Source organism: Brienomyrus brachyistius, chromosome 5 (assembly GCF_023856365.1).
Source record: "Brienomyrus brachyistius isolate T26 chromosome 5, BBRACH_0.4, whole genome shotgun sequence".
NCBI classification, from domain to species: domain Eukaryota; kingdom Metazoa; phylum Chordata; class Actinopteri; order Osteoglossiformes; family Mormyridae; genus Brienomyrus; species Brienomyrus brachyistius.
In genome coordinates, this window is record NC_064537.1 from 33,090,823 (window position 1) to 33,379,180 (window position 288,358).

Consider the following 288,358-nt stretch of genomic DNA (forward strand, 5'->3'; position numbering starts at 1 on the left):
AGCTCAGGAAACAAAAAACTCAGGTCAAAGACGCCAGTCATTGTAAACAAGGAAAACAAAATATACGCTCCATCTAAATGCAAAAACAAGCTCATTAAATGGGGCTGGATTGTTTTGGCTTCATAAATTAAATTACAGTGGAACTAATTAAACGGATTTGCCGGACCGCATTATGTGAGCTGATAAGGATGCTTGTGTCTTCACAGCCTATATCATGAAGCGAATGGAGAGCTTTCTGACAGTGCTCCACTGCAGCCCCGTCCTCTCCAGCGTGTGGAGAATGTTAGCAGCAATTACAGAGTAAAAACAGGCTGAGCGCACACGCGATACTCGGAAATAGCTGCTCTCTTTCCACTAAGCAGCTGTGAATATAAAACGGACTGACACGCTTCCCAGAAGTCTGTGCTTCGAGTGCCACACATAGAACTACAAATGAAACAGCAAAAATGTAAAGAGCAGCAATTTTATAAACAAACCCCTTTTTGTGCATATTCAAATAATCTACTTTGGTCACATTATCAGAAATGCAAAAGGAAAATGTACAGTTGAGGTAAAAAAAATAAAGAATCTTTTTACAGACATTTCTGCAAAAGCTGGATATATTGGTAGCTTCAAAATCACTTATTTTTCTCCCAATGTGGGCCAAAAAGCTCACAAATGATGTGATGTAACATTCATCCTGTGAAGCCCAGAAGCCCCGTATCATTTGAATATGTACAGAGAAAATGTAACTGGCACTGACGGCCCTCCTAGCTTAAGTGCCATCTTAATCCATCCATCTTTCATAACCTCGTGCTTTTGGCCACAATATCAGAGGGAGAATGTGCTAGCATCACATGTGCAGAGCTGGGGGTAAGACGTCGGAGGTGGGAGGGTACTGGGCTGCCCCTGAGCCCCCACACCAGCCATTACTTTCTGATCACATGTATAGCTAGAAGAAGGAAAAAGGACTTTACCTGCTTCTTACCTTGCTTGGTCATTTTCACGAGATTCGTGTCAGTCTGATGATGGTGGAATAAGCATTTCACCTGTCACCTTTGTGCGTTGATATCACTGGAAATGCCTGTACTGCCTGTGTACAGCTACAGTCTCTGGTTCAGTACTAAGACAAACATCATGGGACCCTGATGCTGCCATCAGTCCCTGCCATCGATTCCATGTCACATGACCCTATGGAAGGTAACACTAATGCCATCAAAGGTCGTTGCTATGAACAAAAGTACTGCATGAAATTGTTCACTTAGCTTTCCTTGTATAATCAAAGTCTTGGGAATAGTGATGTCATCTCTCAAAAATTTTATTTGATTTTATCTGACTCAACTACAAGTATTTCTTCAGATAGGGAGACAAGCAAAACCTTTACGGCATTTTTCAGAAAACTCTCAAGGTTTTCTGTTTTTAAGTGAAAAATCTCATTAACAGATGACTTTGTGTTTATGTCTGTATTTTCAGGCATTTGACTTGAAGGTGTCTGTGAAGATGGTTTATGGCACAGCAGTGCCTGTCTTCTTTGGCTAATTACTCATGCTGCAACAGAGCCACTGCAGAGCAGCACCTCCCCGACGACTGCTAACCAGTACTGATCATATGATCACCTCCTCCAATCCCTCAAGCCCTTCACCTCCAGCAGAGGCCAACCAAATTACTCCCTAACCCACACTATGCAGGGACTCACTGTTCGGCAGCGACAGGATTGGATAACGCGGCCCCTAAAACCAAATCAAAAGAGAGCATTCACTATTTTCCCACAGACAAAGCCAGAAATATTGCAAGAAATTCAATAAAGTTCTTGAAGACATCTAACACACACCAGGAAGAAAAATACACATTTTAAGACTGGCATCATTTCATTTCTTATTAGTAAAAATGCCCCCAAAACAATGGAATTTGAAATCAAATTTAGTGAGGATTTATGTCAAGGCAAATCCCACACAATCAGGTGCAACTTTCCTCAGGCTGAAGAACTGAAAACAGCAATACGATTCAGGACATCCAGTCTTTATGCTATAAAATGCAATTAGGTTAGGGTTATCCTGAGGAAGGGTTTCAGAGTAAGATTAATTAGGGTTAGAGTAAGGAGATAGGGTTAACCTGGGGAAGGGGTCAGAGTAAGAGATTAATTAGGGTTAGAGTAAGGAGTTATGGTTACCCTGGGGAAGGGTTTCAGAGTAAGATTAATTAGGGTTAGAGTAAGGAGATGGGGTTAACCTGGGGAAGGGGTCAGAGTAAGAGATTAATGAGGGTTAGAGTAAGGAGTTATGGTTACCCTGGGGAAGGGTTTCAGAGTAAGACTAATTAGGGTTAGAGTAAGGATTTAGGGTTAACCTGGGGAAGGGGTCAGAGCAAGAGATTCATTAGGGTTAGAGTAAGGAGTTATGGTTACCCTGGGGAAGGGTTTCAGAGTAAGATTAATTAGGGTTAGAGTAAGGATTTAGGGTTAACCTGGGGAAGGGTTTCAGAGTAAGATTAATTAGGGTTAGAGTAAGGATTTAGGGTTAACCTGAGGAAGGGGTCAGAGTAAGAGATTAATTAGGGTTAGAGTAAGGAATTAGGGTGGGGGGGCTTTTGAGTTCGAGTTAGCCTAGGGTAATTTGCCCTGGGTTTAAGCATTAGAATGCATTTTCAGTATAGTGTATTCATGAAAAAATTTCAAACTGAGACATTCGGTCAAAGTCACACGCACAAGAGAATGACTCATGTTGCTTTGTGTATCAACATAATTAGCAAAAAGGTCATTCGATTAACAGCAAGGGAGCACATTTGCACGCCTACTTATAATTTCTGTTAATACTACATAAACTTTGTTTTCCAGTTAGTGCGGTTCCAGACCATCACAGGCTAAATGTCATCGAATCTCCACTCTCTCTCCTCATCACCTGCAGCTGACCTTTTCTTACAGTATCAGTGTTAAAATCTAAGTGAATACATGCAAATGTATGTAAACACAAGAACATTGTTATACTGCAAAACTCATTATGTCAACAAGCTTGTCATGGTGGTCAGAATCGATTAATATCCTGGATGATATGGGTACCGTGTCATTTGTGCAGTTCTGCAATGAATGAAAAGAAAACAAATGATTATGAACCTGAAGGGCAATACTACATAAATAAGCCAGGGTCTTGTTAGAACTACAACACAAGCCCGAGGCTTTTGGTTCAAGCTGTAAGCCTAAAAATCCATTCGCTAGTCTTTCCCATGTAAGAAAAAAAAATTAGTAAAGCCTGCAGAAAACATAAAATCTTATGAGCGTTGCTGAAATGTAAACTTGTGGGGTCAATGGATTTTATCCGTGTTTTCATTCCCAGTTAAAACTGCAAAACACATTTCATTTAAAGAATCGAAATGAGAAAGAACAGTTTGTAGCCACCAAAAGGCTCATTTGACCCCATTGTTTAACACAGACAGGTGACACCAGCATATGACGCAAACACAGCTAGGAAAAGCCCAGGAGTCACAACATGAGAATTTGTTTGGCCTCTTGTTTATTTATCTTCTAACACTGTATGAAAGCGGATGGACTGACGACTAAGACGACAATGATTACAGGCGAAAGCGACAGAAAACAGCAGTTTGTTTAGAACAAATCGCAAGCTACTGTTTCTTATCCAGGAGCCCGTTTACTTATAAATGATACACAGAGCGTAATGCTGAGCGATTCGTGAATCGACACTAGGATGCTTGCAAGGATAGACATATATAGAGTTCTTGTTTCTGTAAATAAAAATGCAGATCTTGACCGATAGATTTGCAATAGGATGCTTTGATTAAACATACTTTATGATACCACTGCTATTCTTTCAGAGTAACAACATGCTAACCTCCTGCCATTATTTGGCATGCTGTTCCCCTAAGACTTTTTTTCCATTGTGCTTAAAAATAATGAAAGAGCACAAACATCCCTGGTGTCAGGAATGGTCATTTCATGCCAGGTTTTCCCACTGCAGGACACGGGCAGCGATGCAATGAGCATCCCTACAGCGGCTATTCATTAACAGAGACCCTTTTCTTAGTTATAAATACATATACAAGGCTTCTGTGACATACAGAAAGGTATGTACTGTCAAAAAAATGTACACAGGACAGAAAGAGAAGCGCGTCCCTTCATACGCCTACTGTCAGTCTTCAGCAAGTATTTTTGCGTCCTTACCAGAAAGAAATCTCGTTAAAGAGGGTTAAACCAAGAGATTTCAGCCTCATTCGAGAAAGGATCTGCAGGATCTGGAGGACGACTTGCCAATTCAAGCTGTTCCTCTACATAAGTGGGTTATTTGATCATTGTACATTATTTGTAGCACACAGATCACGACCATCTTGCATTAATAACACAAGTGCTTGCAGTTCTACACATTGGTCCCGTGTGGGACTGAATAATGACTAGGTCTGTTGCAGTTGGCATCGCAATATTCTGTTCAACAGAAATGACAAATGTGTACATCACTGGCTTGTTCTTCTTTCCCCCCTAACCAAGTCCATTAAAAAAGGCTTTAGGCACCATGTTTAGTTATATTTATGCACATAACGGAGCAAACAATGTTAAACTCCCATCTCAACTTTGTTGTACCTCTAGACCCAGCTGCTCTTCAGCTGCTGATCCATCTGGTCCTCATCTCCACAGCAAAGGTCCTATAGGTATGACTCATGATACAGGTCAGTCTCCAGGGCTCTCTGAGCCCAGCGCTCCACAGATATCTAAACACATCTTCTGAACACGTCCCGGGTCTCCACTGTCAGTTTTAATGGGGTGTAGGTTAAAGGTCACCGCTCTGTGGCTCAGGATTGCGGGCTTCTCGGTGCTGACTGCGGCCCAGCTTGGGGAATCTGGACCCTCTGGAGCGGGATGGCTTGCTGCCACCCTCATTGGTCTGTGGGGTGTCCCTAAATGAGAAAGAAATCCATATAATAAGTAAAAGTCCTACTCTGAACCAGAATGTCAGCAGTGCGCATTGCAGTGTCACCCAATAACTTTCCCCTGAAAGTCCCTACTATGCATTCATCTAATTCAGTGGTTCCCAATCCGGTCCTCGGGGACCTGCAGCCAGTCCATGTTTTTGCTCCCTCCAATCTCCCTGCCAGACAGTCCACATTTTTGCTCTCTCCGGTAGGGAACTGGGAAGGATCAAAATCATGGGAAAAATTGGGAAACACTGATCTAATTGATTATGTAACACAAACCATATAACATATTAAATATATAATAATAATAATAATAATAATACCTTACAACAGTGAGGGTAACTTATTTGTCAAAAAAGAAGCACAAGACCTACTTTCTAGGAAATTCTCCCAAGACCCCTAACTCCTAATGAAGGAGGAGTCCTGAGCCATGTATGGGTCGAAACCCCCCCCCCCCCCCCCCCCAAGTGCCAGGCTAAAACACTGCCACGCATAAATCCACTCGTTAGCAGCCGAGCGAGGCAAAGACCCTCCCCTAAGGGGACATCTACAGAGGCTTAGTCTCTATGTCTGAACAGCTGTGCCCTGCAGCTATCATTGGTTACCAGTATGAGCGCCAGTAGCTGTAGCCCGGTGGCCCCCCCCCCCCTAATTATTTATACCCCGCCACTGGCAGTATGTACGAAAGCAAAGGCCTGAACACATGATTCATTTCAGATAGCTACCACAGAGAAAGCACCGAGCGACTCAGTGAGCGTAGACCGCCTTCATATACTCAAGCTGGTGCTTGTCAATGTGCAGACTAACTTGGGAACCTGTACACATACTGTAGACCACAGATCCCCACAGCAATCCTACAGCCCGGCCTTTGCCTGTGAGATACCCGGGATGGATGGTGCCCTGAGCCTTGCCGTTCGCAGATAAGACACAATCAAAATATGGCTTTAACCCCAGTAATGAAATGTCCTTCCCAAGGGATCCGACACAGGCCTACAAAGGGCCATCGATCTGCTTTAAAAGGCTGCTTTATGATGTGTGGAGACAGCTGCTGGACCGCATCCGCAGGTCTGTGCTGTATCTCTTACATTTCAGCCCACTCACCAGGCCCCTCCATGACTGAGATCCAGAACACAGAGAGACACAGTAGTCAGGACTGAGAGAGGCCAGGTGCAGGTGGCTGATCAAACAGCCCCCCCTCCCCCCCACTAGAGGTGTGGCCCAGTGTCCAGCCAGCAGGTAACATTATCTAAGCAGCAGATTATTTCTTGCTGACATTTACAGAAACCCAGGCATCATAAGCGTCCGGAGTTCTGCGGTGAATACCACACTGCCAGCGATTTCGGCCCTTCATCTCGTTTACTCGGAGAATATCCATCATCGCCGCATGCTTGCTTTCTGCAGTTTTTACCTGTTTTTTTTTTTTCTTGGCCAATTCGAAGCTGAAGCAGGAGAACTGCTTACCCAAAGGAGTTTTGGGATTTTCGAAGTTTCGTCGGGATTTACGGCAGGTCACTCGCTGGGCTCTGCTGGGATATTTACTTTTCCATGCTCTAGCTGCGATACTCTTTAAAACGCACCTCAATAAATGCCAAGCTTACACAAGGTGGACTAACATAAAGGGGAACAATGAAAACCCAAACCCAGAAATGAAGGCAGGAAGCAGACGGCTCAGCTGAGCAGCAGTCAGCGAGTGGGTCGATGTGGAGTGAAGGGCAGGGCAGGCAGAGCCCATGTGATGGACTCAGAGCCGTCCTCCCTCACAGCACACAGCCGAGGCCCTGGAGCAGCTATAAGTGCCCGCACAGAGAGTCCACCTGGATGGCAGGGGGCTGATTAATACGGAGCAGGAAAGTTGGCCTGGCCGAAGTACGGGATTATGGTCTTATACTGTAGGTGTAGATGCCACAAGGGGTTAATTCACTTTTTTTAATTACTCTGACAATTTGATGGAATTTAATGTTCAATAAAGTTTCTTTCCTGAAACATTTGGGAACCATCTGTACATGTAAAGAATAGATCCATGCATTCATCATTTATCCTTCCATCCATCCTCTAAATGTCTAATATCCTTGCAGTATGCTACACTCTGGATGGGGTGCAGTCGATGACAGGACACGTACACCCACTCATACACAGTACAAACACTACGGGTACGTCTGAGGCAACAAGCAGCCTGACTGCATGTTTTTGGACTATGGGAGGAAAGTGGAGTATCCAGAGGAAACCTGCACAACAAAGGGGAGACCACAGAGAGTGACACAGAGAAACCCCAGGGAAACAAAGGGAGACCACAGAGACTGACACAGAGAAACCCCAGGGAAACAAAGGGAAACCACACAGACTGACACAGAGAAACCCCAGGGAAACAAAGGGAGACCACACAGACTGACACAGAGAAACCCCAGGGAAACAAAGGGAGACCACACAGACTGACACAGAGAAACCCCAAGTAAACAAAGGGAGACCACACAGACTGACACAGAGAAACCCCAGGGAAACAAAGGGAGACCACACAGACTGACACAGAGAAACCCCAGAGACAAAGTCCTCCTCATCTCTGATGATGCGGAACTATTCTGCGGTCACTTTATATACATTTTGTTTCTTTTTCCCTTCACTATAAGCGAGAAATGCAGCCCATAGCATGAGAAATGAAAGCAGGAATACAGTACCGAACGGCAGGGCACACCGCACCAGCAGAGCCGGGCTTTGGCAGGAACACAGCGCCCCCTGGGTTCAATTTAATACTTAGCATCATTCATTATTCATAATAAAAGTGCATTGCATATTTTTTTCTCCAATATTTATGTTCTCCTGTACCACTTTATGAAAAGAATGGGCTAAAATTGCTCACGTTTTAGAAAATAAAATATTGCTATGGTGTAAGATACAGGCACAACAGCAACATTTTCTTAGCCTACAAAAAGCATTAAGAACATAAATACACACTTTATATAATAGATAAATTTTATCAGTGCGGGAAATACCTCACGGGCTGAAAACAATTAAACCATAATAGAGAAACTAGAGAATTTCTTTATTAACGTATTTCCATTTCAACATGAATATCAGATGAGGGTATAGATGTAAAACAAGACAAACCAGCCTGCAGGATACTCAATTATTTTTAATGCCCAAAATTTAGCTGTTGACATAAAACTATTATGGGAGCTATGGTGGCTCAGTGGGTAGCAGTGAGGCCTCACACCCACAGGGTCAGGGTTCGAACCCTGCGTCTGGGCACTTTGAAGGCAGCTTACTTACCATGTAGCTTTGCTCCTGCAGCCCAGGGACATGCAGTTATTCTGCCTTGTGTAGAAGACGGGTGGATGATAGTTATGTATCAGTACAGGAAGGATTAATGAGTCTTTCCAAAGAATTGCCTCCATAAAGACCATTCAGTACCTAACACATCCCTTAACTACATTTATACCACAGCGCTGGTGAATTCTCGAATCTGATTGGTCAGAAGGACGTTGATTAATTGCCTGTTACCATACACAGTGTCAGCCGGGTGAATCACAGTAGTAAATCAATGCACTATTATAATCTGTAATTTTAAATAACATTGCTTAAAATTCCAGACGAAGAACACAACAGATTCTACAAAAACAAAGAAATTGCTACAAATCACGTAGACTGGTGTTCCGCACCAGTCCTTGAGGACCCCCAGATATTTTAATTCTCTCCCAACTCCCAGGGAACTGGGAGAGAGCAATAATGTGGACTGTCTCTGTGGAACAACCCCCATAACCTGTGGTCAGTGAGTAAATACCAAAACGATTTACCAATACGATGCACTTGTAGTCCAGTCATGCTTTACACTTTGGTTTAACTTACCTGAACGAGATGGCACACAAGTCTGACTTTAATAATCAGTTAACAGCAAATAACTGTTTTCACCCATCACACAGTTAAATACCAAAAGGTACATCAAGCTAAATGAATAAAATAATACCTGCATGAACAGGTCCTGATCGTCGGCCTGTTTTCGTCCAAGTGACAATTCGTTTTCACAGTATCTTAATTTATGTTATGGTCCACGTCTGGAATTATTATCAACGTTAGCTAAAATCAAAGATTATAACAGCGTATTGATGTACTACTATGGTTTGTGCAGTTATAGCAAACTAACCAACACCCTTCTGACCAGTCAGAATCACAAATCCAACAGTGCTGTGCTATAAAGTATGTCAATACATGCTTCGATGCAAAATAAGTGTTGCCGAGCTTTTTGGGTTATTTGATGCTTATCTTTGCATTGCGATGGAGTCATTACAAGAATCCGAAAAAACAAATGGTAAGTTAAAGGTGCAGGGAAAAGTACTTTGGCAACACTTACAGTATGCTGTGACAATTGTAGGCAAATAATGCAGAGGAAGGCAGGAGTTATTACTCAGCAGAATGGCAATTTCTTCTCACACACGGAAAAGGCAGGAGAGACGGATGGCAGAGGTGCAGGCTCAGTATTCAGAGGTCACAGGCTCTGGCCCCTTACAACACGGGACTCATGACTCTTTATCCAAATCTACTTATTCACTCTACAGTCTGCTTCCATGACAAAATTCTACAGCAAATTTGTACAATCTTTCCCCACCAGTCAGGTGGTTAACTGTATCTCCTTTGTCTCCACCATAAAGCATCATATCGACATTAAGTTTAGGGCAGCGTGGTGATGCATTGGTTTGCCCTATTGCCTCACACCTTTGGAACCAGGGTTCGAGTCCGCGTCAGGGTTCCCTGTGTGCATGTTGCTATGGGGTTTTCCGGTTTCCCCCACCCCCGCCAAAGACATGCCGAGGGTAACTGGAATTACCAAATTGCCCATAAGTGTGAGGATGCCCTGGAATGAACTGGTGACCCAACCAGTGTTGTTCACTGCCTTGTGCCCATAGGCTCCAGACCCCTGCGATCCTGAATGGGATGAGCGGTTACAGAATGGGGATGGATGTTATGTTTATACTGTATGCCTCAGTATTTCTGATCTATTTATTACTTCTCATTTGCACTATGAGCGATGAGAACAATATTTCATCTCAGTGCATGACTCCACGCATCATATATCTGAAGTTCACAATAAAAGATTTTTGGATTAATCAAACTGAGGCCACAAGGCACAAAATATAAAGAACTCCATCTCGCACATAATCAAACAGCAGATCAGAAGCGGCTCACGGAGGACATTTCATGCAAAGTGTTAGGATCAAAGCATGCAGCACATCTGCATTTGTCCTTTCATCATTTTAGCCCCAATTCTCACAACTTGTCACAAATGGACTTCGAAAGAAAAATTACATGCACAAAATTCACCTGTACCTGTTATCATAACATACCACATCATTCACTGATCAAGGCTGATCAATCAATGTCTGATTATGAATTCATTTGTACCAGTCCTCATAACAGTATACAACATTACTGACTAATCAAGGCTAATCAATCAATATCAGATAATGAAATCACCCATACCAGTCCTCATAACAACATATCACATTACTGATCGATGAAGACTAATCAATCAATCTATTAAGGTGAGCTGTCATGGGAAGTTTTAAAGGATCATTTCATAGGACTGTGGTGGAAACTGAGGTGGGACCAGAAGTGGGTGATCACAATATTTTTTGTTAAAATCACAATCCACAACATAGATCGTGATTTTTTGGAATGTATGTAGCAATGTTAATTGACTATTTAAACGTAACCACCACTTAACCACTCAGCAAGTCTATTCTTTCAAGAAATGGTTTGCTTTTAGCATTATAGTAATAAACTTAATTATTAAGGTATGTAAAACACAGTACATATAAAAGAAACTGACGCATTATAGAAAAAGTTAAAACAAAAAAAGTAACGTTTTCTTAATGATTTGTGTTCACTAGTTTATCAATTTGGTCAATAACTGCACAATTCTGAACTCTACAACAAATACAAACAAATAATGAATAAATACATAATAATTGTGACATTTTGAATGTTTGCATCACTAAGAAGTTCCTTCTGTTTGGTTACTTCAGAATGTGTAGGAGACTGTACTGCTGAGGACGATGTCCCTGCAAATGCACACACAGCCAGACATCATGGGTTTGCTCATGGCTGCGAATGCTTTAGCTTTTAAAGATGGCTTGTGTTGCCACCTGTTGTACAAATGTAATCTTTGCAAAGTTTGCAAATTACAGTAGGCTTGAATTTCACAAATGCAAACCACTTCCATGCAATCAGAATAGAACCTTTCTTGGAACCTATTTTAGCAGTCTGGTGGTATGTGGTATTGGTTTGCTAAGGTAGCTAACTGGTTAAAAAAGACCAATTAAGTTTTTAGTTCAAGTTCTAACCACTAAACTGAGATCGACTGTGACAGATAATTGACAAAAAGGTGAGATGTACAGACAGCTCCGAGATGTTATGCAGGCTGCAATTGCTCTGTTGCACATTGATCTGTTGATCTGAGGCATCGTGTGGTCGGCGTTTGCCAGTCACTTCTGTTGTTATAACTATAGTGTTAAGTAGTGCCTAGCTGACTCGACAGAAGGTACGTTTGCAATGTGCTATTTGCTTCAATTGTACGTCGCTTTGGAAGAAGCATCTGCGGAATAAAAGTAAATGTAAATGTGCATCATGGATACAGTTGCAACCAGGTACAATAAAATATTGGCAAGGCTCCAATCACTAGTATGGGCAAAGAGTAGCGTTAGTTGGTAAACTCACTGACCAGCTCATAAAACTGGCCACATTTAAAATGACAGAAAAACTTTCAGTCCCTGATGATCAGGATGAAAATTTCCAATCAGTAGCCGATAGACTGGTGCATCCTTATTTAAAAGTAAATTATCCCAATTCGTCTGGCCTGACAAGACTGAGCTGGCTAGCTGCAACACAAAGGGCTCTTCACAGGCTCCAACAGCAGCAGGAACACCTCCCTCAGCAACAAAGCTCTAGGTCAGCCCTGTTGTCCCAAACATGAGTCTCTACCTTCAATACAGAGGGAAACAGAGGCAATAAACCTTTACACATTCTTCAGTTTCAGGGCAGAAAGAATTCACACCAGACACAGCAACTTCTGCCCAGGAGAACATCTGCAGGGACATACACTTTCCACCACGAGAAGGTACATGCAAGCAGCTTCTCAGCCACCCTGACAACTACGGACAGGAGATGTCATTAAAGCACTTCTGTCTTAGATTTTCACCATCAAGTCAAACTGCCAAGGCAAAACTGGTCCAAGACCCCTATATGACTAAAAACCGTGTTTTGGGAGAATCATTTAGTGTCTGAACATTGATTAAGTGGTGAAAACAGAGGTCTTCTGTTTCTGCATCATAAATCAAATCTTTAAAAAGAATACATTTCTAGGTTATATCACCCACAGAACCCTCAAAGCAGCGACACTAATTCGCTTTGTCATGGTTGACGACCTTAACATCTACTTGGTGCTTTTCTTCTTCGGTTCCAAACAGCACAATTAGCACAGTCTTTCGATGACAAGCTGTTAGCTTTGTTTATATTTTTTTGTTTATATAGTTATTGACCCTTTCAACTGTTTAGGTTGAAAACTTGAAGTTTACTCACTACATCCCACCTAAACTCCAACTTAAAGGCTCCTACTGAATGAGCCGTCTTCGTCAAATTGTTTTCTCAATGTTTTCTCCAAAAATCTTTTCAGAAAGTCAATCAATTCAGGCTCTAATAACGGTAATAGAAATACAACAATGAGAAGTGGGTGATTGTTTCATATTGAACTCCACCAGCGTGGTGATTCAGACGAATCTATAAAAACCGCAGTACAAAGGAGTGTAATTACCAATTCAATTTACAGGGGCATTTCATTTCTGTATGGGGAATCTGACAGACCTGTATGAAACATTAATTTGATTCGTGCTAAGGGGGTGCGTACGGCCTCAGGAAAATGGAAGCATGGCGATCAGTCTTCACCCTGCTTGGTTACGCACTCCCTTGTCAGCAGGTGCGATAACATCTCCAATTCCGACATTCTCTCGTCCATCTTCTTGCCATCTCCATGGGCCCAGAGCAGCAAGAAGCTCCAGTCGGGCCATTTCCATTGCAGATATGCAATGAGCAATTCTAATTATGCAATGGGAAGCATCGTGCAGCAGAGACCGATCAAACGGCATGAGCTCCATACAAAATCACCTGAGAAGGACACGGCGAATGATTGGAAAGCTGGCTGCTCTCATTTGGCATGCATTTCAGGCCCCGTTGGCAGGTTCGTGGGGGGGGGGGGGGGGGGATGGCGTACGTTATGAAAACCGTCACACACATCTCACAAAGAGTAGGAGACAGCAGGAGACAAATCAAACTAAACATAAAAGCATCTATCGCTATGAGTAATAATAATATAACCACAATCATAACTCTAAGAAGAGTTGCACAGCAATGTTAAAATCTCTCTTTAATTGTGAGCTTAAGAAATAATGCAATTAAGAGGTGTACTGGGTATAATTCATTTTAAAAATCTCAAGGCACACCAGCCTTCCATTGCCGCATCCTTAATTAAATCACATGACTGCTTGGAGGAAGGTCTGTCTGAGCTACAGGAGAAGCAATTAATGCTTTTCAAAAAAGATGTTTATCTATGGGCACATTGGAATATGCTACACTGGTAAACTGCAGCACACCACTAGTTACCAATACAAGAGCAGAGAAACACAGAGGCTGGGGGAGGCACACTGATTGGTTCAAAGAGATAACCAATCAGACTGTAGAGGAGGTGGTTCCAAACAACTAGAGAAGGCCATACCAACCAATTAGACATCTTAGTCCCGCCTCCTCACGTTGACTGGACCCACCTCCTCTACAATCTGATTGGTTATCTCTCTGAACCAATCGGTGTTCCTTCTGCCCTCAGAACATTTTTGTGTAAGTAAAACTCCCATGAGCCTGGGGGAGGCAAGCTAATTTTTGCATGCGCAATCAAAATGTGTAAAGTGGCTCCCATAAATCCCAGATACTGTCCAAAGCTATTTAGTGGCGTGAAGCCTCACTTTAAATGCCATGAGATGTGTGAATATGCAACAATGGGCTAAAGAGCAAAGAGCTTTCCCCTGATGAGAAAGCAGCTGAATAATTAACGCTGCAGTGATTAATATTTGAAGCGGTTTTCCTCCATTTCAGAATACACTTTAAAACCCCGCAGCCGTCCCGCCAGTGTACCCAGACCCTCAGCTAAATCGAACTGTGTTTTAGGGTCAGGGGGCCAAAACCGCCTCCCTGATACGCACCGGCAGAAGGGCAGCAGCTGCATCAGCATGTCCTTGGTGGGCCGGGCAGAGAATTCAGGCAGTGTCTGGACCAGCTTGTTCATCACCATGCGCAGGTATCCCTGCAGCAGCTTCCGCCGTTCCTCCACGAACTTGGCATCCTGAGAGCAAAGACAGAAGAAGCAGCAGTCAGGTTGAGGCCGTTATTTTCAGTGAAGGGCCAAATCCAAGCTTCAGCCTTATAAAGCAAAAATAATAGACTTTTTACTACAGGGATGCTCCCTGGGTTACGATGGCCCGTGTTACAAATTTCATGTTTATGATGGATATAATTACACAATAAATTACATGAGATATTCAACTGCGTATTATAAAATAGGTTTTGTGTTAATGGTTTTGCCCAGCTATAGGCTAATGTAAGTGTTCTGAGAATGTTTACGTTAGGCTAGGCTATGATGTTTGTTCAGTTCGGTGTTCTTTATGAAAATGAATTTTCGCCTTACGATAAGTTTGTCGGAACGTAACCCCATTGTAACCCAGGGAGCATCTAAATATTTATTTACTATAGATTTTACTATATATTTATTATTAATTCAATGGACCAGGAAGTCACCAAAGCTGCCTCACTATACAGGCCGCAGCCAGTAGCTCTGTCTTTACCACCACAGGGCACAAACCGAGCTTTAAAGAAGGACGGCGCCTCCTAGAGGCTCCCAGCCATGTGACGTGTTGTGGCCGGCTCAGCAGTGGCCCGCCCACCCGTCCGGTGCCCCGACTACCGCTGAGGCATGAACCGCATCCGCTGACAGCAGAACCTGTCATGAAATTGCAAATCGCTATACTGGGCCGCAGGGGGGAGGAATAATAATAAAAAAACACTCTGCTCGACTTTGATCTGCTTTGATCCTGCCCATACGCAATGAACAAGTGAGTCATGGAAAGATCACTTTCTGACATTAGCGAATATCAAAAGATAACAAACACACACACACACACACGCACGCACCACCACCTGCGCAACACGGCACTACTGCATTATATCTTTCACATACTCATTACCAAGCTGGAAAAAAACAGGAAAAGTAAATCTGAAACAAGGATTCGAGGAGGTTTATTGTCATTCCGAAAACATGGAGCAGCATGAAAGGGAAAAAAATTAAGAACTGAGGTCGGGTGGCTCTGTAATCTAAAAGTAGACATTTACTCCAATAAAATAATCCCATTAAAGCCTAAACATTGTCTAAAACGATGTCTGTAGGAGAGCACACTGGATCGCATAGCATCTGTATGAGTCAGGAGACCAAACGGTTCTACGGTACACATTTAGGGTGGAGGGAGCCATGCAGTGCAGTGCCTTCCTTAGACAGCTGAAAAAGTGCACGAACAGCCTGAGACAAGCATAAAGCAGCCCGTCCTTGCAGATGCAGACAAACAGCACGGGCAAGACACAGATTAGATTAATCTGGGGAAAACCGCAAGATGCGATACGGCTGGATCACAGGGTGGAGGCGTCTCGCCTATAATCGCCCACCACACCGGCCTGCAAGACTTGAAGAGACAAGAGAAGAAGAATAAACCCTAATAAGCCAGCCGACGTCTTCCTCGGGCCGGAGCGAGACGGAGAGAGAAAGAGCGCAAGTCCTCGGCGATGGAAGCCAGCAGATCTCACTGCCCTGGGCCGAGATAAACATGGCACCTGAAAGGTGAGGATTGAGGCGTGGATGCTTATTAAAACAGCACAGGAAGAGTATGGCAACCATCCTGAATGTGGGCGGTTCCTCACAGACGCATGGCTTAATGGCCACATCAGTGAGGAGAGCAGTCAGTTAGGTGCAGCGGTGAGCCGTCCATATAACTGCGCACCAAAGGTTCGGTACAGCCACGTACACTAACATAAATGCACACCTTCCCAGAAACTACACTTGACGGCGATGCAGACTGCAAGAACAGAGATCGGTCCTCTTGGAAGCATTGCACCTTCCTCATACCCAAATGTTTTGTTGTAGTTTGTTTTTGCCGTCCACGCTAGGGCTGCGCGATATTGAAAAATTTCAGATACCGTGAAGTGATGATTTGTTTTTCCGATGAATATTGTGATAAGAGGTGAAATCATGATTGGTTTAGTGGTAAACCACGGTAGAATTTCAGACGATTAGGAGCATTTCAAATTTTAATCATCATTTAAACCATGGCTGATTACCACCCTTTGCAAAACTAACATTAAATACTGTCCAGCATCAATCAAAGTTAGTGACAGTCTGCCAGACAGAGGTGCGCATGCAATGTGGGTTTGCTTTGTGTCAGAGAAAATATGGCGGATGACAGTGACAGCACTCCGTAGGTCTTTAATGTTAATGCGTGTTTGATATGGTTGCCATGCATGTACATACGTATTGTGTTATTTTTGCGTGTTATTTTTTTTAAGTTTCATCCAACCAAAATGAGCATCGTGCTGGTAATTTTATAAAACTTGGGATACTTAATTCAGTTTTTGTTGCAGAACTTATTGAACATTTTCAGAAAATTTTAACCGTGACAGTACTGATAACTGTGATAATTTTAACCACTATCATCGTGATATAATATCCATACCGCTAATATACATACCGTTTCATCTCTAACTGAGGTATTTATAAAGCAAAAAAGGAGTACAAAATAAATGAACTTCTCATAAACCTGTTTATGACTGATTTAAACAACAAGGATAAAAATGATATGATTGGCCGGGAAAGCGCATGCAGAGCTTAGCGTTTGCAAAACATAAAGCCGGCTAACGGCTTACGGGTTAAGCTCTGCGCAGGCTACGGGGTAAGCTCTGCGCAGGCTACGGGTTAAGCTCTGCGCAGGCTACGGGTTAAGCTCTGCGCAGGCTACGGGGTAAGCTCTGCGCAGGCTACGAGTTAAGCTCTGCGCAGGCTACGGGGTAAGCTCTGCGCAGGCTACGGGGTAAACTCTGCGCAGGCTACGGGGTAAACTCTGCGCAGGCTACGGGTTAAGCTCTGCGCAGGCTACGGGGTAAGCTCTGCGCAGGCTACAGTTTAAGCTCTGCACAGGCTACGGGGTAAGCTCTGCGCAGGCTACGAGTTAAGCTCTGCGCAGGCTACAGTTTAAGCTCTGCACAGGCTACGGGGTAAGCTCTGCACAGGCTACGGGGTAAGCTCTGCACAGGCTATGGGTTAAGCTCTGCACAGGCTATGGGTTAAGCTCTGCACAGGCTACGGGGTAAGCTCTGCACAGGCTACAGGGTAAGCTCTGCACAGGCTACAGGGTAAGCTCTGTGCAGGCTTGACACAGAAGTACAGTTCAGCTTTCACGGCTCTGCCAAGTGCAACAGCACCAGAGCGGACTTCTATACTTCCATACTTTCTCCTCTATATTTTAGCAGTGGCTTGGTGTTTCTTAGATTTCAGTTATACAAGCACTATGAGGGGTCGGGGGGGGGGGGTGTCATCTATTTTGCAGTGAAATGCTTTGCTTCCCTGATAAGTGCAGCTCATCCAAGCTGCTGAAGGCCAGGAGGACGAAGAACTTTCTCAGTAGGAATCAGGACCTGAAAAATGGTCCCCACAACATCAATAACAGGTTTTTATTACAATGTGGGGGATATTTGGTCCTCACAATGTAATATAAACCTAATACACACACACACACATTTGCATTCAGATCTCTGTGGGGACCTTTCATTCATTTCCATGGGTATACCCTTAATCCGAGCTATAACAACCTTAACCCCTACCCAGCGAAATTCTTAACCAGGAGTAACCAAACATTTTTTTTTGTTTTTTGATTGCAGCGTGATCCCCCAAAATGTCAAAATAAAAGGATTATAATCACACTGAGCCTCATGGTCATGCAGCCACTCTGACCAGACATCATGTTACAGACTGGATACTCGCTGTGAAGTGTCCGGCTGTTCAAGGAGGAAGCATTTCACCCCAGAGTTCATGGCTGGTATTGACGCAAAGACCTTACAACAATCCACAAAATGAATTATGCGAATGTGGTAAAGAAAACTGACTGTGTAAACAACCTGGAGTGCCGTCCTGTTGAAAAAGCCGAGGGGAAACTCCACACACAGCAGCAAGGAAGGGATTTGAACCCCCGATCCGGGAGGCTGCCCCGCTGCCTGCTGAGGCACTGTCACAGCCCATAATAATAATATGAGATATCAGAAGCCAGCAGACGGCGAGATGGAGACAGAGATGGCGACCGCAGCGACCCAAATCCTGTGCTACTCCGATTCTCATCCTTCCATAAGCCCTGACCTGGATGGGATTCTGCTCTAGCATTCGTTCTTCTTCAATAACTTGGATATCAGCCAAAATGTTTCCCCCCTCAGTACAAAACTGTTTCCATGGCAACCCACGGATAAGATTTATGAAATTTACAGGCATTTCAGGAGCTGAGAGAGACAACAATAGAGTCTTGCCTCCGTCAGGCACATGTGGCCTGAGCCCGTTGTCCTGCTAAAAGATGAGGAGTGGAAAACACCCCCCCCCCCCCCCCCGGAAGGAGCGAACAAATTAGTCACCATGGCAACGGCAGGTCACACTCCCACTAATCAGGTGTAAGTAAATTATTGCGCTTAACCTTTCAATCACAATGAGGGACACCATCCCGCCACTGCTTGTGACTGAGACCTGACTGCTGATCCTTCGGCACTCCACAGGAAATTATACTTTAATGACTGTTAAATACAGGAGGCAGGGGGGCCTTCATCAGCCCGCTGGGCGAGAGCTCCAGGTAGCACCACCCTGAGGCATGCAGACATGACACACTTCAGGGGGCTCACTGGATCTCCTGGGGTCTCCCCCAACCCCACTTCCTGTCAGACAGAATGCGCTCAGCTACATGAGCGGGGTCGCGGTGATCCCATCTGCCCGTGAACGATGCCTCCTGGCCACCGTCTGCACTCACCAGTGCAACACACTCCCGTAAACCTGTACTGTGCCTAACAGAGCGGCTCCTACCAGTACGACACACTCCTGTAAGCCTGTACTGTGCCTAACAGGGTGGCTCTTACCAGTGCGACACACTCCTGTAAGCCTGTACTGTGCCTAACAGGGTGGCTCTTACCAGTGCTACACACTCCTGTAAGCCTGTACTGTGCTTAACAGGGCGGCTCCTACCAGTGCTACACACTCCTGTAAGCCTGTACTGTGCCTAACAGGGCGGCTCCTACCAGTGCGACACACTCCCATAAACCTGTACTGTGCCTAACAGAGCGGCTCCTACCAGTACGACACACTCCCATAAGCCTGTACTGTGCCTATCAGGGCGGCTCCTACCAGTGCAACACACTCCTGTAAGCCTGTACTGTGCCTAATAACGCAGCTCCTACCAGTGCGACACACTCCTGTAAGCCTGTACTGTGCCTAACAGGGCGGCTCCTACCAGTGCAACACACTCCTGTAAGCCTGTACTGTGCCTAACAACGCAGCTCCTACCAGTGCGACACACTCCTGTAAGCCTGTACTGTGCCTAACAGGGCGGCTCCTACCAGTGCGACACACTCCTGTAAGCCTGTACTGTGCCTAACAGGGTGGCTCTTACCAGTGCTACACACTCCTGTAAGCCTGTACTGTGCTTAACAGGGCGGCTCCTACCAGTGCTACACACTCCTGTAAGCCTGTACTGTGCTTAACAGGGCGGCTCCTACCAGTGCTACACACTCCTGTAAGCCTGTACTGTGCCTAACAGAGCGGCTCCTACCAGTGCGACACACTCCCATAAACCTGTACTGTGCCTAACAGAGCGGCTCCTACCAGTACGACACACTCCCATAAGCCTGTACTGTGCCTATCAGGGCGGCTCCTACCAGTGCAACACACTCCTGTAAGCCTGTACTGTGCCTAATAACGCAGCTCCTACCAGTGCGACACACTCCTGTAAGCCTGTACTGTGCCTAACAGGGCGGCTCCTACCAGTGCAACACACTCCTGTAAGCCTGTACTGTGCCTAACAACGCAGCTCCTACCAGTGCGACACACTCCTGTAAGCCTGTACTGTGCCTAACAGGGCGGCTCCTACCAGTGCGACACACTCCTGTAAGCCTGTACTGTGCCTAACAGGGCGGCTCCTACCAGTGCGACACACTCCTGTAAGCCTGTACTGTGCCTAACATAGCAGCTCCTACCAGTGCGACACACCCCTGTTGCTGCAGCTTATCCACTAGCCTGCTGTCCCACAGCAGCTCTGCACAGGTATATGAGGGTTTTTCCGGTGGACCTCCCACATTCCCGTCCAGTTTCCACGTACATTGCAGCCAGCCACATTATTACCAATAAACAGAAACAAGAAGAGTCATAACACAGAGCCTTGGCCATTTATTTACAAAAGTGCCTATTTTACTGGTACATAATGCAGCATTATTATTACAATTTGTTCATTATCATTTATTATCATAAAATCCCAAATATTTTCATACATCACATACTATTTTCCACATGCTTATCCACATAAACATGCTGCATAACTCTGAGACCAACCTCTTCTCATTAAAATGATGAAATTATGCTTTATTTGCCATTTGCAAGTATGAGCGCAGGAATGTCTCTTTGCATATGCAGTCTTGGTCTCCTCAGATATATACACAGACAGCTGAAAGCAGGAGGCAACCTTGGAAAATTCTGATGCACATTTTGATCATAATGTGATTTTATCACAGACATGGTATGTATGTATGTGTAACCTACAGTTTTTTTTTCTTTCACTCAAAACATGTTGTCATGGACACCAACGAGTGACTCCATAGACACGTTTGTCCATGTACAGACAGGTTAACAATCCCTGGCATTCGAGAGTCAGGTCACTGTACTCTTCTTTGGGGTTCGGGGCCTTGCTTAAGGGCCTAAGAGACATTTCCGTGAAGGATGGGATTCGACCCAGCAACCTTCTGATCACAGGCACCCACCCAGCATTACATTACAATGTTGCCTGATGGAAAATGACACCTAGCCAAACGTGTGGAGTGGATTCCGGCCCTTACACAACGGCATGGCGATCACAGGTAGGGGCCCAGACAGCTCCCTGACATTCCTCGTCCCTTCTGTGTTCGTGCCCTTTCTGCGGCGTTAAGCACACGGCCAATGCCGAGTCATTTCCACAGCGCCGGCAGCAAAACGGCCTGTGATGAAATTTCGTTAAAACTCTGTGTGAGACTGCATTACCCTCCCCTGCCCTCTTCGCTATTAACAAGTCTGTTTGGCAGGACGAAGGCTGCTTTCTGCTACAGGCAGACATATTAACCTCTCTGGCATTTTTTGGGGGGGGGGGGGGGGGGTCTTGTGCGCCATGTAACACAAACATCCTCCCCGATGCTCACACATTCAAAAGCAACAGACTCACAACAAAGGTAAATGGAGACAAAAACAAAAAAGTAGTGATACAGGCCGGAATGGAGCGGAAATAACCAGGTTTTACGAAACTTCTAAGGGGGAAGGAAAACAGCATTTCCATATGAAGTGCTTGGCCATTTCTAAGAAGCTACGTCGGCTACGAGAATAGCCTGATAATCACAGGGGAGGTGGGGCCTGGATAGGAATCAGGTGACCTCTGCGGTCAGCGGGGACTCACCCGTGCAGCCCTCAGTGCAGGAAATCCACGGGGCTCTCTGCCGTGAGACTGAAAGCCTGCGACACAGGGAACGTGGCCATCGATCACAGATCCGTGTGCGTACAGCGAAGGGCGGGAACGATTATGAATAACAGAGCGAGGGGAAAAAAAAATCCATGGAGGGCTGAAGCTGACTGAATTTATAACAGCAGGGACGGTCGGGAGCAGGAGCAGCAGAACCACGCAGAGGCCCAGAGAGCAGGATAAAGATGCATGTCGCTCCGGGCAACGGAGCAGAGTTTCCTGTCTTGTTCGTTGAAGCGCTGCCCTCCCCAGGCCAGCTACCCACCTGCACACTTCATTTTGCTCCTTAACTCCGTGTTTAGGCCCTGGGGCACTGGTTCACATCAAGGAGGTACTTAGCAATGCCCCACCCCGCCATCACTGCATATTCACAGCCAAAACGAACTCTGTGAAACAAGAGCAACAGCTTCTATCTGCAGGTGACGGATCTCCCCCGCGTCCCAGACGTTTGCCTGCCATTAATCACTGACAGTGTCAGTTATTACAAATAATCTCTAAGTGGTAAGAGGGGGAAAAAAGGCAATATATACATATGAATGTGCGGCTCCGCAACAGCAGCGGCAGGCGGCGGTGATGCGGCTCCTGCAACCGCAAATCGCATTTGTGCAAAGGCTTTAATCTGCCGAGTTAAAGAAGAAAAATGCAGGGAGCGTCTCACGCATTGCCTGCGACGGTGAGTGATGAATTGCCCCAAACCCCTGTATTATAATGAAGGGGACGGGGGTGGGTATTTCCGCTGTCTGCTGGGTGATGTTTAGGTAGGAAAGCAACTTTTAGTGGGACTGAAAATTCACCAACCAAGATTTTCTCTGTGTTTTTTATTATGGAGTTTTATGTAACGAGGCTGGCCAAGCAGAATTGAAATAACTGAAAAATGCGAGGGGCATGGCACCCCCTCCCCCAATCTCCATCTGCACCATTAATGTGGGAGCCAGACAGCACAATACTAATAAAATATCCCATGTGATGGCCCCACAATCTCTCACTGTCAGTATGCCTCAGGACGTCTCTATTAGCCCCCCCCCCCCCCCCCGTCAGGTCCTATCAAACATCTTCCCAGACAGTTGATAGCTTCTGCTGCCAGAGGACGACAAACACAACCTGAGAACAGCAATGCGACTGCATTACACGGCGGAGGAGGACCCCTATAACCTCGGCAGCTCTGATCCTGTTTCATCCGGTCGTGCCACGCAAGAAAGACAGCGGGAGTGGCAGAAATGGCATCCACGGGGCCTACGAGCAAGAGTTCACCCACGACTCACAAAAACACACACTATACAAGTGCTAAAAGGCTATTTTGATGGTCCCTGAGTCACAGGACAAAAAAAACGACAGCATTTCTGCTATTTTCAACCATTTGGAAGACAGCCTACGTGACTAATGGTGGTTCATGTTTAGCATACAATCTGAATAATTCACTTGTAGTAGGTATAAAACCAACACCTCCTGCCAGCCAGATTAAAAGCTACCGTAAACTCTGACCGTACAGAGGGAGAGTTGACATGCTGCTAAACTTCAAACCAGGGTTGCCAGTTAGTCTAACTGCGTAATCATTAACAAAGACACAAATAAATGACTACCTCTATGAGTTACTGGCCTTTGCTTAATGGAGGAAACAGCTTTTCAAATGGAATAATTTGTGCATTAAATGCATAAATAAATTTGCACACCTGAATCCACTGAATGCTGGCAAACCATATATTCTTTTGAAGGACAAAGGCTACATTCCACATCGCTTTACAATCAAACCCACATCCATCAGCAGCTGAAGGCTGCGATTTTGGTGTAGCGGGGAGATTGATTTGATCGCTCTAAGGTAATGTGTGTGTATGTATGTAAAAGCCACAGTGGGGATTATAACGCTGGGTTTCATCGCAGGAGGTCCAGGAAGCACAGGGCCTTTAAGTAGCACCTTCCCCTAGTTTAAGCATTTCTGACTGCGAGTCACATGACCACAAGAGAGGGGAATACTGTTGCTTCTATGAAGGTGCATTTTTCTCCGCTCCTGAAAAGATCTTCTTCTAGTAAACATTCTCTTTTTGCTTCAGTGCCTCACATCAACCCCAGGTTACGCCACCCTGCAGTTACGTACTTCTCCTGTGGCTATTTTTTGCTGCATATGCTCCTCACCTGCTATTTCAGATACAAGACGATAAAAGCGTGGCAGTCATTGTTACAATACTGTAAGCGTTATGCACGTACATGGACAGAAAGGCTTGGTTTTGCTCCAGTTTTAGCAATACCGCTAATACTGACTATAAATGAATAATCTATTGGTTGTTTTTTTTTTTTTAGCAGTATCTGTAATAAAAATAGCTGAAGAGAGACTGAAAGGACAACCGGCTCCTCGAAGCCGTCAACAGTGAGAAGCAGCCTGTGCGATTTGATAGGCGCGCAGTGAGTGCTTAGCGCTTTCTGGGTGAGTCCTTGACTAATCATCTGTTTACGAGCTGTCAGAGGAAGTGAGCAGGAAGGGGTCTGACATGAACCCAGTCGACATTACACCCGCATGCCCAGCAGGGGGTGGGAAATCAGAAATGTAAATGGCAGATTTTTTAAATAGAACTGTATCTGTACTGGTGCGAGTCTCATCAAAGCGGAGGGACACCGATCCTTCGAAAATAGCGATTCCCCTGTTGTAAATACGCTCGACAGAGTGGTACGCTCCTGGATTCTACGCACCACGGACATTTCATTCAAGATCAGGAGCTGCAAGACGGAGCATTTCATGACCCTCCATGTGAGTGAAGAGGTTAAGCATGGGAGCGAGTTGGCTCTCACACGCCTGTCCCACATGGCCGGGCTCTCCACAGTGCCACCTGCTGTCAGTAGTGCTGATTTCCATCATCTTTTCCAAAAATCAAGCAGAATGTGAATGCTGCTTTAGTGCACAGCTGTTGTCCCTTATTGCCAAGTTGTCTAGATTAGTAATTAATGCGCACATTATTAAATTCTGATGTAGAAAATAGCATTGGGAAAACATCGCGCTTACAACACTTCAAAACCTTTAAACACAGGCATAAAAAAGGTGCACGGAATCCCATAACAAGCCAGTAATTCTACAAGGAAGGCACACACACAGCCAATACATAGAAGATCTAGGGGGCGTACATGTACTATGTAAAACTCAGCACATCTTAAAACCGAAAATGGAAGCAGAAGTTTATGCAGGAAGTGAATGCAACATGGGAAAAAAACATAAACAACACACACCGGGTGGCTATCTAGCATTTGAGCCCCCAATGTCACAGGAATGTTGCTGACCCACGGTACCACCCACCATATAGCATGTTACTCCTACATATGGACAATTCCATGATAAAACAAAGAGGGCCTTACATTCAGTCAGTCAAGTCATAAGCACAAGCACACATAGACACAGCACAACATCACCCCTCTGTAGTGTCTGTCCAGCTTATAAAATCTAACTAGCCTGTAAACTACAAGGAAATCACTCATGCTCATGACCCGTAAAGCAATTAACGATTTTTAGAGAGTTATAAAGTATAATTTCGTGGCTGTGGTCTCAGGACTGATGGCTCACACTCTAGCATTCATTAGCCGAGGTCTACCGCTCTGGGGGTGGTCTCAGCCAGACGAGCGGGACCGACACACAAACACGCCGCTTCCCTGCATCACGACAACGAGATTTTCTCCTGACCGTTTGAAGATTGACTAATGACATCAGAAAGGCTGATAGCTGCCTCTTGTTGCCATTTATAAAAATATCACACTGCCTACCTGTAGAATACAGAAAAAGGTTAACTAATCACCAAGCCACCGGATCACTTAATAAGACGCAAATATATTCGTAAAATAAACAAACATAGCTGTGGATTGCTTTCTGGCTGCTTAACGGGAAACTCCTTCCATTCGTCTTAGGGAGTCAGTGAAACAGACTGGAACATGTGACCTTTTTCTACAGATACGGTTTGTAAGGAGGGCTTTGAGAGCGGAATACCCAGAGTCATTCATCATGATCAGCTGGGGAGTCAGCCTGGTGTCTCAAAGAGCTCAGCCAGCACCAATGCTACAGCCAGGCAGCTAAGGTACCAGCACAGAACATCCAGGCGGGTTGGAAGGTACATGAACACTTACAGCCATGTCAGCATGTCGTGGCCAGTACTAGGTTCAGTAAAAAAAATATTCATATAGAGATAGGAATCAGATACTATTGTATACTGTATATATACATTTTCACCAGGGACTTAGTATGTATATGAAGAGAATAATTTATTTCTACTTCGACTGAGAAACTACTGAAAATCAGTGCTACATGCAATCTCCCCTTTACTGCTCGAGCAGAGCACAGAGGCAGCAAATGTCGAGTTAGCAAACACAGATGATGAACAATTTCTCAGGGCAGTTATAGAGTCTCCATGAGGAGCTGCTTACTGCATAATTCAGAGATACTGTTGTCTAAGACGCTACAGACATAACTTCCTATGCGCTTATGAACTGGTCCTGGTACACCTGCACTCAGCAAAGCAGAGATGAAAAGAGACACACCATACATCAGGACCATGTCTGCAAAGGCGAGGGAATACAAGGCTGAAGACACCGCTAAGACAGGCAAATTATAGCACTGCTCTTAGGGAAAGTAGGTATACTATCCGAGAATTACACTCAGAAGAGTTAATGCACTCCAGCAGTGTTAATGAACATTATTTGGCCTTTCCAAGTTTTTTTTTATATATATATATATATATATATATATATATATATATATATATATATATATATATATATATATATATATATACATACAGACACACACATACATATATACATATACATACACACACACACTCTGTTAAATTATTAACAGTCTAGTACAGAGCCAAATACATAGTTATAGTGATCAATGAGTTATTAAATAAACACAGGAGTCAGGAATCACACCCACAGGCCTGGAAGCATGAGGGCAAAGTGCTACTGCCCTGCCCCGTGGGCTGGGTGAGCAGGAATAAACCTTTGCCTTTTCGACATAAATGGTACCCAGAATGCTTGTTACAGTGAAAATAAACCCCGGAGTATGCAAATTTAAATAAATAATAAAAAAAAAAGAAAAAAAATCACCTGTTTGAATATCTGAGCGATCCAACAGAGCTTTCAGGCATTGCTCTAATGAGGTGCGGAAAAGCACACAGAGAAGGTAATTCTCTAAAGCCGGCACGCTTCCCCCATGGAAAACATCGCCTCCGGAAAAAAAAAGCCATAGAAAGCTGCTTATAGGAAGTGAAATGGCAAGTAAGAGGGAAATAAGGAGGGTATTAGAAGCAACATGACAGCCGGTGATTACAGAGGAACTCCGCCCGCCGCCGGCGCATCCCCTCCACGTTCGCTCCCATTTTAAAAGGCCATTTTCTTTCTCGCCTTAATACCACCCTGCGGGCATTTTACTTAGGATGTGCTTCATGTCGAAGTAACTCTTAAACTTCTGGAGATTCATTATTTCTGCAATCAGGTGCTGGGCATAAAACAGGGGGTGCCCGGGGAGGGGCCCTGGCTCTCCATGAAGGCAGTGGCACGGCGACCGGGCGGGATAGACGCTAAAACTAACCCAGGTCTGAACCCAGGTACAACCGTCAGTCAGGAGGCAGCCAGCGAGCGCAGCAGGGGTCTGATGCTATTAACTGAGAAATATAGAAAAAGTTACAAATTGAAAATCTACAGTTGAGCCCTTTCCTTGATGTTGAGTCCACTGTATACATCCATTAGCTCAGTGTTTCCCAACCCAGTCCTCAGGGAACACTGGACAGTCCTTGTTTTGCTCCCTCCCAGCTCCCAGCCAATCAGGAACACCGAATACCTGGTACAGGTGCGCTGGGAGCTGAAAGGAAGCAAAAACGTGGACTGTCCGGGGTTCCCCGAGGACTGGGTTGGGAAACACTGCATTAGCTACTGTAATACTCCAGTGGCCTAATGATGTCTCTTATACGGGTTCTGTTAGTGAAAAATAACACAGTTAATGTTTAAATGATGCATAACCCTTAAATACACATGGGTCCACACCAAGATTGTTGTGATGTGTGTGACAACCGTAACACTGCTTAAAAAGGCGACCAGCCTCACTGTTAAGAGAGAAAAATTTCAGCATCCATTCATCCATCCTCATAAGAGCCTGCCTTGGACAGGGCTGCGCAGCAAATTTCATCTGCAGCACGAAGAGGCCTGTTAGCTGGGAGCCCTCCGTCTGCTGCGGAGGACCCATCTTGGACATTTTCATTTTGTACAGCTGCTCTCTTTTCATTAGGCTTGACTGACCCGTTTGATTGGTTCCTCAATCCGTGTTGAGCCAGTATTAACAAACAGAACATTTTAAAGGCTTGGTGGCTCAGCACATACGACTGCTAGCCCACACCTCCAGGGGTGTGGGTTTGAATCCCACTTCTTTGGTGTCATGTGGGTCCCCTCCCACAGTCCAAAGACGTAGCTTGGTGTCTCTGATTTGCCCATAATGTATGACTGTAGATGTTTTCTGTATGACTGGCATCTCATCCAAGGTGCAGCCCAGCCTTGTGCCCCAGGGTACCCAGCGTAGAACCCAGGCAACTCTAACCAGGATGAGTGGTTTGAAGATGGATATTTAAAAAATTTTCATCCATCAAAATGTATGTAAACTACTCCCCGGACTATTCCTCCATGCCCCCTCCTGCAACATGTTTGTCCATGGTGGTGTTATTTTACAGTATTTGCTATTGATTATTATTCCTCAATTTGTACTGTATTGTATTGTGTTGTGTTGTGTTGTGTGGCTCGAAAGCATGCAAGTGAGATTCACTGTAATATGCACATATGGCAGTATAATAGCTATAACGCGGACAGAATAACCGGACAAGTCAAGATTAGCCTGGTCACGACATCAAACTGGTGCAGTGAAGCTGGAGCAGGGAATGCTGGTCTGTTCAGGGCCATGGGCCATACTGCTTCCCATTTAACCCGTCACAAAGCCCGCAACAGCCGGTGTTCCAGCTACACATAGGTGACCGGAGCAGGACAGCTCGACACGCGGGGGCCCTTTCCGAAAATGGCTCCGTCACCCCCGATCCACGTGTGAGCTGAAGCAAGCAGGTATTTATTCAGGATGTGAGGACAGACAGACACCAAGGGAACGAACCCAGCGTCACTCAAAATAGCCGAGTCTGGCCCCAGTGAGGAACAATACACAACAATCTAGCTTACATAAAGACTACCTGGCAGAGGAACCGGGCGAGCAAACAAGGCTGTGTGACCCTTTGCAGAGAAAGTCCCTAATTACCATTTGGAAAATGCTCTAAAAAGCTCATTTCCAAAGCCAATTCGTATTGTCGCTAAGAAGTACACTTCTATAATGTAAAATAACACGGCCCATCACCTACAGGAAAGTACAATGATATTTTTAAAAGCGGCACACCCTTTCAAATGCAAAAAAGGTACTTTTTTGTGGTGTCGCAGAATTAACTCGCAGTGCTGATAAACGGCGCCGGCTGTTTTGGTTTCAACTGTCTGTAATTAGCATTTTCTCCATCGATGTCTTCATGCCAGATCCAGTAAATTCCCTCTTTATGAAGACATAAAATGGGTGGCTGCTTTTCCTTAAAGCTTAGGGAAACACATTAGCGAGCAACCTTTTGTGTTCATTTAGTGCTGAGAGAAATGTAAAAAGATGCTATGTTATCTGATTTATACCAAACTAAAGGCCAAAGCAGTTACGCCAGCAGCAGAACAGAAAGAGTGTAGCTATGATATTTGAATACTGATTAAAAACACAAAGTGATCCATATCACGCCACACATATCGCGCCACACATGTACAGAGATATCAGAAACACATTTACCTTCAGCTTATCACAGCCGGCCTACTGATGCTTTATCATCCATCAATCCCTCCTTTTCATGCCTTTTCCACCCTCTAGAAGATATCCTCCTCTTTTCATTGTTACTATAATGATTCCAACTGCCTATTTGCAGTTGTAGGTCATGTGACACTGTAAACCGCAATCTCATGTACCACACCTGAGCACAGCAAGCGGGACGCTAAGGGAATGCAGAGTTCTGCAGGTCAATATGTGCTAAAAGATGCTCCTTTGAAATCTTCCTGCATGCTTCTAACAAAGGGGTAAAATAAGGCCAATTTAAGCAGGTAGCACAAAGGACGGTCCTTAAAGGCAGGTGCTACACAACCAGTCTATCCTGACAGTGCCGGCGGGTGAAACACATGGCTCTCAGTGCCCACTGCGCCATTTTCCCCAGGACAATAACCCGCTGAAAGAAAGTATATATTGAGGACAACCAGAAAATGGTATACACTCTATATACTAGCTTGATTCACTGAAAAATACTGTCAAACTCTTCATATGTCTTAAAAGCTGGCAATTATCTGCGTTCCATTAAAGAGACAGATGAGCGTCAGCAGTCGGATTTTCCAAGCAAATGTCAGACATATCAAACAGCTAAAACTAATCGTATTAGATACACGACCTGACGTCTGATCATGCCAGAGGCTTTTAGAACAGAATTAGCACAGCTGGAGTTTTGAAATCAAACATCTTTCCTAGGCGTTCAACTATTAATCGAACGAGACACAAAAGCATTAAGCGAGGAAGGTAACACGAGGGATTCCGTAAGACGGGAGGAGTAGGCGCTGGCAATCTGCCATGGAGGAGTATGTGTGATGTTGGCTGGGTGATGCCCTAACGCAAGTAATGCAGGTTGGGTGTAGATTCCGTCACTGCAAAGCGTTTATACTCCGTTATCAGTAATAGATTAGCGTCTAAAAATGTATCTCGCGAATCTAGGTGGCAGAACATGCTCTTCCAAACCCCTGAAAAAGCAAAGCAAGTATAAGCGTTCACTCCCGTGCTCCGTCACAGTGAGAGTAACAGTTTAATGGCTCACTTTGAATTTCCACGGACCAAATTAACTAACTATTTTGCAAGATACGTTGCAAGATATCGAATGAGCAGACAGGTGCTGACACAGACGATCATATAACTATCATATCACAGACATATTGCCTTGTGATTACAGGTATAAATAAAATAATTTATGCAGCTGAATTGTAAATTGTCGGCTGCACCTGCACTTACTTGGAACTGGTATTTAAATTTAAACTTTTTCCCCCCGGGTTGTTGAAGAGGTCTTCAGTGGCCTATCAGTTTTTGTGCTCATGAATTCAAGAATGGAGAGGAATAACCATAAAATATGGGTGCAAGGATTGATTTCAGAACCTTAGAAGAGGAGAAACTCTCAGCTACGGTCCACACAACCAGTCTGGATGAAGAGCAGCTCCCCACTTCTCAGAGCAAATGGGCATTTATATCATATCTGTGAAACGAGTCATGTTCTAAATAAATGTTTATGGATTTCAATAGCAGTTTCCTTTACCACAACTCAGCATAGAAGACCTATTTTTAAAGTGTTTTTATGTGTTTAAAAAATGTTGTCTTAAAATGCTAAATACAGAAATGAAAAATTAATTTCCATCAGGTTTTTTTTTGTTAAGTAACAATGTTGTTAGAATGATTAAATGCTGGTGTAAAAAATAAGAATATATAAAAAAAAATCAGAAGTTATATTTGCATTTCAGGCTTGTGATTGTAAAGTGTGAGTACTACAGTATAGTCATACGTACACCAAGTAAATTAACAATGGCAATAACTACAACAATTAATGCCTGAAATGACCCCAACGCTGAAAGTGCTCTGAGCGCCTGAGTGATCTGCCTTTTATTAAGAGCTGGGATAGAGATGTGCACTTGGTTTCAAATGTTCTAAATTTAAGGCAACACCTTAAAAATTATACAGAACGTCTGTGAAGATTCCCCAGTTTCACTGGTTTGTGTGCAAGGCAGGAAAAATCTTCTCGCAATTGAAATATAACCACCACCTTCACATAAGGATTTGGCCTCTGAAAGTTCCTGGGACATTCTGAAGATCATTTCTAGATGAATCACTGGGTAGCCAGTAGCAAAAGCTAGATCATGCTCTTAAAGACACACTAGAAGATGGAAACCATGGACATCAAATGTAAAAACGAAAAACCTTCCAGAGAACATTATGCAATCACAAGCTAATCACATGCTAAACACATGCTATATGAGGGCATAACAAGGTGAAGAGTTTCAATGAAATGTTATCATATGCTCAACTGACCAAAGATGGTTAAAAGATGTGATATTGTGCATCAGTAGGACCTTCACTACCATTCAACAGTTTGAGGTCACTTAGAAATTTCCTTGCAGTACACAGCATTGTACAAGATCTTCAGTTTCCTGGCAATTTTCCTCACAGGGAATAGCCTTCATTTCTCAGAACAAGAATAGACTGATGAGTTTCTGAAGAAAGTTCTTTGTTTTTGACCATTTAGAGCTTCAAACCCACAATTGCTGATGCTTCAGATGCTCAGCTAGTCCAAAGAAGGTGAGTTTTATTGCTTCTTTAATCAGCACAACAATTTCCATCTGTGCTAACATAATTGCAAAAGGGTTTCTCTAATTAACAACTAACCTTTTAAAATGATAAACTAGCATTCGCAAACAACACTGGAACACAACACTAATTGTTACTGATAATGGGCCTCTGTACTCGTGTAGATATTCCAATAAAAAACAGCTAGAAGTTTTTTACAACATTAATAATGTCTACACAGTATTACTGATCAATCTGATGTTATTTTAATGGACAAAAAAGCAAGTACATTTCTAAGTGACCTGGTGAATTGTAGGGTACATCCCCATTTTGTAAATCTGCTGTTACTTAAAAATTGAAATCAGCATGAATACAACGAGTTTTCAAATTGAGTTGGAGTGATTTAATCATCTCTTATGTAACAAGCAAGAGGACCAACATTCCAAGTCGGTCTCACTTAGGAATCATGGAAGATTATCATACTCATTTTTGAAATACTCATATCTGGGATTCTATTGTGTCTGTGTTAGCATTATGAGGCAGTATAAGAAGAAATAGTTTGAGGAGCACTTGCAGCAGGTCAGCCATACAGCCCGGGGCGTTCCCCTGCGGTACCTTATTTCCTATGGCCTTCTTGGGGGGGAAGCTGAAGGTGTCAACTTGGGGGTATTTGGCTCGGAGGCGGCTGTGCAGGTCCCGGAACTCGGCGTATCTCCGGTACACGTTCCACTCATTATCTAGGATCCTGATGTAGACCTGAGAACAGCAAAGCAAACAAACAATCAAATTAAATAAAACCGCTGAAACGAAAATGCGTGACTCATCCGGCCAACTGAGATGCAAACCTCGCAGCACACAGATTCGGGACAAACATTTCCAGATGGCAAACAGATGGAGATCTATCAAATTAATTGTTTCTTTAAGTAATGCAATGCCTATGCCCAATTATGTATTCCAAACATCTACCATTCAGCGCGATTTCAAGATGCTATAAGTCAATCATTTTCTGCTTTGTCATGTCCAGATGACAGGGAGACGAGGGCACAACGTGCCTTCAGTGGGGGAGAAATGTCACAGAGCATGGAGTGGCACTGCTGCCTAACAGCCAATCAGGGGCATCAACAATCTCTTAGGGTGCTGAAAAACCATTAATAAAAAATGTAAAAAGTGCAGGTACCCCATCGTTAAAAAATAACCGTCAACTGATCTGACATTAATGATAAGCAACCTTTCACAGGTTTAAAGGCCTTGCTGAAGGACCCACAGCAATTACATCACTCTGCAGGCCAGTGGACGGAAAGACAGCTTCGATTCAGGGTTGTACTGCCTTTTGAAAACCATTTTTATAGGGCCTATAATTACCCAGAGGACAACGAGCCATAAACCCTTGGAGGAGCGTTATGTGTGAATGTACTTTTAAAAGAAATAGAGAGGGGTGCCTATGAAAGCATGTTACATTGCCTAAAGTGAAAAAATGGGTCATGCTTTTCTTCAAAGTACAAAATGATTATCTACCCATTACCCGAGGGCTCAGAACCAAAGATGGCTGACCCACCTGACCCTGGATCAAGGAGGAGCCCTTCAAGGAAGGTAAGCCAGCTGAGCAGCAGATTTAAAAAGATCCACTGATAAGTGACTCGGGTGGGGAAAGCAATCAGGCTGGCCTGGTGACTGATGTCGTTACTCCTGCTGGTAGGAGAAGAATGATGGGCAGTTTGAGCTTCAGGCCACGCAGGCGTCATCTGCTTGGTCTCTGAGGTCACTAAAGGACTTCTGACTTGCATTAGCGCTGTGTAGCGATGTGCAATCTCTCCAAAATCTGCTATTCTGGCAAAACGTTTTACCGGCACAACCATGCTGGCAAATTTCACAGCCAGCCTCTAGCCCTGGTCAGGAAATTTACCAACAGCCCCCAGCCGAGTTGACAAACCTTACCATCAGGATCCCACCAACCCAGCTGGTACTAGACTTGGCTCGATATGTACTGCTTAATTCCGTCATACCGGCCAGCCATACTGTGACATTCTGACGGAATTCTAGAAGAAAATACCGCAATATACAGTATACTCCCCATACAAACCACCCCCCCCCACTCCATCTCGCTGCCTAAGGTGCAATGTCGCTTTTTGTGGGATGAACCTCCTGAGATGACCAGGGTTTCGATCACTCTTTTCATTCATACATCTATTAGACAGGAGAGCATGCAAACGCTGCTCATTAATATTAATAATAACCACAGCGACAAGCCTAATGCCCTTTTATGGGAGAGGGTGGCGCAGACATACAGGTTTACTGATGGGCACAGCAAAGATCCCTTTTGATTTAGCTCATTAGCATGACAGGCCTCTATCAAGGTGACCTGGTGAGAGACCTACGGCGGTAAAGGAACACCAGCATGAGGCTACCACTGCAGTGGCACGTCAGGAAGAGATGGGAGAGAGCATGCGCAGCCAAAAAGCTAAACAATAAATAAATAAACAAACAGCAAACCATTTGATTCAAGCTATTATGTGCTACTGTTTTCCCCGCCTAAGTGGGTATTTTAGGTGTGTCCTCCATTGCTTTGGAATGCTTTTCCATGGAACCGGTTAACAAAAAAACATCCCAGGGTTATGCCATTTTCTCTATGTTCTGTTCTCTTTGTTGCTACGGCATCCAATTAACGCTGGTCCAAAGAGAATGATTTTGCCCGTCTGCGGAAGAGAACTTCACATTTACGTTACATTTACATTGCGCTTCATCAGGAGGGCTACGATTCTACCCAAACTACCAAATTAACCTTGAAGACCAATTACGGCCCCATTGTTTATATACATAAATCACACAACCCAAACTCCAGCAGGTTGTGATGTGATACAGAGGACTGTCTAAGGACATCTGAGGGGGGAAAAAGCCAGTAACCTTACAGCATGTGATCTGCAGCCTGGGTCTCGGAACAGAAGGGAGGGGGTTATTTACAGCTTAAAGTATAATCCACGCCTCCCCCCCACATTTATGGGAAAATCTTTCAAACAACAACACACAACAAAAGGAGAAACTTTACATTTAGAATTTAGACTCCATCTATCCATCCATCCATCCATCACAGGTCCTTGAAGCGCATCTCAAGGTAGGGCTACGTTTCTGAACCGAGGAATAAAAACTGTACAACACGAGAAAAAGATGCAAACTCCACACACACGGAGTGAGGGCAGGATTGGAACCACCAGGCATAAAGGCGTGAGGTAGCTGTGTTACCCCCACCAAGCTGCCCCCTTTATGATAATAATATTAATTTAAGACAATACACTTATTTATGGAGACATGCCAGAATGTATTCTGAAAATAGTTTTGGAAACCTATTTCTTAATATTATCTATTACCTGCAAGATGCCATTATTTGAGCTTATTTACGCTACTCATTTATATTTCAGATTAACGGCGCCATTTAAATTCTGCAGCAGCTCTCCTGCAAACTTTCAATGGAATCTTACCTTCCTGCGCTGCAGCTTCGCAAAACCTTTCAAAAAAAAAAAAATCTGTTAGATTTCCCTGGAAGACGCATCTTACGTCATATCAGCTAAGGAAAGGCTACGGCAGAAAGAGCTGGAAAAACACTGCACATTTTACAGGATGTTGGAAGTTACATCAGGCATGTAGGTGTCAATGGCAGGCAGATACTAGCTGCTAAAGCGGGAGTCTCAAACTCCAGTCCTGGGGGGCCGAAGCCCTGCACAGTTTTTGGTTCACCCTCATTTAACACACCTGATTCAGCTCCTTGTGCTAATTACCACACAGCTCTTGAGCTGAATCATTTCTGGTGGAACAGGGAGAGAACTAAGCTACACAGGGCTCTGGCCCCCCAGGACTGGAGTTTGACACTCCTATGCTAGACGCGCCAAAGTAACACACAGTGATGCCTGTACCTATAAGAGTCAGCATTTTTGTTATGCCTTTCATAAGGAAAGGCATTTAGAAATATAATTTCTGCTCATTTAAGACATGAGAGCTAGACCTCATTTGACTGATGTCACCCGTAGGAACAGAACATGGTTCATTTCCAGTGAATGAGTAGGACATTCTTTTTTTCTTTCTTTGATTAGCTTATGCCTGCCAACAGCAGATGTGGAAAATTCAGGTCCAGAAAGTACAAATCCAAGGTTTTGTTTCAACCAGTTGAATTATGAAGTATAAAGAGTCACAGAGTACTCAACCGGTTGGTTGAAAAAAAACCTTGGTCTGGATTTGTACTTTCTGGAGTCGAACTTCCTACCTCTGGCCAATAGTTCCATGTAACCTAGAGTAGTGGTTTCAAGCCTCCAACTCCCCTGTGAGGGAACCAGCCTTAGTGGATATTATGAGGACTATTCAGCATCAGAATGACCAATACCATGGGTCTAGAACAGTGGGGAAGAAATATGCGAATCACTGAAACTCCAGGCTAAAGCTAAGACTATAATTTCATTTTGGACTTCATTCCCCACAGCTCATAGAGGCCCATTCGTTTTTTGGCAGCAACGCTAAGTGTAATAAAGCTTCTCTTTCATATTCCCTCAGGGACTTTCACAGCCCGGAGGACAAGATGCTACATCTCTGTTATTGATCCAAATGGTCGCAGCACTTTAATAATCCAGTCAACACGAGGCTTTGCCAATTTACATTCCAAAGTAACCCATTTAGTGTCAGAAGCCAGCGTGCAATTGCACAAGCGGTCTGAAGATGGATGGATGGATGGAACAGTATAATGGATAATAAATGTGGTTAGGTTTAAAAGAAAAATAGTGGAAAGTCGAAAATTAGATATAAAACACTGAGAAGATTAATAATAATAATCATCATCATCATCATCATCATCATCAGTTTATCCATCCATCCATCCATCCATCCATCCTGAATACCCGCTTGTCCCAAGCAGGGTCGCAAGGGTCCTAGGATGAGGCACCAGTCCATTGAAGTGCAAAGAAAGAAAGAATGAATGAAGAAAGAATATAAATAAATAATAATAGTAATAACAACTAAACTGGGCACAAGCGCTCTCCCCCAGACGGAACGGTAATAAAGAGGCTCGTCGCCCCCAGCTGTCCCAGCTCCCCACCCACTCTTCTCTAATTTCACGCTCCGATCTTAAGGCTCGCTCTGTAATGCACTGCGCGCCTTTGAAGATCAGGTTAACTTCACTTTACTTCACTTCATTTCTGAACCACTGCCATGTCAATTACAAGCTTGTTAATGAATACTGTCTCATTCCGTCCTTTAATATGCATGCGACACAGCTGCTGTCTCCTCAGTCTGTACGGGAAGCAGGTAATGACGACGCGCTGCCATCATCGGACGGACAATAACAAGTCCGGACCGGCATCTTCAACGCAGACACACCCCGGACTGGAAAGATGAGAAGGGGCGTTATTTGAGGAACGCCCATTACCCAAATTAGCTGGGTAGACTTAAGAAAGGGTACATTCCTTCAGAATGCGAAATACGAAAAAATGTTAAAAGCTCACATGCGCTTCTACCTCCCACCGAGTCTTCGGCAAGCTCCCGTCCCTCTGTCCCGGAGCAGATGGCCCGGTCAGGGGGATATGGGGGGAGGGGGTGTGCGTGTGACACCAGGCATGCAACACACCAAGGCGGAAACACCACACGGTGCCCTGAGGAGCAGCAATGGTCTGTCACATGCTCTCGGCACAGGGAGGGCGTCATGCTGCCCTCCTGCCAAACAGCGGCCTCTCGGGGTCAGAACATTTTTCTTTAATCATATACATGCAAATTAACCACTTTGTGTAAATAAAAACCAGCCTGCATTCCCGATTTTCACGATACTCCATGGGCGTATATGTATGTTTGTATACACCGACACATACAGACACACATATGTGGGAATGAGAAAGCGAAGCCGGATCTGAAGGATCTAATTGCACGTGTCAGTAAAAGCTGCCATCCCCGGACCTCCCAAGGGCTGAAGCAAACCTTCACCTTCTCATTAACAAACCCAGCTGTCCTGGAGCTCAGGCCTGCATCTTTCCACAGTCATTTCAATCTATCTGCCGGGATTCTACGACTCTGCAATGATGCTCAGTATTAGAAATGCTCATTAAACACTTAGAAAAAGACACCCTGTCGGCCTGGAAGAACGAGACGGGATAAAAATACATCATCATAAAGCCCCCTTTCTGTGCCGGGAGGGGGCATAGTGACTCCTTTCAGTCACCGGAATTTGACAGAGGGTCCTGCACGTGTCAATTAACAGCTCTAGTTGATTGCAGACCCCTGGCTGCGATAAAAGCTTCAGTCTAACCCCTTCTGTCTGAGGGAGGAAGCCAGCAGAGAGACATCTTCTGCACCTCCCAACAGGAAGCATCTAATCAGCTTCCCTCTTTAAGGTCCTTCAGGGTCGGCTGCCAGGCTGCAATCGAAGATGACAGGGGCTGTGCCATGTCAGCAGCTCTGGGCTACAAAACGTCTGCGCTTACCTACATCATTTAAATAATAATAAAAAATAAAATTAAATTAAAGGTTCATATGTTCAGACAGGCATTTGGCTAGGTTGTGTATAATTGTGACTTTATTATGGCAACTTGAATGTTTGCTATGTGGGTTGTGCTTTATTGTATCATATCGTTTTACTCAAGTCATGTTTATTTATAGAGCACTTTTAAAACAACAGGAGTTGAACTCTAAGTGCTGTACAACCCACATGGCAAATAACACAATAAGGCAGAACTACATAAAAGTAAGAATTCAAATGAATAATTGAAACAAATCAATAAACAATAGAGGGCAATGTTTTTTAAATAAACAGATAAAAAGAGACCAAACAACTAACAACTCTCAAACCGAATTAAAGGCTAAGGAGTAAAAGTATCTTAAGACTGGATTTAAAAACAGGCTGTGAAGGGGCCACCCTAACGTTTAAGGCCCAGTGTCCTCTTACAATTTAGTTTTATCGTCTTGCATCGTATTGTCTTTTCATATAGATTTATACTATACATTTATCAAATTGTGTTGCCATGTTGTTTTGCTGTCATACTGGTTTTAAAATTGTACAGCACTTAGTGACTCTAAGAAAGGTACTATATAAAAAAAATTTTCCTGCATCCACATATCTCACTATTCCTAACTATTAAATGCAATTCTCCCACTCCTTGTTTAGCGATTACTTCAGTTACCAACTATTTGCTAATTTGACTTCATAAAAAACACATTTTCTGTCCAATATACGTGTTTAAGATCTCATTTTGTACACCTGACAAAAAGGCAAACTGGACTGAGGGAGATCATTGAAGTAGAACATACAAAAAAATATTTTAAAAATGTAGACAGGAAGAATAAAAGAAATTTGGTATGTAAAGTCGTAAGCACAGTTGCAGTCGTGCCTAAGCTACTGTGATTTTCACTTGGGGACCATTTTGCGTAATAACCTTATCGCTGGAACAGAACTCAGTCGCTAAATGAGGAGTGGCTGTATCGGCAGTTTTAACCTTTTATTACATCAATTGAATTTTATATAGGCAAAATTAGTCTACAGATGTGATTTTACACACGTCATCTACGGACATCCAGTGACAATGCAGAATGAATTGAACATGAAGTTCTGGATTGTAGCATTTAAGCAGAAATTATACCAGTGTGTTTACATTCTGCTGTTGGAAAATTCAGTGCGAGACCATCTCCATTTCAGCTACATCTTGTCTTTTTTCAAGGCTGTGGATGTTGAGATGTCCAACAACCAATAATACAGAGAAATATCATTTCATCTTCAACGATGAACAAATGTTGCTCTTCTACCCTAAGACACAGGACAGCACGAGGCGGGGGGATTTATCGTGATCGATACTTACTGCCGAGAACATCGGCGACGTTCCAGAAGAAACCCTCTTGCAATCGAATACGCAGGACAACTGTCAAAGCCAGCTGTTTGTGGGCGAATTCTCAGCCCGCAAACCCTATGCCATCCTGTCTTTGACAGGGCCTGCTGGTGTCACACGGAGAGAGGGGAACAGTGCCTACACCAGCATCCTTCTCGTGGCAAGAACTCAAAGACACGTGTGTCCAAACTGAACGGAAATGCCCACACACATATCCAATAATGACATAGTGACATCACCCACACTGACACCAACCTCACTAAGATCCTTTGGTAGTCTCACTCAGAAGTTATGTTTCACCGTATCCCTTGGGGAGGCATGTGGGTTCGAGAGTTAGAACTCTGCACCTGCGATCAGGTCACCGGTTCAAGTCCTGTGGTCGTGAGAGTGATTTCACCATTGCACACTTGAGCAAGGCACTTAACTGGTTTACGGACTGGATGACGCTGCTCTCTCAATTGCATATATATTTGGATAAAGGGGTCTGTTAAATAAATGTAAATCGAAACAACTCTAGCACTAAATTTCAGGTGCATAACCGGTCATTTTTGAGTAGCTGCTTTGAAAAACATATGATAGGATAAACTCTTCTGCCAGGAAGAACAGAACCAGGCCTCACAAAACAGGAAAGCAGAGGAGCAGGGAGGCACAGTCTTATTACGGTAAAGTAACTACTGTTTCCGAGACTCTGATCTGTCAGTGAGCCTCAGCCAACCCCACAGAGATGGCACTTAAGATGCTAGACCAGATGGCCAGCACACAGTAACCCGAGGACGGGGCTTTCTGAGATGTTTCTACTGCAGTGTGAGGCTGGCTGATGCAACTAACCATCCGCTTTATGAGGATGACTGGATACGAAAAATACTCCCCAAAGGACCACAAGGAATGACGACTCTGTTGGTGAAACTAGCAACGCTCCAGGTCCCCAGAGGCAACCTGCTGTAAAGACCACCGTGATTAAGACGGAGTTCAGCAGAGCGCAGTGGAGTACACCAATGGTTCTGAGAAGCAGGCATTAAGAAGAACCTCCAATGCACTGTGTCTGCTCGGGGCTGACATAATAAGGGAGAGCCGAGTCTGGGGAACAGCAGGCTACTCCCTGTCACTGTTTCAGTTGCGAGCTGCTTTTAACTCCTCTTTCTGCCATCACTACTAATCTGACATACAGCGTTGGACAATGAAACTGAAACACTGGCCAAAAAAGTTTCACACCTATGTACGTGCAGCCTGCTGGCCAGTCTTTACTGATTGGACATTTCATCAGTAAGAACAGAGCGGCAATACCACAGCTATAAATAAAATATTGCAAACCACACAAAATAATGGGAGACATATCAGAGTATGAAAGAGGACAAATTGTTGAAGCCTGTCTCACTGGCGCATCTGTGACCAGGACTGCAAGTCTTTACGGTGGCATGACCGACATTTCCCTGAAGACCGCGGCTCTCTGTGCACCACAAAGGACAGACCACATCCTGAAGGAGTAACTGTGGATGTGAGAGGAAGCTGTCTGAAAGCGATGTCCCGGCACTAACCCGGATTTATACAAAAAAACATAAAACCACAGCAGTCCAACTCAGTGCAGAATTAAATGTGCACCTTGACTCTTATGTTTCCACCAAAACTGTTCATTAGGAGCTCCACAGGGTCAGCATTCATGGTCAGGCTGCTATGGCCAAACCTTAGGTCACTCGTACCAACAGCAAACGTCAGTCTCAGTGGTGCTATAAGTGCAAATCTTGGGCTGTGGATAATGTGAAACATGCATTGTTCTCTGATGAGTCCACCTTCACTGTCCTTCCCACATGCGGGAGGGTTACAGTGTGGAGAAGCCCCAAAGAGGCTGACCACCTGGACTGTTACGTACCCAGACTGCAACACAGGGGTGGGTCAGTGATGGTTTGGGCTGCAGTATCATGGCATTCCCAAGGCTCACTACTTGTTCTAGATGGGCACGTCGCTGCCAAAGACTATCGAATCATTCTGGAGGACCATGTTCATCCAGTGGTTCAAACATTGTATTCTGAAAGTGGTGCCGTGTATCAGGATAATAATGCAGCAATACACACAGCAAGACTGGTGACAGAGTAGCTTGATGAACATGAAAGTGAAGTTGAACATCTCACATAGCGTGTACCGTCATCAGATCGGAATATTACTGAATCACCAGTATCATGTAGTAACCTGGTCACTGTTCTGCAAGAGGCATCGCTCAGCATTGCTCGAGCCACAGTGCAGGACCAGTATCTGTCATTCCCAAGACGAACTCATGTTGTATTGGCCGTAAAAGGAGGCCTTAAACCATACTAACAAATTATTGTGGTCTAAAAGAAAGTGTTTTAGTTACATTGTACAACCCCTGAAAGTGGTGAAGAGGAAGACATTTCCAAAGAGTGCAGTACCATGCGGAGGAGATGATCTGCTGCAAGAGACCTCAGAAGGCAGAGAAGCAGGTGCCTATGCATGCAGAGAGCAAAGTGAGATAAGACCTGGAGATCCTCAGGCACGATGTGGAGAGTTGAGTGTGACTCAGTAGGTTGGGACGCGCTCTGCGATCAGAAGGTCACTAGTTCAAATTGCAAACTCAGCAGAGCATTTTCACCATTAGGCCCTTGAGCGAGACCCTTAATCCCCAGTTCCAAGGACTGGCCCACCCAGCCATCCTAAATAATGTACATCATTTTGGATGAAAACATTTGCTAAATAAAGAAAAATGCTAATGAAAATTTGAATTTCGCAAAACAAAAAAACAGATAAACATTCACATCAATTGCTACATCACCAAGCATTTTTTCTAAAACATTCACACATATTTAAGGAATTACAATCAAAATGTTTTTTTCCAACATTTGACAGTTTCATAAACACTCAAAGGAAACTACACACATCTCAAAAAGAAAGTGACTCATGTGTTTTCAGAAAAATTTCACTGTCTTACATCATGAAGATATTTGTTTTCTGATTCACATTACAAGTCTAAGCAAAGTCTATCATATACAGTCATTCATTTCTTCATCTCCATGTCAGTCTGAGCACACATACATGACACCATCCAACAAATTTTCAGGAACAACATTCAGATACTGTCACACATTGCCAGTATTTGTATATATTTTTGAGTTCAGATGTGCAGTTTCACCAACAACCCACAGTCAATGTCATGAATAATAGGATTATTTTAAAATTTCCATCCATCCATCCATCTAACATTTACCCAGAACAGGGTACTTGGATCTTTAACTTTCTGTTCTGTATAAAATTAACCAAAAGAGTCAATAATGACACCTGCTTACATAGGGGTAGATCTGAATGCCAAATGCATATTTTAGTTGCTTACTTTTGTGTAAAGTTTATTTCAGGTAGAGTAATTTAACACTAAAACTACCAAGGCTCACTGCATCCTAATCACTCTCTGTCTTAAAGATTATCTCTGTTATAATTAAGCATTAGGCCACAGTGGGTTACAGTGTCACACGCTACTGAGAAACATTTCAGCTGCTTCCGCACACGATGCAGACGGCGTGCAAGGTTAGCATCCCGCACTGGGGGGCTTGCTGAGAACAGGTAGCTCTGTGAAGGATGACAGGCCAACTTAATTTAGCAGAAAGAAAGTCAATGTATGGGCAAGCATTTCAGGGAGAGCAAATTCCCCAGTCTTAGGTCTGAGTAGGTGACCTAATGAATTGTGTAAGTCTGCATACGCTCAGGCAGTGGTGCAAGACAGCAAGGTGATTATTAAGTGAGCCGAAGCAGGGTCTTCATTACAGGGAGTGACAGACACACCACTGGAAGAACAACAAGGAAGGCAACATAAGACACTTAAACGAGAAACAAATCAAGAAAAGGTATCGTTAAGGTTCATACCCACTGGTCTGAACTCGACATCTGAGTAGCTAAAAATATGAACGTCTCCAGTCCACCTTAAGAATGATTTGTGTGAAGTTTTTCAAGGAATATCTGTCCCTGATCTGTAAGGTTTCACAGAACCTGTTCTCTAGTACAAATGAACAGCAGCCCTAATCGTTGCTCTTTGATAAATATGAAACACTGTAATATTGCAATATGAAGAGCACAATCAGAAATCTTAGCCCACAATTTTCTAGCCAATATGGCTGTTGTAAGTTTACGGCAGTATTGTTATACCATGTAGTCAAACTTCAAGAAATACTAACACATAGCTTATCCATCCTCCAAAAGCTACTCGCTGTACCAAAGCAGGTCAGAGTATGTTATCGCACAGCCGTCATTCAGCACTTTTTACAGGCAAAGCCACGATTCTGCAGATGCCGCAGCTTCAAGCTTACTTAAGGATCGTCATGGACAGCCGCTCCGAAAAGGCTGCTCAGTATCAGGACGAAAACAGTCATCATCATCCTGCGAGATCGAAACAGACGCAATGCCAAATGCACTTCCGGGAAGTTTAACACCCAGCACACAAATAGCTAGGCTTCCAGATGCGCTCCTCAAATTATATAGTCAACACGGGAATCTCCTAAATCCCAGTATGCAGACTGAAAGGGATCTGCATCATCCCTCCATCAGCATATGGCAGTTTATCCTGGTTACCGTGGCCACTGATATCTTTATAGCCATGCATTTTCACCCCTCGGCTCATGTTGGTTGCCTGTTTCTGGGGAAACTCAGTGTAACTGGAGCGTCTTAGGGTTACGGGGAATGTTTGGGGAGCCACAATCTGCTGACAAGCAAGAAGCTCTGTCACTGACCTGTGAGCAGCACGGTACCAGAGCACAGCATAGTAACAGGGGGAGCAGCAGACGGTGGCTCCCAAGGGCTCGACACGAGTGACATCATGACTACTCATGTTCCCCCCCCAGCCAGGAAGACGGCTGCAGAGGAGGGACATTCAGCAGGGGGCGTGTTTGGCATTGCAACAGCACACACTGTCATGCAAACCCAAAAACATGCATTTACCCCAGGGTATCCCTGAGACTGTGTGAACAGGTCACAGGCTAAAGAAAAATTAAAAACACATGCAGGAAGCTATAATTAAAATGACTTACTATAGACTATCCTACTGCAGATATATACACCTAATGGTTTGTTAGCAAGATGGTGAAACTCAGATGTAAATTCTCCATTGAATTCCAGAATATACTCCCATATTTAACCATGAAGAAGAAGGACATGACATCGCTGACATCCTTTGCATGTGACACATTCATGGGTATTCAGCTGAGAACATCCACCCTGTCTTGAGGACTGAAGGAAGGGCAGGTGCTAAAATCATACCTTTACGGGGAGTCACACTGAGAGATGCATGTCTGCTGGAGTGGAGGACAGTGAAGGTGACAGGTACCTTAAATGCAACCCAGAAACACTCCCATACTCCTCGTGAGCTAGAAACCTAGGCAAGACTGAAGCCCACGTTCAGCCTCTCCATACCACCATGGCACAAATGCCATCGTCACATCACCGGGGCAGCAGACCATCCTGAATCAAGGATTTAATGATGGCAACATGAAGCGGTGCAGACTGTCCTGTCATAGAAGCTTCATAAAGGCCAGAGGCAAAGAGGCAGATAATTGCAGGATTTAGATGTTCCATTGATGCTTTGGCACAATGAGTAAAACCAAAACGTCTTCTCAGACTGCGTAACATACACAGCGCCTGACCAACTTCATCAATGCATTTTTATTGTTATGAATAATTAACACCAATCCCGATCAAGTTCTAAACGGACTCATTACCATATTCTGCAACGTGTCCGACGGATGCGTGTCGAGTCCTTGGACGTGCAGCGCATTACGGCACAGCACTGCACTGTGCTGCTCACGGGCTGTCTGACCCCCCCCCTTCATTCATCCCCCCCACAAGGCCCGCTTTTATACAAGTGCTCCCTGGAAACCCTGCACCTAAAGTTAAGGCATGTCCACGAGGACACAAAAGAATGGCCTGACAGAGAAAAAACCACATATGGATCACCGTAACAAGATAAGAGCAGCTACAAAACCTGGAGATATCTGGCTGCTATTAACATAACGAGCAAAAATCAGCCGAATAATATGGAACAAAAGAAACTTTAATATAATCCGAGATCGAAGTGCAAGAATTCAAAGACGGTATGAAGGTATGAAGTCCAACTATAAGCTGCAGTAAAATGCAAGGTGGTAAACTCCACCATAATAAAGTTGTGAAACAAATAAGATATAAAAGTAACAATATAATAAATATGTAACAAATAAGGAACAGTAAAGAAAGAAAAAGAAAAAAAAACAGATGTAGAACACAGCTCCGAAAGAGTGCATGGTGCATGAGTAAGAAGCGAAGGTCAAATTATGACCGTCAATTAGATGTTAAGAAATCTGACGGCTTGAGGGTAGAAGCTCCTTCTGAGCCTCTCATTTCTCAGAGAGAGAACAGAAATATTTTCCGACAACAATTGGTTCACCAGCTAAACCAGTCCTTAACCGGAATATCAAATGAGCCCTTTCCTAGGGAGTCTTGTCCATCCATCTATTTAAGACTGAAACAGCCAGTAAATGAACCATGTAGCTCACACGTGCTGACGCCACGCAGCGACCTCTTTGTTCAGCACCCACCAACGAAGCAGTGATATCGATTCACGGTGCTTCACGACGGCGACACTTAAGCACAGCCACTCGGCATGGCAACTCTTGGCACTGAAACACTGCAATGCCAACGTCAACGTCAACAGGACGAGCAAAGAAAGGGAGAAACTGGGGGCTTGTGGGTGATCTGCCTTTCAGTCAGGGAATAGCGGGGATTGTCGTATAGTCATTTCTGCAGAAATCATTTACCCACGAAATTGAGCATCGAAACATTCATGCAGCACAAACATTTTTGTACTTCTCTGGGGGAGATTTATTTTGAAAAAAACATCAATTTGCTGCTTGCTTCTAACAGACAATTTCCGACCATAAATATTTTACCTGGTAGCCAGTATGACAGGATGTCAGGCCCGATCAGTGTGTATCCACTTCCTCTATTATGTTTTAGCCTGAGAAATGCTAAAATGCATGCACAGCGGTATTTTAAAAGGCTACTTTACGAAATGAGGAGGAACACTTAAAAAGGGACTAGAAAGAAAAATAAAAAAGTCAATATAAAAGATAAAGAATAACACTTTAACTGTACATTCATAATGCATTAATGGAACATTCATAAGCAGTACGCAAGTATACCTTAACATCCTAACATAACTTAACAGCTGTAATATAAGAGCAAGTTGTGGGAGGCGTAAAGACAATTTCCCTATGGAGATCAATAAAGTATTGATTATTATTATTAATAATAAGTATTACATGACTAATGTTTGTTATCATAAATTGTTATTAACATGTAATAAAGCTGCAAGGCTATGTTAGAATTCTATGGTTAAGGTATGTTAATGTATGCTGCTTATGAATGTTCTATAAATGCATTATGAAGCTGCACTGAATGTTCTATGAATGTGTTAAATAAAATCCCGATAAATCCTTTATTCGGCATTTGCACAAGTATAAATACAGGTACATTGGAATACTTCTTTGACTACCCCCATCTGGCTCTCCATAGCCTGGGGGTCGCAGCGCAGGAACAGCCCTTGTTCTGCACCCCTGGGGCTGCGGGGCCTTGCTCAAGGGCCCACACACATAACTTCTCCGAAGGCTGGGGCTTGAACTGGCGCTCTAATGATTAGGAGCACAAAGACTTCAATCACTGAGCCCCTCACTGCCTCCGTTATGAAGGTGCAATTCATGTAAAGCGTCACAGATAAAGCTTTGAAATCAGCCCCCTGAATTGAGAGACTTAAGACATTGTTGTGTGTTTTTTTTTTTTTTGCAGGGCAAAACTTTAGGGTTTTCACACCCTGAATGAGAGATTGCAGCTGGCATGTGTAGTGAAAGCAATAATAAATATTCTGAAAATTCATGAGTAATAAAGTTATATAAAAAACAGGGACTGCTGATCACCCTCCATAAGAGGAGAGAGGGAATGTCTCTGGATCATGTGACCTGACGCTCCGGGCTGCACAGACCGACATAACCGCAGACAATACAATCACGCTCAATAAATAACCAGCAATTGTGCTCTTGTCCGTGTGTGATGGGAAGATGGAGAGTGACCATATAGCCATAGGCAACACAACACAGCATACATGGTCTGGGAAGGACTGGGAGACGAACAGTTACAAACCCACCACAAACAGCCTGTAACACTTCTCCTTGCAGCAAGAACACAATGTACAGACTGTGAGTAATACTCACCTGGACTTTTAATTAGAATTTTACTGAAAATGTCACGCCTATTCCAGTAACTTATTGCAGAGTTGAATCTGATTTTCTTTACCAAAATAAGATTTTGGATGTCCCATCCACAGTTAAGATAAATAAACATATTAAAAATAAAACATATTAATATTAAAAGTCTTTTAATAATCTGTACTTATGCATATTGTATAAATAGAGTGGAAATCCATTCGTGTAATATGTAAGGACTTTACATGATATCTGCGTTTGACAAGGAAACATTATTATTTTTATTATTATTATTATTATTATTATTAAAAATACATTTAAAGTCCCATAGCACAGGTCCTCCAGGGACCGGATCACGTGGTAAGTTCTGTTCATTGACATGCAGCACAGCCATTCATACAAAAAGAGTCTGAAGCACTTTCTGAAGCACAGAAAATTATATACATGTTTTTAAATGTAGCTTAGCTCTGCCTGCACCTTCAAGAAGCATCGTGTTCGATAAGATGTAACATGAAAGCAATCGAACCCTGCACTTTTACAGATAAATGGAGGTTTGATGAAAATATGTTTTCAAGACTCATTCATCCTGTGTCGGGGGGTTTAAGGGAGCAGACAGGTCTGGATGTTAATGGATGTCATCCAGACCTGAAGTGCCTTTCGGACAACGGGGGTTTGGCAGTGACCCAGGGGGCAATGCGGCGATGGTCTTACCTGGTAGACATGGTATGTGCTGGAGGAGTGTCCTCTCAGAAACACGGAGGGAATCCACACATTGATGAGCGCGCGCTGGGCACTGCAGAAGAAGATGAATCACGGCTTGGGAAGACAAGGAATTATACAACCCCAACCACCTCCCCCCTCCTCCCCCCGACCCCCACTGAATTTGTTTGGAAAAATCATCATAATCCCCAACCATCACTAAAAGCATTAATGCATGACACTTCTTGATGGACAGATTTGCAGACCGGCTACAATGAGCATATTTATATTTTCGATATTCCTAATCCATTATCCGGAAGTCATGACAGGAAGACTGCAGAAGACTGTGGAAAACGTACACTAACAGGCTAAGGCAGACCGAGGCGGGTTTTGAGAGACGCTGCTTACGTTTCAAAATCCGATAAACTGGGATCGTCGGAGGTCTGACTCAAGTCACCTGGAACCTTGGATCAAAGGATTGGGAAAGAAACGTCAGGCATCATTACAGAGTATTAGAAGTGAAGTGTCTGAAATGCCGTCACCAGAATGTGGACCACTGTGCTCTCTTATGGATAAATGAAACACACACAGACGCCACATGGGTTCAAACGAACAAAGTCACAAAACGCACCCTAATGAACAGCCATTATTCCCTCTCGCTCATTCTCCATATGTCACCTACACAGGAAGTCCCAGATACTCTTAATCCACAAAACAGCAGAATGAACCAAGACACCATCACAGACTTCCTTTGTTACTCTGATAAAGATTAATCTAGTGGGATAATGAACTTGTATCTAATCAGAAGCAAAGTCCTTTTACCTATCCACATGAATAGTTGTAATCATCATTAATATAATCAACTAGTGTAAACTCCCCTCCCAGGAGCATTCATGCTTTAGGCAAGCCAATAAAGACGTCATTGGCCCACGACAACAACAAACATGAGAATTACGCGAGTAGAAAAGGAAGTGCTTAAATACAAAGACAATATAAGAGCCCATAGAGGAGGCCCAGCGTAACACCTAAGCTTTTTAATTAGTTCACCAGCAAATCCTAAGGATAAATTTGTAAGTACAACTCAACTTTGGCACCCAATGAAAAGCCACATCCCATACTAGACTTGCAATTTGTGATGGTGAATGATGAAAGCTTAATAACATAAATTTACAGTGGTGGATAGAGTCTCCTGCACGCTTTCTAACTCAATTTAATCACATTTAATAAGAAAATGCAATTACTTTGCTTTATCACCATAACACCTTGAAGTCAAACTTAATTTAAAAATAACCGACATACATTACCCAATCTTAATTAAAGGCAATACAATCTTGCGTTTCTGAATCTATTGAGGAATCATGCCGACCCTCGTCAATACTATGCATCTACCTGGTGCGTGCATGGCATGGCCTGCTGAGCACATGCACCAAGAAAGAACATGTAGCCCTCGCTAGAAATGAGTAGGACAATGTCATAGCCTCTGACATGAGAGCAAGACTCCTACAGGATGTACCCAACCAACAGCAACCTATGTTTCAGGCAAACAGAAGCAAAAGTAAAATCATCCTTCAGTAGAAGAAGAATCCAGCAGGCTATGGGTGGATGATGCCGCACCCAGGTTATTACTTTTAAAGGTATATTTCTATGGCTCTATAGAGAGGAGACAGGGTAAAGCAAAGAAGGAGCATATAGGCAGTGTCTGGCCTGACAGGGTCGACTCACAAGGCCTCGCAGATCGATCAGCTCCTGCCGCATCTGGCTGATGAGGTGATCCTTGGCTATCAGAGACCGGTACAGCCTCTCGTTGAACTCTATAAGCTCCCCGTGCATTTCAGCCACCTGTCAGGAGAGGGAAACAGCACACTAAGCACACAAACGACCCGTCAACCCCCAACCTACTCCGCATTCCAGACGCTCTTCGTTATGCGTGCAGGCAGGCATGTCAATCGAGTACCTACCTGCATTCACTTAGGCATCAAGAGCCATTAGTGTCAACAGACTGACCATTGAGTTGCACAGAAATAAGACATCAACACAATGCAATGCCTGCATGCCAAAACAGCATCCTGATTTCGATAGGTTTTTTGCAAACAAGTCCTATGAGGTTCCTGAGTCTGCAAATAAACATGAGAGCGCAGTAATGTATCAACCCAACATAAAGGTCAATTAGCATCTCATTAATAAGCTTAAGGAAGAGGGAATTTAATGTAAAGACACTATCTTGTGCACTTTCTGTGAACACTGCCAATACACAAGTCAGCAGTCATTAAGGATTTGCAGCAAAACACACCGGCCTAAAGTAAGGCAGCCAATCACAGAGCTTTATCTGCCGATATATTTTGAGAAGGAGACACTGGTACAGAAGCTGGAGTAGCACACAGTTTCATTTGCATGGTGCGGTTCTCAGGGGTGACTGGAATCCCCCCCCCCATAAAAGGATGGATAATTCAGCAGTAACATGCTGTGTATTAAAGTACAAAATACATTTCAGATAACATTTTAAAAGTTTATCATTTATGCTTAACGTATCACATACAGCGTACCCAATTTATTCAAATGTCAATAAAACCAGTGATTCATCACTGTCGGATTAGCTGTGATACATGGGTATAACGATACACTGATAAAACGGATGCACACTGACCAAGCTGCAAACACACTACGTCACCTCCTCGGGGGTGCGGCGCACGTGACCCACATGGTAAGAACACAGTGAGCTTCATTCCCACGTAGCGTTTCATTGGCAGGGACCTTCGCACGTGTCTGCTAACGACATTATGTCAGACCTGGCATGCTGCAAGTCAGCAGGCACCATCAAACAAGCCAGCAAAGACACGCCCCCCCCCCGCGGGACAATACAAGCTTCACTAAAGACCTTCAGAAGGCTCCTGTGACATCGCAACACTGGCCCTTCGCGCACAGCTGTCTCCTTAGAAGAGTCCAGGCCCTGCTGTAGCTCACAGAACCCCGAAGCAGCACCTCCATAGTACCGCGTCGACATCAAACGTGAGTTTTCTGTTTTAGCAGAACAATAATATCTCTTTTAAAGTAAATTACACCATGTCATCTTCAGAGTTCTGCACAACTGTGTCACATTTCAATACAGGAGCGAGATTATATAGAACTGAAATGAGTTTTCCAAGTGAGCACCTTTATAAAGTAACTGGAAAGAGCAAGAAAGAGAAAAGCTTTACACAACTGAAGCAGCACTGGGAGCAATTTTCTAACTTTATAAAAAAAAAAAAAAAAGAATAAAATAAACAGTTCTTCTAAACTAAAAGCAATAAACGAATGGAAAAAATAAACTTTCATAAAAGGATGGGAATATGTTGGCAAAAGCATTTTAACAGCTGCAATGAAAAGCAATCATTCCCACTTTGAAATCCATTAAAATCTGTGACCTTATTTTACATTTCCGTAACAGCACCATCTCCTTCATGTTTCCCATTGGAAGGTCGCTTTACTACTAAAACTAAGACGACTGCGTGAGGAGGATGCAGTGTTTCCCAGCTTCTGCAGATGTGCCTGTTCTCTGACGTGTGCGAAATACTGGCATAAAGCCCCACAGATGCAAATCCTGCAGCATTCCAGTTACAATCCCAGCCTTCCTCTGCTTCGCTTTACAAACCACACCAGGCCACAAGAAACTGTGGCCAATGGGAGTCGGTTAAATATGAATATAGGTCTTCATTAAATAAGCACTCGCTACTGCAGGATCCAAGACAAAGAAAAAAATCTGACTGCAAAGTTACGCCAAGCCATCAAGTCAATGTCAACTCCTAGTGACCATACAGACACCACAGCTATGCCGAGATCAAATAATCCATAAAGACATGGAATAAACAGGAATCAGAGCATCAATCTCAGGAAACAAACCCTACAGCTTCTGATACCAGATAAGAAAATGCTGTTTCAGGTGGCTCAACACTGAGGTGGGATAAATGAATGAAGCCTTTACTGTGGGCAACTCCCAGGCCTCACCAGGGCCTCACCAGGGCCACACCAGGGCCTCACCAGGGCCACACCAGGGCCACGCCAGGGCCACACCAGGGCCACGCCAGGGCCACGCCAGGGCCTCGCCAGGGCCACGCCAGGGGCTCGCCAGGGGCTCGCCAGGGCCTCGCCAGGGCCACACCAGGGCCTCACCAGGGGCTCGCCAGGGCCTCGCCAGGGCCTCACCAGGGCCACGCCAGGGCCACGCCAGGGGCTCGCCAGGGGCTCGCCAGGGGCTCGCCAGGGCCACACCAGGGCCACACCAGGGCCACACCAGGGCATCGCCAGGGCCTCGCCAGGGCCTCGCCAGGGCCTCGCCAGGGCCTCGCCAGGGCCACACCAGGGCCACACCAGGGCCACACCATTTTCACAGTACTATAACATAAGTCACAAGGTTTCAGGAACCAGTATAGCTGGCACACTAATGATGACCAAGCAACAAGATGAAGGGCCCAAACCTGAGCTGCAGGTTCTCCAGAGGTTCAGTGAAAGTTGCGAGAAACAGAGATACCTACTGAAGGCATCCCAATGTCCACTAAGAAAGGCATCATATATGCAGCTATGGCCGACAGCCTTGCACGAGGCTCCAGGAGAGAAGCCTAAAAGCATGCTTCACCGCAACGGCTCCTTCACAGAGACGGAAGTTCCATAAGACCTTGAAATAAAAGTACCTTCAAAAGGTGCCCAAAAACAGTGTCAGGCCCATCACTGATCAGGAGAAGATATCAAACAACTAAGACATTACTGAGCCCATTACACTGGGTAAAAATACCATGGGGATCGAGGCCACTGGAAATTCAGCTGCCGCTTTGAAGTAGCCAGAGGCGTTCACTGCCGCTCAATAGTCGGCTTTTTGCATGTGACAACAGTATCATGAGCTTTGCACAAATCCAGGCTCTTCAGGTACGTGCCAAGAAGAAAGCCTGAGCTCAGAAACACTCAGGCCGAGGCTGGTTTGAAGAACGTAGTAACAGCACTGCAGAGATCCCGATGATATGTGACAGAAGGATTTCTGGTCTGATGAAAGCAAGACAGAAGTCCTTGGTCTCAGTGCAAATCACTATGCCTGTTGTAAATCAAATATTGTTTATCACTCAAACAGCACCACCCCTGCTGTAAAGTATGGGGGGTGAGGATAGTAGGGAGGCTCGATGGTGCCTAAGAGGCTCCTAAGGAAAAGCTGATTAGCTTTCAATACGACTGTGATGTGACAGCGAGTACACTCAGAGCCCTGGGGCAGTATTACGGAAACTTCCTAAGTTTGAGATCCAATTTTAACTCTTTGGTAACCATGGTAACTAGGGGTAGGACCTCATTTAGGAAAAATGCCATTGCAGACGAACAATTCCGATGTCAAAGTTCCTACCCTAACTTAAGATGAGACTTGTATTACAAAACCATACTACAAAAACTTACAAAAACTTCCTAAAATGTTAAACTCTAGCACTGCTAACTTTAAAATAATTGTTAAGCTGTCCTAACAGGGTTACCCGCTTTGGTTAGGTGGCTCGAATGAGATTTTCCCTTCGAGAAAGTCTGCACACGGATGCACTCTTAACACAGGTGTGCATGTATATACCAGTTTTTATTACCTTGTAAATGGTCTGTAGGGTTAGCAAAGTACCCCAGTGCTTTTGATGTAGCTAAATTTAGGTTTGTAATGGAATAATACAGATTTGCCATAAGATTTGTTGCATAAGCATAAGAGTTTGAAAGCGTGTCAGGCCAGATGTGTGAGACTTGACAGATAACTACAGACCTGCCTGCTTTCACGGGCCACCACACAATGTTAGCTATACCTAAACTTACAGTAGTTAATCAACAGGGCTGCTTATTTATTGCTTTATACAACCAATGAAATGCAACAGGCAAAGGTTATTCACTGTCAGGCTTATGGCAGACTCAAACCATGTTTTGCAGTTTGACGATAAAATGGTCATTAGTAGATACAGGCTTCCCCAGGCTTTGATCCTGCAGTTGGCCAAGCAGCTATGACCAACTCTGGCATGGCCAACCTGGTGCATTGGGCCTCTCCTAGTTGCGGTGCAACTGACACGAATTTGCTTTGTTTTTATTGTTTTTTTTTTCTTTTTGCTAAAAATTAAGTGGCCGACAGCAACAGTCTCTCAGCCTCCTACGTCAAGCAATTTAACCAAGGCGGCAACAATAATTAGTAATTTGGCTGCTCGTTTCCATAATAAATTAGAATATAAAATAATGTTATAGATAGCTCTGTGGGATGAGAAAAGTAGCATTGACTATAGTTGACAACAGATGTTGGATTGAATATTTAGGAATTCTATACCTGAGATAAGATTGGATGAAGCAAGATATGGTGAATCCTAAAGTTAGTTGTGATTTTCTTCTGTAATAAAAAATTGTGAAAAATCCGATCTTATTCTCTTACCATCTTAACTTAAGATTTAGGACAGTAGGTTTCTGTAATACAGCCCCTGAACTGAACGTGATTCTACTAAATATGTACTTCATTTATTTTCTGAAAATTCAAACAATTGTTTTTCTCTCTCACAGGTTGTGTCAACAGAACATTAGCCAGGATAACAAAGGAGAAAAAAACAGGCAGGGACACAACTGGAAGTCTAATCTGAGAACCTTAAATATGGTGAAGTACAGAATTATTCACTGGCTGAAATAACAAAATTAGCTGTTTTACTCAATATTATTTAAAAAGACCAATAAATCATCTAACTGCATGTGCCAAAATTGTTTTATTCTCTCTAATACATCTGGAACAAAATCCCAATTAGGATATTCTTAGTCTATGAATCAAAATTCAGAGCTTCGATGACTTCAATGCAATCACACCCTGTTTCTATAGGGTGCAGAAATGCAGCACATGGAGGTATGAAGTTCCCTTTGGCCTTTGGTCTCAAAGGTGAACTGCAAAGACTCGCTGTGATGACATGGGTGTGTCATGATGCATTACAACATCATTGACACAGAATACAAAAGCAGGGAAAAAAGACAGAATGAAAGAACGAAAGCCAGATGACAATGGAGAAGAGATGGGTGGTGTGTTAATCAGTGACAGTGATACTGGGTCATGTTGGCGTTTTTGGGTAACGCTGAAAAAATCAACTTTGTATTGATTAGCATTGCACCAAGGGAATTTGTGTGCTTTTGAGAAAACTCATCCTTCCTGAACTCTCTAAATTTAGCCCGACTAGGAAGTTCAGCATCAGATTGTGTACCAGGGTCATAAGGTTAACCTAGATTAAAGCCAATTATGAGTGCCTGTGGTGGAAAGTTCCAGATCCGTGTTAACTGAAATAGCAGAAGACAAACAGCGTTTACAGATACCAGAAATATACAAATATGGGAAATGTGGTTAGAATTTCCAAAAGATGACAAACCATATTTATTGATATATACTTTGTGAGTAATAAAATGGTTCTGGTGAATTGGATTGTATTTTTCTGTTTTAATTCATGGTTATTTGTGATAGCCACTTTCCTATACTTATGACATTTCCCACTAACAGCTGCAAAACTACTCTTACACAAAGACCAGACACTGATGGATGAAATGCAGGTAAGTGACCCCCTGGAGGGGCTTTTACCCAAGTGGTGGAGACCTATAGTATCAGACTGATTTTTCATTTTTATATAGGCACAAGTCAGGACTCAGTGAAGTAGGCTGTCCGACCATGTGCTCGTTTTGCTGTCTGTGATCGTAAGCAACGGTCATGACGTCCAACCTACAAGGTAAATTAGGCACTTTGAGCATCTTGCAATTCAAGGCACGGATGAGGCAAGAAATGAAGATGTTCCATGAGAGAATGACACTAGGGAAATGGGACGACAGATGATATGAGATACTTTATAAGCAGCCAAGGGGAAACCCATGAAATGAAAGCAAAGTGACTACAGTTATCTGATCTGAACGTGAGCCTGAGAGTAAGCCCAAAGGGTAACAAGATGCAAATGTCTAGCAAGAAATGGAGAAAAATATGGATGAAATAAATGTCCAAAGCACAAAAGGAACTGAAAAAACGATCATATTCACTGCAATGAGATACTATGAGTAAGTTACTAGAACAACAGGCAAATGGCACTATATAAGACATACAGGACCCGTTAATTGCAATATTTTATCTGTGGAAAATAACCCAAGCTGGCATCTAAAAATATTACAGACATTTGTCTAAACAGCCTAGCATCTCCCTGCAGTCGCCTCATTTGCCTGGTTCGAAGAAAATGATGTTCATTCAGAATGGTATAATAAAGGGAATGCCATTGAGAGAGAGAGAGAGAGAGAGAGAGATAGAGAGAGAGCACTGCTTTCCGGTACCTCTGTTCTTAGGGAAACACAGGCCATAAGCTGCATGCCACAACATTGGTTAAAAGAATGCAGGGATTGATGTGTTATGATCAAAGTGGTTCATGAATCGCACAAAAACACAAGAAAAATGAACAGCTGTCCAGTATCAGTGACATGCAACAGCTTCAAGAACGTCTCTGGTTTGGTTAGATGCAGAGAAAGCTTTTGATTCGAGCTTTTGAGTCAACTGGAAGTATGTCTGAAAAGTTATGAGTAGATGACGGTTCTATAAAGATGCTCTCTCTCATATTCAATCATTATTTGATGGCTTATGAGCACAAACTAAAATACCTGAACGTCCAAAGGAGATGAGAGTCCGTCCCCTGCCGCTCTCTGCCCAGCTATAAATGCACCGCTATACACGAACAGGAGGGGTCGCTACGCCCTTAGCTGAATGAATGAAGCCCCTGGCATGAACCCAAAATACATTCCCAATAGTCTGCAAAAAGGAAGTACAACAACTTCAGAGGGAAAGATCAACAACCTGGAAAAACATGTATCTCTAGTTATTAAAATGAAGGGAAGAATACAAAGATGGAATTTAAGTACCTTGCTGGCCGTTTAAAAATAAGCTCTCTTACACAATTATTTTTCTATTCTAAGCACTTCCTATTGACATTCCTTCAAAAATGCTTTGGAATGGGATGAAAGGCTTTGAGGATTATATAGCAGATAATTATAACATTCCAAACATTACAAGCCTCAAAAGATGGAAGATGAAAGACAGCATAGCTCAAATTAAGATCAATGATCCTACCGACCAGTTCTGGAAATCTTGGCCACTAGACAGAGAATGATGCACAATTTGGACAAAATCTGAATTTCTGCAGATACCTACAGTTATCTTCGCCATAATATTGCTCTTTTAAAACTCAAAATCAAGAATCAACATTATAATTAAGATACAGAAGGGATTTACAAAAGACTCAATAAGCATTATGAGAGGTTTCTGTATCCTGAGTGGGTGTTACTGTATATCAAGTCCTTCTCTCATTTTGCAGAGATCATCTTTCCACTCGACAGTCCAGAGTAAAGGTATCAGTGAAGAGTCTCTGGACGGTGAGAAACTCAAACAGGGCTTTTAAAATCCAGCAGCTCCAGCTTAACCTGACCATGAACTGACCTTCTAAAGTGAGACTCATGCCAGAGATGGTCCATAAGCACAGGGGCCAAAAAGTGTTATCGCTGACAGGATTGACACGACCCACCTTCTGCCACGGAGCTGCCCACAAGCTGCGATGGAAGAGCCAGGTGAGACACGGACACTCACCCTGAGCCGGGAAATGCTGTCTGGTCATCAGGCTACCAGTAAGACCCACCACTTCCCCAAGACCCTAGAAAGCAGCACTACTGAGGAGTTCCACTTCATCGGGGCTCCTACTGAGATCCACAATTCACCAGTGACTTAGAGAAAGCCCAGACGCAGGGCAAGGTCCAGAACTAACAGCCACTTCCCGTCTACAGAACCACTGAAATCATTCTTATAGCATGACACCATGAGCCATACTGGGGGACGTGACACACACAAGTGTAGAATTAACAGAGTACAACAAAACTGAATGAAAAACTATCGGCAGAGCATTAAACAAGACGGCGTTTTGTCAAGTCTAGAGGTGATGAGGTTTACAGAAAACAACACGGATATCACTGCTGACACTCTTATGTCTCAGGCCTATGGGGTGCATCAGCAGGGCTGCAGAGGAACCGGGATACATATCAGAAACGTGCTGTATGCATTTCAAAAGCTGCGACACGGATATGAAAGACATAGCAGGCGGTCTATCGGCTTCCTCAGGCACGACTCGAGTTTGCGGGCAGAAGCTCAGTATCTTATGGGACAGAAACACGCATGAAAGCTTTAAATATGGCTGCACTGACGACATCACAGCCCGAACAGGGAAACACGCCATCAAGTGCTACATCGTTACGGCAGCAGGAATAGCTGATTTGAGATTCAGAGAGGACAGGCGTCAGTTCAGCGATCAGGATGCTCTAGGCTTGGAGGGAAGCGAATGGTGACACGTTTCTCTGACGAGAACAAGGGAAGAGAAAGAGAGGCAGATGCCAGAGGAGACAAATTACCTGCCAGAGTTCGAAGCAGATAAATCCCCCATTCCATGGTCTCCTCAGCATTCCGCGCACACAAGAATGGCTGCAAGGGCTCTCCTCATCCCCCACAACAGGAAACGAAAGCTGATGCTCAGGGTGCAAGTAGGCTTGTCAAGAGCAATAATGCTACCCTGTGTGGAGCTTCTCTCTGAGCATCCCAAACCAGCTTCGTGCCGATTTGCACATATGTGTGGCCCCCTGATAGCCATCGGGACCCCCACTTCCCTACTGACATTATAGCTGTAAGGAATTATCTGAGAAGTCCAGCTCGGGCCTCCCGCCTCACTCTGAGCTTCACAGACAAAAGCGAGGGCATCTTACTGAAATAACTGTAGGTTAGAGCGGGGAAAAGAAGTGTTTGCTGAAGGAAAGAAAACCACAGAGAGCCCCTGAAAGGTGATTTGGGGTGTAATCTGCTTTCCTGCCAGGAAAGCATCTGGGATGCTGACGAAATAAGCTAGTAAAAGGACCATATGATACCTCACGTGAATGAATTGGTCAGTGTATCAATGTAAATTATTTTCATTTTCTGATTAAAAGCGCAACCTAACTAATGGACCAAAGCGCTGATCGTTTCATAGGAATTACTTTTACCAACACATACATTACTTTTCTCTTTGAAGATAAGAGACTTTATTGTCATTGTATCAGAAATACAAGGGAATTTGTTTGGTAGCTCGCGGCTCAGCAGCAAAGTAGTATATATTAATGTACCACATTAATATAAAATATAGTCTCGTAGATATGGTATAAATATAAATAAACCTAAGATAGCTATTAGTAAAATACAATATAAAAAATATATTCCCTAGTTTAGTCTACAATGTGCTGGATGAAAAAATCCTAAATTATTTACAGATTATAGGTATTTACAAGTCAATGTGATTTAAAGTGACCAAGTGCATATCAGCAGCAATACAAAGGTGTGGAAGTGACTTAATGGTCAGTGTTCTGCAGTGGGAAGGGGTGTAACGGAGGCCACTGCACTCAGGGAAAAGCTGCTCCTCAGTCTGTTTGTTCATGACTTGATGGTCCTGAATCTTTTGCCCAATGGGAGGGGGACAAACAGTTTGTAACCCGGGTGGGTGGGGTCCTTGATGATGTTGCTGGTCTTCCTACATAGTCGGCTAGCATAAACATTGTTCAGATCTGGGAGCTTGGTACCCACGATCCGGGCCAAGTCTCTCCGGTTCTCTGCAGTGCAGCTGGAGTACCACACTGTGAAACCAGGAGAAATACAGCCCACAGTGTGTGTGTGTGTGTGTGCGTGTGTGTGTACCTGAACATGAGAAAGGTCCTGAGTTCATGCAGGCTGGTCACCATCCTCCCAAACACATGCGACACTCTCTCTCTCACACTCTCACTCACTCTGTGATTACATACATCAGAGAGCAGCTAACCTTCTGTATTTTCAGCTGCAATGATGGCTAAAGCAGATGTCAGTGTTAAACTGTGCAGCCACAAAGTGATGCCATTTCGGGATACAAGTCTAGCAGACGGGTCTTGGATAAGTGCTACCAAGACCACATAACCTAGATTCTCATGTGACAGAACTAATTTAGCTTCCATGTGTGTAGCTCAAAATCCTTTGTCACACACCATCAGCCTTTATGTCCCACCAGCAAAATATTATTATTGAAATATCTACCAAATAGTCAGAGACTTGCTTGGTTAGATCAGTTGTGCTGGCAATACAATAAAAGTTTTTGCATCCATGAACGTCAAGAGGCATATAAACACAACAATTGTAATGCATTTCTGACACTCACTGCAATCCTGTTATACACACATTTAAATGACTATTGCACTGTTGAGTCAGATATCTGATAATCAGTGCAACAAGTGGAAAGACTCCTAAAGTATCTAGTACCACTTCGCAGGGATACATCTCTGTTTTTCTTTGCTTTTTTTTTGAATTTTTAGCAAATTCAGAGCAAATATTTTCAATAGGATAGAGTTATTACTTATCAGTTTTTATACTGATATTTTAGAATTCTGCTGGTTACTTGGATGCCAGGTACGAGAGCTTTTACTGTACATCAAAATGACTGATTTCCCAGCACCGTTCAGTGCATGTTCGAAAGGTTCTGCGAATGCCGTGCTCCTCCAGCACCGAACCCACGTGCTCACGCGCCGATGAGAGCCGAGGCTCTCGCTGACCCCGCGAATGCGTCCTGTGGCTTAACAGGGTACAAAGTGACGTGCTGCGGCGGCTGACGAGGAAGGGCAGCGGCAGACCCACCTCGATCAGCTTGCGCTCGTAGCTGGACGCCAGCTCCTCCACATCACCCACCGACTTGGGCTGGGGCACAGAGTGGGAGCCGTCACAGTTCCTCAGTACGGGGAGAGCTGTGGGAACAGAACCGGGACTCGTCAGCGGGCAGGAAAGAGCAACACCACCACGACTGGCTTACACCGGCAGAACCTGTGCCAAAAAAACAACCAATCAGATTTTATCTTTGAGTAAGTCACCTTCTCACATGCCGGCTGCAAAGCTTTACAGCTCATTTTCCAGAGGAAATAAGGTCTATAAATTAAACTGATACTCCATATAACCATCTTGTAAATGCTTATTAGGGTAGTCAGTAAACTGATATTAGAATGACAAACAGGAGAGAGAAAACAATATTCCTGCAAAAATATGCCATGAGTATTTCCAGTAAAAGCTCACATAAGAACATTATTTTGATTTGTCTTCATTTTTAGGTGAGGTTCTGTTTGTGCTTCCGAGACCCTGCATTCAACCACCGACAATTTTCAAGATGACAGTCATAAAATACAATGCCTTTCAGAGCACCTCAAATCACACCATTTCCTAAATAAATAACAGAATAGCAAAGGTTTTCCCATATCAAGACACTTTCCATAAAATATTAGATATGAAGGAAATGTTTGCTCCATTTCCCTTTCTTGAAATAGTACAAGCACATTTTTCAGGAAGGGGCGGTAAACACTGCTGAATCTATTTTCTCTGAGAATGAGAGTGAGAGCTTTAATGAAGATAAAAACATAATTTTCCCCTGAAAAATGGATTTAATTTAATGGATTTAAGGAACATAAAGTGACCTCAGGCATCAAAAATAACTTCAAGTGTATAAAGGCGTATCGTGCAATATCTCACAAAAGGAAGTTACAATGCAAACAATATTACATGCAGGGGGAAGGATAAAAGACAGCAGCTAAAATTAATAAATCCTGATCAAAACCACATCCCCCCCACCAGATTTGCATAGAGAGGAATAAGTTTTATAGGAAACTTCTGCAGGAATAGCTTAGGTGGGTTTAAAACCATCATTTTGCACAGGGTTTCTCAAACCAATCCACAGGAACCTCCACAGAAAAAAACATGGACTACCTGGAAGGGAGTTGGGAGGGAGCAAAAATGTGGGCTGTCTGGCAGGGAGCTGGGAGGGAGCAAAAATGTGGGCTGTCTGGCAGGGAGCTGGGAGGGAGCAAAATGTGGGCTGTCTGGCAGGGAGCTGGGAGGGAGCAAAAATGTGGACTACTTGGCAGGGAGCTGGGAGGGAGCAAAATGTGGGCTGTCTGGCAGGGAGCTGGGAGGGAGCAAAAATGTGGACTACTTGGCAGGGAGCTGGGAGGGAGCAAAATGTGGGCTGTCTGGCAGGGAGCTGGGAGGGAGCAAAAATGTGGGCTGTCTGGCAGGGAGCTGGGAGGGAGCAAAATGTGGGCTGTCTGGCAGGGAGCTGGGAGGGAGCAAAATGTGGGCTGTCTGGCAGGGAGCTGGGAGAGAGCAAAAACGTGGGCTGCCTGGCAGGGAGCTGGGAGGGAGCAAAAACACACACTGTCTGGAGATCCTCAAAGATGTTGAAAAACACTGCATTAGCTGGCCACACAGCCACCAGACAGCACGGAGGGAATGAAGCCAACCGGCAGCAGTTTCGCTCAGGCCACCAGTCGTGCAGTGAAGTCACGCCATAACGTGGGGCCTATCAGGAGGCCTCCCACCCGGCCTGCACGTTACACAGCCTGCTCAAGCCTGAAATGCGATTTCCAGAAAATCATAGCCGAGGCAGCGTAAGCAACACACAGGTATACTTCTGAGCAATTACCTCCAAAACATGGCAGAAAGCTATATATACATCTCAAGAAGGCATACAGGTTCCCGCTGTCTCTTCTTGACACCATGTCCCTACATTTATCCAACTCAAAGGAACAACATCACAACACAAACAGCATCCTTGTCTCTGGCACGGGAATATACTGTATGACAGATGCTTTAAGAATATCTGAGACCATCATATCCACATGTAAGAAGACCACATTCAGTGTTGTTTCTGTCCAAGAAATAAAAGCTACAATTGCAGGAAGATCATGTGATGTGATGACGTCACATCGCATGACAGACGGAAATTTGAACGGTTTACGATTTCTTTCAAGCTGGGTCTTTGGAACACAAAATGTGGTCTCCGTGGTGTACAGGTAGGGTGTGTGTGTGTGTGTGTGTGTCTGTGGAGAAGCAGCACCTAAGGACACAAGAGAAATTGCTCACTGCATCTGATGTGCACAGAGAATTAACTCACTTTCACTACCCTCCAAAGCCCAGTCGTAATGGAAAATAAAACCTCTTAATATTTATGCCATTTGTAGGGGGTGGTGGAAAAAAAGGAAAAAAACAAACATTCTAAATAGGTCAGGAATATACCTCGTAAAATGCTGCATTTGAAGTTCACATTTTCATTAACATATTGTTAAAGATTTCTGTATGCAAAATACATAATGTCATTATCCAAAACACAATTATCCAACCTGTGTATTCACAGGCCAAATTAAATTAATTTGATAATGTAAAAGTGGGTCGTGCTCATGTGACAAAAGGCTTTGATGAGCTGTATTTTATAAAATCATTCAACAAATGAGATTTTGAACTCTGTAAAAGCATTAAAATACAAAGGATTTTGCGCTCCGGCAGCTACCACCAGAAGGCCTGCCCGATCCAACACGGAGCCAGAGATCTGACCCCGAATATTACACCCAAGTGCTTGGCTGTCTGGTCCACAAGCCTGCCTGCCCCTGGCTGCACTCCAGAGTCTCTCTTGCAGGCAAGGTGAGTAAAGGTGTTCAACAAAATAGACTGTGTTAGAACTTCCTCACGGAGTCAGTGAAACGGAAGGGTTAGGGTTGGGCTTCAGCAGCCTGGACCCAGCAGCCGGCCTTTCCGCCATTTTTAATACCGCTTTCCTCTACGGAGCCGTTCTACGGAAATAACAGTGTTCATGGTCGTAATTAAAACCCCAAATTTTTGCCAAGTCAATGCTCTCATCTACAAAAGCCTATGTTTTCCACTTCAGATAATATGCAAATGCTGGATTAATGTCCTTCTACTGACAAACTCTCAGATGGTCCCAAGTCTCGTGATGGAAACATGGGATGGTACACTGGACGAGCTGGGTGTCGGCTCTCAGCTTCATAAATACAGCCCGCTGAGCCCATTTCACCACACTTCAAAGTGGCAAGCCTGTCATTACGTCAACAAACTGAATTAAGAAAAAAAAAATGTATTCAACTCCACTGAATTGTTGCATTCAATATAATCTGCTTAAATCAAGCTTGCAGCCCATCCAAAGCATTCCATACACCGGGGGGCAGCACTTTAAGGAATAATACTAAACGACAAAGTGCAATCCGCTTATTACAAAGATATGGGGCTCCAGCTTCACACTGCCATAGGGCATACCACAGAAAATTAATTGCTTTCACCCTTTCCGATGATTTCTCTATAATTACTGAGTAGCCAATGGCTGCATTACATTACCAGTAAATGTGACTTTCACCACTGGAGTAGAAGGCAGACAAATTTCAAGAACGTGTGACTCATTTATCAATACAAGGTGCAGTATAGCCGCAATAAGTATTAATGGTGCTGCTCCAGCGTGTTTATTAAAAGTTCCAGGAATTAGTATAACAAACTACACTCATTAACCAGTGTGCAGCATGACCCCAAGAACAATGATAATACTTGTTAGCTAAGTGAGAATAACGTCACTGCGTTTGCGTTCCCCACATCGCACCCAGAAAAAACGGGACAGAACCCGAGTCAAATCACTACTTGATATGCGTTTGTCTTTTTGACTGGGCCGTCCAACAAGAGAGCTACAGTGTAATGCCTCAGATCAATTATAAAATGCCAGCCAGTACCTTAGTGAGCTCATTTTGCCTGATCATAAATAGGGGTGGGGCCAAATCCAAATATGGCGTTCAGGAAATCACAAATAATAGGTTTTTACGAAGTTATTTTCTGTATTATTATTATTTTTAATTATTTGGAGTAAAAAACAGAAATTGCGTATTCTCTCTCATATAAATCTTAACTTTTTAAGGGAGTACAGGTACAGTGTAGATGCATGTATGTATACAACACATAGCATCCGTCGCCTGACGTCCTATTGGACAGAAGACGGCGGAGACCTTGGTCCGATCCTTGGCTGCAGAAGCTAGTTCTAGGGACATGGAATGTCACCTCTCTGACGGGGAAGGAGCCTGAACTGGTACGTGAGGTTATGAGGTTCCGACTAGATCACTTCAGCACACGGCTTGGGCTCTGGAACCAGTTTCCTTGAGGGGAGTTGAACCCTCTTCCATGCTGGAGTTGCTCGCGGGGAGAGGCACTGAGTAGGGGTGGGCATACTTATTGTCCCCTGGCTGGGCGTCTGTACATTGGGGTTTACCGCAGTGGACGAGAGGGTGGCCTCCCTTCACCTTCGAGGGGGGGGGGGGGGACGGGTTCTGACTGTTGTTTGTGCTTATGCGCTGAGCAGCAGTTCAGAATACCCTTTTTGGAGTCCTTAGAAGGGGTGTTGGAGAGTGCTCCTCCCGGGGACTCTCTTGTTCTACTGGGGGACTTCAACACGCAGGTGGGCAATGACAGTGAGATCTGGAGTGGCGTGATAGGGAGGAAAGGACCCCCTGGTCTGAATCCACGTGGTGTTTTCACCAAGTAGTCGTGTCATCGGACTTGCGGCCGCATGTCTTCACTCAGGTGAAGAAAGGGGCGGAGCTGTCAACTGATCACTACCTAGTGGTGGGTTGGCTATGCTGGTGGGGGAAGAAGTCGGCCAGGACTGGCAGGCCCAAGCGTATAGTGAGGGTCTGCTGAGAACGTCTGGCAGAGTCCTCTGTCAGGAGGAGCTTCAACTCCTACCTTCGGCAGTACTTCTCCGATGTCCCGGGGGAGGCAGGGGACATTGAGTCCGAATGGGCCATGTTCCGCACCTCCATTGCAGCTGTAAGGTGTTCGGTGCCTGACATGGGAGTAATTCCTTAATCCGCTGGTGGACACCGTCAAGCTGAAGAAGAATTCCTATTGGGCCTTTTTAGCCAGTGGGACTCCAGAGACAGCTGATGGGTACTAGTGGGCCAAGCGGAAAGCGGCTTCAGCAGTTGATGAGGCAAAAACTTGGGCATGGGAGGAGCCCCGGGGGTGGATGAGATCCGCCCGGAGTTCCTTAAGGCTCTGGATGTTGCAGGGCTGTCCTGGTTGACGCACACCTGCAGCATCACATGGACATCGGGGGCAGTGCCTCTGGACTGGCAGATCGGGGTGGTGGTCCCCCTCTTTAAGAAGGGGGACCGGAGGGTGTGCTCCAACTATAGGGGGATCCACACTCCTCAGCCTCCCAGTTAAGGTCTATTCGGGGGTTCTGGAGAGGAGGATCCATTGGATTGTCGAACCACGGATTCTGGAGGAGCTATGTGGTCTTCGCCCTGACCATGGAACAGTGTACCAGCTCTGTACTCTCAGTAGAGTCTTGGAGGGTTCATGGGAATTTGCCCAACCAGTCTACATTTGTTTTGTGGACTTGGAGAAGGCATTCGACCGTGTCCCTTGGAGAGTCCAGTGGGGAGTGCTCCGGGAGTATGGGGGGCCGGGCTTCCTTATAAGGGCTATTCGGTGTCTGTATGACCGTTGTCAGAGCTTGGTCCACATGGTCGGCAATAAGTCGGACGCGTTTCCGGTGAGGGTTGTACTCCGTCAGGGCTGCCCTTTGTCACCGATTCTGTTCATAGCTTTTATAGACAGAATTTCTAGGTGCAGCCAGGGCGTTGAGGGTGTCCGGTTCGGTGACCTCAGGATTAGGTCTCTGCTTTTTGCAGATGATGTGGTTCTGATGGCGTCATTGGACCGTGACCTTAGGCTCTCACTGGGACAGTTTGCCGCTGAGTGTGAAGCGGCTGGGATGAGAATCCTCAACAAATACAGTAGGGCTGCCACAATTAGTCGATGTAGAAGCTGAAAATGCATCAACATCAATATTTAAAATCGACGCATCATTTGAAAATTATTTTACTGAAATTACCTTTATGTTTTCTAAAACACTTCAGTTCATTATAACAAATGTTTTCCTTTAATATTACTACATAATTATGGGAATAGTTCAAATTATCACAAAACAAAAAGGTGACACTGTGCAAAGTTTCGATGGCACACTAAGGTAGTACTAGCAGTATGCACAACCACCTGAAGAAGAAACGCATAAGCATTATTCTGGATGATGGACCGACAGGCAGCACTTTTGCGTACTCTATTTCTGTTTATTAAATGACTATTAATACGGAGAGCTTTTTAGCACCTTCTTTCCTTGTAGTGGGGGCAGCATGGTGGTGCAGTGGTTAGCACTGTAAGGGGTGGCATGGTGGTGCAGTGGTTAGCATTGTTGCCTCACACCTCTGGAACCCGGGTTCGAGTCTCCGCCTGTGTCACATGTGTGTGGAGTTTGCATGTTCTCCCCATGTCGTCGTGGGGTTTCCTCCGGGTACTCCGGTTTCCCCCCCACAGTCCAAAAACATGCTGAGGCTAATTGGAGTTGCTAAATTGCCCGTTGGTGTGCATGTGTGAGTGCATGGTGTGTGAGTGTGCCCTGCGATGGGCTGGCTCCCCATCCTGGGTTGTTCCCTGCCTCGTGCCCATTGTTTCCGGGATAGGCTCTGGACCCCCCACGACCCAGTAGGATAAGCAGTTTGGAAAATAGATGGATGGATGGATGTCCTTGTAGCTGCTAAACTTTTACCTAGTTTAACCACAATATCTCCTCTTTTAAAGAGTTGCTAAGCTGTCCCTCTCTTCACCACGACTTCAGTACTTACTGCTCCCATCATTTACCAAAACAGTAGCATGTGGGGCTCCGCTATCCGATACAGATGAAGATATGTTGAATTTATACAGGTTGCTACATTTTGGTTATCACAATACACATTTCATTAACATTTTAGGAATACTATGAACCTACTTCTCAAATTGTGGGCAAAAATAACCTCCATATAGTGCTGGAAAAGCCGGTGTTCATTAACTAAAACCTTTCAACAACAGAATTTGTTGTCAAAATAAAATTAACTTCAACTGTCAATCTGATTTTCTGAAGGAAAATTAATCGTTTAGACTAATTGAACAATCGGTAAAACAGTCGATAAACTAATCCATAGAAAAATCTCGTTAGTGGCAGCCAAAAAATGCAGATACAAAAACAAATACTGGGCTCTGTGCACATCTCTCATAAACAAGCACTAGTTTGTGGTACCCACCATGATACAGAAGATTATTTATTTCTATCAGCAAAACCAAACAAAGTACACATACAGTGTAGCAAGTTGTAACAGAGAACTTCACACTGTGTGATGAACTCCACAGTCCTGATCTACCTCTTAAAATTTCCCACATCATGTATAAGAAAGTTTGCCATTTCTATCACAAGCTGATTAGACACATCGGACTAACTCATGACATGCCCTTACTGAACGTTATCACATCTCTGGTTACTTCAGTGTCTGCAAACAGTCTAAAAACATATGGTCAGGAGAACAGACATCTCAGAACTGCCCGTAATGAGCGAGCGAGTGAGCACCCTGCCATCAGGCATATCATCCCGGATGCCACCAGTCTCAGGCCTCTGCCTTCTGGGGACAGGCTCCAAGCTCACTGTGACCCAGTACTGGGCACATGATTATGGAAGATGAATGGATGAGCCGCTGTTACAGACAAATTCACAGCAGGCACATCTTACTCACCTGGACAGACTAGTCTACTAGTCTCAGATGACAAGCTAGTGATGACCTCCAAAAGCCTACACTGTTAGACTGCAGGGACACATTCTCCTTTACCCAGAGTTTAGCCAGGTCTGCCCTTCTGATGACCTCTTAATGATGTCAAACAGTATGAAGATATGTTGGGTTTCACTTGAAGACACTTTTCATGGCTGCTTTGAACCCAAAAGTAGTTACAGGGCATGCTCACAAGCTCTTATTACGGGAAGAACTAGCAAAAAGCGAAAGTAGAATTTCAATTCGGATTTATTCCTTACTGTAGCCACACTGTATCCTGTCATACATAGTCCACGTAATATAAATTACTAATTTCCTCAGGAATGCAACTCCGTGTTTCAGGTATTCTCACAGGCTCCTGGAGTTAATCTGGGTTGAAAGCGTGGAAATGTAGGGTGAAACCCACAGCCTTTGTTGGGATTAAAGCAGAGCAACGCAGGCTGCTCACTTAGACCTTCCCACATCTTCTACTGCAAGAGAAATCGATGGAGCCCCCGCAAGCGGCCAATTCCAAGCGGCTCCCGCCTCCTTTCACAGCGGATTGAGTTCTCGGCCGCGTCGTATGGCAGGCTCCGCAGAAGCTGCTGAGGGTTCAGCCCCAGAAAACATGCTGCGGGCTGATTATATTCATGGGGGCCTCTCATATCTCCCTCATATCTGCCTTCTGCCTTGAATCTTTTCACCCCAGAAGAATGAGTTTCCTGAGCTGTCTGTCCAATTCATACTCTCCAAAAGTGTTTCGCAAAAGTATACCTCACGCCCAAGGAAATGACATCTCTTCATATGACCATATTCAATTAGAGGGAATTTCATTAGCGGATTTGGTTTCTAGTGCTTCAGACTTTCTGCTGCAGAAATCAGGTGAATATCGCAAAATGCAGTGTATTTGAACCATGCTCTAAATAGCGTCTAAAAAAAAAATATGACATTTGTAAATTTAGTTGGCAGGTCTACATATCAAACTATAGAATAACCTGGGGTGACAAATGGCTCTGTGTTGCCTTTAAAGTTCATACCAAACTTCAGCCCCTTCTCTTCAGCCACTCTTACCAATAGGGGCATCAACTTCAAAGCCAATCCATGCAGGCTGCAGTGATACATCCAATAGACAGCATGGAGTTTGTTCAGGGGAAAAAAAAATTATCAAATATGTAAAACTGCAGAGAATCTGATCCCAGGGCCAGGCCTTCCTGAGAAAATGCAGACTCCCTTAGGTCAAGATCTGCAGAAGGCTCATTAAGTCTTTAGAACGATATGTCAACATCCAGCTGGCGTGAGCCAAATGCTATAATTCCTTATACAGCAAACGCATTTGGCAAAGCAAAACGGATTCTGTCTCTGATCTGTCGTTCTCATTCCTGTGGCCTTTGATGTAGAAACTCGATGCAAAAAGCGGAGTCCAACAGGTGACAAAAGTATGACAGCTACTTGACTTCATCAGCGGAGAAGAATCTGCGACTCCTGGATCCTGTACGGTTCCCACCAATTTTGGGATGCAGAGAAGGTAAAATTGGTAACAGGAGATGTGGCTAAAATCCACCCTGGCGCGTACACTGCAGTGTTGCACCTTACAAACTGCACACTGTGGGGCGGGGCTTGGCTTTCCCTTTCATTCCAAGTCAAACCCCTCCCCAGCTGAGTCAATCTGAAAAGTCCACGGTATTCAACGGCTTACCTAAAATGTCAATGTCAGTGGCGGTTGGTGGCTAAAGAAAAAAAATTAAGAGGTAAGAAGATAATTTAGAATTTTGTGATCACTGCTCGTTGTTGACACACCACAGCACACAGTGCACAACAAAGAAATGAGTCCATTTAACCCATATATGAGGTTGTGACAGCTAATTCAGCGCCCGGGGAGCCGTGTTTGGGGGCGGTACGTTGCTCAGAGTACCTCAGTGGTGCCTTGCTGGTCGGGGATTCGAACCTGCAATCTTTCAATTACAAGTGCGCTTCCCTAACCATTAAGCCACCACTGCCCACATACATTTACGATAATAGTGAGCTTTTCCAAAGACGACATAAAAACTTGTTTTTATATCACAATAAAATTTTAGAACTGAAGTATTTCAGTTACTTGTTTCATAATCTGAAAGACAAAGGAAGCACTACCACTACGTATCAGCAGCCTCCGATCAATAAGTTGACAAACAAATCGCAAGAACAGGGAGTGTGAAACGGCACCCGTGTGGTTCTCTACAATATGTATTATAGTACTATATTGTGCACATTAAATCTAAAGCATTTAATTTTCCACATCACAGGCAGATAAGCCAGTCCTGTATCAAAAAGAAGCGGGACTTTGGGAGTGTGTCCCCCTATGATACACTTGTATGAGTTTTGCCTCATGGATTCACATGGCCGGTTTCAATTCATGCTTGACTGCTTATTTATTTCGGTGAAGTCACTGGCTGGCTAAACAGACATAAAGTATTGATGGAGCCATCTGTTCGGAAAGGCAAATAAGCATCCGGCATGATAACTAGAAGGTGGCCAGGCTCTGTCGTCGCGTTTCATTCAGACCCCCAGAAAACACGTTAACATGAATATGCGAGCTGTACTGCAGGCCAACGTTCCGTGTGCTCTGGCCTTACAGTGCTTCACAGTATCGGATACCGGTGTTTGCTTCTGCTTTACCTGCAGTAACTTGTGCTTTTCTTGCTGACAGTGACTGACGCAAAATAAACAACTAAAATCAGGGCAGTGAGACGCTGCAGCTGGTTAATACATGGCTGAGCTTGCTACAAATAATTCCGGAGGCAGAGCTCGTGTCCCGTAATCATGGCATACAAAGGGCTATCAGAATACAGATTTTCCCCTTCTCAGTTCCCATATGCGATGGCCAATGTGATGTCTGTCATACTGCAGCGGAATGAACGGGGTAAAACCAGGACACCCGCTCATATCGTACCTGTCAATCAAGCATGAAGGCAATCACATGGCCACTTAGCACTATACAGTCAGATCACACCCGACGTGACGGATTCATCAGAATGTGAAGGACTATTAAGCACTCAAAGCTGTCATTGTGTGGTGAAAAACAGTAAGAGTGAATGCAGCCATCCATATGATGTCCTCTTATCCAGCAGAGGCTAACTAGGGGAGCACTGGGTGAAAGGTAGGGGGCACCCTGGAGAGGATGAGAGTCTGTCACAGGACGCACAGACAGACAGACACAGACACAGACAGACACAGACACAGACACAGAGACAGACACAGACAGACACAGACACAGACAGACACAGACACAGACAGACACAGACACAGACAGACACAGACAGACAGACACAGACAGACAGACACAGACAGACAGACAGACAGGCAGGCAGGCAGGCAGGCAGGCAGGCAGGCAGGCAGGCAGGCAGGCAGGCAGGCACGCACGCACGCAGTCATACACCACAAACAACATGGAGACGCCAATCAGGTTCATAGTGTGCTTTGGGACTGTGGGAGCAAAGAGGAGGACCTGGAGGAAACCACTGCAACGCAGGGAAAGCAAGCAAGCAGCTCACATTTACCAGGGGATGGGATTCTAGCCCGCGGGGCTGAAGGTATGAGGAGAAGCAGCACTCCTTAAAGGAACAAGCCATCTGTCAGCAAAATCAGAATTTCCTAATTGGTACTATTACCACTGGGCAAATAATATCTAAATTACGTGTTTTATTGTGTTATAATTTATATACCTGAACACAGAAATAAGCTATCCGAGGTATATTCTCAAGGGTGCTATGGACACTATTAAAAAGCCGTAATGGTGGTAGTTAGCAGAAACTGCAAGTCACCAGCTCCATTTCTGTATCTCCGTGAGCTTCCAGCGGGCGAACTCTCGCCTCTCTTCACTCCGAAGCAGGTTAAGCAGGATGCCCAACAACACAGCAGCCCAAGTCAGGTGATGGCCTTGCATCCTCCAGGGTTCTCCAGAGGAGACGTGCGAATATGCCGGGTGCCTGAACCCTTTCAGAAAATGAAGGACATTTACGTGCTGAATATTAAGTAGCAGAGAGAAACTTGCATGTAAATGCAGGGAGGGCAGATTCACAATGGGGGAAGGACGCTGTGCTGCCCCTGGTAAGAGGCATCCTGTCCGCCAATATGGCTGTCAGTGTGCTTCTCAAAATGAGCAATGAGAGTCTCCTCCCCCTCTACGGTCTTTCACCCTTCTTCACCTTGATGTTCTGCTGATGCCTCCCACATTCCCCCTGACAACTCCCCTTTCATTACATCATTTCCTGTCCCTCATATGGGGCCCAAGCTAGCCTTCATACAGTAAGCGTCTTACTCACCCCAAATATAATGGAATGAATAATGCTGACAGCACATGAAATGTGCTTGATCTGTTTTATTTAGGCTTTATAACCAGCTAAAATCACATTAATATGTTCAAAAGAATTAGATATTGGGCCACTGGCTATTAATTAACTGAAGCATAACAGGCTCAGTTTAAACAAGCAGAAAACTAACATGGCGTTTGTGGTTTAATACCGTTTCAGCTTAAATGTCATCACTTCATTTGAAAGCCAAATTTGCATCTTTTTCTTCCCTCGGCAACTTGTAAAGGTGTGACACCACACTAGTGTTTATAATGCTGCTTTTCAAAACTAATTGGAGTTTAATGAACTGCTCCCACAAACGAAGGCAATCCTGCGCCTAGCACATTCCTCAGCTCACAGCTCCATAAAATGATAGACGCAGACCCAGTGTCACCTGTGTCAGTGCGAGTAGTTGACTGGACCCCAGCTCTGAATGTTCACGAGCTCACATATGAAGAGCAGTGCTCACAGTGTCTATTTTGTGTATGCGCCCTGAATTCTGAATTATCATCCAAAAGCACATCTAAAGCATGTGCATGTGGAATGTAGGATGAGGCGACGCAGCGGGAGGAGAAAACAAGCTCACAGATCAAAGAGGGCTCTACACACCTCTACGCAGAAACCGGCTGAGTGTCATTAGCGCGGCAGCTAGCATTTAGTCACTAGGTGAACACATAACATGGCCAGGTTTCCTTACTCAATCGTGAAAAGAATACAACTGCAGGCACAACCGCCCCCCAAACCCCACCTCAATCTCCAACCCACACCCCCATCTTGCAGGCCTGAAGAGACTGGAAAGACCTGTGGTATATTTGTTTTTAATTTGCAAATTTTAATAACTTTTCCATTGAGGGTTTGAGGAATCTTTTCAGTGGAATTCATGACCTTGGTGGGAGCTCAAATTAGCCAAACAAACATATCAGCTTTCCTGTTTTAATGAGCTATATGCCACGCTAAGTTATTGGCTGGCATAAATCTCCCAATACCCAAGAACATATTTCTAAAACTCAGCAACAGCAACTCAGTTTAACAGCTGTTGCCTTCACTCCATAAAAACACCATTAAATAATACTAGAAATAAGTACTTAATACATGTACTACATTATATGGAAACTGAAATAACACACAATTAAAGCTGCATTACTGTAATAAAAATATTACACAGAATTTTGTTAAACTGTGCTCTTGGCCAGTATCAGGGAAAACTAAAATTATGAAGAGGAAACAAACAAAAAGGTTAAATCTGAATTTATCCCATAGAAAATTCACAAGCTACATTTACCAGACTTGCAAGTGACACATCAATATAACATAGTACTCAAGGGTACAAGGTAATATTAAAGATCGCTCTTTATGTGAGGGGTTCATACTGCCATCTGTTGTTCAAATAATGGGTATGACACCCTAAGGCATAGCCCCCAAGAAATTTGCGAAGCTTCACTACAGAAGCATATAGTGTCCTTCATTTTTTTAAGGAGACATATTTTCTTTTGATGCAGAATATATTTAAGCTCATTAGCACGCACAAATATGTATATGCATGCATACATTATTTAATCAAAAGGAGCCCCATTAAAGATCCTAAATTAAAATGCCACCAGACATCCCCTTAATCGAGACAAAGTAATAAGCTAATTATCATGTCGTGATGAGGGCTTCTGTCAAAGCCTCCCCTCCCCCCCCCCCAAATGTGCAGAAACGCATTTAGCCAGGCAGCTAACCCCTAGTGACCAGTGGCAGTGTGCGGACACTCATGGATGGTGGTGGGGGTGCATGCCAAGCAGCGAGTTCATGCTTCCAGGGCTCCCCTGCAACTTCAGAGACCTGTTACACTTCCTCCTTCTGGCTTAACGGTAACAGGCTCACTCACAGATATGCCACACCAACCTCATGTCATCTCACTAGACGCCAGAAAAAATTCAGATAGTCATGAACCAGCAGAAGTCAATTCAAGAATGAGAAGAGCCTGATAGACTTTAAACTACCATCATATTAAATGTTCGATGCTGCACTGCAACTAGACTTTATATCCTGGGGCTCTGGCTTTTAAGTACTATACCAAAATCTGAGAAAGATAATCATCATCATCATCATCATCATCATCACCATCACAAGCTCTGTGAGTTTTTTTCCTACAAAGAAAATTTTGCTTTCTGTATTTATTATCCTCTCTTGGAGAAACATCACACACACAAGTTACGAGGCGCGTACTGCTGGTGTGAAGAACATCTCCAACGACAGCTGGCTTCCAATCAGTTTGCGCCGAATCCCATATTCATGAATTCAGACTGAAATACTGGAAACAGAGCAGGAAACGTGCCAGAAAGGAGAGGAATCAGTGTCCACAACTGACGTGCTAAGGGGCCTCAAGCATTCTGACGGCCAGGCTTCCGCCAACCCGGTCCTCAGGCTTCGGACGCTTCAGGCCTTGATATTCTGGCTGCTGTCTAATACTGTCATATCACAGGGACACTGAGGGACAAATTCTTCAGGGAATTAATGCGATGATGCCATTCTGACGGGATTTCATGCACGCAGCAACCTTTCGGAAAAATGCATTCGAGCCACATCAATGTCAAGAAACTCCGTTCCCCTCCCTACTGACATGACAACCAAAATGGCGGAACTGCGCCTCAGCGTGTCCCAGTTTTAACTATGTGCACACAATGCAATCCACAGCTGTGCATTATTTTTTCCGTTTGGCCAGACGGGGATCCTGCACAGGATTCACACAGGGAGCTGCTCCACACTGGCCTCTACAAAGAGAGACTCCAATACACATTAGATTTGTGATTTTATTCTACTGAGCACAAGCAAAGCAAACTCCTGTAGGGTGTGAAATGATTGATTTAAAATGCACAAATCAGGAGAAAGATGGCGTGTTCTTTCACAGATAATTCAATGGTAAGATCCAATCAGATCATATTCCTTGGTGGTCTTGCCTTCAGAGTGACTTGATCAGAGCCCTCTCAAAACTAAATTTGAATTTTCACCAATTTCCAATATTGGTGCCTAATGCAATAAGCTGGGACACTTAATTATTTTTTTTTATTTATATCCTGCATTTCCAACTGCAAAATCTAATTTGTATCAAAATATATTCTGTCAGGTTAAAGTGGTTTACAATGCAGAAACATAGCACCACTGTTAAATCAATATAATATACTCTACATAATAACAGCCTAAGGCTGAATGGGAAGAAATTATTGCCTCAACACTCAAGCAACCAAGATAGCTAATTAAAATAAATATCTTTAAAATTTTCTTAATAAAATCAACATGCATCAAATGATGCAACCTGCAGGCTACAACTGGCAAACAGCCCAGGGGGAAAAAAAACATGCAAATTGAAGTGTTGCTCATCTTGTTGTCAGTCTAGCTGTCATTCAGCACTTGTGAGTAATCCAGGGCAAGAGAACAGTTTTGATAACTGTAAAACACCGAAGTCTGAAAGGGCATCCAGGCCGAGGGATCGCCCTTCCCCCCACCCCAGCAACCTCAAGCAGCAGACAACAGCTAGCAGGATGCAAAGTTCACAGATTTCATAACCTGCCCCCCTCCTTCCCCCATCCAATCCACAAACGTAAAGGCCGAGTGACAGGAAACAAGCATAACTCCATTATGCACACAAGCTTCCCAGGGTAAATTACAAGTATTCAGGACACAACGTCAAAACACAAACAATGGGGTGACTTCAGGGAGACCCCAGCACTTGCGCTGAAAGTCTACCACGACTGAGGGAGATCTCAGCCATGTTCACTTCCATGTTCATTTCCGTGTTCACTTCAGGAGAACACAACCCCCCCCCCCCACCCCCGGGGCATCGAGCTACTGCCATGACCCAAAACTACAAGGTTTATGGGGACTGGGGTGGTCGTAATGGAGGACTGGGAGTCATGAAAACAGAAAGAAACACCTCTTAGGCTTCCTTTCTCTGCTGTTTCATTATCAGCTGAGGCAGCAAGGTAGCGAGCAAATGGGCCACTTCCGACTAGGGGGCGCCAGTGTGTCCAGCAACATCAGCAACAGTCTGCTTAAGACATATTATACATGAAGGTCAGTGTTACTGGCATGTGAGTGAAGGCCAAACAATCAGGAAGGTGAAGACACGCACATCCATAAAAAGCACTAGGCCCCAAAATCATGGGTAAAACATTTTTTTTTTTTTTTTAAAGTTCGTAGTGATCATTAAAACATGGTCCCTAGGGCTAGATGCAATCTCTGCTGAGAGCCAGCCAAGCGTCAACTGCGCAAGGAAGGGAGGTAGCACTGAATCCGTAACCAGGCAACCGCAATCTGGTACAGCGGCCTCTTCCCATTTCAGCGATAAATAAATGAAGGTGTTCCTGGTGGGCACGGGCACCTGTGGCGGTGTGAGGGAGTGAGGAAACGAGACCTGCCAAGGGCAACAAGTGGAGGAGGCGAGTCCGCCGGACAGCCCAGTGAGATCACAGCCCCTCAAGGCGTGCCAGAGTCAGCACCCATAGACCGGAGAATCAAACCACCTCGGCGCCCTTTGCTAATCCCCCCACCGCCCCAGAGTGAGCAGCAAGCTGCCCAAGCGAAATCAACAGAGACAAAAAGCACGCAGACGAGGAGGATATTAAAAAGCTGTTTAACGCTCAGGTGTTGATTAAAATGTTCATTAACGCGGAGCTAGCCAGGTGATGGTGGCTGGTGTTACACCCTGCAGGCCACCTGGAACCCCATGCAGGGTGCCCTGGTTTGCCTCACACCTCTCCTTCTGCTCCATAACGGGCCTTTCCTCATCCTGCTGCTGGCCGATATTACTGACCAACAGGACGGCAATAAAAGCAGTTGGATACGCTTTACACAAACCGCTTTAAGGGTACGGCCCACAAAAACCAAACTTAGTGTGCAATTATGGGAAAAACAGCAAGTGTTAAGCTTGATAAAAAAATTACTATAACTTGTTTTAACAACGAATCCCCAAAGAGATCTAAAGTCTTTTCCTTCTCAAATTGAATTAAATTAAATTGAATCTTTCTTTTTTTTTATACTGTCACCATCATCCTCCAATTTCTCTTCAATTCATGTATTTGACAAAATGCTGCTCTTCATCCTATTAAATATGCTAGAGGTCAAGCAGAGGGTAAATCCCCCTCTACTGCAGCGGTAATTGAGCATGGCAGCAAGCCAGCAGGCATGTGCCGTGATGTACAATGTCATCTCCCACAGCCCAGCCGGCTTTGCAGCCTGGTCATCACGACGCTGACTGCACAAAGCATGCAGCCTCAGAAAGAACATTCTTTATAAAAGGGGGAGGCACAACACAAAATAAAGGAACAACAGTAGGCACCAAAGACTCGGATGCGTAACAGAACTGGGCTTGACGAATGCACACCGTCAATGAAAGACCGGCAAAGACAGATCCGTTCTGCTACATCCTGGAATGTACCAATTTTCCATAGGGGGTGTCGGAATCCATCACTAGCTGCGTAAAGTTCTTCACACAGACGGCAACACATGGCGTCCTTCGGAAGGGCAGTGAAAAGTCAGGAGCGTCTCCCAGGCCCTGATTAACCGCAGACGGGCCAATGCTGCGATCTTCCCACGCTCGGAGCTGGATGGGCCAGCGAGGATCAAACGGAGGTCACAGGTGCTGTGTATGATGGTCACATCAGCACAGACGCATGCCAACCGTGCCTGTAAATAGGTTGAGAGCTTTGGCCTGGATCTCTCAACATACTGTTTTATGACTATGATCTGGTTTAACCTTTAATTTTACTTTAAAGACTAATTGGAAAAGACCATGATGTCACAGCAGGGAATGTAAGAAGATGATCTACATGCTGGGAACAGAGGGAAAAGAACTACATACTGAGAATGTAGGAAGATGAACTGCAGAACATAAACAGTAAAGTAGAACTCCGATCCTCTGTGCAGATCATATCGGAAAATTGCTGTTTTCAGCTCAAAAAACATGCTTTGAACACAGGCCAAAAGCCAATCTTGGGATAAAAGCATTGTCAAAAGATAATCACATCTTGAGCAGAGACTAAAAAGGCCAGGGATCATCTGTAAAGAGTGAGCAGTTTACAAAAATGCATTGTGTGCCATACTGGCAGCCTGTTTTTCATGCTATTGCTTGCTGATTTAATGTCAAAGTGCAGTGAAATACATGACTGATGCGCTCTGCAGCAGTCAGATCACTGAAGCATGAGCTGGCCAGTTTCAGTATTAGACATCATTCCAGGTAACTCGAGCAAGATCATCACTACTTACTAGGAATTTATGTAGTTTATACCCCTTTGGAGACCACACTGATAAATCTGCAACAGTACAAAGATTCACATTCACACAATATGTATTCATATGCACTACCAGTCAAAAGTTTTTGCAAACCACAGGTTTTTACCATTTTTCTATTTATTTCATAAACTGCAGATTTTTGGTCTTGTTAAGCACTGGAAAGTTGAGTGAACAACTATGAATGAAAATAAAACAGAAAGTGAAATAAAACAAGTTTCCTTTATAACATGGAAAGAGTATGTATGTAACTGCATGCCTGATGTCCTATTAACTCAGTGGTTCTCAAAGTCGGTCCTCGGGCCCCACTGCCCTGCTTGTTTTCCTGCTATCCCTGCCCCACACACAAGTTCCAGCTGTCTTTCAGCTTCTGATTGACTGAACACACCTGATCCAGGTAATCAGCAGTGTGCAGGGCAGGGATAGCTGGAAAACAAGCAGAGCAGTGGGGCCCGAGGACCAAGTTTGAGAACCACTGTATTAACTGGTTGGGTGGTGATGGCATATTCTCGGCTGTCTTTTAACTTTAAATGCACTAGTTAACCGTTTCATCCCATTTACTGTCCCTTGTCGAAATAATGCTTTTAATTTTCTCTCCTGTTATCAACTACTAGAGGGGGTTACTTTGACGAATCAAAGGTATGGCATTATCTTCCAAATAAAGGTACTCAAATGGGGAATATACTGTAAATTTATTTGTTAGTAAAGAAAATTGAGTGTATTTTTAGTAAATGTTAAGTGAGTAACGTCAAATGTAGAAAATCTCATTGTGTAAAATCTTGCCTGATAGTGTACATGTACAGTACACCTTGCCTACGTCAATAACATACCTCCTACCTTCCTTCCAGCTTATGGCCGGATTACAGCCCAAGTCGTGCCACTTGTTGATGGCAGACCTTGCACTCCCCACCCCCAACAAAGCAGCTCCCCCGGGTGCATCATGCTCCCATCTAACTGCCACCTGCCAAGAGATGCTATCGCTATGCCAACCGGGAGCCAAGCACTGCACGACTCTGTGAAGGTCAAGAAGAAAGCATATTGGCAGGGATATATTATGGGGGGGAGGATGAAGGGGCGGATCAAGACAACTAAGCCAGAGAAGACTGATATGGATGTAAAAAAAACTAAATTGAAAGCAGGGGGATAAACAAATAAATCAGATAGGAATCGTTGTGCTTCTGAAACAAGTATCCTCAGCCAGAAGCCGGGACTCAAAACCAGTTCTGAAGATAAAGCCTGTGGTTCTTAGAGACTGGCTGTGGACTCGTCACACCCGGGTCCTCCTGGGATACCCTGTCTCAGGCAGGAACGTGGACAGCACAGGCAGGAAACATACCTTACCGGCGTGCTAACGTTTCATATTTTCAGGCTGCCAAAATTCATCAACGAACGAAAATGCAGTACAAGACGTAAGGGATGATGTGCAAGACGTGCGTCTGTCTTACCGTCAGTACTCTGTCCGCCCTCTCGCTTGAGCATCTGAACCGCTCCCACATATTTCTTCAGCTGGACCTTCAGTACCTCGTTCTCTCTGGAGGGGGGAACACAACAACCATCTGTCAGGTACACATGCACCTGCACATACATCAGCCTTGAGTATCCGATTTCACTTCAAGGCATCCTGGAATCAACCGGGACGCTAACGCTACTGAGGCATCATTTAATCCTGCTAATAGCACGGCTACGATTGATACTTTAATACTCTGACTGAGCAGTAGCAGTTCAATAGTTCTGGAAATACAGAACTGCTTATACTGGAAGATGCTTGACAGTCCCAGGACTGTTTCGATGCACCTCCCTCCTGAGAAAGTAACTGAAGAGGATGAAAACTCCTAAAGCCCTCAAGCATTTGATGAACCACTGCCATTTTAAATGTCCCACTTCACAATGGAACCATGGCACAGTTACCACAGACTAAAACATCACTGACTGAAAGCTACCAAAGCTAGCAAGGTAGCCAGCCTTAAATGAGTTAAAAAAAATCTGTCATTTCAGTTGAAAGATATAGATTATCTTCAGGTTACAGGCATAAATCATTTCTTCCAGAACACACATTAGTGTCTCAACTGACGTTTGATAGCAGACAACTGAAAATAGACAAGAATTTCAAAGCAGGAAGATTCAAACCTCATGTCTCTTTTGCTGGCTACGTACCACAAGAGGATTAGGCCAAGCTCCCAAAGCAAAGTTAATGTTATTTTTCTCTCACTGTAAGCTGGTTTCCAAAGTCAGCTGCTGAAGACTCTGCTGCCATCGTCCAACTTCCACTGTACAGGTGGGTTTTGCCACTTGTTTTTCTTTATGAGCATTGATTCAAGTTTCACAAACAAACAAACAAATAAATGGACGGCCGGACAAAACAAACAAATAAATAAATGGGGCCCCAATACACTATTCAAAGGTAGTTTCTGCCAAGCGCAGTTTTTCCTCAAATATGGAAATGTCACGCTGAGGATTAAGCCAAAATTGGAAAGCCAGGGAACGAACAATCTATTCCCATTCTTCTGTTCTCAGGCTCTCTCCGCAGGCTCAAAAATTAATTTTGTCTGTTATGTTTCGAGTTGCTATTGTCGTGTCCTTATATGAATGAGATGTGTTCAAATAATAATAATAAAAAACTTTAAATTTTAGACCAGCGTTATTTTTGAATGCTACTACAGGGAATTAAAACTGACAAACTTTTCTAAAAATATAGTTTCGAGGCAATACTTGGATTACTCGATAGTATTATGGTGTGAAGTCAATACAGGTACTGCAACAAGTTGATAGAAAACTGGAGATAACTACAGTACACGGATAAAACATGGAAAAATTATAAGGAGAATTATGACACTTAGGGCTTATGGCAGCAAGGGGTGCTAGTGCATGTTATGCAAGATTAAGACTGAATTTTTAGGTGTATCTTGAACTTTGGAGACAGGGTCTAGGCTGACCAGAGCCCCCGGAGAGGGGGGGGGTTTCATTTCCAGAGCTCCAATCAATTACACACGAGCAAATGAAAATCCATAACAGTTTTATTTAATTGGGTTTAATTTAATGCAGTGTTAATGTCTCTTATAGGGCTTAATTAAAACAACAGTGGACTGTTTGTAGCTCTGTGGGTCATTAGCATTGATTATCCATTGCATGCATATGAGAGACATTTAAAGAACTCCCATTGCACACATCAACAACAGGCAATTAAGGAAGCTAATAATACAGGGTATAAAGAGGCTAAGAAGAATATAAGCACCATTTACCCAGTACACCATTAAGTTACATTATGACAGATGCCAACTGCTAGCAACTGTTAGCCTTCCAGGAAGCTATACGTAATATCGCTGATAACAGTAAATACAGGCCGCTTCCAAAAAGCACAGAGAAGGTATTCATTTAAGCATAATAAGGCATGATAAAGTAACAGACAAAAAATACACTTTCAAGGCACTTAGGGTCACAAATGAGATTGGCTATAAACAGACCAACTTACATATACTATTTTTTTTTAACCTGTAAGTAAATAACTCGAAAAAAGGTTTCATTGCAGAAACACCTGGACTTGTGCAGAATGCTCGGTTTGGTGATAAATGACTGAGACAGAGAGCGGAGGCACAGACGAGGTGCATCACCCACACGGGCAGGGGAAGGGGCCCCTCATGGTCTGGTGTGACTACAGCGCGACCACAGGCTCACGGGCTCAGCAAAAACGGTCAACATGAAATTGGGGGCATTAGGGCAATTTGACATGATTGGACATTTTCTCATTTATATATTAATCTATGAAGGGTTGACAGAATTGTATTAACAGCTAAATCAGTCAAAAGATCTTCATTAAGGTCCAACAAAACTTATCCCAAGCCTTAGAACCCTTTCTGCCAAAGAATACTATTTATTCTTATCTAGACTGGCCCCACAATGCTTACCATTGGTGACCTTGAGTCTGACAAGACTGAAATTACCTTAAAAAATAATTTAATTTAAATCAATTTTATTTGTACAGCATATTTTCACAACATTATATTGTCTCAAAGCGCTATATGTTATCCCTGCCCAAAGCCCCCAGTGAGTAAGACAAAGGCGACGGTGGCAAGGAAAAACTCCCTAGAAGGAAGAAACCTTGGGAGGGACCAGACCCAAAGGGGGAGCCCATCTTCCAGGGGCTGGCAGAGGAAGCCAAATGAGCAATGATGAAGCTTGTGACACACAGCCAACTGACAATAACTCAGTGTCAAGTGCTTAAATGAACAGATGCATCATTAGTAGCTCAAAGCTATCCTGGGCCTATGGAAAGCTATGAAGTTCCATGTACAAAAGGACAGGTTCATTTCAGGTGTCATTTCTATTGTCCTATACAATACAGGTATTGTTAAATCTTCCCTCCCAATGTCTCTATCACTGTCAGACTGAGAGTGCATTCAAAATCACACTTTTTTTTGAATAGTAGACAAATAGGCAGTAGTAGACAAAATATATGTAGTTCAATTAGTCCTAAAACCCGCGCAAACAAATGCGATCGCAAGCAGAAATGTCGGAGCAAGGAAGTCTTGCACAAAGTTACCACCTGTCAGAGATCCTATTTTAATATTGCACGTTCGAGGTGGTAAATGGAATCATACATACATAATTCAGAATGTAACAATTAATGATTTGTTGATACCGGCCGATAAACACATCAATGTGAACATGAGGAGTACCGGTACTATTTTTCCCAGTTCGAGCACTGTATATATACACAAATACATTTTAATAAACAAATAGCCTTTCAAAATAGGCTCCTCGGTAAAAGAAAACATTAGGAGATATTGCTGATGTTCACAACATCAATGACTGAAAGGGACAACCATTTACCAAGCAATTCATTTACAACATATAATAACCATATACTTTGATAATGTGATATCTCTATCATAATATATATGTGTATTGTTACATGCGTTTGCTCTTTTTACTTGTTAATGTATAGTTACTGTCTCTCTAAGTATATCTGCAGCACTCAGACGTAAACACACTAAGAATTTCACTGTGTTGTAACTGCATATACATTAAAGAACTTGATTTCAATTATTAGCGTAATAGAAGACATCAGGTCTGCAAAAGAGGACTGTACAAGGGGTGATGGAAAACGCTGGAAGACTATCACCTATTTATGTATACTTTGCATTTCGCAACATGCATAATCCTATGAATATTCAATTTGCGCGTTCTGCACATTTGCTCTCTACTCCAAACAAAAAATGATGCATATTGATGCTATGTAGTTTGACAACAGTACTGTACCTTGTCAATGTGCACTGAACGTGTGATATCAGAGCCAACAGGAAGTTGGGTTAACACTAGCCCGTGATATAACTAGTATCAGAAGAGTACTCCTCCCAGGATTTAAACTGGTTCAACGGAAACTCAACTGGTTTGTAGTAAGAACGATGCCTTGTTGTTCACAATGCAGTTTACTGTACAGTGGCCCATTCGGCAGTGACTTTTACGTACAGTGAGATGAAGCGGGAAACTCCAGCAATCCTGCGTTGAATTTCAAGCGCTGCTTTAATTAAGTAAAACACAGACATGTCTGATTCCGATTACAACCTTGAACATGCAATATTAAAACAGGATCTCTGAAAGATGTTAACTCAGTGTAAGACTTCCTTGCTCCAACATTATGACAGAGCGTGAAACTGGCTGTTCTCTCATCGACTGCTCAGTGATCATCATCTTCATCTTCTTCCAAAGCAAACAGCCAATCACAGAATTCAAACTGACCAACTGGCCACTATTCCCACCTCCAAAGTCTCAAAACCCGATAAGCAAGTGAGTGTTGTGCAGACATGAGCACGTAAAGAGCATCCAGCGAGCACGAGCACGTAGAGAGGATGGGTTTTCTGCTCGCCAGTGCATACCCTCGCACGGTTTTATGTGCCCAGATTTTGAGACTAATTAAATGCCATAGAAATGCAGCAAACGACGGGAGGAGTATGTCCCAATCCTCTAAGGATGAGAGAGCAGGCAAATGGTACCCGGATGATATACTACATTCTGCAGAATTCTAAAACATGCAACAGATGGACACTATGCTACCCCGCAATGTCACTGGAGCTGCAACCAGAGAAGAAAAATCACTTTCTTGGAAATTAGATTCGAGATGCCAGAGGAAGTGCTGCCTCTGTACAAATTTAAGTAGAAGCCAATACCCAGGTACATAAATTGACTCAAATATGTATTTTTTCATTGATAGTTTTTAACAGTTTTTAGCTTTCACGGGGGTCAAGCTTCGTCTTTTTAAAACATCCAGGTCAGGAAATATGCAAGATGGCTACCGCGGTGTGTCTGAGTGCGTGCATACATACAGTACCGAGTACATTAACGGTTAAGTAGTCAGCATTTAATGAATTTTAGTCTGATCTGTCTAAGTCTGCCATTTTGGACACACCCAGAGACTCCTGACCTGCACCTGATCACCGGACCTCAACAACTTAAGCACCAGAGTACCACAGCTAGATGGCCACAGCTACCATCAAGCAACTCGCAACTGATCTTCAAAGTTCAGCACCTTCTTGTCTGAAATGCATTCAGAGGTTTGTATAGACATTTAAAGTGGAGTAAGATAAAAACAATCAGCTGAACATCCTGACTGTTCCGCATGCGGATTCCAGGAGGTACGTTATCGGAATAACTTCAGGAGCCGTCCGGCCAATGTAAGGCTATGCAGGATTATGGATTCCCAGGGACCATGTTCATCCCCAATTTAGAGGACAGAAAGGAGTCTAAAAGCATCACAGGTGAAGGACAGGAGAACAGGGACAGCTTCAGAGTGCGCACAGACACTCTGACAAGCACTGATTTAACCTCGAATTAACACTGCCGGCACGGTTCAGCCTCGCATGCAGGGCATACATGCTCACCTGACCTTCCATTTGCCACACCAAACAAAGCAGGGCTGACAAGGTGAAACAGGGAGGTGGGTTTTCACAGCCCGCTGCACAGCACCTGCCCCAATGGGCACCGTGAAACCAGGCACTCATGGCCAATTGTCCTTCGTCTCCCCGATTTGTTTTTACACATCAGGTTCTCTGCCATCAGCCTGAGCAGATTAGGGAGTGAGACTTTAAGACCATCAGTGTAATTAACCACACAGCTGGGGGGGCTGAAGCTACCTGAGCATCAGTCAATGTGGAGGAGATGTTATCGCTGCTCTAGGAATGGGAAACACACTGGTGCACTGAAGGAAGGTACCACTGAGAGGCCATCAGATCTGCACTAGTGGTTAAGGTACATGAGTGTGCTGGAATTAGAGGGTGTAATTCAATCACCCATCAACAAGATTCGATTTAAGGTCAAAGCAGATCACATATCAGCCTGGCTTCCTTCAGGGTGCAGATACTTCTTAACAGAAAATTACGACATAATGTCTGAACTTCCAAGTATTCATTAGCTTCAGTTCCAACCTATTTCTCCACGAACAGAAAGAAGACAAGGATTTCCCTCTGCTAGCCAATCAAATATCACGTTACACAAACAATGGCAGCAGTGAAGCGAAAGGTGGCTAAAATTCCCATGAGGAGGTCACATACTGCATATCACTTCAATAGGGAGCATTAAGGGTCCCCCCCAGACAGTCCATGCTTTTGCGAAAATGGGGACTGTCTGGCAGGGAGCAAAACTTGACAGCAAAAATGGAGCAAAAATGTGGCCCGTCTGGCAGGAAGCTGGGAGGAAGCAAAAACATGGACTGTCTAGGGGGTCCCTGAGCATCAGGTAGGAAAACACTGCTTAAAGGCATCAATAATGAGTAAAAGCATCTGGAAACCACTAAGAAGAGTAATGAAACTGTGAACCTGTAAAGTAACCTACAGGCAGCCCAAGCAAATTTCGCAGCACAGCTTCGCAGGAGAAGATCACCAGAGCTGGCCTCTCTGTCTCCCAGCGCGATAAATACCCACCTGCCAAGGGCCTGCACCTTGGCCGCATGCCTCTCCTCCAGCTCTGCAAGACGCTTCTTCAGGCTGTCCACTTCCTGCCGCAGGCCAGACGAGTGCTCCATCTCACCATCCAGAAGGCTGCGAAGGGACCTGAGCAATCAGAATAGGCAGGTCAGGACAGAGCGCCTCCTACAGGCTGGGCTGAAGAAGGCAGGGCTCTCAGGACTCACGCATTCTGCTCTTCCAGCTCATCTTTCCGGCCCATCATGGCCACAATTGCTTGCCGTAGTTCAGCTGCAGAGACGAAACAAGATGTTCTTGAACAACAAATAGGGCAACATTTTGTTAAGGAGGAGGCTGACCGTTACTGGAAGCTAAAAGTGTCGATACAGTCATATTTCGTGCAGTGCTAAGTGGCAAGTGCATCTGTATGAAAGGAGGGTGTGACAGTCATAATGCTACCTGACATTCCTTTGAAATCACCCCTGCCCTCCCCGAGAACAGCTGGTTGTTAACAGGGATGGAAAGATATCAGACAAATATTCTGTCATTGCAAAATGTCTGTCGCTATAATATAATCCTGAAGTCCACCAAAATTTGTATGTGATCCTTGGGAAAGTAAAGACATCCGACAAACAAGCAATCTTGCAGTCTTTGCAGACGAGGTAACGAACACAATGTGTAACTTATATACAGGGAAAGAACAGAATCAGAACATATAACAACTCCAAACGATAAAGGCAAATGGCTTAATGCAAAGTGCAATTATACTTAATAGCTCACAGATGGCAATGCAGTTTGAAGTCCATTGGCTTGCCATGGATAAGACCATAATATGAATAGATAATCTCATATATAAAAATCAGGATGTGCTGGTTTTGACACAGCTGGACACCAAAACCCAATTTGGTTACTTGTCTAAATGTCTTTTTTACTGTCTAAATGTGTGTATTGTGCTACTGTAGATCTGCAATTTCCATTGGGATTAATAAAGTGTTTATCTACCTAATAAAACACTGTAAACAAGCATCGAAGCATCCAGCATGAACAATACATCTCACACATCTGAAGTGGAACCAGACAACCAGAAAATCATCTAGTGGGTCAAACTGGGACATGATGGGGAAAAACACCACTCAGGGACTTCTGGCTGGTGCCTGACGCAGAGCCACATTTCTCATGTCCCCCCCAGTGGCATTACTGGGAGTCAGGCTGGTAGGAAACGATGGTCTTCCACTCCCATTACCCTTCTAAGTCACCAAATTATTGTCAGCGGGAGAGTAGGGAGGGCCTCTAGGGGACACGGAATGCCTCACCTCACTCACAGAAGCTTCTGGAAGAGGAGAGGCACGAGGATCTCTGTCAGGGTCACTCTGCCCCAGTGCCTCCATCTCACTCCAGCCCTTTCACACAAACCCACATGCAGCACAAGAAAGCACAAGTCGACCAGCAGTGCTCTTTCCCCCATAGCTCACCGCTCACTCAAATAGCACAAAGCTTATATTTAACAAGCAGAAAATCCCAACAAACAAAGCACTTTAAAAATAAGATGTCTTTCTACAAGTTTATTTCAGATTTTATAATCGCAAGCGTCATGCTGCCAGTTTCGTAACTCGGGCCTTGGTGTCAGTGATGTCATCTCAGCGGGAACGAGAGGCCAGCATGGATGATTCGCATGAGGAGTCCGACATATGACCCCCCCCCCCCCCCGCCCCCTCCAGAGGGCGCTCATGCGGAGGAGGAGTGATGATTTATAACATGGGGCCCCTCCCCTATCTCAGAGATTACGCTTATATTGGAATCAAAGCGGGTTTTCCGATAACCATCCTCGCCCCACCTGCCACCACCCCACCCAAAGTGGAGCCCGAACGGGTCACATGACGTCAGCAACAAACCCATGGGGCAGCCTGAATCACAGCAAGGTGAAGGAAATGAAGAGAAGCGGCCACACACCCCACAGTCAGGTCAGAATCATCCTGAACCTGGACGCCAGTGGACATAACACAGGCTGCAAGGAGTTACACTGCAGAGTCTCATTCTAACAAAGGGAGCAAAGGGTACTACTGTACACACCTTAGCTAAAGGCCAGGACGTATTGACTGCCTTCCTACTTTTATACCTAATATAAAAAATATGAGAAAGGCTAAAGGTTTGCAGGTTCATAAGCAACAAATACAGCACCTCCTCTTCCATCACAGATGTCCTCTTGCGAGGCACGGAGGACGAGGATGACAGGAGCGGCACAGGACAGACGGTCAGGGCTTACTGGCAGATGTACGGCTGTTAGGGTTCTCAGAGGACAAAGACTAACGTCCTGCAGGAGCACCTGGGACTAGACGCCCATAATGCGAGGACTTCATCTTTGAGACCGTTTCGCTTTTACGTTCTGCTTTACCCTGTCCATCACGGCACAGGCTCCGGGTTCGTGAACCAACAGTGCCATCTGCTGGATAAGGCAGCAATGACAGACGTTCACAAATTGTTTCACAGGAGATTCACACTTATTTAATAATGTTTCACGAATCTAACTGTGATCAAAGCAGTTTGCAACTTATCTGAGGAAACTTTCTCACAAGTCGGGGACGGAATAAGAGTGCAAATAAGCGGGTACCCAACAATACGAACATCACAGGAACCTGGCGCGGTGGGGTGGGGGGGGTTTTCCCACCTAGCAGTTGAGGGTTATATAAAAAAGAATAACTGCTGAAAGCAGGGAGAGGCTGTCAGTGGGAGGGACACACTACGGATGCTGAGGGCAGTCTGTAAAGCCTTCGGGATGGGGGGGGCAAGCCCAAGACCGCAGGGTCACCAGGCCGATAAGCACAGCAAGACACTGACCATCGCTACAATTCTGCAGTGTGTCTGAACAGAGGCCAGTGACACCCGTTTCAAGTGAATCATCGCATATGACGTGTGTCATTCATGTATGATCAAACATATTACAGAATCGCATCAGACCATGTCCACAGCCACAGGTGCGGCAAAGCTACCGGACAGAGCACATCTATGGTCTGCAAGTTTGACAGGAAAAAAGAAAGCATTTCAGATCCCTTTAAAAAAAAAAAAATAATAAATTTTAATCAGCATCATTTTGACATGATCTACTGAAATCATGAAGCAATTTCCAATTTCCTACAGCCGTAGCTGCAGATTTACATTTGTCTTTTTCTTGCTTGTTTATTTTGGTTTTTCTCACTCTCCCCATGCCCTTCAACAGGGGGTCAAAAAGGAAGATCAGCTTCACGCAGGTGACAGGCTGCTCGGGCCGAGCAGGGCGGGGCTGGGTGGCACACACCCGCATGCCAGGGGGACCGTGTCCAACTCACACCATCTGCCCCGTCAGGTTTTCACCATGGTACACTGCTGCCCCCGCTGGTATCAAAGGGAAAGGCAGACTGACATGACAGAACTGCACTACAAACAAAGTCTTCCATCAAAGCCTTTGTTTAACATTATTTATCACCAGAAATCCTCTTCTGCTAACTGAAAACATCGCTAATTCTTCTTAAGACACAAGAACCAACACTGAGACCGAAGAACCAGGTGAGCCAGACGTAGACAGGAGAATCGAGCCCCTGGGGGCCCAAGAGCACAGCCAAAGCTTTTCTGAAGCTGGCGGCTTCAGTGGAAGCGAGAATCACATACCCACTGTCATGGACTCCGGCAGGCCGGGAGTGGGGAGTATGTCGCTGAGAGGAGGATTCTGGGTAGGAGGGCTGGGCTCCATACTGGGGGAGAGGTGAGAGAGAAAGAGAGACAGACATTCACCACATGAATCACTGCGAAACACCTCCCATGTTCACCCCCTCCCCCTTCATACAGAATCAATGCAAAGGGTCACATACTTGAACTGCAGCTGGGATCTGGTTGGCGTGACATCTACCACAGTGGTGTTGCAGTCGATCTCCCCACCGAAAGGCAAGGGCGCTATGACGCTTTCTGGAAACACCAACGCACCCAGTCACGAGCCGCGAACTCACACACATTCTCTGGCAGGTAACAGAGAAACGAGGTTTCCTAGAAACTGCCGATAGTGTCTACACCCTCGGGTGGGATTGGGGTGTAAATTTACCTGGCTGAGGGCTGGTGTCCATGGAGGCCATAGGAATGAGGATGTCTGAACTGTCATTGTCATCGATCACCTGCAGGGGGCTATAGGTGGACACACTGGACAGGCTTCCAACCACAATCCTGAAAAAGATTACAGAGACACAGCATCTCCATGTCAGTGCTGATCCTAACTTAACCCTTAATGAGCACAATGACCTATGCATTTCCAATGTTCCAACAGGCTCCTTAACAAATACATGCACAGCTTACACATGTAAAAATCCAGAGAGTGACTTGTGTAATACGAGAATATATAAACTGTGAAAACTTGCGACGGGGTGCTGGGGGGGGGGGGGGGGGGGGTGGGGAGAGTCACAATTCAACTCAATGTGGGTTAATTGTGGTTGACGTGCTGGAAGTGCACAGTAAGGTTATTTAAGATTTTATTCATTCAGTGTTTAATATCAAATGTTCTGTCTCTTTATACTTATTTCCTGGACAGCCAAGCATTTTATTACATCATACTGAGTATAACCCTGTATGTGACAAATATAACTCTGCTTGACTGATTCTTTCACTCCCAACTTAGCTAGAGAGTCCAAACTCTTTACTAAAAAAAAGTTTCATAAGCTGTGAGTCAATTGAATTATCAAGCTCTATTTCACATAACTGATTTCTGTATAACTGAAATGATTTCAGTATGATTATATAACTTCAGCAGCCCAGGATATGTTGATGCCAGCCTTTAGGGTAACATCTGTCACAGTGTACAGCCTTGAAAACACGCCGCACACTTCACAGATACCAGTGTATCTCGGACGCTTTTCAGAGCCCATTCTGCCCCCGCAGACTCACTGCTCCACAGCCCCAGGGTCCTCCTCCGGCTCTGGCCTCAGCTTGCCATCCAGCTCCTCGTCTTCCTCGTCGTTATCCCCGCCCTTGGTGTGGGACAGCACCCCATTGTGGCTGTGGTTGAGGTCCCAGCTCTCCCCGAGCTCTCCGGCCTCGGGGCCCCCGTTCTGCGCCGGGGACAAGTCCCGCGGGCCTAGGCATTCCTCAGAGCTGTGATGTCCCCCTCCGCTCTTCCTCAGGCTTGCCCCCTCATCCTCATCCTCTGCCCCGGCATCATCCCCGTCATCGAAGGAGATGATGTTCGTGATCTTTTTCTTCTTGCGCCGTTCCTTCCTCAGACCAGAGTCTGGAGAGAGTTCCAAGGGCAGCGTTCACACACGGAGATATCCGGCATCGCTCTTTAAATTCTCTTGTTGCACAAAAAGTACACCCAGCCATTAACACAATGCTGGAGGAAGTCGGTCTCATTTATTAATGTTGTTTACATGCTTATTTAGTTACTTACTTGCCTGCTGATTTGCTTACTTGTTTACTATACCCAGATTATGAAAATACCATTTTGGACTATTCCTATAGCAATACTGCTTACAAACATAAGATAACTCGCTCAAAGCTTGTCATGAAACGGAGACGCTGTTCCCCTCCCTACCTGCGGAGGCGCTGCGAGGAAGCACGGGCAGTGGATCGGAGTTGCAGTCAGGGCGGGGAATGAAACCGGGCACCACAGCGGTGGCAGTGCTGATCTCCCTGAGGAGGGTGCTGACGCCGTGAGCGGACTCCTTCCACAGGCTGCTCACCCCTTGCGTCGACTCTTTGAGCAGATGTGACACGGACGGACCTGTCCTGTTCTGCCCATTCAGGTCCGTGTTGTCGATGTTTATGGCAAAAAGGATGGAGTTGAGCCCTGTCCAAGCACAGAAAGGCATGAGAAAAGCCCAGTGAAACTGCCGGCTCTCCGGGGAGACTCTCTCACTGCATAACTGCAGCAGATGCTTGTCAGACTGCATCTCCCCTTCCTGTCAGATGGCCGTGAGATTCAAATAAGAGCTTCTTATCGAAAGTCCAGTTCACTTTCTGCATGAAGCACAGCTGATTCAAGCACAGTTTCTCAGTATAATTGTCAGGCTGTTATATACTGATATTCCAGGCCACTGAAAATGTACAGCAAAGATCACGATGCTCTGAATGTTGCACTTCCATTCACTGAATAGTCGTATTTGGTTCTTGCTTTGTTGGCAAGTGCTGTACAGCTCCTACTCCAGTACTGCCTACACACATACCTGGGCATTCATTGGAAGTTCAAAGAAGTTCGATCACTTCTGGTCTTGCAGAGATAATCTGGCTAACCTCACGCAAAAACACTTTTAGGCAAACGATTTACTAAAAACAACAGCAATAAAAATTTATGACAGTGACAATTAATGATAATTTACCTGCGGCCATGGTCGGCAGCATACTCGCCCGCTCCTCGTCCAGGATGAATGCCCAGTCTTCATAGAAGACACTAGGAGACACGATGGGGGGTGAGCACCTCACAGAGCCATCTAGAGGCCGGGGGACCACGGGCACGTACCTGAGGCGCGAGCGGTCAGCCAGCAGCGCGTGCAGATAGCGCTCCAGTGAGTGCTCGTTGAGGGCACAGCGCAGCCAGGCACGACCACGGCCGAGCTCCGAAGAGATGTGCCGCAGGGAGTAGAAGCGCTGCAGCTCGTGCCGGTTCAGGTGCTCCTTCACGTACAGCCAGAAGGACAGCTCTGAAACACCAGAGGAGAACTCTGACACTCAAATGGACATCTTTGGGAGGCAGAAGGGGGAGCACTGGGAGACAGGGGGAGAGCACTGGGAGGCAGGGGGGAGAGCACTGGGAGGCAGGGGGGAGAGCACTGGGAGGCAGGGGGGAGAGCACTGGGAGACAGGAGGGAGAGCACTGGGAGGCAGGGGGGAGAGCACTGGGAGACAGGAGGGAGAGCACTGGGAGGCAGGGGGGAGAGCACTGGGAGGCAGGGGGGAGGCATGGGGACAGCTCAGGGAGTCGTGGGGGAGTGCACTGGGAGGCAGGACGAGACAACTGGGAGGCAGGACGAGACAACTGGGAGGCAGGACGAGACAACTGAGTAGCAGGACGAGAGCACTGGGTGGCAGGACGAGAGCACTGGGTGGCAGGACGAGAGCACTGGGTGGCAGGACGACAGCTCAGGGAGTCGTGGGGGAGCTCTGGGAGACAGGAGGAGAGCACTGGGAGGCAGGGGGAGACAGAGGGGAGCACTGGGAGGCAGGAGGGGGACCACAGATATGTACCATTCACACATACTGCCTGATTAGCACCAGAAAATAAAAAAATGAAACTCATTCTATGGAAAAACAGCCTTCACTAGCTAAACTTAAAATATGAGCTCAGACCATATACCTAATTAAAGCGGCTAACAGTGGTGATGGAGGATGAAATGAAAACCCCCACACACACACACACCAATATGCACAGGAGAGCATTGGGCACTTCAGTAGATGAAGCCATTTCAGGCACTTCCTTTTAGACTGGACATACGACTGAGGCAAGAAGTTCAATGAAGCCAAGCAATAAATGGCGGCTGCTTCTGGGGTCGTCACAATATGACATTTCACACAGACTTTGCTTTGACCCAAAAGAAACAGAAGTCATGTTTTCTCTGTGTCTCGCTCTCTCTCTCCGGGGAGAATAACCGTTTCTGGTTTTCGACAAGCTAATATTTATCACAATGCAGTCTGTTTCAAAATGACAAGAACAGCAGCTGCATCACCTGAAAACAGCCAGAACCCTTTGACCCGTCAGGCTTGCTTATGCTGTGAGTGTTTGTATATAACCCATGTGCACAACTCACATTTGACATTTGCCCTCAAACAAGTATGAGTACTAGATACATGATCACAGGTTTAAAAAAGGCTATATAAAAAGTTAGGTGCACCGCAGAGGTACAGATTTCTTAGATACATCAGCTATGGCTGTTACACTTTCCCTCTTGTAGCCCAACACACACACACACACACACACACACACACACACACACACACACACACACACACACACACACACACACACACACACACACAGCAAAAAAAATTAAAAGGAACACTTTTTAATTAGAGTATAGTATCACGTCAATTAAACTTTGGGGATATTGATCTGGTCAGTAAAGTAGCAGAGGGGGTTGTTAATCAGTTTTAGCTGTTTTGGTGTTAATGAAATCAGATGGGCAACAATGAGACGACCCCCAAAACAGAAATGGTTTAACAGGAGGAGGCCACTGACATTTTTTCCCCCTAATCTTTTATAATTGTTTTTTTCACTAGTTTTGAATTTGGCAACGGTCAGTGTCACTACTGGTAGCATGAGAGGATACCTGGACCCTACAGAGGTTGCACAGGTAGTCCTCCAGGATGGTGCATTAATACGTGCCATTGCCAGAAGGTTTGCTGTGTCTCCCAGCACAGTCTCAAGGGCATGGAGGAGATTCTAGGAGACAGGCAGTTACTCTAGGACAGCTGGACAGGGCCGAAGAAGGTCCTTAACCCATCAGCAGGACCGGTATCTGCTCCTTTGTGCAAGGAGGAACAGGATGAACACTGCTGGAGCCCTACAAACTGACCTCCAGCAGGCCACTGGTGTGAATGTCACTGACCAAACAATCAGACACAGACTTCATAAGCGTGGCCTGAGGGCCCGACGTCCTCACTAGTGGGCCCTGTGCTCACTGCCCAGCATCGTGGAGCTCGAATGCCATTTGCCATAGAATACCAGAATTTGCAGGTCTGCCACTGGCACCCTGAGCTTTTCACAGATGAGAGCAGGTTCACCCTGAGCACATGTGACAGACGTGAAAGGGTCTGGAGAAGCCATGGAGAACGTTATATGCTGCCTGCAGCATTGTTCAGCATGACCGGTTTGGTGGTGGGTCAGTGATGATCTGGGGAGGCATATCCATGGAGGGACACACAGACCTCTACAGGCTAGACAACAGCACCTTGACTGCCATTAGATATCAGGATGAAATCCTTGGACCCATTGTTAGGCTTTACGTTGGTGCAGAGGGTCCTGGGTTCCTCATGGTGCATGACAATGCCCAGCCTCATGTAGTGAGAGTATGCAGGCAGTTCCTGGAGGATGAAGGAACTGATACCACTGACTGGCCCAGACGCTCGCCTGACCTAAATCCAACAGAACACCTCTGGGACATCTCACACATGCATACAAGCACGTGGGAGCCATACAAACTACAGAGTATGATTCTGAGTTGCTGAAACGAAATTTCGGCGAAATGTACTAGCCTGCCGCATTTTTTCACTTTCATTTTTGGGGTATCTCTGAATTCAGTCTCCTGTAGGTTGATCATTTTCATTTCCATCAAACCATGTGACATCCTTTCATTTCTAACACATTACCCAGTCCATACGAGTATAGATATCCAGCATGATTTTTCCCAATGAGATCTGATGTGTTTTCAAAGTGTTCCTCTAATTTTTTTGAGCAGTGCATACGTGTGTGTGTGTGTATTATATATGTATATATATATAAATAAATAAAAATTCAGCTGAACATCTGCAGTGTATATCCATAGATAGTTTATTACATGCTGTTCATTGTAACAGCTACCATTTCTCACCACAATGCCCTCCCAACTAGGTAAGGTTACCAGGTAGGACAGAGAGGACCAGGTACCAGGTGGCCACAGAGGCCAATACCATGCACCATGCATCCATCATCTGTAACCAGCTGCCTAGGGGAGGGGGCCACGGGTTGACTGGAATGTATCCCAGGAAGCATGGTCACAATGCGGAGGACATTTTGGCTTGGATACTAGTCTAACAAAGAGCACAAGGCATGGGACACCCTGGACAGGGTTCTAGCCCACCAGAGGGCACAAGGTGGGGGACACCCTGAACCAGGTGCCAATCTGTCAGAGGGCACAAGGTGGGGGACACCCTGAACCAGGTGCCAATCTGTCAGAGGGCACAAGGTGGGGGACACCCTGAACCGGGTGCCAATCTGTCAGAGGGCACAAGGTGGGGGACACCCTGAACCGGGTGCCAATCTGTCAGAGGGCACAAGGTAGGGGACACCCTGAACCAGGTGCCAATCTGTCAGAGGGCACAAGGTGGGGGACACCCTGAACCAGGTGCCAATCTGTCAGAGGGCACAAGGTGGGGGACACCCTGAACCGGGTGCCAATCTGTCAGAGGGCACAAGGTGGGGGACACCCTGAACCGGGTGCCAATCTGTCAGAGGGCACAAGGTGGGGGACACCCTGGACCAGGTGCCAATCTGTCAGAGGGCACAAGGTAGGGGACACCCTGAACCGGGTGCCAATCTGTCAGAGGGCACAAGGTGGGGGACACCCTGGACCAGATGCCAATCTGTCAGAGGGCACAAGGTGGGGGACACCCTGAACCGGGTGCCAATCTGTCAGAGGGCACAAGGTGGGGGACACCCTGGACCAGATGCCAATCTGTCAGAGGGCACAAGGTGGGGGACACCCTGAACCGGGTGCCAATCTGTCAGAGGGCACAAGGTGGGGGACACCCTGGACCAGGTGCCAATCTGTCAGAGGGCACAAGGTAGGGGACACCCTGAACCAGGTGCCAATCTGTCAGAGGGCACAAGGTGGGGGACACCCTGGACCAGGTGCCAATCTGTCAGAGGGCACAAGGTAGGGGACACCCTGAACCAGATGCCAATCTGTCAGAGGGCACAAGGCATGGGATACTCTGGACAGGGTGCCAATCAGAGGGCACAAGGTGGGGGACACCCTGACCAGTTCATTATGTATCTTTAAAAATCTTTGATTTATCAGATATTCACTGTCTGATTTAACACAAAACAGACACATTATTAAACGGAGAGGCCTATATGCAAAAACAGACACGTATTAATTACACAAAATAGGTGAATATAAAATATTGAAGCTCCTTTGCATGATCTGAAGTCACCCATCAAAAACTGGTGTGACTGTACTTCCCAGCTGGTGAGTCACTTCTCACCGTCTGCGGCTACTTGGATCATCACAAAGCCAAACCCACACACAGGAACATGATTAAACCAGTTCTGGCTTCGGGTAACATTAAGCAGCGATTCAACCGCAGGTTCCCAAGGTGCAGAAAGACACTGGCGCCACACACAATGCCCAATGACAAGTGTTAAAAAAACCCTTGTATAAATCAGACCTTAGGCCTGTGAGGGTTATGAGTCAACATTAAACAGCGGAATCAGAGGTTCCTCCTTCCTTAGTTTCAAAATAAAAATAAAAATAAAAAACGAAGAGATGTCCCATTTTCATGTGAACCACACCATGCGGCGACGAGACCATCTTATCCAAAGATTTGGCACATCCAGTTTATTTTTCTCTGATGTCAACAGTTACAAGCAGCCCTCAGGCTGTGATTTTTGACGGGCTCCGCCAGCACACACGGGATTAACGAAGGTGCGAGCAGCTCCTGACAATATGTTAGCACTGGGTTTTTTCTGGCCCTACACATCTGACTTTTCGGCACCGACCCGACTCGACCCGGCTGCTTTGCTGAAATTCCCTGCTGGCTGTTGGGTGAGAAAGTGCCATCCAATCATTCGGCATATCTCTGCCCATCTGGTCTCCGGCCTTCGCGGAACACAGCCACAGATAATCCGGCTGAGGTCATTTCTAATATAGCGTCCCTCCTGGAACGGATGGCCCCTCGTCAGCTTCCATTGATCATCTATTACTGCCTGAATCACCATCTCTCTAGCATCTCTAATGAAATCACAGGTATAGCCCTGTAGACCAAGGGTCTAGGTTTGGTTACAACATTGGTAAGAACCAAACCAACCACGAACCCCCCGTCCCTTAAACACGCACATTACTCCCACAATATTGATAGGGACAGTCTCCACGTATCCAAAGCTACGCCCTTGACGTTGTCCAGGGTTCCCCAATTCCAGTCCTACACTGTGTGCAGAATCACTAGGTAAGTGTGTACTTTACTTGTATCTTCTACTCTGACCAATACTTTCAGTCCAGATGAATGTCTAATTTAAAAACAGCAAACTGTTCAGTGTTTGGGCTGAGTGCTTTCTGTTCAGATAAAAACAGGAAAACATAGATACGTTCCTGCGCAGAATTATTAAGCAAATTATTATTACTATTACAATGGGCTGAAGAGGACCTTACAGAGTAGGAAAAAAAACAAAACAGTAAAGTGCCAGTCAGTGATCGAAACTGCCAGACTTTTGAAATGTGATCACTGTACAATGAAGTGTTTTTGTTGCCGACAATCAAAGAGGACTGAAGAAGCATGTAGAGAGAAGATAACACACATAAACTGCCAAAGTTCTGTGTCAAATTAAAGAGGAGACCTCCAGAAACACTTCATCGGCATCAAATGCCACCATTTTTTAAAACTGCAATCTGAACAGAATCACCGGTAGTAGAAGGCGCAGTGTGCTGCCTGACATTCCTAAGGTCATAAACGCTGAAACATACCTTTCATGCCTTATTGAGTGGAGGCCATAACATTAACAATGGGAACGGACACGTCTCAAGAGTGATGGTATAAAGGTTTTGGGGAGAGTTGAGATGAAAGTGACTCTTGATGGAGCAGATGGATGGGCCAGTGGACGGAGACCCTCTTCACGCACCAACTAGGTGGTGGAGGAGAGATGAAGTGGACTGCAATTATCAGTGATGAACTTGTCATACCTTTATGACTTGCATAAACCATAAATTCTACTGCCAATTTCTAGAAGATAGCTTCTTCAAACACTGGCATAAGAAGATTTCTAAAAGGTCAGCAGCTTTCTAAAAGGTTATGATATTCCAGCAGGACAATGCCCCTCCCGATACATCAAAGTATTTCATAGATTGGCCTAGAAAGGCTTGAAACGTGATTGAATTATGACCTGCCCCCCCTTCATCACCTGACTCCACCCCATTGAGAAGTACTGCGCCTTACCAAAGTGTGAGATTTACCAAGGCAGCAAGCAGTACCAGCATCTGGGAGGTGGTCCTAGCTGGCTCAGCTAATATAGGACAGGATCAAATCACAAACCTGATTGGTTAAGTGGGCAACCAGCTCATTATGGTCATTGAGAAGAAAGTTGGCTATACTGGACATTAAACTTGGTGAAGTGGGCTGTACAGAACAAACACAGTTCCAACACAATTTGCAGATTCCCCTGCTCAAACACACCTTAATCAGCTAATTAGCAGGTTTAGTAGGTGATTCTCAACAGAAAAATCTGTAAACTGTGTTGGATTCCAGCCCTCCAGGACGAGAATTGGGGAACCCTGCTGTAGATTCAAAGGCCTGCTCAAATATTGTTGACTCTTCACCACTGACCCTGTTGTGGAAGAACGAGCTTCATTTTTATGGTAGGAAGGGCTGCCTCTTCAGAAAAATACACCTACCTTTTTTCGACTGTTGCTCGGTGAGGTACACTTCTCTACACTGATGTTCAGTGATGACAAATTAAATGCTTTAGTTGAACTAGTACAATAAGCTGTTTGATCCTTAAATTTAATGAAAGCAACTTTCAGTGCTTGGTGACAGGACTGGACTGTGTCTAGTTACATACTTGTTAAAGAGATTTAGCAAGACATAATTACAACACAGTCATAACAAGAGCAAACCAAGGGAATACACCATGTGAATCACACGAATACACACACTTTCAATATGATCAATTATGCTCCCTTAAATAACAACCTCCTACTCCTTTTCATATCTGTAGTAATTTCGGTGCCAATTCAAAGTTCACCCCATACTGTTTTGTATTTGTTTGCGTGCATCTTTTTCTGAGTATAAATGACTACTAACCACAGCAGGTGTTTGCCTAACCTCAGAAAACAGAATGTTTCCCTTTTTCACAATTTGTAACTGATACTTACATAAGATTTCTGGTTTCAGAAGCAGGACCACCACCTGGTTTTCCTCCCTGAGCTTCCTGTTACATATTTGTCTTCTCCCCCCACAGATGAACGTGATAAGGGCTGTTACTTTCAGCTTATCTCGGCCTGCACATATCAACCCGTTCACGTTTTTCCAGTGTGATAAGGACTGCAATCTGGTGGGAAGGCCCCACCCAGCTCAGCCACACCCCATACCTGCTTCCGTTTTGCTGGTGAAGCCAGCCGCCTGCTTGATGGCGGCTGCTGTGAGAGCCAGCCCTCGGCCCTTCCGCAGCCCATGCTGGAGAACTGCCTCAAACTGGGCGCATAAGCAGATCACCCTGCGGGGACACGCAGAGCCATCATACACAGGGGCCACAGGAGTATCACGACACGCAGAGCCATCATACACAGGGGGCCACATGAGTATCACGACACGCAGAGCCATCATACACAGGGGGCCACATGAGTATCACGACACGCAGAGCCATCATACACAGGGGGCCACATGAGTATCACGACACGCTGAGACATCATACACAGGGGGCCCATGAGTATCACGACACGCAGAGCCATCATACACAGGGGCCACATGAGTATCACGACACGCAGAGCCATCATACACAGGGGCCACATGAGTATCACGACACGCAGAGCCATCATACACAGGGGGCCACATAAGTATCACGACACGCAGAGCCATCATACACAGGGGGCCACATGAGTATCACGACACGCAGAGCCATCATACACAGGGGCCACATGAGTATCATGGAGCATAATGGCACAAAACAAAGTAAGTGTTTCATTTATAGAGGTTCTGTTATGGAAAGCAAACTAAAAGTGAGGAAAGTGTGATTTATGGTGTAAAGTGGCTGTGATGGTCCTTAGCTCCTCTTACCTGCTGTCCGAGTCTGACGCTATCTCCTTTCTCCCCCCGAAGCGGATCTGACACTGAAAAACCATGTTCAGACATGTTAGCATCTGATCAGCCACAACTCAGCACTGGCAGGATACAAGCTACCAGGCAGCTAGAGGGGTATTACGATATAAGCTACCGAAAGGTTAGTCGAGCATAACAATATAGGCAGATATATTAGCTATAGGCCTGTCACAATATTTACGTTATGGACTTGATGTGGACATAATCTCAATATTTTTTTCTGACCTCAAAATTAGCAAATTGTGTTTCCATAAGAATGAACGTCCCCAACATTTCAGCAAATTATGCTGCTTCTGCCCTCTTGCCTGCTCCCTGTGGCATAAACGTGGCTCAGGGCTGATTCGTACTTCAGGTGATAGCGAGCCTTGCCGCACGCAACATAGCGCTGGGCCGTCCGTGGACCTGAATGTTCATATTTCTAGTGCCAGACACCAGGCAAAGCTGCTCTTAACAGTCACGTTTATGAAGTGCGGTATGAACGGCATAAAAATACGTAAGAATTTTACTAAAATTAACAGTTAGCTGTGTACTATGTAGTTAAAGTACGCAAGGCGGGGTTATAATGATTAGTGAAACCATTTACAAAAACTGAAATAAAATAAGATACAAAAATAAAATAAACTACAACTAAACAACTATAAATATTGGTTCCGAAACCAACTGAGATAAAATTAAAAAAATACTTCCTTGTTCGTTTTTAAATACTGCTTAGCTAAAGTAATGATTTGTTTGACCCTCCTGTGCAATGAACTTGAAGCATAAAAACAGCAAACATCTTTGAAATAAAAACTAATAAAGCCACAGCTAAAACTAAACTCGATTTCAAATAAAAAATACATAACTAACTTAATAAATCAAAATGATAGTGACACTGACAGAGACATATATGGTGCTGCAGTACAAACGTATTTTAAGTTTGTAGCCATCTGGGAGTCTTTATAATCCTGTAGAGATGAATCATAAATGTTGGTATTTCCAGACTTTCTCATTCAACCCTCCTTCAAATCCCCTATCCATTCTGGTTATCATTCTGAGCATAGAGGGTAGAAAAGCTATTCAAACGGTCTGACTTCTTTCCGACTTCCTTTTACTTTTCCCCTCCCAATAAACGATCATGGTTTGTTTGCACCACTCAGCAGAGCCTTTGCAAAACTGGGTTGGCAGCTGCCTGTAATGGAACAAATGCTTTCTATACCTCTGTGCCAAATGTTTAATAAATGTTTAACAGTAAAAAGCTAATTTCGTTACCAGCGCATGAGAGTTCAATTCCATCTCCTTTTTTTTGTTGCGTGATTTTATTTATTTTGGATAATTACATTTTTTTTTTATTTCAATTGCAATGTCTAAATATTCTTAAAAATTAAAAGTCCATTGCTCTTTGAAAAGGTGTACTGGCATTATTATTCTATATTATTATATCAGTGGCATAAAATGATCTTAAAATAATAATATCATTCATCAATCATTTCTGGAAATATATGTTATCCAACACAAATAGTTATCATAACAGGCCTAATTAGCTACCAAGTGGTTAGTCAGGTATTACAATATGCTACTAGGCGGTTAGTCAGTTATTACTATATAAGCTACTGCTGATTGAGGCAGACCATTAGTCATACCGTTAACCAGGCCTTCACTGGTTCTCACCTGTTTCACTGCATCCAATAGCCTCTCCAACAAATGCTGCCTTTTTGTGTCATTCTGCTGTGTACCTGAAACATGAATGCAGACTTTCAGGAGAATGTTCTTAAAAGAAACCAACCACCAAATAATATTCATATCAGGGAGCAGTTTCACTGCGAGGTTAAATCAGAAAGTCACAAAGCCGCACTGCTGCGAAAATAGAAATAGCATTATACACTATTTTAGGGTCATTCCATTTCAGTAAAAAATGTAATCTGGCATATGATTTAAAAATAACAGCTCAGAATTTTTTTTTAATCATTGCCCTTTGAGATAGTGTCTTTTCTACACAGTGGGTAGCAAAAAATTATAATAATCCAAGTTTTCTTATGAGCTGTAACTTTATGCTCCCTGTATGTATGTCACATGAGGGAGGACACTTAACAGGTCAATTTTTTATACTCGAGTAGCACATATACATACACTATATTGCCAAAAGTACTGGGATACCCCTCCAAGCCACTGAATTCAGGTATTCCAATCACTTCCATAGCCACAGGTATATAAAATGAAGCACCTAGGCATGCAGACTGCTTCTACAAACATTTGCGAAAGAATGGGTCACTCTGAGGAGCTCAGTGAATTCAAGTATGGTACCGTAATAGGATGCCACCTGTGCAAGTCCTTTCATTCCACGGTCAATTGTTAGTGGTATTATAACAAAGTGGAAGCAATTGGGAACAACAGCAACTCAGCCACAAAGTGGTAGGCTATGTAACAGAGCGGGGACAATGCATGCTGAGGCGTACAGTGTGCAGAAGTCGCCAACTGTCTGCAGAATCAGTAGCTACCAACCTCAAAACTTCAGCTTAGCTCAAGAACAGTGCGTAGAGAACTTCATGGAATGGGTTTCCATGGCCGAGCAGCTGCATCCAAGTCTTATATCACAGAGTGCAATGCAAAGCGTCAGATGCAGTGGTGTAAAGGATGCTGGCACTGGACTCTAGAGCAATTGAGACGTATTTTCTGTAGTGACGAATCACGCTTCTCTGTCTGGCAGGGACGGATTACGGACCGGGCCAGCGGGGTCGCTGCCCAGGGGCCCTTGGGGTGCAGGGGGCCCGTGGGGCCCCTAGCCCAAAACAATTTGCAACGCTTAACAATGTATTTTTGTTTGTCTATTTTAGAGGGCCTACATTCTTTGATCCTCTGCCTACAAGGGCCCCTGACCCTATATGGAGGGCGTTTGGCAGCCAAGGGCCCTTGAATTGTGGTGGTTGTGGTGGTGGTGCTGGTGGTGGTGGTGGTGGTGGTGGTGGGGGGGGGGCCCTTGCGAACGTTTTGCCCAGGGGCCCACACAACCCATAATCCGTCCCTGCTGTCTGGTAATCCGATGGACGAGTTTTGGTTTGGCGGTTACCAGAAGAACGGTACCTGCCTGACTGCATTGTACCAAGTATAAAGTTTGGTGGAGGGGGGATTACGGTGTGGGGTTGTTTTTCAGGGGTTGGGCTTGGACCCTTAGTTCCAGTGAAGGGAACTCTTAATGCTGCAGCATTCAAAGCCATTTTGGACAAAGCCATTTTGGTCCCTTCCTGTTCCAACATGACTGCACACCAGTGCAGAAAGCAAGGTCCATAAGGACATGGATGAGCGAGTCTGGTGTGGAGGAACTTGACTGGCCTGCACAGACCCCTGACCTTAATCGAACAGAACACCTTTGGGATGGATTAGAGCGGAGACTGACAGCCAGACCTTCTAATTCAACATCAGTGCCTGACCTCACAAATGCTCCCTGGAGGAATGGTCAACAATTCCCATAAACACACTCCTATACCTTGTGCACAGTCTCCCAGAAGAATTGAACCTGTTATAGCTGCAAAAGGATGGGCCAACTTCATATTAAAGCCTTTGTATTGAGAATGGGATGTCATTAAAGCTCATGTGTGTGTAAAGGCAGGTGTCCTAATACTTTTGGAAATATAGTGTATGTATATCATTATAAAAATACATCTTACTCCAAGCCTTTTCACTGGGTTTTTAATAACAAGAAGTTGCAAAAATACATAAATAAATACTGCAGCTGTAGAGAGATGACCTTTGAACTTGAAAAAACAGACTTATGCAAAAAGTACTTTTTGTGGTTTTCAATGAGGCATAGTGGAGCAATGTAGCTGTAATAGTACCCACGGTGTAGAAAAGGAATACAATCACAAAGGTAAATATATATATAACACTTCTGAAAAGTACGTGTAATTCACATGCCATATGTCATCAAAATCATCAAGTGTGATGCAAAGGCCATTTATTGAATTAAAATGAAATGCCCTTTACTCCATAAAAATTATCCTTAATACTAATGGAATGGAAACTGGCTCAAAACATCTACACTTCCCGAAAACAAAACGGCTTCCTTTAAAATTATATGAAACATTAGGCAGGCTAACTCTACAGTCTGATGCAAATAATGGCAGAAACAAAAAGTATGGCATTGAGAAGAAAGTCTTAGATGACCCGTCTGCTATAAAGGCATTTAAGACAGTAACTGGAGTCTTTTTAATAAAAATCAGGATATACACAAAAAAAAAACAAAAAAAAAAAGAATCGCTAACAAATTTAACATGTCCTGCAGGCCAAAACTGAGTTTCTTTGGAAATCTACCAGAATTTCCCCTTGCGTTTACCAAGACTGCAGGTAACAACATTTTACATTCATTATCTGGAGCAACAAGCACACTTTTGTTCAGAAGAGACGGCAATGCAAAGAACCATTTAAAACAATGAAAAGCCATAGGCCTGTCCGTCTGTTTGCCTTCCTTTGTGGGAAGTTGATATAGGGAAGTGAGCTGATCCAAAAATGAATTGTGAGAAACAGGAATTGTACAGAAGACAAAAGCCCCTGTAGTTCAACAGACAGTGTAGCCTCAAGGTTAATTAATACAGTCGCCTGACTGCGGCCTACGTGCATGTTCACATCATGGAGAGTTACCAGGACTGGCGTCTAAATTAAGTTTCACTACTGAGGTTATGGCAACCCACTTAAAACAATGACATACACATATGCAGGGCTCACAGTTTTGGGACGCTTGATTAATTCTGTAAAAATATTGCAAATTTATTAATTTCATAACAAAACTCAATTGAGTTAAGTGTTATAATAGTTTTGACTGACTGATTCAGTTCTCTTCTAGTCATTTTGCCATTAATTGCGATTGCAGCTATTGGCCCCCAAAGGAATATTAAACACAAATGTTTGGTGTTTTATGTTATTGCAATGGCGTGACTAATTAAAAAGCAACCAATGGGACTGCTTGTCAATGAACATTTTAACTCAGAACAGCTCTTTTAGAACTAGAATTTGGGTTTCAACTTATTACTACTTGAAATACATGTTACACTTTCGTGAGCACTGTATTCTTCCATCTTGCAGCCCCAGTCCTGGACAGGGTCATCAGGCAGATATACACTTTATGTACGCGTAATGTCCAATCAAATGAGAGAGGCAGAGCCTCTCTACACCTAGTGCCCACCATTAATATGCCTAGTAGCCCTTCCATAGCATCTTTCACTGGTGCCACAATACAAATGGCTGACACATTAAGTGTGCCGCCGGGGCTAGTGAAAGTGAGCACTGCAGACTTTTGAAGGATTGTGCTACTGAGAAAGGTAGCTTACTGATGGTGTATACTACTAGGCTGAAATTATCTCCCCGCAGTGTTCAAGGTGGGTTTAGCAAACTGACAGCACAGTCCAACTATAAAGATTCAGATGATGCTGAAAAAGTTGGAATTCAGGGTACAACTGTACAAAGAGGAAGAGATGCCTCACAACAGAGAAAAATGTGAGAAAAAATATATTTGTGTATTTCTTAGATCAGTTGCCCTAAAACCCCTAATCCTGCACAGCCAGCCAGTCCATAAGTGTGTTATTTTCCACCAGCAGTCAATTTGATTAAAGCTCCATCATCCAAAGAATGCAGACAGAGGTGTGCATAAGTGTATGGAATGGCTGCATGCAGTCAATAGAAGATGCTAATTAAGATTTTGTAGCCTAAGGACCACTATAAGTGAATACTACCAATGCATGGAAAGTGCGTTTTTATGAATAAAATGATATGTATGAACTTAAAAAACATCAGGGTGATTTGTCAACTCCAAAACACAGAAACTGAATTCACCAAAAAACTTAAATGCAACACTCTTTATATCTAAATTAAGCTAACACGAAGTATCGATAAGTATCTCAATATTTACTAAATAGCAGTACAAAACATACGGTTCATCACCAAAACTAAACAGAAGGCTATTTCATCATCCAGTATTGTTTTTTTTAATGAATATACTATACTTATTTTGCTGTAGCATCAATTCTTCCGAGCAGAGCACCTTACCACGTAGTCACAACAACATTTAAGCTGCAGCATTTCATACTAATATAGCAAAAGTACAGGTTATTACACGCGACAGTTAAAAGAAAAGTATGTCATAGCTTTAGGGGAAGCTTTCGATTTTGAATCAAAGTATCATACCGCCGAAAAAGCATGGCTATGGAGAGAACTGGTCGTGGTCAGCTTTATTAATACTCCACATACGGATCTCCATTTCTCAGAATTACGTACCTTTAACACACACACACACACACACACACACACACACGAATATCTACTCACCGTTCATCCTGTTCGTCCAGCTTCAGATAAATTGATTACTACCCAACATGTAGCTTAACAACGTTGTGCAGTAGGAACTGTTTAATTCGTGACTAGTTAGCTAGCTAATAATGTAACTCATTTAAATCACACAATGCCGTTATGGATTTCATTTGTTACAATCCATTTTCCGGTTTAAAGGTTACAATCGGATTAAAAGGAAATGCTACGTTTATTCTCCCCTGAGCAGAACATCACAAAGTTACATCTACTGACAGTTAGTTACGGCCTTTGCTGGCAACAGAAAGCATCTGTTTCAGATTAGACGGGATAAAATCGTGAAGCCAACACACACACACGTAAACACGAAGGACTGGTGCTTCGGAGCATCAGGCGCTCGGGATAAATGTTAAAGACAAAAGTTAAAGGGTACAAGACATTTGGCCATTGGCTGAAGCTCAACAAAACATAGCAGCTTCTATGCTAGGGAAGTCATATGACAAGTCGTACGCCACGTGACACGCGGGATCGATCACGTGAGGGCCGGGGGCAGTGCCTAGAGCGCTGCACACCGTCCCTGCACGTGATGGCCAAGTTGAGGATTCCTTCGTGCGTACTGATCAAGGACTTATTCACGCTACTTATTAATTAAGCATTACTTTGATTGTTTACAGTCTCACTTACAATATGCCTGAATCTAAGTAAGTCTATGTGCAACGAGCAAATGTTCTAACAATATTATGTCATTGAAATATGTTTTCTCAAATTCATAATTCATATTGTTTGTGTTATTCTGTTGTTGTCTGTGTTAAAAAAAAATTACGGAGTACTATATGGCATAAGAAATTAAAATGAGAACTTTGCTAACATTAATATTATTGCTAGTTCCAAGATACATATAATAAAGAAACATATGGTATACAACATTCTTCTAGTCAGTCTTTTTAAAATGTGAATTATTGTTCTGTTGTCGTGGACCAGCACAGTTGTTCTTTGCATGATTTGATTAGATTTTTCTTGTAATTCTTATGTGATGAGGAAAATGAATAACAGTCAGATCAACTTAGCTATACAAAATGCATCTCCTCCATGATCCATTTCCACTGGACGTATCAGTTTGCCCTAAGAAATAAATGGATAAAAGCTGTAAATAATGATCAAGCTGCTTATCAGCCTTTCGGTGCCCATCATTTGCAATCCACGTCCCTTTTAAAATGGCTGTCCAGCTTCCAGGCAGATGGCACTAACTGCAGACCGGCCCCCACAAACCTAAAGCCTTCTCCTCTATGCTGTAGGCCTGTGTCGTTTTTGTGGTCACCAGTATGGTAGTGCCCTCTTCGGTTGACGGAAGAGGAAGACTTGAGTTGTAGTTAGAGTCATTTTTCTTTTCCTTCTGCACCGAATATCCAGTGGTCACACACCCATCATTTTTTATTTCAATCTGCTTCTCAGCATCCAAAACTTTCCCACTGAAATCTTCCACTTGATCTTGATTAAACCCTGACATACAATAAAACAACATTACCATGTTGGCCTAGAAGATAAACCAAAGTACTTATAAAAATTTTTCATCTATTTATTTGCTTGTTTAGAGATCTTGTCTTTAAAGACACCCGAATTGTGCATTTGCAGGTTATACGTCATAAATCAGTGACTGAATATGTGGACATTAGCATGTTGCTTTGTGCTACCAAGTTTCATTGCTACAAGTAAAGGTAGGACATAGCATTATTATTTAAAAAAAAAAACTCACAGTTGCTTTTTCATTTACATTTTTTTTCATACCTACAATGCTAGCATGACTCTGCCTACCTGTTTTCAGAGAGACTTGTCTGCATTTCTTTTTACGCAAAACCTGAACAATAAGTATCATTGTTGTAAAAGCATTCAGCAACAAAAAGACCAGCACGATGACCCATACATTGTTGTTCTCAGGCACAGGGCTGTCTGACGCTGTAAAGAATATTAAAGAAAATGAACACATGAACGTCTTCAAACTGTAAAATAAGAGCAATTGACAATAATAACGTTTAAGGATAATTAATAATTGCCAGCCTGTCATTTTCCTGTAGTTTTTATCATAAAAGAAATTACAATGCATCACTGTGCTTGCTGCCAGCTTGCCATACATTTTTCCTACGCGATTAAATATTACATGCACAAATTAGACATATGAGAATTTTACATTAATGCTAACTTTGGATCTTATTTCTTTGCATTTAGATTTTATCAACGAGTCCCCAAATTAGAAAGCAAAGAATTACAGTGACCTACCATCCACAGAAGATAATTTGAGAGAGACTTACGTTTGGTACAGTATTCTGTGCAGCTGATAGGAGGGGAGCTCGAGCAGCGCAGATAGCAGGGTTTACACTTTTCCAGCAGGCCATCATAATAACTGTTCTTGGCACATTTGCTCTTTGCCATCGCAGCAGGAAGCCAGCAAGTTAACAGAGAATCCGTAAAGGAAGCTGCATTCTCTACATGTGGAGAGTCTGCCAGAGTCACAGGCCCTGAAATAAAAAACCAGAAGATGTAAATGATGTCCCCTGCAGGGGAATTCCCTTTTCAGGGGAAAGAACTTCATATTTGCAGAAAAGACCTGAAAAAGCGACAACAAAAGCATATTGTTCAAATGCTTGAAATGCTTCATGGACTTTGAAATGAATACAAATTTCAGTTTGTTTTTCTAACAACCCTAAGCCCATTTCCAAATGTTTTAGTAAAAGCTGCAGTAAAGTAAAATAAAAAATTATTCATAAGACAGACTTTTTAAATGTTGGTAAGGAAAGCAATGCTTTATGAAGTTTGAAAACGAATGCAAATTTCAGTGATTTTTTTTCTAACAATCCTAAATATTTCAATAAAAGTTAAGTAAAATCTTAAACTAGATTTGGTATTGTTGGGAATGACACACTGTATATGCCGGACAGACCTGTTATTCGGTCCGGCTATCAAAAGCCGTACTCGTCCCACACTCACCAACTTGTACAATTTCTAGGAGTACTGGATGGATCACCTGTAATTGTGAATGTGAAGTACAATTTGTAGAATGACTGGATGGATCGTCTGGAAATATAAAAGTTAATTTGTTTTACCTGAATTCTGTGAGTCCCTGCCATGATATGTAGGTGTGAAACTTATTCATATAGGGTCAGTTCTCCCATCAAGCACTTAAGGTCCTAAAAGTTATGCACTGACATACTCACAGCAGTTCACTCGAAAAGTGCAAGAATTATAATTAGTTCATCAAGCAAGAACATAAGGCTACTGCCTCCAAGATTTTGACGACAAGCAAAATGTAGAATGTGGGCTATTTCATATACATTGCGAACCTAACTGAAATCCACAGAAACCCTTTCATTTTGAAAAAAATCCTCATTTTACAATTACAAATCTTAGTTTATGAGTTGCAATGTTCTGGTTTTGATTGTGAATCGCAGTTTGTGCATTTTCAATTTTAGTACTACATTTACAAATCATTATTTACATGGAAAGAGTAACATTGCCAGTGGCCAGTGGGTCTTGACAAAGAAATTCTCACTGTCCCCAAGTTCTGATGAACATAAGCCAAATGGAGAGCTCCAGAGAATGGAGGAGACTGAGCTGAGTTAATGGATAATTTCAATATATGCCCAACAAGCCTTCTTCTAGAGTAATTCTAAATACAGAATTATTCACTTCTGAAACTTGATCAGGAACCAAAGATTTTGCAAGTGCACTTTTACTTACTAACAGATTCACACATTCAGTTTTCAATGGCAACATGATTTTCCCCATGTAACTAGTGATTCAGAAATGTACTGCTGGAGTTGTAAAAGCATAAACAGTCATTCATAAGCAAACCTGAACACTGTAAAGTCATAAATTAGGATAAATACATAAATTTTACATAAATTGTAAAATGAGGATTGTACTCATGAAACTTAGGCAGCAGTTACACACATTTGCAGCTCTGAATAGAGATTTGCATTTTATAAAATTATGATACCAACATGGTGGCGCTGTGGTTAGCACTGTTGCCTCACACCTCTGGGACCCGGGTTCGAGTCTCCGCCTGGGTCACATGTGTGTGGAGTTTGCATGTTCTCCCCATGTCATCGTGGGGTTTCCTCCGGGTACTCCGGTTTCCCCCCACAGTCCAAAAACATGCTGAGGCTAATTGGAGTTGCTAAATTGCCCATAGGTCTGCATGTATGAGTGAGTGGTGTGTGAGTGTGCCCTGCGATGGGCTGGCCCCCCATCTTGGGTTGTTCCCTGCCTCGTGTCCATTGCTTCTGGGATAGACTCAGTAGGATAAAGCGGTTTGGAAAATGGATGGATGGATGATATCAACATGACATTTAAGTATGATCAGCTTCACAGTCCAACATATCTCAAGATTCACTGCGCAGAGATAAAGTGGGTGGTTGCATCCGAATTCATGGACTGCATCCTTCAAAGGACACAGTCTACCAGGGCTCCATAGATTGTGTCTTTTGAATGAATTTTTGGATCTCTGCAAAAGAGTAATGCATTTCTAGGCTACATTTGAAGGAGCGTTCAAAATTGGACAGCCTTTCTACTGCTTTGGATAGGAGTACCGCTTCATGCCATGCGCTTTTGGTTGCAGACAAAAGGGACGTGACGTAATTTTCATCATCAGGGGTTGGCTGGACAACTGTGGTTGATGCACGTTTAGCCCAGATTTTTATGTCTAGCGAAAACCATGTGCATTCCTGCATTTCTACAGGACATGTGCAATATAATTGATTAGATATTTCCAGTAGGTGGCAGCACCGACTTTCACAGATCAGCAGTTAAAGACAAAAGAGTAGAGGAAGAAGAGTTATTGTTGTAGTAGTACTTATGGTGACTTGAGGGCAATTACTCAAGACTTGGGTGTTACTTGGACCCTATAACTCGAGAAGACTTGAGGTTATAGACCCCCCAGGGTACCATAATGTTAATTTTATAATCTCACTACATATTAATTCTTTTTGTGATCAATTTCTCTTCTAGCTTCCTCAAAGAACTAGTTCAGATTAGTTCAAACGGGATCTACCTCTCCTAAATCCATGTTTGCTATCCCTCAGAATGTTATCTGAATCCATGTAATCTACTATTTTTGCCTGAATGATAGCTTCCATTACTTTTCCAACTATACAAGTTAAACTGATTGACCTATAGTTTCCTGGATTACTTTCTTCCCCCTTTTTTGAATATGGGTGATATATTAGCATGCTTCCAATCAGAAGGTACCACACCAGCAGATAAGGATTTCTGAAATAGCAAAGTTAAAAGTCAGCAAATAATATCCAAAAACATCTCTTTTAAAATGATATGTAAGATGCCATCAGAGCCCTGCGATGTATTTATCCTAAGTTTAGCTAGGCTTTGTAGCACATCAGCTTCGGCTATACGTATATTGGTCAAAGACGAAGCTGGATTAGGCATAAGAGTCGGTATGTTACTCCTGTCCTCTACAATGCAGATGCTACTTAAATTCTGCGTAACCGTATTATATTTGTATACAATACTTATATATGTCTATGTATTTTTGCGTTAATGTAATTGTTATAAAATTAAATTAATTATTCACATGCATGTTGCACTGTGACATTCGATTCTAGATGTGTGATACATGTTAGAAGGTTTTGTTTTTTTATGTGTTCTGCTTTCTGAAAACCGCAATATTACGTTTGCCCATATAGAGGTGCGTAACTTAATACAACCCTCCAGATCACGTACTGAAAAATGCACTAAAGTCAGTGTGATTGCGGTTAAGGGTAATTTAGCGTACATGCGACACACACATATTTTTGTGTTCCTCTGCTCAAAGCGCACTTAGACTCCACACTTAAGTCAATGGGAGAATATGCTTAGAGCATGGGTCACTCTATGAAAGGGCCACTATGTATGTGGGTTTTCATGGCAATTCCCTAATTAGATTACTAATTAGAGTAATGATTGGCTGAAGCATCCTCACACCTGGGTTTGGACAGCTGACCTAAAGGTTATCCCAAAAACCTGCATACACACTGTCCTTTTGCCGATAAGATTGCCCACCCTGGCTTAATGCATGGGGGGGATCGACCTTTTATTGCACATTCCACTAAAAGTAAAAAAAAATGTAACAGATATACTAATGGAAAGGTGGATATTTGTAAACTGTGGCAATTTTTTACATTTTACTTTTTGTTTTGATGTTATGGCTGATCGCTGAAAGTATTCCCCGAAGGACAGGAAATAGTTATTCAAAAGATTGACAATGCGTAGTTCATGGCGAAACAACCGCTCAATAAATCCTTTACCTAAAATGACCACTAGATGGAACATTTGTTCCAATGAAAAATGAAGTGACAACAGTCAACTCCGACTTTAAATGATTAAATTGGACTACTGTAAACTAGATAGCAGTAGTGGAAAGATTACTCAGTTTTCATGCTTACGTTAAGTCAAAGATAACGTTTTCCCACTAGATAAAAAAATATATATTCATTTATGGGATTTTAGGGGCTCCGTAAACTAGCGATGAAAAATTCATATCACAATTATAGTGACCAAAATGATCACGGTGATCAGTACTATCGCTGTATTGTTAAAATGTGCTGAAAATATTCAATAATAGAATAAATGAGCCTTTCCAACCCAACACGTTTTGGTGTCTCCCCAGGGTACTGCTCGGATGCACCAGAATAAGAGAGCATCACAGTCAACGTGAGTTCGGCACGGAATCGCTGCCAGCTATCATTTTCAAATTTCAGATTTCAGATCAGTAGAGTCCTTATTCAGTCCGTCGAAGTTATTCTTCACCGTAAGTCAGCACTTTAGTTTCTCCGGTCCACACAATATGACGCCATTTATTGAATGGGCTAATATAATGGCTTTATATTTCTAAAATGTTGTGAAATGTTTTGAAACTAACTTTAATAACCACTTCTTTAACATCTCTGTCCAGATCTTTGCTAATTGAGTCTTATACAGACGCTCCTCTACTTATAAACGTTCAAAGAACTTTCAGACATACAAACGAATTGGACTGTAAGTCCAAATTGTGTTCGTTGGGCTCCCGTTTCCTGTCCGTAATATATTTTTTTCTGCACACTAATTCTGCCTAGTACGACTTCTGACCGCTACTCCTGCCGCGCGTACTCCCAGCATCCTAGTTCTTTGTACTTGTGTATACCCTTAAAATAATATTGAATATCGACTTACGAACATTTCAAGTTGCGAACGGCCGTTCGAAACGTAACTCATTCGTAAGTAGAGGAGCGTCTGTACTTTCAAACAGCACCTATTAAAATCACCTTCACGCCCCTTAACCAGTCTTACTTCATGTTCCTGCCCTATTGTTAACCAGCCACAGCTGACTCATGTTTACTCCTCTGTTAATCATGTATATTAGCGTCTCAGTCCTGTGACCCTTCTTCAGTCACTGTTCTCTGTCCGCGGGAGCTGCTCTGCCCGCTTTCTCCAATAAACTCCCTGACGAGGGGTTGCGACAGCTCTCAGCCTGCATTTTGGTGGTTCTCCTGCTGCCTCGTGACAAATACGGAATCATAGGATTGCAATAAGAACGAATACATTTGTAAGAGAATAACTTTTGAATAATTGAAATGCAAATTAAAAAAGAAAATAAATGCTCTTCTTTTCTGCCCTTGCTTTTCCTCAAAGGGTCAAGCAGTCGATCATCTGGTACCTGATAGACAGGCCTTTCCATCGCCAGAGGCCTAAATGGATGTTTATGTAAATGTTTTTGTTTTCTTTCCACTTGGATTTATTAGTAAGTATTTTACTTTGATAGTTTTAAATACCTTATTTTTGTTTTGTATTCAAATAATATTAATATCTGTGTGCATTAACAATAACAAAACGGGAAATAATTTGTTATAGTTTTTAATCCAAGCTCAAAATACTGGACAACTAAAGGTTAAGTTTTATTGCATATTTAGATTGTCATATTTATAGTATAGCAAAAAAGGCAGAACATTTCTTTTGAATCACCACAGATGTGTCTGCGCTACATTTTGGCAAAATGAGGCACTTCCAAATGCGCAGATCAGTTATGGATTTGGAATGCATGACAGATCCGGATAGATTCGGGTTCAAATCATCTCAGGGTTCTATTTTAGGACCTGTTTTATTCTCTACATAAACGTTAATTTAGGGTTAGAACCAGCAAAAATACACTTAAATGCTGATGATACAATTCTTCACACCACTGCTTTGTCACTGCGAGAGACAATAGATTCCTTACAGTCTGCTTTTAAATTATTACAGATGTCTTTTGTCAACTTAAAACTGGTGTTAAACGGCAAGAAAACTAAATTTATGGTATTTACACGTTCATGTTCTCTCCTTGATTATTCTGTTTTAACACTGGATGACACTCATCCAGAGAGGGTGTCTTCTTACAATTATCTCGGTATCTGGCTTGACAATAAGTTCACTTTTGTAGTCCATATAAACAGTTTGTTAAAAAAAACAAAACTAGGCTTCTATTTCCATTTAAAGAAATGTTTTCCCTTCAGTGCTAAAAAAGACTAGTACAGAGCACCTTCCTATCGGTATTAGATCATGGTGATGTAATATACGTGCATGCGCCTTCCTCTTATTTGAAGAAACTCGTTGTTATAGATCATGCATCATTGAGGTTTATATGTGGTGCAAGAGCAAGAACACATCACTGTAAGCTATATGAGATGGTGGAGTGGACCTCATTACATCTTAGAAGTAAAATGCATTGCCGTTTTATTGCAAAGTCTTTAATGGGCAAATTACCTCAGTACACATATAGTTCGCTGACATTCTGCACTAATACATACAGAACCCGCTCATCAGTTAAACTTCTCCTTCAGCCTCCCACCACACTCACAGAACTGAGCAAATCCGGCTTTTGTTCTTATGCACCACATGAGTGGAATATATCACAAAATATATTGAATTTAGACTCCATGCCTTCTCAGAACGTGTTTGAAAATCTCTTAAACTCTAAGATTAAAGAACAGTGTCATTGTTTTGTAAGGAAAAGTAGTAAAGATGCCCCAAGGTTCTGGTCTGATCATTTGAATACAGACAATAATAGGAATTTATGATCATGGGGGAAGCCAGGGAGAGAATGGGGGTTCCAGTTGGCACCACTAGGGTGATAAGGAAGGCAATTGAATTACAGTGATCATAAAAGTCTCCACCCTGTCCTGTCCCGTCCCTGTCTCAGGATCCTCACACTCCAGGGGGTCACTCTTTATATGTAAATTCACTCACAACACCTACACACAACACCTTGGTGGGGAGGGCCTTTTTGGGTATAAAGGGGGGTGAAGAACTGTCTTCAATTTGTATCTGAGCTGCCTTTCAGTACCCGGTGTGTCTCTACACTGTATTACATTGTATTATTTTTACTGTTCAATAAACCATCATTTTGCTGAAACTGCGGAGACTCTGCAAGTGGATTCCCTACAGTTTCATATAAATAAATTTTATTCTATGTATTTTTGGAGAGTTTGAGAATTTGTATGTGCTTTAGTTTGTGTTTATATTAATAATCTCTGTGCGCATGTATACGAAACTTGTCTAATTTTTCTTATTTGCTGCCGTCTTCGTCCTGGAAGAAGAGATTGCATCTCAATGGAACCTTCCTGGTAAAATAAAGAGTAAATAAAAAGAATAAATATATATTGCACGTGAATTTGAAATATGTTACATGTAAATTATAAAAGTAAATATAAATGTTAAATATAAATGTTAAATGTAAACAGAAATCTTAATGTTAAATGTAGACTAAATATTGAGAACATATGCAAATTACGCACTCCCCTGTGACTTGTTCGCATGGAAATGGGCGGTAACAATGATTGATTGTTTTCCCCCTCAAGTCAATGTCGTGTTTGTTATTTCAGGGTGGCCGGAAATCGGGACATTCTAAAACACTTAATGTGAAAAAGCTTAATGTGGATTAATGTACCAAAATAGCAACCAAAAATCACCAAATTTCTCCCACACATAATATCTGGTCATAAAGACTTTCACCTGACAAAAAATCTAAACCGAAATACTAGGAATATGGACTTTATCTTATGTTAAGCGTTTTCCCCTCCATTGACGACCTTTATAAGGAAAAGGCTTAATGTAACTTAATGTACCAAAACAGCCACCAATAATCACCAAATTTCTCACATATATATCTGGTCATAAAGACTTTAACCTTTTCTTTGCAGCCACTTCAGATTAATATTGCATTAGCACCATTTGTAATAGTTATATATACACAGTAGTAATTATATATACATTATACATATATACAAGAACATTACAACAATTGTCATAAGAACGTAAGAAATTAACAAACAAGAGGAGGCCATTCAGCCCATCAAGCTCGTTTGGGGAGAACTTAACTAATAGCTTAGAGTTGTTAAAATCTTATCTAGCTCTGATTTAAAGGAACCCAGGGTTTTAGCTTGTGCTACACTAGCAGGAAGACTATGCCATACTCTAACTACACGTGGTATAAAGAAGTGCTTCCTCAAATTCAGTTTAAAATGTTCTCCCGCTAATTTCCACCTATGGCCAGGAGTTCTAGTATTTAAACTAATATTGAAGCAGCCATTTGGCTGAACAGCATCCTGACCTGTTAGAATCTTATATACCTGGATCATGTCCCCCCTTAGTCTCTACTGCTCCAGGCTAAACAGATTCAGCTCAGCTAACCTCTCCTCATAAGACATTCCTCTAAGACCAGGAATCATTCTTGTAGCCCTATGTTGCACCTTTTCCAAGGCAGCAATGTCCTTTTTAAGGTATGGTGACCAAACCTGCATACAATATTCTCGGTGGGGTCTTACCAAGGAATTATATAATCGTTGCATCACCTCCCTTGACTTAAACTCCACACACCTAGAGATGTAACCCAACATCCTATTGGCCTTTTTTATTGCTTCCCCACACTGGTGAGAGTGGGACATGGAAGCATCAACATACATCGAGGTCTTTCTCATAATCAACTACCTTTATTTCAGTGGAACCCATAACATATCTGTACTTTATATTTCTGCTCCCTGCATGGATTACCTTACATTTATCGACGTTACATTCCATCTGCCAGGTATCAGCCCAGTTGCTTATTGAATCAAGATCCCGTTGTAACCTCTGTGCTGCTAGATCAGTATCTGCTACACCACCCACCTTGGTGTCGTCTGCAAATGTAACCAGTTTACTTTATGTATTGGTGTCAATATCATTAATGTAAATTATGAACAATAGTATATGTCATAGTTATATTCTGAACATTCATCCAACGGCCTTTTAAGTGGCTACTTTAGGGTAATATTTTATCATAGTGCTTTTTATAACAGACATATCAGTTTATAGGGATATTTGTTATAGTCATACAATTGTAATACTCTTAAAATTCTTAAAATATTGTCATCCAACAGCCACTCTCAAGGTTCACTTCTCAACATTCAATTTAAAGGCTACATTAAATTTCTATTTTATTTGCTGACCACCGTCATAGCCAATGTAATATGCAATGCAAATAATTTTTTTTTTTAACTTATCGACTGCTTACAATACTACATATACAAGTAAGAACCCTTCACAAAACCTAACTTACATACAGTATAGCTATATACAAAATTCTAGTTTTACCTGGCTCAATTGGGAAACTACTGAGTGGGCCATCACAGGCTACATAGGTCAAGCTAAGGTGTTGGACTCTGTTCTGTCTATGCCCACGTTTATTTATCAGATGGCAGCACTTTCAAACTTTGGCCCAGTTTTACAGTTTTGTGCAGCTCAGAGAGCTTTAAATTTCAATACAGTCCTGATGACCTTTAATATTGATGTGGAAGGTCCTGGTTCACACTGGCTTCTTGCTGCAGCAGATTTTACAGAACGGGAAATTAGCATATTCAATTCAATCCACAGTTCTGAAATGGCAAGAACCACAAGCACAACTCTCCTGAAAGTTATAGCGTGCATTTACAGAGCAGCTGCAGAAAATTTCCGGACAGTCACAGATGTCCTGAATGTCCCAAAACAAGCAAATGGTTATGACTGTGGCGTTTTTGCCATTGTGTATGCCTGCTTAATCAGCAACTCACCAATAGGGTCAGTTGACAGCCATAAAGCTAGGTTGTGGATTCACTCCCTAGTTGAAGACGGCAAGTCAGTGAAAACCAGATGATCGGGCCTCACAAAAAAAGCTTTTATGCCACAAAGATGCAGTCATATGTTGCAGAGATAAAGGCTGTACCTATGAGAGAAAAAGAGTACAATTCCACCTTGCAAGGGCGAAAGCTAAATCACACAAACACTAAGAACTGGACCCTGTGCTACTCATGAAAATGTAAGGGTGACCCAGGCTACAGGGATGAGTACATTTTGTGTTTCAATTGTAAGCGGTGGTTTCACCTTAAGTGCACAAAGTCAACTGATCGTTTATTCGTTGCTTGTACCGACTGCCACAAATGTTTAATGTGTTCTAGCTGAATCAGTGAATGTTGTGAATGAATTTTGACAGGGAACCTTTCATTTCTATTAAAAGATTTTTAATTTTTGAGTTTTACATACTAAGAATTACAAAAAACAAAAGTTGTGCCAACTTATTCTCTTTTGTTCAGATGATTTATCTTTTATATGCGTAAAAACTTTAAAATTTGAGTTAAACATGCTAAGAATTCAAAACTGCAAAATACGTCCCATCTAATTATTATAAATGAAGAAAACAAAACAGTCAATTAGCATGTTTATTTAAAACATGATTGTAGTAAATAATAGCAGACAGATTTTGAGGATCCCTGTGGGGAATGACAGCAAACTTGACTATGAAAGGTAGCTACCAGGCACCTATAGGGAGCTGGGGGTTACAAGCCTTGCTCAAGGGCCCCCACATGCGCTAACACTGGGCTTGAACAGTTGACCTTTGAACCATGAGTAGAGAGACACACACAAGCCACATACTCAGGTGTATGGAACATAAGCTGAATAAAATGCTAACACAAAAACACTGTTTACAGAGCCACAATCCAGGGTTAAACCTCTGCATCCTTGACCCAAAGATTGCCTGTTCAAATCCAACCAACACTTGTTTCTTCAAAACGTAAAAGTTTGAGTTGCCTTAAAACTTGAAGTTGTTTTAACTTTTAATTTTTTACACTGCACGGATTGACATATTAACTGACTACTCGAAAACAGTATGCTACATAAAGTGCAATTAAAAACAAATCACAAACGGTATATTCCAGATAATTTCAAAATAATTCAGAACCTTACCTACATATGAACGCACAAACTTCTTAAATCCTTATGTAGGCTAATGCAACAACTTTCGTCCCTTCTGCCGACTAAAAAACTGCTTATCCAACACGCTAGTTTCCAACGGCTGTCGGTTACATTAGCCACCTCCAATGCAATCGAACAATAACTGAGGATGGCGATTGGATGGACGTCGATTGGGGTACCGACTGGAGCTTGGCACAAGCCCAAAGAGGTTCTTACATAGAGGTTCCTGTAGTCAGAAGAGTGTCTCCAAATAATAATTTTTAAAAAACTAATATATGAACACCTTATATTCCATTTATTTATTATTGTCTTTTTTAAGTTACGCGAGGTCTTTTCACATTAAGCCTTTTCCTTATAATGGGCGTCAATGGAGGGGAAAACGCTAACGTAAGATTCCTAGCATTTCGGTTTTGATTTTTTTGTCAGGTGAAAGTCTTTATAACCAGATATGTGTGTGAGAAGTTTGGTAATCTTTGGTTGCTGTTTGTTGGTTAAGCGTTTTAGGATGTCACCAAGAAATCCGTTCCAAAGTGCAGCGCGAGCACCTGCCAAACCCGCACGTTCTACCGCCCCTAAAGGAGCGGAATTCACCATGTTGTCTTTCGTCACCTGCAGCTGCTTAGCGCGCTTTCATCGTTACCGCCCATTCGCATGCAAACAAGTCAGAGGGGCGTGGGTAATTTGCATAACTTCTCAACATTTTCAGTCTACATTTAACATTTACATCTACATTTATTTTTACATGTAACATATTTAAAAAAACGTTTAATATTAATATTTTATTAATATTCATTATTTATATTTACTAATAGTAAGTGATGTTTTCAAATATTATACATAGGAAAAAGTTGTGATGATCTTTATCATTGTTTATTTCTAGCTAAATATAGTAAAAGTTCAGTAAATGTTGAAAAAGCAAATGAAATAGTGCTTAGTGACTTTACAAACGGCGCCCATACTACAGGATATTTACAAGGTAATAATAATAAAGTAGTTGCATACATGTAAATGTGTCTGTAGACTTGTCTCTATCTGAACATCTCACGCCAGTTAGCTGACCAAAGTTGGCAACCCTGGTACTGGTACTGGACCAGACATTGGTTTAAAGGGGCAGTATCGATTTTTTAGTAAACGACCAAACGATCAATACCAGTTGCAGTGGGAAAGCGACCTTCGATGTAGAGAGCGAGTCAGAACAGAACGATAGCCACATTTCAACAGCCAAAATCGAAAGTATTAGCTGTAAGAAAAAACTTTCTCTAGGATAGAGCTGGAGGCACTTCGAGGTTCAGAAGTAGGCGTGGTTTACTTATAAATAACAGCCTATATAATAACCTTTGTCCAAACAGGAATTTCGGGTAAAGGTTTCCTCAGACTGAGCTCTTTGCTAGGGGTTGAGGGCGATCGCCGATTCTCTCCATAGTCATTAGGATCAGATCTCTAAACAGTAGACATGACTGAAGCGGAGCTCTATTCGGAGTACAAAGGCGTCTACGTCCCAAAATACTTGCACCCACCAGAGTCCCTCCAGTATATGGAAGGATTCGCTTTCCGACCGGACGACATTATAATCGCAACTTATCCCAAGTCTGGTAAGTTATCTGAACTCCTCGTTCGTACAGACAGCGCTACCAACGACGTCCATTACAGAAAACACGCTCAGACATTCCGAGGTCAGCGCTCATGTTTTGGAGAGGATGAACTCCACACACAGCCTCGCATCCTCTTCCCTGGGGCGGTACGAATACTGTGCTAACCATTTGTGACACATTGCTTTGACACGTAAATATTAAATTAACATGGAAGCTGCCAATGGATATGCAAGTGTTTATCGCTCAGTTTAGCGTCTTCTAATTAGAAGTGTTAACAGAACCTTTTAGCTGGACCCTCTACTGGATACTTTAAGAATAATAGTGCAAGTCAGAAACTCCCTCGGTATAGTTGAATGAAATGCAGGCAGCACACACCACTTATTAAAACAGCTGCTGCTTTCACTAATCTGTCTACTGATTCAACCCCCGATGCCCACTGTGGTCAATGCGAAGGCACTACCTGGATGCAGGAGATAGTTCCCTTGATCGTAAGCGAGGGAGATATGCAGCCTGTACTCAGCATTCCCAACTGGGACCGAGTGCCCTGGCTGGAGGAGCTTCGTGCAATCCTGCTGAACCTGGAGCAGAGGCCCTCTCCTCGCTATTTTGCCACGCACCTTCATTACTCCATGATGCCGGAGTCTTTCTATAAAGTGAAGCCCAAGGTAGGACTGCTGCGGGAAGAAAGGTGTACGAGTCTTGCAGCGCTGATGGGTCAGACCGTAAAAGCTGCATGCAGCTCATTTCATAATGACACCCGCGAGGTGTGACATCTGAACTGCAGCTATTTCTGACAATACTCGTACGAATTGTCGTTATGCGTATAATTACTGGTGAAAACATTCTTTGCGTTATTCTTTGTTTTGTCAATAATAAAAGCAGCCATTGATATACACACCAATTGATATTCCCGCAATATTTCTGTGATTTTTAGGAAGACCTGTTGAGTATTTGAATAGTACCTGAATAATCTGAAATGACCCACAGGTGATTTATATTATGCGGAACCCAAAAGATGTTTTCACGTCGTCTTACCACTATTATGGGATGGCATCTTACCTGGTAAACCCAGGGACAACAGATGAGTTTTTGTCAAAGTTCTTGGATGGAAAAGGTACTGCATGAGCTATTTTTAAAACAAATTCATCACAAACGCGGATTGTAACCACACTTGGCTCTAATATTTAAACATGCCCACAATGATCATAAGCATTATTGGGGCGTTTATTAGTATAACTTACTTGTATTTCTCCATCTCTTACAGTAATGTTTGGCTCCTGGTTTGATCATGTGAAGGGATGGATTTCTGCACAGGACCAAGACCAGACCATGTACATCTCATATGAGGAAATGATACTGGTATGTCCATCCATTTTCTGAAACTGCTTGTCTTATTGAGGGTCATGGAGGGGAAGAGTCTGGAGTCTTTTCCAAAGGCTACAGGCCCAAGGCAGGGAACAACAACCCATCTCAGGGCACACTCACACACACACATACACTCACACACACACATACACACACACACATTCACAATTTGGTAACTCCAGTCAGCCTCGGCATGTCTTTGGACTGTGGAGGGAAACCCAGAGCACCCAGAGGAAACCCCACGAGAACACAAGGAGAACATTCAAACTCCACACACATCGAGCCATGGCAACGTCTTGAACCCTTGTTTCAGAGGTGTGAGGCAACAGTTCTAACCACTGCACCATTGTGCCGCCCCTACCAGTATGTTGTAATATGAAAACATTTATCCTATTCATATAATTTTTCACTTTTCTTAAAATGTAATCTGAAAATTAGGAAAAGATTTGGCAACATTGGTATACAGTAAGCTTGACATAGAAATGTGTGATTTTAGAACAAAGACATGCCAAAGTGATATGAAGTAACATTTAATCTTAAATACAGTTAAAAAGTAGGACTGTGCAGAGCATTAACATACAACATATACATACAGCATGTTATACATACATATAAATGTGTGTGTGTGTGTGTGTGTGTGTGTGTGTGTGTGTGTGTGTGTGTAGTTCATATTAAGATCCCATCCATTGATAGAATATGTGCATTTTCCTCCCCCTACATTTCTGATACAAACCTTCTCATAAATATGCATGAATGTAGTTGTACTCATTTAATGTATCACTTATGGCCTTTGCTTTTTGCTGTTCAATACAGGATCTGCAGAAATCTGTTTCCAAAATATCTAGTTTCTTAGGGAAGTCCCTGAACCAGGAAGTCATTGGGAAAATTGCAGATCACTGCAAGTTTCATAACATGAAGCAAAACAGCATGTCTAACTATTCTATGGTGCCAGAGGAGTTCATGGACCAGAAGAAATCCGAATTTTTGAGGAAAGGTAGGACCAACATTGCTAGATCTGTGTCAGTGTGGCAACATCTCAGTTTGTTGGTTACCAGCAGAGATGGCAATTTCAGGTCCAGAAAGTAAAAATCCAGACCATGATTTACTTTCAACCAACCAGATGAGTACTCTGCAACTGTGACTCTTTATGCTCAACTGGTTGGTTGAAAGTAAATCATGATCTGGATTTTTACTTTCTGGACCTGAAATTGCCACCTCTGGTTTCCAGTCCCAAACCGCAGCAAAATGGCATCTCTGTGGTGCCTGTACTGGGCACATGGCAGGTGTTTCCCCAGGAACCTGTACTGGACTAGCAGTGGGAAGATGGCTGGATGATTATGTTTTGTATGGTTACTGTTTAAATATATTAGATATTAATCTTTCAAAAGCACATATCTGGTCACAGTGAATCTAGAGTGTATCCCAGGAAAATTACTATGGGCAATTTAGAGACCCCCACGTTTTTGGATTATAGGGAAACTCAAGAATGACTAGAGGAAATCTGTAATCATGGGGATAAGATGCAAACTCCACACACAGAGTGGTTGTGGGATTCGATCCACCAACCCTGGAGGTGTGAGCCACCATGCCACTTCTGAATATATGAATTTCATCCTCAAATTATACAGAATTTTGAATGGATGAAATATGAGAAAGTGTGAAAGAAATTTCAAGGGTTTATACTCACATGCCTTCCAAGGAACACGGTTTAATTCTTTTGCTACAGTTGCTGCATGGAGCAGAGGTGCATGGAATGAAATTTCTGTCTTCTACCAGGAATTTCCGGAGACTGGAGGAATCTTCTCACCGACACTCAAGCTGCACATTTCGACGCAGTTTTCAAGGAGAAAATGGGGGACGTCGCATTCAAATTTGCATGGGATGATTAAGAACAGGAGTACTGGTCAACTACGCAACATAACACATTAACTCTGACCAGCTGCCATTCCTTTCTGGTATTCTGTTCACTGAACAGTCTGAGACTGTGATATTACAATAGCTAAATTGTTCTCACTATGTGATTTAGAAATTTACAGTTATCATTTCTATAAGATCATAAGAAATTTACAAACAAGAGGAGGCCATTCAGCCAAATCAATGGAATAGAATAGAATAGAATACATCTTTAATGTCCATCAAATTTACATCAAGTGAAATTCATCTTTGACAGTGACGAATTCAATACACAATACAAGCAATACTATACACAATAAACCAGGGACGGATTATGGGTTGTGTGGGCCCCTGGGCAAAACGTTCGCGAGGTCCCCCCCCCCCCCCCCCCCACCACCACCACAACCACCACAATTCAAGGGCCCTTGGCAGCCAAACACCCTCCCTATAGGGTCAGGGGCCCTTGTAGGCAGAGGATCAAAGAATGTAGGCCCTCTAAAATAGACAAACGAAAATACATTGTTGATAAGCGTTGCAAATTGTTTTGGGCTAGGGGCCCCACGGGCCCCCTGCACCCCAAGGGCCCCTGGGCAGCGACATGCTACTAAAAATAAGTAGAATTTTATAAAATCAGTCCAGTTTACTCCAAGCGAGAAATTTAACATAAATGAATGCATTTAAAAACAAAATACATAAGATACCAATAAAATAAAACTAGCTGCTAATTAATTTATCTAAGAAAAATAGTCTTTGTTCAGGATGGTTACAGCCGATGGAATAAATGACCGCTTGTAGTCTTTTTTCCTAGCTAATGGGACTACAAGTCTCCTGCCTGATCGCAACAATTGGCAGGCACAATGAAGTGGATGAGTAAAATCTTGATAGACCTGTTGTGCCTTTTTTGTCAAAATCTGTGAGTACAGGTGGGAGAGTTGATGTTGTTTATGTCCAATGATTTTCCCAGCCTGGTGTACAATTTGTGCCAATATGTTCTTCTGTTTAACTGAAAGTTGCCCATACCATGACACTATGTTGAATGTCAGCACACTCTCAGTCAATGATTTGTAAATCATGGACATTGTGTGCTGGCTGGTGTTAAAACTCCTGAGCTTCCTCAGAAGAGACAGACGCTGTCTTCCTTTCTTATACACATAATCCACATGGTTTTGGAAACTTAACTGTCTATTATTGTCCCAAGATATTTGAATTCGGTGACTTGCTCCACTTCCTGACCCTTCATACTAACTGGCTTGAAGGTGGCCACAGCATTCTTGTTGCCTCCCATCTTGCTGCTCACCAGCCACATCTCCTTGGTTTTGCTAACATTAAGATCCACAAAGCTGTTGTCAAACCACAAAGCCAGGGCGTCAATATACTGAAGGTAGGGAGAGCTGTTTCAGTCCCGAAGGCAGGCGACTAAAGCCATGTCATCTGCATACTTAATGAGGGAAAGGTGGCTGCTATTACACTGAATTTCATTTGTATATATGGAAAAAAGCAGGGGAGATTGTACACATCCTTGGGGGACACCTGTGTTCAGGACAAGAGCATCAGAGAGGCAGTTCTTAATACAGACTCGCTGGGGTCGGTCTCTCAAAAATTCCCTGATGAAAAGGATAAGACCACCGCTAACTTTCAGGTCAGAAAGACGCCCAAGGAGGAGGTGTGGTTGGACTGTATTAAAGCCTGAGGAAAAATCCATAAAAAGAATACGAGCATGAGTGTTGGGTTTGTCCAGATGACTGTAAATGCTATTTAGCAGGGTGTCGCGTCCTCCACCCCCCTGTTGTTTCGATAGGCAAATTGCATGGGGTCCAACGATCCTGCTACCTGGCGGGTCAGTTCATCCCGGAAAAAGCGCTCCATGCATTTGCTGAGGAGGGGTGTGAGAGCGATGGGTCTAAAGTCATCATTTGTTTTTGCGTACTGAGTTTTTGGTACAGATATAATGATCGCTGTCTTCCAGGCCCAAGGATAAAAGTTAGAGTCCAGAAACAGCTGGAACATTTCCGGGATAGCTGGTGCCAGCTGGACTGCACATTCCTTTAAGACCCTCCCTTTGAGCCCATCAGGACTCGGGGCTGTATGAGGATTAACCTTTTGCAGTATAGTGATCACTCTTTCCTTCTGAATAATCATTGGATCATAGGTCAGTTCGGAACAAACAACGTCACACTCATTTCTAAAATCATGCTTATCAAATCTGGAGTAGAAAATATTTAAATTATTTGAAAGGTGGGTGGGGTCGTCACACTGAACGGTCTGTGTCTGCTCCCTACCCATCATTTTGTTCAGCCCTGGCTCGTTTGGGGAGAACTTAACTAATAACTGAGTTGTTAAAATCTTATTTAGCTGTGATTTAAAGGAACCCAGGGTTTTAGCTTGCACTACACTAACAGGAAGACTGTTCCATACTCTAACTACACGCTGTGTAAAGAAGTACTTCCTCAAATTCCCCATACATTTGTAGAGGTTAGCATACGAGCGATATTTTGTTTGAGTCTTCTTTATTTGTTTGTTTGTTTACTTATTTTCTTATCTATTACACAGCATCTATCAATTTTTGAAACATAAGTAGATGCAAAATGTAAAACAATAACAATTTCCAGAGATATTAAAATAATAAAACTGCAAACTGTAACACAAATTCCATGGTAAGAAAATTATTACTTTTTTGAATTACAGACTTGATCGGTTTCTAAAATTTCTTAGCTTACACATTTTCACACTAAAATAATATATATGGCATGATTGTGTAGTCCCACATGAAGGTATGTCAAACTATCATCATACTCATTTTTAAAAATATTAGAAATATGTAAAAAAAATAAAAATGCACAGACCATGATTAGATATGGAGAGCGAGTAACACAAGTCAATCCGGCAGAGGCAGAGATTTTTTAACAGCGGATATCGGAAGTATTGACCATAAAAAGCTTCCCCTAAGACGCATCTGGAGTCACTTGGGGTTGGGAGGTACGCTGTACTGAAATTAAAGATAGCAGTCGAGATAATAACCTTTGTCAAGACAGGCAAATCGGGTAAAGGTTTCCTCAGACTGAGCTCTTTGCTAGGGGTTGAGGGCGATCGCCGATTCTCTCCATAGTCATTAGGATCAGATCTCTAAACAGTAGACATGACTGAAGCGGAGCTCTATTCGGAGTACAAAGGCGTCTACGTCCCCAAATACCACAGCCCACCAGAGTCCCTCCAGTATATGGAAGGATTTGCCTTTCGACCGGACGACATTTTAATCGCAACTTATCCCAGGTCTGGTAAGTTATCTGAACTCGTCGTTCGTACAGACAGCGCTACCAACGACGTGAGATCTTCTTCCATTACTGCCTATAGCCAGTACAGCATGGGGTCCGTGGCGGCTGTGGGGGGACCCTTGACGGGATACCAGCCCATTACAGGAAACGCACTCAGACACCCCGAGGTCAGCGCACAAGTTTTTTTGGAGGATGAACTTCACACAGCCTCGGATCCTCTTCCTTGGGGTGGTGCGAATACTGTGCTAACCATTTGCGACACTTTGCCTTCGAAGTGTTCAGCATGACGTTATGACTTTAAATTAATTAAAAGTGTTAACTAAACCTTTCAGTTGGACCCTCTGCCAGTGAATTTTACAAGCATCTGTGGTTTGGGTTCTTGGGTTGGTTGAGCATTCACTGGTTTTGCGCTAAGCATCTATTTGCAGTCCCAAGGTCCGTTAATATGGATTAATTCTAGGATTAGGGCTGGGAAATCTGAAAGTGGGTGCTGGTTTTAAAATGCTTACTTTTCCAACTCTACCTCGCGAGCCTTTCAGATCTTGCCGCGACCTAAGATTGGGTCACCACCCGTGGGTTGAGAATCGCTACTCTTTTGAATACCGATGGATACCCAAAAATGAACATATCCGTTGTCGTGGGTTTGAAAGTAGCTGGAATCAATGTATTAATTTCTGTAAATGTTTTCCTTCGTGTATTTTGTTGAAATAGTTTAAAGATTCGTCTGTCCGTATAACCAGCTGCGCAATCATTATACATGTGCAGTATGCACTGTAATGTTTGTCATGTCATGAATGTCACACCGTGGGTCCAGGAGTAATGTTACTTCGCGTGATGCATGTACTTGGCTGAAATGACAATAAAGGTTTATTTTACTTTACTTTATATACAGGCTATAGTTTAGAATCAGATTCAGTTTTTTTGGCCAAGTATGTTCATATATACTGGTTATTTGTAGTAGTTTTAAAATATTGTTCTTGCTATGTTTGTTGACTGAGAGTCTGGTGATCGTGACTTGGGATGCTCTGTGTGTGAGCTGAATTTTAATAGCGCAAGTCAGAAACTCTCGATTTAGTGGCAATGCAGTGAAACGAGGGCAGCACCCACCGCCTTCGAAAACAGCTGCAGCTTTCACTAATATATCTACTGCTTCAACCCCCATGCCCACCGTGGTCAATGCGAAGGCACTACCTGGATGCAGGAGATAGTTCCCTTGATCATAAGCGAGGGAGATATGCAGCCTGTACTCAGCATTCCCAGCTGGGACCGAGTGCCCTGGCTGGAGGGGCAGCGTGCAATCCTGCTGAACCTGGAGCAGAGGCCCTCTCCTCGCTATTTTGCCACGCACCTTCATTACTCCATGATGTCGGAGTCTTTCTTCAAAGTGAAGCCCAAGGTAGGACTGCTGCGGGAAGAATGGTTTACGAGTCTCGCAGCGCTGATGGGTCAGACCGTAAAAGCTGCATGCAGCTCATTTCATAATGACACCCGCGAGGTGTGACATCTGAACTGCAGCTATTTCTGACAATACTCGTACGAATTGTCGTTATGCGTATAATTACTGGTGAAAACATTCTTTGCGTTGTTCTTATTGGTTAATTCTTTGCCATCGAAATATATAGCAATTGACATTTCTGTTACTTGTGTATGACGTTTAGTAAATTATGATGTGTATAAGAATAGTACTCAAATAATCTGAAATGACCCACAGGTGATTTATGTTACGCGGAATCCAAAAGATGTTTTCACGTCATCTTACCACTACTATGGGATGGCATCTTACCTGGTAAACCCAGGGACAACAGATGAGTTTTTGTCAAAGTTCTTGGATGGAAAAGGTACTGCATGAGCTATTTTTAAAACAAATTCATCACAAACGCGGATTGCAACCCCATCGTGTTTTAATATTTCAATACGCCCACAATTTAACAATAATCATAAGAATTATTGTACTGTTTATGAATTTTAATTGCTTGAATTTTTCCTTTTTTTACAGTATTATTTGGCTCCTGGTTTGATCATGTGAAGGGATGGATTTCTGCACAGGACCAAGACCAGACCATGTACATCTCATATGAGGAAATGATACTGGTAAGTTGTAATAGACATTTTCCTATTTATATCATTTTTCATGTCACATGCTGAAATTTAGGGAAAGATTTGGCTACTTTCTCTCTGTGTCATTGTTGGGTTTCCTTCAGGTGCCCCGGTTTCCCCCACAGTCCAAAAACATGCGGAGGCTGACTGGAGTTACCAAATTGCCCATAGGTGTGCATGTGTGTGAGTGAATGACGTGTGTGTGAACGGTGTGTGAGTGAATGACGTGTGTGTGAACGGTGTGTGAGTGAATGGTGTGTGTTTACAACATTATAGGAATAGCATAAACCTGGATGAGTGACAATGATGGAGAAGAATATAATATGGATGGTTATACGTAGTTCCGTAGAGACCGGATGGGAAAGAAGGGAGGTGGTGTTGCAGTATACGGAAAAGAGAACTTGCAGGCAAGGGAGCTCACTGATAAAAATAAAAGTACAGAAGCTGTATGGATAAAACTAGATGCTAAAAACTCAAATGGCCTAATTCTCAGTGTTTGTTATAGACACCTAATGTAGCTGCAGAGGATATATGACGATATCAGGATTATGAGTCATAAAAATGATGTGGTGGTTATGGGTGATTTTAATTTACCTGGGATACAGTAGGACACAGTCTCTGGCTCTTCTGTAAATGAACTTGAGATGGTGGAATTATTACAGGATTGTTTTTCACTCAGTTTGTTAATACCCCTATCAGGGGAGAAGCCCTTCTTCATCTTTTCCTGGTCCAGAGCCAAACCTGGCAACTATTTGCACAAGCAGGGAACAACCCAGGATGGGGCACCAACCCATCACAGGGCAGACTCACACACCATTCACTCACACACCATTCACTCACACATGCATACCTATGGGCAATTTGGTAACTCAAACAGCTTCAGCACATTTTTGGACTGCAGGGGAAACTGGAGTATGGAGAGGAAACCCCACGACAACACAGGGAAAACATGTAAACTCCACACACATGGGACCTGGGCAGAGACTTGAATGCAGATCCCAGAGGTGGGAGGCAACAGTGCTAAACACTGCATAAAACCCCCATATTAAAAAAGATCATTATATTTATGACATTCTTAGTTTGTTCAGTTACCTTTAACTCCCTGAATAAGGGTGGGGGGTTGTATAATATGGCTGTAATTCCTAAATGGCTCATACAATATTCTTGTTGAACCTGAAAGTTATACTTCAAGTACGTGTTGATTGTGTAATTTCAAATCCATTGTGAAGGTTTACGAAACCAAATTTATGAAAACTGCCATTGTTCTAATATTGATGGAATTAGATGTATTTATTTATATAAATAGTTCATAATAAGATCCCACCCGTAGGTGGAATATGTCCATTAGATTAAATGCAGTTATTATGATTTAAAATATTTGTTATAGCCTTTGCTTTTTGCTGTTCAACACAGGACCTGCAGAAGTCCGTCTCTAAAATATCCAGTTTCTTAGGGAAATCCCTGAGCCAGGAAGTCACTGGGAAGATTGCGGATGACTGCAAGTTTCAGAACATGAAGCAAAACAGCATGTCGAACTATTCTATGGTGCCAGAGGAGTTCATGGACCAGAAGAAATCCGAATTTTTGAGGAAAGGTAGGACCAACATTGCTAGATCCGTGTCAGTGTGGCTGACGATCCACTGGTGGCTCTGAGAATAACGGGGGGGAGGTTATTACAGAAACTAAGACACTGGGTAAAACTACAAATTAAAGGACGACTAAGGGCCAAATGGGAAAAACAATGACTAACTACAAGGATTAACAATGAAACAACGAGCGTATTCCATGAAAGTAGCTAAAGAAAGGCAGACTTTCCAAAAAAAGTCTGACACAAACTAGCGCCATTTCTAAACTTAGCCCCATGTCGTTCCACTAACGCAATTAAGTTTTAACTAATCAACGTTCATACAAGACAGGCTTGCATAGTCTCACTTAGTGCGCACACCCGCGATATTTACGAAGCCCAAATGAATGGATGAACGATAGATAGATAGATAGATAGATAGATAGGAGTCGGAAAGCGTGTAAAACGAGAGCGCTGTTTTTTCCGCCACAGAACAAAAGCTGCTGATGGAGCTGTACGAAAAATACAAAGATATCATCAAAAATTGCAATACTGTGGCCATAAATAAAGGCAGGGACTTGGCTTGGCAAAGAATTGCAGACTGACTAAATGCGTAAGTTAATATGCATATGCGTAAATGTTACAAGTGCCTAGTACAGTGGCACGGTGGTGCAGTGGTTCATGTTGTTACCTTACGCCGTGAAAGTTTCTGGTTCGATCCCCATAGCCAACAGGGAACCTTCTGGGTTGAGTTCACATGTCGTTCTTAGTGCATAATGCTATTCTGTATTATTTGATCTCCGTAAAATACTTTAGATCGCGTGGTGTTAAATGTTTTATTTATGTCAATTTCAGTCATTGCATTTCATGTTTGACCTGTGTAATATGGGTACGCTTTTATTGTAATTATTTAGGAATTAATTGGAATGCAGACACTTCATTTTATAGGCTTTATTATATTTATTATATGACATGAATAATGAGAGCGTGGAATTTCGTTCAATGGAAAGGTATTTTGGGAATCCATTCCCACACGTTGGACGTTCTTTGAGACAACGCTTAACTAAGCGAGACAGGTAACCTGAGCTGGAGCAGACTTGTTCACTTGCCTAAGTTACCATGGTAACTCAGCAGGGATTCATTTAAGACACGTTGATGGAACGGAACTTCCACTTAAATAAGCCAGACTTGTCGAAATAAATCAGATTTTCCCCTAATCCTGGAATATCCCACCCTGGATTAGCAGTGGGAAGATGGCAGGATGATTTTATTTTGTGTGATTTCTATGGTTACTATTAAAATATATTAGATATTAATCTTTCAAAAGCACGTATCTGGTCACAGTGAATCTAAAGTGTATCCCAGGAAACATACTATGGGCAATTTAGAGACCCCCACGTTTTTGGATTATAGGGAAACTCAAGAATGACTAGAGGAAATCTGTGTAATCATGGGGATAAGATGCAAACTCCACACACAGAGTGGTTGTGGGATTCGATCCACCAACCCTGGAGGTGTGAGCCACCATGCCACTTCTGAATATATGAATTTCATCCTCAAATTATACAGAATTTTGAATGGATGAAATATGAGAAAGTGTGAAAGAAATTTCAAGGGTTTATACTCACATGCCTTCCAAGGAACACGGTTTAATTCTTCTGCTACAGTTGCTGCATGGAGCAGAGGTGCATGGAATGAAATTTCTGTCTTCTACCAGGAATTTCCGGAGACTGGAGGAATCTTCTCACCGACACTCAAGCTGCGCATTTCGACGCAGTTTTCAAGGAGAAAATGGGGGATGTCGCATTCAAATTTGCATGGGATGATTAAGAACAGGAGAACTGGTCAACTACGCAACATAGCACATTAACTCTGACCAGCTGCCATTCCTTTCTGGTATTCTGTCCGCTGAACAGTCTGAGACTGTAATATTACAATAGCTAAATTGTTCTATGTTATTTAGAAATGCACAGTAATCATTTCTAGTTGCAGGCAGGTAGTGCAGATCTGTGTTGTGCTGTTGTCATCTATTGAAACTAAGCCAGCGATTGATTCACTGCAGCCTCATACCTCCAGGACTGTGGGTTTGACTCTCAGTCCCAGATCTGGGTGTGGGGTTTGCATGTTCTCCACCCATCTGTCTGGAACCTCCTTCTGTAGTCCAAAGACACACAGTTAGGTCAACTGATGTCTCTAAATTTCTCATGCCATTTGTCTACTTTTCGGACTATATTCTTACAATTTTTTTGTTTCATATTTGATACCAAGAGCCTAAATCAAGCAACACAGGGCAAGAAGCAGGTGGGCACCATGGATGGGATGTTATTCTACTTACTTTTTACATAAATAAGCAACATTAAATGTTATGTACTCCACATTAATGAAATAACATTTTTTTAAACATGCCTTGATGTCTTAATTGACTTCCTCTAAAGGATCAATAAAGTATAAACAAGTACGGGTGTCCGAATACATCTTTTTGTGTATCTCTGTGTAGATACTGCCTGTTGAGAACTTCACTGCAAAAAGACCATTTAAATGCAAAAACATGTATTTGTTTTCTGCACACAGGGGGATACATAGTGCGTTTCGACAAAACAATCCAGATGGCCCAAGTATTAACGGAATTCAGCAAGATTATTTTAGCCAAACTCCAGATGCATGAAATATGACTCCGGTCTCATCAAATCTGGGGCTCAGCCCTGTGGAAATGTCTGATCTGAAGGAATTAACTCACATACAGGCGAAATATTTCTACAGTGTACATCACCCCTCCCTGTTAGGATGAGCTAGACACTACATATGTGAGAGCAAAGAAAATCAGCCACTACAGAATTTCAACTCAAAACTCAGGAATCCTCACGCATAAATCCCAGCACTCTTGCAGAACAACAGTTCCTTTGGCAGCACTTTACTCAAGGGCACAAACACTTAATAGTAAGCGAGTTACCATTGAAATAGTAATCATGATCAAAAATAGTACCTACCGGAGGACACACGATTCATTAATGAACATGAGCTCATTAATTTAGTCACTGGATCCTACAGTAGCCCACAAAAATTGACAGAATTAACATAGTAATACAGTGACTGAGATAAAAGATGCATCATGATTCATGAACACTCACGTAACCAAGACCGTTTGTAGTTCGTTAATATAAAAGTATAAAACAGTATAACACTATAATACCTGTTCACCTCCAGCAAAGTCTTCCTGGTCCTTCTTCACAAACTGCTGTGAAAACTAATTTATAGAACTTCTGAAGAACTTAGTCTATTTAGTTCAAGTTCTGTATTGGGTTGCCTGGACTGAATGCCACCACTACAAGCTTAAAACCCAAAGTAAGCTTTTAACGGGCTATTATACAAGTAAATGAATAACATTCAATCTACTGATCCAGCACATCATCATTGCAGTTATAAACAGGATACACACGGGCGGGGGGACTTTATTGGTGATGTGAGGGCATCATCGGTATTTTTTGTATAATATTCACACATCAGTGACCAGAGCATTCCTGCATCTATACTATGGCAAATGAAGCATTTTTTTTAAGATGTACATGACAGGAACATTTCACAACTCACATGTGGGTTACAGAACGAAGCCAAACCAACAGATGTGAAAGCATTAGGGTTTCACTCCTCCGGGTCACCATGCACTACAATCAAAGGACGACTTCCAATGTAATTACTTTGCCAGAGAGAGTGATGCAAACATTTTGCAATGTAATCAAAGTACATTTAAAATTCACCGAGTATAAATAAAATGCTGCCAAAGTTCAGAAGCAAGCTGGCCGTTTCTTAAAGACCAGTACAGGCAGAGCCAGGCTCAAGCGGATGACATTCATTCAGGGATCCGGTAAGATTGCTTTCTCCTGACGGAAGGTGAGCCGTGAACTAGTTTTAACACGACTGGGGCACCCGCCTCCTCAGGCTCTTCTCAGGGGTCTTTGAGCACTTCTTGGCAGATTTGACCAGTTTTTTGGTGCCAGTAGCAGCCCTAGTCTTGCTAGGCGTCGTCAGCTTCAGGCCCTTACGATGCGGCTCCTCCTCTGGGGTCTCTGACCCCTCTCTCATCTTTCCTGTTACCTTTTCTGGTCCCATATCTTGAGCAACCTACCAAAAAAAAACAAAAAAAAAACACAGGGAATGTGAATTCTCTGCCAGCATGGAATAAGAATATCATGAATAAAGTAATCATCATTTGCACCCATTTAATAGCCGCTGTTCATTTTACACATCCCACCTTAATGCTATGCACCAGCTGCTTTCTGACATGCCTGCAGACAGCAGTCTTTTTGGTATTTGAAGGGGAAGGGGGGGGGGGGGTTTGACACTCAAGAATGTGAAGGGCATGTACGGGAATGTCGGAACAAAAGGACATGAACTTGGGGGGAGGGGGCAGCTGTTGGAATTCCTGTACTGCTGTACTTCGGTACTGTTTGCAATGCGTTTGCCTCAATTGTTTCTCACTTTGGACGAAAGCGTCTTAAATGCTTTTCCAGTTTTCCCCTTTCCTGTACTGTGTTATATAGCTGTATATGCATGGAAATGGTCGGCGAAGTCTTAAGGCCCAAAGCACACTCTCCTAAGGGAGTAACTCCCATCTCAGAAATCTCTCCACTGACCTGCCTGAAACATCTCCTTGGAATATCACCCCTTACCCGTGACATGGTGAGGTCATCTCGTAACACCATCTGTACCGGCCACTGGCCTGCAAGCTTGACACGCTCTGACACAACCCACAGCCTGCACACTAACTTGGGGGCAGACCGTGTCTGGCAAGCTGACCAGTCAGGCCCCTTTAAAATAAAAGGCAAACATTTCAATTCCCACTCTGCCCCACCTGCAGTCTGGCCTTCTTATTCGGCAACTCAATCGGAACAAGTTGGGGAATTTCCTCTTCCTCCCCAAGAGATTCCTGCTGTGTAGCTGCAGTATCCTTCCTCTTGACAGCTTTCCCCATTTTCTTACTCTTGTCTGCCCCCTTCTGTAAGCCACAGAGACAGACAGGAATGAAGTGGAATTCTTCGAGCTTGGGTGGGTGGGTGGGGGGGGCGGGGGGGGGGGACAGACATACCTTAAGCGAGGCGGCCTGCCTCGCCTCCTCCAGCAGGGACAGGTGACTCAAGTCCGACGTGTAAACAGGCAGTGCGGCCGAGGTCTGGCTCTTCAGGTGGATGATCTTGACGTCCTTCCCTTTCTGGAAAGAGGAGCATGTCCATGAGAGATCATCCCCCTCATGCAGATCATGAAAGGTTGTACGCACCACTGAAATGTCACAGACGTGCATGAGTGTGATAACCAACACCTAACACACCGCCGGCCTCGGACGAGCCTCTGAAACATTTCAGAGAGGGTTTCATTTAAGCTGCTTATCTGCTACAATGAGTCTTAGGTTTAAATGTACCTCTATAGAAACGTAATGCAGTGTTGCATTTATAATGACAACATTTACCCATCACTCAGAATCTTCACTAGGGACAGGCTGATCCACATTTTTTCAGTTCAGTTTTGATCAAAGCAATGATATAGAAATGTAACGATATAGAACACTGCATTATTTTAACTTTAATTGCTTGTGTTTCGGGACTAGGCCTATTTGATTAACTGTATATGGATAATATGCTCATGATGCATAACTGTCTGCCAACCATGGAGTCTAGGAAAAACCTTTCCGAAATGCCCCTGCTAGGTACAAGTCCAAAGTATTACAGTATTTCAGGGTTTCTACAAAAGGGGAGTCTCACATTGTTTGGAAATCCTGCCTTCCAGAGCTTAGATACAGTGGAGGAACCACAAACTTTAAATTAATGCTGTAAACTGTTAAGTATTGCAACAAAAAGAAAAACAATCGATATTCTGTTATTTGAACAGTTAGTTATTCTAAACATTTCCAAATAAGAGAATTATTGCATAAAGGTTTTCACTTTATGTCTTGTTGCACTGCATCATGACACGGTTTTCCTTGCCCAAGGTGTGGCAATACACAGGGCTCTTACCCATGCAGCATTTTGAGGTACGACACACTGCACACTGCAAGGTACTATGGTCTTATGAACTACTGCCACATGTATAATTTACATCACATTTACCTAAAACCCTTCATAATTATGTTTACATGTTTCATGCTGGTTGCTAGTCTCAAGCATTTATTAGTGTCTACCCATGAATTGGGACTGATTCTGAAGACAAAGTGAGCACTGTAGTGTTTTACCAGTTTAAAAGACGTTCTGATACACCACTTGAGTTAAAGCCCAGATTCTGCTCATGGTCTCAGACTGAGCGTGTACAACCTATACAGTCCTCAGTCTCCATCAGTCAATACCTACAGCCATGACTCATTGGCGGCCATGCTGGGTCCTTTCAGCCAGAGGAAAGGGACTGACTTACCTGGGGTAGCTGTGACGTGATGGTCTTCACTGCAGCCATGATGTTCTCCACTACCTGGTCAGCGGTCATCAAGGAGTGGGCCACGTGAACCATGCTACAGAACCAAACACAAATACAGTCAGACTGCAATTGACCCAAAACCTGTCTACTGCAAAAGACTCATGCATGAGATGCCTACTCATGTAGAGAAAGACTTTGGAGATATGCTGCTACCAGAATGGGCAGTGAAAGGGCGCTTTCCCACTGCACCAGGTACCGTACTTTCCCTTGATTTTTGCCATTGATTTCCAGACAGATACCAGTACAAAAAGTACCAAACCAGGAGCGGCACTTTTTCAGTACTTTTGGGTGGGACTCACAGATGCACATATTGTCGATTGTTTATGCCAAAAAGCAAATAAATTTAAACAGCTAGTAAGAAAATGATTATGATTGGCTGAGAGAGCACATGCAGAGCTCATGCGAAAGCAAGGGAGGTAAACTTCAAACTGATTTTTTTAAACATATGCGAGATAATTTTGATAAGGAACAATCATTAAAATTGCAAAGCATGCCGAGTTTTTTTTTCTATGAGTGTAAGAATATTAGTGAAATTTTAGTGAAGTTATAGTGACATTTAACCCCCCCCCCCCCCCCACGCTATAATGTTCAGACAGTATGAAATCTCGAACGAGCTATTGCAGCCAATGCTACGTGAGAATTGTGCGTACATAACATGCAACACTGGAATTAATACCACACATTCCCCAGCCCTATATACTATAACCACTTCAGCACAAAATACCCTGCCTCACATTGTGATGATGTCATTCAGCACCGGCACTGGTTTTCCAGTGAGGGTAACATAGGTAGAAGAAGTACCGTACTTTTGGTAGTTTTATGAAGTACAAAAAGCACGGTACCGGCTGCACTGTAGAAGTGCCCAAAATGTTTGTGCCAAAGTTGTAGAGACAAGCCCCTACAAACCAGGGAAGCCCGTCTGGATTTACTTTGAACAGATGTAGCACCTTTTCCATCCTGGGCCAGCACTGTGATGGGTGGGCAGGATTTGCTGAAGTGCCATTATAACAACAGTGTGCTCTGATCTCAAAGCCTGACCCCAGATCAGACCTGAGAACAAGAGAGGCTCACCAGCAGCTGCCCTTCTTAGACACCCGGAAGGTAGAGCCCTGGATCAACTGCTCCATGGTCTTCGCCAGCTGCTGGGACAGCAGGTTCACAGAGAGGGGAACCCTGGGGTCAGGGGAGGATCGAAACAGATGCACACGGTTCAGAAAAACCACCGATTCATCATTAACACACAATATATACATCCAACATGACCCAGGAGGTGCATGTCAGGACCATGGAGAGGCGTGAAAGCTGGCTGGCACTGACGACACCACAGAAGCAGAACAGCTGAACATGCACACAAAAGTGACACTAATCGCAATGCATTTACTTTTTGCTCTCAAAGAAGTGCTTCCCAATGATGGGGGGCAGCTTGCGGCGAATACGGTTGTCCGTAAGGAAGAGGTCGAAGTTCCTCAGCAGCTTACGCTTGGACTCGAACGACTTGTACTCCGTCACCAGCACCTTGAAGGGTATCACCTGGTGGGCAGGAGGGGAACCAACATGTCACCAGTTTGCGGCACATAAGCAGCCCCAGCAAGTGTGCTGCACGGCCCCCTAAAGTCCTGCGCATCACAGACGGCCAAAGATGCCTCGTATTAACCGTCATGCAAAACGACCAGCTATTTGTAAACATTCGATTTTGCCTTTTAAGTATAAATTAATGACCAACTATTTTGCAGAATTCACTGAGATTCACAGATAACCCAATAAAGGGTAAACCCATACATGTATAATTAAGGATCCGCCAAGTGACTGTTAGCCATACCTTGCTGACCCCCCTCCCAATCCTCCTTTCCTACTCTGGGCCGTACCTCGCTGACCCCCCCGATCCCCCTTCCCTACTCAGAGCTTTACCTCGCTGATCCCTCCCCCAATCCCCATTTCCTACTCAGCGCCTTACCTCACTGACTCCCTTGATCCCCTTCTCCTTCAGCAGCGTCTTGTAGAACCTTACGTTCTGGTCGCTGGTCATGTTGGGCTCGTTTCTGGTGAAGAGGCAAACTTCACCCCAGTCTGTACGGATGCTATGTGGCAGTGGGCTGCAAAGACACACCACACTTTAGTTAGACACAGTCACGTGACCTGAATCTATAAGCTACATATATTTAACAATAACAGCATCAGCACTAATAAGGATATCTATATTTACACATGGACAAAACAGAAGTGTTACAAATGGAACAGTTCTTATAGAAGTTTGACATTGGGGTTACTTCGAAAGTTCAATGTGTCAAAGTTGTAGGGACAAGCCACAATGATTCTGAAGGCTCATCTGGATACACTTTGAGTCACTGTAGCACAGTTATTGCCCTGGCTCAGCACGAAGGCAGAGAGGCAGGGTTTGCTGGAGTGCCTGGAAGTAACGAAATAGTGATAGGTGGAAGGAGCACACTCACATGCGAATTGTCTGCTCCCGTTTGGGTATTTTCCAGAAGGTTAACAGTAGGCTGATCCGCTGGCCTTCATTTAGAAGTGTTGCCTCATTTGGGGACGTGGTCTTTAGGTATGCCAGCAGGCACTGCACTGCTGTCTTCACCTGTGTTATACAAGGTTGGGGGAAAATGTCTCTCCTGCATGTTTTAAACTCGCTTTAGCGATATAAATGAACCCTCTAGCTAGCAAATGCAAGCGAAACTAAAATGTAATATGTCTTTGAGCAAAATAATTTAATATGACTATCAAAGTAAAACACTGTGAATTATTCAAACGGCTGTATGAACATACCTGTTTATTCGTAGTACATCTAAATTCATTTGAATCGCGTGGCTAAAGTTTCAGCTACTACTTAATTTTTTTAACGATTTAAAAAACGTCAGAACCAGTGAAAACAACGACTTTCACTGACAATTCGCTCATTCAGTATGAATTTGTCTAAGATTGCGGAGTAGGACTAAGTATCTGAAACATCCAACAAAACAATAGGGGTCCCGATGAAACAGTATATTTAGTAACAGATACATTTTTACGTCTTTTGTACTTATACAATAAATTACACTCACTTACGCCAGTCAAATTTATAAGATTTTTCATACCTGAGTTTTGTCCAACTCCACAACTCCCGCTACCTCCGCCATGCTCACTACACGTGTACCCCTTCAGTACGAACATGCGCAGTACGTCCAAGAAAATTTTGAATTCTAGAACTTTATTTGTAACTTCCCCTACAACGGTACCGCTTCGTGTCAAGTTTCGTTACATGTTAAGCTAGTGTCGGGAACTATTCTATCAAAGTAACATTATAGCGTTTGCAATTTACAGTAAATATGATATTCCGATTAAATTACAATTTGCATTTACTAGTTGAATGATCCTGCACAATGTGCATAGTGCGTGATGTTTACAAATACTATCATCCACCTATTATTATTGTCTAATATAATTAAGTCGCGCTGAACGAATTTTCAGATTAAATCCAACGATCTTCCACTGCTTTATCCTAGTCCAGGGGTAGGGAACCTGATCCATGGAGAGCTGGTGTGAGTGCGGGTTTTTGGGATGGCCTCTCAGTCAGCCAATAATAGTGGATTCCAAGGACTGGAGTTGAGAATCGCTGCTTTATTATTGGCTGACTGAGAGGTCATCCCGAAAACCCGCAACCACACCGGCTCTCCATGGATCAGGTTCCCTACCCCTGTCCAAGTCAGTGTTATGGGTCTCATGAAGCCTGTATCAAGAGTACTATTTTACACATACGTAAACGTTAATGATGTTAACGTAACAGCATATCTTCGAATTGAGTGATTAATTGGCATTTTTGATACACCACAGTACAAAACGAAATATGTTCTCTGCATTTAACTGGATAACTGAGGAAACCCTAAGAGGTCTGTTTTTTGTAATCCAAAACTTATGTTTTCCAAAAATAATGCAGAAGGCAAAACTCAAAATGAATTTAAACTTTAATCCTATTTTTAATCCGGTTTTCCTCCCCAAAGATGCTAAACTACATTCCACGTGTTTTCATCTATTTGACTATGCAGTTATGAGATTTAATAGCAGAGACTATTCACAAAACTGCAATATCACTGGCTTTACTTCAAACTCTAAGATGGCCCATCCTGCGACTTCATATGCATGTCATTATCATCATAAGGAGTAACAGACTATGACTCGTCAAATACAAGTACCGTAGCGCTAAATGCATACAAAATGTTCAGGAAAAAAAATATCAATCCAATTTGGGATGGAGACAGCAGCTTATGCCAACAATGCCTTTATTTATAGAATCAGAACTTTCTCATTTGGTAACCTGAATACATGCAGCAACAAGACTTCACAGTGTAGTGAAGGCAGCCAGCTAGGTAACTGAGGCATGACAGCTACAGCTTACAGGTTCTTCAGTAAACAAGCTGTATGCAGAGAAAAAGAAAAATCAATTTAACTCACTGATCATGACCATTACCTATTCATGTGCATATTTATTCTTATATTTTGTAAACCACTAGCGCTTGTGAAGCTTGCGCACAATAATTTCACTCACATACTGTACCAGTGTACCAGGAATGTGATGACAAAGTAATTGATTGATTGATACCTGTACAGTTAATCAGAGCACCACTCTTTACAGCATCTTCAAGTTTCACAATATATCTGACAGGTGCATATACCTGTTCATATTCCTGACAGATGCATATACCTGTTCATATACCTGACAGATGCATTTACCTGTTCATATACCTGACAGGCGCATATACCTGTTCATATACCTGACAGGCACATATACCTGTTCATATACCTGACAGGCACATATACCTAATCATTCCTATTTTGTGAAGGGTTGTCTCATATGTTTTGCATACTAGTCCCGTTCCACCTGCCTGCAAACCTAGTTTCCCTTTCTGTGCTGTTAAACATGACTGAATTGACCTTCTACTTTTTTGTTTGCCCTTCAGATTCCTTCTGAAGATTTCCAGTAAAACTTGACTCAAACCCGTCAAATTAAAACTTCACTTTAATGGTAGTCTGTAGGCATGTGTTTTGGCCTGCCATTTTAACTGTATTCGGGTCAGGTCTCTCAAAATGTTGTGTGTGCTTATCTGATGTTTACTCATGTAAGCTGACAACTTAATGTAACAGCCACCATCGGTGTCATTACTGTACACAGTGTGCAGACAGACTAATTTCACACACTGTTACTTTGAAAAGGTTTCAGACAGAACGGCAACACAATATTTTAATAACTTTGAGAGCAACATTTTCTTTTGGATTGTTTAATTTCAGAATATTTAAAAGTAAAAAGTCTACACAGACTGAAATCAGAGAACAGCCCCATAAAAAGGTTGGCACATCTCAGCGGAGCATTAACCGTCCCAAATTCGCCTCAAATGAAGATGCTGTGAGTTGTAAGTCGAGTTATTCACATTCTGAATTAATCCAATTACAACTGAAAACCAAAAAGAGGGTAACACCTAAATAAAGTGAACCAATCTGCTTGACAAAAATATGTTTTTCCCCCACGCATAAGAGTGGGCCAGTGGTGGAAAGATGGAAGGGCCAGCAGCAGAAACCTGGGTTGTGATTGGCTGGCTGCACTGCCACTCTGTGGCATGGCAGCCCAGATGACGCACTGCTCTCCAGAAGCTCGTGGCTCTACGTAACAGGCTGCTGTTGTCTGGGCGCCTGTGGGGCAAAAGGCTGAAAAGCGGCTCAAGAAGGAGGGAGACTGGCCCGAGGGTTGCATGGAAGGGCATGAATTAGCTTTGAGACAAGGCCAAGATAAAGCATTTACATGTTAAAAACAAATGGTTTAGTCTGTCGAACAGTCGTATCAGAGTAACTCTATTAAATCAGTGATAACTGCATAATAGCTCTTTGAAAACAACCGGTACAGCCTGGAGTAACCAAAATTGCTGAAAAACTTTTACAATGACCAACTCTGTGGATCCTCTTTACATGGAGCACTTCATTAACAGGGTTTAATAACGTGCACTCACGCTTGCAGCAAGAACATTGTTTTGAGAAACCGATCCAGATTTGCAAAAAGAGACACGTGTAAGACCAGGTTCTTAACATATCCGTTTTGGTTTGTTTTTTAAAATTAATTTTTTATAAACTATAGTTCCATTACCAGCAAACTCTGTATACTTAATATAACTGCACCAACTTCCTTTATGAAGGAAGGAGATTACGGATAAAGGTGTCGGCTGAAATCTAAAGTAGAGATCAATGTGAGTGTGTGGGTCATAAACGACGGGCATAGCTGGCTCTCAATATGAGAAAGCTGACACACGCTGGACTGTTTCTTACATACTGCTTTTCTTAAAAACCAATTCTCCATTCGCTGTGAGATTCTTTAAGGTCGATTTCTGATTAATCTCCTGCTTGCACAAGGTGAAGTGGACAGCAGCGCATGTCCACCCTTAACAGAGCTGTTGGGGCCAGCGTTCTCCCACACCCCTTAGTCCTTTTCGGGCACCAGTTTTAACACTTTGCCAATAGCGATGGTCTTGCCTGCAACAAAGAAAATAGAAGTAAATCACAGATTCTTCTAGTATCGATATTCTAAGTCATTCAGAAGGGAGACAAACTACTTCAAATAAACCAAACTGGCAGAAGGGATCTATAAGACCCCAAGATCAGATCTGTTATGCCTCTGAAAAAGTTTTTACCAAGGAAAATATATAGAAATAGGGAAAAACTCAAACCCATTCACCTAACAGCTGCTAGAAGACAAGTAACCCTGAGCCAGATTTTGTAGGAAGTACCCAAAATCATTTTCTTATAGAACGTGTTCTCCACTGATGTCCCGTCAAAAGCACGTTTCCCAACCTTCATCTCGAAGAGTAAACCTTCCCATCTGGGGAAAGTCTTTGAAGGTCTCAAGGCAGATGGTTCCAGCCGTCCGTAAGCGGGCAATACACACTTGGTCTTGTTTGACGAACCGCGGCCGTGTCTTGCTTTTCTCGCCCGTCTTCTTGTCTACCAGGCATATTAAGGCCTAAGGAGAACAGCGATTTCATTTACCCGTTTACCTGTACAACACATGGTACAGTAGAAAGAGTAAAAAGGAGCCAGCAGTCACACACTAGTTATACAAAGTAAGAAAGAATACCTCATGGAAGAATAGACACGGGCGTGTGTGTGCGTGTACTACAATCAACATCAGCCTTACTCAGATGTGAAATCAACTCTTCAAGTAGCCTATAAAAGCGCTTTCAGTGCCATAAAAAGTCCCAGTGCTTGGTGTGTACTTACTGTTATTTGTACTTCTTCAATACAGGTATGGATGTGTAAGACTGCGTTGTAACCGGGGCAGATGATCGATTTGTGTTCAATAATCACAATCTGGGGGGAGGGGAGGCAGGAATTAGATATTAAATACGATGCCACTGCTGCATTTAAGACTTTCAGCGGATGTACACAGAGGCTTGATGGAGCTCTACCTGGGCGTCAAAGGTGCGCCCGGTATGACAGAGGTTCTCGGCATTGCAGAGGATGAAGCCGGGCAGGATCTCCTCCTCCTCGATTCCCTTCAGCCGGAGCTTGAGGTTCTCCCCGGGGCTGGCATCGTCCGTCTCCACATCGTCAGAGAGCAGACTTAGGACCTCGACGATGTGCTGGAGGGGCACAGTGCAGACATTCACGACATGCGAGATACGTGTCACCATTTCAGGCACTAAGGCCACCTGCAACTGGTTTAAAGGCTGCTCCTCAGAAAACTCCAAGAGGTGTGGCCCTCAATCAAAGCCCTTACCCTGTTGGGCATCATCACAAGCTGCTGTGCTTTGCTGATAGATCCTGACTCCAGCTTCCCGAGGATCACAGTGCCCATATCCTGCACAAGAAGGTAGATGTGTATTGTGTGCAGCGGAGAAAATCCTTCAGATTTCAAGTGGAAATGAATCGTCAAAAAGGCCCAAGGAGTCAGTTGGGTAAAAACTGCCATTTTGACTATTTCAAGATAGATAGTACTTTAGAGCAGAGGCAGCATTCATTTAGAACAGGTCTATCATTAAAAAATAGTCTGTCCGAAACAGTCCTCAATTAGTGGCGAATTTGCATTCATTAGGCTATATTAAGGTGTGTACATTTCGGTCGATATTTCAATTAACGATGCCCGCCCCCCCGCCAGTCCAAGGTACCAGTGATGGTGTTGCCCGAAAATACAAAACAATGTGTCCCATATTGGATCAAAACAGCACACAGCATTTTTAATTTTACAATATGGGATGATCCCGTAAAACACAGGGCTGGTGAAAATTATTCAGATATAATGGTCTGTGAAATGTTCATTATACTTTATTCAATCTGGGCAGATACAGCTTTTGTTTCACACAGAACAAAAAAAAAAAAACAATGTAACAATCCGCTGATCAGCACGGTCAAGTTTCACCATTGACACCCCCTGCCAAGTGGCTCAGAGGTTAGCTGGTTATCAGCATCAGCAATATTAGACAAAAACTATATTAATACCTGTCTAACGTCTGTATCAGTCCACCACTAGTATATATAAAATCGGATTTTCTTACCAGTGGGATGTTTTATAAAAAAAAAAAAAATAATTTGAGATTTATTCCAGGTTGCAAAAATTCTGCAACATTTTTCTTTACAGACTTGAGCAAACACTACACAGTATGTACAACTTTCACATGATCTATTATTTTATAGCGGTGGATAAATATTCCAGGAACTCCTTCCCAGTGATTCTTCTTCAGTCCCCCAAAAGTCTGGGCTCCTGCTGTTGGTATTGTGGCCTAAACTTTCCATAACAGTATGAACACACCCATGCAAAAGTAAGTTTTTGCCAAAAGGCTTAACTGTCGTGTGACTTCTTGTAATCTGGCTACATTCTGCATATCATGCAAAAGTGCATCAAAAGCATAATGTAAGGAGCAAGGAGTTTAATATAATAATAATTATACTAATAGACACTTTTTATTCATCCCCGTGGGGAAATTTTGTCTACGCCTCCCCCAACTTGCTCTCGGTAGGTCATACCAAGCTGGTTGTGAAGGGCAGCCACCCACAGCAGCGCTCATAGAGCCAGGGGTCAAGGGCCTTGCCAAAGGGCCCACAGATGTGCCGAAGTGGGGCTTCACCCGGTAACCTTCCGATCGCAGGCAGAGGCTTTGCCCACTGAGCCACAAGCTGCCCCCATGTGAGAGCAGTGAGTAGTGGCTATAGAGCAGTGGCTTATGTGCGGTGACACTAATGTAACCTCCTAAAATTTTACGTTTAAAAAAAAAAAAACAAAATCCTTTAAAAACTCCTAAAACGTAGACAAATTCTGAGGCTGAACACTTTGGAACAGAATATGTACTCTGAGCAACACACAAGGACTTAAGTTGCACATAAACACTCCTGCCGTCGGTCTTGTGAAAAATCCAAGCCCGTGCCAGCCACGGGTCCAAGATGGCCGCCTACCTTGTACTTGTCGACAATGGGTAACCGGACAGGACCGTCGCTCGATCTGTTGAAGTTTGGCAAACTGTCAAGGTGTGGAATAAAGGGTAAACCCCTGCAGAAAGAAAGGAGGATATGTTCACGTCACCTCAGCTGTCCCTACAGGGCAGATGGGTTTAATCCACAGTATCCAAACAGCTAAACATCTAAGTGACAGAACAAGCAGGACCTGAATCTCTACAGTTAAGGGTTTTTGTACCTTAATGAAAACATGAATACACATCCCAGCTAAAAGGCAAGTGTAACAATCTTCGGTCACCCAAAATAGCAATTCTAGTGGGGAGTGTTTCTACGTAGCTGTGAACATTGCCTGACTGTCCAAGCCGGAAGCCTGTTTGAAGAGAGCGCTGTACTTACGTATACCAAGGGCACAGCTCTGTGGGTTCTTTAAGATTAGCCCCCGTTAGTCCTGAACAAGGCATGAAATGAATGTCTTTTTTGGGGTTAAAGCCGACCTTCTTCAAAAATGGCACTAGTTTCTCCTTGCATTCCTCGTACCTGTGGATTAAGGAAAACAATATCAGTCCCATCAATGTCAATTATATGGTTGGACTACAAGACCAACAGCTCATGTTACCTCTGGACACCTTTACATTTCTACAGGAAAAAATTCACGATACAATCAGAAAACAGTTGTTCTGCAACACAGCAGGTATCATTTTGAATGCAAAAATGCCCACAAAAGCCTTATATATTTACATTTGCTGAGTGCCAAAAGCAACACATCAGATTTAACAGGATTGTCACTTCCTTCCTCTTACCTATCCAGGCTCCAATTGACCGTAGGATCATCCATCTTGTTGATGAGGACTATCAAATGTTTGACCCCGGCCGTTTTTGCCAACATGGCATGCTCTCTCGTCTGTCCACCTTTCTCAAAGCCAGTTTCAAACTCGCCTTTTCGTGCAGAAATCACCTGAAAGTTAGAAACGCCAGAAATGTCAAATATAATATATTTACATTTGCTGAGTGCCAAAAGCAACACATCAGATTTAACAGGATTGTCACTTCCTTCCTCTTACCTATCCAGGCTCCAATAATAATTGATAATTTCCCTACAGGGGATCAATAAAGTATCTTTACGCCTCCCTCAACTTGCTCTTTGTGGAGGGAGCTGGGGGTTAAGGGTCTTGCTCAAGGACCCGCAGACATGCTGAGGCTGGGTTCGAACCTGTGACCTTCTGATTACAAGGACACAGGCTTAGCCCACTGAGCCACACACTGCCCCCATATTTATGTCAAATAAAGGAACGATGCTGTAAACATCCTAACAGCCACAAATACTGCTTGAGTTGGAAAAGAGAGAAATATGTTCTGGGATAAAACCCAATCAGCTTCGGCCTGTTAATCATTCAGCAGAAAGTGTACAAGGGAACAACCTTCACATGTCAAAGGAAGTAGCCAGAAACAACTTTCTAAAGCAATCATGGAAGGGCATGCTTCAGATCAGAGCTACGTATTTACAGTCCCGGTGATGAGTCAGTCTACACAAATATCGATATGGTGCAGGGCATTGGAACAGGAAGCCACATGATGTGCAGGACAACCTGACCAGGCATGCTGCCCTGGCCAGGCTTACGGGCCAATGTGAGCCCAGTACAAAGCAGCGAGAATAGATCTAGCATTAAACTGCTGCCATAAAAGGAGAAAACAGCAGCAGTCAGTCTTCTTAGCAAAGCAAAAGTGACTAGAGGAGGACACTATCCACATACATCACACTCAGACACAGCCAAGGTCACCTACAAGGACTACTTATCAGGTAGTACTCAATCAAGAACACAGGGCTGCACATGACAAAGGCTGTGGAGCCTCTTCAGATGGACAGAAAGATAGCGTTTCACACCTATGGGTCTCCAATAAGCTCTCAGTAATTCTTTTTATTCTCTGATAAATTTTATAATCTAATATTTCAACAGGCAGAAGAGGCCAAGAGACGTCCTCACTTTCACACTTCCTGTGTAGTGATGTACGCAATGTTTTCAACTGACACAAATGAGTTGTTGCATTAACAAACATTTTTCTTTGCTCTGTGAACCGTAGGGTTAAGCAACCAAAGGATGAGAGAGCCCGTGTTTTGCCCACACATGAATAACCTGAAGGCCAAACAAACCAGCTGAACACTCAGGTGAGAGACAACAGTAAATAGGAATGCTTGGCTGGGAAGCTCACCAGCACCGCCAAATCAGCCTGCGATGCCCCGCCAATCATGTTCGGGACAAAGCTTTTATGGCCTGGGGCATCCAGAATGGTAAAGTGCTTTTTTTCTGTTTCAAAATAGGCACGGCCAACTTCCACAGTCTTCCCTTTGTCCCTCTCTTCCTGGTTAGTGTCTAGAGCCCAAGAAAGGTACCTGTCAAGGAAACCAGAGGACAAAGTGTCCGATGTTAATAACCCATGTTATAGCACAATTAATATCGCACTATGGAGTTCATTTCACATCATGTGCATCATACTGCACACCCCTGGATTAAACATGGTGTCATTAACAGGACTCGCAACCCATCCCAAAGCCCACGATACACAAAGATGCTGTCACTCGGCAAACAGGGGCTGACACGAGGCTCACGTGCAGTGTGTTAAGGTTCTAAACTGTGCACCCTAAGACACAATTAACTGCATCCCCCAATCCAAGGTCTTGCAGACCTGCTGCACCTTACAGAATGTCAGCGGAGTCACACTCACCAGGTCTCTCTGTTTTTCTCCTTTGCTTCCCTTTCATATTTCTCCAAGGTCCGTTTGTCCACCATTCCCGTCAAATACCTGCAACAAGCAGGAACAACAGGGCCGGTCTATTCAGGCTGATTCCAGTACAGATTAGGGCCTGTTACAGATGTGTAGCGACACGCTAATTTACTGTAGGAAAATCAAAACAAAATACATAGATGTTTCTTAAAACAACTCCGCACACCACATTTCACTGAAATAGCAGGAAGTGACCTCACACAGGATCTCAACAGCAAGATCTGCTGTGATGACAAAGGCCTGATCCAGGGTGAATACGGCTCAAACTGACAGGCGAGCACATCGCAAAGCTCTTCGTGAGAGACAAAGCTACTCCCAGACAGACAAGTCATAATGCAGCTATGAAAGAAACTGAATTTCTCAGCCTAGACATATGAAACATTAGTCAACTTAATTATTAAAATCTTATGACCACAACCGTCACCCTCACACCAATGGACAAAAAGGTGTTTTACTTACATGATCTGTCCTCCAATAGTGGACTTCCCAGCATCTGAAACATATGAATGAATGGAGAGATGAGAACGACATATGAGCGCTGACACACTTGATAGGATGAACATCAAGCTGTGTGGCCAAACAGACCACTCATGCCATTGCATATTACTGGGAGGTTAACTATTCCTCACAAATAATTCTCACAATGTAACAGGAAGCTTCATGATGACATCACACACAATGCTGTCATGTACCATTTCCATCCGCCTTTTAAGGATTATTATTAAAAGCAAACACTACGGACTTCGTATGTAAATTCATTGACATTACCTTTAAAAACATTTCAAGTGCAGTCAAGTGGCTTTAAAAGTACTGCATATGACAACATGACTCACATGTTTTTATGTTAAACACTCAAAAAAAAAAGATCTTATTTATAAAGCCACACACACACACACGAGTGCTGATATGACATCTTATTGTTTTCATAATATGGATACATAAAACATACACAGTGATGACGCTTTTAAAGAAATGCCTTTTGAGGCATTTTAAGAAAGGCTTCACAAACAAAATAATAAAAAGAGGAAAAAAACGGAAGTTTCAATGCGTTGGAATGAAAAGAAGTTTCAATGCGTCGGAATGAAGTGCTGTCATGGACAGAGCCCTAACCATCAAGAATGCCAAAGGGACTGAAAATGTAATGCGCAAAACCTACTGCTGTTAACTGTCTGCATTTTAGTCACAACTGAAGAAACTCCCAGTTTCTCACCACTGATGTGGGACTGCCAAACAGAAGCAGCGAAAAATCTAAGCGGATGTGGCCAGCAGTACTTCCCCTGGCAGTGTGCTGCAGCACACTTTACAGATCCCAGTTTTAGAAATGCCGCAACCCCTGAAATCGCATGCAGCCAGACTGCACCAAATTCATGCGGCAATCAGGCCAGAGTTTTGCATCTGCTGAAGGTAAGTGCACCTGCTGCTCTTGGACAACTGGAGGACATAAGGTGAAACCATTCATGACAATAATCCATGTCGAGCCACACCTTTTGCAAATAATACAAATGCTGCTGAACGTTTTGTGTGGTAAACGGGAGGAAAGTGCCACGTATGCATTTAGCAGACATGACTGCCGGATCAGATCGGTGGTCACAAAACAGTGACCCCCTCCATCCTTTCCGAAACACCAATTCACCATTCACTGATCCTGATGGCTTCCGCTCCACCCAGAAAATCTGAAAAGGGCCACATTCCCTACCAAGTCCTCCCCTCCATACAAAAACAACACAACAAAACCAGACGAAGTGAGATACTTTACAGTGCCGGTCACTCCATGGAGACCGTGGCAGCTCTCGACCGCGGATCCATCCTTTCATGAAAATGGCCAACAAGCAGGGTGTTTGACAGACTGAAGTTTGGCACATAGAGAAAAATAAAAGGAGCAACCAAAATGTCACTGAAGAATGTCTTAGAGCTCCCAGCTGAAGCCTGTCACCAGTACGGTAAATCAGAAAGGAGACCTAGAGGCGTGCAGGCTCCTAATCCCCAAGCCCCCTTCTGAGACCCCATGCTTTCCTGGAAACCAATCGAAAATGCAAAACAGAATGAAGTCCGTCTGCACCAGTGAGCCACTGGGCAGAAATGCAGGTTCCCAAGCTGAAGAATAACATGTACAGCAGCCAAAATGCAGGGCAACACCTGACGTGAAGAAGCTGGCTTTGCCGAATGACGGGTAACCAGGCAGATTCAGTCAGAACAGACTGAGCTTTTGTCTGCCCTCCACATCCGGGCAGTCCTAACCGTCATGCCTGATAAATGCATACGTGGCTTTTGCCTCCTGTATGCCACGCAACAAATTTGGCTAGATCTGTATTAGCAAAAATATCAAATAGACAAATATGACAGTTTCTTAGCCTGACAATCAGATTTGAATTTTTATGATGATCCCAAGAAAACTAGAAAAGCAATTTTAAATAACCAATCAAAATGCAGCAGTGCCTTCTCTCTGTTGTGGGTCACCTGACAAGCGAAAATCCAAAACTATGCAACACACCATTACTGGGCCATATAGGGGAGAATGGATGATGATGGTATTCCAAACAAACATCTTGTGCACTAAAAACATCCAACAGTTTCAGAACTTACACTGTTTGACTTCAACCTCACGCTCATGACGCACAACCCAAGTGTGCAGACACTTTTTCACAAGGATTAAAAATCGTACAGGTAAACTCGCGACGATCAACCACAATGCAGGCAGAGGAACCCGCTCCCATGGGCGGAAACGGCTGCTCCGTCATCCCGAATGAACCGTGGCACCAAAAACACCGGGCCTCCGGGACGCCACCGTGGCAGCCAGACAGACGCCTTTATGCCAGTCAGCTGGCATCAAACGGGCTTTGGTGATGCTCCAGCACGGAGCCACAGACTGAATAAGAGGATGAAGCCCAGGCAACAACACAAAGATACTCCAGGGAAATGTAATTTAACCAATATCACAAGAAAAGTGCTCCGTATGGGTGTGATTACCTCGCTACTATGCTGTCTGCTAACAGTTACTGGAGAACCCAGTATGGCCTGACTGTAAAACAAATCTGTTGACATCCAGCATCAAAATCACAATGTGTTAGTGACATTCGCTAGCATATAATTATCCCCCATACAGAGAACAGACTGACCGATTCCTGAACTGAGCAGCATCACCTTACCACCCCCCCCACCTTATAAACATAGCCATCACGTACTCTTAGAAAGATGTGCCTTTACTACAGAGTGCTGAAATAAAAAAATAACACACAAATCTTAGAAAGAACCCCACCTACTTCTGCAGTAGTGAATTACATATCCCCACGATCACTTTGGCAACCATGGTAACACTCACAAAACTTACATGGGCTCTAAAACTATTGATAAAGAACACAAGAGAACAGTATATTCCAGTCAAAAGGGATGTCAGCTACTGTGCAGGGCTTTAAGCATCCAAATAAATACGTAACAAATATAAAAGTGGTTTTAAAAAATTAGAAACTCAGATATAAAAATTATTCATATCGTAGAATGACTATGCATTTCATCATGAGAAAAAAAATTTGGTTCTATTAGCGCAGAGCCCACATAAGTCTACTTAATGTTAGTTAAAGTATCACCACTGACATGTTGTGCAGCCTTGACAGACTACTAGGGGCAATGAAGATATAGACATTTTGCAAATCGGTAGCATGTGACAATACTATTTGACTATGAAAAAAAATTAAATATCCGATGTTCACGCACCAGCAATCCAAACATTTTCAAGTTCAGAGCTGTTTCATGTACCTTCCAGCTAAGATGACACTGTAAAAAGTTCTTTAGATCTTACGGGGACCCTCTTAAAGATTAAAGCATCAACACATGACGAAGCGAGAACGCGGTCAGCGTTCAGAGAACACACTCACCCACATGGCCGATGAACACCACATTGACGTGTTCTTTTTTAGGCGCGTCTGGCAGAGCAGGAGCTACTTTAGGCACAAGCATCTCCTCCTCCTCTTCCATCATCTCCTCCTGCTGAGGGTCCTCCACAGAGCCCATGTCCCCATAGGGGCCACTTCGACACTCTGCCTCACCAGGCTCCTCCTTCTGTTCCCATGATTCCTCTGTGTTCATTTCTGTCTCTCCGTTCTCCACCGGTACTACAGGAAAACCACATGAGCATGTCAACAGAGGAAGACGTGTGGCCTGAACAAACACAGGCAGAAAATGGCCCTAACTCATTCATTAGCAACAAACGTTTCTCAAGCCACAGCAGTCACTGTCTACAGGAAGCTGACAATGATTAAACATGCATGTCTTCACTGAATTACAGCTTAGCACTTCAGAACATAATCACCTCAATGGAGGCAAACAGCAGCCCCGAAAAAATAAGAACTGTATATCAGGTGTTGCATTTTGCAGTGGTCCCTCTTCTGTGATTCTTTGCATATAAGCAATGCTTTCACTGCCTAGTCAGATGAATTAAGCAGTTCACTGGCCATGTACAAAGGCCTCTACTATTCCCGATGAATATTTACCGTTTACAAACAGCGTCAGTAAACAATAGCAAACACAAATGCTAAAGTATCAAGAGAGATTTAGATTTACAGAGTTAAAAAAAAAACTTTAAAGAAAATCACCACACAAAACATACAAAGGGGGGCTTTTAAACATTCCATCGCATTCCGTCCCCAACTACAGCATGTCCAGTTAATGCCTATTAGAATGGACAAACCAGCCGACTAAAAGCATAATGCAGAGAACTTAACCGTCAAACAGCAACTCATTGCCAGCTTTTACTAAGAACCACAAGATGCAGTTTAGAAATTACAATTATTAATCCACAACTTGGCAAAAATGTAAAATAAAAAAAAAACAGCTCTTTTAAAGTTAAATTAAGCTTGGCAAATTCAAACTGGGGTCATAAATCAGGGTATTTCTGTGGCAAAGAGGTTTTTTGCAGGAACAATGTGTAAAAAATTTACCACCATCATCAATCTCAAAAGCTTTGTTGGAATCTAGGGTTTAATGGCTTTTCTTACTTCGGAACATATGCAGTGGAAGTTCTATCCACACAGACTTGTAGACTTGGTGTTTATCTTACTGCATTCCAGCTTTCTACAGGGTCTAACCAAAAGATAAATGCTGCCAGTTCAGCACACATCTGCTCAGTTCTCACTGCACCAGGAGTTAGACTGATATAAAGTGGGGAGGGAAAAAAATATGCTAATCAGTGTATAACAATTTATTGTTAACAGAAAAGAGGGAGATTAAAATGCAAAGATAGTTGTCACAAGAACTAATAAGAAATTAGAATAGCAACATATGTAACCTTACATTCTAAGCTGTAAATCAAATCCCACATATACATGCATATACATATACGCACCAAGTGTTTCCGAAACTTCCATTGTGGCTCCTGTATCATTTCCTGTGGAGAAAGAAAGTGTACATACCTTGTGGGTTACTACATTAATAACATCACCTAATAAAAGGAAATGTCAACTGCTTTACATCACGCTACATGGGATGTTTCACATTCTTAAAGTACGGTTTCTACCTTTCCTACAGTACTTTAGTCTGCAGGATGGCACACCTTACATTCCCTACTGTAATACCTCCATAAACAGCCTATCCGAGTTCTTGAAAGAAACACGGGTATATCTGCTAATATTCAGATTTTCAGAAACTACAGTAAAAACGCTCCTAAGACAAGTAACTAGTACAGAATCAAATAATGATTACTGTTTTTCTAAGAAAAATAAAATGTACCACTTAGGTTTTAGGTGAACTGGGTTTAGACTTAATGGAGCATTTAGGGTTAATGCAAATTGGGCTTAATAGTACCGCTTAAGGTTAGGGTAAACTACGTTAAACTAAAACGTATCGCTTGGGTTAGGGTGAAATGTGTCTAATCTTACTGTAGTACTTAGAATTACAGTGATTTGTTTCAATTAAATATACCATTTAGAGTTCAGGTAAACTGGGTTCAGTCTTAAAGTACCGATTAACATTAAGTTAAACTAGGTTTAACTAAAACCTACTATTGCTTTGGGTAAATTGGGTTTAAACTTAAGGTCGTACCAACCTTACGCTAAACAGTGGTTTCTTTGGGAGAATGAGCTCTGGCTAATGGAGAGCTCGCCTCGCCGGGCGCTAACTCTAACCCCGGCTAGCTGTGGAGACCGTTACACCACGGACGGAGCTGCGGCCTGAGTGAGCCACCGTGGAAAGTGACGACAACATTCACGGGTTATATTTAACCTGAGGAATCCCGGCCAGCAAGCGCTTCCATATGCCTCCGTCCGCAGATCAGCGCCTAGGTGGCTAGCCAGCTAGCTTCCCCCAACAGCCAGCTGCACATGCTAACGCATTTTTACCGCCGATACCAGCTGTCATCTTACCGCCGGCCTCGGGGTCTTCCGAAGGCCCTTTCTGGGAAAAGATCGGGACGAATTCGGGAGCATTGATGTTGGGGACGAACGGCTTGGCGTTCACGTTGAGGGCAGTGAAGGCGGACTGGAGCTGCGTGTCGCTCGGGGCCTCGACTTCGTCCTCCTGCTCCCAAGAATCAGGGGCAGTGTCTCTTGAGTCCATCGCGGGTCTTGTTACTGCGGCTAAATGGCTAAGTGGCGGCGACGACGTAGTTAGCTTGATAGCCACTCTCCTAAAACGTGCCTTAAAAGTGACCTATTACATGTATGATAATCTTTACTATTTCGCAAAGAAATACTGAGCCGGTTTAATACGGCGACACTACAAAAAGAGCAGTGCGACTCAGCACTCAAAGCAAGTCCTCGTGTGTGCCGACGACTCTCCCTAACCAGAGGCAGCGCCGTCGGTATCTTGCATTCTGGGATATGGTGTCTTTATGTCGGTATTTCCAAAGCGAGTTCGATACATTAAAACTACATTTCCATGCATCAAGTAAAGGTATCAGCTCTGCTCATGAGGAAGATTTGTTTATGGGAATTGTGGTCTATTTTATATGATTGCTGAAGTACTGAAAGACATGGCAAACAGAAGAAGAAACGTTTTTTTTTTCTTTTTGACTTTAGCACACGATTGGTGTTTCTAATGGCTTATTGTACGGAGAATGCCTATACTAAGAAATGTAGTGTTGTTCTTAAAATATTATGTCTTATATCGGTAGTAAAATAAATCAAACTACATACATTCTCGACGAAAAAGTGCTAAGGGAGTCAACCATGCAAGGCCAACGCAACACTGAATTAAGAAGATAGCAGTTGCAGATGGACTCAGAATGCGTTTCCTTTTTATATCGTTTAGTAATATACTGTATAAGTAGTTGGTAAATTGTAGTCTGTATAAGATGCTTCGGAGAAAATATTTAAATAAATGTTGAAAAACTAGTTTCCTGTTATTTTAAGCGGAACTGCTGCACCGTTTGAAAAAAGTTGGACTTAAAAAGTTCAGTGAACAGTATATTTTTTTCAAAAATGATTTTATAAATGACCGAAACTGCTTATTTTTCATATTTTTATAATCATATTGCTCATGTTCCGTATGTTTATGCACATAATTTCAAGATGACTAATGTATCTTCACTAATTACATTGATGATCAGGGGCGCAGGAACCGGGAGGACTCACGAATATTTAATTTGGCTCGATTCGCCCCCCTTAATAAACAGACCTTTGCATTTAAATTAGCTTATTAAGTTGTGACCGCCAAATATCAAACTATTTTAAACGCCCTTAATGACAATGTCAAAAGTGTGTGGTTGGCAGCCAGAATTCATAACCAGCTTACTATGAATTCTAAATTATTGAAATCGGTTAATCTATGGAAATAAAACTGAAGCAGACAGTGCCCCAAGGTTGAAATCTAATCAAAGCATTCATCAGAGTGATACAGTGCTTAACTCTCTTCACTCCGGAGTTAAGGTTAACATTAAGATTAAGAATTTTGTTATTGGAAGCAATTTTGCTACTATTAAGTTCACACGAAGTTTGAAAATTGCACTCAAGTTTTACATTCAGTGAGTTCAAATCAAATCGTTCTACTACCACTGACGAGAACAATCGTGCCTCTTCACATACTCATATAAGAATTGATACTTATATTTAGAATAGTTTATTATCCATATTAATATTACGCCGCCCTCTCCTACGGTGGTAAACTGATCATGAAAATGAGATCTACGTCCCTCATGTGGTCATAAATAACTTAAAATATTCTGCGCTTGAGCAATATTCAATATATCATTTAAAATAAATTCAAGTAATGTTTACTTGAATAAACAAGTAACCTGGAAATACAACGATAAAAGAACTAGCAACAACAATCCTAGTAAAAACACACGTCGCACAATGCATTGTGGAATATGTAGTTTGTTTATAAGGTTTTTTTTTTTTCAACGGGAAGTTGAACGTAATGGAAAAACACTTGACACGTGACATTCTTACGGAAGTACGGACATGGATTCACGGGGTTTCGTTACATGGAGCTCATGCTCTTAAAGAAATGAATTATTGGACTAGACGCAGTAAATATATTACATTTATGTTGTCACATTTATACTTTTAATTCTTACTTGAAAATAGTAGAAAATAGAAATGCCGCTTCTTGTTCAAAATCACAAAATTGAACGATTACGTTCCACGGCGGGTTTATTTGCTAAACATCCGCATTTCCAGGTAGGTTTCTGGGTAATATGCGTACATTTCAAATTATTTAGGCTCGCTGGAGTCACTGATATTCTGAATACGTAAGGAACTCTTTTTCTCGTAGGAGAATGCCAAAGCGTTTCGTGCTAAGGCACTTGAAAATGTCGACATAAAGCGCCTTCTCTATGTGCAACAGAGAGAGTTTGCGGCTACAACCCCGGCTGATAGTAAGTTCCACAATACCTGTATATGGAAACAGTTTGTACAATCAGGTTTTTACTAGGCACTGCCAACACTGTTCACTGATTATCCATATGGCCATGGTGTATAAAGATCAGTCTCAGTTTCACATGGAACCGCAGACAATTCAAGTAAAGAATATGACAGCCAGACATGTCAGCAGCAGAGGACATAGCCAATATAAGAATATAACTCATTAATGTAAAAACAGTGCTGAACACTTAACAGGAAGAAAATAAATTTGGTCACACTTTTTACAGAAACAAAGTGTTATGCTAAGAAACTCCTTTCCTGCTTCTAGCACACATTTAAATCTTATTAAATATAAATCATTTTTCCAGAATCAGTCACTGTGCTCGGCTCTGATGATGCAACAACCTGCCACTTGGTAGTACTACGTCACACAGGTAAGGCTCCCTTAAGGTGTGTGATTCCACATATGAAGCATAGTCATGAGCTTGCTCCAGACACTGCTGTCTTTCAAAGGAAGTGGAGCCACCTGCCTGGCTCATTGTGATGGTTTCAGCACCTGGACGGAAGTTCCCTCCATTGTCAAAGCTGTCGCCACACTGAGCGGCAAAGCCAGCGGAGGCAGGTAGGTCAGCCAGCTTCTGCACGGAATGCTAAGTTTCGCTGGGTTCTCTACTGGTTCCCATACTCTCTGCCCTTCAGGTTGGAGCTGCATCTAATCGGAGGTTTCGATGATGACAGGAAGACGTCACACAAGCTGAGCCTTAATCTCCTGGGTGAATTTTCCTGCCTTTTAAGCCAGTGGTTTTCAAACTCGGTCCTCGGGCCCCACTGCGATGCTTGTTTTCCTGCTATCCCTGCCCCACGCACAAGTCCCAGCTGTCTTTCAGCTTCTGATTGACTGAACGCACCTGATCCAGGTAATCAGCAGTGTGTGGAGCAGGGATAGCTGGAAAATAAGCAGTGCAGTGGGTCCTGAAGACCAAGTTTGAGAACCACTGCTTTAAGCTCACTGGAATGCATGGGGAAACTAGGCATGATAGAAGGGTACCGTTACAGGAAAAGTAAATATACATTTTTTTGGCAGCGGCTTTTCAAAAGCAAGAAGAAGACATTCACTTGGTCACATGCTGCATTACAGGTAGAAGCTCGCCTTGCTTCTGTCCCCTTTCTGTCCTCTCTGTTGCATGTTTCACTCAAGACCTTTAGTCTGATAAAGTCTTTCACTCTCTTTAGAGCTAAATGACGTTGTAACTGATGGGATACACAGACCAGCAGTATATGGAATAGGTAGGACCATATCAGTACATATGCTTTGCTGACTCGCTTGTGAGGTGGTTGTGTGTTGACACCTCTGTCTCTCTCTAGGAGTCAATGTGAAGACTGGGGACGTGTTCCCAGCCACCTTCTCTAGGCGGGGACCTGCAGAGGAGCTGCGCTCAGCCCGGACGTTCATTGGCGGACAGGTGTGCACCAGCCGTTTACGAGGTTGACTTCTATAGGCTGTCTGTGCATGCCTGCTTGGACAGGAAGTTCCAGGCCCTTAGTCTGTCTGCTAAAGTCACGAGAGAGGAAAACCTAGGGGGTGGATGAGGTTTTATTTGGAAGGACAAGGCTTGTGTTTTTTGCAGATGCTCGAAATCTATGACTCGAGTAAGGAACTTGTGAAAATCAGTCCATGCAAGTGGTCCTCGAATAGAGAACTTATCTTCTGGCTAACCCAGGATGATGACACAATACTGCAGGTAAAGGCAGAACGATGCATCCATTTCATGTTTGCTCTGTTGCCTTTGGTTTGCAACTCTCGGTGTCTAAAGATGTTTGTTGACTCTGCTGCTGAGAACTTCATGCAAAAGGCTTGTTTCGTTTGCATCGCCAGTACTTGTCCACGTCCCCGATGGCTGAACCTCCCCACTTCATCCAACACATTAAGATGACCATCCAGTTCTTGCTGGAACACCCCAACGCAGACGGCCTCTTTCCAGGAGGGCTTCCTCAGACCTTCCGCAGGACAGAGTGCGGAACCTGGGAAAGGGAAGCTGAACAGTAGAGATGCCTTCCTATTTTGGACATATGAGAGCTTTAAAAGCTCCCAGGACCCTCAGTGACTCTCCTGGCCCCCTACGTCTCTCCATTGGGACTGCCTCTGACCACGGTCCCCAGAAGGCTAATGCCGATGACAGTGATTTCCTCCTGTTCTCCTGCTGAATTGTGCTTGTTTCTTTACTCCATAGTGTGTAATATTCTTCGTGGATTTGAGGTGAAAGGAATCATATGGGGATGATCTGTTGTAAATCTGTATACCTTTTTATACTGAAGTGAACTTTATGCTACCTATAAGGGGTGTATATAAATGTATATTAAACATTCATAACCAATCAAATGCAATCAAAAAAATTAAAACACTTGTTTCTGTATGTTGGAGGAATCCAGTACGTCCATGGAAACAGGGAGAAAAGCCCCAGAAACCAGATATCAAAAGTATACACAAAGGCGGCGAGATTACTGTTCAGGAGCGGGTTTAATTAGCTCCCACAATTCCTAATTTTGCAACAAATTATGCACGCTAGTGGTTCTCTGTGGTTGCCCTCATCTCATAGTTGCACTATGTGCACCCGTCAATTCAGGAGCAGTCATCCTCAGCCTGCTCCTAATTTATTTAGACATTCTTCTGGGTGGAGGATTGGTCTCTGTAGTTCTGATTTTCATCTTTGCACATCATAACAATTGAACTTCAAAGAAACTTTTCTTGTACATTTCCACTTAACCCGAAAAGGCCTTGAACAGTGTTGTCTTTTGTCCAAAGTAATAGAATGGAAAACACTGATGTCCAAAAACCTTTAAATGATATATTGTATATATTACAATCGTTCTTTTCCCTTTACAAGTAATTTCTAATGTATCACAATATAAAAACATGGAATACCCCAATCCATTATAGCATCATACAAAACAAAATAACCAATACTGAGCATCAGCTGTAGGCTCACGGGCTGTGACCCCTGTTAAAAAAAACTAATGTTCCCTTCCCTAAGTCATTGTTACGAATCATGGCTGTAATTTTTAGGCTGAAAATGAAGGTTCGGGTTGTTCAAATAGTTGCTACTCACTGCCTGGGGCGCATTCCGTGCCGTCACATTATTCATTAGCTAGTCAAGCAGGAAAGAGCAGGGGCCTGTATTGCTAAACTGGAATTTTGGGTTTTGTAGGATAATTTGTCAGATTTAAGGTAGTCTGATCTAAATGTAACTGAACAAAGATAAAGTCCATTTAAATTGGGGTACCTTAAATCTAGCTAAACAACAGATCCTGCTTGGAGGTGAGTAACTAAAAAATAACTAAGACAAGAGACTAAGACTTGATGGCTTATGGGTGCGGGTCTGGTGTTCGGCATGAACTGAACTTAATGGGATCATACATCCAAATGCATTAGATATGTTTGCAAATTTCATAATCATTTTATAAATTATTTTAAAACATTTGCTAAATGAAAAGGCTCCCACATCTTAAGTGTTGTAAACATATGACATTTAATAGCTTTCTTATCATTTATTTAAAGGTGTAACTTAAACTTTCTCAAAAATACAAGAGCAGCTACATTAGAATATTTATTTTTGCATAACGCTGTCAAAATAGTGTACTCAATTTCCTCTGAGTAACAAAAACCATTAGTCTAAACGGGAAGCATGTTTTTAAATCGGTCTTTTCCTCACTCGGCTCAGAGTCGGAACGACGCACTGAATGCTGTGGTACCTCTTATCCCTCACTGAACAGGGCAGCAAAATGAGGCCTGTGATACCTTGGCAGGGCAAAGCAGGAAAGAAAATAAGTCTGTGCATATTTCACGTAACTGCCATTAAATGTTAATAGCAGTCTGCATATTACACTGTTGCCAGTGAAAGTTGCCTCTTTTGCCAGCGACTTTCCCCGTCTTTCATTAAATTTCATTTTTTGGACAGAATTACAAAAAATTATTTAAATAAGTCTCTGAAACTTTAGAGTAGCCTTAAACCTTAGTTACAAGCGTGTCAGCCATGATTTTTTGCCCTAGCCGAGCTTTAGTGACAAAGCAAGCCACCTCTTCTCTGGTCTGGTCTCCCCAAACCTCTGCTTCTCATTGGCAAGCCTCTCTTTCTAGTAGCCCCTTCTTCTGTTGGCGTGTCCCCTGACCTGTGGAGACTCTGTTGGGCGTTAATGTTTGGGGTCCAGGGTTGTGTCAGGGCCGTTCTCATCTGGAAGTGGGGAATGAATGTTCTGCCTTTCTGCTCCTGCTGCATGACTCAGATGGCTCGCCTGACTAAGCGAGTCACAGGCTACCTGGGAACGACGAGATGACTCCTTCCCTGTGACAGGAACAGCACGAAGCAAACGTTATCCAGAGCAAGGGAAAAGCACATCAGAAAACATCGAAGAAATAATATTGTAAATAAACAGAATCCCCTGTTTTATGGAATCTGTCTAATTGATGAATATGCAACAGTAGCATCTTCAGCATTTTCTGCTGGACCAGGGCCATGGAGGGCATTTTAGTAGGCGTGATGCCAAGGTGCTACAGCTGGAAATGAAGGAGAAATATGAGCTGGGCCATCAAGGTCTAGGTGTCAAAGGGTTAGGTAATGTCACCAAGGAGGACCGATATATGAGTGAGACACATCAGAACCTACACTGAGAACCTGGACCACACATGGAGGAGAAGGATAACCCCAATTCATTCAGATCGGCCAGATCTGAAGATAAAATGCAACTAGATGCTAATATAAATCTGACGTACAATACTGTGCAAAAGTCTTAGACTTAGGAATTGTTCAGAGCTATTTATCTGGGTAGTAAGTGTATATTTGCCCATAACAAATAAAATACAATTTTACAATAGAAAATACACAAAATAAGAGTAAAACAATAAAAACAAGCAGGACTTTTTTTGTTCTCCAACAAGTCACTGATATCTAGTTGGATGGCGAGATGAACACCGCTTCAGTTCCCAAACCTCTCCTCAGGGGCACCCCAGCCATTCCACGTGTTTGTTAAACCACCAGTTCAATTAATTAACTAATAAGTTTAAAAAGTGAACGAGATGGATGGAGAGGTTTTGAAATGGTTATGCTGGCACATTTTGACAGACATATCTTCATAGTTGTTATACCACCATCATTTTGGCATCATATCTTTTGCATGGTAGAGTATGTTTCATCCAGTTTCCACACATCATGCTTAGACTTACCAAGAGACCCCTCGATGGCAACAGTGGCTGACATGACAGGCCTCCCTTGGACTTCGAAGGTCTTCATGGTGTATGTGTGTTCTGTGGAGTTTAACGAGCCTACAGAAAAAGGCACACAAAACCAAAAAGTCAGTACAATCTCAACAATATTTGCTCCACTTCTGGTCCTTACAGTGGATGTTTTTTTACCTGAAGCCAAGCTGAAAGTGCTGCCTTTGACCAGACTTTGGACTGGAGAGAACCAGTTCAGGACAGAAGCCACCATTGGGATCTGCCTCAGGACGCCCTGGGGGACACACCAATGGACAGGTCACCACTGGGGCCTTCATAGACATAAGGCAGAGCCCAGATCATCTTTAAATCAGCAGCACAAAACAAAAACGAACCTCTTGCATCAGCTTCTCTTCAGTAGCTTTCTGTAGCTGTGACTCAGCCTCCAGGATGCCCCTCTGCACCACCTCTGACATAGTGTCCAACAGCTGGTAAGCAGGACGAAGGGCCGGTCAGAAGAGGCCACATGCTTTTCGAACAGAACTAGAAGCTACTAGTAAAAAGTTAATTAAACTGTTGATAAGTGTCCTGAATGACTAGTGCAGGGGTAGGGAACCTGATCCATGGAGAGCCGGTGTGGTTGCGGGTTTTCGGGATGGCCTCTCAATCAGCCAATAATAAAGCAGCGATTCTCAAGTCCAGTCCTTGGAATCCACTGCTATTGGCTGACTGAGAGGCCATCCCAAAAACCCGCAACCACACCAGCTCTCCAAGGATCAGGTTCCCTAACCCTGGACTAGTGGTATATAACACACACTCAGAACAACGGCTAAAGATGTGTACTTTTGCTTGTCACTGGAGCTGCACCCAAAAATGGACTCTGAGGAACATCCCAAAGGTACAAACAACATTCCATCAATGGTCCAGGAACGTTCCTCAGGGTCCATTTCTGTACCCTAAAATGTACAATTACCTGCAGCTATGGTTACAATTTCCAGACCCTTGAGGATATAGCCCCAATGACAGGAAAAAGGTACAATTTATTTCTGAGAGTGTACTGAGGGTACCATTATTCAGCTGAACAACCTATTGCTCATGAGGTCAGCTCGGTATGGGAGCATGACTACCTGGTTGCTCTCTTCGATGTCTCTTCCCACGGCTTCAATGGTATCAACCAATTTCACCACATCAAGGTCCTCTGTTGCCATGCCAACAAAAATACAGTTCTTCTCTGCACCAAACTCAGGACCTAATGGATGGGGGGGGGGGGGGGACAGATCACACATTTAACCCTTGTGCCAAAATAAAATTCCCCGACAGTATTGTTGTTGTGTCATAAAAATATGAAATTATTTTAAAAGCAAAACTGAACAAAGCTGGTAATGAGATAGACTGCTTTTTATAGCAACCAACAAATTTAAGCTATGAACATATTCTATTTACGTAGGGGGTCCACCACAGTGAAGCTAAAGGTTGGGCCATGTCAATCATAGTCTGACCCAACTCAGCACAAACAGGAAGTGGAGGTTACCAGTGGAGAAGTCCACTTCAGCATCCAGAACCTGCAGTTGCTTCAGCAGGTCACTATTGATCTTTTCCACCAGCTGTTGTCTCTTGGAACCATCAGGTTCTTCCCCGCTGGGCTGATACCTAACAGGAACGGGCATTTGTCACTTTTACACACCGTCTGTCTACAGTTTTCTGTCTCCCGCATCCTCATGTTTCTCGGCTCACCTGACGGCACCCAGACCCGGCCAGCTCGGCTCCTCCAGGTACATCAGCCTGTTATGGCGGGATACTTCCTCGCAGAACTGGTGTCTAAGACACGTGGTCCAGCAGAGAAGAGGCACCAAGCTGACCAAATGCTCCACAACAGCGTCCACATCGCTTTCCTGTGTGCCCAACACTGTGGGAACAGTACAGAACGACGTTAGATCCATCACATTGTTTCTCTGGTACCCCACAGAACTCAGCCCAACAGATGAGGAAGAAGGTGCTGGCCTCCAAAGTGTGATATTCAAACGTGCGTCACTTACATGCTGAGGTCATCAGCGGGTTGAAGCGGACACAGCTACCTTCGTCATCCAGGTAGACCACGTCCAGGCCGCTGGCTGACACTAGCAGCCCTAACTGTTCACCCAGCTGTGAAGGAGCAGCCAAACTGTTAATCAGCACATTTTTGCCGCAGTATTATGCAGTCCGACTCAGGGAAATAAACCTGGGCCTACAGGTATAAAGTTGATTTAAATAATTAGGAATTGGAAAAGCTTATAATAACGAACCGCACACAACATCTTTATAAAATCTTTCCTGACATCTAATGATGGTCAACTGGACTGTAAATTAAGTCATATGCTGAAGAAGCTACCAGAAAATACGTACGCTTTTACCAGAAAATGATAAACAATCATGCTATGTATATACAGATCGTTATTACCACAATAACAAATGCCACCTTCTGATATAAATGCATTAATCGCAAAAACAGTCTCACCCATCTGTTGAGTGTGTCCTCAAATTCTCCCTCGTTTTCTGAGAATTCATTCACTGAATCTGCATTAGATACTACAAGTGAGAAAGGAGTGGAAATCAGACAAGCCTCTAAAACTGAAACAACAATTACAGAAATACTTTAAAAGAAACACATCTAAATCAATATGGAAAAGGTGATGGACTCACCTGTGGAGCTCTCCTGACAGAACTTAAAAACCACCACAGGAGAGTTCGGCTCATCCTCCATCTGTTAATGCAGCAGGAAAAAGAGGACAAATGAAGATAAGTCTATAATGCATCACGAACACAGCCGTGAAGGCACGCACAATACACAATGCGTCACAAACACAGCCGTGAAGGCACGCACAATACACAATGCGTCACAAACACAGCCGTGAAGGCACGCACAATACACAATGCGTCACAAACACAGCCGTGAAGGCACGCACAATACATAATGCATCACAAACACAGCCGTGAAGGCACGCACAATACACAATGCGTCACAAACACAACCGTGAAGGCACACACAATACATAATGCGTCACAAACACAGCCGTGAAGGCACGCACAATACACAATGCGTCACAAACACAACCGTGAAGGCACACACAATACACAATGCGTCACAAACACAACCGTGAAGGCACACACAATACATAATGCGTCACAAACACAGCTGTGAAGGCACGCACAATACACAATGCGTCACAAACACAACCGTGAAGGCACACACAATACATAATGCGTCACAAACACAGCTGTGAAGGCACGCACAATTCATAGGTGATAGTTAGTCTCAGATGGAAGAAAATGCAGCAACTAATATGGAAAGAACGTAGTGCGGCCTACAGAAAAGCCAGCAGCTTGGGGATGTCAAGTGATTTACAATCTGAATATTCTGTGAAAACTTCTATGAAATATTCTGTGCCAGACTGAAGACAATGTGTTTGCCTAAATAAATTATGGGATGATCTATGTATTAAAAATGTATCTTATCAATACCCAGCGAATGGTACCTGAACACAGACATTCAAGCTGGGAGCTTGGCTCTGATTAGCAGAATAGAATTAAATGTGCTCTTGTGATTCTGTGTTTGTAAATGGCATTAGAAACACAATCTCTAAAAATGTCCTCTAACATAATATGCAGAAGCTAAATGAAGAAGCACTTGCCTAAATGGAGACTAAGCGTATTTATGACGCGCTATTTCAATACGGTCTTAATCTCAGCTGAGCTCATCATGGATGTACCAGGAGTAAAAGCAAACTTAAGGACAAAAATGAGTACTGATTAAGTCCCAGAACGAAGTCTGTAAACACTGTACCTCAGAGTGAGTGAGTGAGTGAGTGAGTAGGTGAGTGAGTGAATGATTGATTAAGTGAGTGAGTGGCGCAGGTGGAAAAGCATGAAAAAAGGTAGGTAGAGGGTTGATCCAACCTAAAATAGACAGAATAAGAGAGCCCAGAACATCCCACAAAAAGCCGTCAGAGATTAGAGCAGGGGTGTCAAACTCCAGTCCTGGGGGGCCGAAGCCCTGCACAGTTATTGTTTCACCCTCATTTAACACACCTGATTCAGCTCCTTGTCCTAATTACCACACAGCTCTTGAGCTGAATCATTTCTGGTGGAACAGGGAGAGAACTAAGCAGCACAGGGCTCCGGCCCCCCAGGACTGGAGTTTGACACTCCTGGATCAGAGGGACCGGGAAGTGCAACAGCACAGCCTGAAACCAAGGCACCCATTCCCACTACCGGTGACGCACTGGACAGAATCACTACGGAGTTTCCCAGTGAGTATGTCTAGTGGTTTACCATGTTCAAAGCCTCGAGAAGAGACATCTGTCTGTCACCCTGATAACAGTAACACAGAACACATTCTCTGTCACATTTGGCTATTGAGTAGCACTCAGCATGATATAATATGGAGGAATGAGCAAAGACGCCCCCCTCCAGGTCAACACAGCTTCAATAGCAAACGTACCACAGTAAGACCAGTTTCTGCAGTAAATACAGTGCCTTCAAGAAGCACTCACACCTTCGCAAGGATTCCGCATTGTGTTGTGCTTTTACGCTTTAATCCCAGACACTTCCAAACAGTCCAAGTACATGCTCATGGAACTGTCTATGCTCCCGAAGTGCCGTGTAGATGTTCTACTACACTGAATGATGGTAAATATGTTATAGTGGGCCACCACTATATATATATATATATATATATATATATATATATATATGTATATATAACAAAATGACCCACCGAAGTTTTAATGAATGCCATCTTCTTCAGACTTTCTAGAAGACGATGACTCTGAAAGCAGGAACAGTTAACATTAAATAGGGAAATAAACGGGGGTGCAAACAACTTTAATTGTTCCCGCCACCCCATCCCACCATTTGGACAACAACTGCACCATTGAAAACAGTAGGGGGCCCTCAAGGAGCCCAGGGGCCTCTGACCATGTTAATATGCTTCTAGAGATCAGGTGCACAACACAACATTCCCATTACGGTGACGCAGAAACGGAGCTTCCCACCAGCCCCAAGGCATGCTGGATCCTCTCCACTATGCCACTGTGGCCAAGGTACTGCAGGGACATCCAAAGAGGAAGCGGCTGCAGATTCTCTCCTAGCTGAGTCCAAGTCAGTCCTGCAGCAAGAGCCTAAAAGGCCGAAAGGATAAATAAATCAAACTGAAAAAAATTAAACAAACGTCAGATTCTACAGCCCTTCTATAGTTTTACCAAAAAGGCACAGAATATCCGAATCATGCCCAAATCAGGGTGCTCTTAAACACGGACGTACCAAGGCCGGGTCCTCGTGTCTGTAAAGGGTAACAGCCGGCACGGAGGGCAGCCCAAGCCACGGCCCCAGGGTCAGAGTCATGCTGTCACATTTCGTAGCTGGCTGTCGAGATTTAGGAACCACATTGGCAGAAGGGCACACAAGCATGCCTGGCCTTCCCATATGTACACAGAGTCCGTAAGGAAACATCTAGACATACCAAAAGTGGGGAAGGGACACAGCTCAAAGCCAGCATTGCTAGATTGACTCTGGAACAAAAAATGGTCCACAAGTTAATAATACCCTTCATGTACAAAGCAGTCCATCCATAATGCATTTTATAACATCCAGAGATACTAAACAAGTTATCCGTGACCCTCCCCTCATAGCATCCATTACACTATCTACCAAAATAATTTGCTAAGTATTTGCACATGTTTATAAGGCAAACAGCCATGAGGTATGACTGGTATGTGTGGTAGCCGGTGTTGGTCACTAAGAGACACACCCACCCTTCTACATGAAGCCACATGCTGTGCTGATCACAAAGGTCTCTCAGATGATCCAGCCTGTCAGTGTGTCCTGCACCTGCCGTCCCTTGGGGTTACATGCGGAACATTATCGCACGATACTAAACCCATGCGGGGCATCACACATAAATACCTACGTAAACAAAAACTTCAAGTATATTTTTCTTTCAGAGAGGCAGCGTGGGTGACACAAATCATATAGTCACGTTGCATTTATTTTGCTGCACAAGAGAAAAATATTTAAGGTATGTGAAATTTGAAAAAAATGCAGCTGTTGTGGAAATTGTGGAAGTTTCAGATACACGTCTGTCACATAACCCCATCCACATATGCAACATTCCAGAGACAGAGCAGATGTGCCATCACACAGAACACACAGGTAGGCTCCACACTAACCAGCATTCGCTATCAACAGCAGAGGAAGCTTCCCTGATTCCACGTCCTCCTTAATGATCCCATCCAGCAAGAAAGCGTCCTACAGTAATGAGAACGACACCAAATAAGAGCAGGGCAAACGCATCATCCTAACTGCAGTCACACTCAGCTCCAAAAATTCAAATCTGAAAAAGCAGTTTGCATGGCGTGCAACAGACACAGCTCTGGAAAAAATTGAAAGACCGCTCCATATTTTGTAAAAATCTGCTTTTTTAAATCCTGGTTTAATGCTGGTTCTGCTAGCAGAAGGCTATACTGTGAGGCAGGCTGCTTCCGGGCTCAATATTTCTAGGACAGCAGTACACAAGAATGAGGTGAAGCAGGAGACACTGGGAACGACCAGAAACTAGTCAGGTAAAGGGTGAAGCAGCCTCATAAATCGGAGGATGACATCAAGTGAACTTCTAAACGAATAGGAAACATTAAGTGGTGTGAAGTGCACGGCTAGGACAAGATTGTTACGGGCTCCTAGAAGCAGGACTGGAGATCCATAAAGCAAGGAAGAAGCCCTTCATCAATGAGAACCAGGAGTTTGCAAAAATATATATATTTTACACAGACACACACCCATAAATTGAGAAATGAGTGAAACTAAAACTTTTCCAGTGGTATCTTGATTTTTTTTCCAGAGCTGTATGTTCCATATATTCCAAAAATGTTAAGGTAATGTCATAGGCAAGTTGGTCGCAAACATAACATTCTTACCATTCGGTGTTCAGATCCAAAAGCAGTATTACATGGCACAATATAAAGGCATGACAAGGGCAGGCCCAGCTGGTGAGAAAAGTAAGACACCAACTATCACAGACATGTCACCATTAGGGGACAGAAACTCAAGACCAGAACGACGCAGAAGAAGCACATAGAAATCTGTAAAAAAGATAGACGGCTTATTCCCATCTACTATGTACAGCAGCACACTCGCTCTATTGCTGCATTAGGTTCCCTTTTATCCGTCCAAGCAGGTTTTATCAATACACATTGTATGGAGCATTGCTCATCATTGCCTGTAGCTCTACACATAGTAACGGCTTTCAGGTACTCAAAATCAATCACACTACTGTTCACTTCTGGGGGAATAGTCTAGTTGTACTCATTTGCAGAGAAAGGACAACACCTCTCGAGAGGATAGGCATTCCTCTGTGTCCAGGGACACAAGGGGAATACAGGACAATGGTGCCTTACAGGGCATATATAAGAGCAGGGCCATAGAGGCACTGGCCCCAGCTGAAAGCTGATTGGGTCCCAGAGTGCTCCCTCCTTAGTCATCCACCAATTCAAAACATTTCATTGGCTGATGATATAGTTTGTGTGAATTACGCTTATGCTCCCCACCCTGAAAATCCTAGAATAGTCCTTGGTGTCCCAGGACAGGAATGGTCTGTGATCTCAGATTTCGTATGTGTGTTCACTTACTACCACTCTTCGGTGAGGTACACACACACACACACACACACACACAAGGATAAGTATCAGCACAATAAGTTCGTCTTGGGGACCCTACACAGGCAAGACGCTGAAACAGTGATCACTGCTCATATGACATTGATTCTGGTTATTTTGCCTGGAGTATATGGCCATCTTCACGAAGTAGAAACAGGTTTTTTTTTTTAAAACCGAGTGACAACCCTAGCCTGCTTAACCAGTTCAAACCAAACAGGATCCCATACATTTTCCTCATACTTTTCTGGAGTGGCAGATATTGGTGACTAGAAGATTATTTTAGACTTTTCAGATCTCAGGTGAACCTTCCCATATCGTCAATGAGAGAGGCAGTGTGCGTCATAACTGTTGCCCCCTACCTGGCTGCAAAGGTATTGACCCAGGCCAGGCCTGCAGGCAGAGCTCTGGTAGATGACAGGATGTCTGTAGCCGAGCACAGCGACACCTTCAGTGGCGAAGTCCTTGTAGCGGGAGTGGATGACAAGACGACACACTTTTAAAAGGCCCTCTCTGTCATCCTCATGGAAAGACACGGAGCCGTTTTCGTACCTGTGGACAAATATGCCAGCCATTCGCACTGTGAAGCTGCTCGCTCGCTGGAGAGCCTTAAAGGCACAGAGTTCATGTACTAGTTGGATTAACACTACCCAGAACTGAGTGTGGGAGAATCTGCTGGAAATTATTTCCATATGCAAAAACCACGCGACTGGGACAGGCTGTCATTGCGGTTACTGATGTCCTGAGTAAATGACCAGCTCATAATGTTGTTTTCCACTATAGGATGAAACAATAACAAGACCAAACATGGATTATTTGTTTTCCATTACAACTCAAACCAGTGGTGATGAAGTGTAAAATGGCAACAATCACAGCGTTAACCTTCTTAAAAATGACCATTTCCAGTGGTTATAAAACATCTTACAGCGGAAAAAAACAAGAAAAAATAACGCTATCTCATATCAATGTCTGCCTGGCTAAAGGGGGTTTCTGGACATGACCACCCCACATGTGGGGCAGGGGCACACAGGAGCAGTCTGTCCAGCTGATGACACTCTTGGGACCTTCACAGACTGGCTCTGTAAGCCTCGGTAAGACAGAAAGATCTAAGCACACATCCCTACCTGAAGAGGCAGGAGAGCCAAAGTGTGACATCGGACTGGACCCGAGTGGCTAGTCGTCTCTGCTGTTCCCGGTCCAGCATGGAGATATACGCCTCTACGCTGTGCCCGAGAAGAACCACATCCCTGACCTTCCTGTCACCCTGCACCCTGCTGGACAAACACATCACTACTCACCATCCTTACACCATGACTGCTTCGTTGCCAAACCATCAGGTTTTACAATTAAACTGTGCAGGAATCCCAGTGTATTACTCAGCAGTGTCCCAAACTGGCAAAGGTGGTCCCTCCAAACAAATGAAAAGACAAGCAGGCAGCAGTGTTATTACCATGGATGCACCTCGGCCTCTCCTCCACGCATGAGGCTCTGAACTAACTGCAGAATACTGACGGCGTCCTGGCCACTGGAAGGTTAGGAAACAGAGCAAGAACTTTCCCACAGGTACAGCAGATGTGATGATGTGAACAGTTTTGGGATGAAATCCTTACATCGCAGACTTGGGAAAGGGCGCGAGTGCAGAAACCTGGAGAGAGCATATGAAAGAGATGCATCAAACAGCCTGTCTGCTGTTGTGCCTTACCATCGCTGCAGGGGTCCTGGGATGTGCCTCCGAGCGGCCTTCTGCTTCCCCGAAACCTCACTGGGGGAGGAAGACAGGATTACACATTGTCCAAAACTGACTGGAGCAAATGATTTAAAAGAAAGAGGAATGGCACCTTCGATCATCTTCTAGAATCTTCATAGCCTCATTGAGGTTCTTCACCACTTTATTAAGCACAGGGTCATTGACAATCTAAGAGATCAGATAAACAAACAAACAAACAACCCCAAAATTAAGACGCAAGTATGCATTTATTTGGCTGAAATATGCAGATTAGTCTTTTTATATTTGCACATTAGGCACTAATATTGCAGTGTCATGAACTTTGATTGGCTTGCTAGAGTGAGACTCAATTCGAGAGCGGTCTGCACACTCATTTACATGTATGTAACACTTTGATTCCCGTGTAAATAGTAGGGTTTGCAAACTACCCCTTTTGATGCATCCAGTTATAGTTTTATATTAGAATAATAGTAATTTGTCATACAATTTCTTGCAGGAGCATAAGAGTCAGAAAGTATGTCACGCCAGATATGTGCGAGTTGGCAACCACTGATATTGTCCGAAAATGTGGCAGATAATGGTCAGTGGTCAGGATTAACGTTAACACGGTAGGGATGAGCGAGATCACTCATTTTTGTATAATTTCAGTTCGATCTAAGGCTGGTATCACTGATACCGATCCTTATGCCTGTAACCCTGACCGGGTGACAAATTCTATTCTTTCTTCTCTCTGCCCGGTAGAACCTGTCCTGCTCCTTGTCGTAATACATTTAACACTTAACAAAACATTTAAATTACCAGGTTAAAAAATGGCAGAATTGATTTTCAAAATGAAAACATTCAAATCGTAAGAATCGATATTTTACTGTAGATCTGGGCATCGATAGTGCATTATATTTACGGAGGATAACAAGTTCCCTAGTAGTTATGTTGTATGTAATTCATTGGCTTGCATGTGTTGTCAGTCTACGGATAGCTATTCTTAACTATATGAAATAAATCTGACCTATATTTCTAAATTAAATTCTCAAAATGTCGAAATATTATTATAGCCAGATTTATAACTCGAGCGCCAAAGTAAGTATTTGTGGTCTGTTATTACAAGTCATTATTTGGTAATCATATTAAATGGGTTATACACATAATAAATGAAGATCAAACACAGATTCGAGAAACTATAATACCCTCAAATCCTAAAATAACATCCATACCGATCCCATTTAATGCTGTTTGAATTAGTCAAACCGCAGTTTTCTAGTTTCTTTATTGCTTTCGCTTAAATTTCAACACCACGAAGAAAACGCCGTGATCACCTATGATATGACAGCGGCTGAATATTTAATCTAAAAGCTGGTGATCAGATCGACGTCGCGCCGCTCTGAAAATAAGATGTTTTTGCTGTGTGAGGGCGGCGCATATAAGGGTAATCTAATTATGGCAAGCCCTATATCTGATGGAAATATACACTTTCAGCAGCTTACCTTTTCAGGATGGTCCATCTTATTGTCGTCAGGGACATAAACGTGCCCGGGTCGTGTTCTCTCTATTGCAGTGTGTAAGATAACAGGCACTTGGTTACATGTTCGGGTTTATTATAGCGCGGCAGCAAGAGTAGAAAATGCGTCTGCGTCTCTCCCAACTACACACTGGGAAATTAACTTCCGGGAAAGAAAGAACAGAGAAAGAAAGAGCGCTTACCGTCCAACGCCAGCCCCGCAGTCCACCGTGTCTGCCATGCTCCTAAATCATTTAGATCATCACCGTATTCTGCTTTTCGCAAAGTCCACAATCAGTGCATCAGCACTATTTGTGCATCATGGAACTGTTCACATACTGTTCTGGGCGATTTATGCCACACTTGAATGGCTGCGAATTTACCCTGCCTGCTTAATGTCATGTCCGCCGTCCATGCACTGGCAAAGTAGTGTATAGTTATGTTTCTAAACGCGCTAGTTTATTATTTTTATACTGTTATTATTATTATTATAGTGTTATTGTATATATGGGGGAAATTATGTCGCGCTTTGTCACATGTATATATATATATATATATATATATATATATATATATATATATATATATATTGCCCGTGAAGTTGTCAGGTTGGCTGGTACTTTTATTCATACATAGTTTATTCATTTATTTACCTTTAAGTGGGCCTCCAAAGTGAAACTTACTTTAAAAAATCCTCAGTTGGATCACAAAATATATTTCGTTTTACATTGGTTTTACTGTTATCCAGTTTGTATGAAGCCCGCAGGCAGAATAGTTCACCTTGGAAAAACAAGTCTACTGATGAATGCTTTGCTGTTTTCTGGCAACATATAAAAGTAAATAGGCGTCCCACCTCCCGGAAGTTCCGGGATTCTCTCGCATGTTGATTGCGGCTCTCTGATGCCCGCAAATTATACACAATATCCCGCACATTTGGTTTTAAAGCGATAGAGAACGAAGACCTTATGCAGAGTGTTTGAGGAAGGGACGCGGGCGTCAGGACGCCGCGATCAGCATGCGGGCGGCTCCTGGAACTTCCGGGAGAGATGGCATGTCTGCAAATACATGATTTAATTTTTGAAAGTGAATTGTTGATGTCCTCTCTGTATTAAAAATGTAAGAAAGCATTCAAACGGGACCGTTTTCCAGTTGTACATGTGTTAGTAGGCCTAATGGCTCATCGACCAGTTACTGTGCAAACACAGGATGTATAGTATCCGAATCCAAAACACACATGCTGATATAACCAGTATGCATAATGCTGGTCATGCTGGTCTGTGCTGTTTTTTTTCAGCAGGGTACATCCTCGGAGATTTGTGAGATGGGTACAAGTGTTAAAAAGACGTGAGCTTTAGGGCTAAATTGTGAGACCTGGTACGTGTGCAGTGCGTTGCTTTATAGAGCGTGTTAGTAGTATGAATAGTAGTATGAATGATAAGGGAATGAATTGGATGGTGCGAGGTCCTGAGTGCTCGTTTTCAATCACCGACGGTCACCAGTAGAATTTAACTGAGGAGACTTTTTAGAAGGTTGGGGGGCAGGGGTGACAGGGGCATCAGGGAAATAGGCCTGCATTGTGCTTGTTCCAACAGTATCTTTGTTTAGAAATTGTCTTTCATGTTTATCTTATAAAACTAAGACCACAGTGCCTTATATATAATAAACCATTAAATGGTCATGAGCATAAATGTGGACGAATGGAAAGATTTTGATATGATTCATTAAAATAATATTTGAAGGCTTGCATACTTCAGATGAAGGCAAATTGCCATGTCAACAGCCGGAACGTTTTTCCCAACACTGTCAGTCCAACAGTTCGTGAAATCATTGTCTTAAGGCAAGTTTAAAATTTTATCTTGCAGCACATGCACAAGCAGGTTTGACAAAACTGCCTTTAAGTAAAATTGTTTCCTTTCAGGTTTTGAAATGCTTTAAAAAAAAGTTACAATGAAGTCGTCAACGGTAATCAAACTGTGAAATTAACAATTTACATTCTGCAAAGGAGGGTATGATGGACATACTATATGATGATTGTCATGCCGATTTCATGGTAATTGCCATGATTCTATTCCTTTGGGCACAGTCAATCGAACTACTTTTAAATAATGCTGGCAAACGTGTCACATAACATAAAAACATTTTAATTAAACAATAGTCCACTAATGGCACAATAATGCACGGGTGTTGTGAGGTGGATGACCAAGTATTTCAGGGAGTACAGTGGAAACCAGCTCGTCTCTTATCAAACCCATGATACTCAAAACAGGACTGTTTCCCAGTAAGAGTAAAATGGAAGATGAGGGACAAGTTAAGAACAAAGACAAAATGGAGCTGCAGTACAAAAAAAAGATAAACACTTTGAATGCATCTGTATGAACTTATTCACCCTTTATCAGCGGTTGAATTTGTTTTTAATTTAAATTCAAAGTACCTTATCTTAACATGTTCTTTCCAAGATCATTCTGCTGCTGGTTTCACTGACACTTTCCTGATACTATCTGCGGCCTGTCATTTTATACTTTATTAAAGAAAGTAGTTCTTTATTATTCATGACCTGCAATCTACTTATCAGTCTTGGATCAAATTTTCCAATATGATACTTGCACATGCAAGGCGGTGGGACAAAAGACGTGAATAACAAAAACAAAAGTAGGGCAGAAGTTGCTGCAGCCCCCGGGGGATTATGGGAAACTGTCATCATCATCCTCCGCCATCTCCTTCGCAAATTCCAAATCTTGCTGCTCCCTCTCACGTCGCTCCTGTTAAGCCGACACAAGTCAAACTATGACATCGATGCAATTTCAAGGCACAAATACCATGTCTTAAGACTGACACCCAGCCCTGTTTTAAAGGCATGATTTCAGATGATCTTCTCACATTATTAATTTGACCGAAAACACTGGATTATTTCTTCAGACACTCCAGCACTGAGCATATTTTACATAAGACTACCACCTTGTGGCAGGATTTGCTCACTTCCTCTTTACTAAAAGACCATTGGCTAAGGTCCCAATTAGTCCACATACATGAGTTGGGGGTTGGGCAGAGACACCCGTGAACCCAAACCGAACTCTCAGCAGTATCACCTTCCGTTAAGCACAGGTGGAAATTTCAGGTCCAGAAAGTACAAATCCAGATCAGGATTTTGTTTCAACCAACCAGTTGAGTACTCTGTGACTCTTTATGATCAATTGGTTGGTTGAAACAAAATCACGGTCTGGATTTGTACTTTCTGGACCTAAAATTTCCACCTCTGCCGTTAAGCTTTCATTTTAAGTACATGCAACAGCAGGCGCTTAATGTGAGAGAAGCTCTGGCTCAGGGAATAAAACACAAACCTCTGCAGACTCAAGGTCTTTGTTGTAGGACTTGGGTGGAAACCTCATTGCCTGTGGGACAAAAATTGCAAGAAGTGTAAATTGTGTCTGTTTGGTCGATAATCACAACATGACAACTGGATTATTAATGCCTGGCAACATGCACCAAACACAATTTGGAGATCCTGCATACTCGCAAAAATCTGGAGTAGAGATCAAGGGATTAATTAAGCTCATTTTGCAGAGAATACTGGAGGTCCCAAGCAAACAGCTGAGGGGATTTGTAAAGGAGGTTTACCTTGACGGACATGTTGTGGATGTCCAGGCAGAAAGAGATCCTCTGGTGAAATGCCAGTTGTGGTTCCCTGGTGCCGTAGATGTCCATAGTCTCCTTGGACTGAACGTAGCCCTTCTCATGATTGATGCTGGCTTCGATGACACCGTCCCGGATCGCCTGGCACAGCAGAAACCGCACAATTAAGCGCCAGGCAGGGGGAATAATTTGTTGCTGTGAAAAGCTATGAATCGTAATTCCCAATCCCCGGCAATTTTCTAGGCTGTGAAAGATCTCATCATGCACTAGCCGGTGAAAGTCTTAAGGATCGACCTTAATGCTGCCAGGTGCTGCAGAAGGTGGGCAGGAATAATGTAGCATCACACACCTTGGCGACAATGAACTCCGCATCCTCCGGACTGTCCAGCTGCAGCTTCACGGCGATGTCGGCCAGAGAGATGCGCGAGTAGGACAGGCTGATCATGCGAACGCCTGGGCAAAGAAACACAGGGCTAGAATTATTCCATTCAGGAAGAAATGATGGATCACCTTGTAGTCCACCGTTTATAAATCTGAACTCTCGCTGAAGCCACAGACATAAGGCTCTTCAAAAGTAACAGGGGCTTAGGCCAAAATCTTTATTTGACCACACAGCACAATTTACATTTACTGTTCAGCAATGTTCCCTTCCCACATACACATGGCCAGGTCTGCCACTATGGCCAGCAAGCATTTCACACACACTTACAAAAGGCGCTGAACCTCTTTGTGAACAGAAATATGCTACATGTACAATAGCCATGTCACCATGACTTAAGGACCCAACATTTTCCTGGAACACGAATTCTCTTTATAATCTTTTGCCTCAAATTGTTGATAATACATTAGTCCTCGAGGTTTCTGGCACTAATTGACTTGTCCTCCACTGATCGGTTGTTGATCACTGAAGGAGCCACTCACCAGTCTTGATGACATTGTGTCTGAGGCGGATGATCAGAGTGTAGGTGCCATCTGTCTGGAACTTCTCCCCAAACTGGTCCAAAACCTGATTGAATTTGGCCAGGTTACCCGTCCTCACAGCTGCATGGAACAAGCAAGGAGAGGCCTTGTGACTGCATTGAAAAATGCATGTATCTACACACAAGATAAATACATCTTTCTTTGCGCATGCTGGGATAAACGCCGATGGCTGCCCAGTAGGGTCTCCTGGACAAGACACTTGATGTGTGAGACCATGTTGCAAGTGGGATTCCAGGGATGCGACTGTGCAATTCCCTTCCAAACGGGTACTCTGTGTTCCTACCCTGAGTCAGCAGGAAGTAAGGCATGAGGGAGCGCTTCAGCGAGGGCTGTCTGAACTGCAACCGGTCTGGGATCTCGCCCAGCAGAAGCTCTACCACGATCAGGAGCTTGTGCACCTGTGACCCGGCAACAAATTAAGATTGGGGGTGGGGTGGGGGGGGTTTCAGAATGACAAGACAGCAACGTGGGGAAATGGGGTTCAGGCACCAAACTGAGTCTGAATTTCTAGGTGGCAGAGAGGTCATGCTGTTAAACCCATCTGATAGATGAATGCGAGCTGATATGACTACATTCTCTGAGGGACACAAAACTCATTAATACAAACAGGGCTGGTAATAGGATCCAAATTAAGAAACTCCTTTAACATCTTGTGCCAAGTGTAGCTGTAAAAATTAAAAAATTTGCCTTCCCTATTCCTGGTGTAACTCTAAACACCTAATACACAATACCTTAGCCTTTGCATTAGACATATGGATGTGTGTGTTTAATACTAACAGTCTGTTTGAAGCCAACTGCGGTGTGCTGGGGGGCCTTTCTCAGGGCGTTGGTGAGGGTCCTCCTGGCCTCGGAGTACTCAAGCTGGATTGCTTTGATTCGACCTGTGGCAGACACTTAGCATTAGCCTTTAGCATCCTCCTATAAATCAGGAGACAGAGGGGCATGAGGAAAGAGGGTGGGGAGAGAGTCATGCATGGTGTTTGTCAAGGTCATGCCCGCACACCTGTGTAGTAGAGGTAGCGGGCCCACTCATTGTTGTTCGCCTGCTCGGGGAAGACTGACTTGGACACCAGCTTTTCTGCCTGGTCGTAAAGATTATACTGCAGGTAGTTGCGCAGAAGCAGGTTGAGCAGCGTGGCCTGACCGTCCGCGTCGTGACGCAGGGTGGCCGTGCGCAGGCGGGCGTGTAGGAAACTGCAGCACAAGGGCAGCAAGAGAGTAATGCTGGTTTGGTGCGTTACACAGACTAACTGTACAACTGGAAGTAAACAACAACAAAGGAAGACAACTTATGCGTGTTGAAATAATCGCTACTGTACACATTCGCTCCATGATTTCCACAACTGTGATAAAATTTCTTCCCTTTTGGTTATCAAGAATTACGCAAAATAATTTGTGTAGACATCATCTCATTCAGAATTGGTTTTAACAATGTAATATAAGTCACAATCAAAATGTACCCTGGGTTTAAGTTTGTAGTACAGACTATGTGACCAGAATACATCAATGCCACACACTATTTGCCTGTAAATATGCTTTACTTTAGGGTCACATGTAAGGTCAACAAACCTCCGAACAGCATCCAGCTGGTTGAGGAACTCATAAACTCGGGAATGGTAATAGTAACATTTGGCAGCCACCAAGTCCAGAGCCCGACGGTTTTGTGAGCTAATCTTTTGTAAGAGGTCATCTGACACCTTCTTAGCCTGAAAAGGGGAGAGAGCACATGAAACAAACGCTTTATTCCCCCATTAAATCAATAGCGGTGATTAATCAGAGCCTCCCGGCTGGGGGATCCCTCACATCAAGGTGCCTTCAGCAGGTAATAAGCTGGTGCTCTTACCTCATTGTAGCACTTGTTGTTGGTGAGATAAACCACCAGGAGAAGCTGGAGATACGCCTCCACCTCAGGAAGTAGAGGGGTGGCTGCTGCCTTCCCAGTTCTTGGACGGAACTGAACATCTCCCTCTGTGTCCATAGGCTGGGCAAACAGAGCATGTGTACATGAGGCAAAGTGTCAACATCTCCTCAAAGGTCAAAACAAAAGCAGCAATGAAAATGGCAGCAATTAATGTACTAAATATACCAAAAATGACAGTACTGGCACTACTAATTTATACACTGGGAGCAGAAACAGAAAATAAATATCTTCAAACTGTACACATATAAACATAACATCCATCCAACTTCACAACTTATCCTGGTCAGTGAGGCCTGAAGCACAAGGCACAAGGCCGGGGTTCACCCTAAATGAGATGCCAGCCCCCAGAGGAATGTCACAGTACAGGCTATTTAGAGACATCAATTAGTCTAAGAAAAGGAGGTGGGATTTGAACCCTGGACTTTGGAGGTGTGAGGTAACCGTGTTGCCCTGAGCCTCCAGGCCACTAAGAAACATTACAAGCAATATAACAACATATAATTATTGATTTGACAAGAATGAAAATTACATGCATCCAAACATGCCATTATTTCCATATGCGAACTGACATATTGTACAGGCATTACAGATAACTACTGAACAATACGTTCAGGTTAAGAACCATCTGCATTATATCTTGCAAATACTACCCTACTATTGGTAAACACTTTAATTTCATACTTAGCCAATTACTGAGTGACCTTTTGTGAGGAGGACAGAATTATCACTCGCTGATTTAACAGATCATAAGGGAAGCTCACGGCCTGGTAGGGTGACATGTTTTTTTTTTCCACCTAATGCTTGAAGTTTGGCTGCAGCTCACCTCCTCCAGGAAACTCAGGAGGAACTCTTTCCCAGCACTGTTGGCGGTGTAGAAGCCCGAGATGGCCTTGTGCAGCACATTGAGGTTTAGCCGACGGCTGGTGGAGGGCAAAGCCCTGAGGGCACGCAGCACAAAGCGTGGCTCCTTTCCAGACACAGCCTTCTCGATCTGTTTCACATGCTCCTTGATATCTGACAGGCAGAAAGGGAGCACGCGAGCGAGAGAAGCAGACATTTAGACACGGCACAGGAATGTAGGTGGGTGTCACAGTTAAAATCAAGTTTTCAAACATCAGACAACAATATTCAGAACAAACTGTAGCAGCGGAGATCACGATACACGGAAAAATAAAAAAGACTGCATTACGGGCTTAGCTGTCTACACTTTTCGTTTTGTTGTATTGCTTTAAGTCTAACGGCTTCGAATGTGTTGAGGTAAGGGTGTCATATTACTATACATCATTAACACTAGAACTGCCAAATCTACGCAAATTTGCGTAAATTCCCTGGGCCTAACACCTACTAGCATCCCTGCTGAGAGTTTCTTGGGCCATTGTCCTCCTGCTTTTGTTGTGCAAACACACCCATTACCTGTGAGGCCTGGCACATTTGCATTTTTTTACTCAGAGCAGCTAAAATCCAAGGCAGGCTAAACCTCTGTGTGTGACATGGAAACCTTCACAAAAGTCTGCCATATCTATACCAAATATCCCACATGCTGACTGACCTGCAAATATGAAAGACACACATTCACAAAATATATGGAAGCACAAGTCTGTTTTATTTATAAAAAAAATTGAGTGTTTCAAACTTTGCAGTGTTTGCAGACCCAGACCCTGCATTTGGCGCAAGTGAATTTGTAACACTTTGCACTGGTAAACCTGCTGCGGTTTCTGTTGCAGTTCTCCTGTACCTGACACTGAGTTGTCCATACAAGTCCTGGCACAGCAGCAGCCTTCCTCTGTCCCCATAGCCTTTTGTGGCATAAATTGGCAATGGAGTTCCTTGGCTAGATGACTCAAAAATAATCTTCTTTTGCCTTCCCACCCTGTACATGCCTTGTACAGAACGTAGGAATTTGCCACCACCAGGTCCAGCATGTTGTAAAATACAGCTACTGGCCACCTGCATGTTGCTGCTCTTACGGAATACATGCGCGCCATTTGGTCCAACACATTTACACCACACTATAACAGCAGAGAGAGAGAGAGTCATGAGTGTATTTGCTTTTTTTCTACCTTCTTTCTATATAGGCCTGTATAGTACATATCAGAAAACATTGTAGCACTGATGTAAAATTATACACACATTCACATACCTTCATGTGGTTATAGTCTGTTATTGTGTTGGGTTTCCTCTTTCTGCCTTCACAGATCGCCACATCTTGGTCCAAGGAACTCAGAACACACACAATCTTGTTTTTTTAGGTGCATAAATTGTCAAGGAGACACTGCCACTTCTAAGCACTGACGCGGAGAATTCCTCTTGCTGTGCAGTGTCCTTTGAAATTGGAGGAAGTTCATACCAAACTTTATTCCCTGTGCTCAGTAGTGTTGTTTTGCGCTGAAGCAGTCTGTGTGACAGTGCCAGTGAGGTGAAGAAATTGTCCGTTGTGACATTTCTTCCGTCATCCAGAAATGGCTCCATCAGACTCATGACCATGTTCTCTGCCAGCCTCTCCCTTTTCTGGTGACTGGGGTCCTTTCCCAAGTTAGGGGACACGTTGCAGACGTATTTGGTCTCCAAATCCGTGGCCATCCAGAACTTGATCCCAAATTTGTCCGGCTTGGATGCGATATACCAAGTGACATGGAATGGATCCACATCTACTCCACGTTGTCTTTCCACCGGTGTCCCTCAGGGCTCGGTTCTTGGCCCTCTCCTATTCTCCCTCTACACTAAATCTCTTGGCGAAGTTATATCCTCACATGGCTTCTCCTACCACTGCTATGCCGATGACACAACTCATCCTCTCCTTCCCTCCCTCAGACACTCATGTCTCCACTAAGATCTCTACATGCTTGGCAGACATCTCATCTTGGATGACCACTCACCAGCTAAAACTCAAAACTAGTAAAACTGAGTTGCTTTACATCCCGGCTGACTCATCCCCCCTCCAGGACCTTGCGATCTCCTTTGACAACTCCCTGATCCGTCCTTCGGTTTCTGCTAGAAACCTTGGAGTTACCATAGATGATCGGTTGTCATTTTCCTCACATATCACCAGTCTTTCTCGCTCTTGTCGGTTTCTCCTCTTTAACATCAGGAGGATACGTCCATTTCTTTCCACCCAGGCTACCCAGATACTCGTCCAGTCCCTCGTCATCTCACGCCTTGACTACTGCAACTCGCTTCTAGCGGGTTTACCACTGAGCGCCATCCGTCCCCTCCAACTGATTCAGAATGCAGCTGCTCGTCTTGTTTTCATCCTTCCCAAGTTCTCCCACACCACTCCTTTGCTGCGCTCCCTCCACTGGCTTCCTGTAGCTGCACGCATCAGATTCTAAACACCGATGCTCGCATACAAAGCCAAAAATTCTCTGGCACCATCCTACCTAAAGGACCTCATCACACCCCGCTCTGCACCACGATCTCTCCGATCCTCCAGCACTGCTCGACTGGTCCCACCTCCCCTCAAGGCACAAGGAAGACACGCATCTCGGCTCTTCTCTGTCCTGGCACCTAATTGATGGAATGAACTCCCCCTAGATGTCCGAACAGCTGAATCCTTGAATGTCTTCAAGCGACGACTCAAAACTTTTCTTTTTCAGAAATACCTGACGTAGAACTTCTATATTCTTACTCGACTCTTTTTCTGGTGTGTGTTTTAAAAAAATAAAATAAAATAAAAATTCTGCACTACTCAATGGCATTCTCAGAGATAGTATTCGTAGCTGGGGTCCTTATTGAGCTAGCATCGGAAATTCATTGCAGAGTCTCAAAGCACTTATGTAAGTCGCTCTGGCTAAGGGCGTCTGCCAAATCCTGTAAATGTAAATGTAAATATACTGCATGAACAATGAACCTTGGTCGAGAACAGCTGTACATCTATGTTCATGTGTTCTCCTGGAGTGAAACTTTCAGCACAGTTCTTGGTGAAGGCTGGCAGAGAACGTGGTCATGAGTCTGATGGAGTCATTTCTGAATGACGGGAGAAATGTCACAATGGACAATTTCTTCACCTCACTGTCACTGTCACACAGACTGCTTCACTTTACTGGGCATGGTGAATAACGTTTGCCGTGAACTTCCTCCATTGGCAAAGGACACTGCACAGGGAGAGGAATTCTCCACGTCAGTGTTTAGAATGGCGCGCATGTATTCAGTACGAGCAGCAACAAGCAAGTGGCCAGTAGCTGTGTTTTACAACATGCTGGACTTGGTGGCGGTGAATGCCTACGTTCTGTACAAAGCATCTACAGGGTGGAAAGGAAAAAGAAGATTGTTTCCGATTCTTCTAGCCAAGGAACTCCATTGCCAAATACAGGGATGATGGTCACTGGGTTTTCAAACGCTGCAAACACAGACTTTGAAAGATAGACAGACTGTGTGGGACAGTAACCACTGAGACAAAAGGCAGAAAGATGACGAAGAGATGAACCTGGAACTGAGGCACGGATACATCAATTTTTACATGAACAGCCAAACATGCAAAGCTGGAGAGATCACACAAAAACAAAATTCACTTTTGGTGTTATAATTCAGTGATGGCCAATGAAAATGAAATGACATTTTATTCTGTATGTGTATGAGCATGTCAAAAACCATGGACCATGACTTCACTCAGCTTATGACATTTATATACAAACATGCATTGGAGACTGAAGTGTTAGCATGTTTTCATTTTATTCATTTCATTCTATTAGCAACTTTTCATTCTATTTTCACTCAATTTGTTTTATAAATAACACAGACTTGTGTTTCCATATATTTTGTGAATGTGCGTCTTTCATATTTGCAGGTCAGTCAGCATGTGGGATATTTGGTATAGATATGGCAGACTTTTGTGAAGGTTTCCATGTCACACACAGAGGTTTAGCCTGCCTTGGATTTGAGCTACTCTGAGTAAAAAATGCAAATGCGCCAGGCCTCACAGGTAATGGGTGTGTTTGCACAACAAAAGCAGGAGGAGGATGGGGCTGAAGACCTGCGAAAATCACAGCAGGGGTGACAAACACCTTGGGACTCTCAGCAGAGAATAAAAACTCGGTAAATCTAGTGTTAAGCACTACTGACGGCTGACACTGTAAAACTACATTGACCAGCAGACCCAGAGAGGCCCGTTGGGAGACTCGGAGAATTCCCGATGGGCCGCTTAGCCGTTAAGCAAAATAATTTTACAACTTTAATATTCTACAACAACGCTTCAGTCAGACTGCTTGAACGGTTCAATGTGATATTTATTATATATTTTTTTTTTTACTTGAAATGTCAATAATAAAGTTGTCGTGATAATAAAAGATGAACTGAGTCAATTATCAAAGTTCCCCAGGCACGAAGAGAACATTAGCCCACTCCGTGCCTGCTGACAATAAGACAGATCACAAGCACTTAACAGATGATTTGCCTAAAAGAAAATTGCATAAACAGAAAAATCTACGTCTTAATAAGTTAAGTTAAACTGGATTTAACCGATAAGGGATATTTTTCCACTGCAACGTTACATTGTACCTAAAGGACCCAAGTATTCACAACAGCCAGAAAACTGGCAGCATTTTACAGCTGCGGATACTAAAAACCCGGGCGTTGACATTACATCTATTCATAAGCGTGAAACCTTTCATGCCCGTCATCGGGAAGAGTGTTTCCCTTTAGCTACCTTCCAGAGTTAGTGTGTCCAGCTCCTTGGGAGATTTCCCCGTCGTCGCGGTGTCTTCTTCTGGCATCTCCACATCCTGCGGCTCGGGGCCCGGTTCGGCTTTTTTCTCCGACTTGGCCTCTCGGGCCTTTTCCCTTTTTTTCGACGTGGTTTCTTTCATGATGGGCAGCAAATGCCAAAGCCTAAGCAATGAAATGAATATTTATACGCGTCCCGCTCGACCTCAAACCAGTATTATCGCACTAACTTCTTCTGTCTCTAGAAAAACAAGGAGAATGACTGGCAAGTATGAACCACGCAAAGGGAATTGTGGGATACAGGCTATCTAATCAAGTTCTCAACTAGGCGTGACTGATCGATCGCAGAGCGATCGCTGAAGATCTGTTACTAACTTGCGCCTCTGGGCGGCAGGCATGGTGTAAATAAGAGGCTCCAAATATTACGTTATTCTTTAAAATATTGAAGTGTTCAGTAAAAATATGTAGTATTTAAGCAGACGGTCTAGCAAATGTGCAGTGTCATGATCAAATAAAGTACTGCTGAGTATTACTGAGTTTAAAAAAAGATATAAATAATAGGTTACGTCATAGTGAGTCTTCTTAACATCATACAGTAATATAAGTGATTATTTGAGATTAATTCAGTGGTAACACTGGATATATTGTAGATATTGTATTATCACAATCATTTAACGAGTAGTTCCAAAGTCAGTTTTGATTCAAAGATCTGTTTCTTTGTGTATTAAAATATGTTTTAGATGTAGAGAACGTCCACACTGAGACAAGTTATTTCGCTTGAAAATAGACTGCGATACGTACGAGGGTCAAATGTCCGGATGGCAAATGTAACAATTACTGCAAAAATACAGCTTGATTTGTATTGTTATGTAACTAGAACCACGGTTAGATTTCAAAGTAAGAGATAAGAGATAGGGGTTAAAGGAGAGGAAAAGTGGTTCCCATGGCAACCCGGGGAGCACTGGTATGTGTAACAGCGAGGGAGGGCATTGAGAAGACCGAAGCGAAGGGCGAGCCCAAGTCATGCTTTCCCCTCTCCAGCACGATATCCTGTGGAAAGTCACGTCCGCTGTAATAACAGACAAAGGGGCGGGTTTTCGGGTTGGTGTTGGGCGTTAGAAGGGTGCACACTAGCAGGTGCGTGCATCTGTGTTTCTGTTGTCCTGTTTAATTAAGGATCCTGACGCCAGCAGCCCAGGGTGATGGCTGACTTTAAGAAAAAGGTGTGCTTCTTTACGGTTTCAGTCACAAGTTAGTTTTTTTTTTTTTTTGTTTTATTTAATTCTTATTCTGTTTTCATTTCATATCCCAGTGTAGTATTGCGGTGAGATAACAGCGAATATTTTTTCATAAAACTTAAAATCTCCACGTCTAGATACTGGATGAATCTAATGCACATCTCTGGAAAAGACTACGAGGCTACAGCAAAACTTTCAAATTCATTTATTTCTTAATTTATATGAATGCGCCTATATTTCTGCCACCTCCAGCCTGGCCCTGCTCCTCATTTATGTCCTGGTTCCTAGCTTTTTGGGTCTTCAGTCCTGCTTCTAGGAGCCCGTAACAAACTTGTCCTAGCCGTGCACTTCACACCACTTAATGTTTCCCATTCTTTTAGAAGGGTCACTTGAGGTCAACCAGATTATGAGGCACTGGAAGATAAGTTGTTGGTCATCTCTGGCATTAGAAAGTTGCTTCGGCCCTCTACCTGGCTGGTTTTTGCTTATTGCCAGTGTCTCCTGCTTCACCTTGTTCTTGTGTCCTGCTGTCTTAGAAATATTGAGTCTGGAAGCGGCCTGCCTGGCATTATAGCCTCCTGCAGAACCAGGATTAAACCAGGATTTACAAATGCGGACTTTTAAGAAATATACAGTGGTCTCTTAATTTTGACACACACACACAATTTTCTAAACCTTCTGCATGTTGTTGAGATTACATGTGTATTCTGAGATTAGCAGAAACAGTGTTAAAATGAAAATACAGTGCTGGCAACATCTTTAAACTTGTGTGCAGTAATATAGATTTAAAATACTATCTTGTTAGTACTGGTTTCAAACACAGTATAGATCAGCAGATACTTTAGCTGGAATTAAAACCCTAATTCAACACTTTACTTAGATATAGCAAGTATTTCCCCCCAAAATTGATTAAATACCATTTGCACACATACATACACACACACACACACACACACATTTATATATATATATACACACACACACACACACATATATATATATATATATCCTCAAGTCCATTCTTGACATAAGTCCATTGTTGGTTTAAATACTGGTTGAATTGTACTAATGGAGTTTTCAGAACTAATTCTACTTTGGAAATGAATAATAATAATAATAACAATAATAAATAATAATAATAATAAGGTTTTCAGTGGTGGCTGCCCAGTGTTCCGCATCCTTGTTCAGCCCTACATGTTTGGTCATGGTGTTGGGTGTGTGTTGGGGGTGGCGCTGAAAATGGACCTGCTGGAGATGCTCAGGTGCCCGCTTATCACATGGCCCCAAGCAGCTCCTCTCGTGTCCGTCCTTGCACTTCAAGGTTTAGCCCTCCCAAGGTGATCCACCTAGGGACTTTTTAATCTGCAACCCAATCTGGCACGGGGCTGTGCTCTGCTAGATTGAATGTGTCATTCTATCCGGCTCTTTGTGTCCCATTAGCCAATAGTGGTAATGTTCACACCAGTGTACTGTGTCTGCAAGGCAAGCTAAGAGGCTCACTGTTTGGTCCTTGCTGGAAGGCAAGCTGTTCTGAAATTTGAATTAACTGCAGCGTAAGTGGTAGGAACGATGCTGTTATCTGACCAGTGGAACTTATTTGCATTTTGCCTGCTCCACTGTTGCGCTGCGATGATCGGTTACTGGCCCATTCCCGCCCTTGTAAATAACCACGATAAAAACATGTCAGAGGATGGGATGCTGTATGTCAGTGTTCTGTTGCTGTTAAACTCTGTGCTTGCTAGAAAACGGCTGCTATTTGCAATCTTTTCCAGGAAGCAGACACTTGGACGATGCTGTTGTCAACGCGAGCCTGACTTCCCCTGCGGTTCACCTATGATTGTGTGACTAATCTGGCTATACCAGTATAATGAAACAGCACTTAGGGCACAGCATGCATGCTATTGCAGTCACGTTTTTTTTAAACTGAAGCATTCAATACAGGAAAAGACCATTTGTGAAGAATGATGCGCTTCTTATAAGCCAAAACTTTGTCTTTAGACAGACTTTATATCACTGCACAGGAAGATCTGATTGAAGTGTTGCACTCTGGCCCTCAAAAACATTGTCCTTGAGTGTCAGCTAAGCTCTAGGCAACTGCAATTGTTTTTCACCTAAGTGAGGGAGAGGGAGGAGTTTTCTGTATCGGTGATGTATGGTGAAGAGTGAATGGGGGGAAGGAATAAAAGCCAGTCCAAACAAAAAACAAACATTGTCGCCAAGGGAATTCGCAATGCTGGTTTGACTATTGATGCCTGCGTGTTCACTCTTCTGCAGTCACCGAGAAAGGCCTCTCCGGGCACCACATGTGTGCAGGCTGCCCCACAGGAGAGCAGAATCACACCATACTGGAGCCGTATCACAAAGAGGGACTAGTTAGAGCTCGGTTCCAACTTGCTTCGGTTTTCCACTGCAGACGGGTTAGCTCGGTAAAGGCGTTGATGGGCTTGGAGAGGGACAGTAATGTAAAATTGAAAAAACACTTATTTACTGGTGCACTGGTGAATTACTGTAGTGTAGACATACACTGGGCATTGAAAGGCAGCTCAAATACAAATTAAGGGCAGTTCTTCACCCCCCTTTATGCCCCAAAACACCCTCCCCAACAAGGTGCTGTGTGTCAGTGTTGTGAGTTTGAATATAAAAAGTGACCTTCTGGAGTGTGAGGATCCTGAGGCAGGGATGGGGTAGGACAGAATGGAGACTTCCTGTGAGAGGAAATGGTAACTCAGTCACTTCTCTGGCCACTGTAAATTCAGTTACTTCCTTAGCACCCTAGTGGTGCCTAATGGAACCCCCATTTCTCTCTCTGACTTCCTTATGATCATAAATTGCTAACACTGTATTCAAATGATCAACCAAGAACATTGGGACATCTTTACCACTTTTCCTTACAATTCCTATGTGCTTATTTCTACATCTGTGAGAACTGCTGCATCGAACACTAATGGAATTAAGATTAGCTTGTGTAAATTTGCATCACAAATACATTTCGTTCAGCTGTTCCCTAGTATTTTTTAAGTAGGAAGTTGGAACTTTTCAAGTTCCAAGTTATCGGGAATGCATAAATACATGTGCGATACTACAAAGAATGAATATTATATTGAATATGCCCTTTGTTCCTTTATATTATCCATTCATATTGACGCATATCAACAGTATCTCCGTGCATTTCAACCAATTAGACGGTGGTTGTTAGAGAAATATGTACTTTTTTATTGTCATTTTACTAGATGCCATTTCTTAGAAATAACACCCTGCAGCAGCTTGATCTTAATTTAGCAATAACACGTCTTAAGAACTGTCGCTTGAATATTTCCACCCCATACATGGTGATAAACAATGTTGAATGTTACTTGCATATCCTGGTTGTGTACCTCAATAAAAGATACTACGAGGGGACTTCCTCCTTCGAAGTTGGCTGTGTCAGGCTGGGAGGCTGACACCTCAAGGTCGAGACCGGACTTCCCTTGCAGCAAGTAAAAAGTCACCGCAGCTGACCGTGTTGCTCTGTGTTCAGAGACTGGTTGGTTTCCAGCGTATCTTCAGAAGAAGATAACCCTAACATCGGTCACACAACCAGTTCGATTTGATCATGCTTTTGGCCCTGCGAGTAAGCAGGGTCCATGTCGGCAAGGGTATGGCTCGGTTCTTGGTGGCAGTGGGAAAGTGCCAATAGAGTCTCTGTGGGAAGAGCTGTTACTCTTAGGAGCCATAGATTGTTAATCAACACTCTCTCCTTAAAGGACACCATCGGATGTTTGCCATGGCAGCTGGAACTTGAAATTTACTTTGACTGCCCTTAAAAAAGTCAATATATTTTAAGAAAAAGGTAAAAGCTGAAAGCCACAGTTAGTCTTTTGTTGGATTTTAACCACAGCCTCTTGGGACAAAGGCCCATTGACTAGTTTTGTGAATTCTGGCTCATCAAAAATCGATCAAATCAACAAAACATGCAGGTTAAAAATATGGTATGCAGTAGCCATAAAGACAATGCAAAAAATGTTTTTCCTTTTCAATAGGCTGTTTATTTGTTCATTTATTTTGTTACTGAGTTTCACATTTGTGTGTCCATAATTTAAGATTACAGGCCGGTGTCTCCCCGCCCGAGGAGGTGACCTTTTACGTCCTCACTGGTCCCACGTGGCAAGCAGAGACATCCGGCAGACCTGACAGCATCACTCCGCCACACCGACAGTGCTGTAACGCTACCCGTTACTCGATAGAGAGCGAACAGCGATCGACAAGCTTGACAGCGTGGAAGGGTGCATGAGTCATATTTCACAGGCAATATTATTTACATGCATCATCCCAGGGAAAGACCCGCGCGTGCAGGTAGCCAGTCCGTGGGCTGGCGTGGCTACAGGGGAGCCCAGCTGCATACTGGGAGAGTGAGAGTGTGCTTGGTTTCTAAAAGAATGGAAAACATTCCTAAGCACGTGTGCTGTTCTGTGTTCTGTTTCGCTCCGAGACCCCTACTGCTCCTGGTGCTGAGTCTGCTTCCCTGGGAATGAATTTGTCTGAGGACCCTTCTAGAGGGAGAAGAAACACATGGACACATAGCACCTGCTCACCGGTAATTCCAGAAGATGTTTCCAGTTTCTTGGTGACGGTGCTAGTGCACATGACCTCTGACACCAGTCCGCTAAGGGGAACCTTGCTGATCACGTGCAGCTTTCCAAGGGACAAACGCCGGACTACAGTCACCCTCCTCACTTGTGGCTGAACCGAACACCTACGTAAGGATTTCATCGTTGGCCTCTCCTCTGCTTTGCTATGATCAGGAAAGGCGAATAACTTGGATTAAAACTAAGGTACATGTCTCTGAGCTTAAGTGTTCCAGCTTGTACTGGGAATGAGCAGTGACTGCTGTCAACCGTAAGAGGACATAAGAAATTGATCTACTTGCTTGAGTGACCATCGGTGGAAAAAATGCGAAGAACAGCTGCAGGATGTGATGACGTCATCTGGGTGTCATGAGGACGCACCTTTGAGGGTCTGGCTTTCTCAGCCACGCCTGCCACAGGGAACTCGACAGCCCCATGTTTTAGAGACCGGAGCAGGGGACCCAGCAGGAAATTTGTGCCCTTTTACTCTCGTGTTACTCAGCACATGTACATTGTGGTCACATGGTTATTTAAAACGGAATTCTTGCCTCTGAATCGCGAATGGGTTGGTACATGCAATATTAATGGATGCTCAGCACCAGGAACCAAATAAAGCCTGAGGCAACGTCTTTGAGACCAATAAAACAACCGAAAATATTCCTGAGGGAATTTAAAAGAAAAAACACTACCAAATAATATAATTACCATAATTGTTACCCAGTAGAAAATCTATGCTGTAGACATAACAACTGAATGTAACCTATTTGTCACAAGCCATAGAAAAGGCACATTTTAGCCCAATAGGGAGACAGAGACAGTTCACATCAGTGCTGTAATTTCAGTGTTACTTCTGAACCATATCCAACAGCAAGACCTGCATTCCCTTAGCAACTGCAACCGGCAACCAAACATGTGGTGGGTCTTACGAATCCATTTAATGAAAAGTTGGCAAAATGTATTTGAAATGTATGAACGTGTCCTATTTGTCAAAAATACACGCCATCGATATAGCAATGCTGAGACTGAGACAATCTGATCACAAGACGGACGAGGAGAAGCTTCCGTTTGGTTTATTTACATTTTAACTGACATTAAAGTTAAAACTTGTTATAAACACTGTATCCAATGCAACAAAAAAAAATCAAAAAAAGGAAGATTGACTGGAGACATGAACACGGCAGCATCCAGTTCATACATGTGTGATCTTGGTTCACCATGACAATATATGGAAAGACAATCTGATACTGGAAGGAGGGCTCTGGGAGATAATAAGTGTGCGGTCAGTCTTTACTCCTGGGGAGGGGGGAACGTATTGCTGGAATTGCCAGGAATCTCGGTTGGCCTCTCGAGCAGCTTTCCAAGATGGAGCACTGAGCGAACACTGCAGCCACGAGACCCTTGTGGTTTGTGTCTTCACTTCCTGAGCACATGCAGTAGGGGAGCCACTCAGCCACTGCGGGATCTTAATAGGCTGCTCCGGGATGAATTATTAATCTGAATTAGATAGCCCGCTACTTCCTACATGGGCTCTCGGAGGCACTACACCCTCCACACCAGTGCAAAGGTAAACCATGTTTAGCCGCCGCTGCGGTACAACCGGCTCATTGCGTCACCAGGACCCCAGAGTCCAGAGGCTGCCCCCCCCAGTGCTCCAGGTTCCCCTACACTAGGGTTTCTCAACTGCTGGTCCATGGTTTCCGCAAGCAGCCTCTAGTGGGCCCAAAATCTATATCAGGCAAATGTGGTTTGGTGAATACATTTTGCCAGCCAAAAAAAAACACTACCGAGAGCAACTTTCTGATGGTCGGCAAAAATTGCCAAGGAGGACCCCCCCGGGGGGCCCCCCCAACACTTTGTAACGGGCAACAGATGGGCAGAAATGCTGAGAATCCCTGCCCTACACCACAGTGCTGATGGTGGAAGACTCCTCTGACCTGCCCTGCTTACTGGGCAGGGATTTGAGGTACTCCAGGTGGCGGCGAGCGTCTTCCTGGTTGTGCCGCACGTAGTAAACCAGGTACGATATGACCATGGTGAACCAACCAAACATGGTGACTAGCATGGCCACGTCGGTGGTCTTCTTCAGCACCACGCAGAGGTCCAGGTCCTTGGCCAGCAGGAAGGGTGTCCCCTGGGCCCCCACGTCCTCGGGTTCTGAGGTCTGGCATACGATGCCGGCTAGAGAGGCGGGCTCCAGGTCGAGCAGGGGCATTACCCTCTGCAGGTTGCAGTCGCAGTGCCACGGGTTGTAGGTGAGGTTGGCGCGGGCCCGGATGTGTGCAAAGGCTTCCGGGTTAATCGTCATGAGCTTATTGGAGGACAGGTCCAGGACCTGGAGGGACTCTGTGAGGCCTTGGAAGGCCCCGGGCTCCAGCTGGACCAGTTCGTTATGGGAGAGATCAAGCTCGCTGAGTAAAGGGAGCTCCAGGAAGGTGTTGGTTGGAATGGTGGTGAGGAGGTTGAAGTCCAAGTAGAGGCGGCGGGTGTCGTTAGGGATGTCCTGGGGAACCTCGGTGAGGCGCAGGCTGCTGCAGCGCACCGTCTTCCCCCAGGTCTCGCTCTCGGAGCAGTAGCACCTCTTGGAGCAGCTGGTGGCCGCATGGTGGAAGCAGAAGGCCATGAGCACCAAGCTGTGCAGCAGCAGACACGTGACCACCGAGTGGCGCAGCAGCCGGTCTGCGGGCAGTGGCATGATGGGATACCGGCATGCTCCTGGGAGGACTCAGTCCCCAAGCAGCTGGGAGAGGCAGAGGGTATGAGCGAGACACTCCTCCAGCCGGTCTGGGGAAAGGAAAGGAGATAGGTTATATATACAAACTGGGGAAAGGAAAGCGCTGGAAAAAATAAACTGAATGACTGATGTGACACAAATTACATCCTGACTTAAAAACTATCCCTGTGACTGATGGCGAAAGTGCTCAAGGGCCATAGTGTGTTATTTCATGCACAGATGGAGGCAATCTGGTTTAATTGCTATGAAAGAAGAGGCAGGGATCTATCTGTTCCAGGGCAGGCCGAGGACAAGGCTGTGCAGAGCTGCGTTAACATCCACATGCGCTGCAGCAGTAGGGTTAAGGCAGCCTCTCTCAGCATATTACCGCTGGACCTGCTGACCCATTTTAATAGTGGATATTTAAAAATCGGCATAATCACACTTCGATTTAGAAAGTGGCCCAGTAGGGGAGGGTATTTTTGTCATCACATTCCAAAGAAAAACAGGAGAATGAGGATGTCTCGCACTGCTGCTCTCTCCACCGTGGCATTTAACAAGCAGATCATTTTAGGAGTCAATTCTGAATGTAACTGAATTTAAATCTGTATTTTTAACATCGATGGGTTGGCCCACCTTCCTGGGTTTTTCCCTGCCTTGTACCCATAGCTGCAGAATTAGGTCATCTGTTCCCTATCCTGCCCTGCCTCGCTCCAGAACTAGTCAACAGTGACTAGAAAATTTTTAAAAATGTTACAAAAAGCTGTGGCTCCAACCACATGGAAATGAAAATATGTATACAGTGTTCACAGAAATTCTTGGGACGCTTAGAATAAATAAATAGATATAATAATAGAGCCTCGTGCCCATTGCTTCCGGGATAGGCTCCGGACCCCCCGCGACCCAGTAGGATAAGCGGTTTGGAAAATGGATGGATGGATATAATAATAGAATAAAAATATTGCAAATGTATGCATTTTACAACAAAAATCATTACTGATATCACATTAAAAACAACCAGTAGTTTTAAGTAAAACATTCATTCCAAGTAGCAATAAACTGAAACACAAATTATAGTTGCAAAAGTCATTCTGGGTTAAAAAGTTAATTGACAAGCAGTATCATTGAGTGGTTTTTAATTAGTAACAACTTTGCAATAACATAAAATACCAAATATTTGTATTCAGTATCACTTTGGGAGCCAGTGACTACAGTTGTAATTGAACTGAATCAGTCAAAAAATTATGACAATAAAAAGACAGACATGTGTGGAAGATACGTGCAGAAGTCAAAAGTCAATGGACTTTTATTATGAAGCCAATAGATTTGCAACATTTTTGCTGAATTAAGCAAGCGTCCCGAGACTTTCTGTGATCACTACAGCTGTAAGAGAGGTTAGGTTGGGCATGTCGAAAATTGTAACTTTCTGATCTACACCCAAACGCCAGCCACAGCCAACTCTGCCTGTCCCTAAATTTCAACTGCTATACCTGGAAAATATGGAGGATGAATTGCATTACATTTTGAAAGTGACTGTGAAAACTGTAGCCGATAAGCGATCCACTTATGGAGACTGAAAATGAAATCGATTCCTCTTAGAAGAACATAACAGGGTGTCATCTACAGAATGCTCCTAATGAGATCATGACTCACATGCTGAGCAAATGCCAAGAAATAATGATTTGTAAACAGAAAAATCCAATTTGGGTGGAGAGAGCAAAGAACATTTCATATATGCTTTAGGTAAGTCCCTGGAGAGGGTGAGGTGTCAGTACATAATTTTTAATTACAGAGAAAGAAAAACCAAACACTTCTGGGCACATTGCTGGACGGGGGGAGGGGGGTTGGAGTGATGAAGGAGATATTATTAAAGAAGCGGCATTCTGTTAATGTAAGACGAGGTTTTCCACGACGCGACGGGTTGCCTTGGCATTTACCTGGAAGCGGGAGGGGGCTTGGGGGTGACGTGTGAGGGAAGAGGTGCAGGAAGACAGGAGGTGAGGGGAAAACCCTGAATGAGGGCAAGAGAGGTTGTGAGAGAGAAAATGATATAAAGGAAACCCCCGGGGGGGCAGGGAGGAAGGACAGAAATGAGGATAGAAAAGGCGTAAAGAGAAAGAGGACATCTTTAGGAAGACAAGATAAAAAAATGAATGAGTAAAGCATGTAAGGGAGGTCAATAATGAGAGCATTCAGCTGCAAATGAGCCAAAGAGGAGGCTGAAACAAGGCAGGCATTTTTACACAGCTAACTGTTTGTTAGTGAAGCCATCAGATTCAGATATAATTACTGCATGTGTCAGGCACAGTCAGTGGAATGAGCAGCTTATCTCCTTAAACAAACATGCAAAGCACCTTACATCTGGATCACAAAGCGCTTCAGGTTGAACCTGAAACTCAGAGATCATGAGATTGTCTTTCATAAAAAATGCAACTGTCGTGCATGTAGGCTTTTTTCTGTGTCGTGCAAAACCTCGTCTCACATTAACAGAATGCCGCCAAATATATATAAAATAAAGCAGTGCCAAAAAGCATACAGTACGAAGCAACTTCACATAAACACGTATGAACTGGTTCCACCAGCTTCCTACTCTGAATCCTCATCATCCATGACAAGTTCATGTGAAGACAGCTTAACACTTCGTTCTTCTCTTGGTGTTGAAGTGTCTTGATGACTAGCTGGTTGCTGCAGACCAGTGTGCCACAATGTGGCTGCAGAGGTTTAGAGAGGGCACTATTCGAGATGGTGCAGCAGCAGGGGGTACAGAGTCAGGCATTCCTGCACTGCCCCCACCCCCCCACCCCCCCCGTCCCCCCCCCACCCCACTGGGGTGCATAGCTCTGGGATAACACGGCCTTTGATAACCCCAGCCCGGCCTTTTGTCAATGTGACCGCTGACATAGGCAGTAGCTATTCTGGTGCTATGTAATGTCAGGACTCCCACTGGCTCTATTCATAGCATTAAGCTAGGAGAATAAAAATGTTATCTAAATGTTACATACATTGTTTTGACCTTTAAATAAAGATGATCATTGGTTTATTCAAAAAAATAATTATTCAAAAACTGTGCGGGGAAAAAACTCCAGAATTATTAGATTTTTCTAACCTCTTAAGTAAGCACATATAAAACACTGCTTAAAAAAATGTTTTGATTAACTTCGTATGACCAAAGATCAGGCTACTGGCACGGACAGGCCAATAAAAAGGTGCTTAAATGAGTACATTTATGCACCAGCCCGCCTCCATTTTAAACGTTATCCTCCAACATAAATAAATTAACCAAAGCATTTGCACTTATTAGCTACACTATCAGTATCACGAACCGTGACAGAAAGGCAGCCCCGTTGTTTCTCTCTCTCCTGACTGCTGGTCCTAGGACAGTCGTTCGGCTTTGACATTTTAACCTTTGTTGCCAGCAGACTGAACAGCATCGATCACCACCTTTTTGTGACCGTTGCTATGTTAAGTACTGTGTATAGAAATATGGATGGACTGCATTCCGTTTTGTGTCCCCTGAGCATTTACTCACCGAAAGAGCGGACAGCCGTCACCGAGGCTACCAGTGCTTACAATTTCCCTAAATGCTTCAGCATTCGGAAGAATTTTTAAAAAGCTGGGCTTGGCGCAAATGTCGTATTAATAATTTCATCCATTTATTTAACTTATTTAGCCCCCATCCGTTTTATTTATAATTAGAGGGAAAAAATGAATACTACTTCGTGCAACTGATACGCTTAACTCAACCATCCACGTAAACTGCGGACGTAAAAGTATTTCGTAAACTACTTAACAAATCCAGCAGAATTAATTTAAATGACTGTTTGAATGAACCGATTCTCTCCGCCGTGTTTGATTTATTGCCTTCATTATGCTGAACGACTGGAGTCGGTCAGTCGATTTAATCAGGAATGAGACAGATTACAAATTAACCTGAGCTTTATGCGTTAACATCACCGGTTCGTTCTTATAACCCCTGAAATTAGTATTGTAAAACATTCTTATTTATTTACTGAACTCCGCGATGAATCAGAAACTATGTCAAGATACAATTGCATTATTTTTGTGTTGACAAAACTATGTTGCTGAAAGATGTTTATCATTAAAGATAGGTTATATATACAAATAAATAGGCTATATTCGGGCTTACCTGATATTTAAGGTAGGTACGTTTCCAGAAAGCAACAGGCTCTCACACCCTCCTATTTTCACGGAAAGAAACGTGTAAATAGTAAGTCGTCAGTATCCAGATAATATATGCAGCATGCAGCGTGATAAGAAGATACACAAACCAAGTTCGTATTTAAATGGGAAAAAATGCTACGATGACACAGTCTTTCTCCGAAGACCACCGGAGAGATAGCAGGAGTATTTTCTCTTGTGTTAGGTATCGTTTGATGACTTGGTAATAATGCTAGATCCTTGGTGTCCGTTTTGCGTTGCCATTGGATAAATGCTGTCGTAATCATATCAATCCATTTAAAAATCGTATAGTCAAATTATTATGTGGTGGGTTAAAGCATCTTCTATGGCCAGACTGAACAAACTTCTTTTTCTTCTTTGAAGGCACTGCCTTGGATTTCTAGTTTTATCGCCCTGCCCCGTTATCTCACTCTTTTTAAACGATACAAATTGCCGCTTCTTGGTATCTGATCCCTCCGTATTTAGTCAGAGCGGGATGGGGGAGAGACGAGTCTTCAAAGTGGTCGCGCCCTCCCCGCATCCAGAGCGCGCTCCTCCGTGAAAAGCTGCACGCCCAGTTCGCCCGCGGCGATGCAAATGCACCCAGCGGCCGCAGCCTGCGCCGTCTCCAGTTTCCATGCAACCACTAAACTTGTCAGCCCACCAGGAGCAATCGGAAATTGGCAGCTATGCAGTGTGACATTATTGGTAGGCTACAGCAAAACAAGCAGCCGTACCTGATATGGAAAGAAAAACAACGTGCACCGTTTTTCTCCGGTGTGCTACGTGACAGCTTGAAGTCTGTAGGCATATCAAGTCTGTAAGGGTATTTGAGGTTCAATGGAAAAAAATAGCCATTTCCATCATGAATCAACACACTAGTTTTAATTATATAGCAGTGTTATATATTCCTACATTCTGTGTGAAGTATAATTTGGAGGTGAAAAGAAGAAATTCGCATACACAATTTTGTATAATATAATTTCAGTAAAGAGGAAAGAGATAGCAAAAGAATTGAATCAAAGGGATTTTAAAGTGTAAGAATGAAATGTGAAGATACGTTGAAACAAAATGAGAGCAATTACATTGTTTTACTGGGTCTCCTGTGTCTGACAAAATAAACTTGAAGACAGCTACAGTCTGAATTTTCCTTTCTAGTTTCAAGTTGTACAAAGGAGCAAAGCTTAGAGCACCAGAGGAGTTTGTTGTGGCCTGACAGATGAAATTTCCTCATTAAATGCTGTACACACATGTAGTGACGGTACAAGGCACCAAACATCCAAGAGTGTTCGCTTTCAAACCTACAGGCATGATTTCAGTTGTTTGTAATGATCTCCTGATCTCCTATGATGATGTGCTGAACAATGAGGTTCCGGTCTCCAAAGCACGTCCTGCTAACTGCTGGTTAGAGGATCATGAAGGTGAAGCGTCTTATTGTCCGGCCCGGAAGAAAGTTGCCCTGTGTGTCGTGACATATTACTCCCACAATGCCTTGCTTCAGATCTCACATCGACAAGTTCTGGCTCCTCCTTGGACCACTCTCAGTAGGTATTCACCACGCCTCATCATTTCAGAAATGTTCTGACAGACACTTCTGGCCATGATGATCTTCATCCCTGTGCATGTCTTCATTCAACATGTCGACTACGAGTACCAAATGTTTGGTTAATGTCTAATATATCCCATACCCTCCCATGCCACGTTTTTAAAAGACAGACAACATCATTCACTTCATGTTAGGGTGGCCATAATGTTTTGGGCTTATCAGTGTATGTTCAGTATGCAGAAACTCTGAATTGAGGTGATGAGTTGGATCTATTGACAGTTGTAACAGGTTTGGCATGACTCTATAGACTTCTGGTATTTGGTTTCCTGATTCCACCTTACAAAAACCAGCATAAGCTAGTCCAATGCAGGGTCTTTTTGCTCTGCTAATACTATCATGGTTAATATGCACTGAATCAGCATGGGCAGGGCTAGCCACTTAGCAGCCATCCCTTTAAAACTCCTACTGCTCTTGCATTCAGTGAAAGGTATTTTTTGCTTTCTATGAGCTTTACCAAGCGTCTCAGCCTTGTCCCGCAGCTCCTCTGATTCCTGCCTGCCTGTCTGTCTGCCTGTCTGTCTGTCTGTCTGCCTCTGTGTCTGTCTGCCTGCCTTCCTGCCTGTCTACCTTCTCAGATCCTACCCATCCCTATTCCTGCTTCCTTCAGACCTGCCTTATATGTTCATTCCCTGTTCTCCAGCTTCTGACCTGTTTGGACTTGTGACCACGACCCAGAGAAAGCTTGATGGTTCCAGTCCTGTTTGCCTGACCTATCTAATAAATCCCTGGTTCTCTGATTTCTGGGTCTCCGAGTTTCTGTCCCTGTCAGACCTGACAGAATACCTCACCACCGCAATGGACCCAATGGAGACACAACAACAGCTACAAGAAGCCCAGGCCCAGATCTCGCAGAGGGAAGCAGTGGTGAATCAGCTCCTGGAAGGGCAAGCCACTGTAGCACCGCTTTCTGCCTCTCTGTCTCAATCCGTTACTGCAGTCCCAATTGTCATCCCCTAGATAGATGATGGAGACCCGAACCAATGCTGTTCATTCCTGCTGCAGTGCAGGCTGTATGTTGACAAGCATCCCAAGTGGTTCAGGGAAGACACTGCCCATGTCTGCTTTGTCATCTTGCTGCTGACTGGTCAAGCTCGTGAGTGTCCTACTGCTTTGTGGATGGAGAAGTACTCTGTGTTGGACTCCCCTGTCACCTTCTAACAAGCATTCACCAAGGGACATCTGTTCTCTCTGTCCCAGCCCGAAGAGGAGGCTATGTACTGAGGCCAACAACGTATCATCTGACCCTTCATATCCCCTGTGACATCCGGATTGTTCTTTGTGGAAAACAGGGTGGCAGGCCCTGACCACAAATTGACTATCAGGCCCTCAATGCAATCGCGGTAAAGCAAAGGGAAACTTTGCTGTTCATCCCATCCCCTTTGGAGCAACTTCGAGATGCCAGAATCTTCACAAAATTGGAACTCTGGAGTAGCTGCCTGCTGGAGGCTGAAGTGGATGTTGAGGGTTGGGCCCGGGGACAAGGCGCTGGTCTGGAAGGGTGACCCAACGGAAGGCCACAATCATCATCAATAATTTGCCTGTTGCTTCTATTGTAGTGCATGTGCCCGCAGCTGTCAGGGGGCCTGCACCCAGACACCCTTACATCGCTGGTGCCAATCCTCACTGGGCTGGGAGTCCCAAGGGAACAAGGGCAGTTGATAGCCCAGGATGAACTAGAAGAGCATCAGCTGTTTTGCTGAGAGAGTTCCTGGTGCCCACAGAAGGTACGGGACCAACTCTGCAGGCCAGGACCAACCACAGAGTCTTGGGCACCTCTTGGTTGATCTGCCCTATCATTCCATTGGACTGGGGCTGGTAACTGAAGGAGAGACTCAAAAGCACATTTAGGGGAGAACAGAAAGTTCTGAACACTCTGGAGGTGAACAAGGGCCTTTGGTCCAAAGAACCAATTGATCAGTACTTTGGCCAGCTCACCAGAAGTTTAGGAAGGGGGTTCATCAGACAGATCTTTGAGAAGTGATCCACCACCATGAGGTCGGTGATGAAGTATGGGATGAAGTATAAAGAGAAGTGCAACCAAGGGTGTAAGGGCAAACTGTCCCATGTTGGTGATAAGGAAGTCTTCTACTCATCTCCCTCCTTGATGTGAATGAGGATTGTATGTATATATATATATATATATATATATATATATATATATATATATATATATATATATATATATATATATATATATTACTGTCTGCTCTGTAGGATTGATCCTGACCTGTTTGGACTCGTGGCCATGATTCTAAGATAAGCCTGACAATTCCATTTCTGTTTGCCTGATAAGTCCCTGGTTCTCCAATTTCTGGATCTCAGAGTGTCCCCTCCAGTTCAGCAGAGGGAATTTGAGGTGCATGTGTTGCATTGTCCCCTAGCGGTCTTCCATTACAAAGTGTATTCATTCATTCATACAAAGTGTATTAATTTCCTACCAAAAACACCAAATCCAAGGTCCCCATACCCACTGTACTTATCAGTGTGTCAGTCTTTGCTGAGCAGGTGAAGGAAGAAAACTGAAAGATGCAAAGTTACGGGGCTTGATGCAATCAACCCAAGGTTACTGTATACATGCACCAAGAAGCTTTGTGGGCTGCATCAGCACCTATTATCCCTCTCAGAAGGTGTCCCAGGTCTGGAAGTCATCCTGTGTGGTCCTGATGCCAAAGAGACAGCGTCCCAACAACCTTAAGGGCTTCAGACTGGGGGCCCTCGCTTCACATATCATGAAGACTTTCGAAAGTCAGATATTGAAACAGCACAGATACGTGGAAGTGGACGATACTCTGATCCACCTGCTGCACAGAGCCGATTCCTACCTGGATGAAGCCGTTACCACAACCAGGATCATGTTCTTTGGCTTCTCCAGAGTCTTTAACACCATCCAGCCTCTCCAATTGTAGTGCAGGAGACTAAGGAAGGCATTTGTCTTATGGAGAGGACTGTCTTGTCCTGTACTTTCCTTTCTTGTCTTATCTTGTCCTGGGTGAATAAGGCCCTCAGGGTTAAAATAGGCATTTTGACAGCATCCCACCCAGGGAATCCTTTGCCTGTGTTTCCTGGAACGTACTCCAGGCTATGACAGATTGTGTAATTATGGGATAAAAGACAAGCAACACAGGGCAAGAAGAGAATAAGGCAGTACTTAATTTATAAACTCTGGGTGTCAAAGCTCGTAAAGAGCGCAGAGACCAACTGCGACGATCACTATATCTGGAGCCACAGTAAACCGACTTTGAACAACGTCATCACAGATTAACACAGATAATGCACTATTAATTACTTAATCGCATAACAATGCATCATTTTCTCGCTACACCTGTTGGTTCCATCAAACTGTAAGACACCCTGTTAGATAAATTTCATTATCTAGATGGCAACCTCATGTATTTTAGTGGCCAAAAACTGTATTTTTCTGTGTGCACGTGGTGCTGTTTGCCCAGTCAACTCAAATGTCAGATAAGTGAAACACTGCCTATTAATTTAGTCAGATGAATGTCAAAAAATAATACAATTAATTATTATTTATATACTTTTCCTTAGTTCAATCTGTATTTATTCCAAAGTTGAACTGAAATTAATTTTAAGTTTCATCTCATGTGAGGTGGGGGAGTGCAGACTGTGGATCAGATTCCCTACCCCTGCTATAGAGTGTCATAGGACACAGAATAAATATGGATTCTACATATATTGGCATTTATTTTGCTTCTGACATTCATACCACACAGCCACTGAAGCACAATTACCTGACAAAGTTGCTAATTGTGTATAATAATCTGCAAACTGATGTCGATTCAGCTGGGGGGGGGGGGGGGGGGGGGTGCCTTCCTGCCTGCCACCTGCTGATAAGGGGGTCCAATCAGTGCAATGACTCCAGTGATTGGGGGGAGGGGGGGTGCTAGGGACTGAGCGTCAGATGATAGACATTGACAGGGTGCTCAGATGCCAATAAGGAGAATACACTGCGTGCACTTTTCATGACGAAGATATGCAAACCTGCTCGGTTGTAATTTTAGCATGCTGTTATTAGAGTAACACAATTTATTCATGCATTCTTTGAGGTTTCATGTGTGATCCAGAGCCTTAAAGAAAGAAAGGGCAAGCCAAATGAAGGTGTCAGAGTTTCTGTATCTTGGCATCAATACATGACACAATCTGGACCTATGGTGATCCAAGTGTCTCATAAGGGAACAATACGAAATGCACGCCACACTGCCCTGGTCACACCGAATCAAGGTACTGGCCCAGCAGGCGGACATTACATACATCAAAGACAGAATCATTATTTCTTTGCCGTCTCACATTCTACTCAACTTCTTCACAATTACGGAATGTTAGTGAGAAAATCCCATTAAAAAAAATAATAGATCTAGCAGAGCCACAGACTCAGATTTCAAACAGTTTAAATGAAGCTGGTCAGTTAGCATTAACTCACTTTCAATGCATTGATAATGAATGTAGTTCACTGTCCTCTGGGATTGTCCTTCGAACCCAGTCATGATTAAAGATGTGAGCTGGAGGAGGCTGTAGGAAAACAACTGTCTGCTGCTAAAGCTGGTGGAAGACAGATAAAATTATAGAGCTTTCAGATTCCATAATGTACTTTCACACTAACACTACTCCCATTCGCTAAGTTTATTTTTTCCGTTTATGCTGTGGTGTAATACAGTTTATCTCTTCAGTAAATGGGTAGGCTGCAAATTTCTACCTCAAGATTGACTTTGTCTCTGGGAATAAAAATGCCAGCGATTTATATGCAGACACTAAACTTTTTTTTTTTTTTAGATCGGCTCAGCAGATGAAAATCACGTGACTGTATCCATGTCTGTCCCTGGAAACCAGATACGGACGGGAAAAAGGGAAGAACACTCATATGCAGATGAAACAGGCAGAAAACGCGATTATATTTCCATTAGGTGCTGCCTTGGGGGGAGTCAGTCCCGGTCACCTTCACAGGCGAGCAGCTGATTGCTTTATTTGCTAGATGCCTTTGCTCGGCAGCCCTCCGGTCAGGGGAATCCGTCCTTCACTCTGTCAGGCACCAAGAGCCTTCCCTGGCTGCACAAACACCTCTGCCAGAGGTGTATGATCTCCTTGGGCACTTGCCCAGATTGTCCCCGGGGTTCGGCAGTGTAGACTTTGTCAAGAACTCACATCAAAATGTAACATAGACCAGCATGCCCTTGGGACATTCCGTTTCACGCCCACCCTCTCGTGAAGGTGTTCCCTATTCCACTCCTGCCTCAGTCCGGCGCTCCGGGTGTTGTGGGGGTGGGCTGGCCGGTTGATGGAAGTACTTATTGAATTTCCTCTCAGATAACTGTGGAGGCTTGATGCCCACTTCACAACAGCAAAGGGAATAGGGACAAGGTCTCGTTGTCCCTCTCCTTTCTCACATCCAGCAGTATAATTCTGGTTCTGATGCCCAATTATAATTTCAAACTAACGTATGATGTCCATCAAGGAAAGACGGGGCATTACATCCAAGTGTTCCGGCCCTTCCCGTCAGGCATGTGGGACCCTGGATGAAAATAAACCCGCTAACATCCATGCGCTAATTAAGAAATGATGTCAAGCTCATCAAAATGGAAACCAGGACAAAGCCTTTGGGGGAGTGGCTGTCCAAGAGGAAGGAGTAACTGAAATGTTTTGATACAGGAAAGGACGGTCGTGACCTGCTGCTTGGCTCGTGAAGCTGAAAATTACACCAGCTTCTGCTTTTTTTTTGCAGCCCCAGCTCCCGATTGTCACAGGTATGGACTGAGTGCCTTGTTAAATCATTACTGCACTTCAACACCTCGCCTATCCAAAAGCACGACTTGACTACCCGATATGAACTGTTCTGGGATCAGGGGGCTATGGGCACCTCACATGACATCCCCAGCTCCTTCACAAAAGCTCCCCAGCACAGTGCCCTGCCCCAACCCCTACGCAACAAAGGGTGTCACAAGGTTGAGCCTGGCTACTAGCATGCTGAGTGCACCACACAGCTAATGGCTACAAGCCAGACATTATACAATCTCTCTTTTGCCTTTAAGGTAAAAAAAATAAGGACTTTAAAAATAAATAATAGCAATACCAAAGAGTGGGGGGCGGCATGGTGGTGCAGTGGTTAGAACTGTTGCCTCACACCTCTGGGACCCGGGTTCGAGTCTCCGCCTGGGTCACACGTGTGTGGAGTTTGCATGTTCTCCCCATGTCATCGTGGGGTTTCCTCCGGGTACTCCGGTTTCCCCCCCACAGTCCAAAAACATGCTGAGGCTAATTGGAGTCGCTAAATTGCCCATAGGTGTGCATGTGTGAGTGAATGGTGTGTGAGTGTGCCCTGCGATGGGCTGGCCCCCCATCCTGGGTTGGTCCCTGCCTCATGCCCATTGCTTCCGGGATAGGCTCCAGACCCCCCCGCGACACAATAGGATAAGTGGTTTGGAAAATGGATGGATGGAATACCAAAGAGTATCCTATTAGACTTGTGGCTTCTTTCACAGCAAAAAAAAACACTTTATACAGTATGTGTATATGTACAAATTCACATTTTCCATTCATGTGTCTGAACTTAAAGATGACCCCAGTGTGATCAGTCCAAGATTGCATCAGCATATCCTGCTCATTTTTACCCTTTGATTTCAAGTCTTTGAGCCTAGAAACACAGACAAGGCAACACTCTGTAGATAAGACATCACTGTTTGCATCCCCACCTTTCTCTAGCTGACTGATAGGCACTGATTGACGCGCAGAGTTGATAATGACAGTCCCCGTGCAGCTTGTTGTTTATGGATGACTCTGGCCTCTGTTTGATTTTCGCCTCGAAGCAAGACGGCGGCCCGTTCTGGCCACACGCTCTTCCGGACCTGAAGCACTGTGCCTGTCAAGCCTGCCTATTCTAATCAAAGTGGCCGCATGACAGAAGGATCATCCCCTCCAGGCCGGGGCAGCATGCAGCCTGAGCGGTTCGGTGAACGTTCCCGCAGTGTTGCAGCAATGTCGACAGAGGACAGCCAGGCAGAATGGCTCACGTGGTGGAGTAAAAAATGATGAAAGCCAGCAGTTCTCTCTCCCACGAGCCCAGCGCCATCTTGCTCTCTCCTAGCCTCCGGTGGAGATCAAAGCCATCATAGATTTTATGAATGGGCCGCCTTCCACTTATTTAATTTTTCCCCATTGCAGAATTTTTCATAAAAAGCAAAACACGAGATAGGAAAACACATTCACGAAGGAACGATAGGTCAGGCTGACTTGACTCCTGACTGCTGGTGACCACCAAATGAACTTAAATTGCTTATCTACTCAAACAAAATATGCCAAATTATGAAATTTCTCAACATTCTGACACATACTCCTCTGCACAAGCAACTATTATTGCTTCATGAAGACTAACAATGGACATAAACCCATAATGAAGCAAACCCACAGGTTTTATTTCTGCCTTAAAAATAACTGTATTATATGAACAATGCATTGTAAGAAATGCACCAATCAGGATGGCGAACATAACCATGTGACATTGTGATGGAAAGAGGATTGGGTATTTTATTTGCCTGGAACCTTGTTAATAGAAACACTGAGGTAATTGAAAGCATGAATCAAAACAGTGGTGTAAGGCATCCACTGTGGATACAAGGACTAGGACTGGTATCAGAAACAGATAATTGAATGTGGCCAATCCTCCAAGTCACCTGATCTTCTCTACCCTCCTGATACAGTGACCCACACACACCCCCAAACCTGCTGTCCCACAAATACCCACAAGCTTTCGGTAAAGCGTAAACGTAGATGTTGAGTGGGATGTGAGGTGAGACAGGAATCATGCAATCAGAACCACCTCCCCGATGGGAAAACCCTGCAGGAAACCATCGCCCACACCAAGGCAAAAAAACAAACCAGGCTATTGTTTCCTTTTGCCCTTCAAAAAGGGGTCAGCTCTCTCTCTCTCTCCCCCCCCCATCCATTGTGCCTGCAGGATTTTCCCACATTAAGCACACAAAGGACCTGGCTAACCTTTAAATGGGTGGCAAGATACGATTTCGACTTTAATGTCAACAGCAATTTCTTCAACCAGAAGAGTCTTGACAGCAAAACATCTAATAACACAGTAGACATTTGTAGGTTTGGTGTAATTTGTAAATCAGAAGGTGAGGGACTGCGAAGGGCATGAACACAGAGGGGTAATGAGGCGGCCGCAGGTCTCAGAAGGTATATAAAGCACGGTGCTGAAAACATGCCGTGTACTTTAAGAATAAATCTAAATTAATAACGGACATGAAATTGTGTGAAAATTGGTCTGTAAATTAAAATACATAATTTTCATTTTTAATTTTGTTTTATGTTATTGTTTTTTAACCACAGAGCTGCCGGATCGGCACAAATATTGCAGGTGCCTGAACACAGACAGTCAGAAACAGGGAGGCCCCAGAACGAGCTCCAGCAGGATCCAGAACAAATTAAACATTGCAAATAACTAGGTCATTACTGGCAAGCACATCCCGTGCTCTAGCAGATCATGCCAACTTACTAGAGGTCAGAGATCAAAATCAGGTCCTTGAGGCTGATTAATGCCCGGTGCCCATAGTTCTCTGTCTAGCAGCATCTTTCACTGCAATCCCTGATGATAACTGTCCCATTCCCCAGCTTACCTGACCAGTAGTGGCATTCAGCACCCCCCTCCCAACAGGAAATATTTAGCTGGCTCCTGGAAGCCCCAAAATGACTGGTTGTTCCAGTTTCCGGTACACAGCTGTGAGGCCAGTCTGAGTGCTCGAGGCCCTGAAATAAAACCGTCGATAAATGAGCATGGAGTCTCAGGCAACGGCATCCGAAGCAGTTTATTCTGCCGACACGCATCAGCAGCTCCAGATGGGCAGCTATTTTCAGATTTCCAGGTTCATCCATTGGCATGTCCCTGCGTGTTCATGTTCTCCCTTGTGGGTAAGGAGCTCTGGTGACCTTCATAACTCAGTAATCAGAGGGCACGTTGGAGCCTGGATTAGTGTTCATCCAAGAAGCAGAAAGGACACTTACCTGTCAGACTTGGGCCCCGAGGACCCCGTCGCCATTCACTCCTGCCCCAGTCATCCTGTCACACCCAGGCTCCCTCCTGTGTGCTGCGGGTCCATAATTCATCCATAGCTTCCAAAAGGATCCATGCCTAGCAGTGTTGGGCATTTCAGGACCAGAAGCTACAAATCCAGACCAAGATTTTGTTTCTACCAACCAGTTGAGCATAAAGACTCACAGTCACAGGGTACTCAAGTGGTTGGTAGAAACTAAATCTTGGTCTGGATTTGTAGTTGCAGGACCTGAAATGCACAACGCTGATGCTTAGTTACTCTTCCACTGAACAGATAAACCTTCTATTATCACAGCAAAAATGATCATTTCAAAAGGATGACAAATCATTTGAACTGAACGTTAGACAGTTTAATTAAGTGGCAATCAACACAATAATCACATAAATGTAAAGAATGTAATAAGAATGTAAAGGTGATTTTTTTAAGTAGGTGGCTACTGATAACATGTTACAAAAATATTTTAATAAATAGCAAGACTTAAGCTCATTGGACATTTAGATGCCAGAGCTTCCATGTTTTTGTTAAATGTTGCTTTAAATACACTTCCTTTCAGAGCAAATACTGTGGCTGCAATTGAAATCGCACACTTCCACACTATATAGTTCACTAAAACAGTACAGGAGACATAATTGTGTGTCTGACACCATAGTGAGCATAGTGAACAAAAAGTTCCTGGATGGCACCCTACATCCAGTTAAAATCCAAAGCGTGTCAACACTCTATGCTATTCAATCCCACAATCCTAGGTCTGACTTCTGAGATTTGTTCTGTATTTACTGTTATGCAGGACGTCTGTCATTAAAGGTCAAAGGCCAGCAGTTCAAAGGTAACGCAGTGCATCTGGAAAGTGTAGTTTTTCCTCATTAAAGTTTGCAGCACATAGTGTGTGATTTCGGATGCAGCCTGTGTCTTTATGGATTGTAATAATATGTTAATATGTACAGCTTAAATCCTTTGCAGGTGTTTACCAGCCTCGGTTTTGTTTTGTATGTAAATAACATACATTTCGCACAGTTTATAATGCAGCATGTGAAGTGGTAATGGAACCAGACTCATGGAAAGAAGATTTCCAGCTTAGGGAAGCTGCTGGAATGCTTCAGTGATCAGCCAGCGATATAAATGTTGGCTATATAATATTTCACCTTTATACCAGACCCCAAGGGACACACTTCACTCTTGACATCATCTCTCACTGTTTCGCTGCTGTAAATAACAACCAATCTGGAGACTGATGAATAAGACATAACAGCAGCCTAATTTTAGAAAGACAGGCACCAAAGAACACCTGCTGTTTGGAGAAAAGAGGATTTTAGACATTAATTCAGACTGGTTTCACTTACTACAAATTCTTCACTATTTGAATAAGTGCTGTCCAAACCATTAATAACCTCAAAATGATTCGAACCTAAAATAACTGAACAAGTTGTATTCCTTTCTATAGTTTTGTTTAGGAAATGTTACAAATTTCACACTGACAATTAATATTCACATGTGCCAAACATGAAACTATTCAATGCACGAAACAACAATATTAAGGGCATCTTGTGACATAAAATGAAAAAGTATGTAGCTTCTTCTGTGACGGATTGGTATCCCATACTGGATAAGCGATCCCTTAATGGATAAGTAGATGTACTTCATCCGTCACATGAAACCCGAAATACAATCACTAACCCAAGAAGCCCAAGATTAAACAGAACTTTATTGATCCCTGTGCGGGGAATTATTTTTGTCCAGCATTACAGGAAAGAGATACATATAACAAAGGATTATTAGGTAGAATTAAGCACAACAAAGAATACCACGAGTAAAATCAGACAATAAATCTCTAAATAGAACTATAATAAAATTATACAACATTTAAAAATGACTGTGCAAGCAATGTGCAATATGTTAAAGACAATGCTAGGTGGTTGTTGTGCAAATGGGCATGTTCACATTCAATGTTCATTCATAATACAAGTGCCTTTAGAAGAGGCAGTGTTGTACTGTTGTATGTTAGTGGGTAAGAAACAGCATCTGCAGACATCAGTTATGCATTTTGGGGAGATGAGTCAGTGACTGAACATGTTTTTCAGCTCCATAACATCAGGGTTGATGGGCTGTTCTTTATTACCCTTTATGGAGGAGTTTGGACCTCACCCTTCTCTCCCCCACTGCCTCCACTGTGTCTGGTTCCAGCCCTACTACAGTGCTGGCCCTCAAAATCAGCTGGTTCAGCTTTGATGCCTCCTTTTTCTTATTGTCACACCCCCAACAGCCCGCAGCAAAGAGCAAGACACTGGCAACAACAGACTGACAGAGCATGGCATGCTTAACAGTCTGCTGCACACCCCAAAGGACATAAGACTCTTTGAGATGAAAAGTCTGCTTTGTCCTTTTCTGTAGAGGGCCTCTGTGTTGTAATTCCAGTCTATGTCTCTAGGAGGCAGCACCTATGCATGTTCTCCCAATGGATCTGCATGTCTCTGCCATTTATCCTGGTTTCTGCCCACAGTCCAAAAGCATTGCCTGCTGTATGTGATTCTGCATAAGCGTCCCAGGATGGAATAGCGTACCATTCAGTGTATCTTCTGCTTTATGTTTTATGTGTACTGGGGTAGACTCACTGCGGTATTATACTGGGGGGGGGGGGGGGGGTGGTGGTGAATAGAAATGGATGGTAGGATGGATGGACAAATAAGGCTGTGACATATTTAACATGTAGTGCAGGAAAGGGAAGAAAAGAGAAGGTGGATTGCTTGTTAGAGTAAAGTGTGCCATCTGCTGGACAAAAACTGTAACATCAGTTGAAAATGCCAACCAAGGAGCTTTAGCTTTCATTATATCTGTAACCAGAGATTATTTGCAAGAAAGTAATAAATTATAATAAATAAATATTGCCTTTAATCTGTATTGATTCATGTGAAAATGCACCCAGAATACAGGCACTGTAGTGTGTGTATGGTTCTAGCTGTTCGGACTGTTGTGTCTGTGATTAAACGGTTCAAATCCTGTGGCAGGCAGAATGATTTCACAATTGGGCCCTTGATCAAGCGCTTAACCGCAGCTGCTCTAGGAATACGTGCTGACCTTTTAAGTTATGATTAAACATTTTGCAGCATCTATATAATTAAGAATAAAATAAGTAAATCTTCTGACTATTTGGCTCATATCTGCAATTTAAAAGGCGTGTCGTCGCTGTAGCTTTTCATTCGCGATTTAGAGTACAGGAAGGATGGAGCAATAATGAATCTGAGTAAAGACAAAAGAAACAGGTAGTAAGTAATTTGTTGTACAAAAAACGCCTTTTTGCGGGGTGCAAGTGCATGGTTTTCTACTTCAGCTTGACTGCACCTGAAACTGTAACCGTACAAAACTTTCCCGTAAATACGTGCTTAAACAAATTCTGAACTGGATTTCTGTTGCGGATTGATAGCATCGCATGGCGTTTGTCACCGAACAGACGTCTCTCCTGCGTCCCGTATTTATACTAACTCAATATTCACTGGGTTCGCTGGACTAGACCTCGCAGGATTTCATTTGTGCAGCACAAAACAACGATGTTGGACAAAATGACAAAATGATTGGGTAACTTCAGAAATCTCCGCCCCCCGAGCGATCTGATTGGATGTACGGTTGTTGGAGCGTAAAGTTTTCAAAATTTTAAATAAGGGAATCGTTACAGCGTCTAGTGGATCGTGTGTGTTCGGTGCTTGGCAGTGTTTCATCCTCTTAATTTTCTGAGAACCTATATATTAATTGTTTTTACGTAACGGAGATTGTTTTGATCTATAGCCTTTTTCATTATTTATACTGAAGTTGAAAGGAAAGCTTGGGAAATATGTCATCCGAAGCTGGAGGTCCTTTGAAGGTAGGTTAGTCAGTGTCGGGGGGGGGGGGGGGATCGCTGTTTTCTACCTAAAACAAATATAATAGAATTTTCTTTTGTTTAAAAATGCGTTTTGGTGCCCGGTTGGGCACTGGGGCCATTCTGAGGAGTTTAGCATTTTCCTGAGGGCAGGAAATTGTGTCGGCAACTTTTGGAGGGAACCTTCTGATTGCTTATTGGCCATCAACCCCCCATCTTAAATGGGAACAATACTGAAATTCCCTTCTAAAACGTGTAACGTGGCTGCCTGACTCGACCAAGGCATCTCGGCTTTTCGGTCCCAGAAATTCCTCAGTCTAGCTGACTAGGATGTAACGGCCGATACATGATGCACGATGTCACGACTGTAATATTTAATAGTGTTTAGCGGTCTGCTTGTGACTCCCCGTATTGAGCGCGCATGTTTCGTTGTGTTTGAATAAAAGGAATAAAATAAACTTAGGGCGGAGCAGAATCTATAATTACCGATGGTTAGCAGGAACAATATATTTGGCTGCGAAATTTTTAAGTAATTTTTTTCTTACTCGTGGTGGACCTGATTTGACCAGGCTCTATTTGAGAACAAAGTCGTGAACAAGACGAAGAAGGATGACAAGCGGCTGTCTGTGGAAAGGATTTACCAGAAGAAGACTCAACTGGAGCACATTCTGCTCCGGCCAGATACCTACATTGGCTCCGTGGAGCCAGTCACTCAGGTGGGCTTCCATCCCAATTTCACACTTAACACCATCGGGACCACCTCCTGGTGATCATGTTTCAGTGCACACTTTCATACTACTGGATGTGTTCCAAGTGATCAATGACTCTTGGTCCCTTAAAAATGATGTTAAACTATACACACGGGCATAGAATTTTCTTGCAACGGAATCTCTGCTGATTGCGAATCCTGCTTTTGGTGCTTGCGTTTAAAGTTGTTTTAATGTCTAATCATTTTTGTGTATAGCAAATGTGGGTGTTTGATGAAGACATTGGAATGAACTGCCGAGATGTGTGCTTTGTTCCTGGTCTTTACAAGATTTTTGATGAAATCCTTGGTGAGTAATTCTAACATTGTGGATAAATGAAGGAACTGTGGCAAAATATGAAAAATGACTGTTGTATAAATGAGTATATTAACACTTCATAACATGACATGGGATATTAGACTATTAGTACATGGCCAGTGATATGGATTTAATGTTATCTAATGTATTACTGCAGTTAATGCGGCAGACAACAAGCAGCGAGACAAAACCATGTCCTGCATCAAAGTTAACATTGACCCGTGAGTATCTTCCTTGTCTACTGGGGGTATAAAGGCCGTGCCCAGTAAGGGGCATTTACCTGGAAACATGGTTTGTGGAAAGTAATATCTGTATTGTTATTGAAAAGTACATTTAATGCCCGTTTATGTATAATTTGATTAAGGTGGATAGATATTTTGTAGATTGGGTAAAAATTGGCAACAGCAACTTGTCGCTCACAGATATCGCTACTTAAGGGTTATTCAAGATGCTATCACCTTAACACTTCCGAAAAGGTCGAGTTAAACGCATTGACAAATTGTGTAATATTTTGTAGAGAAAACAACACCATCAGTGTGTGGAACAACGGGAAGGGAATTCCTGTGGTGGAGCACAAGGTGGAGAAGGTGTATGTGCCTGCTTTGATTTTTGGGCAACTGCTCACATCAAGCAACTATGATGACGACCAAAAGAAAGTTACTGGTGAGGATTGTAATCGGTGTTGTTGCAATACCAAAATTATGACCTTAGTACTGATACCACTTAAGGTATTACGATACCAGTACTGCAATGCAGAGAAAACAGTATTGTTCATGGTAAATTATGCACTTATAAATGTCATTGAATCATATCACTGAGATTAAATCACACTTCAAATCAAAAACTTTTAAGGGACATTAAAGACTGATAGAAATCACAAGATCATAATCACTAGATTGAAACAAACAAAGAGGAAATGCTTAAGAGTCTATTGTAATGTACAGGAGAGTATTGGGGGCTGTGTGGTGAGAGGTTGATTGATATGGATGTGATTTGTTAAATCTGTTTGGAGAGTGCTGCTCTGAGGAACAATGAAAACTAACTTTAAAAATGTTTTTGTCTGTGATCAAGCTCATGACCATTACTCTCCACTGTTTTAAAAAACGAACAGATAATACACACGCCCATAGAGATTATGGCAGTTTCTTTGCTTTCTTCCTTTCAGTTGCTCAATATAAATAAACTTCCTGCAAAGTGCGTTATGCTCGATTTTATTTAACTGGTTATAACACGGCATAGGATAATAACCTGTAGCAACACTAGTTATCGCCTATATCCGTTTAATCCATCAGCACAGCTCATAATAAAACTAGAGAGACATGGCATCTCTTGATATTTTTACTTTCCACCATGCGTATTTTTTTTGCTAATTTGGGCTGTTTCCAGGTAAGCTTTTGGCTGCAAAGTTGTGCAGGGTTGTGTCTGCAAATGGATTTGCAGAGCCTTAACAAAGTTTCTTTTATTCCAGGTGGACGTAATGGGTATGGTGCGAAGCTATGCAATATCTTCAGCACCAAATTCACTGTAGAGACAGCCTGCCGGGACTCCAAGAAATCTTTCAAGCAGGTGGGAGCGGATTTCATCAATTTCCATGTCTGGGGGAAGCCTACTGTTTACTCAAACTTCATAAATAAACCGATTGTATCAGCCAGTAGTCAGTATCAGCAGATACAACAACAATCTGCCATCGGCTGATGGTTCAAAATGAGCCGATATTTACCGCCGATAACTCCCTTTAAAATGGTGACTTTGCATACCCTCGTACTAAGCAGTTGGAAAATGTAGAATCATTTCAGTGTCATTAGAAATGCATTTTTCAAACATCACTCTGTTAAAATATCACGAGAAGGATCTACTAATAAAATTGCCCATAGGAGTGCATGTGTGAGTGACTGGTGTGTGAGTGTGCCCTGCGATGGGCTGTCCCCCCATCTTGGGTTGTTCCCTGCCTCGTGCCCATTTCTTCCGGGATAGTCTCCGGACCCCCCGCAGCCCAGTAGGATAAGCAGTTTGGAAAATGGATGGATGGATCTACTAATAAACATCACAGCACAACAAATTTAATTGCTCGTCTTAAGAGACAATGAAGAGTATGAAGTTTCTGCAAAACGAATCCGTTCCAATATAGAAGGCTGCAGCACTGCTGAAAAATGCTAGTTTGTCAGTAACGGAAGCATTTGATGTCAGTTTATCAAACTTGATCAGCCCTTCTGAGTTGTAATTGTTATAAGATGTATACAGTTATAAAATATAGGGCTCTGGGACCGTTGTATGCCAGAGTTGGTGTTTTCTTGCCAAATAATAAATACTTTTTAATACGTTTGGAATGTATTTTTAAATTTATTTGGGTGGACTCTCCCTACGTATTTAAGCAAAACCTCCCAGACAATCAGTATCGGTGTCAGATTTCAAAATCATCAGTTATATGAGCCGTAAATTTCCTTATTGCTGCATCAGTAATCTTAATTGTGTTGCTTTAAAAGGCTTCATCAGTTGATAAAGTTCTGACCTGTTTTTTTAATTTAATGCAGACTTGGTATGACAACATGGGGCGGGCTGGTGAGACAAAGATCAAGCCATTTGATGGTGAGGAGTTCACCTGCATCACCTTCCAGCCAGACCTATCTAAATTCAAGATGCAGATACTGGACAAGGACACAGTGGCCCTCATGACTCGCAGGGCCTATGATGTTGCTGGCTCTTCAAAAGGAGTCAAAGTGTTCCTGAATGGCAAGAAGCTACCTGTAAGTATAGCACCAGGCTCTGAAGGCAGCTGTCCTAAAACAGTATTCCAAAGAAACCTTTCGTAAGCCGGAAATGGTGAAGAAGCAATTACCATTAATTTATATGGGAAACATTTCTGAGTGTCACCAAACTCAAAAAATAACCTACCAAAGCCTAAATTAACAAAAACATATTGTAAAAGCAGAGATGATGTAATTACATGGGTTGTGTAAAGTACAAATAATGTATGTACTAGGGATGGTCTGAATCACATTTTTTCAGTTCTGATCCAGTTGCGATATACAACTGCTGATTCGATACAGATTCCTATACAAGAGCTCTTTTTTTACTTTAATAGTTTAATATAACAAATATATATTTACTTATTTTGAACTAGTAAATACAAATGGAAAAAATCTATTCCAGAAATCTTTAATTTATGGAATTTCTAGTCTTTCCGAAAAGAAAGTAAACGCACAATGCTAATATGATTGTATTATGGGTCGTATGGCTTTTTTGCGATGACAGCAACTCAGCAGCTCTGATGATTACTGACTGTCCCATTGTTTTCTTGGGTGAATGGTATGCTAACATGATGGCCCATTAGTGAAAACAAAAATGTCATATGCTAAAGTATGTTACAGCTGGCGGTTAAAGGAGGTCAAGTATACCTATATGCTACTTTTGTTAGAGATGAAGCATGAAATAACTTGGGGTAGTAAGTCCTGATATTTTGGGTATTTGGTTTCCGATTAATATAACAATAATTACGCTAATAATGGATGCATTGTGACACATTCTTTGTATGACTTTCCCCTCTGTATTTATGTTCAGGTCACAGGTTTCCGTAGCTATGTGGACCTGTACCTGAAGAACAAGGTGGACGAACTGGGGTCCCCATTGACGGTGGTGCATGAGATGGTGAACGAGCGCTGGGAGGTGTGCCTGACAATGAGTGAAAAGGGCTTCCAGCAAGTCAGCTTTGTTAACAGTATCGCTACAACCAAGGTGCCCGCCCGAATGGACCGTGGCTTCACAATGCATTCTGAAATGGCCTGTCCATTATGTACTCTTGAAACAGGCCTGGCCTTTTCACTTGGATAAGTGGTTATTGAAGTTGTGTTACTGGACATCTTTATATCTGACTGCTTCCCCTCATCAGGGTGGGCGACATATCGACTATGTAGTGGACCAAGTTGTGACCAAGCTTATTGAAGTAGTGAAGAAAAAGAACAAGGCTGGCGTGGCTGTAAAGCCTTTCCAGGTACTATGTCCTGCAAGCCCCTGAAGAGCCCTTCGGTGAGTGAAACCAGCAGGTGATAATGCTGTTCTGTGCTTCTTTTCTAGGTGAAAAACCACATTTGGCTGTTTGTCAACTGCCTGATTGAAAATCCCACCTTTGACTCCCAGACCAAAGAGAACATGACTCTGCAGCAGAAGACCTTTGGTTCCACCTGCCCGCTCAGTGTAAAGTTCTTCAAGAGTGTGAGTTCCCACTGCCCAGAGGTCCTGTTTGCCTGCATGTGACTACACTGATCCTTGACGGGACTCGCTTAACAGATCCTTCCCTCCCATTGTCTTCCAGGCTACCAACTGCGGGATTGTGGAGAGCATCATGAATTGGGTCAAGTTCAAGGCCCAAACTCAGTTAAACAAGAAATGCTCAGCTGTGAAACACAGTAAAATAAAGGGTGTACCAAAGCTGGATGATGCCAATGATGCAGGTATGGAATTTAATAGAGGCAGTATTATGCATAACGCATGTTAGTATCAATGGCCTGATAGCAGGACTCGCCAATATATTGGTTCGATGATAAAATGTTAGGCCTCCATTAATTTATCAGTATTGCCAGAAGACCTGCTGGTAAAGTGGCAATATTTCTAAACATTTATGAGAAGAGATCTCTTTGGAGGAAAGCCTGAAGCAGTCAGCTGTCTGCATTATAAATCGGCAGTTTTAGTGAAGAGTAATAAGTGTTATGATAAGGGATGGGTGGGGAAAAATATTGATTTTATTAATAGTTGCGATACTGGTTTTGACGATTCTCGATTCACAAAGTCCTGAGGTAGGTATTTATTCATTTCCGTGTGACTTTTTTTTGCTGAATTTTACTTAACAAGGGGCAGGTTGTGATTAGGCTCACCGATCACTAACAGCACTTGGACCAATCAGAGATGAGAAGTCTTTGACTGCTATAAAGTTAACTTCATATTTGATATTCAATTTTCCTGCTGTAATATCTTTGATTCTGCTGCCAGTGTGCCTTTCCAGCTTCGGCAGTAGCCACTGTATTCTTCATCATTGTATATTTGATTCTTTCGTATTTTTCCAAAGTTCTCTCACATTTCAGTGATATACTCAGCCCTGTTGACATCCACACTTGTGTAATTAGCCGATCATTGTATACGGCATGCTTTTATGTACATGTACTTGAAGAAATTTTGTAGTTTCACTAAGAACCTGGCTCAACAGAGCCTACTAGATTGCTGATAGTTGTGATATTGAGCTGCAACATAGAATTAAAGTTCAGTATAGTACACCATTTTGTCTGTTGGTTAAAGAAAAAAAAAGTAACATTGACCTTTATTAATGTTTGACCTTCATGATTTAAAAGACTTTTCAAAAAAGACGTTTGAGCAAAACTGAGTTGAATTGAAATTGAATCAAATTGGCTTCTGAAATCAGATTGAATTCTGAGGTGAGAGTTGGTTCCAGGCCTAGTTATGGTCAAGTTTAGGGTTGGGCCTTGACAATGCTTTTATACAGTAAAGACCAAGCAAAATTTGTTTTGTGACTTTTATTTAAATTGGTTGGTCACATGTAACAAGAGCTGGGCAGCCAGGATGAGACATGGATTCTGTCAAAAACAAAATCCTGCATCCATCTAAACCTGTAAGCTCTGCCTTTCCTACACAAAATGAAAGATCATACAATACACCTAATTAACCCAAAATAGCCATACAGAGTGAAAAGCAAAAGTCACCCATGCGCATGCAAAGTCATACGTAACATAAGAACTACTTTTATATTGACATAGTTCATTTGTAAGGTGTGTTAAATGGATGATAACCTGTCTGAGAGTTAAACACTTTAAATCATAAAGACTTCAGTAATAATAATGGCAAAGAGTTTTACTCATATACAACTGATATTGTTCATTTGGAGTTTTTAGCTCCTTAAAATTGTATGGCATTATTATGTTTACCTTTCTTCAGGCGGTAAAAACTCGAGTGGCTGCACCTTGATCCTCACGGAGGGAGACTCGGCCAAGACGCTGGCTGTGTCTGGGCTGAGTATTGTGGGGCGTGATCGCTATGGAGTGTTTCCTCTGCGTGGTAAAATGCTCAATGTGCGGGAGGCCTCTCACAAGCAGGTGAGATCTGCACTTATGAGTGGGAAGAAAATACTTCAAAAGCTATTTTTCCTATACATAGTTAAATGGAACTTGAGTGCTCTCTTTAGGGGTTCATTAAATTTGAGTTTAATTCACACACTTCATTTCTATGGAAATATATTTTACCCTTCCATCATAGTTGTCCAGCATTTTCTATCTGTTAATTGCCAGATTTCTGTACAACTGTACATTTGTCATCATTACCCTTTGAAGTTTGATTTTTGAGAGTATAACCAGTCCTTCTCTCCATCTAATTTATGAGAAATACTGGTCACTATGCAGGCTTTCTTGAGACTGGAACATAAAAATGCCAGAAGCACTGACTTGTTTTTTGAAGCCTGTAAGAATCATGTGTCAGCATTTACATACTAATTCATTTTTCAGTATATACCGACCATTTTTTGTCATTCTTATGAAGCACTTTCTATAAATTTCACTGCTCAGACCAGGGTTTCTTAAATCTGATAGTCAGTCTAAATCTAGCTGAGTTGCTCAGGAGTGTGTATTTAAGGTGTAGGTCAGCTCTTTTAGCCCTTCATGTAAGGCATCAACTTAATGCTTGTTCCATTTAACGCAGAAAAATGTATGTGTAAGTGCCTTTTTCCATTCTCCTTGCCTCCTGTAGATCATGGAGAATGCTGAGATCAACAATATCATCAAGATCTTGGGGCTTCAATACAGGAAGAACTACAGTGACCCAGAATCCCTTAAAACCTTGCGTTACGGCAGGCTTATGATCATGACAGATCAGGTTGGCTGTATGATAATGTTTTACGTGTCTGCAGTTAAATGCAAAGCTGTGAAATTAATGCTAAGAGCACCTCCTCTGGGTTATTTTATCTTTATGAACATTTCTTGCTGCATCCTCTCCCTGCTGGACAGGATCAGGATGGCTCTCATATCAAAGGACTCCTCATTAACTTCATCCATCATAATTGGCCCTCCCTGCTGCGTCACAACTTCTTGGAGGAGTTCATCACACCCATTATCAAGGTATTTTTCCAAAATGTGTGAATCCAAGAAGCAGTTCACTAATCATGTATTTAACATTTGTGCAACTGCTTAAATGGAAGGTATGCAGGCAGTTACATTTTAATGCAAGTAGGTAATCTTGTGTTAAGATCCTTGTGATTGTTCAGTGTGGAGATGAGGAATTTGCAATACTAGAATAATGAAGCAGTACATTCGCACCATTTATAAATTGCAAGTAATATGGACCATCCTTAAACAAAAAAATCTAATACTGTTTCAGGTGTCTAATAAGAAGGAGGAGTTGTCCTTTTACAGTATACCAGAGTTCACAGAGTGGAAAGAAAACCATCCCAACTTCAGATCCTGGAAAATCAAGTACTACAAAGGTTTGTCATAAAACCCTGTGTGGTAGTACAGCTGGCCATGTAAGCATCCGCTTTTAATAATTTCCTTATTGTTCACGTGGAGGGGCCAATTGTCATTTGTTGAGTGGGATAAGTATATAGTTTTGGCAGTGGCTCACTTAGTCATTTGCACCGTTTAGTGCCCCCAGAGTTGTACTTCCCTGGACTCAAGACCTTTGCTTTTTCATGTAGGTCTGGGTACCAGCACTTCAAAGGAAGCGAAGGAGTACTTCTCTGACATGGAGAGGCATCGCATTCCTTTTAAGTATTCTGGACCCGCTGATGATGATGCAATTACCCTGGTGAGCACTTAAATATCCTGTGTGCTTTACTGTGTTAACATAGGCCTGTGCTTCTAAATATTACTGCTTGTTTTTGAAAATGAAATTAACAGACAAAAGTCATTTATCACTTGATATTTTGCTAGATGTAATTTATGTCAAGTACCCTGCTTAGGAATACTTCAGATGGAGCCAATCAAGGGCTAGAGTCTGCAATCATTGAGTTCATGTCCTGAGAGAACCCACTACTGATCATTCCTTGTGGTTGTTACATATCAAGTATGTGATTCATGTAGGTCATGAGCTTATTATTTTTGATGTGTTTCTGATTAGGCCTTTAGTAAGAAGATGGTTGAGCAGCGCAAAGAGTGGCTGACCAGTTTTATGGTCGACAGGCGTCAGAGACGGGAACACAACCTGCCAGAGGTGAGAAATCGGCCATTGCAAGCCTGAACTTCACTGGTACACTTGGGTGACTTCCAGTTTTTTTTCCATCAAACCTTCACTTTTTTTCCCTCACTCCGTAGGACTATCTGTATGGTCAAGCCACTAAGTTCCTCTCATATAATGAGTTTGTCAACAAAGAACTTGTGTTGTTCTCAAACTCTGACAATGAGAGATCTCTCCCATGTCTGGTCGATGGTAAGTTATATTTTCAAGCTCCTTTTGCTATATTTTATATTTTTATAGTTCAAAACAGTGCAGTGAATGTTTCAGAGGTTTTAGGCAAAATTACACGGTTGCCATAAAGTATTGCTTTAAGTACAACAAGAAATGTTAAGTTGAAAAAAGTACAAATAATGTATCGTCTCCAAAGAGAAAATTCAGTATTTGTTGCCTGAAATGGCTATGTTCCCTACCAGATACCTGTGTATCTGTATGCTGACTCAGTTCTTATGTACCAGGTCTGAAGCCTGGCCAAAGAAAGGTGCTGTTTTGTTGCTTGAAGAGGAATGACAAGCGAGAGGTGAAGGTGGCCCAGCTTGCTGGTTCTGTGGCAGAAATGTCTGCCTACCATCATGGAGAGGTGAGTGGACCAGATGGGCCCTACTGTCATGTGCCAGAATTAATTTCTCAGCAGCACTTTGGTTTCTCACTTCCTAAAGCTCTCGACTTTGGTCTCAAAATTTCCTTGCTTTGCTTTATTGGAACTTTATTCATGGATATCAGTCCACTGTGAATCTGGCAACTGGTTTTAATAATTGTAAAGTCATTGCTGCAACATTTGTAAATGGCTTATCTGTCTACTTTTTCTGGCAGATGTCTCTCATGATGACCATTATTGGCCTGGCACAGAATTTTGTTGGCAGCAACAACCTCAATCTCCTGCAACCTCTGGGTCAGTTTGGCACCAGACTGCACGGTGGCAAAGATTCTGCCAGCCCTCGATACATTTTCACCATGCTCAGGTTAGCTTGGCACAAACCTTTAGTTGCAACGTTCTTGAACATTCTGCTTTCAAAGGCTTCCCACATGTTTGTGTGAAATATCTGACACCCCCTCTTTTGGGATACCTCAGTCCATTAGCCCGTCTGCTCTTCCCTGCTGTGGATGACAACCTGCTGAAGTACAACTATGATGACAATCTGCGTGTTGAGCCTGAGTGGTACATTCCCATTCTGCCAACGATATTGGTCAATGGTGCTGAGGGAATTGGCACAGGCTGGTCCAGCCGTATTCCCAACTATGATGTGCGTGAGATTGTCAGTAACATCCACCGCATGCTGAACGGAGAAGATCCACTTCCCATGGTAAGATGTTCACAAGAGTTCACACACTTTGCCTGTGGGTCTTTTAAAATAACAGGGAGCTTGTCCTCCTTCACTCATGCAGAAGGGTGACCCATTCAGTGCATGCTATTTCATTTCAATTTTTTTGGTGTCTTCGCCTTACTTGCTTTGTAATCTCAGTTCTGAGTGCTAGAGATTAAGTTGTTTTAAATTAGTATTGAAATTCTCATTTCCGCAAAATCTAAAGCTTTGGAACACAATGAAGGTTCCTGTTCATGGAAACTTGTTTGTTCATGCAGTGTTTCCCCTACCATTATATCAGGGGATTGCCCCCCCCCCTCCCCCCAAGGTCAAGTTAATTTTATTTAATTTTATTTTCTATATAGCGTCAGATCACAACAAGTCATTTAGGGTTACCTTTCCTATAGAACAGGTCTATACATTGTCCTTTTATTAAACAAACTAAATAGCCTTGTGTTATCTTATTTACGCAACAGCTTGTCATTTTTTTGTCTACACGGTCACGCGTTTACAATTGTCCTCTGCTCTCTGTATCATGTCAGTTCCAAATGTTAAGAGAAACTTGTTTTCTTTTAGCTTCCAAATTACAAGAACTTCAATGGAACCATTGAAGAGGTGATGACCAACCAGTATATGATCAGTGGAGAGGTGGCTATTATTGACTCCACAACAATTGAAATCTCAGAGCTCCCAGTGAAGACCTGGACCCAGGTATATTTCCTTAAGCTAGCACGAGTGGTCTTGCTAATTAGTCTCAGGTACACTTACGCTGTACTGAAATGATTCAAGCCTTTTCATAGTTTGATGATAAAGATATCTCATTTGTCGTGGATTTACATCACTGTGGTCAAAACAAAGATGGCCTTTGGTGAAATGAGATACCTGCTATCCTTCCCTTCAATTGACTTAACTGATTGTTTTCTTCCCCTCAGACATACAAGGAAAATGTTCTTGAGGTGATGCTGAACGGCACAGAGAAGGTCCCAGCCCTCATCACTGATTACAAGGAATACCACACGGACACTACAGTGCGCTTTGTGGTCAAGATGACTGAGCAAAGACTGCAGGAGGCTGAAGCCGCCGGCCTGCATAAAGTCTTCAAGCTGCAGGCCCCCATGACCTGCCACTCCATGGTAGAGACTTAGCCTTTATCGTACCTATGGGGACTTTGTAGAATGTTAGCGTTCCTAGGGTTTAAAATAGTGTTAATTAGCCTGGAAGCTTTCAGTGATTTGCCACTAATGCTAATTTTTTACAATGTACTGGTAAGATGTATGTCATAAAAAGCTACAGTTACTGTGTATTTTGTAAGTTTGATTCATGGTTTGGAGGTTTAGTAGGTGGCGTCAGAAGTCTGCTTTTTTGTGCTGCAGGTGCTCTTTGACCATGTGGGCGGTTTGAAGAAGTATGAGACTGTCCAGGACATCTTGAAGGACTTCTTTGAGCTGCGCCTGAAGTACTACGTACTGCGTAAGGACTGGCTGGTGGGGATGCTGGAAGCTGAAAGCTGTAAGTTCAGCAATCAGGCCCGATTCATCCTGGAGAAGATACAGGGCACACTGGTCATTGGTAAGTTTTGATCATTTTTCTGCATCTTCACTAATTTCATTACAATTAACAGTGCATGTTTAAAGGCACTTTGCTGAGACAAATTTTATACTACCCCAGAAAACAAGCCCAAAAAGGAACTTATCCGCATGCTCCAGGAGATGGGCTTTGATTCTGACCCAGTTAAATCCTGGAAACAAGCCCAGGAAAAGGTATCCCTCTACATAAACTCCCATGTTCTCTCTTTTGGTTTGACTTTGATTTTCACTTTAACAATAAGCAATTTACAAATGACTCCTGCTTTTCCTAAGTCATCAGAGGTGGATGAGTCTTCAGAAGGTGAGGAAGAGAAGGAGCAAGACGCATCTGGCCCTGATTACCATTACCTGCTGAATATGCCCATGTGGTATTTGACCAAGGAGAAGAAAGAAGAATTGTGCAAACAGAGAGATGCCAAGGTCTGGCCTGCTGTTCGGTTTCTTACCATGATGTGATTTTCTCCTCAAAGTGCTTCCATGTTCTCAGGCATTATTTCTGAACCTGAATTTATAATTTTGCTGTCCATGTTATAGAATTATAAATACAGTGGTACCTTGGTATACGTCCGTGTTCTGTTCCAGATCTTTGGACTTGCACCAAACAGGACATATACCAAACAAATTTTTCCCATGAGAAATAAAGGGAAAAGGATTAATTTAAACACATAATAAAATAAATGAAACACTGCTTAATACATAGATACAAAAGCGATTAGATTAAATAAATGAAGAGTGTTATAGCACGGGTTGTTCACTGAATGGTAGCAACTGGCGTATTGAAGCTCGTGGGCAGTGGTGGCTTTCTCTCGATTGAGGTAAGCAAGGGCAGCGTGTGGTGTCGTGACTCATTTTGACCCATATAAGTTCTAGCATGTGAGTCATATTCCAAAGAAAGGTCGCATACGAAGCAAAATTTTTCGCGTCCGAGTAGGATGTATATCAAGTTGGACTTACTCCAAAGTGGACGTATACTGAGGTACCACTGTATTCAGATTCAGGATTTTTAAATTATAATTTAACAGGACATCATAACATGACTTAAGTATTTTCTATGCAGGGGGTTCTAGCTGCTATTTATAGTTTGTTATAATATAACGATGCCGTGTGACTATATAGCTGTTCAGTTTCAGATCATTGGTTATCTTCGGTTCCCTTTAGGTGTGATTATTAAGATTGTTCCCTATCCTCAAATTTTTAAAGCTTCCTTTGTATGTAGTTGACAGAGCTGAATACCCTGAAAAGGAAAAGCCCTTCAGACTTGTGGAAAGAGGACCTGGCCACCTTCACAGAGGAACTGGATGTGAGTTGAGGCCATCTGCAAACAAAAATATAAACCAGTGACGTAGACGAGCAGCACGCCTCTGCAAAGCTCATGTTTACAAAACGCCTTTTCTTCTAGCGCGTGGAGGTGATGGAGAAGGAGAGCGCGGCCTTGCCAGTGAAGCAGGTGAAGGGCAAAAGTGGTCGGGCCAAAGTGGTTAAAGTGAAAGAAGAAACCCTGCCCACCCCACAGGGACGCCGTGTCGTTCCACGTGTCACTAGTGCCATGAAGGCCGATGCCACCAAGAAGGCTGATGTGAAGAAGGGTCGAAAACCAAAGGTATTACTGTCTAAGCATTCTTTTAGCCAGTATATAGCCAGGTCTTAACTCGATGTACAGTTTGCTACATTAGTGTTGTAATTTACATTTATTTACCAGATGCTTTTGCCCAAAGTCAGGCAGATACTTCTCAAGTATATAGCTGTCAAGGAATCAAGTTCTACTGCACTGAGCTTTCAGTGATTTTACCAGTAACAAGTCCAAGTTATTTTTGCAACAAGAGCTATACAACATGTTAGGTGCTAACATCAAAAAAGCTAGTGAAATCAAAGCACCATGACAGTTCTTCCAGTTAGACCAGTGGTTCTCAAACTTGGTCCTCAGGACCCACTGCCCTGCTTGTTTTCCAGCTATCCATGCCCTACACACTGCTGAATAACTGGATCAGGTGTGTTCAGTCAATCAGAAGCTGAAAGACAGCTGGGACTTGTGTGTGGGACAGGGGTTGCAGGAATACAAGCAGGGCAGTGGGGCCCGAGGACCGACTTTGAGAACCACTGTGTTAGACAAATGCATAATGTCAGAAAAGACCATCCGGTGTTGCCAAGAGATCATATAAGCAAAAAACAGTCAGTGGTGATAGTCAGCAAATCAGTGGTGGCTTGATGTGCTTGATGCATTCCTATGTTGTTTTTGTTGTTGTGATAGTAACTTGCCGTATGGTCTTTTCCCCATGATGACTGAGCAGGCCGGTGTGGTAAAGAAGATGGAGTTTGGAGAGGAAGGTGAGGTGAATAACGATACTGACAGTAGTGAGACCGACTTAGCAGTTCGGCTAGCCAAGAAAACCAATAAAGCACCAGCTAAGGAGAAAGGTGACTTCATCCACTCTCAATTTCAAGAAACTCAGTATTGCCAGTATTTTTTAGCAACTCCTATGACTGTAATGTGTAGTATGAGTCAAATTGTAACCTGAACCCTGTTAGTTCAGAGTGGGTTGTATTATATACATGGTTAATCTGATTCGGATGTTTGTTGATTCTGGAAAAACTTTTGGTTGCAGTATCAAAGTCAATCAAGCAGACCACACTGCAATTCAAACCAGTGACCAAGCAGAAGAAAAATCCCTGGTCAGACAGTGACTCTGGTTCTGAGTTGGAGGCCATGGATGTGGCCCCCAGGGAGAAGCTGGAACGCAAGACTAAAGGTAGTTCTTAGTAGGGCTGTGTGATGTTATGATTGCCATTGCATTTTTGCACATGCAGTTCTCAGATTGCCAGGACTACGAGTGAGATCCGTGCCTGTCTTTTAACACATCTCAGTCATTCCTCGGAATTGCGCTGAGTTTCAGTACGATAAAAATTTTGTCCTGCCTCTGAGTAGGACGTGAGATGTAGTTAAAAAGCTGCTTGCACCCATTCTCAGCTATGAGTACGAGTTTGCGTTTGAGAGAAAGTGACGTCACAGTTTCACAACAGCCCGAGCAAACAAACCACAATAATAGTGACATTAGATGCATAATGAATAATATATTCCCTTTCTGTCAAGCTGGTATCTTTTTATGAACTTCGTTGTGTGGCGTTTCCAACACGTTCTTTCCTTCTGGGAATATGCATCCCAGTCTTTGCCTGACTGCCATCATCTGGTAGCCTCTAGTATTGGTTAGGACTGCTCTGGAGCTCTTCTAAATCCTGCTCCAGAAGGTAGGACCAAAATTGCATCACCGAGACTTGGGACAGTTTTCCTACTCTGTCAGAGGAAGCAAAAGTTAGCAAACTTTGCAGCTTTTATTAGTTTATCACCACTTCTTTTGCATTAGCTCTGCATGTGCTCAGTTGTTCAGATCACTCATAGGTGCGTTTTTGTGATTTAATAAAATGAGTGGGGAGGAAAAAATCTGAACAATACTTGCTCACTAAAAGCCACTGCATGGAAATATTTTTGATTCCATAGAGAACATTTTGAGCAAAAGCAGGACTTGTGACATCACCACCAACTTATTGGAGACTTTATTGGTGGATAATAAGTTTTTTTTTTTTTTTGTAGTTTGTTTTAGGTACATTTTGAGCTCTTTATTAAAGATCACCATTTATTGCAAAAACTTCACGTAGCGATTGACGTTTCCAGTTACATGCAGCCCTGCTTCTTAGCTTTGCTATTAGTTCAGTATGTTATGGCCTAAAGCAGTCAAGTAGAGTAAAATGAGATGTGCAGCTGCATTATCTGGTTCTGCATGCTGAGCAGAGAGGATTCATTCGCATCAAAGTTGTATTTGAAGTAAATGGCTGTTGGTCATTGCCAGGATCATGGTTTTTAATGAGTCTCTAATTTTGAACAGTGACACAATTGTGTTGCAGATGTACATTTCACTTTGATCTACTGTCAGTATGTGTGTATGACAACACATTTTTTGGCCAACTGGTGTGTTGAATTTAGTGTTCGGCACGAGAGAGAATCCTTTATTACTTAACTTTTAGAGATGGACGATATATATTGGTTAACATCAGTGTTAAGACATCACCATCACATCAGTCTGTTAGTCTTGGTCTTTTGTCAGTCCATATTTAGACTTTAGTGAATATTGAAATTTAGCAGCACCATCGCTGAAGACATAGCCACAAACATAGTGGAAAGTAGTGGATATGATTGTATTTGAGGATCAGACATTTTCCTAAGTGGAGGATAAGAGATTCCGCCAGCTCATTCACCGCTTGGGTCTCTAAGTGAGACGGCTTTATACCGACATTTTAAATTCATTATCAGTCTGTGGGCCAGATAGAATCTCATTTTCCACAAATATTTTGTTTGTCGGTCATAATTTATGTTGCAACGATGTGCAAATTATTACATATTTTTTAAAATAGTTTTCCAAGTTTAAGTGTGCTGCTCTGCTGTGGGCTACCCCAACAGAAAATTTAAACGCGTATCATAATTGAATCCAGCCTGGCCCAGTAATTTAACACTCTTTTACCTAATTTCCACCCTCAGCAAATGTCAAGCTTAGTCTGTCAAGCAGTGAAGATGAGTCTGGTGACCAGGACAAGACTGCAGTGAGTGACAGCAGCGATGGCGAGTTTGTCCCGACCCCGCAAGCTGCAGCTGAGAGCGAGCCGGACACACCTCCAGCTCGTCTGCCCACGTGAGTCTGCCTCTCACCTTGGCACGAAAGGCACTGGGCTGATTCAAGTACTCTATACGTGGTTATCAAAGCAATTAAAACCGTGCAGACCTGTCCTTTTTTGCCAGCTGAAAGAGTAAACCCTGTGTTAACTAAAATGGAGTTGGGGAATATTACAGCTGTCAATCTGGAAAGACAAGTTTTAGCAGTGATGCATAAAAACTTCAGTGTTCAGAATATAACTTTTTTTTTTTTTCTCTTTCATAGGAAAGTACCTGCAAAGAAAATTCCGAAGAAGGCTGACAAATTTCTAATATGTTAGTATATTCTTAGCTCTTTATTTTTAATTGTCATATTTCGTGTACCTTACCACTAATCCACACTGCAATACCACCTCATGTTTCCAGTACTGCTGGTTAGACAATGCACTAATACTGTTTCAATACATTTTTAAATGTGGATGGAAAAAGCAGCCAATTTTTTGCTGCTACAATTGCAATCTCTGTGGTCATCTTCAGTAACTTGGTTTTACTTTATCACATTAAGGAAAACTTTCCCAGGTTTCTGTTTTGCTTTTTCCTTTTGTGTAGAATCTCAACTCATTTTGCATAGTTGTCTGTTCTAACTGTTCTAATGGTCCATGTGTCCAGACACAGCTGAGCAGCCTCGTCTATGGTTGTTCCCTCATCACCATGCTGCTGTAGGTACTCATTTGGGGACCTTTTTGTGTTCCAGCCCTGTCTAGTGATGAGGAAGGTGCACATGTATCCTCAAAACCTCCAGCTAAATCTAAAGTTGGGAAGGAAGGAACCAAGAAGCTGCCCACAGCCAGTAAGAAGCAGCAGTCCGGTAAGTTCACTTAATGCGCGCATTGTGCTTGCCAGACGGTTATGCACCATGAACTGCAGTGTGATTTTGTAGTAGGAGACCCTGAATTGTGTACATGATTGATTTTTAGCCTGCATGTTATTTAGGATCTAGTGCCCTGCTATGTGGTTTGTGTAAAACTGAGACCGAAAACCTAATTAATCAGCTAAAGAAATTAATATACATTTCTGTTTTTCAGACTGATTTCTTTAGTGTGAAGTTTGTTAAAAAAAACACTGTCAGTCTTAAATGTCTAGTATCATATCTTTGCATTTCCCACACTCCACAGATACCAAGCAGATATCCATTTTCGATGCTCTGACCAAACCAGCATCCAAAGGCACCTCAAAGGCAGCTCCCAAGAAGCGTACCGTTGCGATGTCCAGTGATTCTGAGAGCAGTAGCCTTCCTACCAAGCAGGAACCTGCTACCAAGTCACAGGCCAACCGCAAGAGAAAGCCAGCTGTGGACAGCGAGGACTCTGGCAGCTCTGATGACCTCAAATCCCGCATCAAACGCAAAGTGACTGCAGCCAAGGTTGGTGAGACCTGGGTCCCGCATTTCAATCAGTGAACCTGCCATTCATGTTCATTTTTATCCATTTACTTTTATGCTGGTGTTTTTGTCTTCAATAACTATTGACAGGCAGAAATTTTATTTAACTAGACCTCCATACCAGGATCACATACAATTTCCCCCTGAGCGTTAACTTCCAGCTGTTTCTCCATTACAGAAAACCAAGAAGTTGGACGATGACAGCTTCCTGCTGTCTGACAGTGAGCAAGAGGTCGAAGTAGCGCCCCGCAGTAAAACCAGCCGCAGCAAAAAAACTGTAAACTACATCATTGACTCTGACTCGGATGAGGACTTCTGAGTCTCACTCTTGCACCTGACTGTTGGACTTTTGGAGAGTTTTCGTTGCACATCTGGTCTGGGTTGCAGTGAGTTTGGTTTGTTTTTGTAACCATTTTCAGGGCCTCTGATTGGTTTACCACTGGCTCTTGGAATGGCTTAATAGAAGCTAGGCAACAAGCTTAACATTATTTACTTTAGTTTCTTCTGAATATCTTTTACTGTGGTCATCTTCTGGTCTCTTCCGAAAAGTGTGTGTGTTCTCTAAACATTTAAGCACTTTTATTCTTGTCAAGTTTTAGTGCTTTAACACTTTTTTGCTACTTTTATAAAACGACGCCAATTTTTCTGATGATGCAAAACGGTATATCATGTTGGTGTGGAAAATTACATTGAATTAAATGTACCTTTCCAAACCAGAGCATCAAGCGCAGATCACTTGCAGTAGTTACTGAATGGTGATCTCTCTCTCTCTCTCTCTCTCTCTCTCTCTCTCTCCCCCCCCCCTCCCCCCCTCCCTCCCTTTTGTATGTTGAATTATCCTCGGATAGTTCATTTTATTACATGGCACAACTAATATTCCTTCTGAAATTTTCTCTTGTAAATATTTTCTGTTTTATTCATCTCAAAGTTTTTTTTAAATAAAAGTGATTGTTTAGTTTATAGCCTGTTTTTTAGTTTTTAATACACCTGCTGCTGTATCAGTGTTACCCAACAGTTATCTTATCTAGCATTACATTTTCTTGGGATTGGTTCACACATTATGGCTCTGCATACAAAATGAAATAGTGTCATTGACACGAATTACATGTGTACTTCATTATGACTATTTCCTGTAATAGGGTCTATTATGCAAGATTCTATAATTCATGCAAGAAGCAAGCAAATTGGATAAGTTTCTGTCCAGTAGTATCAAATTCCAGCACAATGGTTCCCCTCCAGAGAAATGAGTGGATAGTGCAAATGAGGTAGGAACATGCCTTGTAAACATGGATGATGTGTAATTTAATGCATTAGAGCAGAAAGGTAAAAATTCAAAGAGATGAACTAATGCCCTTTAGGCTGGATGGTTATGTGGAGACCAGAATCGCTGTCTTCAGCATTGAGCCTATGGCTGAAAGTGTTCCCCCAGCAGAGGATGGGCTTCCAATCAATTATAAGAAGCAATGTACGCTCTATGGACAAAAATATTGCGACACCTGACCATTACACCTACAGGAACTTGTATGATATTCCATTCTAAATCCATGGTCATCAATATGGAGTTGGTCCCCTCCTTTGCAGTTATAACAGCTGCCACTCTGGGAAGGCTTTCCACAAGATTTTGGAGTGAATTTTTGCCCTTTTTAGTGCATTTGGGAAGTCAGGCGCTGACATTGGACTTAATGCTTCAGCATACCAAAACATTTTGCACAATTCTTAGTAGCAACAGTTTGAGGAAGGCCCTATTCTGTTCCAGCATGACGGTACCCCAGTGCACAAAGCAAGGTCCATGAAGACATGGCTAGGTGAGTTTGGTGTGGAAGAACTTGACTGGCCCACAGAGCCCTGACCCCAACCCCATCAAACACCTTTTGGATAAACTAGAACAGAGACTTCAAGCTAAGCTTAGTCCCTTAATCCCCACCCTTCACTGGAACTAAGTGGCCAAGCCCAACCCCTGAAAAACAACCCCACACTATTATCCCTCCTCCACCAAACTTTACAGTTGGCACAATGCAGTCAGCCAGGTAACGTTCTCCTGGTGTCCACCAGACCCTCACTCATCCATTAGACAGAAACGTCATTCGGCACTCCACAGAACACGTTTCTGCTCCTTCAGGGTCTATTGGCTTCACACCACTCCATCCAATACTTGGCATTGTGTTTGGTGATGTGAGACTTGCATGCAGCTGCTTGGCCATGGAAGCCCATTCCATGAAGCCCCCAGCACAGTTATTGTGGTGGGGTTCATGTCTGAGGAAGTTTGGAATCTTAGTTAATGCGTCAGCAGAGCGCTGGCAGCTTTTATGCGTTAAACACTTCCACTTTGCAATAATACCAGTTACAGTTGACCATGGAATATCTAGCAAGGAAGAAATTGCATGAAGTCACTTATTGCAAAGGTGGCATCCTATGACAGTATCACACTTGAATTCAATGAACTCTTCAGAATGGCCCATTCTTTCACAAATGTTTGTAAATCTGACTGCATGGTTAGGTTCTTAATTTTATACACCTGTGGCAATGGGTCTGAATGAAACCTTAATTCAATGATTCAGCAGTAAAAAGTAAGTATAGTAAAAGTTTATTTATAGAGCTCCTTTCACAGACAGCGGCCACAAGGCACTGAATAATATGATTGTGCTAATAGGTACAAGTCCAAGACAAAATGTCAGAAGATAGAGATTAAGGTGAGAAAAAACAAAAAGATGAGATATAGCAGGCAAGATGAAAAACATACACATATCGTATATGTACACACATACATAAATGTATACATATATACAGCAAATACACAAATATCTATACAACGTAAGTCAAAAGATTAAGCCACAATAAGGCTACTCAAATGTCTGCCTAAACGAATGTGTACTTCTTAGATAATTAAATTGATGGAGCTGGGAGGCATGGACTGATGATGAGTGGTGTCATGCCATGTTCAACGATGAATCTCGGTTCTGAATTACTGCCGATGACCATTGTGTGCGTATGGCAGCACCGAGGGAAGAGGACCAATCCTGCCAATGTTGAGGAGAGAAACACCACCATTACTCCTGGCATCATGGAGTATGGAGCCATAGGGTATGACATCATGGTGTGGGGAGCCATAGGGTATGACACCATGGTGTAAGGAGCTATAGGGTATGACATCATGGTGTGGGGAGCCATAGGGTATGACATCATGGTGTGGGGAGCCATAGGGTATGACATCATGGTGTAAGGAGCTATAGGGTATGACATCATGGTGTAAGGAGCCATAGGGTATGACATCATGGTGTAAGGAGCCATAGGGTATGACATCATGGTGTAAGGAGCTATAGGGTATGACATCATGGTGTGCGGAGCCATAGGGTATGACATCATGGTGTGCGGAGCCATAGGGTATGGCATTATGGTGTAAGGAGCCATAGGGTATGACATCATGGTGTGCGGAGCCATAGGGTATGACTTCAGGTCATCTCCGGTAGTGATTCAGGGGACCCTGACAGCATAGCGCTGTGTCAGTGACATCCTGTGCCTGCATGTCTTACCCCTCCTGAGACAGCACCCTGGTACCGAGATTTGTGCCCATACTGCCAACTTTGACGTCTATTTCATCTATTAAAATCATTGTGATACAGTCACATGACCTTTCATCACGCACAGATTTAATTCCCACCACTCTGTCTGGGTGCTTAGACTATTTTTGTCATTGAATGTAGATGGAGCTCTGATTTAAATTACTTACAAAGGGTCTGCTACCAGATATCAAGTGTCAATAATTTTGTACAGTCCATTTCTGCAGTTCTGTGTGGAATTATATTGTATTTTGCTTTTTTCTCTGTTTTTTTCTGGTGTTCCAATGCAAACAAAAGAAATGAACATATTTATACCAAAGCATCTGTAATTTTTTGACAGAAACATTGCTTTTTCTGAACGGAGCACAGGGGTGCCAGTTTTTTTGACCATGACTACTTGATTGCATGTATTATTTTGTTAACGTTGTCTTGGTCAGGAATCACCTAGTGACATCATAGTGCAGCACATTACTCATGTTTGTGGTGTTGCTGATGCAAACAAACCTACTGTGCTGCCAGTTGTATAAAAGCACAACACATACATTAAGTACAGTACATAATACTTGATAATACATAAACAGTAACATGTTATTTACTGTATTTTTTATAACCGTCTTAGACTGTACTCTTTTTATTTATAAGTTTACTGTAGCCTAGGTGTATAGTAGGCTGTACCATCTAGATTTTTGTAAGTACACTCTATGATGTTTGCACAACAATGGAAGTGCCTCACGATGCATGTCTCAGAAAATATCGCTGTCATTAAACACACGATGATATAATTTTCTCCAGCTCCAACACTAATTGGTTATGTTGATTGTTGTGGTTGCAACTTGGTACTAGATAAGCATTTGGAAGATGGATAGATATTTACTAGTGGAACTCAAAAAGTGTGACTGACAATGTTACATTAAAATGACATTATTTGTAACGTTACACGAGTTAAGCAATAGGAAATAGAAAGAGATCAATATTCATACAAGACAGTGTGTTCAATCAGTTTTGTCATTGCCAATCAATGAAAGTTTACAAAACACTGTACTGTTATTTTCCAAAAATTATTCCCTTATGTACTTTGAAGAAAACTAATCACAACACTTCTGTTTTTCTAGATTAAATATGTTTCAGTCTCATCCAGCGGAAAGTTTCACTTTCTTTCCTAATCATATGACTTCGGTTTGGCGTTTATATAATGGGCCTTAATGGTCGTGGCCCGGTTTGGCCTGTCCTGGGGTGTTTGCGGGCGTGGCTGCCAGTTTGTTCCCGTTTCAGGAGTGCCGTTTAAAGACATGCCAGGACCACGGCATACAAGGGGACAGCGCAGTGCCTCATACCTCACACTTCTTAGCGTGCGATGATTAACCTGCATATTCTTATGCAATGTTTTTGTAAACTTCTGTGAAGATTTCCTGATTCCTTCAGATTACTGCAGGTAAGTGACTTAACTCTTAAACTGACTCGATATGACGAAGACTCTGCTTAAAAATAAATAGAGGATTGGGGTTATTGTGTAGCAGAGCAAAGTTACCAAGTGAATAAAAAGGTATTGCGTTTCAGATAAGTCAGCACTTTTGTGTAAAAAATTTCAATTATGATTAATTTAATTCTTTTTAGTTTATTTATCAGTAAAAACACAGGGATTCTAGTTATATATCTTCATTTTTCTTGGAAATATTTTGGTAAAAAAAAATCATATATTCAACTTAGATGTACAAAACAGATGTAATATTGACAGTCTGCACTTCATGAACTTATTTTACATCTTGAACATGTTCTATGAAATTTAAGCTTTATTCATGAGATACATGTTTTATTATGCTTATTACATATTTTTCTTAAAAATGCATATTTGAAAACCAGAATCTTAAAAGTGAAGCTTTCTTTAATAGTCAATCAACATCAAAATTTCAGTCCATTCTTCTTGGCTGAGGTTTGCTGGGAGTCGGTCTTCTGGTCATTTTCTGACAGAAGGGTGACTCTCACTTTCAGCACAGCAGCTGATTGAGGCCCGTTTTTCATTAGTATTTGCCTCGATTCCCTCTGCCTGTTTCACTCTCTGTTCTGGCTGTGAGTTTCCCATCTTTGCTGAAGAGGTACCTTCTTCATTTCATGACGGACACCCCTCAGGGATTCTTTTCTTCCTCTTTTCTTTCTATAGCCCTATCTGGATGGGATTAGTTTTACCGACGGAGGTTTGGTGCGTAGTCTGTAAAGTAGGCAAAGGGCTGTGCTGCTCTGAACCTACAGAAAACCTTGACACAGAAGAGGCTGTAGGTGTAGGTGGTCCGATGTTTATGTGGAAAACTCAGTATCCATTCAAATGGATAAATATACTGTTTCCACCTTACAGAAAATTGGCATGTCTTTATAGATACAACCTTATTACCCAGATGACAATTCGGACTGTACTCCTGGGGGCACCATAGAGGGGAGGGGGGATAAGTGAGATGATTTCAAGGCCCCTTGAGTGAAAGGGGCCCTACATTTTTTTTACATAATTGGATTGGTCTGGTTTGGGGGCCCAAAATCCCTAGCAGCACCCCTGTGGACTATTATTACCAAAAGAGGTTTGTGTTGGGTGAAATACAGAAAGTAATTTGCTCTTGAATTTTTACTTTGGAGACTTGTAATAATTACAGACATGAAAGATTGAGAGTGGATTTCATCTAAGGACCTCGTTGGTGACTGCTTCAGTAACGTTACTTCCCCAGGTGAAACTAATTGCATCCAAATAGGGCTTTTGTTGACTTCCACCATTTCACCTCAGCAACTTCTAAAAACTTACATCAGTAAATGTTGGCTTTCCTTTTAGATGCTGATGTGGGTTTTTGCTGAACAGGCTCTAATCACCATCCTAAGTCTTGGGCCTCACTGATCAACATTGGGGAAAGGCCAATAAAGATACACTTCATTAGGAATGACATATATCAGGTTTTCCCAACCCAGTCCTCAAGGAACCCCGGACAGTCCACATTTTTGCTTCCTCAGAATCCCAGCGCACCTGTACCAGGTATTCGGTGTTCCTTATTGGCTGGGAGCTGGGAGGGAGCAAAAACGTGGACTGTCCGGGAGTTCCCCGAGGACTGGGTTGAGAAGCACTGACATAGATATATCACTATTCTCTAGATTATTCTACATGTTTGTCCAAATTGTACTTTTAGCAGTATGTCAACAGTATTTCTTTGGCTTAAAGCTGAATGCACCTGGCAATAGTCAGTTAAATTCATTTTAATTAAATGGCTGGTTTGACTGAGTCAGGTTAGTTTGTGGTTAGTAGATATGTTTCTGCAAGAATAAAAAGTAAATATTGAGTGCATACCTGAAAACTAATGATTTTTAAATTTTTCATCCTGTACAATATCTAATATATACATATTTTTGCTTTCTTCTTATAGGGCATAAAATAAATGTTTTTCTTCACCCATAAAGACGTGAATTTCCTGTCCAGCGTATGAACACTCCTGCTTTTATTACTCTGGTACAACCTGGAATTGCATCAGATTAGTGGCTGAAGGACTGTGAAGTTATAAAAAAAGTCAAGCAAACATCCTTCAAGACAACAACAGATTTCGGCCCGATGTCCAGAAATAATGAACTCGCCTGAATTTCTAATAACTGGAACAGATGTTTTAGGCTGTAAATGGAAACGTTAACGTTTCAAACCATTTAGTCTAAGTGGACTCTGATCGTCGGGAATTTAACAGCTGGCCCTGCTCTAAGAAACCTTCGGGGCCGTTTTGAAGTTCTTACCATGGCTGAGTGGACCTTTCTCAATGTGCTCTTCGACTCCCTGCAGGCCCAGTCCCCGTTTCTGGGCCGCTTTTGGGTGCTGCTCATGCTGGTGCTCCGCATGCTGATACTGGGCACCGTGGCCAGCGACATGTTTGCCGACGAGCAGGCCGAGTTCACCTGCAACACCCTGCAGCCGGGTTGCAAGCAGGTGTGCTACGACGAGGCATTCCCAATCTCCATGTTCCGCTTCTGGGTTTTCCAGATCGTGCTCATCTCCACACCGTCACTGATCTTTCTCATGTATGCTACTTACTACAAAAACAAGAAGACGGGGACACAGAAGCAGGACGGTACTACCAGCTTTAAGGAGGACGTCCACCTGCAGCATCTCTATATTGTCAACGTAGCCTTCCGCCTTTTCGCTGAAGTGGCCTTGTTGTTCTGTCAGTGGTGCTGGTATGGCTTTGAAGTAGAGGCCAAGTTTCCCTGCAGTCGCTTTCCCTGCCCTTACACTGTGGACTGTTTCACCTCCAGACCGAAGGAGAAGACCCTTTTCCTCCGTTTTTACTTCGCTGTTGGCATCTTGTCGACTGCATCGAACTTGGCTGAGTTGCTGCTTATGTCTTATAAGTGGATACGTGACTGCTGCAAGTCGTTACAGCACAGCGACAGCACGGAGAGCCTGCACGACCTGGACAGCAAGGAGGCTTCCAAACAAGAGACAATGAAGATGCTGCTCTCCAAAAAAAGCCAGTGCAGCGCCACACGCAAAGTGAAGCCGACATACATCACAGGCCTGAAGGGCTCCCAGCGTAAGTGCTTCGGCAAACCACAGATGGTGTGAGAGGAGCCTGAACACTGCCTGGTGTCCACCTTTGTAGCCCAGTCTGGGACCCACACATGCTGCGTGCAGCTGCGGCACCAAGGACAACAGCCATCGGCCACAATTCAACACTCGTATTTTGGTCAGCAACAGCCACACACCCCTGCCCATAGATCTGCAAGGTGGGGGGGAGGGGGGGGTGACTGATTACACCACCTTCCAGAACATATACTTCTTTTTAAACTCCGCCCTTAGTAGTGCCATGTTGTTAAACAGAAATCCCCCATCTGACTCTCCAGGCTGTAGTTATCAACCATCTCGTTCAGTACAGCAGACTCCCCCTTTTTTTCTTCTTCCTTTTCACACCATTGCTGCTATTTACCTTCTCTTTCACTCCCATCGCTCTAGATGAACCTGGGACTGAGTGAGGATGCCAGCAGCCCTCCCCCCCAGCTGCCCAGGGACCCCTGCACCGCCTCCTCAGAGCCCTTCTGCAACTCACTTCACTCTCCTTCCCGGGCACTTGCTCCCCGTTTCACCCCAGTTATATTTGATGCTTGTGTGCATTTTTGCTCCCAGCCTGGTATAGAATGTAGAGAGATTGCAATGAATAGAAATCAATGGAAATCTCTTATCATTAATATAAATTACTATTACTGTCTGTTGGACTTGATTCCATTTCTTGGTCGGTGAAGTGCAAAAATGATTAAAAAAGAAAAATCATTCTGGACGATGAATTTCAGCAAAATCTGCTGTATAAACGTCACCATGTCTTTGGTCAAGCGGGATTTCTTAGTAGAGATATTATCAAAGGAAAAGTTTAAGGTGCCAGTCACATTGGTAATGCAAAATTTGCCGATATGAGTCATTCATCGTGCGAATGAAACGCATTATATTAATTCAGTTAAACTCGCTGGATGTCTCCTTCACTGGTTATAATAACTGAATTCACATTTGTTGCAGTGATTTAAAAACCTTATATTTAGAGAGTCCAAGCTCTGATTGGACCTATTAGTAGTGCTGACACCATGACCATCAGCAGGAAGGTGGTCTGAAGATGGATGGATGCATATTGCAGCAATAAAAGATTTCAAATGAAACCCAGGACACAGGCATCATGTGCTGGCGCAGTGGTTAGCAGTGCTGCCTTACGCCTCTGAGACTAGGGTTCAAGTCTCTGCTCTGGCTCTACATGTGTGGAGTTCGCATCGTCTCCCTGGGGGGTTTCCTCTGGGTCCTGCAGTTTCCCTGTACAGTGTAAAAACCTACTAAGGTGAATTGGAGTTGTTAAATTGTGCATAGCTGTAAGTGGTGTAGCCCTAAATCTGTTTATTTGACATGTTTATTTTGTACTTAGTCCAAATAAGTTTTGTTATGAAGGCACATTGACAGGCATATTTACTTTTGTTGGTTTGTAAACCGTTTCTAAATGTGTTTGTAGTTTTAATAATAAATTCCATTTTTTCTGCTATATCGAAACTCAAAACCAAAGTCTGTACTAAAGCATGGATTTTGCATACTGTTACTCCTCTAGTAGGTAGAAGGTTGTTATTCATAAATGAGAGTTTGCCTAAGTCTGTTCTCATCAGGAAAACTGTGAAATTGGTTATTTGGAATGCATTAGAGGCTTCTTTGACTGAAACATCAAAATTGTTTAAATTTATGGAACTTGGATTTGAGTAAAACAAATTTGTTTCCCTTGACAGTTGTATGGAGAGAACGAGATAATTAAAACCAACTGAGTTCACCCGGGAAAATGGGAGTGAGGAGCGATTTCCAGAAACCCCAGATATTACCCTGTTTCCTGGAATTAAGGAGGTGCATCTTATGACCCAGCTGAGGAGACGGGAATCAGCAAATCTGGAGACTCCGCCTCCACAAACAAGCATTTGTCCTGTTTATTCACGACCACGTAGCCGAGTCACAAAGTCTGTGGTTCGCCCTCTGTTTCTTTGCTTAAACTAAACATTTATTTTAGCTCCTTTAGCTTACAGAAGATTTAATTTTGTTATAATATTTTTGCAGTAAAAAAAATTCATTTATTATTATTTTTATTATTGACGATGTGCATTTAAGAGAAGCCGCGGGAGGTTAAGCTCACCCAGGCAGGTCCAAGGATGTTCTGCATGCTCTTCAGCTCCCTGCAGGCCAGAGCTCCATTTCAGGGCCGTTTCTGGGTGCTGATCATGCTGCTCTATACGCATGCTGCTCCTGAGCAGCGTGGCCAGCAGGATATTTGAGGGTGAGAAGTTTACCTGTTACACCAGCCAGCCGGGTCGCACTGAAGTATGTCAAGATGCGGTGTTCCTCTTCTCCCCGTACCGCTTTTGGATTTGCCGAATCATACTCATCCTCACGCCATCGCTGCTGTTCTTCATCTGCATGGTACACCAGAAAAAGAAGGAGACTGCGGCACACGGCAATGAGGAGGACCGATGCCTGTGCTGGATTTACATCACCACCGTGCTCTTCCGGATCATAATTGAAGTGGCTGTCGTGATTGGACAGTGGTGGCTGTACTGCTTCAAGGTCGAAGCTTCATACACATGCCGACACAGACCTGTCCCAGTTATGTCAGATGCTTTATCGCCGAGTCCAAGGAGAAAACAACTTTCTTTTGCTTTTTCTTCGCTGTTGGCATCCTGTTGGTCATCTCCAGCCTTGCTTCGTTACTACATGTGATCTGATATGTCCCACAAGGCATCTGGGTTCACTGATGGTACACAGAACCTGCACAGTCATGCTGAAGAGGAAGCTTCCAAACAACAGGCAATTAAATGTTGGTTCCCCAGTTAACTGACACAAAGGTAAAAAGCACACATAAAGTGAGTGTATCAGCACACATAAAGTGAGAGTAACAGCGCACATATAGTGTGTGTAGCAGCACACATAAAGTGAGAGTAACAGCACACATAAAGTGAGAATAACAGCGCACATAGAGTGAGAGTAACAATGCACATAAAGTGAGAGTAACAGCACACATAAAGTGAGAATAACAGCGCACATAGAGAGAGAGTAACAATGCACATAAAGTGAGAGTAACAGCACACATATAGTGTGTGTAGCAGCACACATAGAGTGAGAGTAACAGCACACATAAAGTGAACTGCATGTGCAGCAGAAGCTCCAGCACAAGCTTTCACATCTCCTGATGCAGGAGTCTCAAGAAATCACTGATGGTGGAAGGAAAACAAGGGCTTATGCAAACAGGTCAGCATTTTTGATGGGTAATAGTGAATTTGTCAGCTCTAAATATCTTGTAAAGGTTTGTTTCCTCTCTGAAGTAACTGTCAGAAAAAATAGAACCAAATTCACTAATGAGTTACATTGAGTTATTTTTTCTTTATATTTTCATTACAACCATACTCAACATATTGCCTAGTGAAGTAAATCAGATACAGATGTTACTATTGTATGCTTGCACATTAATCTAGATTGTATTTTGGCATTATGTTAAGTAATATAATATCCTTAATAACTATATACTTGTAGTAATAAAAAAATGGCATATTCTGTAAGAAATTGTTTTCAAAATAAATTTTATAAATGTGCTTCTTTGTGATGTTTTTTTAAACAAATATAAAATTTTAGTCAGAAACGTGCATGCATCTAGAACACACTAACTAATAATGTGTATGTGATTGGGTAATTGGCACTATATGTTGAAGTCATATGGATTGACGATGTGAACCAATGACTCTCCTCAGTATTGGTTTATCATCAGAAGTAGATATAACCAATTAATAGTCTTATGAAGATCATACCTTTACAGTCACCATGTCTGTCCTTTGTCCTTTGTAAATATTTTACAGTCAGATACAATGAAAGGCCAAAATAGAAGAACCAAGAGAATGGTTCATAATAGGGATTAGAGACCCATGAGTTTCCAAAAGAACTTCACTGTACCTTGGCATAGATCCTACAAGTGTCCAGGAATCTACTGGAGTGATGCAACAGCATTCCTTTGTGAAAAAGTCCATCCTTCGATTTTTTATAATGTGGAGGCTCAGAGGGTAGCACTCTTGCCTCACACCTCCTGGGCTGGGGGTTGTAGTCTAACATCTGCTCTGTGTATGGAGTTTGCCCCTCTACCCTGTTACATGTGTATTCCTCTCGGTACCCTGGCTTTCTCACACAGTCCAAACACATGATGTCTAGGTTGCCCGGAATGAGTGACCGGCGAGACAGGCGAAATCGGGGCAAACTACGGGGTGTTATTGGGGAAAAGGGACCAGGAGACATTTACCACAACAAACTACAATGATCACAATGATGGACCAGGGGAACAGGTCAGACCAGGACTTAAATACACATGGACTAATCAAAGGAAACGGACAAAGCTGGAGACGATCAGGGTAATACACGTGGGAAATCAGGGGGCGTGGCACACACGAGGAGCGGACGAGCCGGGCATGACAATACCAAACTTATGGAGAAATCCGAAATAACAGATCTGTATCTGTAATAGTTTTGAAACTCCAGCACTTTGAAACTTTAATTTATTTTATATATCTTGCCAAATGTGCCTTTCATGTCCTCATTTGACCATGTGAGCAGATAACCATCATTTCTATTCCATTCCATTTTTACCATGCATTCCCATATATCTGAAGATGATGATTGGTGTAGTTGCTAAGCTTCCTTCCTATATTGACTTTTTAAAGAATAAGTTGTCATGCCCTTGCTGCCATACAAATTCAACTAAAATGCAAATATTACATAGTTCAGTTTCAGAATTGCCACATTGTCTTTTTTCAATAAAAGAATCACACTATGCAGTAGGTGCCCTGAAAACTAACATGACATGTTGTCATTGTACCCTTTCCAGCATTCGTCTTTTTAAATGGCTGTAAGTTGCATTGCATGTCTAAAACTCAAGACTTGCTCAGCTATGCAGATAAATTCGTAGCGAGCTCTTAAGTGCAGGAATACTCTTTTTTAACATCTGGAACTTGCATATTGCAAGCAATACAATAGTATGCACATAAAAACGGTATAGTTTTAAGTTGTATAAAAATATGCAGTACATGTGAAAAAATTATATCATGTTAATAAAAAATGAACAAGTCTTACTAATGTTGCAAATGTTGACAAATGGAACATATAATCCGGAAAACGTGCATCAGGGCTGGACTTTAAAAATGAATATGAATATGAATATATGAATATTAAGAATGAATAGCATTGTATCGTGCAAATAAGAAATTCCTAGGAGAAAGTGCAAGGGTTTTGGTCTTGTTTATGAACTACATTTTTAGAATGAATTATGCAGGAGATGTTGCGGGCAGAGCCGTGGTACATCAAAATGCTTGAATAAATACATTCAAATCAGTAATATTTCCACATTCCACAATGTGAGAATTTCTTTTTTTACCTGAGTTAGAAGTGTTGTGTGTCTGTTGTTCATTTTAAATTGGGATTAGAGTGAGCGAGAATAAGATCAAAGATGCCATGCTCATGTCGGCCCTGCAGCCCTGGGGTCACAAGTGGGCTGGGGCTCATGTCGGCCCTGCGGCCCTGGGGTCGCACGTGGGCTGGGGCTCATGTCGGCCCTGCGGCCCTGGGGTCGCACGTGGGCTGGGGCTCATGTCAGCCCTGCGGCCCTGGGGTCGCACGTGGGCTGGGGCTCATGTCGGCCCTGCGGCCCTGGGGTCGCACGTGGGCTGGGGCTCATGTCAGCCCTGCGGCCCTGGGGCCGCACGTACGCTGGGGCTCATGTCGGCCCTGCAGCCCTGGGGTCGCAAGTGGGCTGGGGCTCATGTCGGCCCTGCGGCCCTGGGGCCGCACGTAGGCTGGGACTCATGTCGGCCTTGCGGCCCTGGGGCCGCACGTAGGCTGGGGCTCATGTCGGCCCTGCAGCCCTGGGGTCACAAGTGGGCTGGGGCTCATGTCGGCCCTGCGGCCCTGGGGTCGCACGTGGGCTGGGGCTCATGTCGGCCCTGCGGCCCTGGGGTCGCACGTGGGCTGGGGCTCATGTCGGCCCTGCGGCCCTGGGGTCGCACGTGGGCTGGGGCTCATGTCGGCCCTGCGGCCCTGGGGCCGCACGTGGGTTGGGGCTCATGTCGGCCCTGAGGCCCTGGAGCCGCACGTGGGCTGGGCCGTGCTCATGTAGGCCCTGCGGCCTTGGGGCTGCACATGGGCTGGGCCGCCTCTCAGCTTGGCACATACCAACCAGTGGCAGATTTATTTATTTTTTATTGTTGTAAAGAAAAAGAATGCAAGCCAATTTGTTTTTAAGATCAAATTTTGACCTCTTACACCCAAACCCCCAGCTACACTACATCTTACAGCTGGAGACAGGCCCGTCTATGTCCATGAAGTCAGGGTAAACACTGACAGTTTCAGAAATTCAGAAGTGTCAGTTCCTGTCATGAGCCGCCTGTAAGATCCTCCTGTGTGCCACGCCCCCTCAATAACCATGTGTGCTACCCCGATTGTGACCAGCTGTTTTCTGTCAGTTTGATTTATCAAAGATTTGCATTTAAGTCCACGCCTGAGTCCGTATCCCCAGATCCGTCATTAACGTGTTCACCCAGTGTTGCTCCTCTGTCCCGAATAAACCCCGTCCTTTGGATTTCTGCCTGCTCGACTCGCCTCTCTCCCCTTCCTGCCTGCTCGCCGCACCGCAGTTATCACAGTTCCTCATTTGCCAGATTACTGACTATTTTCTATCATTTTAACCTTTGGGGCAGGAGTGAGACCTCAGCTGACTCCAAAACGAAAAAACAAATCATCACTGCCCGATGAAAACTGTGGTTGTCCCCTTTGTTTCATTTTAGACTTTCTACTATAGGTGGATCTTAACCTTGCTTGCTAGCATCATTGTTGATTGTAAATCATGTAAATAACAAGATTAGTTTATATCTTGTTGGCATAGGCATATTGGCCTCACAACAATCCACATAAGTCTACTAAAAATATTAAACTGTACACTGACAGCTGTGTAGAAATAGGTTCTCTGTGTGGTACTAATTGTGTCCTATTACCTTGTTTTAGGTTCATTTTGTAAAATATTTTCTGGGAAAATGTGTTTTTTCACGCTCCTGAAAGAGTGGCGTCTCTGGCACAGGAAGCCTGGTGAGGCAAAATAAACTCTAACATGCACAGTATTTGCTCAGTGAATCGTAATAGAAATGCACGTCATCAATTAAATGGCGAGCATTAATGTAACGGGGGTAGGAGTAAGCAGAAGTGGAGACGGCGATAAGGGCGACATTATCAATAACAACAAATGAGCTAATACGTCGAATAACAAATCCAAACTTATTAAGCAGTAAATGATCATTGTTATAACACATCCAAAGCAACATTTCAGAACAGGGTTAAGCCATTGCCTTGAGGTCCTTAACTTACAGTTTAAACAACATGACATTAATGCAGAATGGACTGACTAGTGACGTTCACTGCATGAAAAGATGCCAGACGATCTTTCACCTTTCACCTCCAATTTTTTTGCTCTACTGGCAAGTTGGTAAATCCAGCTTTTAATAATTTGTCCACTTCAGTCATTTTATTGATATATTATATATTAATATTATGTATATTATTATAATATTGACTAATATAGCAGCTACCTATTGGTTGAAAAGACCTATGACAATGTATTGATGTACGTCAAATCGATTAGCGTTACATTTTATTGCCTGCTATCAGCAGGGTCCGGCCATCCTGATCGTACCCTACAGATCATTATTGAAGTGCGTTGAACAGGAACGTACAGTTTTCAGCGGCTTACTTGCTTAAACAAACGCTGACGATCCGGCTCCATGCTCATTAAAGGAATCCTTACTTTGATGCAATAGATATAGCAAGATATTTGGAATGCATGGTAGTGTTACCATTGTCATATGTAATAAATGCAAAACAGTATTAGTTAATTGTGAAGAAAAATATATATTGCTTAACTGAATTACTGATCATGTCATACACTGCTCAACAGCGACATCTGGTGGGGTCAGGCACCATCCATAGCCGCCCAATGATAGAGGTCAGAAACAGTCAGAAAAGTCAGATATTGCATATTTGTTAGTACTAGTTTGTTTATGACATGAAACGCTGTGTATAACGTTTAGCTAGATCCAGAATATAAATCCAATTTTGCCGACCACGGTGGCATGGTATACCAGCTGGCCTATGCCAGCTTCGAATAATTGTCTTCACTTGGACTCTTGTGAAGTCTATGCATCCGTCTTCATTTGGCTCAGCAGCAGAACGAATCAGGACGATCCAGAATGTGGCTTCTCCTGCGGGACACCCAGATGCATCCCAGCCATGTGATAAATGTAAGCCCTCTAGCATCTTCTGTGCCCTGGGGTCTCTGGCCAGTGGAATATGACCTAAAGAGCTTCCATGCAACCCAGCCGGTCGACTTCCTTAAAATAACAGAACTTGGAAATTATAGAACTTGCATGAAAATGAGACCCCGGTTTACTTTTCTTCAGAGAAAGTTATTTTTTCCCCTAAACGATTTAATTTTTATCAAAACTATTGACCATTTCATGCTACATTGCCATGTGACTTCAACATATCATCAGTAATTATTAATAATCTACCGTAATTTACAAAACATTAGATTTTATATTAGATGTAGCAAATATTCATGCATTTGGACAGGAAGGATTGTGTTGGTCCCCATGGGTCTGGAGACTGGGGTGAGAGTGGCTCCATGTTCCTTGACTTTGTGAAAGATCAGGGGCTGCGGCTGATTGGATCCTGGTTCCAACACCCTGAGCCACATTGTTGGACTTGGTGCTCCAATACTGGTGGGGCAGTGAAGGAGATCGATCGCATCCTTGTGGAAGTTCCCAGTTGTGAATTCTGACCACAGACTTGTTGTTGCTATTCTGAACATTCAGCTTAGATCCAGTAGGCTACCATCTACTAGGCGAATGAGGCTGGACTTGGCCAGACTCCAAGATCAGGCTGTTTCTGATGAGTTTGCACGCAGTTTGTGTGAGGAGCTTGCAGACTTGAGTGTGACTGCTGACTCTAATGTGATGTGGGAGACCTTCTGTGATAAGAGCCTGATGGTTACCGAGGGCTGTGTTGGTGTTGCCGGTGTTCCCAGAAGGAGGTGTTTCATCTGGCAGGGCACCCTGGATATTATCGAGAGGAGTCACAGCGCACGACTTGGTGGCTGCTCCAGTCTGTACCAGGAACTGAGAAGGAAGCTATGAGGGTTCTGAGGGAAGATAACGGGCGTGGAAAACGGGACTTGTAGTCCCTACCTGCAAAGGGTGATCGCCTGGATTTGTTAGACAAATTTGTGGTCGTGACCCACGTCCTGCTTACAGAGGAATTAAAGCATCACATACATCTAAATCTGTTCCTTAGAGACTTGCAGTCAGGGCGGGTGATGGAACGGTCCTTACGGATGACACTGCAGTTGTGACCAGCTGGGTTGGCTACTTTGAGCAGTTGTTTAAAGCTGATCCTCCAGCTAGGACTTTGGACATCTCTGGGTCCACGGTTCTTGAGGCTGATCCTGCAATCAGTTGTGTACCACCCAATCTCACTGAGACTGCACAGGTTGAACCAGCTGAGGGTAGGGAAGGCGGCAGGAATCTGTGGTGTCCGGGGTGGACATTCTCCAGGCTGGTAGTAAGGTTGTTCTCCTGGCATTGTAGGCAATCTTTGCTGCCATTTAGGAGATGGGCGTCATCCCAACTGACTGGAAAACGGGATTTGCAGTCCCTATCTGGAAAGGGTGATCGCCTGGATTGTGACAACTACAGGGGGACAACACTGCTCTCGGTGCCTGGTAAGGTCTTTTCTAGGGTCATCCTTAACAAGATCCGTGATCACTTGCTCACCTATCAGCAACCAGAGCAGTCTGGTTTTATGCTGAAGAAGTCTACGATCGATCACATCCTGGCACTGAAGGTTCTCATGGAGCGCAAGCAGGAATATCGGCAGAGATTCTTTGCAGCCTTTGTCGGTTTTCGTAAAGGGTTTGACTCAGTTGATCGAGCTCCCTGTGGGAGATTCTGAGACTTTGCGAGATCCCCCCAGAAGTTGCTGGACATCATGTCTGGCCTGTACACTGGTACTGTGAGTGTTGTGCAGAGTGGAGGGAGAACCCCACTTGATTCTGGGGTTCGCCAGGGATGTGTTGTTGCTCCTACACTGTTCAAGGTTTGTATGGACTGGGTGTTGGGCAGGGTCGTGGGGTCCAGCAGCTGTGGGACATCTGTTGGTGAAGAACGATTTACTGATCTTGATTTTGCCGACGATTCTGTGATCTTCGTAGAGTCTCTGGCTCTGATCAGGGCTCTCGAGAGGAGTGTGAGTGTCTGGGATTGTGAGTGTCCTGGATAAAAACCAAGATTCAGGCCTTTAATGACTTCTTAGGCCCAGCCATCAGTAGTGTGTCTATCTGCGGGGAGAATATTAACCTCGTCGAGAGACTCACTTAACTCAGCAGCGACATTCATGTCTCTGGTGACTCTTCCTATGGAGTCAGCAGATGGATTGGGAGAGGATGGGAGGTCATGAGGTCACTGGAAAGGGGTGTGTGCTGCTCTCGATATCTTTGTATGAGGATGAATGTCCAAGTCTTTAGAGTCCTGGTGCTCCCTGTCTTGCTGTATAGCTGTGAGACATGGACACTATCCAGTGACCTGAGATAAAGACTCGACTCCTTCGGAGAATCCTTGGATACTACTGGTTTAACTTTGTGTTGAATTAGCAGTTGCTAGAGGAGCCTGAATGAAGCACATTATCTGCATTGTGAGGGAGCGTCAGTTACGGCCCTATGGCCATGTGGCGCGTTTCCCTGAGGGTGATCCGGCTCACAGGATCCTCATTGCTGGGGACCCAAGTGGCTGAATCAGGCCAAGGGGACGCCCACGTAACACCTGGCTGTGGCAGATGGACGGCCATTTCCGGAGGGTGGGATTGGACCATATGTCTGCCTGGGGGGTTGCTGGCCAGGATCGCGAGAGATTTTGCCATGTGGTGGGTGCGGCAACGTGCTGCATGCTCCCCAACCTGACCTCACCTGACAAGGATCCCATCACCACCAGTAACAGCACGGTTGATTATAAAAGACTGTAAGAACTATCCTACACTAATTGTATTCATTGTAATCTTATGTTAACGATAAAGTCATATAAAAATATATAATACATACATAAAAATGAGAAATAAATTTTCTGAGCTGCTGTACCAGGTAGCCACTCAGGGCAGCACTGGCAGTAAACAGAAAGCTGCCAGTATCAACAAAAGTCAGTGAAAGACAGCTGCGTGTTTTCCGTGAGGTTTTGGGAAATCGCTTTAAGCAGATTCCTTGCTTTACCTACCCTGACAAAAATATTCATTGTGGAGTTAGTCATCACTTACATGCATCCGCGGCTTTTCTGCAATGCTGAGTAAAACTTAAGGGAACGGGTCTGAATATAGAAATTTGTGTGACAACTATTCATAAGTCATCCATCCATTAAGTCATTCATTAAGTCATTCATCCATCCATTTTCCAAACCGCTTATCCTACTGGGTCGCAGGGGGTCCAGAGCCGGAAGCAACGGGCTTGAGGCAGGGAACAACAAAGGATGGGGGGCCAGCCCATCGCAGGGCACACTCACACACCATTCACACACACATGCACACCTATGGGCAATTTTAGCAACTCCAATTAGCCTCAGCATGTCTTTGGACTGTGGAGGGAAACCGGAGTACCCGGAGGAAACCCCACGACGACATGAGGAGAACATGCAAACTCTGCACACATGTGACCCAGGCGGAGACTTGAATTTGGGTCCCAGAGGTGTGAGGCAACAGTGATAACCACTGCACCACCATGCCACCCCCTATTCATAAGTAAAGATTTGAATTAATGTACAGTGTAGTTTAGCCATTGAGTTTTCTGTCGAGTTACAAATCATCTGAGAATGAATTTGCCATTTGCACATGTGCATTGGAAGTCTTCTCTTTACCTACCTCATCTTGGTCACCATAGCTTAGGGGTCGCAGCACATGGTCAGCGAACATACAGCACCCCTGCATGCAGCTGGGGGTTAAGGGCCTTGCTCTAGGGCCCACAGACATGTGACTGTTCTGCTGAGGCTGGGGCTCACACTGGCGACCTTCTGCTGCCAGGCACAAAGGCAGCCCACTGCGCCGCTCACTTTTATTCACTGAGCCATAAATTGACGCAATAATCAAAGAATTGTTCTGGAACAAATGAAACAGGCTGAGAGACAAACTCTTTTCGGCTTTATTAGGATTTGAACCTGTACTCAAGCATCTCATGTTTACACGCGGTCCTAGAGAGTCAGAGCATGGGCACAGCAATTGAGTTTTTCATTTTGCACTTCACTGGATCCTTATGGAACGCGTATAAATCTTAGCTGCATTTAATGTTTGGATTTTGTTTGTCTCAGGAAGTGCAAAATAACTGGAATATGCTAATATCTATATGGAAATACTGACAGTAAAATTATAGGTTATTTTAAAGCTCTTACTAAAGGTAAGTGCTGAAGTACAAACCCTACTTAGCATGCAGTGAACATCCTCCGACTGTGTTTCACTGTCACTGCACTCACTTCACAACACAAAGTATCTTGGCTTTTTCAGGAAGGGGCACCCAAGAGCTTGAGGGGATTACGTGTTTTTGGTAGTTTAGAGCCTCGGTCTGCCTTGGGGGGGGGGGGGGGGGATAAGCCTTGGGTTTGGTTGATATCCATATAAGCGCCCCCCTGAAAATGTTGAGTAAGCCACTGATCGTTTTCTCTTGGAAACCACTGCGCTCCTACTGTTTGCTGTAAGAGTGTGATGCCATTTTCTGAAAATTGTTGTGCATTTGCACTCTGAACTATAATATGAAGAGTAGAATGAGGCCAGAGTTTCAGATGTAAGACGTCTACAGGTTTAAACACTGTGTTTCTCTATAGTTTCTCCATCCCGCTTCAGTCTGGGGTTGTACCAAGATCACAGGTATCCTGGATTCTGGCTGATATGCATCAGTTTAAAAAGTGTTACCAAGCCAATTGTAATCCTCAGGGGCTCCACTGTAAGAACTTTATTGTCTGAATGGAGTCTGCCATGAATCTTCCTAACAGGGATCAATGCTTGAATTGTGCAGAAGGTCAAAAGGATCGCCTGGGATGTGCAGGGCTCTCCTGCCTGTGTTTATGTAGCCTCATTCACTGGCATGACAGTGGTCATGTCGCACTGCGTGGCTGCCTTGCTGTGTCAGAAGCTGGAGCTCATTCCCTCAGTGAAGGCACCAGAAGCTCTAGTTAAAAACTAGGAAACTTTATGGTCAGATCATCCAACCATGGGTGATGCAGCTCCATCATGATTTGTAACGTGTGCATCAGACGAAGAGGAAAAGTGGATAGACCTGATCCAAGTTAATGACACCTAAAATCAGTAGATAATGCTCACAAACCTACAAACATCGGGGAGTTGAAGTAGCCAAAATACACGCACAGCTGAGTGATGTCACCACTAAGCACAGGAGTCCTTTGGATGCCGCTGTTGCTGCTAACCGCTCAGCAGGGACGGATTACGGACTGGGCCAGCGGGGCCGCTGCCCAGGGGCCCTTGGGGTGCAGGGGGCCCGTGGGGCCCCTAGCCCAAAACAATTTGCAACGCTTATCAACAATGTATATTCGTTTGTCATTCTTTGATCCTCTGCCTACAAGGGCCCCTGACCCTATAGGGAGGGCGTTTGGCTGCCAAGGTCCCTTGAATTGTGGTGGTGCTGGTGGTGGTGGGGGGGGCGGGGGGGCCCTCGCGAACGTTTTGCCCAGGGGCCACACAACCCATAATCCATCCCTGCCGCTCAGTAGCCAGTTATAGAGTGTAAGGGGGTGGCGGCTGCCTCAGGCAGAACACTGGCTGCTGCAGGGACCATCCTCACTAAATAAGCGGCATCACCATGTTTCTCTTATTTACTCTCTCATGTTAAATTTACTAACGTTAAGTTTTTCCTGATGAACAATCCTGATGAATATCCAGAACATACAAGTATACATAAATGACCGAGAAGGTCATAATTTCAGCTCCTGATGCATTTTGCGAGTGTGTGTGTAGGGGAGGGGGGGGGAATAATGCGTTATTTTATAAGTGTACACGCCACTTCTGATGATGCGGTGCCTGAAACGGCATCTATTTAAAACCCTAATTAAATCAAATCTTACATATTCCGTCTATTAATTTTTTCATTATTACATATCAGGGCATGGTGACCCATAGTCTATTCCGGGAAGAAAAAATGTAGGTTTCATATATATATATATATATATATATATATATATATATATATATATATATATATATATATATATATATATATTTCGAGGGACACATCTGCCCCCCCTCTCCCCATGTGATGCACATTTTAACACCCTCAAAACACCACTTCGAGCTCCACGCACACAGGTAAAGGCAGATTCACACTAGAGGCCCTACAGCTGTGAGGTAATGTCATACATCAGGACGCCATTTTACTTTGTAAGCAGTGATGTGTAAATAATCAATCTTGAAATCCCACTGCAAGACTTTCTCTGGGCAGGATGGAGAACAGGACTGTGCGATGGAAAGAAGAAACAGACACTGTATTTGGGAGCACTGGGAAGAGCTGTTTACATTTCAGCACAAAGGAGACACACAGGAAAGCAAAACTGGCATCATGACTATGAGGATAGAGCTAAAATGGGTTCTGACACTGGGGTTTGTATGTATGATTTCAGTAGTTAGAGGATGGATGGATGGATGGATACATTTCAACACTATTTCAGCACTCTCTATACACATATGACTGCATAGCCTCATCAGACTCCACCACCATCATCAGCTTTGCGGTGATAGGCCCAATCTCCATTAACAACGAGAAGGCCTACCTGCAGGAGGTCAGTAACCTGGAGAGCTGGTGCCACAAGACAAAAGAGCTGATTGTGGACTTCTGCACGATGCAGGTGAGGAACTACAATGGAGAGAGTGGACAGTGTCCGGTACCTGGGCGTCCACATCACACAGGACTTGTCATGGTCTCGCCACGCCAGCTCCCCGTCTAAGAAGGCCAATCAGCGTCTGTTCTATCTGAGGCGCCTCAGAGATTTTCCGCCTGCCTCAGAGGATGCTATGGAATTCCTACTCCTGCACCTTTGGAAGTCTCCTGACGGGAAACATCTCTACCAGGTTTGGGAACAGCACAATGCAGGACAGACGCGATCTCCAGAGAGTGGTTCGATCAGCCGCGCATCATCATTGCCAAGCTCCCTGACCTGCAGCCTGTCTACATCAAACGGTGCCGAACCAAAGCCAGGAAGATCGTGGAAGATCCCAGCCACCCAACAATGGACTCTTCTCCCTGCTGAGGTCAGGGAAACGATTTCATTCCCTAAAGGCCAACAGAGACAATGAGAAGAAGCTTCTTCCTTCAAGCTGTTTGGTGTCTGAACCAGGACAATACCCAGGATGCAAGAGAGTGACGGTGATGGAGTGACATCATCAACCCTTCACTCTTTTCCCCCCAATGCATAACACTGTGGGCTATATTATATTATACACTCCATACATCTATGTCATCTTATAGTTCTGTAAACTCCATGGGCAATATCATTCTATAGTGCAAAATATGTACAATATCTATATTTGTATCTTAGATATCGCTTGCAATATAGCACATACCTGTATATATTTTGTATAGCCCTGTATATAGTATGGATACTACTATATCTAATCTCTTTATATATCTTTTTATATAGTTTTTAAATTGTTTTTACCCATATTGCAATAAGCATTTCACTGCAGGTTGTACTATGTATGATGATGCATGTGACATATAAAATTTGAATTTGCTTTGAATGTGAAGTACTGCAAAATTCTACCACTAGGGGGAAGCGTTGCAGCAACATTTTGTCTCGAGGCAGTCATAATTATTATTTTAAAGTATAAAAAACAGACTAAAGGAGGGCATCTCGACCTTTTCAACAAGGTTTCCATTGCTGCAACACCGAATAAGTCATGCAGCTCAGACTATATAATTCTATATATACAACATATTTACATCTGAGGTAAATGAAGGTTTCACAATGTTGGTCTTTAGCAAGTTCTAGGTTATGATGGCGGGCAAGTGTTTTATGTGTGAATGACCTTAAAATAAGTTCCATCCATTTCCCATAACTCCTTTCAGTGATCCTTTAGCTTAACCCAGGAAGTTCAGGGCACAAGGGGACACCTCAAATAGGATGCCTCGCATTCATTACTGGGAATACAGAGACACAAAACCACCTCACCCCACTGGAGGTGTCTAGGACAGCACACATACTTCTCGGACACAGGGACAGGAGTCAAAGCCGGCATTCTGGTGGCATGAGGACACAGCGGTACCCGCCGGGCTTTTGCGCACCGTCCCGCTCCACAATTAGTGAAATATGCCACATAACAAAGAAACAAGAGGGGTGCTGGACCCGGAAATCTGCAATGTAGATACCGGAAGAGACACTGAAGGCACATTCGTGTCTGCTGGCTCGTTATACAGTTATCTGTCAGTGACCAGTGATGTACTCTTATTATAGCACATAATGTCTGCTTTATGGCAGCGCGCGACGCTGTAAATAGCAACGGGACCTTCCACTTTCAGCAACAAATGACCGTTTCATGTCTCAAATATGACTTTGTGCTTTTTCCAGAGGCACATTAGCATGTTGAGAGGCCCCTGGGCCATTTGAGCTATCAGAGGACCTGCTGTTTTCTACGATATAGTTGTCCACTGGAAAGCAGGTCACCGATGCTAAGATTTGTTAAAAAATGTTGGGGGGGGGGAGGTAGGGGGAGGATCGGTTATGGATTAAATCGATTTTCAGTCCGGACACGAGAATATGGGACACCATATCGGTTCAATACAAGGCACATTTTATTTTTCATTATGGGACGATTCCATAAAACTGTGGGACTGGAAGCACCTCTAGGTTTTAAAAACAAGGTTAACCGAGGCCCCTTTTAATGGCGGCCCCTGAGCTTCAGCCTGGGTGACCCCGTGCATTAAAGCACCCCTGGCTGTTACTTTTGTTGGAGCAATTGATACATCTTTAAAAAGTGTTTCTCCACATACAAGCTGTTTATGTACTTAGTCCTAGGGGGACATTCTCGCCAGCATTAGCATTAATCTGCTACTAAAATAACCTACAATCACATCTTTGGTCAGTGGTGGCTTAATGGCTGGGGAAGTGCACTTGTAATTAAAAGATTGCAGGTTCGAGTCCCTGACCGGGCACCCTGAGGTACCCTGAGCAAGGTACCGCCCCCAAGCACTGCTCCCCGGGCGCTGAATTAGCTGCCCCCTGCTATGTCACATATGGGTTAAATGCAGAGGACACATTTTGTTGTTGTGTACTGTGGTGTGTCAGCAATGACCACTGATGACTCTCTCTCTCTCTCTCTCTATATATATATATATATATATATATATATATATATATATATATATATATATATATATATTTTTTTTTTTTTTTTTAACTTCAATTTGCAGTTCCATTTAATGGCAAACAATGAACCCTAACCCGTCAGACAGAGGGCTTTTGGCTGACTGGCATTTTGGCTGACTGGTATCTCCATATTCCTCATAGTGTTTGTGTATGTGTGTCCGTCCAGGGTGCACCCTACCCTGGCCTTGTGTCATGTAGTCCCAGGGATGGGCTTCAGCCCCCCCGCCCCCCCCCCGCCCCCCCCCCCGCCCCCCGTGACCCTGACAAGGATGAGCTGTCGGAAGATGGATACATAGATGAACCTCATTAATCCCCAGTGACGCATCCTAGCAAAGGCTTTGGAAATATACCAACATTATGATTGTGTCTGTCTGTCAGCAGCTCCGTCGCTCATATTTCAGGCCTGCATGCTGCAGTGTCACCAGTGTGCAGTCTGGCCTACCAGGTTCGGTGTGACACAAGGTCCAGGGGGACTTCAGGATGGCGAACTCCCAGCCAAAAGATAAGGAGTCACTCCTTAATTCTGGCCCATAATTATTATGTGTTTTGTATTCTTACTGCATTGAGGTATATGCATATTCAGCCTGACAGGAAAAACTAGAAGAGTGACACTCTACTAGAGTGACACATGGAAAATTGGAAAGCCCCTCACAGGCCGCTGTTCTGCAATAAAAATCACACAAGCGGTTCACTGCAGCTGAGCGCGACATCAATCAAAGGGGCCTTACAAACGGGCACTTCAGCACTTCATTAATATAAAGTCCCCTTTATAATTCCCTTGATTCATGTTCTAAACCACTTAATGTCCATTCCCTCGCTAACACCTAATGAAGTCGTTTTTTTAACCTGTCCAAAAAAAAATCCTACGAATGCAAGATTTCAGTTGCAAATATGTCAGTCTTTATTCCTTCATTTTGCCTTTGATTATCCCCAAACACATAGTGATTATCTTAAAATATCAAATGCAAGACGGAGCACACATAAGATGCCGAACCCAGAGCGCAGAACACGATACACAGATAAGTTTAAGTATGAAATGATGCAATGTCACATTAGACAGGGGTGCTGGCACCAGTAAGGTGGCGGGGTTTAATATCCACTGGGCGAGGTCTTTATTTAAGACCAACAGGTACTAGGCACCAGTCAGATCTGGAAGACAAGTCCAACTAACAAGATTTGGTTTTGAACAGATTCTGAAGTTGCACCTGTGATGATGATACCATAAAAAGAGATTTAAGTAAAATTTTTATGTGTGCGTGTGAATATATATATTATGAATATTCATATGAAGAATATTTATAAAAACTTGGCCCATATACATGTATCTCCTTTAACTGTGGCACCCAGCTCCGGCCCCGGAGAGAGCCGGTCCGGATGGTTTTACCTCTAATGACCTGTTTCTGGAGAATTAAAACATCTGCCCAATAGTGCTGTTAATTAAACCGGTAGGTTGTTTTCGTGACCTGAAGTGTTAAAAATAAATCAGAATTAACATAGCTCAGATGATGATGTTCCGGGGCTGTAAGGGGACGTAGCAGGTGTTTGGGGGCTGTCTTCCTGGGCTTGTATTCCCACCCCTTGTCGCCCCTTCTTTTTAATGTGTGCTGCTGTGTTGGCTGGGAAGGGGGGGGGTGGGGCTCGTGGTCATGTGCTTACTGTATTCAGAAAGCGACAATAACATTACGGACATCCTTCGTATAACTCTTTCCCAGCTGGCAGAGGAAGAAGCGAATGGTTGAAAACTTTATCCTCTTTTAAAATCCCATCAGTCTCGTGCAGCCATGAGCTGTCGGCAGTGGAATGTAGGTCATCCTCCCCACTAGATTAGAAAGAGTGCCCCCCCCCCTTTCAGCTAGACTCTCCCGAGGCCTAGTCTTGGCTCCTGGTGACAGCCCTGCTTTTCTAAAGGTACCGGAGAACCTGATAAAGCCTTTCCACTTTCCCACAGCTCTGTAGCACCTGAAAAAAAATCACACCTATGGTTATACCTTCAAGGTGCACAGTTACACTTACCACAGGGCTGGTGCACCATTCCCGAAAGATGCACGTTGGAACTACAGGGAAGAGACCTATACATTCCATTTAAATATAGCTGAAAGCTGTATCCTCAGCAGAAACACTATATTAAGCTTATACCTGGAGCTTTTGGTGCAGGGTTTAGTCATGTGACTTGTGTTCTACCCTTTGTTTAGGAGGCATGGCCACATAAGAACGTCCTCCAAGCTATCAGCTCCTTGGGTCCTTTGTTGCAGAGCTGCAAAGCATCGCTGTGTAGTCCAAAGGAGTGTGGTTGTTTTCTTGGAATAGGAACCCTGTTATAGCCAGAGCCACACATTTTCACCCCCCTGCCGACTGGTCATGCACCTGGTACAGCCCATGAGAGCTGCGCCACCTTCTGCTTCTCCTAGTTATGAGCCTCATATTGGTTACCCAGCAGGATGCCATCCTTCCTGGCTTCCACATGTACAATGACTAGAACCATCTACTCTCCTGCCCAGCACCTTCTATCCAATAGCACTGGTCGACAAAGTTTTACTTTCTTTTTGTCATAGGAATCAAAATAAGTAAATTTTGCAGTATTTTTGTGTTGAATTTAATTGGAATTTCCCATTCACACGAGGTTTTCAAGTTACACACAATTAAGCTTTACTGTTCACATATATTTACAGTAGTGGCAGCAAAAATGACGCTTCATGAACCATTTGCTGTAACGTTTGACCCCACTAGATGGTGCTATCTGTTCAATAAAAGAGTCAAAACTTGCCCAAAGTAAGTCAAAAGCACCATCTTGTGGAGTCAAAAAATACTGCAAATGGTTCATGAGGTAGCTCATTTTGGTCATTACTAATTTACAGTATACATGTATGGTGGAAGTGACTCATCTAAAAGGTACAAGTGTATGATTTTCTGCTGTACTTGTCCTCAGGACCATCCCGCTTAAGTGTCCAACAGAAGTCAGCAAGCACATTGGGACTCCACTTGGCATGAAATCATTTTTCCATATCAGAGAGTGAGCAGGATGTCTCAATATGTCCAACTTGTTACAGCCTGTAAACTCTGGTAAACCAGACTTACAATACTTTACAACATAAATAAAAAAAATTCTTAAGCTTTAATATACCAATACATTCTTAATAAGGAATGATATACTACCAGTACAGCCTAAAATAACATCACTAAAGTATAGGTGGAAGCAAAATTCTAAGTACATTTCTGAAATGAGCATAAAGAAGTACATAAATGTCCTTCCTTTATTGTTCTTTGACAAAATCTTTGCTAACCAATGTAGTCTGTCAGCCTCTCATTTGCACAGAGCTCCTTGTACGGACTCTGCCTGCGTATTATGTAGCTCTGACTCGATCATTTCTTAGCTCTTAATGAATTTCTCAGGGGCGAATTTGTAGCACATCTATAATAGCATAATAATTATGGCCACATGGGAACTCAAAGAATGCATGTTAGCCACCCAATCAGTTTTAAAAGTAAGTACTAGTATCTGATGGTGCAAAAAAAGCTTGCTTCATCATCTGATGAAAAGTTTTGGTCTTGAGAGCATCAAAAGACAGAAAAGGATTAAACTGTGTAGTAGTGTGACTTTAACCGCCCTTCATTTTACTTACTTCATCCCCCCTTCCCCCTAACTGAGTGTGTGTGTGTGTGTGTGTGTGTGCGTGCGCGTGTGTGTGTGTGTGTGTGTGTGTGTGTGTGTGTGTGTGTGTGTGTGTGCGTGCGCGTGTGTGTGTAGAGCTATCCACTGCGGTGCCCTTAACAGCTCTCCTTTGTTCTAATGCGATGTGACAGGGCAGAAATACCTCCACCACAGCTCCCGCCTGCCCACTGTCTCCATGGTGCGCCCACCTCTGATTGGCTGCCCGTGATGCCCTAGTCTGCTAGAAACAGAACCTTCACTTCCATCCAGTTCAGATCCTCATCGGCTTTGAGGAAACTTTTCATTATGCTAACGTACGTAGATTTTAATCCTTCTAACCTCACCCTTGCTGCCTGTCCTGGGCTTTAGGTGAGCCTAATGAGACTCATCTTGTTTTTCCTCCCAAGCACAGACCAGCTTTAGAGAGACTAAAAATACAGATCAAAGGGGAGAAAGAGACATGCACCACTCTGCAAGAGGAATGAGAATAGCAGCAAAGTATGTCTGGGTTCACTTACTGTTTGGTCTTAATTATGAGATGGGGATCAATATATGCTGTCTAAATGGGGCTGATAAGCACTAATGATCTCTTATTAATCTCTTATTAAAACCAGAAATGTCAGGCAACACGTCATGAAGCCACCCTTGAGGATTCGCTTTCCCTGCCCAATGTAGATACCTTCGCGGGTGATTACAGCTCTCTGGGCTTTATCAAAGTTTTGGTACGTGTGCAACGGCTTGGCTCCCACGGCAACGGGAGGCAGGGATTGGGAGGAGCCATGGAGTAAAAACGGCAGCCCAGAAGGAGGACGACAACGTTCGTCAAGCTGCATGCCCATCGCCGCTCTGTGCGACGTCAGAGCCTTTGCTGCACTGCTGATATACTAATGTAATTACTTTGTTGGAGAGTTATGATCACAACAAAAAGGAATCAAGGAGCCTCGGTGCTGGAGCTCGGCATCATTGCAGGGTACGATAGACGTGGAGGACCTAGAATGCGCCGAGGGGACCGCTTCCTGTAAGCAGCCTTCAGTATATCACCACACTGTTAAGGAAGGCCTGGGCGCTTCCACCAATAACCAGCTGGATCGTAGTAAATCAGGCCAGGGTGAATGAGGGCGAATGAAGGTGAGCTGGGGCAGGTCATGTGCTCTGCAACAAGGGAGGGCTAAAAACAATGGTTTTGTTAAAAAAAAAAAAAAAACAAACACAAAATAGGGAGAAGGCCCCTTTAAGACCAATAAGCTGAATCTGCCCCATCCATCTTCTATTATTGCTACTACCGTACCTCCTGCTGGATCACGGGAGCTGAACAGCTAAATTCCCTCTTGAGAAACAGTGATCAAAAATGACTGGTTCCAACTTTCATTATAAAGAAAAAGTGTTGATACAAAAAGCTGTAGAACTTAATGTAAATATACCTATATAAATTATGTATTGCTTTACTGCACTTTGGAAAAACCCATCTGTTAAATAAATATGAGCACCGAAGAAGTTTGCTCATGAATAACGGAAATAATATTATTATAACTGCTCATGTAAGTTCGTGGCTAAATTGAGGCTGCTTTGCTCTTTTATTCCTCTTGCGTTCCACTTTCTTTCATCGTTTAAATAAGCATTTTCTAGAAAATCAAGTTACAAGAATTCAGATTACATCTAATGTCACATGACTGTGCCTAGTGGCAGCACGATTGTCCAGGCTTCGGAGTCATTTCCGGACGGAGCTTCAGGTATGTTGCATTTCTGTGCTAATGACAGACATTATTTGTGTAAAACATCCATCTATCCATATCAGTGTATCCAGCACAAGGTACTGCTCTATCCCAGAAGCATAAAGTATGGATTCCATTAAGGGGATGCCATTCCACTGCAGGTAATGTGTCTCATTGGTTCTTGATATCCATGCGCTATATCAGCCTCTGTGTGCCATGTGACGTGGACCCTGCCTCATGCCCTCTGCTTTCCATGACGTGCTCCCCATTGCCATGACCCTAATTAGTTTTTGAAAATGGACCAATGGATAAGAAAATCCCTAAGATTAATAACAGCAGCTTAATATAGGCAGCATCAAATGAGTCAGCATCGGTGTGATGTCATCTGAGGGCAGCTGATCAGCCAGTCAGTGCTGAATGATGCCGGAAGGGACTAACTGCAGCGATTAAACACAGGGGCTTTAATGTAAAACTATAAGATGGCAGCGCAGGAGGTAGTGCTATCCTTCAGCAACCAGAGGGTTGCCGGTTCGAGCCCTGGTTCCTCCTGACCCCATCAGAGTGTCCTTGAGTAAGACGCTGAACCCCAAATTGCTCCCGGTTTGCAGGTTGGTGCCTTGCATGGCAGCCTCTACCAACAGTATCTGAATGAGTGTGTGGATGGGTGAATGTGAGGCATGAAACGTAAAGCGTTTTGATTACTCGTAGGAGTAGAAAAGCACTATATAAATGCAGTCCATTTAAACTAACCAGCTAAGCTGTCAGTGCCATTCATTTAAACCAAAGTACCCACCAATCAAAAGTTAAAATTGCCTGTCTGCAAACACTAGATATATAAGAAGCTTATTAAATGTAAATAAAAATAGTACAAATCATGATACAGGGCTTTACACTATTGTAAGACTGAAGGAAACTATATACTAATTAGCATGGTTCAAATAAAAATACATTAATTAGATTTCAAACCTCATTAACTTTATAACTTACAGAAAATTAGTAACACAAACCTAGGCATTTACAGCAAGCACGTGAATAAATTAACAGACGTTATGATTAACGTGACGTGCTTGGACAGCTCTCTCGCTGGCCTTTGGGTGCTGAAACCCAGCACCTTCACTCCCTGGAAGGTAACCAGCAAGCTGAGGTTCGTCCCTGCTGGCTGCCTTCCGGTCTGAAAAGAAGGGATCTGTTTCAGCTCACAAAGGCCCAGGTATTCGCTGTGCTCCCTCAGCTGTTCTCAGTTGCCCCCTTTCTTCTTCCTCTGTCCCTCCCTCGCGCTCTTTGTATTTACAGCATGTCCCCTTGCCCACTGGGACACAGCTGCCTGCGGGCTCAGTCCGGATCCACAGGCTTTGAACACGTCGCCTTTCAAATGTTCTTTTCTTCCATGTGTTGAATCTTTGAGAGCCACACAGTAGAATGCGGGACGCTGATATTGGAGTCCAACACGTGTACAGGTCGCAGCATGTTGTACCTTTGAGGGACTTTTTTGCTGGTCTGTGGCTGCTTTTAAATCAATCCAGCATCCATCTGTCACTTCTAGGTATGTGTGTGTGTGTGTGTGTGTGTGTGTATATGTGTGTCAGAGAGAAAGAGAGATCTGGGTAATGCAAAAGCCATTTTTTTTCTTACGAAACAATGCAGCAATCCTCAGTTTGCCCAGAGCATTGCTTCTGGTTCCAGTGTCACATTCCTGCAAGCACGATGTCCATGCTGACATTCCAAAATAGTTCTCCACCTAAGAAATAATGAGAAGTTACACAGGTTAGAGGGAAGACAGACAATTTACCCTTTAATTGAGCTGTTGAGGAGCCTCCCACTCAGATTCCCAATTTGACCGGGCTGACCAACCCCCACTCTTCTCCTTGTGAGGGGCATCTAGGCTGCATTCACTCCATCGCCTCGCTTTGACATCAGCGACCTTGATGGTACCACGTGTCAGCATCCACTCCCGTTTTTACTCACTTCACTGGTCTTAATCCAAGCCTGAAAGGCTTCTGGAACATTTTCTCCTGACTTCCACTGTCGATTACACAATTTCATGAATAATTTGCTTAACTGGATGTATTAGACAGCGCTTGCAGTCCAAGAAGAAACTGTAAAAATGAGAGCTGAAGAGGAAGACATCCCAGAATAACAGGACCTGGAGAAAGCCATGGATAAGACAAAAAAGTCTTAGGGGGAAGGTAATTTGTATCAGCACAAATTTCCTTCTTTGGCAACTATCTGTGGCTTAGGTAAATATTCTGGAGGGAAAAATCAATTAATCTATTTTAGAGATTAAATGCTGTGAAATGACTCATATAAAATCACATCTGGGGTTGTGGAAAATGTGAGTGAAATGGGCCTTGTCAAAGGTAGTTATGGCAATAAGCATCTCATGTCATATTTTCATTATATGTAATAAGTGATATATACATGAATCACAAAGAGCACACGTTTCATACGTTGTTCACGGTGGTAAAGCACTAATTTCCCCACACAGACCATGATCAACAGGTGAAGCAGTGGCACAGCTGCCCTCATCCGAGCCTCTGCAGTCCTGTCACATTTAAGCAACGTCGCGCAACACACATTTTTAAATAGCAGCAGCTGGTCCTCGTGATGCTACAGATGCATCTGAAATATCACCGTCAAGACATTAATGTTAAATTGCTCCTAAACATATTGCCATCTGTTGTTTCAGAATAAAGCAATTTTTCTTAAGTGCAAAAATCATGAAAATTCCGTCCAAACTGCACTGAACTGTCCCCACCCGTGGTCGAAAGGGTGCAGTTTGTAATGATCGATGCGTTCCGCACAGCAGTGTGAATTAAAGTTACTAGCTGGCCTTGTTTTTTCAACCTTCTGGTAACGAGAATGGCTCACTTGTGTCTAATTTTGCTCCCCTGTTGACATACCTGTGTCCTAGTTTTCTACTTTATACTCATTCCCGCTCACTTGGAAAAGAAAGGTCATTCTCCATAGGCTATTTTCCTGTACCGTGAATAATATTCAGTGAATGATATTCAACTAAACGCAGAATTACAGTGGTAGTGTAGTATCATACCATTCAAGAAATTTTTATTTAAGAAATACATTTCAAAAGACAGTCTACATAACACAGTTCTTAAACAGCTGATTGAAGCTTTGGTACTTTTTCACTAAAACTACCAAGTATGTTTTCTGTTACTGCTTACCTGTCAACCACAACCCCATCCCACACTGTAATCACTGCATGCTCCTTACCTCTTACCTGTCAACCACCACCCCATCCCGCACTGTAATCACTGCATGCTCCTTACCTCTTCCCTGTCAACCACCACCCCATCCCGCACTGTAATCACTGCATGCTCCTTACCTCTTCCCTGTCAACCACCACCCCATCCCGCACTGTAATCAGTGCATGCTCCTTACCTCTTCCCTGTCAACCACCACCCCATCCCGCACTGTAATCACTGCATGCTCCTTACCTCTTACCTGTCAACCACCACCCCATCCCGCACTGTAATCAGTGCATGCTCCTTACCTCTTACCTGTCAAGGTGAATGATGTGGAGTGTGGACACAGGAAAGCCAGTGCAGACAATTTCCAGTGACATTATTAAGTAACATCACAGAAGCTGCTCTCCAGATAATAAGGCAGTTTGCAGACGGCCCAGAGAGGCTTTTGTAAATGACTCAAAGGGATAAGAATGCAGTGGAATATGCTAAGTCCATGTTGCTCGTTCCCGTCACAAGTCAAATTCAGTCTGTAATTGGTGGTTGGACCAGATCACTTTGGGATGTCTTCCCTTTGTGTCGCGATACCTCAGAAAAGTTCATTTAAATGTTACCATGAAAAATACAGAGCACAATGTATACAGCCATTTTGTATTTAGTACAACAAGACAGAACAGTGGATTTTGACAGGTGCTTGACTCCTGAACAGTAGGGCTGTAGTCCTGTTCTTATGATAGGGTAATGGGACACTCCATATGGGGGGATTATATATATATTGTGGGGACTTTAAATATTATTTTGAGGTTGTGGGGAGTGCAGACCACCTTTTCGGTCACCACAAGGGAAAATTCGATTTCATAAAAAATCTGTGACTGCAATCAAGAACTTAAAATGCCAAGTCTTACATTTTGTTTGGTGGTAGGGCTGGGTAGGGGTTAATATTGTCATTGTTGGAATTAGGAGCCTGCAGAGTCTCTCTTTGTGGAGAGTCACCACAAAGACATGAATACAATACGTATGTTTGTATGTATTCAGTACTGGGAAGGTTATTTTTAAAATGTAATAGGATATAGATTACTAGTCACCCAGTTTATAATGTAATATTACTGTAACTATTTTGTTTAGTTTATCATGCCCGTACTCCTGCTAAGAAATATTGTCCGGCTCCCTGTTAGACCGACCGCGAAATAATGCCACAGGAATGCGGCAAGTTTCTGGGTCACAACAAATCTGTCAACGAACCCCACATCTATAAATGTATTGTATTTTGCGATTTTCATTTATCATACTAAAGAAAAGCAAATAACGGGTCTTTTTTTCGTTTTCCTAACTTATCATCAGAACAAAAAACGGGTCGTTTTTCGATTTCAGTTTTTACACTATACAACGAAAATTCACTGCCCCCCCTCCTTTCCCAACACAGCCCATGTTTCTAGAAACCAAACTTGAAACCACTTCGCTTTTATATCTTACTGCATCTTCGGCAGCTCAGATAATTGCTCTTCCATATACCCACCACTAGGTGGTAATGTTGGCTACATCCTTCCTATTTTTTCTACATCCATGACACTTATGAATCTGGTGGAATAAACGGAATAGATGGCGGAAAGCTAAGTAGCTTGGAGTGGATTAAAAGCGAAACGTGTACGTGGAGTAATGTACCTGAAACGTGCGATGCTGTCACACAGCAAAATTGCACAGTGTAATCGGCTATGGCCGTCCTCCGGGAGCTAAGCGGCACAGGCGGATTTCTCCTCGGCCTTTATTGTGCGGCGCTCACTGGGTGGAGCGGAGCTGCCCTTTTCCCATGGCTCCATAGGAAATGTGATGTGACACCGTGGTGGATGAGAGATCGGTGAGAAAGCTCACCGTCCTCGCCAGCTGCCAGGAAAGGTTCCGCGGTTCCGCGCACACGTGCACGCGCACAGGCTGGACCACGAGCACGCGCGTCTCAACAGCCCAACGGCGGGGCTGCGGTCGGAGGCCCGCTGGACAGGCGCGCTCTCTCATAGCAAGGCGAAAACTTTGCTTTTAGTCAAAGGTGGCCTTTGACCAAGAGGTATTACAGTCGGGGCGGCCTGAGGCAGAAGAACACGGAGGAGAAATCTATTAGCCTGACAGCGCTCCTTGAAAGCCAGACGGGTCTCTCGGGAAATGCTGGGAGAGCCGGATGGAAATCGCGGGAAGGAAGGCGAAGATTCAGCGAGAGACGAGTTTCTCACTGTTAATTCCAAGAGGTGTCCCGTGAGATGGATCTATCTCCCCATTGGAGGACATTGTTCAACTGCTTCTGGACTCACTATAGATTGTACATGACCACCCTCTCGAAAGGCCTCAGTGGAAAATTCTCTGCTTTTCCCAACCTGCAAAATTGATCTGTTATAGTTTGTATCCCCCAAGAAGGTCTCCACTAAAGGGCCCTGTCACAACTTTAAAAAAATATATATAGTAATAATTCTACAGGCTAATTGGTTGAATTACAACAGTTTTTCAGCTTATACTGAATAAGACAGCATGGTTTGTCAGATATAGATAATGTAATAATAGAAATTAGTTTATTTTTAAAACTATAGCACAAAACATCATCAAGGAAGTTAAAGAATGTCTTTATAAGGTATTGGATAAGCAATTATGAAAGATGGTTGGATATATTCAAAGAGTTATGATAAAAAACTGAATTTTTGTTTCCTGAAACTAATAATATAATTTGCAACAGGGATAATGAGTGTGTGCCACAGTATCTGCAATTACAAAGTCTATTGTTTGCCAAAAAAGAATGACTCACTTACTGTAATTTTATCTGGATTAACTGTGTTCTGATTAATGTGAAAGCTTAAGCGATTTGGTGTGTGTTTCAGCATTTATGTGCTGAGTAATTTTCTGTTGGCTTTTTTAATTCTCACGTCAAACACAGAAACTGTAGCTATTTCTAAACGTGAGATCTAACTAACCAGGGGTTAGATAATGGGCATTCTGTACGTTTATGGCTGTGCAGGACTAAATGACTAAAAGTGTGTTTTATATCAAACAACATCACTGAATGCTTTCCCCCCCCCTCCTCTGGATAAGAACAACACTAAACAAATTGTCAGGGATGACAAATAGAGAAGGGGAAGTGTGAGAAACAGTCACTGGTTTGAAGTGGAGGAGAGTGTTGCATGAAATTTGAATATGCTGCAGTATGTATAGTCTATAAAGTTTGTATATGTGTGTGTATATATCTAGAAGCATATGTGCATCTGTCAAGTGGACGACAGTAAAAGAGAAGTAGAATGTACCGGGGGGGGGTTTTCTTTTTGCCACTGTGTGTTTGAAAAGACTGCCTGCCCGGCCCTCACACGAAGCATGGGGTCAGGTGGGCAGACAGACGGCGAGAAATCGAGAGTGATAAGGCAGCGTGGCGTGTGAGGCACACAGGAAGTGAAAGCGACGAGCGCTGAATGTTGCCACATCCTGCCTCTCCAGGGACCCCCTCCCCCAACCCCCCCCCCCCAGTACCTCCACCCTGTCCTCTGCCTCACGCTAACTCCATGGCACCACATCACTCAAAGGCTTGCGTCCAAACGCCGGCCCGGCCAGGCTTCTCGGCTCCCCTGATGTTCCCACTAAGGTCCTCATGTCGTTCCCTTGGGAAAGTCCTTAGTGCTGGACGTCTTTTAGCAAATATCAGATACTGGACTCCTCCAGTGGGTTAAAGTTAAGCACATAAGTCTGCTTGGATAAGAGCCAGTGCCTGGAAAATGATTATGCATATATATATAAAATTTATGCTGTCGTTATTCAGCTTCTCTTCGAGGCGGGCTGGAGCACCGCCTTCCGTCCGGACTCGCAAAGCTAACAGTGAGACCATGCTTGGCCACAGGCCAGGAAGAACAGTTGATGGTGAGATTTTGGGGGAGGGGGAGTCCAGGCTCCAGCGCCAGAGGTTGTGGAGTACGTTCCTCCCTTCCTCCCACCAGCCCCTTCCCAGGCAGGCGGGCAGGCTGGGGACAGGCTTGGCTCCGGATCAGCTTGCCAGCCAGTACCATCGCCCCGTCTCTCAGCGAAGGAGCAGGATTACAGGCCCCCATTGCTGCAGTTGCAACAACAAAAAAATCGAAGCCTGGTTTGCATCAAGCTGGACATGCAGTTTGATGTGATGGCGACTTCTTATCGCTTCATGCTAGGGGGTACAAAACAACTCAATCCTGGGGGGCTAGCTTCGATATTTAAAGTTTAACTGAAAACTCATTCTTGTCTCTGCTGCAAAAAAATGCCACTGGGCCCCATCCTCAATCATTGCCTTGCAATCCCCTCGTCTCTGTGTAATACCACCATCAACACCAGTCCACCCACCGCTGCCCCCCCCCACCCTCCGCAGCTTTTCAGATATACCTGCCACATTCAGTCGAGTTCAGTCAGGTCAGAGTGGAACATAAACATGTATCCTTAGTCCCTACAGACAGACAGAGTGAGCCTACACAGTCCAGCACGCACATTGCCACACAGCAAGATAAACACGGACACACACATCAACACACACACACACGGAGATAAACATGCACATATTGCCTAACCCAAACACATATCAACACAAAGAAAAACACACACACACATGTGCATCTGTGTAGGCCTTAGGGGACTTAAGCCCATTACTTAAGTAACTCAGCTCAGTGCACTAACAATCTCTCAGATCGCTGTCACCCCCCCCCCCCCCCCTTTGTTCCCTGAAACTGAAAACAGCTGCTCCTCCTACAGATGTTGTAAGTCACTCGCTCAGTGGAAATTTAAAAGGCATTAACTAAACCCCCACTGCCACCCCACCCCCTGATCTGGGAATTTGCTTGTGTGTGTGTGTGTATTATATTTATATAACATTGTGGGGACCAAAGGTTGACCACAATGTGATAAAAACCTGTTGTTTTTTTTTTTACGTGGTGAGGACCATTTTCAGGTCCCCACAAAGATCTGTGAATGCAATCAAAAAACTAAAAATTCCACAGGTCTTGTATTTTGTTTAGTTACTTATGGTTAAGGTTAGGGCTGGGTGGGGGTTAAGGTCGTCATGCTGGGATTGGAGTTTTCCCCATAGAAATGAATGGAGAGTCCTCGCAAAGATATAATTACAAACTTGTGTGTGTGTGTGTGTTTGTAATTGTTATTTTGTGGGGACCACATTTCCCCAAAATGTGATAAAAACCTGTAACTTTTTACCTTGTGGGAAGATGTTTTCAGTCCCTCAAGGATAACCTCAATTTTCAAAGAAATCAAAATACTATGAATGCAAAACTAAAAAGGGGTTAAGATTGTCACTGTTGGGATTAAGGTTCTGCCCATAGAAATCAATGGACAGTCCCCACAAAGATATGAATGCAGGTGTGTGTGCATGCGTGTGTGTGTGTGTGTGTGTGTGTGTGTGTGTGTGCTTGCTGGAAAACCGTTCCAGGAATCAGGTTCTCCCAGAATCAGCGGCTTTCTCACTGGCCTGGCACTGACAGAATGTGTCTGTGTGTATCTGCGGCATTCCCGTGCGCAACTGTGCTCAGGTCCGTGTGCACGCGTGTGCACGTGTGTGCATGCAGGTGCACGCGTGTGCCTCTCCCACACTTGTCAGTATGTGGCGCTGCTCTGTGCCGCCATTACGGCAGCCGGGTCACGCCAGTCTCTCCTCTGCGTGTATCTTGTCTGTCTTTTCACACAGTGGGAGGAGGCTGCAGTTAAAGTATGACGGAGGAACTGCTTGACTGGTGCGCATGGGGTGGAGGGTGGAGGGGGGCAAGTCCCATGGAGCCTTTTTCCAAGCATTCCCTTCATCCCGGGCCAGCTCCAGGGAGACAGGCATGCGTGCTGCAGGGAGAGACTCCGCTAGCTAACGTGTGAGCACTCTGCTCTCCACCCCGGCCTCCAGCACTCTCACTCCTTGCTCTCCATCCCCCTGCTTCTTAATATCTCTGGTGGAGATCTCTCATTTCCTGCTGGGAGATGTCGATTTCATAGTCCGGCTGTGGTTCCTGAGGAGGGTCTTCTGTAACAAAGGTTTATTTATGTTCTCTTTCCTCATGTGCTCTGTGTTCTCGAGGTATTATGAGGTAAGAATGGGCCGATCAGTGTGACAGCATGACAGCTTGTGTGTGTGTGTGTGTGTGTGTGTGTGTGTAATTGTTACATTATGGGGACCATATTTCCCCTCAGTGTGATAAAAACCTGTAACTTTTTGCCTTGTGGCCACATTTTTTAACCACAATTTTATTTAAAAAAATCAGTGAATGCAATTAAAAAACTAAATATGCCACAAGTCTCATATTTTATAGAGTTACTTATGGTTGAGGTTAGGGCTGGGTACTAGTTAAGGTCGTCATTGTTGGGAGTAGGGTTTTGCCCCACAAAGTCCCCACAAAGATATGAATACAGGTCTGTGTGTGTATGTGTATGTGTGTGTGTATGTGTGAGTGCAAAAACTCATATGAAACGTGCTTTAATCTTTCAGATATAACCAAAAGTAAACTTTGATAAAGCTACCACTTCATCAAACAAACACACAGTCACACTTTAACAACATCCTGAAATTAAATAGTTAAGACCTCAAGTTCACTCTGCCTTCTCCCATTTTGAAATCGTATGGGTGGGTAACATCTTCAAAGGACACCTCAATTACTCAACATGACTGACCACAGACCTGGGCCTTGTGATAGCACTTTGTGATAGTATAATCATGCATTACGCGGATGGTGCAAATCTTCAACTGCTGACATAAGTAGATTATAATCAATTTTCCCAGAAAATATTGTTAGTTGCCATCTTGGCAACTCCTGAAATGTAGCTGTCAAAACAGGCTCCAAAAATGTCAAGAAGCATGCAATTAAATGGTTTTTACTCTTTGGGAAGTAATGGGTAAAATGCACTAAAGTTTTTTGTGGAAGTTTTTGTTTAAGCTACAAATACACACCAAGGACAGCAACTTGCATCAGGAGAAATGGAGTGAAGATGGATGGATGGATGGATGGATGGATATGGAAAAATCAAATAAATTATAGCCTGATCTCCATGTAGGTGAGAGGATTTATAAAGATGGTGCTCATGAAGGGAATTAATATGCTCTTTTAGTGAAGGAGCCGATGGGGCCATTGATTTACAACCTGATGGTTGCTGGCTCAAATCCCAGAAGGAACCCTGCTGTAGTACCTTTGAGCAACGTCCTCAGCTCAGACTACAGAAAAGCATCCAACTGTTTATAAAAGGGCAGCAATTTTACTTTCGCTTCGCCCTCCGTCGTAGTTTCTGGGGTTTCCCTTGCACCTCTGCTCTGCTCCATGGGGATGAAGCAGCATCTATCCTAACGGTCTCCTCAGGCAGCCGTGGTTGGGCAGTTTCACTTCCTCCTTCATCAAACCGCACACAAATCAGCCACCACAAGTTCCCCAGGACAGAAATCTTAGTACCTCTTCCTACAGTGCCTGACTCCCCGTCCACACTGTGAAAAATATAATCAGCAATTCTACCACTTCCCCTCACCCGTTGGTGCAACCTTTCACTGACTGCCCTGGGACATTTTGGGAAGTAGCCTGTGGATTGGCTCCAATAGAAGACTACTTTGTTTCATTTCTGGTTCGCTCAGCTCTGGGGCTCCCCCTAGCTGACGCATGAACTATATGCAAGGATGACAGAGGTCAACATTGGACGGGAGAGGCCCATGAAGTACAATCCATCATGCATTACTTTGACAAACCCATGGAATGCATTCATCAAGAGTAAGACGTGTGTAAGGTTATCCATGCGACGTGCCCTTTTTGTCCTGATTTTACATATGTGTCCGTATAGGAGGCAGGGATTGCTGAAGACCACCTTCACTGCGTCAGTGTGCTGAAGTGAAGCTTCCCCAGGGCCCTGCTTGGCGCTGAAGTTGCCTCTGCGGGTCTCCCCTCTCCTGGAGCTCTCCTCACAGAGGTCAGGGTGCCAGCACTTGCAGGCACGCCTCCCCACCCTCGCCGAACTGCCCGCTTCCTCTTGGCGCCCCCCAGCCATGCGCCACTGCTACATGGCCTGAAGCTTCACACCTTTTCACTCCTATCAGTTATTTTTTTTAAGCCAGTAGTGTCTTGATAACAACAGAAAAAAAGACACGGTTAGCCGTGCAGTTAGGGGTGCTGTAGTCTGCAGTGCAGCTGAGGCTGAGGCGACGCTGCACTGGTTTGCAGCTCAAGTGCCCTCTGGGAGTCCTTCATGGCACATGGCACTTCCTGTCATGCCCTGGTCTCTGCCATGCACCGTGCCTGCACATGCTTGTCTATCAGCACGTGAATGAGGAGAGTGAAGATTACAGTTACTTTCCAAGAGGGTGTCACTGTTGGACCTTTGTGTTTGATTTAGTGAAGTAGCATGACCCTGACTCTAAAAGATGGACAGATGGATGGATGGTTTAGTAAAGACATCCATCCATCCATCCATCCATCCTCTTATCCTGGTCCAGGTCATGGGGAGGCATGGAGCCTATCCCAGGCAGCACAGAACACAAAACTCCGGTACATCCTGGATGGGACTCCATGTAGCAATGCCTTGCAACCATTGTTTCAAGGATAGGATCTGTACCACTGCCATGTTGTATATGACAAGTGATTTAGGTCAATGAATGAAATAAATAGCCATTTTAAATAATAATAATATTAGTGAGTGTGATGGAAGAGATGTGCAATGTTGTGGCCTTGAGTTCTGCTCTTTTCATATTCTGCCAACTGAGGGGGAAGCAAATACCCAAGAAAGGACCTGATAGACTATTCATTAGTGGGTGGGGGGGGGGGCATTTCCATCTTAATCGGCTGGGAGGGAGACTGAGGCTGTTTTGGCAGACCCTGGCTTCCCACTCTCGGGCACCGGCCGCCCAAGGTGCAGAGTGTGGGCACCCAGGAGGCTAATTGAGCCGTCAGCAGGCAGGACTGTGACAGGCTGCTGCCCAGTGCCAAGTACGAGGTTTCCCGTGCCCAGACCGGGGCCATCGACGGCGGGAAAAGCGCAAAAAGCACAGCAGGGCCTTTACGAATCTATCCGCCCCCCCACCCCTGGGCAAAGGGGCCCACATGGCAAAGAAAGAGTAACGAGGGTGTTTATGCTTTTACATTAAGCTCAGTGGACTAACACATATGCACTTCGTGGGCTTTTTATGTCCATTCTGGGCAGGGGGTACACACTAATGATGCATAGAGCATGTTGTATTAAACAGAGAATAGGTGGCTACTTGCCCTGATAGGATGTGAGCATCGCCACTTCCTGTGTGCCGAAGCACGGAAGGAGGGAGGGAGAAACAAGCGGGAGAAACGTGAGGGAGAGACAGGAGGTGACCCCAGACCCATTCAGCTGTATTTCATCCCTGTCAGCTCCTCTTCAGTGGGGCATCAGAGGAATCCTGGGAAGGCGGGGGCCACATATGTGGCTTAGGGTCTGGACACTGGGGGTGGGAGGCAGAGGAGAGGATTTGTTTTATGGGGGGGAGAGTCTAGCTGACGAGGATCGGTTGCATGGCTTTAATCGTCTCCTGTCCGCCCCCCCTCCCATTTTCCCACCCCTCTCTGTGTTTCCTGTTGGGTTGGCTAGACTCCTTTGACAGATTTACAACTCTGGGGTCAAAGTTTTTTGACAGCAGCATATAAATCTTACATGCCCCCCCCCCAAGCTGCACCACCCTACCCCCACCCTATCGCCACCTAAAGAAAAAAAGCCCCCCCCCTCCACACACACATACACACACACAGATGTGTGTGTGTGTGTGTGTGTGTGTGTGTGTGTGTGAGCATGCATGCCACAGTCCTGTGGTCAGGAGGAAGAATACGCAACATTGTTCCTTCACCCTACAGAAAGGCATCTTCTATTTCAATCGTTTCAGCTTTTTTTCTGTTTTTTTCCCACCCCCTCTATTTCGCAGTCATTTTTATGTTCTGGTCTCAGCGTGATATTCGATTTTCCCCTCCCACAGACGGATAAGCCCGGGAGTATCCTTCATTCCAAACACATGCCATCATCCCGCTTTCTCGCCGTCTTTCAAGAAACATTTTTCTTGGTTCCGTCGCCGGATATCACCCCGTCTCAGTCAAACATCTGTTAGCACGCGGTAGGATACGGCATGTGAAATACGAGTGCTGTGGTGCAGCGCCGCCCCAACACCCAGCTGGGTGAATGGAGCCCTCTACCTCTTATGGACCGTGGTTTTCGCCCTGAACACAGCTGGCGGCTGCTGTAGTATCCCTAGGAAGAGGACCTACCCTGACGTAAACACCCAGGTGTACTATGAGAGAAAACACTTTCTTCAGATAAATCAGTTCCCTATTTAAACGCTGCTGTTTTTCAGTGCTCTGGCACCTATCAGGTAACCTGTAGTACGTCCTTTTCCTGTTGGTCAGTAAAAAGGACAATCTTCTTTCACTCGTTTCCCCGATGTTCCCTCAGCATTTATACAACAATTCTACCCCCCCCCCCACGTGCTGTCAGGTGCCTCCAGGCACACGGTATCACCCCCCCCCCCCCAAGCAGCAGCATATTGCAGTAATAGGGAGCCACACACACACACACGCACACACACACAGCCTCTTTGATGTGTCTATTTTTATTGCCACTCTTTTTTCATATGTATGTAATTATCCTTGCATATTGTAGCGTGTGTGTGTGTGTGTGTCTGTGGCTCCCTATAGCTGCAGTGTGCTGCTGGTTGGGGGGGGGGTGATACTGTGGATGGTAGGATCTACCCCCACCCCCTCCATGACCCTGTGATATGCAGCTAGATTATTTCCAGCCCTTTCCAGGGGGGGTGCAATGGGTCCGCTCCCGGTAACCGATGAACCTGAGAGGGTGCAGTGTCCCCCCCACCCCCAGCAGGTCTGTCATGTGAAGCCATTTGTGTCGTAGGAGAAGATGCAAAAATCACTCCCCTATTGTAGTTTATAGCTTTGAACTGTCAAAAACCTCACAAAGGCTGCGACACAGTAGCAGGCTGGTCGGGGGAGTCCGTCCGGCTGGTGCTGAAGGGCTGGGATCAAACGACAGTCTCGTGTGACCCCACCACCTGCCCCCCCCAGGGGCCTGGCCACTCCACTCCAGCGCCGTTTCGGACACAGTCCCCACACCCCTATACAACAAAGACCGAGCAGCACCACAGACCCACCGCAGTACTGCTTCTGGATCACAATGTGGCTGCCAGCTCACAGACAAACGCTCACAGACAAACGCTCACAGACAAACACTCACAGACAAACGCTCACAGACAAACGCTCACACGCACGTGGAAAGGCACGAGGATTGCCTTGCACGTCATACACACACACACACACACTTGTGAAAGGTCCCTCGGCTGTGTTGGATCAATAAGGGGCATCGATCAGGGCCGGTGTTGACAGCCTGGCTCGGACCCCCATGCCGGGTTTGATCAATTCCTCACCGCGGTAGGAAGGCCGGGACTCATTCCACACTGGGAGGCGATGCCAGGTCCACCTTATGCTCCCTCAGGCGTGCCGGTGAGCATATAGGTGTCCTTGTGAGTATCTGTACGCACGCCTGTTTAAAGGGAGGTGATCTCCGCTCTCTATTTATGGTCCTGTGTGGCTTGCAGCTGTGCAGCCAGATGAAAATAAACACAGCTGTTGCCGAGCGTGGTGACAGCGCGTCCAAATCTTAAAAGTGATTTTTCCACCGCCTCGCCGTGCCAGAACGAGGAACCAAGCATTGGGTCCTTGGCATTTGGTCCTGCGAGTGAATTTAATGGGACCAGGCACCAGGGGAAGCAGGAGCATCTCTGCCCTGCCCCCTACCTGGGGCCGCCCTCACACTGAACTCCCTGATTGGCTAAAAGCTGCGTTTTCAGGCAGACAACAAGTCCAATAGACGACTGTTTTTTTCCCGGATTGTATATTAATTCACATTCATGAATACAAATTATATGTTTTCCGGCTTTTAGTAAATATTGCAGCAGAGGAATAATAGGGTACGTTCGCAAAAAATGAACCCAATTCCAGCTTAGATTTCAGAGGTAAGAAATGAGCCCATGATGAGGCTTGTTACATGTTTGTAGCCCACAGGAGAACTGTCCAAATTTCAGGGGTGTTTTGACTAATTGGACCGCTGGCACACTGGTGTAGCTGGTTTGCGGGCCCCTCCCTCTGTAACTCTGTAACTCTGGCACTTTGTCTTACACCTGGCTATCTGAGGACTGCTTCTGTCTGCCGGACACAGTGAAGCTGTGTTGTGCCCCAGACAGCGCCCTCTGGCCCAGAGGTGTCCTGTGCACGAAAGTAAACAAAGTGGGAGGAAAAGCAGGCCCGGTTTCTACAACTGGGTGGTCCGGGGTGTAGCAGGGTGTTGGTGGAGCAGGCTGAGCACACGTTCGCAGTCCATGTGGCGTTTCTCTCCCTGCGTAGATGTAACCTGTCTCGGCTGCCTTCCTGCCACTCAGATGAAAGAATAATGGTTTGCAATGCATTGAGGGAAGATTCCAGATTTCAGTGGATAAAAATAGAGCGGCGCTGAACTTCCTGGCGATTTCCAGGACGCAGCGTGCCCGCTGGGGCGTGGCGGGGCGGGGCGAGCGGCTGCGCGGCTGCCCCCGAGTTCAGCGGTGGTTTTCCTGACTCACAGTCAGGCTGCCGTTGGTTTGAAGAGTCTGGGAGTGAAGCAAGGCCTTCTCATTGTTGGAGGCTGCGTCTGCTTCCTCTGCATATGGGTCACACACGTGTAGGAAGCGTGAGTGCCCTTTAGCCGAGTGTGCTGTTCCACCAACACCCCCCCCCACCCCCCCCCCGCAAGCATTGCATGAACCAGCATTGCAGAGCGAACCTTGCATTGTGTCGTGGCTCGACCTCAGGTAACCCTGCTGGTTTCACTTCTCTCTGTAGAAAGGGGCAGAGTGGTTTGGCACAGAGCTCTGCATTGCGTGAGAGAGTCAGGAAAATGGGTTGAGGTTTCAGATGAGTGGCATGGGGGCGGGCGCGGGGGGAGGCGCTACAGCTAGAGCAGTATGAGAGGCAGAGTAATAACATGCAAGGTCAAGAGGAGCAGTGAACTGGCAGAAAGACAACTGCGGGAACAAGCAGAAAAGAAAAAGAGAGACTACGGTCACAGTGGCTATTTGTCACATTTAAAGGTTTTTTTTTATAGGAAAAGCAGACTGTCGAGGGATTCGGGAAGCGGATTCCCAGTTAAAATGACAAGGGTGGGACCACAACAGCGGCAGTTTGTCTTTTGAAGACAAAACGAAACAAAAGGACAAAGAAGAAGTAAAAATAAAGTTAAAAGAAAAACTGTAAAACAGGAAGAGGATAGAAATGGGAAGGAAATGAGCCATCTGTAGCTCTCTGAGGGTCTTGTTCGGCTGGGAAGTGAGCCGTGAGGCGCCCGGCGTGACTGGGTGCCCCCCCACTGAGGGGCATGACGCCAGCGAGCCCGCAGATGCCCTTTGACTCGGCATCGCTGTGCCCCCGGCCTCTGGTTTCCTCCACACTCAGTCTGTAATGTATCTTACAGCCCAACCTTGCACTTTTGTATACTTTGAACTCCCCCCCCCCCCCCCAACCTGTCATTTTCTTGGGTTTCTCCCACCAATGTCACGACACGGGCCGTGCGTCCGCGGTGACGCAGGGTGACAGCCAGACTTCACGTTCCACTAGGTCGTTGCCTGAGAAAAAAAAGGTGGCATCAAAAAAAAAAAGAAAAAAGGCAGAAGAGAAGAGAGATCAGACTTTCCTGCAATGGGTAGACGTGTGTGTGGGGGGGCGCTGGTTCACACGGGGGAGAGTGAAAGAAGCGTGCAGCGGTGAACATTCTGCAATTAAACAAGCAGGTTAGGTGAACCTTTTGCAGGGTTGCCAGCTCTCACGCATCTGGTGTGACACTCACGCCTTCAGACTCTCACGTAAGAAATCCTGCGACAAATCTATCTTATTCCATCATAAACCTATAAAAAATTAGCTACATCGAAAGCGTTGGGGTAATTTGTAAACCCAATAGAGTATTTACAAGGTAATAAAACTATTACATGCATTTAGATGTGTGTAGACTTGTCTCACATCAGCCAGTTGATGAAAGTTAGCAGCCCTGCGTTTGGTGATGGCTGCCACATGTCAGCCTCACTGCTGCCTGCTGTCATTTTCCCCGAATGCACTTCAATTCATGTTAAATGAGCCTGCAGAACTACCTCCGTATAAACTGACTGGACTTCAAAAAATTACACAAGCACCCTCATCCCTGGCACACACGCACATGTATAATCTAGTCGCACAGCACATATAAACCCTATTTGTTTATGGCTTTATTTATTTAAAAAACATTTAAATTGAATTTCCTGTACAATAAGCAAGTTAAATTGTGTTTATTCTGTTTCACTTGTGGCTTTGGCTGCCTCTCTTGAAAAATAGATGACAACACGACTCCTCTCTGTAAAACAGGGATTCTTCCACAATGCGAGCCTGAGACCCCCCCCCACACACACACACACACACACACACACACACACATACACACTCACACCCAAGCTTACAGGGGTCACGTTGACACAGGATATCAGAAAGGGCCCTGGTTGTTGCCCTGCCAGCCTGCTTCTGCTTAAGCCTGAATCAGAGCCAAATTTGGGGGGTGAGCTAAAGTCATGTTGGGGCACTATCTACAGCATAAAATGCTGCCGTAACAACCAGAAAAAATATTTTCCCGCCCCCTAAATTCAGACTTGACTTGTCTGTTAATCCAGCCAACCAGGGATTGGCTGACGCGACCTTAATCCCGGCATATAAGGCCGCCAGTGGATTCAGAAAAAAAGTTGCATGATTGTGTGCACAGAAACACAGATTTCAGGTCTTTAACAAGTTCCACCGAACTACTGAATGATGGGGATGCGGTTAAGCAAATTCCATTTTTACAGCACTGCGAACATAATGGACAGGTATACTGTTCTCAATGGAGCATTTAAGATGCCTTATTAGATAACAGTTACTTGATATTAACAGTTACTTGACTTCATTTTCCAAAAGCACTTAATCACTTAGGATTATGGGAATCTGTGAACCTCAGGAAGCAGAGGAGTACACCATGGCTGGGACCATATGAGGAAGCCTTCTTACTTCGTACAGAGCTGAGGTTGAACCATGAAACCCTGGCAGCAGCACAATTTTTTTTCTCTTCTTATGGAACCATGACCTGCTCTGAGATTCAGCTACATTTTATTACTCTTTTATGTGGATGTTGGTCCTGATATGTTCCGTTTTTTTGTGACACGTTTTCCCTGGTAAATGCAAAGAGAAAGATAAATATGAGTTCCATGTTATGTGTAGTACAGGTCAAAAGTCTGGACACTCCTACAAAAAAAGTCACTTGTTTTTCGACAGGATAATGACCCTAAGCACACCTCGTGGATATGTAGTAAGGAAAGAGATGGAGTGCTTCAACAGATGACCTGGCCCCCACAATGCCCCCACCTAAACCCTACAGAGCAGGTTTGGGATGAGATGGATCAAAGAGTAAGATCAAGTTAGCCAACTTGTGCCCAGAACTCGTGGAAACTCCTTCAGGACTGTTGGAGAAGCATTCCAGGCGGCTATGTATAGAAGCTGGTAGAAAGAATTCCAAGAGTCTGCAATGCAGACATCAAAGCAAATGGGGGCCGTTTTGGGGAGAAATTTGAGAGAGTTTTGTGGAACGTTTGTATTAGTCATTACGGTATTTAATATGTATCACTTCACTGCCTTGAGGCCTTTTACTATAAGATGAATAACAAAAGCTAAAATAGAGACAAAGCAGGTGTATCCAGATTTTTGATTGATACTGTACATACTTTAAATAATTTTAAAGAACAAAAGAATAAAAAACAAGAGTAAAACAAACCCTTATTGTATAGTTGCATTTTATGTATCTCTTCTCACTCCCAGATAAGTGAATCATGCTGGGGGGGCTCTCCTATATGTCCTCTCTGCTAATTCCTGCCAGACTCTGTCCCCATGAGGATGTGCAGCCCATGAACACAACGATGAGAAGCTGCAGATCCTTAGATCCAGTGTCCGCAAAACAGCTTAAGACCTGATGATCGATAATCCCCAGCGTCTCAGCAAATCAGTTATCAGACAGCGCGGCTAAACGGGGGTCTTTGGAGAAGCACAAACGCCATAACCATGCAAACATAAAAAGAAAAGGCTTGTTACATTTTTATTGACTTTGTGCCATAAATCACCTATTGAGTGATATAAGGGCTCATATTAGCCGCTGACGGTTAATTGATGGAACCTTCATTGTTTCCCTTCAACAGATTTTACAAGTTTTCGCCTCAGTGATGCTGGCGTCGCTCTCAATACCAAACAACTTACTGTCAGCTCAACATAATATATTTCCTAGTGCCATCCCATTTTATCCAAAGTTACCACAGACAGCTGCAGTGACTAATAAGCATGTGTCCACAAACAGCACATAATTGTGATGGATGAAGAATCTCAAATGGCGGCATAAATTAAACAAGGCTGCTGTTGCTTGGGAGGGGCGTGCTGATCTGCCATATTGCCGACGCCTCCACACGGGTATGGGGCCGGCGAGATGTGTGCGTGGAGGAAGGGGTGCTGAAATGAGGGGAGCGGTGAGGTGTTTACGTGCTTGTAAAAACACAGACACAGCCATAGGCTAGATTGTGGTTGTAAATAATGCCAAGAGTAGAGAATGTGGACCATCCTGCTCTAGGGAGCCTCTAGTCTGAAGGTAAATGGCTGTGTGTAGGTGACACCGGACGACAGCCTCCGCCTCTCGAGAGCAGCATCGGATCTCTGTTACCTATGTGACGGGTGCCGGCACCTGGAAGACGGAAAATAGCAGTTCCTCAGCTGCGGGTTTCAAGAATAGAAACCTGGAGACAATCGCGGCTCCGTTTATTTCGACATCCACACTGAGGCTCGTCACGAGGGCCGCGGCACGTTCGACACAAACGGCAGTGCGCCTGTTCTCAGGTGTGCGTAGGGGAGACACACGTGGAAAGCCGGGGATAACACTGAGCCAGCCTGGCCCCCCTGGCTGCCCTCCTCCTCACCCACCCCCCCCCCCCCACAACTCCACAGTTTTACAGGCTGCCATTTCCACTAAATTAGTGCCCAGGGTTTTAATTGCAGTTTATGAAGCTTATTTATTGGCCAGGGAGTGTGTGTTTGTGTGAACTGGCGTCTGCCCGACCTGGCGGCTCCCCAGCTCCTCGCCGCCTCCCTGTGGTTTCTGAGCGCGTGCGTGTGTGTTTGTGTCTTTTTTTTTGTTTTTGGTTTTTTCACACCAGATTTTTAACATCGGAATGTTGTTGCACTTAAATTAACATGCTGGTGTTTTTACTGAGAATTAGCACTTTGGCTAGCAGGCCTGGCAGCACAGCGTGCTTTCTGTCGCGCCCTGTGTGCTCCCCCGTTCCCGCTCCCCCCAGCTGCCCTCCCCAGCCTTCTCAGGGCCCCGTGTGCTTGACTATGCAATCTGTGCCATCGCCGTTTCCCTGCCTCCTCCGGCCTCCTGGCCCGATCCCTCTCGCTCGCATTTGCTCCGCTGGTGTGCCTCACTCCATTCCACCAACTCCCCCCCCCCCCCCTTCCCCCCTTGCCCCTTTATGGCGACGCTCTGGAGGCTAATTAAGTGTTAATTAGATTTGTTGAAATTGATTTGTGATTTTGTCTTGCTTCTGTTGATCCAGCTCATTTCCTACCACAGAAATGCCATTAATGTGCCATTATTTCCACGAGCTGTCTGATTACGGAGACGCAGGGGCACATGAGCGGGGAGATGAGCAGTGTGGGGAGGGTGTAATCAGGGCCTGCTCTGGCATTGGTGTGAAGCGGCGGGGACGATGAGGTGAGCAGGACTTGTTTGTCGGCCTCCGCACCCTCCCCGTCCGTGCCACCCTGGACTTGCCCGCTAAACGTCGTTGTGCAGATACGTGGCGCTGAAAGGCCAGACCAAGCCTGGTGTCAGCAGTTGAATTATTCATTATTCTCAAAAATCTGTCATTGCACACCTCCGCTGTGCCTAGGCCGGCCTGTCTCCTCTGTCACCGCTGTTACACTCACCGACTGCTGTTCTTTCACCACACAATCATATATATAATCGCATAAATATAATTTTTTGGGAGCTTCCTGTGGATCAGTTTCCCATTAAGAGTTGCAGTGTTTAAGACCAGATTTTGTGCAGGCTTTGCTTGGACTCCTGCTTGCTGCTGACCCACATCTCCTTCTGAACTTGTGCCGCACCCCTCTGTCTATCCTCGTCCCCTCTGTCTATCCTCGTCCCCTCTGTCTATCCTCGACCCCTCTGTCTATCCTCGTCCCCTCTGTCTATCCTCGTCCCCTCTGTCTATCCTCGTCCCCTCTGTCTATCCTCGTCCCCTCTGTCTATCCTCGTCCCCTCTGTCTATCCTCGACCCCTCTGTCTATCCTCGTCCCCTCTGTCTATCCTCGACCCCTCTGTCTATCCTCGACCCCTCTGTCCCAGTCTCCACCTAGACACACAAACACACACACACACACACACACAAAAACACAAATTTGTAATTATATCTTTGTGGGGAAAACTACAATCCCAACATGACCATCTTAACCCTATTTTGATTGTAGTTATAGATTTTTATTTTATAAAATTGAGTTTCCCCTTCTGGGGACCAAAAAAATCATCAAACATCAAAATAACAGGTTGGTCTCCGCAACGTAATATATACATCACACACACACACACACACACACACACGCACACACACACACAAAAACACACACAGCTTTCATCCCAGGGCAGTGGGGGGGAGGGGGAGGTAAAAAGTAATCTGATCCTAGAAATCAATCTGGCAGCCTCCCATCGCAGACAGAGTTGCAAATTAAATGCACGAAGGGAACTCCCCCAAACCCTTAACCCAGCCGCTCCCAGTGACGGATCCCACCCCTTTTTGGCGAAGACGGTGCTCGATGGCGGGGGGGCTGAGGGAGCTGAGCGAGTTCGCAGGGCCCCCCCGTCTGCTGCCTGTCCCAGAGGGCCTCCTCTCTCCGGTCCCCCTCCCACCCCCCCCGGCAGAGCAGCGCCACACATGTTACCAGGCAGCTGCTTCCTTCTGTTTTTAGTCCCTCGC

General features: G+C 43.7%; 12 protein-coding genes, 1 long non-coding RNA gene and 2 other non-coding genes across 24 annotated transcripts; 6 read left to right on the top strand and 9 right to left on the bottom strand.

The window, feature by feature from the left end:
- Positions 1–3,468: 3,468 nt before the first annotated feature.
- snx29 (sorting nexin 29) lies at positions 3,469–109,031 on the bottom strand. Its single transcript, XM_049013844.1, has 21 exons — positions 108,894–109,031; positions 104,250–104,314; positions 102,561–102,613; positions 101,876–102,000; positions 94,342–94,522; positions 94,202–94,272; positions 93,418–93,672; positions 92,772–93,114; positions 91,939–92,057; positions 91,712–91,805; positions 91,512–91,594; positions 88,097–88,160; positions 87,888–88,016; positions 81,420–81,505; positions 61,587–61,693; positions 50,624–50,740; positions 49,310–49,365; positions 48,914–48,995; positions 32,755–32,895; positions 14,133–14,272; positions 3,469–4,878 (listed from the first exon to the last, which is right to left on the bottom strand). Exons 1-21 carry the CDS (start codon positions 108,898–108,900, stop codon positions 4,752–4,754), a joined length of 2,445 nt encoding a protein of 814 aa, XP_048869801.1. The 5' UTR covers positions 108,901–109,031; the 3' UTR covers positions 3,469–4,751.
- Positions 97,598–98,496, top strand: LOC125742157 (uncharacterized). The gene is made up of 3 exons (XR_007398026.1): positions 97,598–97,826; positions 97,873–98,081; positions 98,312–98,496. It is a non-coding gene; the product is annotated as an uncharacterized LOC125742157 (long non-coding RNA).
- Positions 109,032–109,105: 74 nt separating the features above from the next.
- LOC125742156 (tumor necrosis factor receptor superfamily member 17) lies at positions 109,106–122,492 on the bottom strand. Its single transcript, XM_049013870.1, has 5 exons — positions 122,127–122,492; positions 111,179–111,385; positions 110,685–110,825; positions 110,142–110,372; positions 109,106–109,994 (listed from the first exon to the last, which is right to left on the bottom strand). The coding sequence occupies exons 2-5, from the start codon at positions 111,297–111,299 to the stop codon at positions 109,936–109,938; spliced, it is 552 nt and encodes a 183-aa protein (XP_048869827.1). The 5' UTR covers positions 111,300–111,385; positions 122,127–122,492; the 3' UTR covers positions 109,106–109,935.
- Positions 122,493–123,298: 806 nt separating this feature from the next.
- Positions 123,299–129,632, top strand: LOC125742153 (sulfotransferase 2B1-like). The gene is made up of 6 exons (XM_049013864.1): positions 123,299–123,727; positions 124,181–124,392; positions 124,715–124,841; positions 124,992–125,086; positions 125,906–126,086; positions 126,869–129,632. Exons 1-6 carry the CDS (start codon positions 123,589–123,591, stop codon positions 126,979–126,981), a joined length of 867 nt encoding a protein of 288 aa, XP_048869821.1. The 5' UTR covers positions 123,299–123,588; the 3' UTR covers positions 126,982–129,632.
- Positions 129,633–129,913: 281 nt separating this feature from the next.
- LOC125742152 (sulfotransferase 2B1-like) lies at positions 129,914–136,376 on the top strand. The gene is made up of 6 exons (XM_049013863.1): positions 129,914–130,260; positions 131,442–131,653; positions 131,969–132,095; positions 132,254–132,348; positions 133,768–133,948; positions 135,636–136,376. Exons 1-6 carry the CDS (start codon positions 130,122–130,124, stop codon positions 135,746–135,748), a joined length of 867 nt encoding a protein of 288 aa, XP_048869820.1. The 5' UTR covers positions 129,914–130,121; the 3' UTR covers positions 135,749–136,376.
- Positions 136,377–137,335: 959 nt separating this feature from the next.
- Positions 137,336–143,888, bottom strand: rsl1d1 (ribosomal L1 domain containing 1). Its single transcript, XM_049013861.1, has 9 exons — positions 143,461–143,888; positions 142,825–142,964; positions 142,329–142,467; positions 141,756–141,904; positions 141,446–141,547; positions 140,315–140,408; positions 139,002–139,124; positions 138,768–138,911; positions 137,336–138,037 (listed from the first exon to the last, which is right to left on the bottom strand). Exons 1-9 carry the CDS (start codon positions 143,500–143,502, stop codon positions 137,825–137,827), a joined length of 1,146 nt encoding a protein of 381 aa, XP_048869818.1. The 5' UTR covers positions 143,503–143,888; the 3' UTR covers positions 137,336–137,824.
- LOC125743206 (small nucleolar RNA SNORA55) lies at positions 141,244–141,374 on the bottom strand. The gene has a single exon (XR_007398316.1). It is a non-coding gene; the product is annotated as a small nucleolar RNA SNORA55 (small nucleolar RNA).
- LOC125743207 (small nucleolar RNA SNORA55) lies at positions 142,652–142,781 on the bottom strand. Its single transcript, XR_007398317.1, has one exon. It is a non-coding gene; the product is annotated as a small nucleolar RNA SNORA55 (small nucleolar RNA).
- Positions 143,889–145,622: 1,734 nt separating the features above from the next.
- gspt1 (G1 to S phase transition 1) lies at positions 145,623–159,380 on the bottom strand. 2 transcript variants are annotated; one of them, XM_049013853.1, is made up of 15 exons: positions 158,926–159,019; positions 157,911–157,952; positions 157,564–157,648; positions 156,445–156,681; positions 153,032–153,065; positions 152,513–152,590; positions 152,000–152,180; positions 150,592–150,746; positions 150,188–150,328; positions 149,792–149,885; positions 148,122–148,202; positions 147,811–147,984; positions 147,623–147,712; positions 147,197–147,365; positions 145,623–146,878 (listed from the first exon to the last, which is right to left on the bottom strand). In XM_049013853.1, exons 3-15 carry the CDS (start codon positions 157,571–157,573, stop codon positions 146,826–146,828), a joined length of 1,497 nt encoding a protein of 498 aa, XP_048869810.1. In that variant the 5' UTR covers positions 157,574–157,648; positions 157,911–157,952; positions 158,926–159,019; the 3' UTR covers positions 145,623–146,825. The 2 variants fall into 2 exon arrangements, with proteins under 2 accessions (XP_048869810.1, XP_048869809.1); XM_049013852.1 differs by lacking the exon at positions 157,564–157,648 and having other exon boundaries at positions 158,926–159,380.
- A 1,563-nt stretch (positions 159,381–160,943) lies between these two features.
- Positions 160,944–163,778, top strand: ntan1 (N-terminal asparagine amidase). The gene is made up of 10 exons (XM_049013862.1): positions 160,944–161,181; positions 161,276–161,378; positions 161,733–161,798; positions 161,878–161,986; positions 162,064–162,137; positions 162,449–162,502; positions 162,598–162,651; positions 162,730–162,827; positions 162,993–163,106; positions 163,241–163,778. Exons 1-10 carry the CDS (start codon positions 161,101–161,103, stop codon positions 163,409–163,411), a joined length of 924 nt encoding a protein of 307 aa, XP_048869819.1. The 5' UTR covers positions 160,944–161,100; the 3' UTR covers positions 163,412–163,778.
- Positions 163,779–164,196: 418 nt separating this feature from the next.
- On the bottom strand, positions 164,197–177,890 carry LOC125742145 (pyridoxal-dependent decarboxylase domain-containing protein 1-like). Of its 6 annotated transcripts, XM_049013847.1 has the most exons (25): positions 177,680–177,890; positions 177,463–177,524; positions 176,094–176,170; positions 175,958–176,017; positions 175,706–175,780; positions 175,380–175,529; positions 174,618–174,807; positions 173,521–173,589; positions 172,777–172,855; positions 172,363–172,447; positions 172,071–172,119; positions 171,872–171,973; positions 171,604–171,729; positions 171,327–171,377; positions 170,882–170,920; positions 169,253–169,313; positions 169,068–169,138; positions 168,610–168,715; positions 168,308–168,479; positions 168,105–168,223; positions 167,701–167,822; positions 166,969–167,061; positions 166,772–166,868; positions 166,583–166,681; positions 164,197–165,704 (listed from the first exon to the last, which is right to left on the bottom strand). In XM_049013847.1, the coding sequence occupies exons 2-25, from the start codon at positions 177,478–177,480 to the stop codon at positions 165,553–165,555; spliced, it is 2,262 nt and encodes a 753-aa protein (XP_048869804.1). In that variant the 5' UTR covers positions 177,481–177,524; positions 177,680–177,890; the 3' UTR covers positions 164,197–165,552. The 6 variants fall into 6 exon arrangements, with proteins under 6 accessions (XP_048869804.1, XP_048869805.1, XP_048869806.1 ...); XM_049013848.1 differs by lacking the exon at positions 177,680–177,890 and having other exon boundaries at positions 175,380–175,526; positions 177,463–177,646; XM_049013849.1 differs by lacking the exon at positions 177,680–177,890 and having other exon boundaries at positions 169,068–169,126; positions 177,463–177,646.
- Positions 177,891–179,596: 1,706 nt separating this feature from the next.
- psmd3 (proteasome 26S subunit, non-ATPase 3) lies at positions 179,597–189,972 on the bottom strand. Its single transcript, XM_049013854.1, has 12 exons — positions 189,650–189,972; positions 184,832–185,022; positions 183,931–184,068; positions 183,657–183,793; positions 183,091–183,281; positions 182,865–182,968; positions 182,371–182,485; positions 182,028–182,147; positions 181,456–181,559; positions 181,092–181,247; positions 180,815–180,865; positions 179,597–180,235 (listed from the first exon to the last, which is right to left on the bottom strand). The coding sequence occupies exons 1-12, from the start codon at positions 189,807–189,809 to the stop codon at positions 180,158–180,160; spliced, it is 1,545 nt and encodes a 514-aa protein (XP_048869811.1). The 5' UTR covers positions 189,810–189,972; the 3' UTR covers positions 179,597–180,157.
- A 6,572-nt stretch (positions 189,973–196,544) lies between these two features.
- Positions 196,545–203,014, bottom strand: lrrc3ca (leucine rich repeat containing 3Ca). 3 transcript variants are annotated; one of them, XM_049013868.1, is made up of 4 exons: positions 202,508–203,014; positions 202,366–202,417; positions 200,156–200,229; positions 196,545–198,289 (listed from the first exon to the last, which is right to left on the bottom strand). In XM_049013868.1, exon 4 carries the CDS (start codon positions 198,198–198,200, stop codon positions 197,406–197,408), a length of 795 nt encoding a protein of 264 aa, XP_048869825.1. In that variant the 5' UTR covers positions 198,201–198,289; positions 200,156–200,229; positions 202,366–202,417; positions 202,508–203,014; the 3' UTR covers positions 196,545–197,405. The 3 variants fall into 3 exon arrangements, with proteins under 3 accessions (XP_048869825.1, XP_048869823.1, XP_048869826.1); XM_049013866.1 differs by lacking the exon at positions 200,156–200,229; XM_049013869.1 differs by lacking the exons at positions 202,366–202,417; positions 202,508–203,014 and adding an exon at positions 200,809–200,995.
- Positions 203,015–216,722: 13,708 nt separating this feature from the next.
- top2a (DNA topoisomerase II alpha) lies at positions 216,723–236,141 on the top strand. 2 transcript variants are annotated; one of them, XM_049013842.1, is made up of 35 exons: positions 216,723–216,927; positions 217,494–217,640; positions 217,889–217,979; positions 218,146–218,209; positions 218,506–218,651; positions 219,457–219,554; positions 220,520–220,732; positions 221,547–221,720; positions 221,875–221,976; positions 222,060–222,197; positions 222,298–222,436; positions 223,929–224,086; positions 224,733–224,858; positions 224,990–225,100; positions 225,360–225,465; positions 225,676–225,785; positions 226,098–226,190; positions 226,292–226,406; positions 226,670–226,791; positions 227,025–227,168; positions 227,279–227,515; positions 228,092–228,226; positions 228,448–228,648; positions 228,889–229,084; positions 229,184–229,275; positions 229,375–229,521; positions 230,318–230,401; positions 230,501–230,701; positions 231,390–231,516; positions 231,705–231,848; positions 233,630–233,780; positions 234,027–234,076; positions 234,495–234,608; positions 234,916–235,163; positions 235,360–236,141. In XM_049013842.1, exons 1-35 carry the CDS (start codon positions 216,898–216,900, stop codon positions 235,498–235,500), a joined length of 4,695 nt encoding a protein of 1,564 aa, XP_048869799.1. In that variant the 5' UTR covers positions 216,723–216,897; the 3' UTR covers positions 235,501–236,141. The 2 variants fall into 2 exon arrangements, with proteins under 2 accessions (XP_048869799.1, XP_048869800.1); XM_049013843.1 differs by having other exon boundaries at positions 231,390–231,426.
- Positions 236,142–240,060: 3,919 nt separating this feature from the next.
- On the top strand, positions 240,061–246,844 carry LOC125742154 (gap junction delta-3 protein-like). The gene is made up of 3 exons (XM_049013865.1): positions 240,061–240,170; positions 242,134–243,282; positions 243,702–246,844. Exons 2-3 carry the CDS (start codon positions 242,490–242,492, stop codon positions 243,719–243,721), a joined length of 813 nt encoding a protein of 270 aa, XP_048869822.1. The 5' UTR covers positions 240,061–240,170; positions 242,134–242,489; the 3' UTR covers positions 243,722–246,844.
- Positions 246,845–288,358: the final 41,514 nt, after the last annotated feature.

Bases quoted from the DNA above. Each gene is read 5' to 3' on its own strand.
- lrrc3ca (XM_049013866.1), bottom strand. From the start codon at position 198,200: ATGCCACTGCCCGCAGACCGGCTGCTGCGCCACTCGGTGGTCACGTGT.
- snx29 (XM_049013844.1), bottom strand. The intron at 94,523-101,875 runs GTATGGGGTGTG...CTGGTGTTTCAG, and splicing joins CACCAGCAAAACGGAAGCAG to AGCTGTCCTTCTGGCTGTAC. The intron at 91,595-91,711 runs GTATGTGACCCT...CCTCTCCCCCAG, and splicing joins AGATCCCAGCTGCAGTTCAA to TATGGAGCCCAGCCCTCCTA.
- top2a (XM_049013842.1), top strand. From the start codon at position 216,898: ATGTCATCCGAAGCTGGAGGTCCTTTGAAG. The intron at 226,407-226,669 runs GTAAGTTATATT...CTTATGTACCAG, and splicing joins TCTCCCATGTCTGGTCGATG to GTCTGAAGCCTGGCCAAAGA. The intron at 235,164-235,359 runs GTTGGTGAGACC...TCTCCATTACAG, and splicing joins GCAAAGTGACTGCAGCCAAG to AAAACCAAGAAGTTGGACGA.
- rsl1d1 (XM_049013861.1), bottom strand. From the start codon at position 143,502: ATGGCGGAGGTAGCGGGAGTTGTGGAGTTGGACAAAACTCAG. The intron at 142,965-143,460 runs GTATGAAAAATC...TGTATAACACAG, and splicing joins TGGAGTTGGACAAAACTCAG to GTGAAGACAGCAGTGCAGTG. The intron at 140,409-141,445 runs GTGAGCCTCTCT...TTGGTTCTGTAG, and splicing joins TCTAAGAAGGGCAGCTGCTG to CATGGTTCACGTGGCCCACT.
- LOC125742152 (XM_049013863.1), top strand. From the start codon at position 130,122: ATGACTGAAGCGGAGCTCTATTCGGAGTACAAAGGCGTCTACGTCCCC. The intron at 131,654-131,968 runs GTAGGACTGCTG...AATGACCCACAG, and splicing joins TCTTCAAAGTGAAGCCCAAG to GTGATTTATGTTACGCGGAA. The intron at 132,096-132,253 runs GTACTGCATGAG...CTTTTTTTACAG, and splicing joins AAAGTTCTTGGATGGAAAAG to TATTATTTGGCTCCTGGTTT.
- ntan1 (XM_049013862.1), top strand. From the start codon at position 161,101: ATGCCGCTTCTTGTTCAAAATCACAAAATTGAACGATTACGTTCCACG. The intron at 162,503-162,597 runs GTAGAAGCTCGC...CACTCTCTTTAG, and splicing joins GGTCACATGCTGCATTACAG to AGCTAAATGACGTTGTAACT. The intron at 162,652-162,729 runs GTAGGACCATAT...GTCTCTCTCTAG, and splicing joins ACCAGCAGTATATGGAATAG to GAGTCAATGTGAAGACTGGG.
- LOC125742156 (XM_049013870.1), bottom strand. From the start codon at position 111,299: ATGGCAAAGAGCAAATGTGCCAAGAACAGTTATTATGATGGCCTGCTG. The intron at 110,373-110,684 runs GTAGGCAGAGTC...ATTGTATGTCAG, and splicing joins ACAAGTCTCTCTGAAAACAG to GGTTTAATCAAGATCAAGTG. The intron at 109,995-110,141 runs GTTTGTGGGGGC...TTTATTTCTTAG, and splicing joins CATAGAGGAGAAGGCTTTAG to GGCAAACTGATACGTCCAGT.
- LOC125742145 (XM_049013847.1), bottom strand. The intron at 172,856-173,520 runs GTAAGAATGTTA...TCATTACTGTAG, and splicing joins TTGGATCTGAACACCGAATG to GACGCTTTCTTGCTGGATGG. The intron at 169,139-169,252 runs GTGAGTCCATCA...TCTCACTTGTAG, and splicing joins CTGTCAGGAGAGCTCCACAG to TATCTAATGCAGATTCAGTG.
- LOC125742153 (XM_049013864.1), top strand. From the start codon at position 123,589: ATGACTGAAGCGGAGCTCTATTCGGAGTACAAAGGCGTCTACGTCCCA. The intron at 124,842-124,991 runs GTACTGCATGAG...CATCTCTTACAG, and splicing joins AAAGTTCTTGGATGGAAAAG to TAATGTTTGGCTCCTGGTTT. The intron at 125,087-125,905 runs GTATGTCCATCC...TGTTCAATACAG, and splicing joins CATATGAGGAAATGATACTG to GATCTGCAGAAATCTGTTTC.
- psmd3 (XM_049013854.1), bottom strand. From the start codon at position 189,809: ATGAAAGAAACCACGTCGAAAAAAAGGGAAAAGGCCCGAGAGGCCAAG. The intron at 184,069-184,831 runs GTGAGCTGCAGC...CTGTTTGCCCAG, and splicing joins TCCTGAGTTTCCTGGAGGAG to CCTATGGACACAGAGGGAGA. The intron at 180,866-181,091 runs GTAAACCTCCTT...TTTGTCCCACAG, and splicing joins TCCACAACATGTCCGTCAAG to GCAATGAGGTTTCCACCCAA.
- LOC125742154 (XM_049013865.1), top strand. From the start codon at position 242,490: ATGGCTGAGTGGACCTTTCTCAATGTGCTCTTCGACTCCCTGCAGGCC. The intron at 243,283-243,701 runs GTAAGTGCTTCG...CCATCGCTCTAG, and splicing joins AGGCCTGAAGGGCTCCCAGC to ATGAACCTGGGACTGAGTGA.
- gspt1 (XM_049013852.1), bottom strand. From the start codon at position 159,118: ATGGACTCAAGAGACACTGCCCCTGATTCTTGGGAGCAGGAGGACGAA. The intron at 157,953-158,925 runs GTAAGATGACAG...CTTTCTCCACAG, and splicing joins GGAAGACCCCGAGGCCGGCG to GAAATGATACAGGAGCCACA. The intron at 156,682-157,910 runs GTGCGTATATGT...GTTTTCCTGTAG, and splicing joins GGAAGTTTCGGAAACACTTG to TACCGGTGGAGAACGGAGAG.